This window comes from Cheilinus undulatus, linkage group 18, assembly GCF_018320785.1.
Source record: "Cheilinus undulatus linkage group 18, ASM1832078v1, whole genome shotgun sequence".
In the NCBI taxonomy this organism is placed as follows: domain Eukaryota; kingdom Metazoa; phylum Chordata; class Actinopteri; order Labriformes; family Labridae; genus Cheilinus; species Cheilinus undulatus.
Genome location: NC_054882.1, coordinates 11,254,629 through 11,533,345, shown reverse-complemented (window position 1 = coordinate 11,533,345; position 278,717 = coordinate 11,254,629). Strand labels below are relative to the sequence as shown.

General features: G+C 38.7%; 9 protein-coding genes across 15 annotated transcripts; 4 read left to right on the top strand and 5 right to left on the bottom strand.

Moving 5' to 3' along the window:
• The first annotated feature begins 451 nt into the window (after positions 1 to 451).
• On the top strand, positions 452 to 42,280 carry LOC121525845 (metabotropic glutamate receptor 1-like). The gene is made up of 9 exons (XM_041812009.1): positions 452 to 546; positions 3,784 to 4,614; positions 8,197 to 8,446; positions 20,136 to 20,371; positions 27,847 to 28,093; positions 31,012 to 31,180; positions 31,487 to 31,613; positions 37,577 to 38,504; positions 41,425 to 42,280. Exons 2-9 carry the CDS (start codon positions 3,900 to 3,902, stop codon positions 42,278 to 42,280), a joined length of 3,528 nt encoding a protein of 1,175 aa, XP_041667943.1. The 5' UTR covers positions 452 to 546; positions 3,784 to 3,899.
• Positions 42,281 to 61,117: 18,837 nt separating this feature from the next.
• stxbp5b (syntaxin binding protein 5b (tomosyn)) lies at positions 61,118 to 133,717 on the top strand. 3 transcript variants are annotated; one of them, XM_041812006.1, is made up of 29 exons: positions 61,118 to 61,582; positions 65,878 to 65,975; positions 81,940 to 82,021; positions 82,369 to 82,469; positions 86,356 to 86,490; positions 96,098 to 96,161; positions 98,487 to 98,570; positions 102,467 to 102,590; positions 102,824 to 102,902; positions 103,569 to 103,723; positions 103,826 to 103,898; positions 106,066 to 106,213; positions 106,355 to 106,422; positions 106,524 to 106,564; positions 108,558 to 108,778; positions 108,978 to 109,162; positions 109,510 to 109,635; positions 112,652 to 112,803; positions 114,052 to 114,114; positions 114,199 to 114,255; positions 114,344 to 114,391; positions 117,646 to 117,696; positions 120,134 to 120,262; positions 121,029 to 121,268; positions 126,014 to 126,371; positions 126,492 to 126,657; positions 129,725 to 129,836; positions 130,013 to 130,233; positions 130,326 to 133,717. In XM_041812006.1, the coding sequence occupies exons 1-29, from the start codon at positions 61,439 to 61,441 to the stop codon at positions 130,365 to 130,367; spliced, it is 3,567 nt and encodes a 1,188-aa protein (XP_041667940.1). In that variant the 5' UTR covers positions 61,118 to 61,438; the 3' UTR covers positions 130,368 to 133,717. The 3 variants fall into 3 exon arrangements, with proteins under 3 accessions (XP_041667940.1, XP_041667941.1, XP_041667942.1); XM_041812007.1 differs by lacking the exon at positions 120,134 to 120,262; XM_041812008.1 differs by lacking the exons at positions 114,199 to 114,255; positions 114,344 to 114,391; positions 117,646 to 117,696; positions 120,134 to 120,262.
• Positions 133,718 to 135,229: 1,512 nt separating this feature from the next.
• Positions 135,230 to 201,236, top strand: LOC121525846 (SAM and SH3 domain-containing protein 1-like). 2 transcript variants are annotated; one of them, XM_041812010.1, is made up of 18 exons: positions 135,230 to 136,478; positions 182,293 to 182,421; positions 185,992 to 186,042; positions 186,463 to 186,512; positions 189,900 to 189,940; positions 190,094 to 190,180; positions 190,301 to 190,413; positions 190,772 to 190,873; positions 191,853 to 191,985; positions 193,242 to 193,645; positions 194,530 to 194,604; positions 195,533 to 195,673; positions 195,762 to 195,894; positions 196,156 to 196,325; positions 196,408 to 196,614; positions 198,254 to 198,404; positions 199,213 to 199,344; positions 200,499 to 201,236. In XM_041812010.1, exons 1-18 carry the CDS (start codon positions 135,999 to 136,001, stop codon positions 201,233 to 201,235), a joined length of 3,336 nt encoding a protein of 1,111 aa, XP_041667944.1. In that variant the 5' UTR covers positions 135,230 to 135,998; the 3' UTR covers position 201,236. The 2 variants fall into 2 exon arrangements, with proteins under 2 accessions (XP_041667944.1, XP_041667945.1); XM_041812011.1 differs by lacking the exon at positions 135,230 to 136,478 and adding an exon at positions 177,626 to 177,729.
• Positions 201,237 to 204,883: 3,647 nt separating this feature from the next.
• ddo (D-aspartate oxidase) lies at positions 204,884 to 208,981 on the bottom strand. The gene is made up of 5 exons (XM_041812043.1): positions 208,679 to 208,981; positions 206,065 to 206,251; positions 205,823 to 205,931; positions 205,552 to 205,728; positions 204,884 to 205,442 (listed from the first exon to the last, which is right to left on the bottom strand). Exons 2-5 carry the CDS (start codon positions 206,234 to 206,236, stop codon positions 204,884 to 204,886), a joined length of 1,017 nt encoding a protein of 338 aa, XP_041667977.1. The 5' UTR covers positions 206,237 to 206,251; positions 208,679 to 208,981.
• A 94-nt stretch (positions 208,982 to 209,075) lies between these two features.
• On the top strand, positions 209,076 to 218,152 carry zbtb24 (zinc finger and BTB domain containing 24). Of its 4 annotated transcripts, none has more exons than XM_041812026.1 (7): positions 209,076 to 209,094; positions 209,993 to 210,847; positions 211,173 to 211,340; positions 211,508 to 211,591; positions 211,675 to 211,758; positions 213,213 to 213,294; positions 213,393 to 218,152. In XM_041812026.1, the coding sequence occupies exons 2-7, from the start codon at positions 210,022 to 210,024 to the stop codon at positions 214,255 to 214,257; spliced, it is 2,109 nt and encodes a 702-aa protein (XP_041667960.1). In that variant the 5' UTR covers positions 209,076 to 209,094; positions 209,993 to 210,021; the 3' UTR covers positions 214,258 to 218,152. The 4 variants fall into 4 exon arrangements, with proteins under 4 accessions (XP_041667960.1, XP_041667961.1, XP_041667962.1 ...); XM_041812027.1 differs by lacking the exon at positions 209,076 to 209,094 and adding an exon at positions 209,180 to 209,266; XM_041812028.1 differs by lacking the exon at positions 209,076 to 209,094 and adding an exon at positions 209,323 to 209,396 and having other exon boundaries at positions 211,511 to 211,591.
• On the bottom strand, positions 216,218 to 240,809 carry LOC121525849 (coiled-coil domain-containing protein 162-like). The gene is made up of 22 exons (XM_041812018.1): positions 240,710 to 240,809; positions 239,166 to 239,280; positions 238,796 to 238,896; positions 238,263 to 238,401; positions 237,638 to 237,791; positions 237,099 to 237,194; positions 236,745 to 236,909; positions 236,378 to 236,601; positions 226,755 to 226,893; positions 226,544 to 226,664; positions 226,346 to 226,455; positions 226,079 to 226,228; positions 225,918 to 225,965; positions 225,203 to 225,370; positions 224,428 to 224,580; positions 224,154 to 224,288; positions 221,645 to 221,797; positions 221,142 to 221,351; positions 219,377 to 219,497; positions 219,172 to 219,234; positions 218,791 to 218,939; positions 216,218 to 216,355 (listed from the first exon to the last, which is right to left on the bottom strand). The coding sequence occupies exons 2-22, from the start codon at positions 239,243 to 239,245 to the stop codon at positions 216,302 to 216,304; spliced, it is 2,733 nt and encodes a 910-aa protein (XP_041667952.1). The 5' UTR covers positions 239,246 to 239,280; positions 240,710 to 240,809; the 3' UTR covers positions 216,218 to 216,301.
• A 5,807-nt stretch (positions 240,810 to 246,616) lies between these two features.
• On the bottom strand, positions 246,617 to 250,588 carry LOC121526549. The gene is made up of 7 exons (XM_041813198.1): positions 250,577 to 250,588; positions 250,386 to 250,477; positions 250,010 to 250,145; positions 249,710 to 249,913; positions 247,586 to 247,900; positions 247,146 to 247,346; positions 246,617 to 246,820 (listed from the first exon to the last, which is right to left on the bottom strand). The coding sequence occupies exons 1-7, from the start codon at positions 250,586 to 250,588 to the stop codon at positions 246,677 to 246,679; spliced, it is 1,104 nt and encodes a 367-aa protein (XP_041669132.1). The 3' UTR covers positions 246,617 to 246,676.
• A 530-nt stretch (positions 250,589 to 251,118) lies between these two features.
• LOC121526548 (putative uncharacterized protein C6orf183) lies at positions 251,119 to 255,689 on the bottom strand. The gene is made up of 6 exons (XM_041813197.1): positions 255,582 to 255,689; positions 254,923 to 255,117; positions 254,705 to 254,798; positions 252,326 to 252,471; positions 252,071 to 252,223; positions 251,119 to 251,157 (listed from the first exon to the last, which is right to left on the bottom strand). Exons 1-6 carry the CDS (start codon positions 255,687 to 255,689, stop codon positions 251,119 to 251,121), a joined length of 735 nt encoding a protein of 244 aa, XP_041669131.1.
• A 4,913-nt stretch (positions 255,690 to 260,602) lies between these two features.
• foxo3a (forkhead box O3A) lies at positions 260,603 to 274,742 on the bottom strand. Its single transcript, XM_041813285.1, has 2 exons — positions 273,395 to 274,742; positions 260,603 to 263,914 (listed from the first exon to the last, which is right to left on the bottom strand). Exons 1-2 carry the CDS (start codon positions 273,950 to 273,952, stop codon positions 262,601 to 262,603), a joined length of 1,872 nt encoding a protein of 623 aa, XP_041669219.1. The 5' UTR covers positions 273,953 to 274,742; the 3' UTR covers positions 260,603 to 262,600.
• Between the last annotated feature and the right edge of the window lie 3,975 nt (positions 274,743 to 278,717).

Here is a 278,717-nt window from a genome sequence, read left to right as displayed (position 1 = left end):
ATACATGCAGTACCCGGAAGCAGCCACAAGGTGGCAGCAGAGATTGTTCTGCTTCCGGCTGCAGCGGCGAACTGCAGGTTTATCACATCTGTCACTGACAAGCACGACGAAGCATGACTGTTTGTGAGAAGTTTGACCAGTCCGTGTACAGTTTTCACCAGGACAGCAAACAACTTTCAACTCCACGTTGACATGGTGAAGTAATGGTTGCTTTTTAAGTAACAGTTTCCATTTAAATACCCACGTTTTCTCTTTTTTCCCGCTTGCAAATTCTCCCTAAAATGTCTCTAACTGATACAACATTCCCTGGCACATGTTCCTGACGTGTAAGAATTGTGTCTTGAAATCAGGGACACTGCAGTGATTGTGACCCGCTTTTAGGATGCAGTGAGGAAGAGGAGAAGAAGGGGGCACCTCATGCTCAGTGCAGAGACAGAGAGAGGGAGAGAGAGTCAGTCCCACAGTGTTTTTCTCGGCTGAAGACAGTCCAGCCCGGTTGCTTCAGGAGGGACTCAGACTCGACATGTCCCGAATTGTCTGCTGCAGGTATGTAAAGAAATACCCAGTTTAAGACGCTTGCTTTGCAGGCACAGACTCCCCTATTTAAATGGGAACGTTTTTCTCTCATGCTCGAATATTCCGTCGGCTCTCTTAATTAAACCTCCCCTTTTTTAATTGGTCTGCATGTGCATGTAGGTGACGATGTTGGAATTATGTCCTGTAAATGACACCAGCGACTGAGGAGCTACAGCTGTCAGAGGACAGAATTTAAACGGAGCACGTCCCAGTCTGTTTATGCGATGCCTTCAGGGTTAAAAGTTGAAGAAACAGTCGCAGGTTGAAACAGATCAGCAGCTCAAATGAATGACAACAGATGAGAGAGCCTCAACTAAAGCTGAGGCAGCTGTCTGTGGTGCTGAAAGTCAAAAGAAAAAGCTATCTTAGAAATGACTCGAATCTCCCAGATATGATGCCACCTTTCTAAATGTTTTGTTCTGAGGAATTATTGTAACATGAATAATAAGTGCATTCTACGTGTTTTTTATGGACTGTTCCTGAGCTTTTATTGGACTATGAAGTGGCAGCTAAAAAAGGTCTTTAAACGTTTTTTGGATGCATAATATGTTACTTAACAGCTAAACAAGCCTCAGAAGCTTTTCCTGTAAAACTTCAGCTATTTATTATCAGTATTATTGATCATCTGATGATTGTATTCTGGATTAAGACACTGGAGAAAATGTCAGTGGATTGTAAAAAGAAATGTTCCCTAAGGTACAAAAATGCTCAAGATGTACCCCCAAGACTATTTTTGGTCCCTATGCTACTTCCGCATACCTTTTCTGGGTGGATGTGTTATAAAATTATCCTTGGTCTGTTTTTGTGCCTTTTTCTCAATAAATACGGGTACAGGAAACAAATAGAGGTACAATGGCAATGTGTGGTTTTCATTGCGTAGCTGTATGCAGAATTTCTTATGCCATGTTTTATCATATCAACAGTCTGAGGCACAGAGATGTTCAGGTTTTTATCATAATGGCAAAGAAATCTTTTCTCATCAAGGTGTGAGATAGGTTGTTTGTGCCTCTCCATGAACAAGTTGACTGTTTCTGCTGTATTTGATTACTCAGTGGAGTCCACGACAGACTTAAACAATGAACAGTATCATATCTTTTTGTTTCACCTCACGCCATGTTTGATCGTATCGTATTCTCAGAGGTGGAGAGAGTGCTAGAGTTTTGTACTCAAGAAGAAGCATCTGTATTGTGTTGTGTCGTCTGAAATTGTGTAGCTCCGTGTCATCTTGTATTGTGCCGTATTGTGTGCTGGAGTGTAGTGCCATGTTGTCCCCTCCAATCTTGTCTCGTCTCATACTGAATCATATTGTATTGTATTATATCACATTATACTGTTATGTAGCATATCGTATTGTATAACAACGTAATGTACTATATCATATCATTTTGTATCCTATTGTTCCATATCGCATCGTATTGGACTGTACTTTATCTTTCATACTGTTACCTACGTATCACATGTAATTATATCCAGTTGTACTGTATCTTGTCATATTGTATCGTATTGTACTGTATCTTATCGTATCATTTCATATTGTATTTTATCGTATTGTATCTTATCGTATCGTATCGATTTATATCATATCGTATCGCATCGCATCGTATCATATTGTGCCGTATCTTATTAGCTATATCATATCATTTTGTATCTTATCGTATCATATTGTATTTGTACTGTATCTCATCATATTGTACTGTATTTCATCATATTGTGTTCTATCGCATTGCATCGTATTGCATCATATCGATTGTTTTGTATCTTATTATATCGTATCATTAAGTTTCGGATCGTATCGTATCGCATCGTGCTGTATCTTATCATACCGTATGGTATCATCTTATCGTATTGTATCACATCATATTGTATCATATTGTATTGTATCACAACGTATCATATTGTATTGCATTGTATGGTATTGTACTGTATCTTATTTTATCTAGGGGTGCACCGATCGATTGTCCAAAATCGGTATCGGCGCCGATTTCCTTAATTTTAGGAGATCGGCGATTAGCCGATCCTTTTAAATAAGATCAGTGGATAAAATCGGTTTCAAATGCCTCAACCTACTAAAATGTGAAGAATGAAAGACTAAAGGAACTGATATAATTTAGTAGTTTGGACAGCAATGCTCGAAACTTTTCATTTATATTTGAGAGAACTACCTCGTGCGGTTAAAATAACAAGTTTGTATTGTTTCACCGGTATTGTTCAATGTTTTTCAATAAAATAATATTGGAACATTGCAGGTGTATGCTGTCAGTTATAAAACAAATCGGTATCGGCAAAAATCGGAATCTGCAGGTCAGGCTTTTTAAAGATCGGTGATCGGCCAGAAATTTGCAATCGGTGCACCCCTAATTTTAGCATATCCTGTTGTGTTGTATCACATCGTATCGTATCACATCGTATCGTATCACATCGTATCGTATCACATTGTATCATATCACATCATATCTTACCACATCGTATCGTGTCACATCGTATCACATCATATCTTATCACATCGTATTTTATTGCATCGTACTGTATCTTATTATATCATATTGCATTGTATTATACTGTGTCTTATTGTGTCATATTGTCCTGTATGTTATCTTATTGTATTGTATTGCATCATATCATATTGTACTGTATCTTTCCATAGTGTATCGTATCATATCCTATTGTACTGTATCTTATCATATTGTATCATATTGTATCCTACTGTTCTGACTGTTTCATATTGTATCGCATCATATTCTATTGTACGTTACCGTACCATATTGCAGGGGTTCTCAGCCTTAAATATTTATCCATTGTTGCTAGCTGGATCTACACACCAAATGCGTCCTGAGCAACGTGACTGGTGCGTGACCAGTGATAGATAAACACAGTATGTCCCAATCATTTAGTGTAGAAGTTTTATAGTCATAAGCTGACTTATGTGGGAGTCATTGATTTAGTATGGTTGTTTTATGGTGCTGTGGTCCCTATTTTTGGTTATTTGATTTTGAATGACATAGCTTTCATTTTTTATTTTAAATTATTTCGCAGTAATAGTTTTGGTCATGAAGTATCAGATTGTACCACATTTCGTCACTTTGCACCGTATCATATCAGATTGTAATGTACCATATCACACTATTTCTTGTGCATCTTGTGCCATGAAGTAAAGCTCTAGTTTAATGAATGAAAATCAGGAATTAAAGCTTTATGTCTTGTTTACAGGTTGACGACACTGAAGCAGAAGCAGATGAGTTAACTGCCATTTTATCCAAAGGTGGATTGATGGACCTCAATTATGGCAAAGTGGACATGATTCTGCAATCACCACCAGCAGCACGATGTCCAATATGATCACCCTGACTGCTGTCAGCATCCTCTACTTGCCTGTTTTGCTGTTTGAAGCATTCGTGTTATCTAAAGGCAAGTATGAGCGGTCAGTGGTGCCCAGCTCTGCCTCTCGTCTGGTGGCCAGGATGGACGGGGATATCATAATCGGAGCTCTCTTCTCTGTTCACCACCAACCGTCAGCCGAGAAGGTGGCAGAGAGGAAATGTGGAGAAGTGCGAGAGCAGTACGGTATCCAGCGAGTGGAGGCCATGTTCCACACCCTGGATCGGATTAACTCCGACCCAAACCTGTTACCCAACATCACCTTGGGCTGTGAGATCAGGGACTCCTGCTGGCACTCGTCTGTGGCTCTGGAGCAAAGCATTGAGTTCATACGAGACTCGCTCATCTCCATCCGGGAGGACAGGGACGGATCCAGGTGGTGCATCGAGGGGACCCCTTCTAGTCAACCACCCCCCACCAAGAAGCCCATCGTTGGGGTTATTGGACCCGGATCGAGCTCGGTTGCGATTCAGGTTCAGAATCTTTTACAGCTGTTCAACATCCCACAGATCGCCTACTCTGCCACCAGCATTGACCTCAGTGACAAGACATTATTCAAGTACTTCCTGCGCGTGGTGCCCTCTGACACTCTGCAGGCCCGGGCCCTGCTGGACATCGTCAAACGGTACAACTGGACCTATGTGTCTGCAGTGCACACAGAGGGTAAGGCACATTTACAGACCCTTCTTCTCACAAAACATGGCTTTATTTGCTGTCTGTGCTAAATAACTACCAAGTAAATGATAAATATGTAGAATGCATATGTAACTATGAAATTTAAAAAAAAAAAGCAACTACCAAATAACTACCTCGTACGAGATGAATAAGTACTGAGTATCTTATATGCAAAGTTCCAGCACTACCAAGTATGCAATCTGTGTACTAACAAGTCTATAAGAGGCTATTAAACATGTAGATGAATGTCTTTATTTTGCTGCATCATTTTAATTGTTGTTCTCCCCAATGAGTGACAATCAGACTGCTGCTCTAACAGCAGGGGGATGGAGTCAATTGTGTTCATTCGTAAAATTCATCCTCAAAAATGTCAGTAAACAAAGGGCATGTCAGAGGAGGAAACAGTGTATTATGAGCTCATAGATGAAGCATTGTTTTATGGGGAATATAAGGCATGTTTTTATGCATCCATATAAATCCATGAAAACTACAAAATATAATCAAGACAGCTCTTGTGTACATTTCTTTACAGCCGTTGTTTTAACTGGATGCTTATGCAGGTACAAGCTGTCACTGAAATAGTTGAGGAATGGTTCAGTTTATGAACAAAACAATCTGTTTACTATTTAACTATTTTTAGAACTCAAGTCAATTGTGAGGATTTGCTTTTATCCTATCAATAATTCACAAAAAAATCTATTTTTTTCTTTTTCAGGCAATTATTGAGGAATTAAAGACAAGACAGATTGATAACTGATGAAATATGCTCAGTCCTTATTTTCTGCATTTGATCTAAAAGATATCTGTTTTATTTTTAATCATCAAAGGGTCATTTTCCCACACATCATTCTGTCAAACATTATCCCAACATTTGTGATAGGTCTTATTGAATCACACTTTAAAGCTCCTGTGAAGAGTTTTCAAGTGGTTATGAAACAGACTGAAATCAACAGCCACGCCTCTGTCTGACCTACAAAAGAAAACCAGTCCATCGACAACGAGACTGACTGTTTCTTGATTATGATTTTAGCTCAGTCTAAGAGTAGGTATCAGATGAGATGATTACCCACAAACTTAAAGAAAGAGCTCATTTTACATTTCCCACACCAAATATTCATAGTAGAGGATGCATTTGACAGGAGACACAGGATGAGATTATTTTGACAAAAACATGAAACATTCACTTGAACAGGGCAAGATCTGTAGTTTAAGGTGGGGCACTGGAAGTAAAATAACTATTTACCTGACTCCTAATATTGTGGAAAACCTTGGGTAGTAAGTTCTCAAAATTTTCAGCCCACAACCCCCAAAATAAGGGTGTCAGAGACTGGGGACCCCCACTGTACCTGAAGGTGGTTGAAGTATAGTTGAAGACAGCTGTGCACCTTAAAGAATAGTCATGTGCAGACTAACCTAGCCCTAAAAATTACTTCAAAATTGTTTAGGAAGGACTCACTTTAATTTAGAAGGCCAAAGTAAAGAAATTACCTGGTATTATTGAGCAACTTATGTAGAAATGTATCATCTTATTCCTGAGAAATTACTTGGTGAAATATCACCTAATTATCAGAGAACTTACTTGACGATTAATACTTTATTTTAACATAGATACTTTCTTAATATTATCATGTTACTTGGTAAAATGGCAACTTGTTATTATTATTGTTATGTAATCACTATTTTATTCTTTAGGAAGTTCAGCTAATTACAGCTTAACGCTATAAAATTAGTAGGTAGTTAGGGCCGACTAAATCAAAGTGTTCCATTTTATTTCACTCTGTTTTATTATGATAATGGGTAAATCTGAATTTTTTCTTAAAATTTCAACTATTTTTTTCTTGCAGTAACAAAACTGCTTTTCCAATGATAAGAGTAATAAAACAGAGAAAAAGTTCAGAGGTCTAATTCAGATTGAATTATGTAAAGATCTGTTTTAGAAGAACATAGATGAATGGTGGCACACTTTAGCCATGTTAGCTAAAGCTACAGCTAACATAGCTACATAGATAACATATCTAAATAGTTTACATAGCTGCTTTGTGGGGTTAGCTTTAGCAAAGTAGCTATATTAGCTATAGCTATGTAGCTAAAGCTGACTTTACTTAGTTAACGTAAGATACGTAGCTGCTCTGAGTTTAGCTTTAGCGGCATTAGATATGTAGCTACGTTAGCTACATAGCTACACAGCTTACACATAGCTTGTGTAGCTACAAAAGCCATGCTTGCTGCATTAGAATGTTTTCATAGAGGACAAGCTTTGTTCCTGTAAGCAGACTGATTACTCAGCTCAGTACACTGCGTTGTTTTGAAGTGTGGCTAGCAATGCTGGCAGAAGTAGCCTCAAAATACCGAGTATAAAACAGGTCCTTTTCAACTGTAGCTACAACTGTGCAAACTTAGTTTTTATGAACTTGAAGATATGCCTGGGTAAGATGTGACCAAAATGATTATTTACAGAATTTCATGTTGCCAAATTTAAAAGGGAGACTATGGGATGCAGGTGGCCTAGTGGTTTAAGTCGCGCCCCATGTGCACAGACGGCCCAGGTTTGGATCCGGCCTGAGGCCCTCTACTGCATGTCTCTTCCCCGCTCTCATCCCTGTTTCCGACTCTATCCACTGTCCTCCTCTATCAAATAAAGGCACAAAAATGCCCAAAATAAATCTTTAAAAAAAGGGAGACTATGAATAAAAAGTGCATATTTTTCATCAAATTCATCTGTATTGGTTCCAAATTTGACATTACCAGCTGCTTACTGGGCCTTGAACACGTCCGGCCCAGCTACATTTCTTGATTTTAAAATTTGGCCCAGTTGAATTTGTAATTGAACAGCCCTGCTTTAACCCTTACCCCAGCCTTAACAGAAGTTTAATGTGGTTTAGTTTTGAAGCATGTTTTAGCATGTTTTTCACTTCTGATATTTACGGCATGTCAGATGAACAGTCAGTGAGAGTGGCCGCTAGAGCAGAACGGTCTGCAGCCAGACTGTCTTGCAGTGCTAGGCTATCAGCAACACATAAAACCTGGTTATTTGATAGTTTTTAGCTCGAAACAACTGTGAATCCAGCTCTAGCTCAGGATCAGCCCTTAAATAGACTTGGTAATTTAAAGTAATTATTTTATGGATCAGATAGTGACTTTCCAGCTCACAATGTGGTAACAAAATGAACATCACTAGTCTGCTATGATCTGATACAGATCCAATGAAACTGATTTTCTAAGAATGTCTTTCAACTATCTCGAGTCTCATTAATGATTTAACATAAAAATGCTCCTTTTGTCCTCTGAAGCAGCTGTATAGGTCACCTTATCCCTGTTTGCTCAGCTCGTTCTGCTCCTGATTCTATTTAAAGAAATCTTGGGACATTAAGGGTCTGTTAAGTGCTTAAGGGAGGTTGTGTGCTTTCAGCAAACTGTCCCTGAATATAATGAGAAAAAAGTCCAACATTTAATCTTGAATACTGAATACAAAGTGGAGCTGGAGTGAATCCTGGCCCATTGATTCTCCTCTTCCCTCCTGTGAATGACCCTCCCCTAACAGCTGCTCTGGTGTGGTTTTTTTTTCCTCAGGTAACTACGGCGAGAGCGGTATGGAGGTCTTCAAAGAGCTTGCCTCCCAGGACGGCCTTTGCATCGCCCACTCTGACAAGATCTACAGCAACGCAGGCGAGAAGCACTTTGACAGGCTGCTGAGGAAGCTGCGCGAGCGTCTGCCCAAAGCTCGAGTGGTGGTGTGTTTCTGTGAGGGGATGACGGTGCGAGGGCTGCTCATGGCCATGAGGCGGCTCGGAGTTGCCGAAGAGTTCCTCCTAATTGGCAGGTTTGTTACAGAGTGTTTTCCCCACGGGAGCCTTTGCTTAGCCTGTCAGGATTTTTTCTGTGCTTTGAGGACTGAGAAGTAGACAAGTTTGGAACAGCAATGATGAAAAGAATCTCCTCTTCCTATTGTTTACTTTTCACGGAACAACCCAACACCTCAGTGATCAGGCTTACTCAAGTTAAAAGAGGAAACATAAAAGAACTCTTACTTTTGGTAAAACTTTGTCCTATTTCCCCAAATAAATACATGGCATTATTTTCAATACTGCAAATAATTTTCTTTAAAATCCCAAATCTAAATCCTAAAAATCTTACATTTGGTATGTGCTCAGGTACTTGCAAATTACTTTGGAGCTTGTTGGTGCATTTATGCTGGAGCTTTCACTCATTGAGTAAGCACAAAAGTACAATCGATATGAAATACCAAACACCATTTACTGCCAATTAAGCTCTTATTATAATGAATATAAATAAAGGAGCATTGGAGTTCTGTACAAATAAGCTCATTGTTCCAGATTCATAGATGACTCTGTGACTCCTCTGCAGAGAGCATAGATGGTTTTAATTTTAATATTAGGTGAAGACAGGAAATTAACTGGGGTCTTCTGCTGCGAGGGGCCTCAAGATAAAGTCATCATAGGTGGGATTTAAACAATATTAACCCCCTTGAATACTGTACCCTTTTATTGATTTTATAAGTCAATCATGGTCAATTTAGTTTGGTTTTGTTTTTTTGTTTGTTTTTTGTTTTGTTTTTGTTTTGTTTTTTTACAAAAAAAGCAAAAAATATGTAAAGTAAATAAAGAAACTGCATAAATATTCACTCCCTTTAAGTCAATAGTAACCTTTTCTTTGGGGTGTTATTTTGTCTCCATGGTGCAATGGTAGCCAGTAATATTGATTAACCAGTGACTGGACCTTCCAGTCACAGGTGTCTTTATACTACAGTCACTTGAGACACATTTAAAGGGTAAAACATCCAAGGAGGTGGTACTTTTTAGAGGGATTGTATAAGATATATTTCTAAAATTACTTTCATTGATTAGGATGTATTTAGAATGTCAATATGTATTCAAGGGTGAATAAGATAGCGTCAAAATTAATTTTGGTTATACAGAAAAGCGCCAGATGTCTTCACATCAAGCAAATTATATTCAAGAAGATTTATAGACATCTTGAAACAATGGATTAAAATGGCTTGAAGTAAATAAAGTCGTATGGTATGTGGCGAAACAGATAATACCCTGATAACGAGCATATATTCATTTATTTTCATAGGTTATTCCTGGCTTAGAGAATTGATAGAATATTAGAGTTTGAGTTATGATGCTCTTCTGAGAGGGGATGTTCAGATTTGGGTATGTCCTGTTATTCTCTGGCTTTAGTATCTGAAAAAAGATGCTTCAGAATGTTGTGTTCACTTGCCATGATTGCTTTTAGCCAAATAGCAAAGGGCCTCAGAGTTGTCTTTCCCTGGGGTCTCAAAATCACTAAACCCACCCCTGGCAGAGAGTTGTCGCTGATTAATCAGCCACACCACACGGTTCACTGTAGCTGTCTGTACACATTCACTCCTGAAGCAACAGAGTCTGGTGCTTTTATGGCAGTTTTTGCCTTCATATATTCATGCTTTTAACAAAAGAGTGACAAGGGACATGCTGGTGAACAGAAAACATGAAGAAGCAGCTTCTTTACATGCACAGATATTGCACTGATCATGCATTAAGTCTCAGGATATGAATGTCACCACCTCCTACCACACACTCATAGTGAATTTTCCTGAATATTGCATGTGTTCACACATCAGCTCACCCTATCTTCATGTGGAAATTTTACCACGAGGCTGGCAGGAAGAATTCTGTGTAAAGTTGGGCAAAAATTCAGGTTAAGCTGTTTTTGAGCTTTTTTCTGTACATTGCAATTGCTTTGTTACAGAATGTTCCCCTTTAAAGGATAATTTTATCTTATTTGCCACTTTATCGATGACTTTTATAGTGATAATAATGTTAACTGAAGCTGACTAGATAACATGCTCTCTGTTAGCAACTTTCCTCAGCCTTTAGGGACTAATGTTCCTGTGAGCAACAAGAATTTGGCGCCCCCTGTGGACAAAGTAATCATCCTATCACCTTGATGATCTCCTCTGTGCATGTATAACTGATATTTTCTGACATAAAAGTCTGGCCCTGCTTTAAGTCATGGTTCACTTAGAAAACTTTGTTCCATGTTGTTAATCACCCCAGACACCATTCCAGTAGCACCTTTTCAGGAATTAAAAGAAACTATATAAACTGATAATCTAGTTTGCTTTTGGAGGTCAAATATAGAGGTATGATTTCAGTTTGTTTCACAACCAGCTAAAACCTCCTTACTGGAGCTCTAAGGTAATTTATAACCTTGAAAAGTCCATTACGTAGCTCCTCTGCAGAATCCATTTGTAAAATATAATTGAATAGCTTTGGTAGAACACAAAATGGACATCTGTTTAATACATTTATCTTAATGTGCCACAGTTAATGACCTGTTTGGTGATAACAAAGATAAATGTGTCTGACAAAGCTGTCTCACAATCGATCAGTTACACAAAAGGATTTTCTCACAGAAGATAAGGTCAACATTTCAAAATTTTCAGAAGTTTGAAAGCAAGTCTTCCATATGGAAGATGATTAGGGCCACATTTTTTTAAACTTGTGAGTAAAAAGTCAGGATTCTGAGATTAAAGTTAGAACTCTGACTTCAATCTCAAAGTTCTGACATTTTTCAGGAGTCAAATTATGGCTTTTTAATTGTTTAAAGCACAAAACACAGCAAAATGGTTTTTAATCCCCTTGCACTTATGTTTTTTAACCTACACCATTCAATCTGAGGGCTTGTTTTCATCCAAACGTGGGCGCGATCACATCAGAAAGCAGAAAGTGATGTTGTACTGCTGATACCAAATGTCAGAAGTCCCGCCCCTTCTTCATTTAGATGACAGAAGAGATGTTTGCTTCAGCATGGGGTTTCGATTGGTACGACTGTGGTCTGCAGGTGTAGATCACGCAAGTGAGGGAGAAGTTAACCTTCTAAAGCAGATGGATTTGCTTGACTCAATTTCTTTTATCAGGCAAATCCATCTTGAAAAGCTCCAATCCACACCGTATGTGCCGAATTGCACGCTATTTGGACCAATCATCGGGGAGAGCGAGGCTGTAGATATGGGCAGGGTTTAGATGTACTAGCCAATTGCAATGGCTTCTATAACAAAACACCTGTTTTATCGGAACTAAAGCACAATTCTGTATGAAATAAAGAGTAAAACAACACTTAAAGCTTAAACGATGGAAATTATGTTTTCATTCTTCTGCTGACCTGCTTTGGCATGAGTTTGTGATCATTAAGGGTTGGTGGTTAGTTGTACTGAGTGGTTGTGTACAGTGTCTGCTAGTGGAGTGATTCGCTCTGAATCAGCCACGGTTTTGTCAGAACTGGACAACGTTTCTTTATTTAAAAAGAGAGAAAGAGTCATGCTGAAAGCTTTTCGTGAAGAGATGTTTACACTCTTCTACCTGTCTGCTTCAGCATTGGTTTTTGAGTGTCACAACCGGGGTCTGCAGGTGTATGCAATGGCTGCAGCTGCAGTAGCTGTTAGTGGGAATGCAGCTGTAGGAAAGCAGACCACATTTTCCTTTGGAAGAAGAACTAAAAGTCACTCCAAAAGCTTGTCTTGGCAGAGATGTTTCTTTCACATGTCCCAACTGGCTTTGGCATAGATTTATTCACAGAAGTGCTTCAGCATTTACAACTATGGCAGCTGTAGCTTGTCTGCTCAGGAGAAGTGCATGAGTACAACTTTATGTTGTCTTCACTGTGATTGGCTTGTCACAAATGTGACCAACAGAATATTCCTCCAATCACCTTCCAAGTTTTTTTTTTTGAAAAGTCCTGCCCTTCCCAAACACTTTGACAGATGAATGTGAAACATATATTCATGGATATATGAAACAGTCTATCTGGCGTGTCATTGTGACATCGACGAGTGCAATACTGTACCAACAGCTGAACAGTTTTAAACTGAGAGCACTTCAAGTGCAGCGACAAAAACAGCTCATAAAAAAAGCTGTTTCTAATCTCCCACCATTCAGTCTCTGAGCACCCGAACAGCGGTGTGGTCACTCTGAAGAGAGGGAAGTGTTGTTGGACTGCTCTTGTCACTGGGGCCTGATTGCACCATGGGCACCAGTGCAGCGGTACTGTCTGCACTGTCTGATTACACTGTTTCTGAGAAGCATGTGCAAACAGGAAATTGTACCTAAAAATTTCTTGACATTTTCTGAAGTGTATGTGTGAAAAAGGCTTCAAAGCATAAGATTAAACCATCTATCTCCATAGTGCATTTCAAACACCATGGCAGTAAAAAGTGCATCATATATTGCATAAAAGTTAAACCAGACTGGTTTGGATATCAAAAATAACATCGAGTATACCACTAAAACATGGAAAAAAACAGTGAATCATACAGTTTTAAGAAAAATGCACCATGTGTCTTTAAGAAAACAACTCTATAACAAGATGTTACATTCAGCTGTACCGGAGATGTATGATATAAAAAGTTCATATGGAACCAAAATCTTTTTTTTTCCGTCTGGGTGGAGAGAAGCTCTGAAAGCAGAAGCGGCTTTGAGTCAGGCTCAGTAATGAATAATGCATCCTCGCAGCGAGCTCTCCCTCTCGCTGTCAGATCACAGGCAGGATGGGCTAATATGGGACAGCACCTCCAGCATAAGCCGAGGAGTGTGGAGTAGCGAACATCAAAGCTCGTATCAGCACTTAAAGCAGACGCTCTCCCTTTGGAGTGGAGTCTCAGCTCACCTCCAGTCCCGTAAGCAGCACCTTAAAGCGGGCTCAATAAAAGCCGACCATGGTTCATTTACACAGAGCGCTTCATTAATGTGAGGCTGCCTTATTCACAAAAGCTGATGAGAAGGAGTCAAACCTGTCTTCTGTACCGGTGTGATGAAAGCATGCATGAAAAAAGGATGTTTTCAAGCCTAAACTTGTTCTCACCCCTTCTACTTGAATTTGCTCTGTTGCTGAAGTCTCCACGGAAGATAAAGAGGGCAAGTTTGGAGGAGTGTGCACGTATATGTGTGTTTTCTTTCTGGGTCAAGGAGACGACTGAAAAGGAAAATGTTTTTAGAGCAACGCAGTAAGTGAACACATGTCAGCCTGAGCGAGGGGCCAGTCGTAGCGCCCTGGGTGCTGGTCATCATCCATCCATCTTTCCTCTTGTTCTGCTGTGGAGGAGGAAAGAAATGGCTGCGCTCACACCACAGATCCCACACAAACACACAACACTGGAGCAAATATTCTCACCTCTCCACAAAAATCCTGCTTTTGTGTTGTCAGATTTGTGTCATTAGTCTGCACAGTGCTGGCGTGTTGAGTTGACGTCAGAGCTGTAGGTTTCTGGCGCTCACTTTGTTGGACTGCGGGGAGTGTGATGCTGAGAAGCAGATGGTCAGGTACTGTTGATACTGTCACACTGGACAGTCATTGTCAGCCCATTCTTGGAAGTGCCAGCCAAGCCAAAGAGCTATTACTGGCTTCTATGTGAGCTGTTTGAAGGCTGGTTGTTGATATTTTTATACTGCGGATAAACTTTGTGGTATTTTGTGTAATCTTCTATATCTGGAAATTATTCTTTTTCAAGGATTAATCTTTTTGCCCCAGATTTATGTTTGCCTATGCAGGAACAAAAACTCAATTCATTTGTACAACATATTCAAAAATATCATTTGAGGAGTTCTTAAAATATTACTATAGCCAAATGGGACTCTCTGCTCGTTAAAACTTCAAGCCACAATGGAGGATGGTTAATATTGCTGGGCTTCTTTTCATAGTGCATTGTGGGATAGGATGAGTTAACTATATAGTGTTTAATAATGCTCACTCAGAGTTACTACAAAATGGCATATTCTGTATACAGTGCATCATGTGGCAAATAGGAAGTGATTTCAGACACAGACTGTGGGGTAAGCCAGAGTTCACAAGCAACAGAGAAACATGAAGCCTAATTATCTTGACCTGTGACCTCTGCAGGGATTTGAATCCATTTTTGGGTACAAGCAGTTATCTTTCCTGGTTTGTGTGAGTGCATCTCAATGTGTGTGGGAAACAGTCTGATATCAGACATCACAGACTGCATACATTTAAACCTCCCATCTGCAGTACTGCTGCATTCAGCGAGAAAACAAAAGCATTATATTACTGGCGTCAGACCAAATCTCCATTTTTCATGACTTTTTTTAATTTCATAAATCAGTGCTATAAGTCACCCTTTATATCTGTCAGTGGTTATGCCCATTTCAAATCGAAAAATGTCAAGAAGATACTGACCATCACCTTTAGGTTTTTGAAAAAAAATATTTTTTTTTTCATTCCCTGAAAAGTGGGGATTTTGGAAACTGGAGGGTTTGGCCTGACACCATCCATATGTCCATCCAGCTTTACTCGGAGTGATGGGAATTGAAGCTCATTTCAGAGATCCAGACACTCATTTTTGCTAAGTAATAAGAGCCGGTCTTTTGGCTCCCAAACTGGTCCTCATTTTGTACCCATTTGCCTTTTCCTGTCATTAAAACAACAAAAAATAGGGAAAGGGAAATGATCTCACAAATGACTCACATAAAATGTGCCAGTGCTTGCACACATTATTGCTAGGGATACACAATATACATATATTTTTAAAATTTATTTATTTATTTATTTTTAAAGATTTATTTTGGGCATTTTTGTGCCTTTATTTGACAGAGGAGAATGGTAGATAGGGTCGGAAACAGGGAGGAGAGCGGCGGAGAGACATGCGGCAAAGGGCCCCAAGCCGGACTTGAACCTGCACCATCAGTGTACATGGGGTGCACCCTAAACCTCTAGGCCACCAGCGCCCTAGGGATGCACAATATCATCTCAGCAAATATAAGCATTAAAAGGGAATAATCGGCATTTGCAGATTTGAAAATTCCTTCTGATATTTCGTCTATAAATTCTGCCCATATAAGCTGTAAATATTGGACATATAAATATCACACCTTACACTTAAAATTGTATTTTAAGGACTGACGCATTCATTTGTTTGTCCTTGGACTCAAAATTATGTGTTTTAAGGACTGAAGTCCTAGGTCTGCTCTATATTTAAATGTCAGTATTGATATCATATAGGCTGAAATGAATTTGAAAATATCAGCATATTGGTTAACGGCAAAAAATCCAATATCATGCATCCTTAATTATACTCTTTCGCAACTTGAGGTCTTGAATTAACAAGCAATTCAATCTAACTAGTACCCAGTTAAGTTTCTTTGCTAAACAGTATATCACCGTGCATCTAAAAGCATGTTTATAAGAAAATAAGGGAGAAAAGCTGTTAAAGATGCACCACTAGCCTCTTAACTCATGGCTAATTCACCTTCCTTTATTTCTATTGCCAGCTGTCTCACACAGCCAAGGTAAGAGAGTGGAGGGACACAAGCAAGTTCTGCATCAGTGCCAATTTCGTCGACTAAAACAGTGACTAAATTGTTTGTCTACAGCCTTTTTTTCCAGGGGAAAGACTTGGCTAAGACTAGATCGTAGTTTTCATTGAACATTCAAAATCCCCCAAATCTGACCAAAAAACAATACCTTTGTATTTCTGCCTCTCAGCTGTAGAAAGCAGGGACCCCGGATTTGGCAGGGGGCATAGAACACGCTACAATGGTTTGGTACCAGATTTAGGCCAGAGAATAAATGCTTGGACTGAAAGTTAAAACTAGAACTAAAATTAAAAATAGCTGTCAAAATTAACACTGTTCTGAAGACTTATTGACAATACATTGTGTGGACTTTGTGCTTTAAAAAAAAGTGTAGTTACTTGTAATCTGAATGGCCCACAAAGAATCATTTATCCGTGATAATGCTCTGTTTGAACACCTGCTATGAGTTGGCAGTCCTAACCACTAACCCACAGATAGCCTAGCCTGCTTAGGTTTATTTGGTCTCTGGTTTATTTATACACATAGTCCAGACCTCAGAGTGATAAAGCAAGAACATTCAAGCAGTAGAGTAAAGGGCCCTGTTTGAGAGTCGAACCCTGGACTATCTCTTCTCTTATGTGAGCCAGAAGTCCAAACCAGCAACTTCACAGAATGACTTGCAGAGTTCACCTGTTTAGCTTTATTTGACTTCCAGGTTGTTATGGTAACAGAGAAGCATTAGCTATCATGTGTTGAAAGAAGGGCAGCTACTTAAGGTTTGAACCTTCTTGCTGTAAAACAGCAGCCCTCACAACCATGCAGAAGTCCTGCCTGCATGTTCTGCCCTGTGTAGGTTAATACTTTCCTGCACATAATGGCAAATCAAAAGTATGGACTCAAGTGAGAGGAAGCCAGATCATTAAAAGTATACATGGAAAGGCCCCAGCTAGAGCCCTCCTGCTGTTAGGTGGCAGTACTCACTAAACAGGCAGTCCTAGTACTGTGCAGGATTTACTTATTGGAATTTTGGTTTTTCCATTTTATCAGGGTAATTCAAAGGTTAAAATAAAACCTGTATTGTTTATTTTTATTGTGTTGTTCCCAAAGACAGTCCATTTGTTCTCTCTCACCTCTCTCTGCAGCCTCACATATACAGTATGCATCACAGATCTGATCCCACGCTGCACACCACTGCGAGGCTTCATTTGCAACTCAAATCAAGCTTCTATTGGTCATGATTCAAGTTTTAAGTTTAAAACAAAAACATTTGAATCACCATCATAATAATTTGTGAGATTTGATGCAAAAATGACATTTAAAGAATTTCATCTATAAATACAATCAATAAATTCTGGGGAATCAAATCACACTTCCAGAGTCTGTGAGGAGGCTGGGAGATGTACTGAAACAGAGCTAATCTGTGAATTCTCAGCGGACTTGTGATTGTGTCTGTAGAAAATGTGTTTTTTTTTTTCCTCTTTCAGCAAGTACATGGAGTATCCACGCCCCTAAGTGGGAAGACTGAAAAAGAAACAAAGTCAGGGCAACGAAAGGGAGGATGTTTCTGCAAGCTGCAGTCTGAGGCTCATTAGTGAGGATACATGCTGCTTCAAACATGACACTGACATGTTGGGGCTTGTTATACAATTTTTAGACTCTGCAGCAGAAACATTTCACATTATTAGATACAAATATTGGTTATCAGGAGGGATGGTTTTTGACATCTGTGTGGAAAAGCTTATATCTCAAATCCTTGACAACAGCACTGTTCTGAACAAATTTCCATCTAATTAAAGGTATGATATGCAACAATTTGACAGTCAATTAGGCACATACCAAATATGTCCTTGTTAAATACACAATTTCATTAAATAATGGCATTCTAAAAAACAAGAGAAGTCTTACACCCTCTGGGTTTGTTGTTCTCAGCTCTCTGTTAACACTGATGGGACAGTGCTATCCTCAGTGTGTTTATATTTTGGTATGGGACTGAGACCATGTTTATCCAGGTATTTTTTGCCTAAATCCCTCTCTCTTCAGCGATCAGCCATGCCACCAGATGGGTGAGGAGAGATGGCTTAAACCACTCAGGAATGGCAGAATAATAGAGTTTACACATCTGACTGGGGATCCGTCTAAAACAGCTGCACTCTGTTGGAGCACTGTGGGAGGATGGGAAAGCACTGTGCTTTTTGTTTTGCTCTTGCAGACGGTTCCTTAAATGCGACATCTACCGGACATCTACCCTGAAAGTCAGACATTATGTGTTTACACTTTTTAATGAAAGCCCAATCTGCAGACCTTTCAGCTCTGAACCCTAGAATTTTAAGAAACCAGTCTGCACCTTTTCATGTATGTACATTATTGTTGAGCTAAAGACTCAGATGTAATGTCACTGCCTCTGAGCTTCAACTTTTAGGGTGACTTTTTGGGCAATTGTGAAATCGTAGAGTTGGTCGTCACTTAACTGGAAGGTTGGAGGTTAAATCCCAGGCTCTAGCAGTGGCAAAGCACTTAGAGGTCACTTATGCAAAATCACTTTTTCGGTCTTTTCTAACAAAAATATGCGCCCCTGGCCTGTCCACCCCCAAGATTTAGAACCCCCCCACTTCTCTGCCTTTCAAACCATTCCCGGTTGGCCCTCCTGCTTGGAGGAAAGTTCCGCCCTCCTCTCTTGATCCTCCTCTCAACTGCCACATTCATTAAGCCACATCCATTTCCTGAGAGGGGCGGAGTCAGACAGCTCATTAACATCTAAAGCCACAGACACAGAAACGGCTCGTTCTGAGCAGGGCTGAAACAGAGGGGCTTTTTCAGACAATCCAATACTGGAGTGTTTTTTTCAACAACAAACTTCACAGTCATGCTTTGGGGACCTCTGAGACCAGTATAAACTTGTCTTAAAGGGGTAAAATATGTGACTTTTAACCCCCAAATGCTTGCATCCGTCACATGAGAATATGTATGAATGCCTATGAATGGGATCAGCTGATACTAATGCCCAGTCTAAAAAGCAGCCTTCATGATCAGTGTGTGACTGTGAAGTGTATGGGTGTGAATGGGTAAGTGGGGCTGCAGAGTATAAAAGCACCTTGTGTAGTAAGATGACTAGAAATGCATTCAAGCTCTAGCCAGTTTACCATTTATTTTTCAGACTTTTGAAATGAGAGAAACTGGTGTTGCCTGATTGAAGAAAGATTTGTGAATGGTCTTAGTTTTATAGTGTGTGATTAATTTTGGTCACCATTAAATCCTTTGGGACTCATGTTTCCAATCATGGCTGCTGATGTTTTCTAGAACACAGAAAAAAATGTAAATGTGTAATTAAATCAGCCAAAGTTGAACAACACAGATACTGCAGATTTGATTTGTATTATTTCAATCAAGACTTGATTCAAGTAACTTATGAATAAAAACAGGGCATGGATGAGGTGGTGCTGCCCTGTTGCCACCTGGACCCGTGTGCTTTTATTATTATTGTTGTGATGGCAGCTGAACGTGTGCAGTCCAAGACAAATTTGCCAAAGGGGACAGTAAAGTGTATATTGCATCATATCGTTTAGTCCTGTAAGGATTCAATGCAGGGCCCAACATGCCAGTCCTTGTCCTGGCCTTTTCGAACCTTTTAAAATGCACAGAGACCGCCAGCGGTTTTCGGGCCCTTTGGCCATTCACAGCGCCACCAGGGTTCATGGCAACCCAACTACCTGCCTGGTAGTACCCGTGCTTACTCGCCACATAAAGGTGTGGACATTGCTATTTTTCAACAGAAAAATCAACCCCGCCCATAGCTACAGCCACATTTTCCTAAAATAACTCTGTTTGGCCAGGTCCATTTTCAAACCTGGCACAATCGTTTCAGATTGGAGCTTTGTGAGATGGATTTGCCTGATAATAGACATGGACTCTGGCCAAATCCATCTGCTTTTCAAGGTTAATGACTTATATGGCTTAGCAAAACTTAAAATTTACCACTATATTGGATGAGGGGGGCAATGACTAGACAGAAAAGTCTTTGAGGATGATACAGAAAAGTTGTAGCCTAATTGTTGTAAATTACCCTCAAAGTTGATCAGAGCTTGTTTTGTATTAATCAGTTGGAAAAAATGTAATGTTCTGAGACTTGAATGTAGATAGAAGATAATATGAGATATGTGGACTTTGTCTCCAGTAGTTGTACTATTCTCCTCTCTGCAGTGACGGCTGGGCAGACCGAGTGGAGGTGGTGGAGGGTTACGAGCAAGAGGCGGTGGGCGGCATCACTGTGAAGCTGCAGTCTGAGGAGGTGTCCTCATTCGACGACTACTTCCTCAGACTCAAACTCAGCACCAACACCCGCAACCCCTGGTTCCCCGAGTTCTGGCAGTACCGCTTTCAGTGCCGCCTCCCTGGACACCCACAGGAGAACATGAATTATGCACGAAACTGCTCAGGTAGCTAAACAATCTGTCAGCCAGTTATGATGTTTCCTGCAGTTTTTCTCTGGTTTACCGTTTTACAGCGGTGTGCACATCGGCTTGTCTTTTTGAACTGCTGTGATGTGTTCAATGCCCAGAGGACTGAGCCAGAAGGCTTCATAAACTGGAACACATTCTTTAAATATGAATTAGACTGCCAGAGGGCAGACTTCTCTTCAGTCAGTTCAATAACATTTTTTTATATTGTTTATTTCTGTGACACTCGGCTTTACAGAGGATGATGATCTAGGTAAATTTCATCCTTTCATTTTGCAAAGGAACAAACAGAATGCATTATATGTCCTCGAAACAATGCTCAACAAGCATGTTTCTGAAAACATTTTTTTTTTTTATACTGCTTATACTCTTAATTTTGAAAAAATTCACAGAGAATATATTTACGTTGTCAATTCTCACACATTAATTACAGTTTATACATTATTTTTTGTCTTGGACAATTTGAAAATTCTCTCTGACAAATCTTATTGATGAACGTAAATATAGAATAATGCATGCACTTAATGACATTTTTAACATTTTAGTTAAGGCTTTCAACTGACTTACTTTTTCCAACTCATTTTTCTTCTTTGTTTTAATCTTTTTTTGCACCGTTTGCAAATTAAGTACAAATACAGAGCCTCTCTTCTTTATCATGCACACCTAAAGCTTTTATCCATTTATAGAGGGCATTATATTTTAATAGTAATTGTTGGATTATTAAAAGTGGAGACAGAGTTATTGTTTGTTGTCCTGTCACTTCTGTTGTTTTTTATGTTTGAATTTTTATTTAATTTTTGTGTAGAACTCCAAGACGGTGAGTGAACCCCTCTGAACAGATCTGTAATGCACCTCACTAGCAACACAATATACATAGAGGTTGACTGGTATTAAGGTTTTATCATATTTTTTAATAACTTTGCAGTTTTTTCCCTTCATGGGTGATTAATATCAGTTAACCTCTAATATATGAAGCTATTGGGATGTTTTTAATTTCATATTCTTACATGCAGTTTTAAATGGACATTTTATCTTGGTCTGCTTTCACTTAATTGCCCATAAGCCTTAAGACAGTTGTATAAAACAACCCAATAACCGTGAATGAATTAGTTATTGGCTGATCCGGCTTAGGGTGCATGTAGCCACATGATTAGGCTCAATAGTGAAACTTCACTGCAATTCACCAGATTTACGCAGTGGCCATTTTCCTCTAATTTCACAAGTAAAGTTGGAAAACAAAAACATTTTTATAATGTTGCACTGCTTTTTTGTTTTAAAGTGGTATGAAGTAACAATATCTTGCCATTGTTTTAATTTGGAATCATCCAGACAACAGCTAAAACCAGCACTCAACCATTTCCTAGCACATTTAATCTAGCAAGGCTACATTTCTAGAAAACACAATTCAAGCAAGCGATACAAAGCTGTTTTATATGACCAAAATGAAAACAAAAAGGCATACTATTCTTGTCTCAGTATTTGTGAACAAAAAGTGATAAAATGCTAAGATTTATGTGTGTTTGCTACAGTAGGTGGCAATGTGTGTGCTTTCAGTTAAGACCAAGCATCAACCTCCGGTCCTGAAAAATGAAGCCAATGTGGAAGTGCAAAAATTTGCAATATGGCAAGTGTCCACTTGAGGCTGGATGCAGGAACACCGGAAGTCACTATACAACACGTTAAAAAGCCGTTTATTACACTAGATATAAACTGGTGTACAGCCTGGTTCAAAAAAACACAACGTGTTTCATCAGCTAATGTCTTCATGCCCTTTCACTGTATGGGGGTGAATGTTTTTGTACCACAATCATTTTGATTATATATTTAGGAAAACCTCATTGTGCACTGATTGGCGCGTCTCATTTGACGGACAGATAGCTTGACAGGCAGACGCTACCTATCTGTCAACCAGAATGCTAGCTAGCTTAGCTGACAGGAAGTCGAGCTCAGTGGGCAGACTTTTGTCTGCTGTAAGGTGCAAAGTTCAGTTGAGACATCAATTTCAATATGGATTGGCTTCCAAAGCTGTTTCAATCCACCTATTGTAATCAAACGGCTGACGTCACACATTCTTTGTCCAATTCTTTTTACGGTCTATGGTTAAGACCTTCCTCCTGTTGACCTTGCTAACAAGCAAATAACACGCCCTCTAAGCTGTACTTTTTGTACAAATGAGAAGAATGTCATACCTCTAGCTTATGGCGATAGCCAGAGGCAGACAGCAATATGTATCCTGCTACACTTAGCATTAGCCAAGCCTGGTGTGAGTGTAGAGCATGCTCAGAGCTCCAGTCCAGTGTGGTCCAATTGAGGTTTATACATGCAAGAAAAGTGATCATCAAAAACATTATCAGGGTATTCTTGAGACCAACTTCAAGAAACTGGATTGTTTGATTTCAACAAGACTAAAAGGTCTACTATTAGATTAAATATTACCATAATTCAAATTTCTCTGAATGTGTGCAAACACTGATTATTATTATCACAGTGTAAAGTCCAGTTCAGACCAAAGATTCGCAACAAGACAAAACATTTTTTGAACGGCTGCAGCTGTCTGAACTAAACCGTCTGATCATGCTGCCTCAGATTCAGGCTTCCAAAAGGCTATAAACACCAACACATATTTTTACTATTTAGAATATTTCATATGATAAAATCATGGTGTGAATTTTGTAAATGATTGCACCTTTTTTTTAACTTTTCACACAGTAACTAAAGCCCTAAACACTCCTGTCCACTTCATCAACTTTGCATGTAAGCAGAACGTGCAGGGCTATATGAGCTAATACATGAGGAATTAAAGGCTGTGGTAGCTAAATTTGTCAGTGGAAAAAAAAAAAAACATTCTCAGTAGATATCTTAGATTTATGGTACTTAGAAAAATTACACTAAGTTGAATGACTGTGAGAGTAAATGTGATGGAAATACATAGTCTCCTTAAGTTTCAGCAATGTGAACTGGTGGGTTTTAGAGTAAGAGGCTTGTTTAGCAAACTGCACTGTCAGCTAGCAAGTGGCTAAGTGCTAACTTTAGCAGTTGTATAGCAGTAGCTAATTTGTTAAGAACTCAACATTGTTATTGTTAAAAACCATGTTGAAACCTGTTTGCTTCGCTTGGACAAAGCTAATGTATTCAATTAACTCCTCTTGTAACGTGTTGTTACAAAAAAATATTTCAGAATTTTAGACCTTTTAAATTATTTTATAAAATAGGGTTGTTAGCTGTTGTCTGGTAGAAGTTTACTTTTATCAAATGTATTTTTTAGCTTAACAGTAAAACAGTAAAACTGTTTCTTTTAGATTTGTGAATGTGTCTGACTGAAATCAGCAGTGTGACATTAGAACAGCATCTGAGCTTCCCACCGTGAGCACGGTGTTGGACGAAAATGCCCACTGTGTGAATATGGTCAATAAATAGCAAAATCACTGAATTGTAGTTTTATTGGGACGGAGAAGATTCAGTAGTCGTCTTATCCCGACATGCAGCAGTCGCTCCTCTGCCTGCATGCTGTCATTATGACATCATTTCGTGTTTGAAGCTCACACAGCTCAGTGAGTGAGCTGGGCGTCAAAGCCAAGGAGCTGTTAAACTAGGTCATCACCAGCAGCTCCCATCGGACGCTCACCCAGCTGCTACCCGACTGAATTCCCTCTTTATGTGTTTGTTTGAACAGACGCTCAGTTTCCCAGCAGTCCTTTTTGAACATCATTACTTGATTTAACAGGATGGTGAGAGAGACACCAGAGAGGGATAAAGACGCTCCTAAAACTCGTCAGACTCGAGTATCATGCAGCTTTGTGTTGTCGGTGTGGCGGGCAAATCCTGACGTATGCTGAGTTTAGAGAAAATATAGATGTACATGACATATTTACAGAGGAATTTTACCTGCTACACCTGGAAAGAACGCTTAGCAAAGTTATTTTAGGATGTTATAGAAAACCTGAATTAACTACAATATGGTAAGCAAATATAACAATATAGTAAAATACATTTTTTGGTCTACATGATAAAAAAGTCTTTAAACCACCAGGCAGCTCTCACAGTTCAATAGGAAATAAAATTTAAGCACTTAGGTGCATCTAAGAACACCTAAGAAAATAATACATGATAAACATGCATGATGAATTATAAGTGGGATTAGTTAACAGTGAAGAAATATATATGTGTATATATATATATACTGTATATATTTGTTGATTTCAAGTTTTTGGGGTACTACATTTTGAAATTTTGACTATTTATATCCTAAAATTACAAATGTCCTTGCAGGTTGTTTAAATGCTTAAAAATGATGTAATTTCACATGAGTATAAAACATAAATAGCTCTATCTTTAACCATTGCTGTTTTTGATATATAACAGTTACATGTACCAAAAGTAAGCCCATAGAATCTCACATATTTGTTAACAATAGTCAATAGCATAGTCTTGATAACACTTTCGTCTTTGCAGTTAAGTTTTAGATGTATATTACCACATCAGGCTGGCACATATTTATAATATTATAGTCCAAATGAACAGCTAATGTTCTAAGGTTTAGTACCTTTGAGGGAAAATCCAGTTGGCAAGTTGTATCTCTTCTCATCAGTTATTAAATTATCAGCTGATACATTACCTTACACATGCTTTTCATAAAATATTCAACAGGAGGTTTGGAACAGATTCAGGGAAAAGAGTAAGGGTAGAGACAAGCATGAAACATCATTTTCAATCCTGTTAGCAATGATAGATCCTCCTTTCAACCATTTTTGGGTAAAATTCCTTTTGTAAGAAGCCTGGGTGTATCAGAATGGAACATTGATGACAGAGAAAATACAACATTTCTACTAAAATTATTTTGTAGAAAGGAAGAAAGAAAGACTAATAGAAGGTCTCCAATTAGAGGATTGGACAAACATTCTGTTTGTCACATTCATGACGGTCAAATCAGAGCAACAAGAAAAAATGAGGCAGTAAGCACATGCAGCTCCAGTAGTAACCTGAGCTCTATGGTGCTGCTGTAGTGTATAAAAATTCTAAAACGTGCTGGTGCATAAAACTCATGCTGAAAACTTCTTCTGCTGTTATTTGTTCTTATTTAATGAGGACATGTAGTCAAGTTCTGATTAAACTGCCACATTTCCACAGCTACATCCAGGCTAATCACTCAACCAGCAGCCAATGTATATACAATGAGAACCCATGTAACAGAAAACCAGCAACATTAACATTTGATAACCATCAAAGTACTAAAAGATGTTAACATACATAAACTAGAACAGCTCTTGGAGACCGCAGACCTCCGCCATTAGCCCTATCTCCCAAAAGTAAAGGATCCTTTAAAAAAATTCCTGGATCCAGACAGTGATCCGGATCACTCCCAAAATCAAATCAGTTCTTCCTTGCACCATTTCAGACATTTTCTGACAATTTCATCTAAATCCGTCGATAACTTCTTGAGTTATGTTGCAAACAAACTAACAAACCAACTAACAAACCCTGCCAATCACATAACGTCCTTGGCGGAGGTTATAACAAAAATAAGGCGAGATAAAGCAATACGAAGAGACAAAACAGTAAAAAGTGGAAGGAACCATGAAATGAGATAAAAACGCTAAAAAGAAATAGAAACAACTGAAATAAGATGAGATGTAGACAGAAACAGCTACAGCATGTTGATATTGTCTTTATGAACCTTAGAAATAAATTTCCCCATATAGATTTTTTTTCTTTCAGATTGTGCTGTGTTGCAGTGTTAATTTTGACAAATAAATCTATAACTAAAAATGTCTGACAACTTTCTTTTTGAGGGAGAAGAAACTAAAACTAGCAAAAAGTAGATCTTTGTCAAAAAAAAAAAAAAGACTGACAAAAATTAAGTTTTTGTCAAGGAGACTAAAATGCTAGTGCTGGACATTAATAAAATCTGAAATGACAAAAGAAGAGATTCAGTGTGAGCGCATTCAAGGTATGTCAGTATTTTCTTTAGTGTTTTTTTTAAATTAAGTATTGATAGTGCATTAATATGAATGTCTTACATTTATATTAATGTATGAACAAAGCCACTTAAATTAGTTATTTTGAGTCAGAATAACCTAAATGTAAGGGCTTTTTATGGGCTTAAAAGTGACTAAAATGCTTTTGACTTTTTCCTTGACCAAATCTAGACTAAAACTTTCAAGATTAAAAATGGTGTGAAGTACCGAGGTCCCGCGTTAAGATCCCGGACAAGCCCCCATATTATGCCACATACCCATCTGGGGGGTAGGTGTAATACATAATAAAAAAAATGTTTTCTCCAAGCTTACAAACTTGATCAGGATGTCAAGTTAACAATCATTTATTCACAAACAATAAAAGTTCTTGCCTTAACAATTCAAACCAGAAGAAAATGGATATAAACTAAAAAAGCGCTGGCCACACTCAAAAATAAGAATTATCCAAAAAAAGAACAATGAGTCTCTAACTACCAAAAAAACTATGGACTATTTAGTCACTAAAGATAAAGCTGTGTGTTTATCCTACACTTTTATGTCGACACTGGATGGCAGAAAAACTTGTAAGGCAGCTTCAGCTAACGTGAGCTTAATTGGTAACTTAGCTCCAGCTCTAGGTGGGGATTTCCGTAGTGTAAAAGCCAGATCTTACATAAAGATAGCACAGCAGTAACATCGATTATAAAAAGGGTTGATAATTTAGAGCTGTAGAAATAGAAATAATGTTTTTTTATAATGCCTTGATCTTGAAAAAGTATTTGTAAATGACTAGCAGACAAGTCTAGGTCCAGAATTTGTCTGAGAGAGGAAAAAGCTGCTAACGCACGTACCTGGTCTGCTGCTTTACATAAACGGATTGAAAGCATGGCCTTTGTAATGACATTAAGCTGACATCTTACTTCAACATAGAGCAACTTAAAAACTGCTTACACTGCTTCTAGCTTGCATTACACTGAACTGATAGGGTGTGTTTATCACACACTGTTCATGTCATTCGCTCATCATGTCTGTCTGACTTTAATAATACCCAGAAGACAACAGATTTACATGTATTGGAGTAGCTGGTTCGTTTCTCTGCTTGAGGAGACAGTCTCTGTGGCACAGTGTTCTAGACGGGCTCTAATTGACTCCTGACTCATAAATGCAGAAACGGGTAGTCTTGCCATGGTAACAAGGTTTCTTTGAAGCCATTTTCTGAGGCTTCCAGTTCTTTAAAAGCAGTCTCCCACTGAGGCAAAGAGGCGTGTAGCTGGCTGCCTGTTTTCAGAGAATAATTACAAGAATGTATCAGTGAGCACCCTATCACTCCTTTGTAATATGTTAAACCATGCTAGACACACCTGTACAGAAAAACTGAACGATTTCCTCAGCACATAACACGCTACTGCTCGCAGCAATGAAGCACCTCCTGTAAGGTTTTCCCTTTGAAATAACACGGTCTCGGGAATGAATTCTAACTGTTTCATCATATGTGAACAGGTTATGAAAGTCTGGAGGACAACTACGTTCAAGACAGCAAGATGGGCTTTGTTATCAACGCCATCTACGCCATGGCCCACGGCCTGCACGACATGCACACTCACCTCTGCCCCGATCATGTGGGTCTCTGTGAGAACATGAAGCCTGTGGACGGCAGCCACCTGCTGGACTTCCTTCTCAAGACGACCTTCACGGGGGTTTCAGGAGAGGACATTTGGTTTGACGAGAATGGGGACTCACCTGGGAGGTAAAATATGCTCTCCTTTCAGTCCTCTAGAGATAGACAGATGCTTTGTAGTTCTTGGATTCTTTGTTTTCTAGAGGTATGAGACTCCATCCTTTAATAGGAGATTCTCTAAGTAACCTACAACCAGTGGTGTAAGAATTAATTCTGAGCTTCTTTTCAAACCTGCAGTGTTATACCTATGCTACCACCTCTTTGGGAAAGTAAATAAAAAACACTGTAGACAAGCACAAATTATACAGTACTGTTCAGAACTTTTAGGCATGTTAGGGCCAAAAAAATGAGGCTACAGTCAGGCATAAATTTGGCGAGTAAGCCACCTGAGGGCCTATTTGCTTAAAAAGGTGTTGTACTTCCAAAGTATTCTTCTTTGCTGTGTTTGCCTGCCTGGCTTGAGCTGTTGGCTTCACAATGCCCTCACACTTCTATTGCATTGGCTGTGTTTACATGGACTTAAGTATCCCGGTTTCTGTTTGTGCATGTACACGTCTTCAGAAACAGAAAATTACAGTTTCTGAATTTTGAGAAACCCTGTTTTGCTTCCTGGAGAACTCCAAAAGAAAACGGGACACTGTGCCATGTATACACCGTATCCTGTTTACTCACAACTGCAGACTACCTGCACAGGCGTGACTTTGATCTCACTTAGGGTGCTTTCGCACTAGGGGCCCGGTCCCAGATCCGAGTGCACCAGGCCTGGGCCCACATGGGGAGGTAGTCTCAGGCACGGTTCAAGTGGACTCTGGCTCGGTTCCGCACCCGGATACGAGACAGAGCGACTTATCAGCTTTATGACGTCATTGTAAAAGCTAAACTTCTTTTTACAGCGCAGCAGTTAGTTCACATTTTTCCTCAGTTATGGCCGAAAATCATCAGAATCCAGTCAATAAATGGTCAGTTTTAACTCACCATACGGATGAACACAAGTTAGAGCCAGTGAGAGGAAGTGCAAAGGCAATAAAAGTCTCCTGTCAACTCAAAAACCACTGTATCTGCACTTGTGTGAGCCCATTTAATCCTCTGAGCTGAATGTAGATGTGCAGATATGAAGAGCGAAGTTGCTGGCATCTTAAAAAGTGATGTGAAATCATCCATGGCTGCAGGATGGACTTTTTGCCAGGTCAAAACAAAAAACAATCTTCGCTCAGGTCATTACCCCAGTGGTTGCCATGGTAGCTTCTTCTTCTTCTTCTCCATGGCTGGGTTGTAAACCAGCTACGTGCATACCGCAACCTGCTGTTTAAGACTGAGGAAATACGCAAGTGGGCCTGGGCACAGTTCGATGTTGCTAGTGTGAAAGCAAGCCTGCGGGGGGAGGGGGAGGGGCAGCAATCATGCAGCAACGTGGTTCGAAACAACTGGGCCTAATGTGAAAGTGCCCTTAATTTAACTTCAGATATTTGTAAATACTGAGTCTGAGTAGTGGAGGAACAGAATTTCGATTTCATGTTGTGAAACTTTTGAACTAATAAATTTACTTTTCTCAGCTTGTGAGCCTTTAAACTTATCTTTTTAAATGTGAAATTTGTTTATCATCAGTGCAAAGTTTTTTTCATATTTTATTACTGGTGAAATGAGGTTGACAGTTTCTGGTTTAATAGATGACCCTGTTAGGCCCTCAGGTTAGTCCTGAAATCAAAATCCGGACCCTGCTGTGATTGAGTTTGACACCCCTGGTTTAATATTTCAGCCTTGAATAAAAAGTGAGATTAGTTTACTGCAGAGACAGAGAATGACCACTAACACTATTAGTAACTGGGAATTACAGCTCTGTGAGCTGAAGATGGAAAAACGGCACTCAGTAGTCATCCTGCACAGTCTGTAAACCTCGCAGGTCTGACATATTGAAACGATGACTTTTTGGTATATTTTTCAAAGTATTAGCGTAATCTTTTTCGAGGCCCACTCTTAGCTGTCCCTGTTTTCATGTGCTTTTATTTTGAAGTTGTCTCCAGGACAGTTATTTAGTAAAGTCAGTCAAACAAGTTGCTTCGCTCTTTCTTGGCATCTCTGCCAAACTTTCATTGTGTTTAATAATAATTCTAATCGCCTAATAGTCATATTAATTTAAACTATAAAGGTATATTAAGGTTATTCATTTAAGATCTTCCTTTCACTGCTTGTCGTCCTCTCAGTCTCTTTTTTCTGTAGATGTTTTATTACCTGTAAGCACACGTTCTTAAAATACATTACATTTTGTTTTCTCCCATTGTTGAAACGATCTCAATGCATTGTCTGCAACGTAATGTGGCATTTAATTATGTTACGCCCCAAATAACCGACAAATTCTTCTCAGATTTCAAACTTACCTCATTTTGTGTTGTAAAATAACAATACAGACGCCTGCACAGATATGATTCAGTGATCAGAAATCCGGATACTAGTTTTTAGGATCCAGAAACACTGCTGTCTTCTCTGGGCCAAAGCACAGTTAAATGGACAGAGGCAAAATGGAAAACTGTTCTGTGGTCAGATGAATTGAAATTTGAAATTCTTTCAAGAAACCACTGACACTGTGTCCTGAGGACTAGGGGTTATGAGATTTGTAACTCATAGCGTCCTGTAAACATTTTCCTTCCATGAACTTTATAGAACCAAAGAAAAAGTATTCACTCCACACTTAAACTTTTTCATTAAAACTGTTTAAGGTTTGCTTTAAGTGTTTTCATTTTAAGGCTCATAGGTTACAGGAGAAATCACTACTACTGTTATTTTAATGATATACAAAAAGTCCCATCAGTAATCTTGCCAAAAGGACAGAAGTATAAATAAATTGACTTTTTTAGATAAAGAAAACAGGTCTGGAGTATCTTAGAATTCTTGTTTTACATAAACCAGAGACTTTATATCTTCAGATCATTTCATCATCACTGAAATCTTGTCGGCGTTCCTCTCTATCTCGTCTTTGTCCTTGCTGCCAGGTATGAGATCATGAACTTCCAGCGTGTGGAGCCGGGTGTTTATGACTACATTAACATCGGTTCCTGGCATGAGGGTGTCCTCAGTCTGGATGATGAAATGATGCAGATGAATCGCAGCGACATGGTCCGCTCAGTCTGCAGCGAGCCTTGCTCCAAAGGAGAGATCAAGGTGAGGGATGCATCGTTAGATACAGCCCTGTTTAGGATAAATGCCTTTAAATCTCTGTTACAGCTATGTAGCCTTGCCTTTCCAATGTTTTTACTTTTTTTAAATATTAGGAGTACAAATCTACATTCTACAGAAGTACACTCTAAAAGCTTGCAGGATAATGTAGAGAGATTAGAGTTAATCAGCTGGGACTTACCTTTGCTATGAATATCAATCAGAACTCCTTTTTACATGAAGAAAGTTGGAGCAAGGAAAGGAGCTTGTTGGACAGTACTTTTACATCTTCCTGCATGTTTTGCTGTCCAGGTGATCAGAAAGGGAGAAGTGAGCTGCTGCTGGATCTGCACTGCCTGTAAGGACAACGAGTACGTCCAGGATGAGTTCACATGTAAGGCCTGTGAGCTGGGCTGGTGGCCGGATGAAGAGCTGGAAGGTAAGCTTGTTTTCAGTACTCTGCTGTTTGAACCTGCATCTGTAAACTCTCAGCTAGGAAAACCTGGCCAAGACTAATTTGACAGGTTTTCACTCAGTGATTTTGGAAAGAAGGCTCATGTGATTATTTCATTGTCGGTAGATAAAAGATCTATTCTACCTCAGTACCTCATGGTTGAATATAAGTCTATATCCAGCAAAAACAAAGGTTAATTTTAAAAAACTAATGTATTAAAGACAACTTGGTTTTTACTGAAGAGAAACTCTCAAGAGTGTTTTCCAAGACACCTAAAAAAAGTCTTCAAGACTCATTGAAAACTCTGAAGACCCAGAAAAGACTCCATTGTATAACCATCTTAAATAAGACAATGTTGGCTCTTTAGGTTAAAGAGTAAATGTCTAATGTTTGTTAGTGAACTTTGCCAGGCTCCAGTTTACTAGGACAGGGACTAAGGTTACCAAAATGTTCAGTACCCTGATACTTTTAAATGCTTTTAACTACTCTTAAATGCCACATAATTAAACTTTTTCTTTGTCAAACAATAAGGGTGCATATGAAAGGATTTAATCCATCAAAAATGACAAGAGAACTCTTGCACATTGTCTAAATCATTGGTTCTCAACCTGGGGCCCGTCCCACTGTTCTGAGGTTGTCATGATTAGGTTTTAAGTATTTTATAAAGGTGTTTTGGTAATAGATATATATATATATTTAAGCACACTTTGGTTAAGCCACGTCAGCATTGCCCTTCAGCTACAGTGATGTAAAACAAGTCAATAAACTACTTAAACCCTTTGAATACAATCAGATAAATGATAAAAATATAATCCAGCAGGTTGTAAATTGCCAAAACACCTTATCTATCACATGTGATACAAAAATGTTTATATATGTATATATACTCAAAATATTATGGCAATTTTTATAATTTTGCTGGGCAATTTGGTCAAAAGTTAAATAAATATGGGCGCGTGAGTGGTTAAGGTGCGCACCATGTATGCAGGCGACCCGGGTTCGAATCCGGCCCGTGGCAGTATTTCCTGCATGTCTCTCCCCACTCTCTTCCCTGTTTCTGACTATATCCACTGTCCTCTCTCTCTAATAAAGGCACGAAAAAAAACAAAAATAAATCTTTAGAAAAAAAAAAAGGGTAAAATAAATATCTCAGTTAAGAAAAAAAAGAGAATTATCTGGCTGTTATTTGAGTTATCAGTCTTTAAGGGGTTAAGACTGTGTCATGATCTTTGCTCTAACTATAAAAGCAGGTCTCTATCCAAACAGGAAGTCAGTTTCTCTTAGTTTTTGTCCGAAATGACACAAAAACAGTTTTAAATACACAACAGTGGAGTTTTGTGTGGTAAAAGCTATGCAATTAATTGAAATTAACTACAGAAATTCTACGATTAATTGCAAAAATATTTATCTATTGACACCCCAAGTTTAGATCTGTCTTATTTGGTAAGGAAGCCCATTTTTGCCATTTTGAAAAAAAGAAGTACAAAGGAATAAAAAATCTTTAATCAAAATTATGAGATAAAAAGCCACAGTTATAAGATAGTCAAAAATGTGTTTTTCAAAAAGTTGAAATTATGAGATAAAAAGGCTCAATCTTCCTAAACCTGATATACTTTGTCCCTTTTTTTTTTTTTTTTTAAGATTTATTTTTGGCCTTTTTTGCCTTTATTAGATAGGACAGTGGATAGAGTCGGAAACAGGGAGGAGCGCGGGGAGAGACATGCAGGAAATAGTGCCACGGGCCGGACTCGAACCCGGGTCGCCTGTGTATATGGCGTGCGCCTTAACCACTCGACTACCGGCGCGCCATACTTTGTCCCTTTTTATCTTTTTATCTCACTGTTGTATGTCATAAATATGACTTTTAATCTCCAAGACTACTTCTGATCTAAAAATTATGTCCTTTATCTCCTAATTTTGACATTTTATCTTCTAATTTTAACCCTCTAAATTACGACTTAAATCTTACTTTTTACTTTTTATCTAATATTTATGCCTTTTATCTCCTAATATTGTTATCTCCTAATTTCCACTCTTTATCTCCTTATTTCTTAATTTCTACTCCTTATCTAATAATATTTGTCTTTTTATCTCATAGTTTCAGCTTTCTATCTCCTTATTTCCTGTAAGGTCTTTTTTTAGGTGGCAGAAATAGGCTTCCATACATTTGGTCCCTTTAATGAAACAATTCATCCAGGTCATGGGGAGACACTCCCTTTTTTAGACATTAATGTGGGAGCACCAGGGGAAAAGTTTGGCAACCACTGGTCTAAATTGCACAAATTTGTTGGCAGTACTTTAGTAACAAAAATTCAAGTTTAATATAATCATTGTGCAGGAGTTTAATTTAAATTTTTGATAACTGAAAAGAGGGAATTACTTAATATTGGGAGCCTAAGACTTATATTCGTCTTGTTGTAGTATCAATATAGTTTTTTTTTTTTTTTTTTACTAGATTCACATCAAAGTTTAAAAATATAATATTATGATTATTTTGTTTGTGCTTGCAGATACAAATTAGGCTGAATCATATGTACATCACAACCATTTATGTAACATAAGCTCACTTTAGACGTGCACATAAGCTACAAAGATCTCTACTGCCTGGGGAACATTCCTAATCCATAATCACATCCGAGGAAAATCCAGTGTGGTTCACATCACTTTAAAGTTATAAGATTCGGCTTGTATCAAATCCAGAAAAATATCTCTGCAGGCCTTTTGAATTAGATTTTGAAACTAGCCTCTTAGCATAACTGCCTTCTGCTTTATAACCCAGTTCATAGCTGTGATTGACTGTAGGATCCTGAGGAACCCACATTTGTTTAAACCAATACAGTGGAAATGAAGACTTAAATGAGAAGCTCTGCTCTGGTTTGTTGGCAGGTTTTTGTTGTTTGTTTAGGCTAAGGTCAGCTATTTCTTTAAACTAAAACTCTACCACACATTATCTTCACTCTGATAAGCACCAAGAATATTGCCGTCCCGCTGTTTTCTTCTTTAAATAAGAATAATTTAGGTTATTAGATTGGCTACAGGCTGAGTTCCTGTTGCATAACTGAGGCTAAAAGAAGACTTTTCTTGTCTTACTAGATGTGCGTTGAAAAGTTCCTTTTCTCTCCTCATCCCTCCGACTCTTCTGTGCACAGTTTGTCCTGCTAAGATTTTCGCAGAACTATTTCATAAAACCTGCTACGTCCTATTTTCATCGCTTTCCCATGACACCTGAGAGCCATTCATCATCTTCACCATTTCATCCGACAGCAGCCCTACTTCACTTACGGCTCTTCTGGCCCACTTTCAAAGGCCTTCTGTGCTCTTCAAAGACAAGACACTTTCCTAATAGGATCATCCCGTCTCTCTCCATGCTGTTTCACTCTTTTTTTTTTACTTTTAGCTGCGCATAAAGACTAGAAAATGTGAAGCTGTGGGATGACATAAAAATTATTCTGAGCAGTTTTCTCTCCCAAACCCTCCTGCTGTTCAACAACAAATGAATAAATAAGCTTGAATTGGATATTCGTAGTGTTGTCTCAACATGAGGTAGGTGCTTGGATCCTTGAAAAAGGGAGTGATTTACTTTGTCCTGCTGCATTGCCCCCCTCTTCTGCTGGCTGTAACCCAGCCTGGCCATGGCTCAGGGAGAGGAGTTTATTTATAGTTGAGCTAAAAACCTACTTTGGGGCTTACTGTATTTTCTCAGGCTTACATGAATTTGATCAATTTTAGATTTTGAGCACAATAAGGCCTTGAAAACCTAAAAGTTTTCATTTAATTCTTACCAAAAACTGACTTTTATTTTTTCATTTAATATTTTGTTCACATTACACACCTCCCTCCATCTGTTGAGGCCACTCTGGTGAACATGATATCCGAAGAGCATTCTGAGGCATTTTCTTTAAACTTTGCACAAATGTCCATTTTGACTTAAAGATGAACTAATTAGATTTTGGAGGTCAAAGGTCAGAAGTCCTCTGGCCTCTCTATTTGTATAGCACTAATTCATAACTAAAGTTGTCCCAAGACACTGGACAAAAAGGGCAGGTCTAGACTGTAATCTTTGTCATAATATTCATTAAGACCCAGCATTAATCAGCCATGAGCTCAGCAAGGTTAACCAAGGTTACAGAGCAAGAACAGACTTCCTTTTACCTCACCTTCTACCAGGCAGAAACCTCGATCAGAAACAGACTCATGTAGCGGCCATCTGCCCGAGCTGTGCTGGTGCTGTGAATGAATAAAGGAAAATGCAGGAGGGGAGAAGAGAGAGGTGGAGGAAAAAGAGACATGGGAGATGCAGACATAAAAGACAGAGCAGGGAGACCCAGAAAGAGAAAAGAAGGAGGTGCAGAGAAAATGAGGTGCAAAAAAGTGGAAGGAGATATGCAGAGAGCGACAAGGGAGATGCAGACAGACAGGAAAAAGGAGAGGCAGCTGGCTGCAGACATCAGACATACATAAAACATGTGATATCAGACATCCATGAACTTTTGCACCCTAATGTTGTGTTCACACCAGAAGCAAATGCGCATATCTGGACCCAAAAATATAGTAAGTTTAGCAAATAACTTGCTTCACTTGTGCGTCAAATTGCATGTACATGAGTGCCCAAAAGACACAAGAGGGGAGGGGCTTCCTCCTCCCACATCTGGCATGAAGGAAAATTAGCTTCCCTGGCAGGGTTATGCTAACTCGGTCAGTGCTAACTGTGGTGCTAACTAGGTAGTAGATGACTGAAATCAAGTGACAAGTTTTTACAACTTACCAGGCAATCTGACTTCCTCACTCACTTTTAATTCCTGTGCCAGTAGAACAGGCCCGTTGTGTTTTAGCCACAAGTTTCTCCTCAATTTCCGGTTGAATGAACGTCCTCCCCTCAGGCTGGTCCTTTGAGATCCTCCACTCACATATGTGAAATACGTCACTGGAGGCTCTCCTAGTGTTGTACTCAAGACCACTCTATGGGAGACAGAGACTTGCCTGAGACTAGAGTGCACTGAGACCAAGACAAGACCAAGACTTTTGGGGGTCAAGACCGAGTCAAGACTGAAACTCAGACAAGACCATAATAATCCATTTTTAAAAACCATGCCAAAGTTGAACAGTTAAAGAACATTCTCTCTATAATTTTAATTTATTATAAATTTGACAGATAAAAACAAGGTGTCTTAACAAATTTGTTCAACTAACTTCTTGTAAAAAATAAATCCTTGCATGTATTTAAAATCCACTGACAAGTCCGGAATTATTTTAAACATCTGAAAATGAGATGTTTATCTAGATTTGTCAGGTGAATGAGACCTAAAGTAAGTGTTCAGAAGTATTTCTGATTAGAAATAAGATAGACTGATGTCTGAGTTTTTGCAGGTGTAGCTATTTGTTGTTTTAACAAGTGCTTCTCCTTATTATCTCATTAATGAAGTCGAATAATAGCAGATCATTGCTGGTCTCGACCAGTCTTGTTGAAAAATCCCATGTCTGGCCAGTCCAAGACCGAGACAAGATTGATTAAAAATGCTCTTGAGAGCAAGACATGACCAAGACATTCAAAATGTGGTCTCAAGACTGGTCTCAAGACCAAGACCGTTCTCAAGTCCTACAACACTAGACTCTCCATTCCATGCTGATTGGCCATCATGGCTGGAGTGATTTGCTTGAGTTCAGATTTTTCAACTCTCTCAACAGTGAATGAAGCCAATGGCGTGTCAAATGCAGCACAAATTTGCCTGATTTACATTAATTAGTCCAATATTTATGCGATTTGCACCGCACAATAGGGACCTTTGCACTGCTTAAGGCAGACTTGCGTTGTCTCGCGTTTTTACATTGAATTTACAAGTAATTTACAAGCAAATGATTTTACATAAGTCTGGTATGAACACATTAGACATCTGTAATTTTTTTTTAAGCTGTGAGTGTTTATATTATTGTGCTTTTACCTCTTTCAGGTTGTGAACCAATCCCCCTGCGCTACCTGGAGTGGAGCAACCCAGAGTCCATCATCCAGGTGGTGTTCGCCTGCCTGGGCATCCTGGTCACATCATTCGTCACCTTCATCTTCGTCTTATATCGTGACACGCCAGTGGTCAAGTCTTCCAGCCGGGAGCTCTGCTACATCATCCTGGCTGGGATCTTCCTGGGCTACCTGTGTCCTTTCACCCTCATCGCCCGTCCCACCGTGGCCTCCTGCTACCTCCAGAGGCTGCTTGTTGGACTCTCGGCTGCCATGTGCTACTCCGCCCTGGTCACCAAAACCAACCGCATCGCCCGTATTCTGGCTGGCAGCAAGAAGAAGATTTGCACTAGGAAACCGAGGTTCATGAGCGCTTGGGCTCAGGTGGTCATAGCCTTCATCCTCATCAGCGTCCAGCTCACCTTGGAGATCACCCTCATCATCATGGAGCCTCCTGAGCCCATCAAGTCCTACCCCAGCATCAGAGAAGTCTTCCTCATCTGCAATACCAGTAACATGGGTGTTGTAGCACCTCTGGGCTACAACGGCTTGCTTATCATGAGCTGCACTTATTATGCCTTCAAGACCCGCAACGTTCCTGCAAATTTCAACGAAGCCAAATACATCGCCTTCACCATGTACACCACCTGCATCATCTGGCTGGCGTTTGTGCCTATCTACTTTGGAAGCAACTACAAGATCATCACCACATCCTTCTCCGTGAGCCTCAGTGTGACTGTAGCTTTGGGCTGTATGTTTACGCCAAAGATGTACATCATCATCTGCAAACCAGAGAGAAATGTGCGCAGCGCCTTCACCACATCCGATGCAGTGCGGATGCACGTCGGTGACGGCAAGATAGCCTGCAGAAGCAACAGCCTGCTCAACATGTTCAAGAGGAAGAAGAACACTGGAAATGGCAGGTACGTTCATTAATTGAGTCTGTGAGTGCTGCTCCTGAGGCACCTCAGGGATGCTGGTTTTGCTGTAACTCCCTCTCAAAGGGAACCTGACGTCTTACTGTATTCACTTTCAAAAGGACACCTGTGGTGGATATAGGTCAGTGCTCAATTCACACAGCCATTGTAACCTTTGAACCTGCGATACAATTAAAACAAGCATCTCTGTGTGCTAAGGGATGGCAAGTAGGAGCTCAGATAGAGAATACAGGGTTTCTGCAGAGTTCGCAAAACACATGCTGGGTACTGTAGCTTTTTCTTTAATTTTTTCTTCATTTTTAGTCTTTTCCTGCAGAGTATACACTATTCCTGGTAAATTAAAACCTTTCTGATTGATAATACAAAGCCACTTTCAAAAAAGTTGGGCCGCTGTTTGAAATGGCATCCTTTTCAACCAATATTCAGTTTTGTGCAGCACGAAGACAAGACATTTAATGTTTAAAACTTTGTTTATTTTTTAACAAACAATATGAGATATTAATTTGATGCCTGCAACTCAAATTAAAAAACTTGGAACGGGCACATGTTTACCCTGTGTTTCATCACCCTTTCTCCTAAAAACACTCAGGGGATTGAAGACACTAACTGTTTAAGAAATGACAGGTCTGGACTGCGCTCAGTCTAGTTTAATACTCTCATTCTTTTATTGCAAAGTGAAGCTCTAACTCATGCAGAATGTGGCCTGGCACACCGGATAGACTTTTTTTTATATACATAGGATGGATATTTCACATTTGGCTGGAAAACCTCCCATAGAAAGTGTTTGGGCGGGGCAGGACTTTTAAAAAAATTCTCAGAAGGTGACTGGATGGATGCTCTCTGTCCCATCAATATGGACCAATCAGAGCAACAACACAAAATGAGGTAGTAGAAGATGTGCAGCTCCAGTTAAAACCTTTGCTCTACAGGCTGACATTGCCATAGCAGTTGAACTATGAATAATAGAAATACTATAAAATTCATGCTGTACCTGAATGGGGGATGTGCAAAAACAGGTTCTCCGCCAAGACCAGCTTTAAGTGTGGTTCTTCGCTCTTGTTTTATTAAAGAAATATGACCCAGTTCTGATTAAACTGCTGCTACACCACTGCTACAACTGAGCTAATAGCTACCATGGCAGCAGCCATTGGATACACTAGCAGACCCACCCGTAATGATCTCAAACCCATGCCGAAACAGACCATGAGAAGAGCTAAACATGTTTTCTGTCATGAAAACCTTTCAGAGTAGCTCTTTGCTCTTGTTTTTAATAAAGAAATGCTCTCCAGTTCTGACAACTGCTGCTATGGCCATATTCAAGCCAATTGCTCAACTAGCACCTATTGTGTATACCAGTGGTTTTCAAACTTTTTCACCTCTGCATGATCTTTTCCTCTCTAGGCTGGAGAACTTGACGGCCATTATTTCCAAAAAATGTTGAATTGTGGACTCAAAAGACCCCAGCACACTTTTCCACTTCAAGCCAGTCTTAACTTACATTTGTAGATGCAGTAACATACTGAGTTAACCGACAATGGTTTTCCAAAGGTGGTATTGCAATGTGGTTTTCCTACATTGTAATACCCATCATATAATGAAACCAGTTTTAAAGCCTGCCTGAGAAAAGGTCACAAGCATTCATTATTGTTTTTTTCCCATGTTGGAGTGTTAAAGTATATGTCCAAACAGTCTTTTACAAAGCAGATAACCTAACAATGTCACTGATTTTTAACAACGGATTCATTCAGGAATGCTCCTTTATACCCAGTCATGGTACTATCACCTGTTACCAGTTAACCTACTTACCTGTTGAATTTTCCTGGTGTTTTGGGGCATTCCACAGCTTTTCCAGTCTTGCCCTGCCCTAACTTTTTTTTGGAAAGTCTTGCTAGCAACAAATTCAGAATGTTACAAAATTACAGAATTACAAAAATAATGTATTTGAACTTAAAATATCTTTTCTTAGCGCTGTACTCTATTCTGTACAGACGGAAAAGGATTTGTGTGGCACTATTTTGTGTTTAATTCACATTTTACACAATGCGCAATTTTTTTGATTTGGGAGTTTTTAACTGACTGATGGATTTGCACCAGAAATACTGATTTAGGATTCCTGTAATCCTTTGCTAATGTCAACACTTGCACATAACAGGTTTCTAAACCTCTGCATTAACTAATAACAGTTACACAGATGGGATAAAAGCCTCCTAGTTCTTGCAGCGATATTACTTTTAAATTTTACAGAATGTTAAAACATAACAGCATTAAAATAAAATGACATGCTTGAATGGTAAGACGAAATATTTATGTTTTTGGGAATTAAATCCAAAGGTTTTTAAGGCCTGTGTCCATTTACAGTGTTTTTTCTGCACTTGCTTCCCCTTAACCATAGTTCATATCATTACTCACCACTACTTTGTCTGAGTGAGCTCAGGGGGAAAAGCATCATGACAGAATCTAGGTTTAATAAAGTTTGAGGGATTTTTTAACTTTCTAGTTTGACCAAAGCCTATCTATTATCATTAAGAAAGCTGGGTTAAAGAACTTTACTGCAGCTGGCCAGCAGGGGGAGCTCTAACTAGGCTGGCTTCACTCTCAGGCAGCCGTCTTTTTGTCCATCTTAATATGCTTCAAATAGAACAGATGCTGACAGTGCAAAAATGCTACTAGCAGAAACAAGTCCTTAATGTCTTCTTAGACCCTATTTTCTGGTAAATTGATTTACATATTTACCTTGGCTATTTATTTTTGTATAATTTAAAGACCTGCAGATACCCTGAAACCTCAGCAATGTATTTCTATTATTCCATAATGAATAATATGTGCATAAATGATCCACAGATGTTTTTTGTCTCCACCTTTCTGGGTTCCTGTGCAGTAACGGTCATCTTTATTTTGTTCATAGTTCTAATGGAAAGTCTGTGTCATGGTCTGAACCAGGTGCAAGACATCCTCCCAAAGGGGATCACATGTGGCACAGACTGTCAGTGCATGTGAAGAGACAGGAAGCAGGTTCCAATCAGATGGCTGTCATCAAACCCTTAACTAATACCTACCAAAACAGAGGCCTGGAGTTCTCAGACCTCAGCACTAAGACTTTATACAACGTGGCGGAAGAGGACGAGGGTGATCCCATCAGATACAATCCCCCCGTCACTCCCCCTATGATGGCACACGGGCAGAGTCCTGCCTGTGGGCTTACAAAAGACCCAGAGCAGGAGATGGAGCTGTACACATCTGAGCATCTGCAGCCTCTTAGCATTATCCCCCAACACGTCGTCATGGACCACCTGCAGGAGGAGAGGCTGGTTGATAAATTCAGCAGTGACATCTCTGAGCTCAATGATATGATTAGCATGCCTGAGCCTGTTAGCGGCGGCAGGCCGGTTTACCACCAAGCCCACCTCATCCAGCAGGAACCCATCCTGCCTATGCATCTAGACCCGTTCGAGGAGGAGCCCACCTCCCCTCTGGAGGAGGAGGAGGAGCAAGAGGTGGAGAATGAGCAGTTTGGCCTTCTCCAAGGCTACATGTACAACAATGCTCAGATCCATGATGAGGAGGACTTAGTCGAGATTAAACAAGCAATGGACGACTCTCTGGCCTTGATGCCTCCCTCTCCTTTCCGAGATTGCGCTGCTCCCCCGGTGAGCCCCTTCCCAAACTCACCAGTGTCTGAGTCAATTTTGTGCAGTCCTCCAAATGTGACGTACGCCGCTGTCATCCTCAGAGACCTAAAACAAAGCTCCTCTACTCTGTGAGGATGCACACCAAACAATACCTGCTGTAATATATTCAGAAGTTCATGATAACTTGTGTTGTATATTATGACATGTGTGCAAAAAATTTAACTGACAAGTCATTTTTCACTCTGTATTAATAGCTTTTACATGATAAGGGTGAACAAGATGCCATATTTTAAATTCTTTTAGATGTTGTCTACAGTAGTGAAAAGATTTGAGTCTTACAAACATATGCTACAATAAGCTTTTAAGATAAACCAGATTTTGTGCTTGTAAGAGAAACAACTAAGATTTTCTGTATGTACATTTATTATTAGGAATAGATGTATATGAAAAAACAAGCAGATGACTTTAATGGTTCTAAATAGGACAAATTAAGGGTGAAAATAGTTTGTATGTAATGTAAAATATTGTCATTTGTCAGCAATATTTTACATATTCTTTGTTTTGTGCTTATCCACAAAATGAAAGAAACTATGACATTTCAGTTTTGACATTTTAGAAAATGAACAAAAAAAAGTTTGATGAGAAAACATTTGTTGTATTTCGTTTGCCTAAGACAAACAGATAACAGCTATTAACAGCAGCTAACAGCTATGTAGCGTAGTTTAGCATCAAGAGCAGATTGGGGAAAAATCTAGCTTGGCTTGTACAAAGGTGCCATTTTCACAGTTACATCAGCCATTTTTACTGCAGGGTTTTTGTATGTTGAAAATAAAAAGTGGTTATATGTGACTCTCATTGATGCTGATAGGCAGAAAGTGTGATATTTCATCAGGATGATAAGCTGCTCCCCTAATTTTTAGTCTTTTGCTGAGCTAACCGATTAGCGTTAGCTTCACTATCAGTTTATTGACCATCAACTGAATACTACTGGGTATTACGAGTATTTACTGTGACGCCAAAATGTGAAGTCGATCCGGTCCTTTGTTCATAGTCTTTGGAGAGTAGTTTCACTGCAGATCTCAGACATCCCCTCTTGCAGACCAATACTGTAAGACGCCACATCTGTCAAAACACAAGAGACGTAATCTGTTGGAACCACGTTTTAGACGTTTCTTTTTTAAAATTCAGCTCCATTAAAAAAAAAAAAAAAAAAAAAACTCAGTGGCTGGCTTTAGCTATAGCTAACATAGCTTTGCTAGCTATTTAGTCAACATAACTACTAGTGGGACATAAAACATAAGTCAATGTAGCTACGAACAATTTAGCTAAAGCTAATGAAGCTAACATCTGTGTAACTGCTTCTAACATTAGTCTAGCTTTAGCAAATATATCATCAGAATCAGAATCATTTTTTATTGTCATTGTGCAACGTACAACAATTTTTATTTTGTTTTGCAGTTCCATTTAGTGCTTGAGCAGTTTCTCATTTAATATTGAAACTGCTCTTATCTTATCTTTAACTTAATAACTTTTAGAATTAATTGTTATTTAAAAAATGTTTAAACATTTTAATGTTTTAACATTAATAAATAGAATGAATAAAATAAAAAACATTTAATATATTATCAATATTTAACTTATGTCTTAAGTTATCATACCATAACATGCTACTGTAGCTTTGTTTGCTTTAGCTCTGACTGCATAGCTACATTACCGATGTAGCTTTTGTAGTTTCTGCTGTTCACATAGCTAACCTAGGTAATGTATCCTCGTTAGCTTTAGATTTTAGCTACATTAGCTATGTAGCTAAGTCATCTACGTAGCTAAATTTGCTATGTAGCTTTGGTAGCTAAGGAGCTACAGTACTTTTATAGCTTGAGCCTAAGCTGCCTATGGGTTACAGTGTTGCCATGGAGACTTTTTCTCTGTAAACCGGCTGTTTACTCTCCTAATTTTTTTCCCATTTTGTAATTATGTTTTGGAGGTCAGATGTCCTAACAAGAAGTTAAATCCGATTTTATTTTAAAGTTAGCAATTTTCTGTTCTCACCTATGTGGTGTCTTTAGATAAGCTTCAAATAAAGCTAACTTAGCTAAGCTAGCTAAATAGTAAACATTACTACTTAAGCAAATGTAGCTAGATTTACTCTAGCAAATGAAGCTAGAGCTTATGTAGCTACTTAAGCTATGTTGACAACATAGCTATGTAGCTATCATAGCTAAAATAAGTGCCGTAGCTTCCTTCATGTAATTTTGATAGCTTTAGCTACGTTAGCCCCGAAGCTTCATTATCTATGTAGTTTCGATAGCTAATGGAGCTATGTAAGCTTCATTTGCTGTGTAAGAATGTTTTCATGGAAGAGCTGGCGACATAACTAGCATTGTTACCTACATAATTACGTGGCTAACACAACTTTGTTAGCTTTAGATTGAGCTACGTTAACTATGTAGCTTCCGAAGTTAACATAACATTGTTACAGCTTTACGTTTAGCTACATTAGCTACCTAGCTATGTTATCTACACTGTAAATGTAGTGTTGTTAGCTTTAGCCTTAGCAACCTTAGTGTTTTCATGAAGGAAAAGCTTTTCTTTCCTGTAAGCAGACTGCTTACTTTATTTAACGAGGCATCTCATAATGACGGTCTTCAGAGTGGATGTCTGAGATCTGTGAATAGCCAGACTCTCCAAATACCAAACTAACCAATTAGTAAATAAACATTATACATGTTCAAAACTGTGTTAAAATTGGCAGGATAAAAGCTAACTAGCTTGTAAGATGACATGACATAAAAGCATTGTGATATTTTTAAGGTTGACTCTGTAAAATGACTATCAAGGGAAGGTAAAATGTATGCAGTGTTACTTATTAGGCTGGCACACAGTGTAAGAGACCAGGAAAAATCTCCCAACCCTGATTTTTTTATTCACTGACTCACATGACATGTTTTCAATCATATCTATTAGGGAGCATCAATTGCAAAAAATATCTTACTATACATTACCCATCAGCCACCTACTTCAAGCAACAGGCTTCACTCCCAGGGCACAGATTTAAGGTCATTTTTTTTCCTCCTCCTTCCGTATTGAAGGTATTAACATTCCCAAAATGTCAAACTTGATTAAAATGTGAATTATTGATCGATACAGTACTGCCAGGAAATGCACAAACTGTATCACGAATGTAGCAGCAGAGAAGTGCCACATTTTCATCAAGTTCTTTGTTTTTTTGTACGTTAATCTTATTTCTATGGTCTTGAAATGCAACTTAGAGTAGTTTCAAGTTTGTATCTTTTATATTAAGACATCCAATTTCATAATTGTATAGATTTATGTATAAGATAAATGACATACATATGTTTTGTGAATGTATGATTGTGTGCCATTTTTTTGGTATTAAGATGATATCTATATGCATTGCAGTATAAAGTCATTTGCTGTGTATGCTTCTCTTGTGTGATTGGTCGTGTATACCAATCATTTTCCCTAATATGAATTTTAGAGCCTATCAAAGCTGTATAATGTGAATTGCTAATGTTACCATTGTATTAAGTACTACTTTGAATAAGGTATTTGCAACCTGAGATATATGCAGCACTGACTGAGTCTGACATTTTAAAAAATAACTTCTGTAGAAGATTTTAAAAGGACACTTGTTTCATTGGAGTAAAGTCAGTTTTCTATGTGTTTGTCTCCTGTTTTTCCTGGTGAAAGACTAGGCAGCTTCATAGGTTGAATCGAAAAAGTTGTTTAGAAACTAAAAGTTGGAGATTTATAGAAAAGCAAGGAAAGAAGCAAGGTAAGAGACAGCACCAGTAAATATTAAGTTAGATGTTATAAAGTAGTAGGTAGAGGCAGTCTGTGTGGTTACACATTACTTTGGTCAATAATTAAACGTGACTGTCATGTCACACAGCCTATACATATAACTTCATAGCCTTTATCTAGATCGCAGCTGGTAGGAGGAACCATCGATGCTACCTGTTCACTTTGCTTGTTTACATCCAGGTAACAGTGCATTATGGCAGCATGGCAGTTGCACTTAATCAAGGGCATCTTGACATCTCTTTTAGTCTTTAAAATAAAGCTTAGCGACTTAAACAGTTCACAGGGCTGAGAAATACATGCATATTTGTCACACATTTGTCAAAAAAATTTGTCAGATCATTAAACAAATTTTTATAAATGCCAAAGATAACCAGACTAAAAACAAAATGCAGTTTCTAAATTATGATTTTATCTATTAAAGGGGATATACTTTACCCTTTTAAGACAAGTTCATATTGGTCTCAGAGGTCCCCAAAACATGCCTGTGAAGTCTTTTGCTGAAAAACCACTCCAGTGTTGGATTTTTGTATGTATAGAAAGCCCTCTGTTTCAGCCCTGCTCAGAACGAGCTGTTTCTGTGTCTGTGGCTTTAAATGTTACTGAGCTGTCTGACTCCGCCCCTATCAGGAAATGGATGTAGCTCTCCTAATCCTCCTCTCAGCTGCCAGCTGAGAGGAGGATCAAGAGAGGGGGGCGGAACTTTCTTCCAAGCAGGAAGGGCCAACGGGACCTGGGGGCGGTGCTAACTCCCCACATGACATCATGAGGGGAAAATTCAAGGGGCACATATTTTCATTCGAAATGCCTGAAAAAGTGTATTTTGCATTATATGTGACCTTTAAGTTTTAGTCCTGGGATCTCAAGGCAGTGGAAACAGGGGTGTTTACATTGACAGATACTTGTTATTTTAATAGGATCACGACACCGTGGTGAAGCTGCCACTTTGGCTGCAAGTGAGAGATGAGTTTAAAGATAATGATGATTGTTTTAATTGTCTGCACTATGAAGCAAAAAGTCTAAATTCTATAACTAAATGATAGATTATACTATAGAATAGGATGCAATTTCCTTGAAGTAGCTTTATCCCTTGAACTGTGACTCCAAAAAAGGTAATCGCAAAACTTTTCTCTCAAATCTCATTTTAGATATACATTGTGTCTATTGAAACCTGCTATTCTATGTCCTAAAGTCACTGCTGTTAGTTACTAGTTTGTTACATTACATTAAGTTACCAGTCTGATTTATGAGAACATAATTATGCTGTTTGTTAACATCACTCTGACTCATGTCTGTCCCTACTGTCTTTGGTTCAGATTTGAGCTCAAACAGTTCTAGTCAAAAACAGCAGTGACATTTCTCTTCTCTGTGGCATGAAAAGGTCTTCTAACATTTTTAATGGCACAACAGCAGCACAAAGTAATTATGGCTATTTGACATTGACATTGCAAACAGCTCCACCTTGGACGCCACCGCGAAATGGAAACAGGACCTGGATAACAACATGTGTCTAGACGGCGGATGTCCGGTCCCTGCTGTCCTGCTGGTCTGCAAATGTGACCTGACAGAAACAGACAGAGACATGGAGGCCTCTCTGGACAACCTCTGTAGACTCCCTGGGCTGGTCTGAGACTTCTGCAAAGGTGTGTTACTGATGGATTTATTTCTATATGGCTACCTAAAGTGGACATACTCTCAAAGTGAGTACATTGTGGTTGTTTAATCGAGATTGATTTATTTATTTCATTATCTTGAGGTTAAAAACCCTCAGTGTGTTTCCAGTTAAGCTACAGTTTACAGCTCAACCAGGCTATTGAAATACATCACTGTCTTTGTTCATATATAAACTGTATGAACCAGGGAAAGATCAGTAAATTTACAAAAGTATGTCAGATTCTGCTGCACTACCTGATGATATTCCCCTCTTTCAGTTAGGTACAGGTGGGCCTAAATTAGTTGGAAGCAGTCGGCTAATTGTAGGTCAAAGAGTCAAAACATGACCACTCTTTAGATTCACATATGACGCACCTTACTGCAGAAGTTCACACAGGCTATACACATCAGAAAAACACTAGGGCTGTCAAGATTAATCACATTAATTATGATTAAGTAATTTTTTTTTCAAATGATGGTTTATTGCATGCTTTATTGTCTCTCTCAGCACATTTTGGTTAAGCCACATCAGCGTCTGCCTGCAGCCAAAGTGATAAAAAATAAGTCCACCTCTGCTCCTTAATTTCACTTTGAAAAACTCACAGACAGTTCAGTGGACAGGTCAAAGGTCATCTGCCTCTTGTGTTATCAAACATTTACCTTTTAATAATCTCTTTTTCCCTTTCAAGGGACATTGGAAAAAACCTTACATAAATATATTGCTTAAATTAGAGTGGATGAAAATGTCTTGATGTTCAGTGCTTAACAAATTTATTAGACCACCCTAACCCTAACCAAAGTAAGGTTTATGCCACAGCTGCCCTAAATTAACAGCATTGGTAATTACCAAAATCATTTTTTATGTTTCTGCAATGGTTAATTCACCAATATGTAGAAGCTCTTTAACCCAAATGATATTTTTAATGCTACAATATAATTATTATTGTTATCCATGAATTTTCAAATTTACTGATTTACAAAAAAACTAGTAAATAGTAAAGCACATTAATATTTCTTGATTAATATGTCCAAGTAGAGTTATTTGCTTGCATTCCTGAACAGAAAAATGAGTTTTAGTGGTTGAATGTTATGCTTGATTCATTTCTGACTTCTCAGAGAAGCCCAGTGAGCCGGCTCAAATTTGGGTGAATTCAGTTTGAAATTCCTCATTCCTGTTCAAAATGGTAAAACATGGAGAGCTCACTGAAAATGAAGGAGTCCGAATTAAAGCACTTCATGATGCTGGATGGTCTTTGAGACAAATATGACAGGTGGTCTAATAAATTTGTTAAGCACTGTATGTCCTCTTAGGGCTCCCATAGGCCTGAAAGTTGCCCCCTTTATAATACTCTTACACCTTATGAAAGTATCGATCATGTTTGGCTGGCAGATCAGGTAGGTTTTTTTTTTTTTTCTTTTTTAAAGGTTGTTTTATTAGCAATTGCAAAATATACAAATACAATCCACTGATGACACAGTTTTTTTGCATGTTTCACAAAAGTATAAAAAATAAGATAAAATAAATACGTGAATAAAATAGGATTAAAATAAATACATACATAAAAATAAAATAAAGGTAAACATAAAAGAGGAAAAAGAAAATGGATATTAAAGTAAATGTTAAGAATTAAGTTAAATTAGATTACAAAAGGAAACTAAAGTACATAAAACATATATAGTGATGATGATACATTGATAAATTGAATGTATGCCATTAAAAATGTATAAACACACGTTCACTTATCAAAGGTAAAACAATTCTAATGGTAAAATACAGTAGTTTAGGATGACAAATCTAGAACATAGTCATAAAAATATAGAAATAAAATTAAATACACGCATGCATACAAGACCAAGTGATCACAAATCAGGTAGTTTTATTTGCATTACTAAAGCTGAACTATGTCTGCAAACTCACCAGTAAATCATGTGGCTCACTAATACAACCGCATGAGTTTATCTATGCTGTCATTGTGAACTTTAACAGAAAAGCCTGGCAACAATTATGTTCAAATATTAACAAGCAGGAACAACGTACACGCTTTCACACACAGCTAAACACCAACATCAATGGATGCATACATGATGTCCTAAAGCCTATTCCCCTGCACCATTTATAGGGAAATATAAATATTGATGAGGCATTCAAACTCCTCCTCAAACAAATGAGGCAGTGAAAAGCTGGACTGTCTAATAAAAAGGCCACAGAGGCCAGAATCAAAATTTGATGTCCAACCAGGGAGAGCCAGGGTCAGACCCCATGCTGAGCACAGCTCTGATTCAGAGGGATGCACAACAGCAGATAAGCACTCTCATACGTCTGCGTGTTCGTCTTGTTATATTACTTGATAATGTGTGGAGGGGGTCGGCTGCCTCATGAACACATTTCTCTGATAATCCACTGACACTATCAGGCTGATTAAGCAATCAGCAGACGCACATCCTGCTGGGAAAAGTCTGTGACACTCCCGCTGACTCTGAGACTTGCTCACTGTAACAAGGCCATTAGGGCTGTCAAGATACAAAAACATTTAACTTTGATATGATTCTAGTAAAAATCAATATCAGCGACTGTTTGGATACCACAGCAAGAGAAACAGAAACCCCAGGCATTAAGTAAATAAACTACGGTAAATTTTTCGTTACTGAAAATAGACCTTATGTTAGGATGGACAGAGCAACTGCTGCCTGAGAGTGAAGCCAGAGTGTTTAGCCAATGTCCTCCTGTTGATTGGCTGCAGTACAGTCATCACACCTCCTCCACTGTTAATAGATGGCTTCACAGTATAAAGACAAAACATTTTAAAAATATGATAACAGCCACTACAACTCTAGAAAACAGATGAGAAACCATGAAATATGATTTCAAAGCAATGCGCAAGGGAGTGAGAATATAAAGCACAGGACATGTGCCCCTCAGGTTTCATCCACTGAAAGGCCACCGTGCCTGCTGGAAGGAACCCTAGAGGGCATTTTATCACCTATTATCCACTGAAAGGGCAGGATAGAGGGTAATTCATCATGTATTGTCCATTTAAAAGGCACCCTTGAGGACACTTTGTCAAATTTTGTCCACTCAGAGAGCACTCTGTGATGTTTATCTACATCAGGGTTGGCCAAACTATGGCCCCAGGGGCCAAATGTGGCCCTTGGCCCATTATTAATTGGCCCATAGCAAATTCTAAAACATAAATGAAAATAGCCCACATTAGAACATGAAACTTGTGCTTGAATTCTATCTGTTCTTTCTTATTGACGGACCAATATGGTTTTGTGTTACCTTGGGTCTCATACAGGACAGGACTACACCCATCTGTCAATAAGAAAACAGAAAAAATTATACTTTGTGAAGATGGTTTGACTTTATTTGGGTTAGTGTATGTTTTACTTGCAGCACTAGGCAGTGCTACTGTACTAACTCTGTAAACAAACATTTTGACAGGGCAATTTATTGATGTGCTTTTTTCGGGACTTAAACTGAGACACTGTAAATTCTCTGGTGTATGGAGCATCATTCTTATTCTGACCAGGATGGAGCCAGTGATAGCAAGGGCCAAGCAGGGCTAACCTGAAATCTGATGTGCCTCCTTAAAATCCTTGAAATGACTATTTAACTCGTCAGCTGTTAACTAGTCATTTAAGCATCCAATCACTGAGCACAACTTTACCTAAATTAAACTGGATTTACTGGCTTCAGTATCATAAAGAGGAGGTAATTGAAAATAGTCCCACCATCCTATGATTTTCTGTATGTGGCCCCAATTGGGAAAACTTTGGAACCCCTGATCCACATAAAGGGGCATCAGAGAGGGCACTTCTGCAAAGATTTTTCAGACATTAGGGCACAAAGAGAGGCAATGGCCCCCCTGCCCTCCTCTGAATCCACTTGGTATACCAGGTATGGTATATAGGAAGAAAGTTGGGGAAGACTTGCACCAAACAGTGCCAGGACCAAGAACTGATCCTGTGACCAGCAAGTCAAGAACTGTAGCTTCTGCATATGGGTGCCTGCTCTACCAACTGAGTCACTGAGTTTTCATTAAACCAGCACAAGGGGTCTGTCCTGCTGTGGGCCATACCACCCTGAGGAAACTTTAGCGCCTCATTGGTTAGTTAAATGTGAGCTGAAGCACTTCAAGTCTACACTTTGTCTAGTTTGCTCCTTCCTGTGCATATCTTAAATCTCAACAGTGCAATATGTCAGCTGTAGTTTTTATGCTTCACTTTTTAATGAAACATTGCAGACTTTGCATGAGTGTGCATGAGTTTGTTTGTAAGTTTTGATGCCACAAATCGTTTCCCCAGACAGCTCTCCTTTAAGATATTTAAAGCTTTGTTTCTTTTCAGTTCTACTGATCACTGAACTACTAGAGAGTATCATTTCAAAACATGTGGTATGAAAAAAAAGAGTATCAGTAATTCTGACAATTTAGAGGCAAGACACAACACTCCCAGGTTCAACACATTCAGAAAAATAGAGGAAATGTTTGTTAAAATCTCGTACAGAATCTGTGAAACCGTCCCCATTCGATGACAACAGAATCAATCTCAGCTCTGAGTTACTTGAGCGTTATGCAACCCATGCATATAATTATCTGTTAATCACTTCACAGTGAGATGAGCTGAGTCCCATGGCTGAGCATCGCCGCCTGGCTTGATACGGCCAATAGCAGAGAAAAAGCTATCAGCATGACCTGATTTTGTGGAGGGAGGAAATATGTGGAAACGCGTCGCACTGATGCACAATTATTCTCACAGACAAACACAGCTGAGGGAGGATGGAGCGTGCTGAGCTGGAGGGAGTCGAGTCCACATGCTTTCTCTAATTAATCCATAAATCAATTTTTATTTAAGTAGCACCAAATTACACGACTGTCTCAGAATAAGTAACGAAAACCAAAAGGTCTGGAAAAGTACAAGACCAGGGGTAGGCAACTGGCAGTCTGGGCGCATATTGGTTTTAAATGCCAATAAATTGTAAGAAAAAGTGACAAAATCTGCTGTAAAATATTTCAACCTGAGATGGCCAAAATGTATAAAGAAATAAAAATACTCTCAAAGACCAACTGCATCAAAGGACTACAAATATAGAAAAGTTTCTACAATAAACTTTGATTTATTTTGTTATTGGCTAAAGATTACTAGTGTGTTGAATATATCATCTTGTAATGGTTCAACTCCTCTATAGAAATTAGGACACTTACAGAGAACTTGGCCAGTAACACTTCTCGGACTTAAAGTTTGATTTCTGCATTCACATTCTCCCATTAGGTGAAAAACTTCTTTAAAAAGTTCTTTTAAATCTAGAAAGAAAAAATTGTGGAACTAATAGTAAATTGTATTTCTGTCCAAAAAAAGAAACCAAGGCTATCAGATTCAAGATTTTTTTACAAGATTTATTATGTGACAGTTGTGTGTTACAAAAACACAGGCTGAGTAATTACCGCTTCCAAAGAGGTTATGTGATCGGGTGGGTTTGTTAGTTTGTTAGTTTGTTAGTTTGTTAGTTAGTTAGTTAGTTTGTTTGTTTGTTAGCAACATAACTCAAAAATTCATGGATGGATTTTCAGGAAATTTTCAGGAAATGTCAGAAATGGCATAAGGAAGAACTGATTCGGTTTTGGAAGTGATCCAGATCACCATCTGGATCCAGGAATTTTTTTAAAAGATTCTTTACTATTGGGAGATAGGGCTAATGGCAGAGGTCTGCGCTGTTACCATTTTACACCAGGAGATGGCGAAAATGAGTAACTTCAATCCCGGCAGCATGTTTTTGGTGTGTTTCTATTCAAAGTTTTGGAGTTTATAGAGTTTGTACGATGCACACCAGGTTGAGGAGACAAGTCGGAGCGTAACAGAGAGAAAGACAGAGAACTATAGTGAGAATACTCACAATGCTGGGAAGAATAGAGGAATATTCACCCTCTGCCATGACTTTCAGTCCTCTGGTGAGACCATGGGCGCTTCTGCCATCATAGTCCACACGTAGTGAAACCAATGCTTTGCCTCATCATGTCTCCACCCCGCCAGGGAGGGAGTTATCCACAAATTAGATTTTGGGAGTGATCCGGCTCACTGTCTGGATCCAAGAATGTTTTTAAAGGGTTCTTCAGAGATAGGGCTGATGGCAGCGGTCTGCACTCTCTGAGTGCTTTTCTAGTTTAATTTAATTAATTTAATTTAATTTAATTTAATTTAATTTAATTTAATTTAATTTAATTGTATCAGATTTATTTAAATTTGATTTTAATATTTCATTTTGTTTCAATAATTTATTTCTTCTATTCTAATTAATTCAGTTTAATGACATTTAATGTGTGTTTTTATTTTATTTATCTCTTCTAATTTAATTATGTTTTATTTTTACTTTATTTTATTTAAGTGATTCATTTATTCTATTCTGTTTTAATTTAATATAATGTATTTTTTGTTTGTTTTCTTAAATTAAATGTAATTTTATATTTTTTTTATTTTAGCAATTTTTTTTCTATTTTGTTTTGATTTAATTTAATGTATTATCTATTTATATTTGTTTTTCTTAATTTAATTTTTTTTAATTTACCTTACATTAGTAATTCATCTATTCTATCTTGTTTAAATCGAATCAATTTAATTTGATTTAATTAATTTAATCATTCTTTTTAATTTTTCTTGAATTTGATTTTATATAATTTCATTTTTTGACTGTTTGTTAAAAATGATGTCTTAGGACAAAATAAGCAAAAGATAAGGTGTACCACTTCATCCACAGGGGTGTCTGTAACTTTTCTCTGTATTGACATGTCTTTTTGAAACTTGGGGCTGTGTTAACTTATACATGACAGAAATAAAGTCAGTCTCTTATTTGTTAAAGCTGTGTTGGTTTTTTTTGTAATGACATTTTCATTTATTTGTGTGGATTTTTTTAGATCGTGTCTTTGACACAACTTTTTTCTTTTTTTACCTTTTTGTGATGAACATTTAACTTATACATTCCAAATCCAGTATATTTTTCATGGAAATATGTCAAATGAAACATTTCATGCTTTCAAACCTCCTGATTTGTACTTTTATAATCACACATGTGGAAATAACTCTCTTTATAGCAAACTCAATGATTGGCTTGATTTTAGTGTCTTATTGTTATTTAGGTTGAGTGAAACCTTGTCCTTTTTGCCCGGTGACATGTTGTAAATGAAACCGGTTATTTTTGCACACCTATCCGTCCTTTGCTGTCCTGTAGTTTTACTTTTCAGTGTCCTTGCTGTGCATCTTGGGAACTGCTCTACATCCCGCTGCCTGATACCTACACACAGAAGCTTTGTCTAAACCCAGGCCTCGTCAGGTTTTAATTTAAACTTGGATTAGTCTGCCTGTGAAACCCCATACTGCTTTTTAACACCAGCATTTACACACTCTGCTGATCAAGTGAGTTATAAAATAAAAGCCTTCATGGTTTAGCTCTTAGGGACCAGAGGGAAAGCGATGGAAGAAGTAAAACACAACTTCTAATTCTGGCTTTATGTCCCAGATAGTGGAGACCTAAATTCAGGAGTCAAACAGGGAAGCATGGCCCCGATACTTCTTCACATCGGACACAAAAGCTCAGCTTTTTTACTTGTTGTTTATAAATACGACGGTCTGAATGGAAGCCCCACTCTGCAACAGATCCCATCACTTGTGCATTATTGATATTGCCCTATTTTATCTGCCCTCCAGTGTGCATTTTCACTGGCAGCTTCCTTCATATATTCATGATTGCATGAAAATTTCAACTTCCTCAAACTTGTGAATAGGTTGAGGAGGAGTGAAGCTGTGCATGTTTCCTGCTACGCCTCCTTTCACACTCCTATTGTGCCCTTGGTGACCTATTTTGCTGTGGACATTAATAAAGGATGAAGAGTGGCAGCAGACAGAGATAACAGGCAGGAATTTCTCTGCACTGATAATCCGTTTGTTTAATTACACTTTTGGACCTGCTTGGTTTCTCTAGGAGGGACTGACAGAGACTGAGGATGACTAAAAGACGCCACAAGATGAGTGAGAGTGATCATTAAAAAGAAGCCATATCCTGTACCATAGAGGCAGCCAATCAGAGGAGAGGGATCCATATGTTGCTGTCCATGGTGCTGAATTTTGGCTTTATGAGGAGCTCCTGACAGAAAGCAGCCAGACTGTGGAAGGAACACTGGTAGACAGCGCCATCTAGTGTACAAGACATGCACATGCAAACTACAGTGAGATTTATTGTGCATATTTGTGAGGAGGTATGATGCACATGAAACTTAATGATGGATAGACATGTGGTTAAAATGTATGCTGCTGTGTAACACATGTCAAATCATTTTCTCTACCCGGGCTTCCTGTAAAATCTTACTCCTTGTTTATAAAGCACTCAATAGTTGTGGCGAAGGGTACCTGGTCTGATCTTTATGTCCCATATGAGGCATTCAGACCCCTCAGATCCTCTGGAACGGCTTTACTAACTGTTCCCACCTCACATGTGGAACCATAAGAGAACCTGAGACTTTCTACATCTGTTAGGCCTTTTAAATTGGTCATTTTTTACTGTTGTGTTTCCATTAAAAAACTATTTAAATTCAATTCATGTTCATTTTTTCATCAATCTAACACAGTGGTTCTCAACTAGTGGGTCAGGACCCAAAAGTGGGTCACAGAGCCCTTTTCAGTGGTCATGAATTTGTTCCTGGAAATAAAATGTAGTCAAAAATATGGATAAAACAAGCTTTTTTTTTTGCCTCTCATCTTTGATTTGTGACATGTTTTACATTTTTGAGGTTTAAACTGGGATGTTTTTCATTAGATAAACCTGATTGGTCAAAAAATATTAGAAATTTGGGCCCAGTTTTTCATTAGGAAGTTGATGGTGGGTCCTGAGGCTGATCTAACGTTTTAATTGATTTTGCAAATGACCTTCTTGACTATCTTCATGTTCAGTAATGTTTTAGATTTTTTTTTTTCATCTCGTGTTATACATTTTTGTTTTATTTAAAACATTTTTGTGCTTTTTATGCCTTTATTTAGAGGGGAGGATCATGGATAGTTCTGGAAACAGGGATGAGAGAGTAGGGGACAGACATGAGGGGAAGGAGCCACAGGCCTGGGCTATATTTGTTAAAACTCATTACGTCAAAGTTTTTAGGCAGTGGAAATACATTTTTGAGTAGACTCAACTTCAAATATATCATTTACACTACAATCCCAGATGAGTGAAATGAACTCAAAACATTAGAGGAACTGATTAGATCAAATCTTAAGTAATACTCAATGAAAACCAGCACTGTTAAGTAGTAGGTACTTAGCCATTTAAAGTTATGTCAACTCAATTTAACTCATATATTTATGTTGGGTTAACTTAACTTTTTTAGGTTAAACTACGCTGTGAAAACTTCCATACACTTAATAATTCCATGTTTAAGTATTTTTAAGATTTTCCTTTTTTGGGCTTTTTATGCTTATTTGATAGGAGGAGGACAATAACCTTGCAAAGCAGATGGATACGCCTGTTTCCGTGTTTGTCAGTGGCGTATCCATCTTGCAAAGCTCACGTCTGAACTGTTTGGGCCTGGTGAGAAAGTGACAGGACCAATCAGTGATGAGGGGCAGTACTTTCAGGCGCAGCGGAGTCGTGACGTAAGCAAGCAGCAACAAGAGGCTGGTGCAATAATGGTGGAAGAGATTAGATTAGATTAGGATGCTGCTAAAGCGCCAGTTTTATCAGAACTTGACGACATTTCTTCGTTAAGAGAAGAACAAAGAGCAGTAGTGAGTTGTTTTCTTTTCAAATAAGACAAAAGTTGTGTACTTACATGTCTATAGTTGCATGGTTCAAGTTATTCCTCGGTAGCTGCGCACGCACACCTCGGTCCGGCTACGTCATGTGTTTTGTTGCTCTGATTGGCTCGTAAAGATGTGACTGACAGAACGTTCATCCAATCACACGCAGAGTTTTTTTCAAATCATCTGCCCTTTCCCAAATGCTTAGCCTGCAGACAGAAGTAGCACTGTAGACTGCTAGGCCATCTGTGCGCCCCAATGTTCATGTATTTTTAAAGCTATTTGTTCCTCATCCACTGTTATTGTCCTTTACTTGTATCACAATATTCAATCTTGACCGGTTACATCATCCAAGATTGGCCAACTTTATGTCTACAACTGACATCAATTGTGAGACGCACACTGATCCAGAAAGCCCTCCTCCTTCATGTTCACTGTAACCTTCATTAGTTGCTCCCAACAGGTGGGACATGTCTAAGTGAGCCAGTAACTTCACTCATGGTGCATGCCAAGGGCATTCTGGGAAAACTTTGCAGATTAAGATATAATTATCAAATAACTTGAGTGCAGTTTCAAAATAAGTAAATAAATAAAGTGATTAAGCACTGATTACTTGAAAGACTGAAAAGTGAAGTACTCTTCCACACAGTTCAGTTACTTATCTTTATTACATTTGATTAAGATTTTAAAAAATGAAGACCTGTTGAAGACAAAACGCAAAAACAACTCAAACAATAGAACAAAAGTTTTAAATTGACTCCAAATCAAAAGCCAGATTAAAACTACCTGATGATTATGTTGTAGATAGATGGCGCTGGTTAATAGAAGTTATTTATGACAGAATAAGTAAACTATACAACAATAACAAAATGGTGAGACAAAATGAAAGGATCAACAACTGCTGCAAAAATCCATGACAATAAAAACAAAGAAAATGTTTGAACTATTTAAATGGTATATTTTACTCACTGTTGTGAAAAAATACATGTGAATGTAATATGTCCATTCAGTGCTATAGTCTATTCATGGAGAAAGCTTGTATTCTGCTTCTAGCCTGCCTTTATTTACAGTAAATTCTGAAGTAAATAATTAGGGCTTACAAATGATGATAATTTAACTTCATAAAACCAAACTCATCCCTGAACAAGTCACATTAAACACACAGAAAGCCCCGTACAGCCATGGTTCTCAACTGGTGGATCGCAGAGCCTCTTTATGTAGGTCAGATGTTTGCTTAAGAATAAAAAACAAGTTGGTGCAAAGCGTCTATATTGTGCACTTATTTGAGAGGGTGATATAGAGGTGGTAGGAAAGCGAATTCTTGTGGGCACCAACAATTAAAGACAAAAGAAATAGACTTTAAAGAGCGGTACGGTGTGAAGCAGTCAAGAGGACACAGTGATGTTTTATGCTATCTCAGATCCAAACACCTGATTTCTTCCTGAATTTCTTTTACAAATTTGAGTTGCAATTCATCATAATAAAGGAGGGGGCGGGTCCTGAGGCTGGATTAATGGAGAACTACTGATTTACAGAACCTTACAATACAGTGCAATACAAAATGTATGTAGACTTTTAGAGGACAAATATTCAGCTTCTGTTCAATACTAAACAGGACTTTTGTTATTCAAATGACTTCTTCTGCATGAAGTATGGTGTCCTAACAATGGAGAACTGAGCATTCAACCAAAAAAGCATCACATTTATTTTTCTAAAGCATTAAGGACACATGTTTCCATGTATTTTAGAAATGCTATGCATTTTTGCTGTAAAGAGATACGCCAAAAACTGGAGTAAAGGAGCACATGTAAAAGAAATATACTAAAAATAAAAGCAAAAAGTGATTTTAACAGTGCAATGATCTAAAAGTGTGTTTTTTACTCTCTCTCTTTGTAGATCTGCAGCTACAAACACTCACTGACACAGAATGTGAAACAATATCTAAAGCATGCTTCATGCACCCCATTAAAAAACACTATATTCTACAGTCTATGTGATTAGATGTATTATTTAAGGTGCACTTCTTAATCCCTGACAATCTGAATCATTTATATCACCATCCTAATTACAAAGAAAGTGGAGGAAAGTCTGCTATTAAAACTATGATAACCCAAATGAAAGGTGATCATTTAACTAGGTTTTCTGCTCGTCATCTAACCAGATTTTCTGGTTTTCGAATTCTCTGTGGAGGTCAAATAACCTCGTTTTTCCTCCTATGGGAACAGGGGGAAGGAGGAAATATGGCCTATTTTTGCACACACAAAAGATGGATGCTGAATTGAGAACTTCACAAAAGGACTAACCCCCTATCGCATTACAGTGAGAGATCTTCAGTAAAGAGGAGAATGCAAGGCAGGATTTGAACATTGCTTTGCTGCTTCTGTATCAGTTTTTAATATATTCTATGGAGTTTTATATTTGTCACAAAGTCAACTTGTGTGTCTTCCCAACGTTAAGGTGTTGGGGCTACCTCCACCTTAGCCACCAGGGGGCCACAGAGTAAACTAAAAAACAGTGGCTCTTGTGCTCTATTCCTCTTTTGCCCCAGAATTTTAAACATTTAATAACCTTTAACAATGTTTTTGGGAGTTGTGACAAAATGTTCAGGGATTTATGTTTGCTATACAAACACATCACACTAATTATATCTAACACTATGAAACTGAGTGCTTAATATGATTGCTTCCAAGCTAAGACGTTCTAAAAGATAGACAGAGGAGTTATTTATCAGCAGTTTAAATTCATTTTTATAGCTTAAATCACCAGTAGAAGCTATACAACTATAAATGACCTGATCTTTTTATATTAACTTGGGCCTGTACAGTAGGTAAACCATGTTATCTCACTTGTTTAAATGCTTGCTTGGATACGTTTTGCTGTCTTTTTTTTAACTTTATGTCTTCTGCTTTCCTGTTGTGTATTTTTTTTTGTCAGTATGAACATTTCAACAATGAAAACACTGCCAAATCACATATGGCTCGATTGAATGACTCACTAACAGCGGGTTTTTGTTGAAGAGAGAAAAAAACAGCTAAAATGAGATGTTTAAAATGTGTTGCATTTTTAGCTGGTCCGATTAAGAGGGCTTTATATTTTATACAGGTTATTATATTTGATAATGTGTTAATTTATTCATATATGTTTTACTTGTTCGTTTTCTTTTGTTTTTTGTTGTTTTTATTTATATTTTATTCATGCATTTGAAGTTTTATATCATTTTTAATTTTGACTATTCAGCATTTTGTATGACAAGCACTAAATAAATGAAGCAGAATTATTATCTTTATTATTATTATTATTATTATTATTATTATTATTATTATTATTGATATTATTATTTTTACGATAATAATAATAATAATTATAGTGATGATAATAGTATTATTATCATTATTATAAAAGAAAATAATAATAAAAAATAACAATCGTGGAAGAAATTAAAATTGAAAAATAATCATAAAAGTAAATATTGATATAATAATAATAATAATAATAATAATAATAATAATAATAATAAATAATGAAAAGGAGGAAAATAATAATAATAATGAAAAGGAGAAAATAATACCTTAAAAATGAAACAGATTCGGCCAACAGATGTAATTTAAACGTTTATGTCACACAATGGTACGGCTTACAAAATTCACCGTAACACCAGCCCAGCATCCGGGTGAGCTTAGTGCGCAGACTCAATCTCCGCTGCAGTTCACTGCGTTTCCGTAGCCAGTTTGCTACCCGCTGAGCCCTGGCCGGGGAAACAGCTCACGGAAACGATTGATCCCATCGAATAACGTTAAAGCTGGCCACGTAAATGGCGGATTAACAGTGATATCAGCAAGGACTCGCTAAATCAATGCTCGAGACCCAGGTGCTTTTGGAGAGTGCGCTGGCAACACCCTCCGTAACATGTGAGATGTATACAGAAAGATATTAACTGTGCGTTATTTCGGCTAACTAGCTAGCAGCTACCCCCTCTATCCAATTTATGGTGGCTCGCTTGATCTGTTTTTTCAACCGTCGCGTCTGTACCGGAGGAAAATGAAGAAGTTTAACATTAGGAAGGTGCTGGACGGCTTGACAGCGGCTTCTTCCTCCTCCTCCGCAACTACCCAGCCGGGTACTCCCAGGGAAAACGATGTCGTCCAGGAGACTCTCCAGTCGGAGCATTTTCAGCTCTGCAAGGTGGGTTAGACGTTAGTAGCAGCTAATATCAACGGACTGTTTTTGCACACTGACAGTCAGATGACAGTGGCGTGACCAAACACTGGCGTTGTTTTCACCCATATCAGCACTGCTCACTGGCTTGGAAACTAAACGTATAAAGCATTTAGCACCAAGAAAAACCAAGAAAATATAGATATCTAAGTAGAAGTGAGATGCATGGGGTAATCAACAGGGAACGATTTTTAATTACAGGCTGCTGTGCTTGGCTCTGTCCCATGGTTGTATCCGGGCTGTCAGAGCACCTTGTCTGTTTGCACTGCACTGAATCCTCGCCTCAAGTCACTGTGTTTTTTAACATTACTGTAACTTAGCTGACCGAGTGCTTATCTGCTGTTTTAATAGAGATGTAGGCTCACAATGCATCTCAATAAAACACAATAATTATGCAAAATAAGGAGTCATAACTTTCCCCGTCCCCTCTGGTCCTGAAGAAATGATTCAATCATGTAGGATAAAGTCTGTATTTCAAATTATGCCAAAAAATACATTGAGTTAACCTCAAGATGATAACAATCCATTCTGGGAAGGATGAAGTAAGTGGTTATTATTCAGTTATTTTAGCCTGGCCAATTTTAGTCAGGGGGAGATCACAGATTACAGATGTGACAGCTGATGAAGCACTGTATGTTTGATTCAGGATTAAGGTTGTTGAGTATCATTATTTGATACTTGTCAAGCCATAAATTATATTCTCCTCTATGTAAATTTTCAAGACTATCAGAAAAATGTCTTGATATTGAAAATGTGTAAATGAGGGAAATAAATCCATCAAATATTGCAAACAATATCCTGCACACTGTCCTCAGCAATATTTATGTGAAACAATTATGCAGCAATATGATGACAGAAAGGCACACAAACGTCTGCTGCCTTACTAATGTATTAATCAAATAACAATTAATAGTATTATCAGGGGCAGACTGATGTTGCTATCTTAACACAAATAAGATCTTCATTTTAGAGAGCTGGAACTCATTGATTAACAGGTGGGTAACTGATACAACTTAGTTGTCATGTGGAATAAGATATGGCCTTTTAAACATCGATAAACCAGCAGTTTTATACCTGTGTGGATATGCTAAAGGTACCCAGAAAGCTGCTTTCTTTTTTAAGACGATTCCATCCTCCTTTGAGGGCTATATCCTCTGCTTATGGGCGTCTGCTCTACCCACTGAGCTACACCTGTACCCAGAAAGCTGCTTTATTCAATTACCGACTTTCTTCAACAACTACAACACTACTTTTTGTGACGGACAAATTTATACGTGCACCATGGCAAACCTTGATGTGGTGATTCTGTACATGTGATGCAGAGAGTGCTGAGAAGAAAGTGTGAAGGCTTTTTTTTCTTGTCCTAAATAACCCCGGCCACTGTTTTCTGATTTAAATGTTCTGTAATAGCAGTATATCTGGCAGCTGAGTTATCAGAAAATTATTAAGTTAAAACATAAGAAATGTTTTTAAAAAACACTCATGAAAAGCTGGTGTAGACAGGTACTATGATAATGGTGGCAATCTTAGTGTATGTTTTTAAGCATCGTTTTTAAACAGACTTAAAAATTAGGGTGGGAAGTGCCAGATCACAATACACCACGCTGATACAATACTGCCCTTAATAACAATAATGATCATGATAATCAGGATACAACATTTCCTGGTAGTTGATTTATTGCAAGACAGTATTGGATTCCTGCTATTATCTAATATGCTGATATTTCTGGACTCAGTTTTGCTGATAACAAACTGATGCCAATCCAGAAACTTAGTTTCAGTCAGGAACACTCATCATACATTAAACCATTTTATGGTTTATTTTATGGTTTAAATGGATCTACAGTTTTACTTGGCAGAGAAGGCTCTGCTCAAAAGATGCTCCCTGGGTTAGTCAAGCAGCATGCTTTGACTTTCCAGGAAGTGCATGGGCAGAACCCCCCATATGGATAGATACATTTATGACCGTGCTTATTGAGTACAATAAAGTTATTTCAAAAGCAATTAATCCACACTAGCATGAATCTGAATATGAGGGTGCAAAGAGCTTTATGCTATAAAGGAGGAAGCTGGGGTGGAGGAGGTTAAGTTTTGCCAGCAGCAGCAGTGTGGTGTATCAACATTAATGAAAGCAGGCATGAGTGAAAAGTACATCATATTTAGATACACCACTGTGTTGAGAGAAAGAGCTGTGATTGGCTGTGGGAGCTGGGATGGGATAATTAGGATCAGCTGGGTGTATGACTACCGTGTCCTGCATGTACTAACGCCAGGCTTGTTGTAGACCTAAAAATTAAGTCCTTAAAACACACTTTAAAGTTTTAGGAATGAGGATGAACAAAAAGATGGATTTCAGGTGATGTAGTCCTACCTACCTAGTCCTCCTAATTTACCTTTACATATGGACAATATTTACAGCTGATATTTTGGCTGTAAATATTCAAATATCTGTTGCTGGTACTGATAATTGACTCGGGCTAATATTTGCTGATATTATTATTGTGCCATCAATATCATGTATACCTATGAAAATACAAAATGCTATTAAAAGTAAACAAGGTAAAGTGCAGGACTAATATGCATGAATAACTACATTCTGTGTCCTTTTTACCACTTCTTATGCTCCATTTCTAAATTTCTTTTCACCACAGCACTGTCCAACATTATCCCACTATATTCCTCTGCTTTTATCCTGCTGTCATTTTCTTTTTTGGCATTTAACTTCTATTCATCGTCATTTCATAAGCAACTAAATGACTGAGTCAAATTGATAGTGAAATATATGAAGATATCTGTGTTAATAATTTGATAATTGTATCACGAGTAGAAATGCACTGATTGCATCTGCAGATGTAGGAAGATTCTTATTGCCAAAAATCTTACCCATACTGATTTCATACTGATAATACCATACATCCCTACGTCTTGTAGTGTAAAACTCAGTGTTCACTCTTGTGTTTGACCATTAAAACAGATCGTAGTTTGTCTCTTCTGCTGCCTGGTATGAAACTTCTTTTCTAAATCATTAGTTCAATGTTCTAAATGCCAGCCCTGTTCATGTCTCGTTGTTTGCTGATGTGCAGATGTTTGTTAACAGTGCTGATATTGCTGATACTGATGTCGAACCAATCCATCCCTCCCTAATCATGATTACAAACGATGATGTATTGCCATATTGATATTTTGTCCCACCCCTCTCCTTGAAAATGTGAGCCTATCCTTCAAACCCCGCCCTCACTGGCCAGCACACATGAATCCCACATTGTAATTCCTAGTCATGCACATTAGATTAATAATCCGGCCCGTAAGGTCTGCCTGGAAAGGTTTCCGCCTGCGTGAAGCATTTTGAACATCATGTAGAGCCAGCCCACCAGCTTCTGCTGCCCCAGCAGGGGGCTGAGCAGGTCAGGTCCCCAGGTTACAAGGCCACGGCTTTACCTGTTACATAATCCTGCTGTAAGCTACACACAGCTCATGCATGGCTGGCTGAGGTTTCCAACCTGAAACAGTTGAGGGATACATAAATGATAGTAGCGTTTTTTTACTGTGGCAGTGATGGGGGAGCTGCAGTATCCATGGTATGAAGTGCACTCCATGGCTGCAAATGTTAGCTTCAAGTGGTAGTTCAGTGTTTTTGAATGGGGTTGTGTGAGGTGCTTGTCAATAATAAGTGTATTATTCACAGGAGATGCCAGTCAGCATGGCTGCTTTAGGGAGAGAGTGCTGTGCAGATGGGGTCACTTGCTTCATGTTCTTTTGTTAATTTTTGAGAATAACTGAGCTAAAAACAACATTGCGGGTAAGTGTTACCTGTACTAAATATTTGCTTTTAATGTGGCTAGCCACTTTGTCTTAGCACTATTTCAGCACAACACAAAGCGGGCTTGCATTGTGGCCAGTCTCCTTAAAGGGACTGACTTCTCCTGTGGCTAATACACTTCTTTTTGGCAAGTCTTGAACAACCCCACTTCTGAAATGCCGAACTTTCCCTTTAAGGATGGATAAAGTGAATTTATTGCTGATATTTTGCAGAAATGAGCCTGCAAACATAAAATGAGAAACACATCCAGGCCTCCATTTGCACTCGTCTTTATGCTTTATCTCATTATTTTCATAATAGGAGTAATTTTCCACATTAATGGATAACATTTCTGGAAGATTATGATCATGTGTTTTTTTCTGCAGTAATGCCAGCGTGACTGTGTAGCAGATGATTGATTATCTGACTGGAGCTCTAATATAAATTCTGCTCTTTCCTGCAGACTGTGCGTCACGGCTTCCCATATCAACCATCCTCGATGGCTTTTGACCCCGTGCAGAAAATCTTGGCCATCGGGACTCAGACTGGAGCTTTGAGGCTGTATCCTTTTTACTCTTTCCAGGGGAAAAGAAGAGCGCTACACAAGTTAAGTAAAGCTTGGATCACTCATCCTGCATGCTCACACAAGCAGCAAACACTATGCTGAACTTCCTGTCATCCTATGCAAAAGTGTGATATTACCAAGCTGTCCTTCAGCATTCCACAAAGTCTGGTGCAGTAAGTGACCTGCCTTTTCCTCCTGCCATCCAACACAACAAATCCAAAGCACACAGCGGGGCAGCTCAGGGCTCAGAGGTAGACGCTAGCTCGGCTCTGTGTCTGTGCAGCCAGCAGCCTCCTTCTCCTCAAGCACCAGGCTCATTAGCGCTATCTCTGCAGTAGCATGAACAGCTCCTCTGCCATATGCCGAGGAGCCAACCTCATCAACTGTGCTGCCCGGTCTGTGCCAGGATGCCGCTTCATATGTGCTGTAAACATCATCGGACCTGCACAACACACACTCACACACATCAAGCTGCTGCAGAACTGCGTGGCCCCCTCGGGCGGCTGGGAGTCAGTTTTGTTTGTATTCAAGGAGGAAAATTTGTTTTTACAGCTAACCAAGCAACTTCTATGAGTCACAGCAACAAAATCGCCCTTGGATTCTAGACTATCAAACACCGCATGTGGTAATGTTATCAAGTCCAGATTATTCTGTTTACAACTAAGGTTGTCTAAATGTTTCAGACTTTCTGATGCCACACATTTAAAAACAGTGCAGTCCCCATTTTTTGAGGATCAGTAGCATCAGAAAGTACAGAAACCGTAAAAAGCTACACTTGTTTCATGAGAAAGGTTCACTGGAGAATAGGGATTCACAATATTACTGGCATAATAGCGGTATTAGCAGATTATAGCTGAGAAAGTTAATTATCGGTATCAGCAGATATGATCATTTCTGATGCTATTTAAAGCTAGCATATCTGATGTAGTAGTAATCGACAGGGCTAAGTAGTAACGTGTATATTCTCTTATAAAGGGTATAATGCACAATTTGAAAACACCTTAGATTATTAGCATTTTTTGAAGGCCTCTTTTAAGTCTAAACTGCAGCTGCTTTTAATTTTTGCACTTGTTATTTCAAGCACCTTTTCAGCATTGTCTCAGGAAACCCCCATGCAAACCTGTTAGGAGAATTAATCTTAATTTGAAAGTATAAGCTCCTTACAAAAGGGTCACATTTTTATTCAGCGCTCTACAGAGCTCACTGTTTGTCAGCACACTTCTGTTTGGAGCTCTCAGAAAGGCAGAAGATGCCTGGTTTACTCTCGCTGTTAAACATATATTTTATGTATAATGGGCATGTAATCCAAAGAAATAATTTTATCACTGAATACCTGTATGAACAAGATTTAATCTAACATTTATTGTGGGATCAAAGGCTGTTAGTCTTTTGTTATGTCTGGTTTTATGTCAAATTGGCAGTCACAGTAAGACTAATGGATACATTCAAGTACAGGGTGTGTGCATGTATTGCACATTTTAAATTTTGTGCAGGAATTTGGTTGCAGTTCTTGATTACTGAAACAGTTCTTGGGTGGCTGAGATTATTCATTGATCATGACATTAGCTATGTTTCCATAACCCTTAGAAATATGCAAAATCTAAATAGCGCCTAGGACGCCTTCAACACCTGAATTTCGAAAACCTGTCAAATATCGCTAAAAAGTTTTAACACTCTCATGAGGTGGTTTTTAAGATGTTGCAATATAGAAATATATCGCAAAAGTGCAATGGAAACACTTTTTCTGCATTTACGAGTCACAGGATGTACATATGGTGTCACATGACCAGTTCACCCAGAGACATCATGGTGCGGTACCTGTGGACAGAAGAGGAGACGAGACTTTTCTTAACATCATACTTATACCCTTGTGTGTGGCTTTTGCCATACATACAGACTTTGCCTCTGAACTATCATCTGTTGCCTTCGTCTTTTGTTCAAAATTGTCTGCAACCTGCTGCGGTAGATTATATATATAACCGTACCGCAGCAGGTTTTGGGCGTCCAGCTTCCTTGCTGCAAAATCTCGCGAGATGAGATTTTATGAGAATTGCGAGGCTCATGCCCAAAACTCCCTTCAGTGAAAACACATTCAAAGTGCAATTGTACTTTGTTGAAATTTAGGAAATACTGCTTTTATTTTGTGAAAAACTATAATGGAAGCAGTTACAGGTCACCAATATTTAGAGCATTTATAGTTGAAGTTACCCATTGGTAAGTTTTAGTAATTTAAATGTTTGATTTACAACACATCGTTGGATATAAACCTGTTCAGTAATGGGGGAGGTAATTTATTACAATTTACTTTAAATGAATGTGTACATCAGTAATGAATAAGCCGTAGCTGGAGGAGCAAACTGCTCAGATAAGCTAAGCTGTAGCTGAAATGAAAGGATTAAGTTGATCACTAAAACATAAGAGTTCTTAATGATAACTTGTGTAAGTCTAGATGTCCAACGTCACTAAGGCTTCAGTGTTAATTGGCTATTACTCATGTAGTTTAGCCAGTTAGATAGTTTTGTGGGCAGGCCATCGTGTGAGAGTGTAAGCAGAAAGGGGAAGACATGCACAGCGGCAAATCAAGAGTATTACACTTTTAAATCATCTTAAACCACGCCTACATTGAGCAATTTGCAGCCTAGTCTATGTTAGTCATGGCAGAATGTCAGCTCACACTGTGTGACAGAATCATTCATGACATGTGACCATCATGCATAATTTATGTACTCACAATACAAGGTCCAGTGGTTGGGAGGGATCTTAGTGCACACACAGTCGGGACAGACTGTGACAAATGTCAGTGGAGTTTACTTTGAAAAGTCTTATGTTGTGCTCACACCAAATGCAAGTGATTGCCTATTTGCTTGTATCTTAACTTGCAAATATAGGCATCCATTCAAGCCTCCTGAGGGGAGCTTTTGTCTACTCACAATTTTACATGTCATTAACTCACGTATAATTTTACTCCTGTCTGGTGTGAACACATTACACATGGAGGTTGAAGTCAGATCTGTTGCCCTGTTTTCACACTTTAAACAGCAGCAAAACTGCTATCACAATCTCTCTGCCACACACAAATAAACAGCATAGCAAACACAACTAGCAGCTAAAAAAACAACAAATATTCTGTTTAGCTGGACGTTTGCCAGTAGTCTTATTTCCTGCTTGTTTATTTCCTTTATTACAGTCAGGGTTATGGTACATCAAAAAGGCTATCCTGGTGTTTTTATTGTGATTTAAGATGCTTGCCAACAGTTTACAATGGAAAATGCCAACATTTGGAAATTGCTTGTTACTCTACTCTCACTGTAAGTGTGTGCAATCACACCACCAAGATATCAAACATGCTAGAAATCCATCCAATCAGTCAGGAGCAGCTGGTCGGGCCATCGGCTATCCTGTCCCCCTGTACAACAGCCCTCTTCCAAGTGAGTTGTGTGACTCAAAATTTGTGTCTGAATTGGCTGAAAATCACACCGGCTTTATCGATGATTTTATCGATCAAGTCAATATGGATAATTATCCTAAATATTGACCAGGCCAATAATTGTTTGATCTCTAATATTGTAGTTTGAATTCTGGTGTTCTGACAAACCTAGGGGAGATGAAAGAAGGGACATATTTTTGCCAAACGGCTAAATTATGAATTTAACAATGATATCTGCCTGGCCCTGAATTTCAAAATTGGTGCATGTCTAGACAATATTACTGTACAAAGATACACAAATCCATCCAACATATGAAAGTTTCATATGGAAGTGAAAAGAAGAAATTACCCAATATTTGGCGATTTCTGCAGTGGCATGAGAACATGGATTGATTTTCTAACTGATAAGTCTAAAATCTTGATATTGGGACATCCAGTCTTTCTTCTCTGTTTGCTATCTTTACACACAAGGTTTCCTCTTTGTAACGACATCCTGCCCTGTCTACTGTATTTAGATTTTCATTACAAGTGGCTCTGTCTTCATGTTTATACACTCTCCAGATTAAGAAAGCATTGTATTTACAAGGCGACACCCAGAGAACACACACGCTGCTTCCATGTAGTCCTAATGTGCGAGGTGGAGCTGATGGGATTACTGTCATTCAGGCAATAGGTCCATTTATCAAAAGACAGGCTGCATCGATCCACCTCATTGCCCCCGGAGTTTGGAAACGCTGCCACAGCTCAGTAGACATAAGCTCAATGAGGTGTCTACAAGCAATAAATGTCTGCTTTTACAAGATCTGTCTCTACTACAGTGTTTTAATCAGTGTAACTGTAGATGTTCACCCCCTCCTCCTCCTCCTCCTCCTCTTCCTCCTCCTTCTAATACACATGCCCTTAAGTTCTGGCTGTTTTTTTTTTCAGTTGGAGCAAAAAGAGCTGGCAATTAAAAATAATTTGAACCACACAGGATTGGAAAGCCAGTAGTAGCAGCAAAACTTTGTAACTTTGTAAAAGAAAAAGTTGCAGCTGACTGGTCACGCTCAAGTTTGTTTTGATGAGCTTCCATCACAGAAATGCTGTCAAACTGTGAGCCAGCTAGCTTCCTCTTCTTTTCAGACTTAGAAAGTCTGTAGAGAACATTTTCTCTTGTTTTCTCAGCTAGCATGATTAAGACTTCCTGTCACGATGATTATCAGCTGGCTACACAAGAAAACCTGCTGATGGTGAAATGCTGTGGTGAACCACGTTGGTTTACCGAAAGAGGAAGTGTTGTTGCTCCAGTGGAGATGATTTAGCGTGTAGTGGCAATCCTCGTGAGGGGTTGAGAACTACATGTCTGCTTTTTTTTGTACCACAGCAGCTAAGTCGAAAACTGCTGTTTTTTTCTGAAATGGCAAAACAATGGAATGTTAGAAAGTTGATCTCAAATATTACCACTGTTTCATGAAATGTTGTCTTTTGGTGTAATATTGGCACTGACTACACAGGGCCCCTTTATTGCTTTACTACAGTACTGTGAGTAGTATGTGTAGCTCTGTGCCAGCGATATCCATGGCTGGAGGCAGTGTTTTCAGGTTGTTCATCAGACTGTGGAACATCCTGGCCGTTCTTGTGAATGCTGTACCTCAACAACACATGGGGATGCAGGGATGGAGGGATTTTGTCCAAACTTCAAGGACTTCTGAGCAGAGCCTCCTGGTTGTCCCTTGGGCCCAGTGGAAATTGAGAGGTAACTGTGCTTTTTCAGTTCACTCCTCTGTCTATGGAACCAACTATCTACTAGGGCTGGGAAATTAATCGCAAATTAGATTAAATTGCAGTATGGCCTGCTGCAATTTACAAATCGCAGAAGTTGCAATATTTCTTTAACTTGAAATGTGTCAAAATACCAGTTTAATAAGTATTTTTTTTGCAGCGTCAGAAATTTTATGCACATTATGCAAACATTCAAGTGTCATTTTTTTAGAATGGTTTACAAAAATCCTCTTTTTGTGTTTTATGCATGTTTTTCTTCATCAAAATTAGGGATGCACTGATTGCAATTTTCTGGCCGATCTTTAAAAAGCCTGACCTGCCGATTCCGATTTTTGCCGATACCGATTTTTTTATAACTGACAGCATACACCTTCAATGTTCCAATCTTATTTTATTGAATAACATTGAACAATACCCGTGAAACAATACAAACTTGTTGATTTAACTGCACATGAGGTAGTTCTCTCAAATATAAATGAAAAGTTTTAAACATTGCTGTCCAGACTACTAAATTATATCAGTTCCTTTAGTCTTTCATCTTTCATATTTTAGTAGATAGAGGCATATGAAACCGATGTTATCCACCGATCTTATTTACAAGGATCAGCTGATCGCTGATCTCCTAAAATTAAGGAAATCGGTGCCGATACCGATTTTGGCCGATCGATTGGTGCACCCCTAATCAAAATGAGTGACATGAAAATGAAAATGCCCTTAAACAAAGCAAATGACATCACATTTGCAATACGAGCAAAAATACTTAGCTCATTCTATCTAAAACTTATGAGGCCTAGCATTACTTCACAAATGTCATACCCCGGCTGTGATCAGCTGGTAGCCAGCCTCACCTCCCCCACCCCAGCCGCCTCCTTTATAGTTTAAAGCTTGTTGCACCCCCATGTTCAGATTCATGCTACTATTGATTCATTGCTTCTAAAATAAAATAAATTCATTGTTTTCAATACACATGGTCTTATTTATGGAATTTTTTTACTGTTTGAATTTGTTGAAAATACACAAGATTAACCCAAAAATAATCGCATATTAAATCACAATCGTAATATTTGGGAAAAAGATCGCAATTAGATTATTTTTGCAAATCGTTCAGCCCTACTATCTACCCATATTTGAGTTGCAAACTTACTATTATTGTTGCTATTACTTATCTAATTGCTCATTCTACTCAGAAGTTTTAAATTCTTCTTTGTTTTATTTTGCCTCTTCTCTGAAGCACTTTGCACAGCTTAAGCTGATTTAAATGTGTTATAATTAGATACAATCAGCACCAAGAGAATGTCCACAAATGGTCACATCTGCTTAACTGATCAGAAAACTTTACATACATTAAGTATGATTCCTACACATTACAAAAAACTGACATTTTACCCATTGTTTAATCCAGTGGTTTGTCAAACTTTTTGTCCAAGGCACACCTCGTACAGTATAAAGCCAAACCCTCTAGTCACATCATCTGCATATCCAGGGAAAATAACCCTTTCATCTTGTTACAGTTTCCAAATCTTGGTCCAAAGGGAGGCAAACAAGACCTGACTGAGGTTCTTGATGATGTTTCACTTCTCCTTCTTCTGTGAATCATTAAGAAGCCTTTTGGAGGAGAGGCAAAACATCTTAAAGAACCTCAATCGAGTCCAGTTTTCCCCCATTTGGACCAATATTTAAATAACTATGCGCTGGATGAATAAGAATCTATAGACATTTTGTAACAGAATGTTTGGTTGTTGTGTATTTGTAGTTTTAACATATGGTTGTACAGATTTCCAGGGCACACTTAGACTTTTCTCAAGACATACCAGTGTGCCTAAGTACACCATTTGAGAACCACTGGTTTAACCAATTAACCTGGCGTGGAGGTGAGTGATGTCAAACATGTTTTATTCCTTATTCCAGCCTTGTTTTTGTCATAAACTTGCTTTTAGTGGAAACAATGATTTACTGTTAACCAAATAAACCTTGTAGAGTAAGGGACAAGCTGACTTATTCATATGAACCACATTTAAGTGCCAGTTTCCTTTCTTCCATTTTTGACATTAACACACATTTGAAAAGCCAAAGCTTTACCAAATGAAGTATCATTGAGAGTCAACAAATCGTCTCTTAACTGAGCTGAGCCAAATGACCCTGATCTCAAAAAAAAATTTCCTCATTGCGACAGGCGAGGCTGAACGGACATGAGCTGTGAACACGCAGAAAAAATCAGGGTCAGACTTTGACAAACTAGGCTGAACCAAACCAGACTGCTCGGTGTAAAGGGACTGTGCACAAGCCTGTTTTTACTCTGCACCTCCAGACTTCAGATGGTGGCTTGTAATCCATGTGTTCACCATGATATTTTTTACTTTTTAATGTGTCTCTAATTTTGGGACTTAAAACTATCACATTTTTTATGTAGCAGAGTCATAAAGAGTGCAAAAACATTGGCATTTTGATAGAGATTCTTTTCCTGCCCCTGATCTGGGGTTCTTCACTGTGATGTTAGGTCATCAGCGAACAATATTAAAATTTATGGTATGGCTTTTTGCTCTTGTTTTAATAAAGAAATGTGGACTAGTTCTTGTAAAACCGCAGTTGTACTACAGCTACATTAGAGCTAATCGCTACACCAGTAGGAGCCATTGCCACCCTGTCCCAGCACAATTAAACCCCACCTGTAGCTACTGCCTCATTCTGCTCAAATGATGCTAATTGGTCTGGTCTGTTTTCAGACCTGGCACAGTCGTTCAAGGTTGATAATTTCCTGATGAATTTGCCTGACATGGAAACTGGCCAATCCATCTGCTTTGCAAGGTTAGAGCATGCAAGAGCTCAGACTTTTTGAGGGCAGGCCTAATCCTGCGTCTTGAAGTTTAAACCTCAAACAAAGCTGGGCCACTTGTTGGTCACATGGCTCATCTTTTTCTCTTCTCCAGCACACACTAAAGTCACTGAGTCCTGTTCATATAGGGTGCAGAGCATACTCATTACCACATTACCAAACAATGTTATTGCTTCACACTTGGTTTTCTCAGACAATGCTGGGCTAGTTTGGATCATGAAGCATCGGCGGAAGTAGAGACAGAACGGCCTACTTGTGATTATATCTTGTTTTGTGGTTCTTCTTAGTAATTTCCTGCTCATCTAGAAAGTAGCTGGGCTCAGCAGCATCATTAACCTACATTGCATGAGATCAGCTCAGACTCTAGGCACCTGTAAATTCACACACTGATGACACTCAGAAACAGAGTCAGGCAGCAACAGCACTTTGTGTTAACAACGATAAGACTACATGTAGGAATAAGAAAAAAACACACCCTTAAGAATCCTTGATTAAGACTGGTTTAGAAGCAACTCTGAGCAAGGAAAGGGAGGAAACATTTCTTATAGGCCTCTTCTTAGTGAGGAGGCGTGGCTGACCCCATTGCTACACATGACACATTCTATCAAAGGATGTCATTGGTTAATCCAGAGAAAAGGAGAAAATGAGCAAAAAGCTCTGAGTGATAATGAGCAGAGGTGGACAGTGGAGCCCGTAGGGTTTATCACCAAACATAATCAGGCTGTTCACATGCTGATAGCTCTATGAACACGTGAAGAGGCTTTAATCAGTGATTAGATGTACCTGTGGGTAAACCACATTTAGAGACTCGCCATGCACGCTTCACTTTGCACCATTTAAAGTCCACGATAGACTAAAATGTTCGCATACATTATTTTTGGCTCTTTGGCTGACTGTGATTCAGTAAGAATTATCTTTATGAAGTGTTTGGAGAACATTTCTTCATTTTCTTCTCAGCTTGAGAAACTCTTAATCCTCTTAAAAGTACTACCCACTACTCCTAGCAGGTTTTGTTTTTTTGCCTTAGGAGCTTTTTTAATGGCTAATACTTTTTTTTTTTTTTTTTTACTAGGGTCTAGCCTTAGCCTCAAAGCAACTCTTTGTGCTTGGGAAGTTTTGTGAATACATCTTCAGATTCGGAGTCATATTTTCATCAAGAGAGTGGGAGTACTATGGATGCACAAGGGTCACGATAGCAGAATTTTAAACTTTGATAGAAAACTTGCAAGGAACTGCAGCATTGGCTTCTAAAGTTAATTATCGGTATTGGCAGATAGAAACATTTTTCAGGCAACTACTGCAGACAAATTAGCTGTACTTACTGGCTGAATGTACAAATGTTTCGCCAACAAGGTGAATTATCAAGTTTGTGGAGTTTTAAAGCTCAATTAAAAGACCTATATTAGCTAAAGTTATTTTTTAAATTTTCATTCATTAGAGTCTAAAGACCCAGTAAAGTGAAAATAAATCTGTATTTAGGTTTGTTGTGTGACAGGTCACTGTGTTATGAACCCCTAGTTCAAATTTCAGTCAAATGAAACATCTCCAAGTTTATAAAATTAAGCTTCAAAATCATGAAAAATGAGGCAGTACAATCTGGGCGTGTCTTTTGAATGAGCTGAAGCCACGCCCCCTCATGAGAAATACGATCCTCTCAACTTTAAAAAATGTTACAGTCTGAATGGAGGAAAGCACTCACTCTGTTTTCTGGCTCTAATCTCTGTTATAATGCTTTAAATGACCCATAGGCCACTGTGGCTGATAGATAGAAGCTCACAATGAATAAAAAAACAACATTTAACTGACTGTTAGCTTTCAAAGACTGTACTGAGATGAACTGCTCAGTGATTTTATATCAGTGTTCAAGGGGCGGGGTCATTCCCCACTGTGGGCTCGTGACATCATCAGCCCACATATTTGCCCTGCCCAAAATAAACCCAGCCAGGAAAGAGGTGAAAAACTTTCCAGAATTCAGTCACATGTAGATGCCAGTGTTTTCACATGTTTAAAGCAACCATATTCCAACATATCTAGTGTGTTATGACACAAATTTTGGATTTCATTGTACAGGGTCTTTAAAGTGTGCTTTTAAGGGATATTTCTGTTTTTTTTTTTTTTTAAGTTGGGCCATATGAGGTACCTAGCAGTAGTATTAGCCTACAGTGATTTTAGTGAGCATTGCTCCTTTAAAAAGGATTCACTGGTTGTCCGGCCTGGAAGCTAGGCTATACAGCGTTGCAGATGGGTACAGTTTCTCTGCTGAATCAAGTGATTGTTTGGTAAAAATGGGCCACAAAACAATGTTGGCTCAAACGTACACGCTATTGAAAACTTTTGAAGGAATTTATTTTTTACCCAGAAAGCCTCTGCGTTTTTTTTACTTTTTTTAGTGCAGTCTACAGAGTTTACGGTTGGTCAGCAGTGCTGTTTGTAGCTCTCAGAATGACAGAGGAAGCATGGATTTACCAAGACTGTTAAAAATACAGTGAGTACATAACAAAGACATTGTCCAAAGAAGTTACTTAAAGTTTTTTTTTAATAACTGAATGCTTCTAAACTAATTACACCACTGGTGTTACATTTGTGTTTGGTAGATTGTTTTTCGCTGTAACAATGCTTCTTGGAAATAAATCTACACCGTTGGAAAGCCTGTTAATTTCCCTTTTAAATGGTGCCACATTTGTAGATTTGCATTTTTAGGATAAACAGCAGAGCTGTCTGTTACAAGGAGGTCAAGTCCAAGTCACAATACATAAAAATGTGTTTATACTGTATATTGCTTTTTCAGTAATAGCATACTGGATATTGGCATAAATTATAAACAAGAAAAAATCAAATAAAACAGTGTTAATACCTGTTTGGATTACAGTGTTACTAAAGTAGAAACAGCAGGCGCTCAGCTCTGGTAATTTCTTGATTTCTTAAATCTAAACTTGCAAGCAAACTGCGCCATTTTAAAGTGTAATTAAAGCCCAGATCAGCCCAGACCAGTAAAAGTGTATGTATGGTTGATGGTAATGGCACTCAGGAGTTTTACTCCAACCCCCAGCCCTGTCTGTGATCATACATTTCCAGGGTAGATGGACTTCTGTGGAAGCTCTGGTGTTTGGTTAACCTCAGACTGACATACAAACATTGCCAATGTATTTGTGTTATTTAGACAGTATCATCTCTGCTGTCACCTCCTCTGCTCTTTGTGTTTGTAACACATATAAGTGTGACTTTTGCATCTTTATGAGACACCAAGAAGACTTGAGAAATGTCAGTATTTGCTGATGTGTAAATCTGAATGGAACACCACTGTGTACTGTTGAGTCTGTTTGTCTAAAGTTTAAGAATATTTTTTAAAAGTTTCTTTTAAAGGTCACATATTTTACCCCTTTCAGACAAGTTTTAATTGATCTTAGAGGTCCCCGAAACATGCCTGTGAAGCTTGTTGCTGAAAAAACACACCAGTATTGGATTTATGCATGTCTACAAACCTCCTCTGTCTCAGCCCTGCTCAGAATGAGCTGTTTCTGTGTCTGTTAATGTTAATGAGCTGTCTGACTCCTCCCCTATCAGGAAACGAATGTGGCTTAATAGATGTGGCTCTCCTGATCCTTCTCTCAGCTCCCAGAGGCAGAGGGAATGGATTTTTCTGATTCTTGGGGGGGGTTGTAGACAGGCCAGGGACATGTATTTTTGTTAGAAAAGCCTGAAAAAGTGTATTTTGCATAATATGTGACGTTTAAAGAAGTGAGTGTGTTTTTGAAACACTTTAAAAATAAAATAATGTTTTTGTTGAAGATGATTTAAAAAAGGAGTTTTCCAACATTTATTTTTGGGGATTCATCAATACGGGATTTTTGCAGATATGCTGATATTTCCAAACTCATTTTGGTGGATACTAATACCAATAGATGCACACTTTTTTCCTGTAAAAAACACCAGGTGTCTCCAGTGCAAAGAGAGGCTGGCGAAAGCAGAGCTGTTTAAAGAGGAAGGAAGTTGGTTGTTTTACATTTGGGACTTCATTCAAAATGTCCCGGACCCATAGTATGCCCTCTGAAGTGTCTGGCACCTTGGGCAACCACCTATACTCGATAGCACATTTATGTATTTTACTGATATGAAAGGCCGATTTATGATTTATACAGCTGATATGTCACCTAGCAAATACTGGCAGATATTTTGAAAACTGCTAATACCAGTATCTAAATTTTTAAGCTATCATCTGCTAATACTGATAACATGCTGCTACTATTGTCAATCATTTTTACTGTAATCAATTTGACATAAATTGTCCATAAATTTGTATTGATTTTTAATTGTACCGCAAAGTATTATCATAATTCTACTTTTGATAAATGAATGCAGCATATGCATTGTTTTTAAGAATATGGTTTTAAAAGTTTTTATTTGGAAAAAAATCAGCAACCTTTGAAAACACTATCTGAGTTGCGAAATATGCTGATGATGTACTGATATATTTAGTTAATGCATTTGTGCATTTAGACAGTTTGAGGGAGTTTATATAAACTTCTAATGAACTTTTCAACAATAATATTTTTCATTGCGCCATCAGAGTTGTATCAGCGTCTTCTGATTTGTACCCATATCATATCAAAGTTTGAAATTCTGCTATTGTGACAGCCCTACACCCCAGTGTTACTTATTAACATTTCCTGCTCTTTAGCCAGCCGCTCCATGCTTATGTATTCACTACCAGCAGCCATGAAACAGACTTAATGACTCGTCCTCCTTCATTGTGGACCCATGCGGACATGATTAATAATTCTGACAAATGTTTTACAGAACTTCTGGGGCCAGGAGCTAAAAGTGGACGTAAAAGGTCACGGGTGAATGCGAGTTTAGCTTCTAACAGCCCTCGAGTGGCGCCGGCTGTAAGTCTGAAAGTCTGCGTTTGCCTCCATCTTTCTGCAGAAGTGATGCCCACTGTAAAGTCCTGAAACCGTGTCCTGTAAACCCCACCTTAGTTTGTTTAAGCCACAGAGGGATTGTTTGATCACAGCTGGGTTCATCCTGCTCAGACGTATAATGCAGTGTCAGCAAAAGACAGGCTCATCTGTCTGTCAGTGGAGCTTTTCATCAGCGTTATCATACTGAAAGAATAAGAAGCAGATCACCTTCTGATTTGATCTCGTGCTGCTTCTTTCTTCTTTTGTTGGTGTGCATGATCGCTTTCGCAATATCCATCTGCGAAAGTGATTAAAGGCAGCTTGAAGAAGCTTCCTCTCATTATGCTCCTCATATCTGTGCTGTTTGTGGGAGTATTTGGAGGTTTTTGTGGGATATATTACAGGCTTTGTGCCACCGTGGAGCTCTGTGGTGTTCCTGCAGGCGTTTTTGGCTCCTCTTTTAATTCACACGCAGGTCAAAATTGAATCTCTGTGTTAAGTTTTAGCTGAATGGGTAGCTCGGATGTTTTCTGAAAGGACGGATTTAACAGAAGGGGATTCTCTGACCTGATCTCACCGGAGCAATATAGAAAGAGAGGAGAGTTAAGTTAATCATGCTGCCGTCATAGTTGCTGACGCATGTGAATAAATAAGTCAGACAGGGCCCACTGATTTTATTTATAACCCCCTACTTTCACCGGTCTCATGTTCTCACCGGTTTGTGTTTAGGAATGCAAAAAGAAAAAAACAACTTAAAGCTCCTGTGAGGGTTTTTTTTAGCTAGCATACTGATATTTAAATTGATATCTGTTGATGATCTACAGATGCTAAGAGGATCATCACTGAGAGACTTGAATGTTTCTGTGTAGGTATTTGTAATGCGTCTGTTCAAACTTAGCAAGAAGATTAGAGATACTGCTTTGCCACAGAGTTGCCAAAATTAAAATCCAGCATTATTTCTCACAGGAGTTTTTATAGCTCATGTGTGATTTTTTTTGTCTTGGTTTGAAAAAGACTGAAATTAACGCTGTTGGCACTGTAAAACCTGCAAACCAACAGGACCATCAGTAACAAGACTGGTTATTTCTATACAACAGGGGCTGTTAGAATTAATAGGTTAGGAATTCATGCGTTATATATTTAAAAATTACATTAATCAAATGCTGTTTTTACCTTGTAGGCACATCATAGTTGAGCTACCGTAGCAGGGCAGCAGTGGCTTGCTACTCACTGAAGCACTGCTCTCACAGTGATGGACAGTAAGGCCACATCTGCCTCATTTCAGTTTAAAAACTTGGAGACATCTCATTGGACAAGTTAGAAGTGATCTAATTCTTCTGATATCAAGCATTTCCCTTAATTCCCTTTAGCTATTTCATTTACTTTACTTACTTTCCTTTTTTCTGGAGTTTAGCTAAAATGATTCCTTATGATCTACCAGGAATTCCTTATTCTCTTTCAAAATAAAATCAGGTTTTAGTAGTGATGCAAACTTATCAAAATCTCATGGTACGATAATACCTTGGTAACAAATCCTCACTACTGCAGTATAAAAAACAAAACAAAACAAAGCAACAAATGAAGACTTGGAACAAAGTGATGTTAGCATTTGTAAAAAACAATTGCGCTTGAATATTACAATATGTGCAAAAAGAAGGTGTAGATGTGCATTAGACTTGGAGATATATCCTGATACTTTGGCTCATGCGTTGACATTAACCTTCTAAAACCTTTGTTGTCCACCACTGAAAATGGCTGCAGTTCTTTGGTACACACCATGTGAGTCCTTGTGCTGTTGTGGGGAAGTGGGATTGTGAACGCTTCCTTAGGCGTCTTTTGGCCTAGCTGGATTCTGCTCCTTGCATTTCTGCAAGTCTTTTGATGATTTGCCAAGTGGCTCCTTATTCACTCTGGCAGTATCTGCTTATTGTTTTTTGTTTGTTCTCATTTCTTGACACCGGGAAACCAAAATTCTTCCATGTGCCAGATGTAAAAGTTGTTAGAGCCTCCACAATCTCAAAAACATTGCTACTTGGTTTTCCCTTGCCGCTCTAGCAACCATCATTTTTGTGCTGTTAGAATAAGCAAGCAATGGAAGTACAAAGGACAATGGGTACACAAGGGCTGATCGCAAGTGTTGTTCCCACTTCCATTCACTCTGCTTCACTAGAAAATCTACACTTTTTTCCCTGAAGACCTATCGTTTGAAGCTGCCACGTCAGCAATGGTACTGAGACACTTCCGTCACCACAATACTGCAATATAACGATACTACCGTTGCATCTGTAGTTTTTATCCAAATGCAAAATAGAATTCATTTAGCGTTTCTGTTTCTTTTTTTTTTTTTCTTTTTTCTAGGAAGTCACTTGGCTTATCTGTCCATCTTAGAAAGGTTGTTATTTACTCAAAGAAAGGAACTTTAACCTGGAATTTGCGAAGTGCAAATGGTGTTGATTGGACTTCAGGGAGTCATTTTGTACATGCACTCCTGCAGATTTCTTCATGTAAACACTGTCTCACAAAATATGTACTTCAGCTTGTATCCTACCTCTAAGTTATGGATTCAAACATTTTTCATTTGACAAGATACTTTTTCAAATGCATAATGATTAGTTTTTAAACATGCAGTTGAGGCTGCAGTGGTATTGCTACAATGCTTCTTATAAGGGGAAATATTAAGATCTGGAGGTTGAAGCAGAACCAAGAAACCTACTTTTTTGTTTGACACTCGTAATAACTGAATTTTAATTGAGCAATTAAAAAGAATTGATCTCAATGATCAAAATTCAGTGATAAATTATGTTTAAACAAATCATTCATTTAACAGACATATTTAATGGCTGAAATCACTGCTGTGGGGTAAATGTTTGATAAGGCGTTTTACTCCACCCTGCTGATTTTCCTTCCCTGCTCTACTATATGAGGTCCTTAGCATGGCACAGCATAGATAAGGAACCCCTGATCTCTATTATGCCATGTTTTCTGCATGAACTTATTATGCCAATCTCCATTTTTTCCTTGACTAAGTTGACTTCTAGCTTCGGCCGTGCGGGCGTGGAGTGCTACTGTCAGCATGAGAGCGGCGCTGCTGTCATCCAGCTCCAGTTCCTGATCAACGAGGTTTGTTGTCATGACCTGTTCCCTGTTTGCCCCCCCCTCTTCACCCTTTAGCTCCCAAGTCTGTCATCTGTCTCCTGCATCTATCAGGCTTGTTCTCATCGGCTGGTACCACACTCAGACACCGGTGCTACAGTCAGACACTGGTGCTTTTTCACTGTTTATTGGCCATCAGTCACTGGTAGTTGTGAACTGTGCTGTTAGTGAACACATTGATTAAACAGTAATGCTGGCTTTGTGACCCCTCTGCAACTTTAGTGCCTTGACTCTTATGTTCTCATGTTACAAATGTGTATAACAGAACATATTGAGCTGGATATAAACTGCTGTGTTTCTGACCCTCACCACAGGGGGCGCTGGTGAGTGCCTTAGCTGATGACAGCATCCACCTGTGGAACCTGAGGCAAAAAATCCCTGCGATATTGCATTCTCTCAAGTTCAACAGGGAGAGGTAAAGTAACTTTATACTTCCTCTGCTTCTTAGTGCTGTAATATTCCAGTATGTGAACAGTATGGCTGTTGCCATAAGGTCTCAAATGATGCATAGAGGATCTCTTGTGGTATTTCAAAAATTTTGAGGCACTCTGGCCAAAAAGTGTTTGCATCAGCTGTGTTTCCACAAAGTTATCTGGTTCAGTGTGGTTTGATATGGCACTCAAAAAAGTACAAAGATTCAAAGGTTCTCCTTAATCTTGTCATAAACATGCTTTTAACAGAAACAGTGATATACTATTTAGCAAATAAACAGTGTTGGGGTGCTGGCTAGGTTGTAATGACAGCTCAGCTCAACAAGAGCCAGCTTTTTTATATAAACCAAGGGAGCTTATCCACCATTCGAGAGCCTGTTTTCTTTTTCCCATTTCTGCTGTTGTTTAATAGACATAAAAAAGCCTAAAATGTACCAAATAAAAGGCTATTTGAGAGCTGAAAGGACCAGCTTTCATTACTGAGCTGAGCCAAACGATCTCTAAAGAAATCTGACAAAAGATATTAAATTCCTATTGCTATGATTATGGTTGGACAGGCAGGGTTTACTGTAAAAACAGTGCCAGACTGTACTGAACTCAACCAGACCTCTTGGTGGAAACAAACCATCCAGTTTGCTGTGAAAGTTTCATTTCCAACCATAATTTTTGCCTGTTTTCTTTTGTAAATTCTCAAATGTAAGCCTTCACACAGGTTCAACAGGCACCTTGTTAGTCAGCCAGCACCAGAATGGTTTTGTGAAAAATGTGTCTCCTAAATGGGTAATGGTTTTGCTCTTTTTAAAATGAATCAAGTGATCGCTTTCACTGTGAGTTACAACACCATGCTCGAGTTAGCCTGCTTTTGAAAGCAGCATTCACACATACACGATTGGAAGTTTAATAATAAAACATGAATGTGTCAGGCTCTTCAAAAATTTACATTGTGTTGCAAAGCCCTTATATGGGCACATAAAGGGGTGACAGACAACCCAAAATCCTTGAATTGTTGTAACTGAACCAAATGCAATTAAACCAAAAGAGAGACAGAACAAGGAGCTGGATAGTAAACCAGAGGCTATTAGAAAGGCTTACTGGCATGTCTCTGGAGAGAGGGTGGGTGAGAGCAAGTTTAAAATGTTTGATGCTAAACTGATGTAGCCAAAATGAGCATAGTTAGTGCTGTAATACAAAACTGCTACTACTGGTGAGATGTAAGAGCAGAGCATTGTCCCACATGTGTCTGTAACAGCTCTTTAGCTGCTGCAAATGCCCACTATCTGCACCGATGAGGAAGTGACATCGACCTGTAACAGTGGGCGTTGTAGTCCTTTGCTTCCCAGGCCTCACCCAGTATACAAAAAAATACAGTTGCCACTTCTCTGTTAACAACCAGCTTAGAGTTTCAAGGAAAAAAAAGGGGGAGAAAAGAAAGACCCCAGTCCTATCTGAAACACGATGCTAATTAGAGAAACTTGCATGTGCTACCAGCTAAGAGAACCTGGCATTTATCAATTTGTAAACACAAGTGTGAACAACTCAGCAGTTCAGTGTCTAGAATCAGGTAGTTTCTCTTAGAAACTTTTTCAAAGAAAAATGTAAGAACTAGAAAAGCACTCAGAGAGCGCAGACCTCCGCCATTAGAAATTCATGGATCCAGACGGTGATCTGGATCACTCCCAAAATCTAACCAGTTCTTCCTTATGCCATTTCTGACATTTCCTGAAAATTTCATGAAAATCTGTCCTTTTTGAGTTATGTTGCTGACAAACTAACAAACCCTGCCGATCACATAACCTCTTTGGAGGAGGTAAAAATGTTTAGAACTTATTGGTGAATGAGGCCCAGTGGTTTTAAAGGCCACATATTATGCAAAATACACTTTTCAGGCTTTTCTAACAGAAAATATGTGCTGAAACAAGCCGTTCTCAGATTTATCCCCCATGATGTCATGTGGGGAGTTAGCACTGCCCCCAGGTTCGGTTTGCCCCTTCCCGCATGGAAGAAAGTTCCACCCTTCTGGCAGCTGAGAGGAGGATCAGGAGAGCCACATCCTTTCCCTGGGACAGGTGAAGTCAGGGGCGGAGTCAGATAGCTCATTAACATTTAAAGCCACAGACACAGAAACAGCTCGTTCTAAGCCCAACTGAAACAGAGGGGTTTTTAGACATGCAAAAATTCAATACTGGAGTGTTTTTTCAGCAACAAACTCCACAGGTATGTGTGTGGGACCTCTGAGACCAATATAAACTTGTCTAAAAGATTTCTGATTTTGGTTCCTCGTCTCTTTGAGTCGATGACGGTTTCTTGTAAGCCTCTTTAGGTTTGTAATATTGTTTATGCGTGACACAAAAGTGAAAATCAAACCACTCTGTGTTGTCTATCCCAAGCTCTTGGGAATGGAAATCTTCTATACCCTTTAAAGGAACCCTGCATTTACAGACAAATTCACCCCTTACTGGATGAACCACATATCGTGTGGTCTTCATCAGGGTTGTCAAGAAACAGATTGCAAACATTTTCTACAGAAATGGACTTACATATTGGTACAACAAGGTAAATATGGCGCTCTGTTTCTCCTTTTCCTGTCTGTTTTGGCAGATAACCACTCACAGTGCACAGAAAAATTTAGGTGATGCCTCGATTCTCTAAATTCAGCATGTGTATCAGGTGCTCATGTAGGCAGCCCTGAAAACAAACTGAAAATGCACTATGTGGAAACAGAACAGGCGGAGGAGCACTGTACTTAGTTTATAAGCTCAAATTGACTCAAAATGCAGATTTAGAGGGAGTTTTTATTCAATATACATATGAGGGAAACAAAAATCTATACAAGAAGGTGAATTTGTCTGAGCATGTCTGGTTCCTTTTAAACTCTTGATAAAAATCTCGCCAAAAAACTGTCAAAAAGTCTCTGTAAATATTCTTTACACAAGGTTCAAATTGGGCGTAATAATGCTGGGATATTTATTAAAAACTTGCTCAGTTTTGTGAACCAGTTATTGAAATAGTCTGGAGGCAGTTACTCGTCTATTTCCAAACAGCTGTATCGTCCTCTGTGAGTGACTATCACGGCTATTTTCTGCTGAGGGCTCATTGATGATTTTGCTTAAGCTAACTCTGAAGAGCCACCATTCAGCATCGTGTTCATAGATTTGAGTGCAAGTAAGGGCAACTCTGCTTACATTACATTAGTGTGCTTACAGTAATTTCAGGGCTAAGCATTTATTAACTCAGCATTCAGTAACAATTATTAATGAAAAACTGTCATGTTAAAGGGTTCCTGCTTCCTCCTCTGCTTCCATAATGGACTAACCTACTCTGATTGTTATATCAGTGACGTGTGAAAAGCCAGATAAGTGTCATTCAAGACTCAATCTGCCACTTCCACACAGTTTTGACAAAGATACGCTCACTTAGTCAGACTTTATAAAGCTAAAAGAGTCTTTATTTTGATATCAAAGATGCATTTTTGATATTCTGAACCTAATTCCTGCAGGCTTAATTAAAATTTCCAAAGAAAAATGCTGTCATAGATAGGTGCATGGATTAGGAGTCGGATACAGTTAGCAGTAAACATTGGTGGTGTCCATTAAATTTTATAAATGTGTCTTATGGCTGAATAAGTCGAACTAGTTGAGAAAAGACAGCAGTGTTTACTGTGCTTTTCCTCCCCGCTGGTCTATATATAGTCTGGCTTCATTAGTGTGACACAGAGCAAGGCCTTTGTAATTAAATCTTAGTCACTCGCTACTCCTTCCAGTTGGAGCAGCATGATTAAGGACCGGGGGGTGACTCTTTGATGGGACTGAGTCATGATGAGATAATGAAAAGCCAGGTTGTGATGGATCCTCCTGATCTTCCCTCTCGCAGAATCACGTACTGCCACCTGCCCTTCCAGAGCAAATGGCTTTACATCGGCACGGAAAGAGGAAACATCCACATCGTCAACGTGGAGTCCTTCACTCTCTCAGGCTACGTCATCATGTGGAACAAAGCCATCGAACTGTGAGTCTGTTATTTCCCTCCTCTCTGCTTTCTCTCTCTCTCTCTCTTCTCTGCGTGCTGCTTATTTGCATATCTTCTTTGTGCACTTGTGTGAGTTGACAGTGAACCAGGAAAAGTCTGAGGCGCACAGGAATGTGTTTGCAGATACAGTGTGTGTCCTGCGAGCTGAGAATACTGTAGCTCTGATCAGTGTGAGGGCGGCATGGAGGTGGTGATTGTGCCTCGCCAGAACTTGCTGCTGAGACTTCTGGAGGTGTTTTGCTGCCTGATTTAACGGAACATCTGTGATAGGAAGTGCCCACTTGATAACCCCGGTGAATTTCGCTGTGTCACCCACTCCCCCGTGTAAACACCCACTGTGAGGATCACAAGGAAATTTACATCACATCCTGCAGAAAGGTGAATGTTGAACATTTCCTGCAGGATGGGATGTAACTTGGCAGACATCACATTCAGGTAAAATTAGATTTAGGTGTAAAAAAAAAAAACTGTCACACAGCACACTGGCTAATTACTTTAAATATGTACCATCAAACCTGGTGGTTAAGACACACTTTTAGTACCTATTTTTCATCTATAAAGTGGGCTGTGTCCTATATACCAGTGACACGGGTAAAATGCTGACATGGTTGTCATAACCACAAGTGTAACTGCCACTTTCACCCACTGCACATGTCCTGACATGGCTGAAAATTCGCCCACATTTGGCTGTCGATTGCATTGTGGTTATGTCAGCTGGCCTCCTGTTCAGAGGCTGTTGTCCTGGAAGTGGGCGGCCCAGGTTCACATCCGGTCTGTGGCTCCTTATCCTGCATTCCTTACTCTCTGTCCTATCTGGATAGGGTGTCGTAATCAGGTTCTGTGCATCAGATCACCTAACTTTGTAATCAGTGAGATCACTGGTACAATCAGATTTTGTTTTGGGATTTATCAGCTAGTTTAATGGTTGGTCTCTTCAGCTATATAGTGTACTGATACATCCTAAAGGTGGGAGATAAACCAGATAAAAGGAGCACAGTCATCCTTTTTCAGTCAACAACAAACTTTTAATTCCTTTGTTCATCCTCAAATAAGGATAAGTGAATAACACATGTAACATGTTCAGTTATGGGAATTATTTAGCGTATTCAAGTCCATTCAGTAGGCTTAACAGTACAATTAGTTTCATAAATAAAAAGAAATAAATCTCAGTATATTAAAGGGATATTTCTGTATTTTTAAAGTTGAGTTGTAAGAGGTGCTTGGAGATTGTAGTGGCATTGGCCTCCAGTGATTTCAGTGAGCATTGCCCCTTTATTCAGGATGCTCTTGGGGAAGCTACAGATGGGTATGGCTGCTAGGTGTAGTTTTCTGAGTTTTAGGTAAAAATAGGCCAAAAAACAATTGCACACTACATAGAAACTTTTTTGAAGCGTCTCATTTCTCACCCAGAAAGCCTCTTGGTTTGGCACTATTTTGCAATGCAAGTCTGGGCTACATGTTCTTCTGCCTTAGTGTATCTGTGCAGCTGTTTGGCTCTGAGGGCTTCGCCAGAGGAAACAAGAAGTATCTAAGTGAAAACAGCACTAAAGTGAGCAGTTTTGAGTTGAGTGACAACGTTGTGCTGTCTGCTGTGGATACGAAGGATACTTTTATGAAGTTCTACTTTCCAGACTCAGCAGAAAGACAGGGAGAGAAACTTTAGTGGAGACTGGTTAGCTTACCTGATGGTGTAAGTGTGAAAACTGTGTCCACAAGAGGTAGTGTTGTCACGAGTGGGACTGTAGATGCCTGCAGCCTGCATCACTCCCCATCCAGAGTTCCTTGCCTTATTGAACTCCAGTGTTTAATGAACTGTCTTTAACTTTCTGAAGATAATTTTCAGAAGCTAACCCCAACTAGAAGAGCTGAATGGAAATTTTTCATACATGTTAGTTTATGGCTCTTGCTTTATTGTCATAAGGGCTGATGTTTAGACAAGCTAGTTTGGCACAATATATGTTTACCTTCTGAAAACGTGTCAGCTGTTGAAGAGGAGAACTGAGCTGAAATAAGTAGTTTGAGCTTAATTGGGTGTAACTTGGTCCTGTTTGAAGGAGTCATGCTCTACTATTGCAAAGTACCACATACAGTCCAACTTAAAAAAATACAGAAATATCCCTTTAATGTTCTAAGATTTATTGGCTTGTATTTATGGAATTGCTCTAATTTGCCTGAGCTAAGCAAACATTTGTTCATTTTAACCTTTTATTTGCAGCTTTGAACAAACAGCTTACCTGGTTGCACCACCTGACAGTTTGCAAGCGCAAGGTTAAACAGCAGGTATATCTCCAGCCTAAGCTGGCTGACTGGATGATTTCAACAAGAATGTCTTTACAGATTTCAACACTGGATTAATACTTTGAACTAAAAGGAATCAAAAAACAATGCTTGGAGGACTTAAACACAGTTGCTTTAAGTAGTAGTAAGCTTAACCAGGAGATCAGAATGGTACCTCCCAACATCAATTCCAATATTTTTTCATTTTTAGTAACTGTTGACTTATTGTGATTGGATGCTGATCAATTGGGGGTAACCAAACCTAACCTAAAATTTATCCCACAGATCCTTGAAAAGTCTTACAAATCTTAAATTGTACTTTTTAAATCTAAGGCCATAAAAAAGTTTTTTAAAAAAGTCATATTTTTACTCATGAGAGGTTTTAGATTCTAGAAGGCACTTTGACAAAGACAATCTACATTTCTAGCTAGATTTATTCAATTTTTTGGCATATATGCAGTATGCTTGAATACCCTATATCAGTGGTTCCTAACCTTTATTCCTTAGGCCCCTACTCTTATCTGAGAAAAGTAAACCCCCGAGGACCCATTTGGAAAAAGTACAAATTTGATTATCCCAGAAGATAATCAAATTTGTTTTTATGAACCAGATATGTGTCATATCAGAATTCAGTTCTGTCTAGTGTATTTAGAGATCTCACACACCTCTCTTTTTCTTACCGTTTGCAGCAAAAAAAAAAAAAAAAAAACAAAAACAAATGGTGTTAATTTTCATCAGCTCTGGTCTTGGAAAAGGTCTTAAAAGTCTTTGATCTGATTCCTTAAAATCAACAGGAAAAAGAAATGCTACAATAGAGCAAAAGTTCAAAATAGTCCATTTGTGATACCATTTTGTCCACCCCAGTCAAGCATAGGTCTCCACTAATGATACGATATGATATATTGTCCTCTTGGGAAATTTGTCTTGGACTCAGACACATTCAGCCGACACCGCATTAGAACTCCCCAAACAGAACAGTCTGGAACTAGAACCAGAAAAACCTGTGTTTATGAGAAGTATATTTGGAAGCAGAGCTGGATAAATACCATCTAGACTAAAAAAAACAAACATAAGTTGGATGAAAAAAGTCCTAAAATAAAAAAAGAGCGACGATTACTTTCAGGACAAACTTCAGCCTGTAGAAGTTTCTCTTCACAGGTATTCTTCCACCTGCCAGCGAGCTCAGAGGAATAATTTCATATTGACTGGCAGCTAAAATTGGAAGCAGAGTAAGAGTGTGTTTGTGTGCTATGAGTGTGTGTGCGTGTGTGGAGGCCGCTGGTGGATCTGATAAATTGCCGTTTTAGATCTGGGAGTTGAAAGTGTCAGAACACCAAAGTATGCCATCAGCTCAGATAAATGTCTGAGAAACAGACAGCGGAGATGGGAAATGATTTTGGCTGTCTGACTGTGCAGATGATTAAAGAAAAGAGCTCCTGGCTGCAGTGTGAAATGTAAAAACAAAATATTCAGTCGGTTTCTATGCAGAGGAGTTGTGCCATCTTTGATAGAGAAATCTTTCCAACACTCTGGCTTTAGTGATGCATGTTGATAATATAGGTACGTCATCGATATCAGCTGTTAGGGCTTTAAAATAAAGCTAGGCATCACCTCTTGATGAATTTATCTGCAGATATGACAGGAGGGAAAGCTCTAATTATTTTCATGCAGGAGGAGCAAATTCAGATGATAGGATGCCAGAATCACTACAGATTTCACACTCTGTATCGCTTAAGAATAACTAGTTTTATCAAATGCCAAGAGAGTATGCACAGTTTGAAAAGTAATGTATTTTAGGTCTGTGCACCTGTAAAAAGAGATACCAGCAGACTTGCTCATACCAAAAATAGATTTGGTATGAGCCATTTTCAGAGTTTAATCCATGGTGGCACTGTTATGAAGATGTACCATTATTACATCTTTGTATATTCATATTGATTCTGCAACGGTATAACATTGGTGTCCTAGTCTCTGATTTTGAGAGTTCATAAGTCTTGTAAACATCAGAGATGTTTCCTACCGACTAATGCCAAATCCAATTAAATGCAAATTTGAATTGTGTTTGTTTTTAAAAATAAACACCCAGAAATCAGTCAAAATTTAGCAAGCATCTGCAGATAAATGATGTGAAATAGGTTTACCAAGTGTGGATAATGTTGGCTGTGCTAGTACCATGAGTCTTCGATCCTTTTTGCAGGTTAACTGAAATTGGTCACACATTGCTTTGCTCACATGGTAAGTCTAAGCTGATACAGCCTACATACAACTATATCTTATATTAGTGATCAAAATACTGCCAGATCATGCTACACGAAATGCTACAGAAGCTGTCTGTGAACTTTTGTTTACATGTAGGTCATAGAGTTCATGGCTTTCACATGATGTCACACACTTATGGAACCAATATGGTGGGCAAGAAATGCTTCCGAGTGCACGCTATGGAGAAGTTGATAGTCTTGGTTATCACCTATATGTTTTGAGGTACTTTTATATTTTACTTTTTGATGAAGAAAGTTGTTGTTCAACTGGATGCACTAACCAATGAGGAGACAAGCTGGGGTATACTTCTGTCAAACCTCTTAAAGGTCCTGTAAAGTGATAAAAAGAAAATCTGTTTTAGGCTTGTTGTATAACAGTTGGCTGTGTTACAAACCACCAGGCCAAATTTCAGTCATGGAAAACATTAAGTTTATAAAATTAAGCTTCAAAATTATGAAAAATGAGGCAAATCTGCTCTAGAGATCTGCTCAGAGAAACATGATCCTCTCTAAAATAAAATAGAATGCCAATACCTGATTGGAGAACTTATTGGTTTCCTATATTGGACCTGTCTAACCTGACAAGCCGGATGGACTTGTTTCACACATCCATCTGGGAAAGCTTCAGTAAGAAACATTTGAGAAAAGGCAGAGGCTTTGAAAAATCCTACGAGTATGATTGAGTGAACATTCTGTCTGTCACATCTCTACGGGCCAATCAGTGCAACAAAGCATATGACATAGCTGCTATCAAGCTGTGCATGCACAGCTACTGAGGAATTACGCGAAACATGGTGACTATAGACATGTAAGTACTCGACTTTTGTCGTTTTTGAAAAGAAAACAACTCACTGCTGTTCTTTGTTCTTCTTTTAACGAAGAAATGTCGTCAAGTTCTGATAAAAGTCACGCTTTAGCAGCATCCACGCTAATCTCTTCCTCCATAACTGCACCAGCTTTTGCTGCTGCTTGTTTACGTCGCGACTCTGCTGCGCTTGTAAGTACTGCTCCTCGTAGCTGATTGGTCCTGTCACTTTCTAACCGGGCCCAAACAGTTCAGATGAGAGCTTTGCAAGATGGATTCGCCAGGGAAAAACAAGGAAACGGGCGTATCCATCTGCTTTGCAAGGTTAGGACCTGTCAGCTCTCAACCTACTTCTTTAAATCACCCAGGACTAAAGACAAGTGAATCATGGACTAAAACTCACCTTCAGGAAGTAACATGTTTGTTCTTGCTGCGCCTTCTTCAAATGAAAAACAGACAAGTACTCCATCAATCAGCCTGTCCCCTGACCTTATGGTGAACTTTGGCTAGAGCACTGCTGCCAATTTTTGTTCAAATAATGTTTGTTTGCACAAATTTCCATGGCACACCAAGACTTGCCTCAAGGCACACCATTGTGCCTTGCAACTGCAGTAGACAGTCTTACTTAACAGACTTCTCCTACTCCTGACATGAAATATTATCTTAACTTGACCAACTTTTTTAAAACTAACATTACAGCTCGAGAACACTGACTTAAAGCTGACAGTGGGGGTGCAGATGGCCTAGGTGGTTAGGTCACGCCCCATGTACGCGGGCAGCCCAGATTCAAGTCCAGCCTGTGGCTCTTTCACCACATGCCCCTGTTTCCTGCACCATCCTCTGTCCTATCTCTCCAATAAAGGCAAGAAAAAGCCCCAAAAATACATGTTCATAAAAACTGATTGTGATCCTGATATGATCATGAAATAACAGGAACTGGCAAAAGCTAGCTAATTAGCTCTCACCTATGCTTTGGTGAGGAAGAATTTTATTCCCTTTACTTCCCAAATGTCAGCTTTATTGATCCCAAACTCACTGAAAATTGTGTAGACTATACCCTGGCAGTGGTACAAGAAGAAGTAGGGTTGTCCCGATCAGCATTTCTGGCCTCTGATCAGGATCCAATTTCTTAATGTTGAATATCTACCAATACCAAGTCCTGATCCCATACTCATAATTACCTAGATTAGACTTCAAAATTTTTTTGTTTGCAACAATAACTGAAGTAAACTGAATAACTATTATTTATCTCAAACTTATTCCATTTAACTCAGTACAGCCAACATTGTTGTATCAAACGTAAAATCACATTTCTGCTCAGAATGGTGTAATAACTCTGTTTTGCTTTAATTATTTGTCAAAAAAAAAATGAAGTTACATTTTTACTTAGTGCTGTGTTTGAATAAAGGCAGACAATCAAAAATCCACTTAAAAGTGGTCAAAACAGCTGACAGACCTGAGCAGTCAAAAAAAGTGAACTCAAATAACCTCAGTTCAACTTAGAGGTGGTGAAAGCCCTGTCAATAGTCACAAAAAAAATAATTCAATAAATGAATTTGAAATATTATAATTCCACTTAGAAGTTGACTGTGGAATATCCAAGAGCGATGAAATTTCACAAACTGTATTACATCAAAGCTTGAAGTCACTGAGCTCTTCAGGATGACCCATTTGTATTACAAAAAGAGACTGCATTGCTTGGTGGTTGATTTTGACACCTGTGGACACAACTCTGACCTGAATTTAACAAGTTATCAGGGGTGGCCAAATACTTCTGTCCATGCTGTGTATCCCTTCATCTGTGCAGCCAATCAGAGGGTTGCCGAGCTCTTTCCAGCGGTTTGCAAACAAGTGCAGAGAAAAAAATTGGGGTGAAATGTATGGAAGCCCTAAATGGACACACATGGAAGAGAGTGTGTCCAGAGTGTGTTGCTTCTTGAAGCTGGCTGTTGCTGTAGTGAGGTCACCGTATTCCGCTGCATGTTTCGTTTGGAGATGAATGATCAAATTTGTAGAGTTAAACGCAGATCTGCTGCTACCACCTCATTAAACGGTCGTGTTACAGATGCTGCAGCTAGCCACTGGACTGTTTTCACTGTCACGATTGAAGTTTTCCACACCGCTGACATTTTAAACACAGGACTGTTAATGTTGCTACCGCTACTGGTGGGTTTACAACCTGTTGTAAATTGTGCTCAGTCTGCAACAGCCGAGGTAAATGATTGGCTGGGCTGATTGCATCAAATTGTTGATCTCCGATCAATTAGAAATTCTTATATTGGCCCTGATCCGATACATACTATCGGGACCGGGACAACCCTGAGGATAAGGATTCTACACCACTGTAGATACACTGGTATGTAAACATCACTGAAGCTAAGTTCTGGCGGGGACTTTTCAGATTTTAGTAATTCAGATTGTATCTTGGAGTTTGTTTAAGGGACCAAGATGATGTAAATGAGGTGTTTTGAAAAGACAGAGAATAAAATGATAAAATGCCCAGTGCTGCCACGCCAGATAGTGTTCAGTGGTTCCACTGTGTATGATGTTTTTCCCTTCAGGCCTCTGTGCAGTGATGTAACTGAAAGCTATCACAAGAGCATTATTGCAACATGGCAGTAAAATGGTTATTAGTAATCTGACAGGCTTTCAGATTGTTTACAGCAAACTCTGACCCTACCATTCAAATGTTGCAGAAATGAAGTCTCATTAGGCCAGGAAAAAGTTTTCCAGTCCTCTGTTGTCTAATTTTGGGTAGCCCATGTGAATTGTAGCTTCAGTTTCCTGTTCTTAGCTGACAGGAGTTCAATTCATTGATGTATGCGTTGGTTTTAATGAGTATTTGAATTATTGTTGCCTTTCTGTTAGCTTGAACTAGTCTGGTCATTCTCCTCTGACCTCTGCCTTCAGCAAGGCATTTTGGCCCTGAGAACTGCTGCACGCTCGATATTTTCTGTTTTTGGGCAGAGATGGTTGTGCATGAAAATCTCTGCAGATCAGCAGTTTCTGCAGTTCTCAGACCAGACAGTCTGGCACCAACGACCATGGCACAGTTAAAGCACACCATCTTGACCTTGTCTATATACCTTAATGCATTAGTTCCTGCCCCGTGATTGGCTGGTCAGATATGTGCATCAATGAAGAGTTAAACAAGTATACCTAATGAAGTGATCAGTGATAGTTTCCAGAGCTTCCAGACTTTCCCTGACCTGGTGCATGATACACTAACCGAGTAAAGGTGCACAAGCAGGGAAACCTTACTCGTAAAACAATGCATATTTGGAATGCATAGAATGCAATGCATATATTCACATCCTGCAGGTCTGTTGCAATGTCTGGACACTAATCAGATCCGGAAAAAATTACAGCTTACAGTCTTTTTGCCAGATTTGATTCACTTGCTGCAGGAAAAAATTCTCTGCTCAGTAGTTTATCATCATATTAGTCTAACTTGCCACCTACAGTGGACAAAAATAGCAAATGGAAGCTTTAATGTCCATATTTAGTGTAGCAGTGAAAAAAGCCCTCATGAATTCAGTTTTAACTCATTACCGGCTTGTGAAATGGGGATTACCTCTCCTCTCAGTCGAAAGACTATATAACCCATGCTGTGTGAATACATTTGTTCTCATTATACATTAAAAACAGCTCTTTCCATGGGTGCTGTATCATGTGGTGATTAGCGGCTGGAGGCTGGAGTTGATATTCTGCTCCGTCCCTGCCTTTTTACTCACCGCTACATCTGCGACTGTATCGACTCATCAGCAGCAATGAGATCATTAGCCGATGGAGCCAGACCACATTCAGAGGCAGCAACACTTTCTTTAGGCCAGACCTTCACTTCCTCCGTGGCCCTTGCTCTGTTGCCACGGTGATACTGTTTCCACACACTATAATCTCTCACAGACCCTCAAGTGACCCTGCTCTCCCTCTCTCTCCCTCTATTTGTCTCTCTCATATGTCATCTCTCTCTGCTGCACTGATGCACATTTTCATCTTATTTTCCTGCCTCTTTCCTTGTGCAAAAACAGACAATCTAGCGTTGTATATTTCCCTTTCTTTTATTAATATCCTTCTTAATTACCTCCCTAACTTTTTCCGCCTCTGAAAGCCAGCCTGAAGATTTTAAAGAGGCTTTTTTTTAGATGCATTTTAATCATCAGGACTGCATCAAGCATGTCTGTAACTCTCTTGAACTCACTCACATCTTCTCTCTTTTTCTTCTTTGTTCTCTACATTTCCACAGATCCACAAAGACACACCCAGGGCCTGTGGTGCACATCAGTGATAACCCCATGGATGAAGGAAAGGTAACTAAGAGCACTTAGATCATGATCAGACTGAAGATTTCTAATCTAAAAACTTGCTCAAAATTGAACCCTTTCTGTCATCTGGTTGCATACTCGTCCCTTTTTTTGTCATTTCCAGCACAGGCAATTCAATGCCAGTAACTCTTTCACATTAATGAAGGAGGTTGATGGCTGAAAATTTTCAACTTAATAAAATGTTGATAGAAACCATCAGATTTAAGGGTCAAAATCAAACAGAAAAGATGCCTTTTAGCTGCACCCTTCACTTAAACTGTCACATAGAAAAGATGGAGATAGACCACATGTAAAGTGAGCTCTGCAGCCATGACCATATCCACACATTTCTAGTGCTCATAAAATATTCAGCTAATGTAACTAATCTTTATGCCCACAAACCTTCCTTTTTGTATAATGCAACAGGTTTATGCTGCTAGTTTTGTTTTGCTGTTTTATATTGAATGGTACACAGGATTCTACGGTTATCATTTGCATTAATTTACCATTTACATGGGATCTCTGTTAGTTGTCAAGCTATTTTTCCTGGGGTTGAGACAAAGGAAAACAGTATAAAACATTAAAAAATTAAACAATAAACAGCATCAGCTGAGATTGATAAAAGTGGCTTGCAAGTAGATTATTTTTAGGTCAGCCTTAATGCAAACATTGTATCTGGTCAAAATGTGCTAAAGCAAGATAGACTGAACTGCATACTTGCCTTCTATCTCTCAAGAAGGCATTTTAGTATTTGATGTTTAGTAGTGGCATAGTTACTTGATATATCAGATTGTGCAAACAACCCAAAGGGTAATATGATGACTCTGTCATTCCTTTTATTTTTTGTCAGGTTAAGGATCAAGTAAACACACCCATATTAAAAATGACCTAGTGTGCAAAAATCTCTCCTGTCAAAAGGTTTTGCACACCTAACAGTATGGCCCCTCTAAAGGCACCCAAACCTTGCTACAATGGAGAATTTTGCTAAGTGTGTTTGGTAAATACACTTTCTGGAGTTTAGCTTCTATTAAAAAGATTGCTTAAGTCAAAAAGCAATGGGCTCTATGCACGCATCGCCTCTGCATTTGGCATTAGGCGGCTCCCAACTTTCAGTTGGGAGATTAAAACGCAGAAGAGAATGGTGTATGATGGCAGATTCGTTGCAGTTTACTTGCTGTTTGCATGAGTTACCCAAGCTGACTGTCAATGACGGGTTGAATTTAGCTGAAGATGGGCATTGCAGCACACAGCAATGGTGTCCAGAAGTGCTTTTAAACCATTTTTGAAACATCAGTTTAGCATGCCATTATGATAAAGAGTAAACACTAACACAATCAAAACAAACAACAAAAACCTGATGAATAAACATAGTATAAGACGGTTTCGATTCTGTTTTCGCTTAGCACGTATCATTGGGCGGAAGTTGTCAAGTGGCCTAGTTTTCCACTGGAAACACATCACGCCCTGCCATGCATAGAGCCTATTATTATTAGGCAGGGCCCAAAGATCTGTTTCTGCTTTGACACTTGACGGTTGGGCTGTACTGTTGGGCATGCAAAGAGCATCAAGGGTTCTCTATCTTTTTAGTGCTTTACAACATATGTTTTAAACAGGGTAAAAAAATTGGAAAACATTTTTTTAATGAAAAGAAAACAATAATTTAAATATATGCACAGATGCTTAAAAATTGTGTGAAATAAATCAAGCCTATTTCATTGAAAAGTATAATGCCTACTTGCTCTTTATTTTAAGACTTTTTAAGATGAACATCATCCTTATTTACTTCAGTTTTTCCCCTTTATACCACAAAGTTTCAATGAAATGTTTCAGTTTGGGGTCTGCCTGTATATTTTCACCCTCTAAAAGGTGAAAGTGCAATACAAGCAATCTTCAGTACAATAGTAATGATTTATGTCAGTAATGTACTTTACATGTTGTTAATTCTCCATAACTGTTAGGAACATTAGCAGTACATTAGTGACAAGCACACAATATAAAAATAAGAAGAAGATGCTTTTAATAGTTAGGATTATATTAACTTAGTTGTTTTAAGTAATTTAAAAAGTTTGTACTAACTTTATACGGTAGTTTGTTTGACTTCAACCTTGTTTATTTATGGAAGAGGTGCTACAAGAAACAGTTCTTTCTAAGTGTTAATCTTTGTAAAGAAAAATCATGTTTGACAGGTGTAAAGTGCTGCTCATTTGAACCCATACTATCAGTCAGCTGATAATGGACACATGTTGATGCGGCCATGTTAACTCCAGGCTGAGGTGATGTGTGGTCTCACCACAGTCAGCTGAGCTGTGCTTTGTCTTCTTGTTATTGCAGCTTCTCATTGGATTTGAGTGCGGTGTTGTGGTGTTGTGGGATTTGAAGTGCAAAAAAGCTGACTACCGCTACAATTACGATGAGGTAAGGCTTTATTTCCTCTCTGCTCGGTTCAAACGAGGGTTAAAAGTCACTTTGTTCTCCTTTTCTAAGTCTTGTCACAACATGTGGTGTGGTTTTGTACTTTCAGCACATGATGGAACTGTGAATCATGAAACTTTTCCTAACAACACCTGACACAGCTGAACCTTGTGATTGTTTGTTGATTTGTTAACACCTGAGCATCATGAAGTGAAGTTCCTTATTCATGTACCAGACTTCAATAAAATACAAATCCAGTGGATGAAATGAAGTAAAAAAACAACAATTCTTGATAATTGTACCAATAACATGAATTCAGACATAATGAACAAAAATGTCCTCTTTGTGTTTCATGAAGATTTGAGTATGAAAAACTGCAGCTTTGTAGATTATGAAAGGATACATGTTGTGATAGTGTTTATTCTGATCGCCATCACATTAATCATAGCCATTAAAACCAGAAACTAATAATTAAACAACTGAAACAGGAATTTTCTTTGCAGACAAAGCAGAAACATTTTATCCCTCTGAGCCATAGAGATCTGTTGTTGTTCAAAAAGTACTGAAAAGCACTTCAGATGGCCAGACTGGTGCTCCAGACATCTTATCTTGTATTAGAGTAATAAAGAAAAAAGTCTCTGTAATATCCGAGCTGTTTCCATTAACACAGTCCTAATGCCAAGGGTACATAGAGGAGCAGTAATGTTCATAAATCCTCACTGAAAAAGGATCCCTTGTCTATATGCTATTTGCAGTGCGATGTTATATGATTTTGTTCAATGGGATATGTTATGCTATGATATCATATGATATAATTCAATCTGCTATGATACGATACAGTCTGACTGGACTATAATACTTTAAAGCAGGATACATTTTTAAAGATTTAATTGTACACCATACAGTCAGAAATGCTAGATACAAGGGCTGCTTGATTATTTGGATTAATTTTGTTTTTTTGTTTTTTTTCAGTTTTTAAGTTTTGAATGTTTAGGTAAATGGACTGAGGGGCAGCCACAATAGTTTTAGCATATTCTGCAAGTGATTTTGCATTGTACCAGAGCTGACTCCTAAAAACCCAAAGTAGTTTCTTATGACTGAGATTCTTTTCCTTTTTTTAACCAGCAGCTGCCTTTCTGTCTTCTTTAGCTCTCCGGCTTCTCAGAATAAACCTAGCACTCGCCGTGGCTCCATCTGCTCCTTAGTTATACTAAAGTGAGAGCTGTTTTGGTTGGAGGAGCAGAGTACACACGGCTGTAAGAAAGGGAGGGTTTGTTTCCTATACCTCTCCTAATAAAACCTATGAAAAATGAGCGTAACATAATATGCAGTACAGTAACCGTTTAATTGTATGAAGTTGAAATCAGTGAATAGCCAGGCACTATTAGATACCTTATAATAAAAATCTGATATGATTCTATACTTTACAGTGAGACATGTTTTGATCCAGTATGACATGATACAATCTGATATGATGTGGTGTAGGGCTGGGAAATTAGTCGCAAATGAGATTAAATTGCAGTATGGCATGCTGAAATTTACATATCGCAGATGTTGCAATATTGCTTTAACCTGAAATATGTCTAAATACCAGTTAAATAAATTCATTTTTTGCTGCAGTAGATATTTTATGCATATTTTATGCAACATTCAAGTGTCATTTTTTAAAAATGGTTTACAAAAATGTTTCTTTTTGTTTTTTATGTAAGTTTTTTAATTAAAACAAGTGATAAAAACAATAATCCCCATTCAATAAAGCAACTGATATAAAATTTGCAATATGAGCAACAACAATTGCAATTAGATATGTTTTTTTAATCACTCTGCCCTAGTTCATTCTATCCAATATTGATGAAGCTTAGCATTAGTTTACGTCATACCCTTAGCCGCGATTGGCTGATATACAGCTGACATATATTATTGCTTCCAATCTTTCACAGCCAATCACAGCTCTTTCTCTCAACACAGCAGTCCAGTTAAGGATGACATACTCACTAATCCCTGCTTGCATCAATGCTGCTGCTGGCAAAGCTTTACTCCCTCCACCCCAGCCTCCTCCTTTAGAGCTTAAAGCTTGTTGCATCCTCATTTTCATGCTACTATGGATTAATTGCTGCTTGACTAATCCAGGCAGCATCTCTAGAGCAGAGCTTTCTCCGCCAAGTAAAACTGTAGTAGATCTATTTTGCAATAAAATGGTTAATTGTATGATGAGTAATATAAAATGATTTATTGCTTGAATTTGTTGAGACATACACAAGATGAGGAACCTAATTATAATTGCATATCAAATTGCATTTGCAATTCTTGGATAAAAAATCACAGATTATTTTTGCAAATCTTTCAGTCCAAATGTGGTGTCACCAAACAGCAACCTGTGGTGTACAAAAATGCAGCCAATGTGAAGTGAGGCTGGCTGCAAAAGCTCTGGAGGTCGCATAAGCAGCCCATTTTTACACCAGGCATTAACATTTTTACAGTCTGGGTAAAAAAAAACAAAAAAAAAACTGTTTTGTTCAGAGTATTATACGTCTGTTTTTGACACACGCTGTACAGTGAGAAAATATTTTTATAACACATCTGATGGATTTTTAGTATACATGTTATGGATAATTGGAGCATGGCTGATATGACTGAAAGCCTGCATAGTGTAGCTGTTTGTCAGTAGGCTCAAGACCGGCTTTATCTATGATGGTTGGGTTTAGACAATGTTTTCAATATGGAGGCACTGATTGCATTCAAAGGCTTGCGTCAAATGGCTTATGTCAGTCAGGCTTTGTTCAATATTTTCTTCAGTCAATGGATAGCGACAGTGCACTGTGATGCAAGCAATATCAACAGCAACTTAACCAGGTGATCAGATTGGCGACTCCAACATCATTGGTAAAAGCATCATTTCCAAAAAATCAAGATTTATTTTTGGGCTTTTTATGCCTTTAATGATAGAGGAGGACAGTGGATAGAATCAGAAACAGGGATGAGAGAGTTGGGGAGAGACATACAAGAAAGTGCCACAGGCCAGATTTGAACCCCGGCCGACCGTATACATGGGGCGTGCCTTAAACCACTAGGCCTCCTGCGCCCCATTTCCAGATTTTGTGATCACTTTCGGCCAGGTGATCATGAACAACTACTGACAAATTGGGCTACCCTTAGGAAAAATGCATAAATAAACCTAAAAGAAATCTCTTAAAAAATAAATGATGAAAACAGAAAAGCAAAAATGTTACCATAGAGGAAAAGTCCAAAATAGTCAACTAGTAATAGAATTTTGTTAGCCTCATATTAGAACTGGACGACATTTCTTTACTGAAAGAAGACCAAAGAATCACACTAAAAGCTTTTGTTGGCAGAAAAATATGTTTTGTTCTTTCCTTGACCTGCTTTGGCAAGAGTCTGATTTACCAGCTGGCTCCAGTGGAAGTCCACAATGATAATGGCTACCTGTCATTCTGACAAGACTGATTGGACTCATGAAGTGTTGGTCCAGTCACCCTTTGAATTTTTTTTTTTTTTTTTAAAGGTTCTGTTCTTTCCAAAAACCGACTATGGGCTGTTGCCCAGATTGATGTGAACTTCATCCCCTGCAGCAGACATGTGAGAGTCTACCCAAGTGTCAGGTTACTTAAAGACATACATCTTCAGAAGGATAAGCTCAAGTGACAGAGACAGACAAAGCTTTTTAAGAGACAGACTGTTTTTCTTTTGGTTGTGCTCTTAGTTGTAGCATTTGTTAAAAATAAAGATATAAAACTCCCCAGCCTAATCCTAAATCCCTAATCCTTCCCTAAAAGGTTGCCCACAGTGCTGCTACACATCTTATTTGCTGTTGCACAGCTGTGAAATGTGTGTGTCCTCTCTTATCTCACTCTAATGATGTGCTGCTGTGTGTCTTCCAGGCGATCCACTCAGTCGCCTGGCACCACGAGGGTAAACAGTTTGTCTGCAGCCACTCCGATGGCACGCTGACCACATGGAATGTACGAGCCCCGGCCAAGCCTGCACAGATCATCACACCACATGGTAGGGGCCGGTCTACGCACACACTTATAGTGTTTATACACATAGACGCAAGCAGGGTTGGTGGATGCAAGCCAAGTGTGTCTTTAAAAGCACACATTGACACTTAAAGTCCTTTCAGTCTTAGAGTTGAACCCGTAAAAATTACATGTAGTAGCAGCACAATAATGCATTTAATCACCATATCACCTGTGCTAGCTGGGATAAGATGCAATCTGTGCCATTTGATTTTATAGGAAAGCAGCCTAAAGATGGAAAAAAGCCAGAGCCATGCAAGCCTATCCTCAAGGTGGAGTACAAAACAACGAGGGCGGGGTAAGTGTGATGGTCTGAAGTCCACACCCATCCTGTGTCTTAACCGACTCTGGTTTGGATCCATATCCTGTTCTGAAAGTGCCCTTTCCTGTTATTCTGTCACGACAATATATAAAACAGGCTGATCCTGTTGATGATGACCTTCTCCTGCTGAAAGGCCATGTCTCATTATTTCTATGTTCCACCAACTTTGTTTTGTTGTGATAATTAGCTAAATTATTTCTGATTAGGACGAATGATTTGTCGTTCCATTGAGGTTGCATGTTAATTGTGTTTTGATTCTCATTAATGTAATTATCATTATCAGGAGAGAACGGGCTTTTTGCTTCAAGGTCACAAAGTAAAAGAAGAAAACTTTCCATTAAAAAACTCCTGACATACAAAATTTCATTGAAGGTGATCTAATTATCCCTTACAGTTTTTCCTCAGGTATTAAAGGACAGGGATTAATATAGTTGTCATTATAATTAAAAAGTAGGCTAGTCCTATTGGAGATGGTCTTAAAATGGGGGCAAAGTGTCTCCAGAGGAAGCACAACAGTAAAAATTTGGTCTCCCCCTTCAACGATTAACGGTGATTGGACCTTGTAGCTTTGGAATTTATTGAATAAACAATTAAAATGTTTGTGTGTATGTGTGTGTTTTTGTGTGTGTTTCCTATACTCAGGGACCCATTTATGGTCCTATCAGGCGGTCTGTCTTATGATACAGTGGGGAGGAGAGCCTGTCTGACTGTGATGCATGGAAAGAGCACTGCTGTTTTGGAGATGGACTATCCCATAGTGGATTTCCTAACGCTGTGTGAAACTCCATATCCCAATGGTGAGCTGCAAACCTCAGCCCTGCACATTTAGTCTCTTTTCTGGCTCTCTGAAATGATATATTTGTAATTTTTTTCTCGTTTGATTTGTTTTTTCCCCCCAGACTTTCAGGAACCGTATGCTGTGGTTGTCCTCCTCGAGAAGGATTTAGTTGTAATAGACCTCGGACAGATCGGGTATTCATGTTACTTTCTTAATACTTGGGATATGCAACAAAAGAAATTAGGTATTGTTGTAGGTTTGTTGTGATATAAAAAATTCATGCAACGTTTGGTTCAGTACAGTTTTGTCACGGTTTAGCTCATTAAACTCTGATCTTGCCTTTATTTCCTTAATCTGTGTCCGCCCAGCCTCTCTCATTGTGATGTGAAATGTGTGTCTTTTAAGGCATCCAGATCATTTGGCTCAGCTTAGTATAACTGGTTGTTTGGCTCCAAAACAGCCCTTCATTTGGTACCAGTTTGGCTTTTTTAAATGTAGATTAAATGACAAAAAGGGTGGAGCAAAGGAAACTGGCACTCAAACAGGAGCTAGCTACAGCGGCTCACGTTAAAGAGCCATTTTATAGAACAGGCTCGTTTGCCATCGGTATATCATTACGCGGTCTCTCACCCCACATGGCCTTAATCATCAACAGAGCAGATTAGAGAGGGTAACAGAAAACTCCATTAACACTTGTAGTTAAGAGAAGAACTTTATTCTGACTCTGATGACACTACAAGCCGAAACGTGTTGGTCTAATAAAGTTTTCTAAACTTCAAGTGTTGCTGGAGCTTTCTATTTTCTTCAACACTTAATTCATCCTCCATGCACTTTGGACGTTTGTGAGGTTGTGCCAGAAATACGTGCTTCAGCTCTACAGATCAGAGAGGGTAAAATGACTCTTAATGAAAACACAAGGTCTGCACACAAGGACGCTCCCATTAGAGGATGTTTTTAACAACAACAAGCAACGTGTTGAGCCAAAAAGCATGTTGGCACATTACTTTAAGACTGAGGCAAAGCCTGTTGGCTCAAAACATCACTTGTTGTTTCAGAATAAGTCTTAGCCAGAGATTCCTGGAATGCAGACTTTTTTTTGCGTATTTGTGATTGTTCGTTTTTGGAAGGGTATGTGTGCCTCACTTGGATCTTCTAAAATCCCTCTTAACACACCTCACACCACTGGAAAATATGGCAAGATAATCTTCAGAACTATTAGATAATCGGGCCTTTGCTGCCTTTGGCTGGAAGAGGGAATCGGGCTTAACTTTGGCCTGATTATCTTGTAGTTTCTACTTAGCTCTGTATAAAAACAATATATTTATACAGTTCAGTCAGTGTGCAGGACCTTGTCTGCATCTTACAAAGTAGGTATAGTTTTAAAGCTTCAGCACTTTTTGATCAGTGGATCCACCACCTTAGACCAGTTCAGATAAATTACTGACTGGAACTTTGCCTTTAGGGAAATTTCTCCTGCATCAGGAGCATAAGTCAGAAAGTCATAAGTCAGTCAGAAATATGTGATCCAAATCTTTCAGACGGTAATAAATGAGCAAAAATAGTGCTCAATTAAAGGATAATTCACCAGTGTAGTCCAGTAATTGAGACACATAATGAATATATTGAGTTTTTGACACGTTAGAGCTGCCAGAGCTCCCTGAAATAACAAAATATCCAACTTTAATTAAGCACAGAAGGGAATTGTTATGTAGTCAAGCAAGCATTATGCTCTTTTTATTTTAATCTTAATGTTTATTACTTCTCCCCCTGGGTGCATGGCAGCTCTGTTTACTGTTTTGTTCTAATTATACTGTAAAAAGCGGACACTGTAATTCCAAATCCCAGGCTCCTCTCTTTCTTGGAAAGATATTTCTACTGCTCTTGCGTCATGCTTTGTTGGTGTGTGCTATTAAAATTTCACCCACTTACTGTAATTGATACAGGCAGCTTGCCATTATAGAAATAAGGAAGATGTAAACCTGGATTTACTTCAAGCACGAAGTTGTGAATCCAGCTCATTATTGATGCTCTGAAGCTCACAGTTTATGATCATCAGCTGATAGTGTTTCTGAGGTCAAAGATGACTAAATATGTCAGCATCATATGGTCACAGTCCAGCTCACTGTTGATTTCTATTCCAGACCTCACTGTTTCAATGTCAAAATATGATTCGCTGAAATATTTAGATGTAGAGTCATAGAGATTTGAAAAATTTGAATGAGTTGGTCGGTAAGTCGAGAGTACACAACAGTATTGATTTGCAGCACAGGAGTTGTCGTTGCGTCTGAACTTGATAGACGTGCAGATAAAACACAGACATGGGTGTTTCCCAGTCTTACTTACAGCTCACTGTCTTGGCAGGTACCCAATATTTGAGAATCCATATCCTCTGACTATCCATGAATCACCCGTGACCTGCTGTGAGTACTTTGCTGACTGCCCTGCTGAACTTATTCCTGCACTTTACTCTGTGGGCAGCCGGCAAAAAAGACAAGGCTACAGTAAGAAGGTAAACAACTCCAGGGGTCAAATGTTTTAAACATTGGAAATAATTTTTTGAAGCATTTTATATCCCTATGAAATAGAAAAGAAGCTTTGCAGAAACACTTTGATGTGCATTAATTTATAAATTGAACTTGTGTTTTCCCAGGAATGGCCCATTAGTGGAGGAAACTGGGGCCAAGGCACTCAGAGTTATCCAGAGATCATAATCACAGGGTAAATGTCTAATAATTGACAAGTAAAGTTATTTTATCCAACTTGCATTATTCCAGTGAACAAATGATCTCATATTGTTTTATTTTCTCTCCATTAAATAGACATGCTGATGGATCGATCAAATTTTGGGATGCTTCTGCATGTGAGTTGTTTTGTAATTTTATCCAACATTTTTATAGGATGCTTTGTGTAATACCTTAAGTCTGTTGCCATTAGCAGATGTGATATAATTACTTTAACAGTTGAAAACCTACAGAACATTTTGGATTCAGTCAAACCTGTAATAAAACTACAAAAGCAGCTAAACCCTCAGAATCTTTTTATCAAATAAACATAGGAATTTGATCAGTTAGGAACTACTTCTAACATTTTATTACAAAGTATTTAAATTCTACATTTTGTTATTTAAAAAGTGCATTGCAGCTGCCCTCTACAAGTTGAAAACAACAACTGGAACTCAATTTCTTTGAAGAATGTCTAGTGGTTGATCTGGTGCATCCAAAAAATTAGGATATCATGTAAAAGTTCCTTTTTTCCCATGATTTACTTCAGGAAGTTAAACATTTATAAATTCTAGATTAATCTCTCTTATAAAGTGAAATATTTAAAGTATTTTTATGTTTTAACCCTGATGCTTACAACTCACGCAAGTCCACTATTTCAAAGTATTTTAATATTGTGGAAAAAGTCCAATTTGCAAAGGTTTCCTTAGCCTTCATTCTCTCACTCTGGTTCAGTACACACAACCACAATCATGGGAGGACTGCTGACTTGACAAGCAGGGTAAGACACAGAGGGTCATTACTGAAAGTGCAGGCTGTTCTCAGAGGCTGTATCAAAGCATATTTGTGGAAAGTTGGCTGGAAGGGAAAAGTGTGGTAAGAAAGGTGCACAAAAAACACAGATGGGCTCACCCTTCAGAGGATTGTCAAACAAAACAGATTCAAGAACTTAAAGGAGGCCTCACAAGGAGTGGACTGAGGCTGGAGTCAGTGGATGAAGAGCCACCACACACAGGCAGGTCCAGTAAGTGGACTACAACTGTCTAGTGTTGAGTCTCCTGAACCACAGATGTCATCAGTGTTTCATCTGGGCTAAGGAGAAAGAGAACTGGACTGTTGTTCAGTGGTCCAAAGTCTTGTTTTCAGATGCAAGCTAATTTTTGAATTTAATTTGGAAATTAAGGTCCCAAAGTCTAGAGGAAGATCAGAGAGGAACAGAATCCAAGGCACCTGGAAGTCTGGTGTTTTCAGTTTCCAAAGTCAGTGATGTTTGAGGTGCCATGTCATCTGCTGTTGTTGGTCTGCTGTGCTTGATCAAGTCCAGAGTTCTACCATTCTACCAGTCATTTATAGAGATACTGAAGTGGGTGAAGCCAAAACTACCAGAAACTGGTTTGCTGACCATGGTATTACTGTGCTTGAGCCAGCCAACTGGCCTCACCTGATCCCCATAGAGAATCTCTAGGGGAATGTCAAGAGGAAAATGGGAGACACCAGACTCAAGTTGAAGGCTGCCTTTAAAGTGACCTGAGTTTCAAAACACTCCGGCAGTGCCACAGACTGATTGCCGTGTTGCAATGATGCAGTAATTTGTGCAGAAGGAGCCTTGACCAAGTACTGAGTGCATAAATGAGCATAATTTTCCAGATAGGTAATATTTCTGTATTATAAATCCTTTTTGATTTTTGTTTTATTATTCTAATATTTTGAGATAGTGTATTTTTTAAGCTGTAAGCTGTAATCATCAAGATAAAAACAAAAAAGTCATGAAATATTTCAATTTGTATGAGATGAATCTAGAATAAGGAGGTGGTTTTGGGTCCTGAGGCTAGACCAGTTGAGAACCACTGCTCCAAAACATATATGCTAGCTTTAAATGGTCTTAGATTTTAAAGAAGCACAACTTACTGAATTTAAAGCTAAGACACAATCTTGTACATGTACAACAGTGTCGTCTGCGAAAAAAGAAAGTACTCCTTGAAACCTATTGGAGAAATTATTCATAAATGAAAATCACATTAGCTTATTCAATAGCTACGTTGACTATGCTAAATGCTGCCAGAACTAATTTGGACTTTTTTAAACCTTAAAACACTGTATGTTTCTGACTCCTCGTTTTTTATCCTCTCAAAGTAATGCTTCAAGTGCTGTACAAGCTAAAGACTGCCAAGGTTTTTGAGAGGACTCGTGGGAAGGAGGAGAAGCCAAGTACTGATATAGTAGAGGAGGACCCGTTTGCCATCCAGACTTTGTCCTGGTGCCCAGAGAGCCGGATGCTGTGTGTGGCTGGAGTGTCTGCCCACGTCATCGTCTATAGATTCAGCAAGCAAGAGATCACTACTGAAGAGGTGCAGGTGGGTAAAGGATCATCGTTTATCGCCAAATGTTGTTAGAGACCCACAGAGTTACAGTGATATGTCAACTTGTCTGAGTTTAAATCTAAAGTGAATGTTTTTAGGACTGTGGGGCATTTTAAGAGTCTTCTGTGGCTAGAAAAGACACATTCACAGGTATTTTTAGATGCGTCATTAAGTAAGAGCCTTTTTCTAACAGCTTTTGGAGGTGCGGATGCAGGGTGAGTTTAGTGATGGAGAATCCCCTGATCCAGGAGGGGATCAAACTCCAACACTGCCCACCCCTGGAGCTTCATCCAGCCCTCAGGAGGGCGAGCTCCCCACTCAGCCCTCCACAGGCAGCAACTCCTCCGATGGGCCGCGGGACAATATACCATGCCTGCAGTATGTCCTATTCTTTTCTTGTTTATTTTTTGCTGATGTTTGAATTTTTACCTGCTATTTAGGCCATTGTGAACAAAACAAAGTTGCCCAAAAGGTAATCTTAAAAATGAAGTCATCCTTTTACTCCTCAATCCTTCACAATATTTCCACAATAGTACACCGGAGGGAAATAATCCTCTTACAAAAATATTAAAAAAGGATGAAAATGTTCAGACAGTGGAAGGGTTGATGGGGGAGTAACGGTGATAATAATGATGATCGTGTCAGTGTGGCTCACCCATGAGGTGATAATTCTTTCCAGTGTCATGTGTAGCCTGCTGTCTCATCCCGCTGTGTGTTTGATGCAGGGTGCGGAGCTCCCCGCTGAAGCAGTCTCCGGGCTACCAGGTGGAGCTGGTGATCCAACTGGTGTGGGTGAGCGGGGAGCCACCTCAGCCAATCACAAGCCTGGCTATCAACTCCTCCTACGGCCTGTAAGTCCATACTGCCTGCACACATGATGGTTTAACACAAGGACACTGTGACTTAATGCACAAATCAGTCTTGATAGTGGTGTATATTCTTGTTTACTTAAAATATAGACTTTGAAAGAGGACAAAACAACAGCCCTCTCAAAGTGAAGATTTAGAGCTCCCCCTACTGACAGGTTGCAGTATAGGTTGCAAACTTTTAAATAAAGATGCACATCAAATAAACTTTTCCAGCACTCAGATTCTGTCATTAGGAATGGGTGGTTACACGGTTCTACCATGTACCAGGGTATTAAAAATAGTCATAGTATTGCTTTAATTACTGTCATGATGCTGTGTAATGAGCGCATGTTTAAAATAAATGCCTCCAGAATATGTGCCCATCTCCTCCAGCAGCACAACTGTGCTTGTGAGGATGCTTAAAACATGATAAATGAAATCCCACTAATGATCTCAAGACAATATGGCAAATGATGAACTTGTACACCTAGTTATACTGGTGCATATATACTTGCACATCGCGTGCCATGGCCTGGCATCGCACTCTAGTCTCTTTAAAGTCAAATTGTTGCACATGCACCACCGCCTGTAATGTGATCCATGGCACCGTGAGTTTAAAAGCATGGTAATTCTTCTTTCTGTGTGTGGATAAGTGATGAGAAATTATGAAGTTTAGGCTATGAATACAAAAAATAAATAGAGGTTAAAGACTATATAATAACCACAGGTGCTGCATGCTGCAGCAGAAAAATCAAGCAGAAAAATCAAAAATCAACCATCAACAATTTTGAAAACATTTAAACCTGTCTTAACCCCCTTTTTATGTGAAATATAGATGAAGTTAATTTGTGCTTGTTGATTATTTTAGGCTCTGCAACTTTTCATGAGCTTTCCATGAAGTGAATTTGTGGCCTGACAGAGTTTACCAGGCTGTGCAATGTGGAAATAAACAATAATTAAGGCTCATCTTTATCTGTTTAGAAGCACACCGAGCATAACTTCACATTCTTAGATACTGTATGATAATAGCTGTGAATTATTATTTTCATATTTCCTCTTAACAAAGGGGGGAAAGAGGGCATATGAACTATTACACGGAGAGATGCACCAAAAGGAGATGGAGATTGATCCTGATGTAACTCCGCTTACCTGTAGGGTGTAAAAACAATGCTTTAGCTATAAATCACCTCCAGCACCCCTGTAATCATTGCTGGTTTTTAAATTGTTGTTAAAGTCTCTGATAAGTGAAATCCTAAATTTGTGTCTTAACACACTAGATATGTTGAAAGAACAGGTTGCTTTAAACTTGTAAAAACACTTTATGTGTGTCTGAGTTTTTGATTTAGACCGTCAGAAAGTTGTTCACCGCTTTCCTGGCTTGGTTTTATCTGTGCAGGGCAAATATTGGAGCCCATGGCATCACCAGTCTTGATGGGGAATTGCCCCGCCCCCCTAAGACTACAACGATATAAAATTACCTAGCAGTTCATCTCAGTACAGTATGTTGATAGTTAACAGTCAGCTACATGCTGCGTTTTGTCCGTTGTGAGGTACATTTCCCAAATCTATCAGCCATGGTGGCCTACAGGTCATTAAAAGTACCATAACGGAGAGATTTGTACCAGAAAACAGTAAATTTAAGCCCTAACTTCTTTCTCTGCTCTGGCCCAGAGCTAGGCAGCTGCAATCTGATCAGAAGGAGTTTTTGAATTTTAGAGGATCATATTTCCTGTAGTGGGCGTGGCTTCAGCTCATTGGACCGACACGCCCACACCATCCCAGAGCAGATATTACTGCCTCATTTTTCATGATTTTGAAGCTTAATTTTGTGAACTTAGAGAGCACTTCACAGGAACTTTAAAGGATTAAATGAAGCACCTCAAGAGACGTGCTAACTGTTTGCGCCTGCATGTGGGCAGTTTCTGGTATAAAGTGTGTTTTAAACACTTGGTGGTATACCCCGATAAAATGTGGGGAAGTTTGACCAGCATTGTAAAGTGATACCCCCCAGTCCTTTCTGTCTTAATAGGAAATTGTAACCATGCTAATTTAGGATTAAAGACGGCAAAAGAAAACTGAAAAAAATCCTGTCTTCAACAGCTTTGTCCTCAGTTGGTTGGGGAATTCTCTACTCGCTCATGCTAGCTTATGACTCTTTAGACAATTGTCCTACGCAATAATAGTACAAAGTCCCCCCCCCCACACACACACACACACACACACACCCACACCCACCCCCACACACACACACACACCCACCCCCACACACACACACACACCCCCACACACACACACGCACACACACACTATGGACAAACCAAAGGGGTTTTTCTCTTTTAATGTGTGCTATTTTAGTGGAAGTTTTATGATGCCAATTCTATAGCTTCACCAGACAGATTCCTTCTGTGCATGTCCTCACTCCAAATGACATCACCACTGCAATATGCCAACTCCCACTGCCGGTGTGTTTTTCTTCATTATTACACAGCGGAAGGAGATAGAGACGTAATATCAATCAATAATTGAGAACAGTTGATCTCAGCAGGTGGTTCTGGATCCAAAGATATGGTTGTGGTGCTGTATTTAGTGGGTCAATAATGCATGATGAAAAAAAGGGGTCAAAAAATATATGATAGACAGATTTATTGCATCATCTAGTGATAACGAAACTATCATTAAGAACTGGGCAAAAATGATGTGTTTTTTAAGCATCTTGTGTTGCCCTGCTACTTTTTTTTAATGATGTTTTTGTTACATCACTGTTCCAAATTGCTGTCTTTCACTGGCTAAATTTTAGTAGTTAGAAATTTATAGAAATTTGGGTCAGAATTTCTCGCTGAGGACCACGTGGTGGGTCCTGACGCTCAACCATTTCGGGACCACTGGTCAAAGATCTTTAGTTGCATCAAGTCACTCAGAACTGTAAATAAAGCCAGCCTGTATCATCACAAGTGTTGAGAGCAAAAATAGCATCTTAATCCCCGGACCCGCTCAGCCCCTCATCCTTCCTGTGTTTCAGTGTGGTGTTTGGAAACAGCAATGGTCTCGCTGTGGTGGACTACCTCCAGAAAACTCTGCTCCTCAACATGGGCACATCAGAGCTGTACAGCCCATCTGACCCGTACCAGAGGCAGCCTCGCTCCCCGCGCAAACAACGGCAGCCCTCTGGAGGTGAGCTGGAACAGTTTTCTTTTGGTCACTTTCCCTAGTAAAGAATCTACACCTTCAACCCCAGTTTACAAAAATGACATTTAATATTTGTTTATACTTTATATTTTGAGATCTCGAATAATGAGTTGAGGGACTCTGGCTGTTGGAGGTTGGTTAGGGATACAGGGCTGACACTTGGCAGCAGCTTTGACTTCGCACCATGAGCACCGCCCCCTGCAGTAGCTCCTGTCCCTCAACAGGGGGCAACACTGACAGATACTCCATCTGTTCACTTGCACAGACCAGATGATCTTTGCAGTCATAGTGAATGCTATCAGTGCAGCAGTAATGTTTACTTTTACGTGTTTAAATAATAATATGATGGAGAAATGTAGTGTTTATGCTTGTTTATGTGCTGCTATTTCTGTCATGTCTTTTATTGTGTTTTTGTCTCTGCCTGATCATCCTGTTTGTACTCATTCTTTCAGTCTCAGTGGTCTGCTGCTACATTTAAAACTCATTTATTTCAGTTCTCTGTAGTGAGAAGCAAATTCTAATTAATGCACATTTTGAGAATTAATCCTCATGACTGTTTTTATTTTAATTAGAAATCCTGCAGCAAACCTCTGAGACTCTTTCTTTTTTGTTTGCACTTTCTGATCATTTTCCTGTCTCACTGTTTTTACTGTCGGTCTCTCTCTGTGGTAAAGACGTTCCACCTGTGACTTCTTGCATGTCCAGACTTTCTAACTTGTATTCTGACTCTGTGAAAAAGCTACGCTCATCTCACTTCAGTAAGTCATGTTGTGTCAGAATTTCTTCCACACCCTTACAGTTTCATTTCTCTCCTCTAAGCCTTCCCTGTTTTCTCACAAGGATACACTCCTTGATGTTGATGTATCAACCCACAAATCCCCACAATCCTCTCTATTGACTTTTTAAAACATTTGACAGTAAGCCGCAAGGATATTTGGAGACTTGAGGGCACTTCAACAAAATCAGGTTGTGTATCTTTAAATCCTGCTGTCTGTTTCCTCGACAAACAAACTGGCATGTTAAGCCAGCAGACTTGTGTTAGATTTGTGAAGTGAACTCAAGTGTGGCTTACTTCCTGCACTGTCTGGGTAGCTATCCCTGCCTTTGCTCAAATGGTGACCCTTTAATATTTCCATAATTCATATCTTAGTATTTAGCAAAGACTTCAGAGATTTTTCCACAAATAGAACGTAATTCTGTTGTGTTTAATCACATCTCTTGTTCCTCTTGCAGCACTCTGTGAGTCCAACGAAGGAGCCAATCCCACAGAAGAGCGCTGCAAATCCCCAACTTCAGGTCAGTCTCATTTAAGCCTTCTTTCAAACAAATGTCTTAATCAGTTTGAAATACTTAATTCCAATGTTGCTATTTGTTACGCAGGATCTACCTCACCTTGCAATTCAGATGACGATCGAAAGCAGAATTTCATAGAAAAGGGTACTGTATGTTAAAAAGCTGCTTGTCCTCCGAACATTAACATAAAAATGGCTTCAGTTGTCTGATTTGTCTCTTTGAACCTTTACAGTGAAGTTAAAAAGCAGACGTTTTTCCAAGACGGTTGCCAATGACTTTGGTACTGTATCATCCACATGTATTCTTTGTGTAGACTGTATTTGAAAAGTGGATGTAGCCACCATTTAATCAGGATTTAGTTCTGAGAAGTTACAGTTACCCTAGTTAAAATGTATGTAAAAAAAGTAAACAAACTGGTTTATATATCTACTCAAGTAAAAGTAAGAAGTATTCAATTTAAAGTTAACTAAGTACTGAGTAGCTACCAAAGAGTTTTACAGTAAAACATGATCTTTCTTTTTGGCAAGGACAACAATAAAATAGATTTCCAATCATGTTGTTCAGGTAAAGTCACACCGGTATAATAAAGTAAAATATACAGCAAAATTGACAGTTTTAACTCATATAGTTAAATTTAACACTTTAGAGTTCCATCTTGCTGTAACGCTTACTGCCTCCACCAAGGAGGTTATGTGATCAGCAGGGATTGTTAGTTAGTTAGTTAGTTAGTTTGTTAGCAACATAACTCAAAAAGTTATCGATGGATTTTGATGAAATTTTCAGGAAATGTCAGAAATGGCATAAGGAAGAACTGATTAGATTTTGGAAGTGACCTGGATCCGGTCTGGATCCAGGAATATTTTTAAGGATTCTGTACTATTGGGAGATAGGGCTAATGGCGGAGGTCTGCTCTGTCCGAGTGCTTTTCTAGTTTGGGCCTGCAGAGAGAGCAGCTTGAGACAAACCGAGTAAGCAAATGCTATGCAGCTAGCTGAAGCTAGTACTAGCTTAGTTAACTAGGTGCATCCATAATTCACTGCAACCATGGACCACCCGAAAGGCTAATTTTGCTAGCAAAGAGGAGGTTTAAACAAGAGGATCTAGAAATTCTGTAACATCAGTTAACATAACTGCTAGCTAGCTAGCAATCTACAACCAATTTTAGCTATGGATACCATAACTAAAACAAATGAGCAGATGATATAAACTAGCTAGCAATAATGGCAGCTTAGTTTGCAAAATGTACCTAAAATTCACTTTAATCTGTTACCCTAATAAATTGGCTTTTTGGTCTAGGAAAGGAAATGCTGCCAAAAAACAATCACTAAAACGCTGCTACCCAACACTTTTGCTAGCTTAGTTTGCAAGGTGCAACACTATATCACTCTAATAGTGATGCTAAATGGGATGCTAGTTTTGGCAAGGGAGGCAAAAACGAATATAGTTACTACCCTGTCAGCTAACAGTAGCGCTAGTTTGGTTAGAACGGTGTGTACGAATTTCATTGTTAATGTGATGGTAATTGGAGGGATAGTTTTATTTAGGTAAGCAAAGGCTCTACACAAAAAAGGTAGCAAACTTTTGTCTGATAACATTGCTGCAAGCTTAGTAAGAAAGGCTGGAAGGCTAATTTAAGCTAGCAAAGACAAAGCTTTAAATGAAAGTTACTATTGTTAAAAACAAAAGCTGGTTGGGTGCTTTATCGTTTGCTAACATTGGAGCTAGCTTTTTAAGAAGGGGTAAGGTTCAGAGCAAAAGACTACTTTTGGCTAGCAAAGAGAAAGTTTTATATGAAAGTTACAGTCAAAAAAAAAAACAAAAAAAACTGAAAGCTGACTGTTTTTAGTGTCAGGGTTAGACCCTTTTGGGGCCACTGTTTATCAGTTTTAAAGTAGATACTTTAACAATTTTAAAGTAGCTAGTAGTACGGTAACTTAAAGACTAAAACATTTTTAAGGGCAGAGAAAACTAAGCTAACATAAGTTAGTAAGATAAATAGCTAAGGTGCTGTTGGCTTAAGCTAGCACCAGCTTGATTAGAAAAGTCAGAATTCAGTGCAACTGTAACCCTCATCAGGAGGCTAAACTTGGCTGAAGGAAGACAATTCTTTATAAAGACTCAGTTTTAATAAAAATTTTTAAAAAAGGTAAATCAGCTTAACTGTTAAAGTCATAGCCTTTTCTAATAGCTGTAGATTTAGTTTATCAATTCCTAAGTTGCCGTTCCCTTAGCATAACCTCCCTTTATCGTGTATACACTCTACTGCAATTAAGAAAACTAGAATCAAGCAGTATCTACCATTTAAACATAACACTTTATGAAAATGGTATCTGAGCCTTTTAATCAAGCAGGAGTAAGGCGTACCTCTATTTGCTTCTACACCATGAGATTTGTTCTAACTCATATTGAGTTGCCCCCTGCTGGCCGTCTGGTAGAATGCAGGTTTAAAGCAGCATTGTGCTGACTTGAGCTTTCAGACCTAAGGCTACATCCACTCCTCATATCCAGTCCATGATCCTCTCTGATTACTTGTTCTTTTCTCTCTGAATGACAGCGATCTAACCAAACTGTGCCTTAATCCTACGGCAATCTGTGCATCTTGTGCCAATGAAAGAAAGACGTGCAATTATGAAATGTATGTTTACTAATCATGGTCTGTGGGTTTAAAGCTGATTTAGAAAATTAAAAAGGACTCTTTATTTAATGCATGACAGGATATATTTCTAATCAGGACATCATATTTTCTATGCATTTATTTTTAGGCATTTTTCATGTTTTGCCAAGAATGTAAAGCCTGTTGCTTCATACTCTGGAGTGAAAGTGATCAAACAAAATTGGCAAATATTACCCCATTACTAAATCAAAAGCATAGAAAATCTGCATCCTGCCTTCTACTTTTTAGGACTAATGTCTAACTGAGTCACTTAAATGTTTAAGTGACTGATTTCTCTTTGATTGTGTGTTTTTGATTCCAGGATTTCAGCTCCGTTTTTTTTTTAAACTGTTTGCCTATCTGCTGATTTTCTACTCCTACTCTCCGTGCATAACTATGTTCACTGAATTGCAATTGCTTTACATCTTGTCCGCCTCTTGCTTTGTTTGATATTACAGGCCCTCTGCTGTATGTGATGCCTCTCAGCCTCATTTATATTCTCAGAGTTTCTCTAAGGGTGGTTATAGACTGCAACAGACAACTTTTGGGCTTTTATTCTGAAAATTGGCAACACTCCTGGTAGCAGGAACAAAGTAAATTTAATCAAGACGCTTTTGGAAATAGAATATGGCTCTCACTGCAATAGAGTAGCTTCAATGTAAGACTTGATATACCTTATATATGTACTCAGAAGTTGTCCCACAGTTCATATCACCACTCTTAGGAGTTAATTATCTTTAAATGATATGTTACAGATAACCTGAATATTAATCTTTAACTTTAATTTCAGTCTGTAATTTCTGAATTATCTGTGATTTAAAAAGAAAACTTGTAGACAGAGTTCTTATCTCATAAATTAGGAACGTTTGTTTCTGTTACAGCCAAGATGTCACGGAAAATTAGCTCATCTGGTGAGCAAAGGCCAGACCAGGGTAAGCCAAAACCACTGAACTTCAGCTTTCACCAACCTTTGTGTTTTCTTACAGGATTTCTTCATTGATATTTGAAACTTCTGCTTTGTGCTCATTTCACAGCTGTACAATAGGCGAAGAGAATGCTGCTTAGTTTCTTGTGTCAACAGGATGTCTATAGCATTGTTTCCACAATGCAGTCTGTTTCAGTTTGGCTCAGTACACAGATATTTGATGTCAAAAGTCGGCAATAGAGGTGTAATGATATTAAAATATCTAAGCATGGTCAAAGATGCACAACATTGGATTTTTGTCAAATGTGTCCATATTTCTGTTAGCTGATAATAATGTGCATCCCTGGTTATCGGGTCTTAAATTATCAGTGCTGTCACTTTCAAATAGAGGAGAGGTCACCAGACTTTTAAGCCTCAGAGACTGGGGACCCCTACTGAGCCTGAGCCTGAAAGTAGTTAAAGCATGTGGTTTTTGAATTTTATCACACATTACTTACATTTAAGCACAAATAATATAATAATGATAACTTTACTGATATAGCACCTTTAAAAACAGATGTTTACAAAGTGCTTTAACAAACATAGCAAAAGCAAGAACTCAGAGATTCACAAAATAAATTAGCAACAGAGGAAGTCTTGATAATCAAACAGAAAATTAAAAAAACAAACAAACAAACACAAAAGTCTACGAAATTAGCACAGTTAAAAGGAATGGAAATGACATAGAGGATCTTGGAGGCAGTTAAAATAGTGAAAGATAAAAAATACCCAGGAAACGACAGTATGATATGATCTGATCCGATATGAAAGTAAAATCATAAACATTCATATAAGAAGACGACATCACATCATTAGCAATAAGACAAAAATAAGAAGATTAATAACAGATAAAAAGAGATGGAGAAGTTAATAATTAGAAAACAGAGTATTAAGATGGCAATGGAAGGAAAAGTCAAGGATAAAAGGAGTGAGAGCAGCAAAATGAATAAAAGAATGTAAAAATAAGTTAAAGGAAGCATCACATAAAAGCAATTCTGTAAAAGTGAGTTTCATAGTGATTTGAAAGATGTTACTGAATCTGCATGCCTTATCCCCGCGTGCAGGTCATTCCAAAGTAAAAGCTGCAAAAGCCTTGTCTCCTTTTGATTTGAGTCTCGACTTTGGAACAACCCAAGGTCAATCTCGCTATTGTTTAATTTTCAACTGAAATCATTTTAAGGACATTTTTTACAATAATGGATCGAATTTGCCGCTTTCAATTATCTTAAATTTGTCTGGTCTTGCGTCCCTCCCAGGCATTCTGACGCCAATTTAAGAACCACTGAAAATAGGATTAGCAGCACAAAGCCTTGCACTTTCTGTCTGCATAAATATTGATGTAAAAGTAATATGGGCTTAACAAATGGGCCTAACAAAGGTTTTCTCTGGCAGCATTTTCAGTTCCTTGATATTTTTCAATATCACGTCCAGCCCTTATTTTTATGCTTAATAGTAACTTAAAGTATCAAATTATGAAAGAACAAACTTTTTTTTTCTTTTCAACACTCTTTTTATTTGATTTTTGGCACTTAATTAACAAAAGTTTCACACTTGTTACAGTGAATGTGTGCATTCTGACATTGGCAAACCATGTCACTAATAGAAATAACAAAGGCGGTAACAATAGTAATAGTAAGAGATAACCTGATTATGAAAGAACAAACTTAAATGCAGTCAAATTGTCAGCCTAAAGCTGCAGAGAGAGAAAGTGGTGATACAGAGAAATAAGATGTAATTTTCTGATTGTTTCACAGTAGTTAGGCTCTAAAAAAACTGACCAAAAATTAGAAAGGTGCAGAAGCGTTTTTCTGTAGTGGCGCTTCCTCCTTACTGGTGTTTGCGTGTGTCTCTGCTCAGCCCACCAACAGACAGAGAGACAGACAGCGGAGGGCAGAGGAGAGGGACAGCGATTCCTCCTGGTCTCTAAAACCTTTTCTTTACATCCCTCGTGGACTTAGTTTCAGCTCACCTTGGTGAACAACTCAGGTTGCATCTTGTATAGAAATTATTTACTATGATATTAAAAAGCAGTTTGAATGATATTAAATAACCTACTTTTTGGCACCCTTCCATTCCAGGTGTGCCCGTCCGACCCCAGAGGGTCAGCCTTGACTCACAAAAGTCCACTAATAAGTCGAAGGAATTATCACTTCCCATCCAACACCAAAGCTCTAAGTTGTTAAACTATCCATAGATTTTTAGACAGAAATTTCAAAGTTGCTATGTTTGTATTGGTTAATAATGTCAGCATGTCAAGAAGAAAGATTTACTGTACCAAACTGCAGAGAACTGTACTGAACCAAACTGGACTGCTTGTTTGAAAAGCACCATGTGAGATTGCTCCTGTTTTAGGGATGTTTGACTGTAAGTTTAGACAAACACTTTGTCTCTGTCACTGTGATCAGAGGAGAAGTCCCAGCATTGGCGCTCTCTCACATGTAAGATGCGAGTTTTTGGTGAGAACGAAGGCAAAGCAACAGCCGAGATGAACCAGAAGGGGGGCGTTGGTAGAACCTTATCGGTCCCCGTCTCCCGTGAGTGGACCAGCTCATGATCTGACTTGGTCTGAAGTGGGATAACTAGTACTAACCCCCCCCCCCCCCCCCCCCACCCCACCCCACTGCTGCAGGGGCTTTTATTCTGAAAGGGCCGACATATGACACTAATCTTCTCACAATGATTGTTTGGTTCTTTTTGAGGAAGCTCGGCTGACTGGGCTGCAGAAAGTGTTAAAAACTTGCTTTTCTTGTTTGCAGTTTGTCCTTGTGAAGAACACACATGACGGGCGGAGTGTTTAAACCCTCCTTCTGTCTGTGTTTCTGTTGGGATCCATCATTAGCTTGTTTTAAAGAGGGTAAAAGCTTGTGCTTCAGCTGCCTTCAGCACAGTAATGATCCATGAATAATTCTTGCTCCTTAAATACCAGTTCTTCCTTGGGAGTCTCTGTAGTACTACATGCATTTTTCTTCTGCATTTTTTGACATTGAGAATGTTTTTGTTGCCAGATTTAATTGCTAAAAGGACATTGTGAAAACTATTGTTAAAAAAAAAAATCCTCACAAGAGCATCTCAATGTCAAAAACGCTTTTCTGGGGACGAGTGCACTGGATTATTCCCATATGAGACATGCATATCAGAAAGCTCAAAGCTCTAACATGTTAACTCTGTTTTGATATGGTGGATTTCATGCTAATAACATCTCTTACGCCTCTGTTTGCACAAGGAATCCTTTGCCAACTTCCTTTAATTCAAAACAAACTGTTTCCTCATCCTGTTGTTCTGCTCACTCCTGCTGTTTAGACACCAAGGACAACTCATTCACCCGCTCGCGTAGTTCAAGTGTAACCAGCATAGACCGAGAATCTCGAGAGGCCATCTCCTCCTTTCACTTCTGCGAGAGTTTCCCCAGAAAGAACGACAGTGCGCTCAGCCCCTGCCTGATGGTGGGAACCACCCAGGGCTCGGTGATGATGGTGGCCCTCAGCATGCCGCCTGGAGGGGACCAGAGGCTGCAGCAACCTGTCGGCATCTCCTCCTGCGGTAAGAGACTCAGCTGAACTTAATTTAACCCACCAGGTTGGGGTTTACATGAGACTAGGGATGTGAACCCTGATGACCTCTGTGAGTGAGCTGTGAGAACTGAAAGCAAAATACGGACTGAATAAGCAAGCTGTGTGCAGGAGGGATTTATCATAAGTGAGGAAAAACACTAGATTTGTAGTAGGGGGTACTATTGCTGCAACACTGACTGTTTAATTGGTATTGTGGCAATTCTGTCAAAATTTAGGAAGAAAATGCTTGAGGAAAGACACCTGAAACCACCTGAAAAACCTGTTTAAGGGCTTTAATTTGCTCAAACAGTGCATTAAATACTTCACAGTCCTTGAAGTGAAACTTATAAAGTTAGAAATGAGCCAGTTATTGTATATTCATTAGCAAAATTACAATATCAAAGCACCACAGGCTGGAGTTTGTTTTGTAGAGCAGCAAGTAACCTTTTTAAGCAGAACATTAAAGTGAAGGGAATAGGAGCATGGAGCATGTAGTCCTCATGGTGTCAGAGGGTTGATGATGGTTCTGACAACTTCAATGTTTATTTTCTAGACACACTTTGTTAACAAAGGTGACAGTGTAATACCCCTCAGTCAACCATCCCTACCATCCCCAGAAAAAGATAGCTTTTTGGTGTATTTGTACTTTTTAAAATCTGTAATTTTTACTTTTACTTTATTATACTTTTCGGGAAGTATTTTACTTTACTACATTTTATTAGCATCAGCTACTGAGTAAAAAATAAAAACAAAATGTCAAAAAAGGAGGTCGAAGCGCTCTGTAAACTACGACAACAATGTAATATCATAATTTAATGTTTTTCAATGCATTATGGCCATTTTGATTTCAAACAAGCAAATTTTCAAAATCACTCGTAGTTAAAATATCCTGTATCGTTGCCAAATCTGTTTACATAAGGCAGTCAATGCCTACTGATGGCAGGGCTGTTCCGTTTGTTAGGGGTAGATTTCACTAGGGCTGTGTGATTTGGGAAAATAATCTAATTGCAATTTTTTTTCCCCCAACATTACAATTTAATATGCAATTATTTACAAGTTCCTTATCTTATCTTTTTTCAACAAACACATGCAGTAAATCAGTCTTTATTTTAATGAGCACATTATAGATAGATTAAACTAAGATTAAAGAAGTTTGATAAAATATCTAGGTGTGAATATTTTCACTTGTATTCCAAAGTCGATATGAATTGTTGTATAGAAGGGAGTGATCATTTTTATGTCATCCTCATTTTAACTAAGAAATACATCTACAAAATGAGGAAAAGGTAGGATTTTTTGTAAAATATTCTCTAAAAAAGGACACTTGAATGATTGCATGATGTGTGGAGTACAGAAGGATTAAGGCCACTGAAAAAGAAAATTGAGACAAAATATATATTTTTTTGTACTTGAGAGAAAAAAGTTAGAATCCTGAGATCAAATTTAGAATTCTGAGGAAAAAAGTCAGAATTCCGAGACTTAAGTCAGAGTTTGATATTTAAGTCAGAATTCTGACTTTTTAAAATTCTTTAGGAGTCAGAATTCTGACTCAAATATCAGAATTCTGACTTTAATCTTAGAACTCTGACTTAAATATCAAACTCTGACTTTAATCTCAGAATTCTGACTTTCTTCTCACAGGTAAAAAATAATTTGTCTAAATTTTTTTCAGTGGCCCTTATCCTCTTCCGTAGTAGAGCATTCCATCTCTGCTGCTAAAATGTTTTAAAGGGGTATTTTGACACTTTTCAGTGTAAAGAAATATTGCACCGTCTGCATCAGGCCATGTTGTGATTTAATCTAAATTTCAATAAATTTCCCAGCCCTAGATTTCACCACTAAATCTTGTATCTCTGTTTCAAAGGGCACTCAAGATGAAGGGTTAGAGGAAAAAAACTAGAACTAAACCAAAGTTGCAGATTAAATCATAAATTTGTGGTTGCCCTGACATTGATTAAAAATGTGCATTTAATTAAAAAAATATAGTTGAAGATTTCTAATCTTTTGATTTTCACATGAAGGAAAAATCATATATTTATTTTAACACCGTCAGGTATCAAAAATAACTAAACAGTCCTGAGTACTTTAAAGTTAATCAGGTTGTCTGTCGGGTTTTATAATGTATTAAAAATTGAGAAATAAATTAGTGAAAATGAAGGCTTTAAAAACCATTAAAAAGTCATAAATACAAGACTATGAGGTCTTGCCTGTTCTACTTCTGAGTTTTAACAGCAGTGTAAGACTTGTAAACCGGTACTTCTAGATTGACTACATTTTACTACTTTTAGGCTTACGTAAAGAAAACCACACTCTATTGCCTGCTGCTTTTTGGTATTTTAATCATTTTAATCAAAGTTGCTGTACTTGTACCTGAGTAGGACTTTTTTTTTCTCTTTTCACTCCTGTCACCAGGGTGGAAATCAATTTTTACTTTCTGATTTTTGACCATTCTGCACACACTCAGGCCAGTAATTCACACTTAAAGTATTTGCACTGTTATTTTTTTTTATCCTTTTGTGGCTCTTTAATCCAATAAAAACACCACATACAGACCAGCTAACCTTGAACACTGGGTCTGATGCTTTTATTTTTCTGTTAATTGTGAAAATTCACAGTACAAGGCAAAATGGTGTTGTACTGCAAATTAAAAAAGCAGTGAAGATGATTTTGTGGATCTCACTCCTTGAAAAGAAAACAGCAGATTCATCCTGACAGAGCCCTTCATTTATTTCAGTTGTTTGCATGAGGTTGTGTGTCACAGTACTGTAAGAAGTTAGAGAAAGAGAGAACACAACTTTTCAATTCAGTCTCTTTGCTAAGTGACTGTGAGTACAAATTTTAGCCTTTGTTTATTATGTGCCATGGTTTAAATCCACATAATACGTGGGCAAAGCACGGTGTTTAAGGTGAAGTTTTAGTGCGAGTGAGAGAGGGAGGGAGCTGCAGCCACTGCTCTGAATCGTCAATCACCCATTTAATTGACTGGAACAGATGCAAAACCTGTTTTTGGCTCAGTTTGCAAACATGGTTAACACCACATGACATCATATTTCCTCTTTCAAGTGCAGCCAATTTGAACAGAGAAAAAAAAAATCAGGGTGCAAAAGCTTTTGTGGCTTCATGACCTGTTTGGATCATCCCCAATGGTTTGGACCACATGTGATTCACTGACTAATCTGCTGTATTAATAGAAAGTAAATTCAGTCTTTCAAAATGTTTTCAGGCAAGTTTTTGTGGACTTCCACACAGTATATGTTGTAAATTGTCAGTATTTTATTGTGAAGAGGACTTTTTATCAAATGCTGCTTCAGCTTTCCTATATTCCATCTCAGCGTGTTGCATTCAGTTGTGCAGGTATCAGCTGGTGACACATCAGTCAGAAACTTTTAGTATTGTTTTGAGTCTATACGTGTACACTGAGCCAAGCAAACTGTGTTACAGACCGCAGTGTTCTGCCTAAAAGTGAAGAATATAATCCCTAAATGCATGCGCTCCTGTTGTTGTTTTGTCTGACTCGCACAGCCTGCCTGCAGCCAGTGCACCGACACTCACACATCAGCTAAATGAACGATGTGTGTTTGCCACGTGTTTAACATTTTCATATGTGAAAGAGGACGTGTTTCTGTACAACACATTAAATGTCATTCACAGAAAGTGTTTTTGTCGGGGGGTAGATGTCCCTGATGGAGGTAGCAAATACTGTTGTGGAAATAATGCAGCTTTTTGTATTACAGTCTGCTCCACTCACATTTTCAAAAGCACTTTCTGAATAAAAAGAAGTTCAGGTTTATCTAACTGCCAAACAGGATCCACTGGACACGCATTAATGGAGAGATGTCAGAGCGAAGGGGCTGCACATGAAAGAGGGTTTGAGCAGTCGGGGGTTTGGTGCCTTGGCTTACCTCAGGAAGTGAGCTGCCATCTCTCCAGCAACCCAACCCATTTCCATACTGACTCTGTGCTGGGACTTGAGCCAGCGACCCTCTGGTTCTCAACCCAAGTCTCTACGGACTGAGCTACTGCCAGTCCTATAAATGTACACAACATGATAGAATATCACTGTTCCCCCAGAATATAGAAAACAGTACACCAAGAATTATATAGAAAATCAGGATAAGAAAAGAAACCAATATGAATTAAATTAAAACTGTTATCTCACAGCTGCTCTTGTAGATACATAGTTAAAGGTTGGGCTCAGATCCTTATAAAGAAAGTCTTCTCTGATAAGTGGATTTTCAACTAATACTAAAACATTTTGGCTGAAAGTTTATTGGACAAATGGCCATGTTCTTTTACCCTTGATAATTCTCAAAAGGGTGTTTTTGGCGTCATATTGAACAAATCGTTCAAGCCATACAACACAGGATAACAGCACAGTTAAGATCAGACTTTTTCTGAAAAGAGTTTTATCAAAGATGTTAAAGTTTAGGATCATTTTATCTTTTTAATAATGTGCTGAAACTTTTAATGAAGGCTTTTCTTTCAGAATGGATGAAAGGACTTTAACCCCTTGAGCACTAAGAAACTGTAAATATTGGGTGATTTATTTCTCACGTCAGTTTTTGTGCAGTTTTTCCAAATCAGGATATCTATCCTGTTTTATTCTTGTTTGACCTTGATTTAAGAACTGAAGCACTGGTGATAAATTCCTGGTATTCTTTGCCAGTTTAAAGGCTTTCTCTTGTCAGAGGATCGAAAATTGACATCCGCACTTCCTTGTATATTTTCCTTTAGGCACCATGGTCAGCCTCAAAGGAGGCATTCTGACGATGGCCCTGCTTGACGCCACTGGAGCTCTACTGCCCCCTTCCTACGAGCCATGGTATGACGCCAATGCATCAGATGAGGAGAAGGAGAAGATCCGGAGGCGCAGGCCGGCCTCACCTCCCTCGTCACAAGAGGGTCAGGATTCCCAGTTTGCAGTGCTGTGTTCAGAGAAACAAGCTAAAATACTGGCAATGCCCTCACAGACCCGCATCCACAAACACAACATCACAGAGACCTCCTTCGTGCTGAGGGCCGACGTGGTGCTGATGGCCGGGGCCAACTGTATCGCCTGTTTCTGTGCTAACGGACATATCATGACTCTCAGGTGTGCCCTTTGCTTGTACTGGTGTCTGCTTCAAATATCTGATGAATCTTAAGAAATGGCTCCATTTTAATGTCGACATCTGGTCTGAAATAATGTTTTTTTTTTTTCATTTATCAACAGTTTACCCAGTTTAAGGCCTCTGCTGGACGTGAACTACCTACCACTGACAGACATGAGGATAGCCAGAACGTTTAGTTTCTCTAACCTGGGTCAGGCCCTGTACCTCACCTCCCCTACTGAGATCCAGAGGATCACCTATAGCCAGGAGACTTGTGATAACCTGCAGGTCAGACAATCATAAATGCATAATGAGATTTAAAGACAAATCCAACCATTCTAAGCCTGTAAAAATACATTTCATGTAGGTGGGAACGAACATTATGTGGGTGTAAAGGCTCTTCTTTTTCCTCTTTTTTATTAGCGGTGTTTAAGATTAAACATGTAATATTAACACTACACAGACAATTTGTGCTTAGACTGCAAATATTTGCCGTTAAACGCAAGATAATGCTTCTACACAAGGTGACATGTTGGGATGCATGATATTATTGGCATAATCGTGGGAATGGCAGATATTAGTTTAAAAAAGTTCATTATCTTTTGTGAAAATCCAATATTTTGGCTGTACTGTCCTATATCAGTTGCAAATATCAGCCTATATCAGCTGTAAATATTGGGCATAAATACAAATAAGTTTGTGGAGCTTTAGGCAGGGCCAACAGACCTTTATCTTTTTCATCTATATTCCTTAAATCAGAGGTCAACGACCTTTTCAAGCTAAAGATCAACTAGTAGGCTAACTGAGAGAACAAGATCTAGCCACACAAGTTTGCTTTAAAATTCTAGGTTTAAATGTAGGTGTCCTGGTAAGAATTCCTGCATGAAATGAATGCTTTAATGCATTTTTGGAAATGATCAAGTTTGTTTTTAACGGCTTATGCTGCCTAAGAATATGTTTTTCCAATGAGAATCCAGGGGGTCTCCTTAATGCACTGGAAGAGTGACAAGAAGTCGAAGGGAAGATGAAGGAAAAAGGAACAAAAATGAAATTAAATACTCTATTTTGGTTATAAAACCCTCCACGATTTTCTTAGTTAAAGAGAGACATTTCATGACATGATTAGTAGAGAGAAGGATATTTAACAGCATGTTTACTATTGCTGTTTTCTATAGTCAAGACATTCATTATAAGGTTATTCACCAAAAACCTCAATGAAATGATAAAAATATTAATAGTTGATGAGGAAAACTTTTCTGGAGAAGCTAGGGTTTTTTAAAATACTTTTTTCAATGTAAACAACTTTTAAGGAATTTGCAAGGTGGGATCCCACCAGAGGCTCACAATAAAAAGGGTCCCAAACAAGTTTTGGACCCACTGGTTTTACCTTCTAAGATTAGACAGCAATATAAAGATGAAACAATGGATGTATGTATAAAACACATTTTCAAAGTCTGATTAGCTTCTTACTGAAAATTAAGAGGGTGAAGGAAAAATGGAGTTAGACCTAATGCATATTTGGTATTTATTTTATTACGTATTCGAAATGCCTGAAAGATCTGTCACTGCATCTCGAGCTGCAGGTTGGTGACCCCTGCCTTAAATATGAAGGTGCCTTCCAAGGGTGAATTTTGTTTCTTTTTTTGTTTATACTTAAACTTTAAAGTGTGTTTTAAGGACTGGAGTTTTAGGTCTGAACCTCATTTATTTATCAGTATTGGTATCGACTAAAATGAAAGTGTAAATATTGGTATTTCTGACACTGGCAAAAATCCAATATCATGTTCCTCTATCATGAGCATTTTATAATAATGCAAACTTGCAGTATGCAGTATTAGGAGCAGGCTTGTTTTGATTGGTCTTACTTAAAACAATACTATAGAAACTGGGAGACTTATGTATTTTTAAAAAATGTATGCCTTTTTTTTTCAGTTCAAACCAGTTCTGCATTACAATTTGTAACTTAATTTGTTCATATTCATGAGCAAGTAGAGTTGAAACTATGTCATGTTTACCTATTCAGACATTCATCTGTTATCTGTATTGCATATCCAGTTTAGGATCACAGGGGTCTTGAGCCAGTCTCAGCTGTCTTTAGCTGAGAGGTGGGGTAAATGACAGGGCCTACACACAGACAAACAGCCAAACTCACACCAATGGTCTGTTTAGAGTCATCATTTAACTAACATTGGATTGTGGAAGGGAGTACTAAGAGAGCCCACACATGCACAGTGTAGAGCATGTGAACTCCACTGAAAGGTCCTGTCTGACTGGGATTCAAACCTCTTACCTCCTTACAATGAGGCAGCATTGCCAACCACTGTTCACCCATGCAGCCCCTATTCACAGAGAATTTTAGAAATAATGAGTAACAGGGAAAAACAAGATGGTGTGTAGTTTTTAGACATATCGGTCACTGGAAAAACTGTCGGATTGTTCATTATTTATTTGTGCAGGTTTACAACATTTAAAGGGAATATGGCACTTTAGTTTGCATGATGTTTATAAGGAAGACATTAGAATGCTTAAAAGGATGTTTTTTTTTTCAGAGACAATGTAAGCCCTTTAAACCCTTTAATTCCATTATTACGGCTGTTTAACAGAATCTCACATTTTTACTTACTGATTGTAGCTGCAGCAAGTCAAACTGGTGTCCCATTGTGTGGTGTCACATTGTGTTATGATGCTATGCACTGTAACAATGAATTGAATGAATTGAATTGAATGAACAATTGCCCAATGTAAAATGGTTAAGTAGCAAGTTTCACAGCTTTTATGAGCTGAGGGGGGCAACTTAATACTTCAGATTGTCATTTGGTTAACACAGCATGCTCATAACTAAAAATCTCAAGTTGGCAGGAAATGTTTCCAATAGGAGTATACATTTTAGTTGGCACAACTGAAGTAGTTGAGCCAACTATTCCCTTCAGAAAATGTCAGAGCAGCTTAAATCTGTTGATATGTATTTTACATAATTTTAGAAACTCATAATATGTGTGTGTGACTAGTTCATCCCTCAAAAGTGCACCCAATAATTCCCAATTATTTTGCTCAACACTTATCTAGATGGATTTTTTACAGTGTGGAGACAAAAGAGACATGGTGTATAAACACACTAGTACTCCACATACAGACAAGCCAACAAGCACACATTGCCACTTTCTACCCCCATATTGCCACCGTTATCACTTCAAGTGGTGGATTAGGTTGAAACAACTCCACCCAACCATTCTCCCTCCGTGCAGAATGCATTGCAGACGAGGCAAAGCAGCAGCATAAATATTTCTGCTAGATCTGACAATGTAAGCGCCAGTAGACTGAAATAGACTTTTGTGGATGTTTGTGTCTGCCTTAGGAGATGCTCAGTGAGTTATTTACTCCAGTGGAGACACCAGAGGCTCCTAACAGAGGTTTCTTCAAAGGTCTTTTTGGAGGAGGAGCTCAGTCTCTGGACAGGGAGGACCTATGTGAGTACAGAATGGGCTTGAATTTTTCAACCTGTTAATAATTGCACATATCTGCTTGTATTTGCATCAAATATGGATTGTTTTAATATTTATATGCCAATACTGGGTTTTTATTTCAAGATGTTTTTTGAAATTTCCTAAATTGTCTTTTGGGTATCTCCTTTTGTCTTTGGTAGTCGGTGAAACAGCTGCAGGTAAGGCCTCCCGCAGCCTGGCGCAGCACATCCCTGGCCCAGGGAGTATGGAGGGCATGAAGGGTGCAGCATCAGGAGTTGTTGGAGACCTTGCAAGAGCCCGGATAGCTCTGGATGAGAGAGGGCAGAAACTAGGCGAGCTGGAGGAAAGAACGGCAGCCATGATGGCCAGCGCCGAGTCCTTCTCCAAACATGCTCATGATGTACGGTGACTTGAGAATCCATCACATAAAGCACATTATTGTCACATCAACTCTTTTGATTCTAAGTAATTTTTTTTCTTGTCTCCCATCAGATGATGCTGAAGTACAAAGATAAGAAGTGGTACCAGCTCTGATGGCAACGTGTGGAGCATCGGACTCTGTAATCACGCACACCAGTATCTCTGAGGAGCTGCAGGTCCCAAATATTCTCTTCTCTATTTCTCTCCACAGGGGGGTTCTGCTCTACAGACTCATGCTTTCATTCTCAGCACAATATCATACACTCTGGCGTTACCCTGGTCACGGGATGACTGCCACCGAGTACACACCGGCCGAACCAACGGGATGAGAATGGGAAGAAATGGAAGAAGAGAAACCCTTCGGATGCTCTCTTTCCATTTTACCCGAGAGTTTGCAGACTGGGAGAAGAAGAGAGGGGACCTTTCATATCCATCCGTCATGCACTCATATATATCTCTCATATATATCTACACATCCTGCTGTTTTTTTCTGAAAGAGGAAAGACAATTCTGCAAAACCCTTACTTGTGGTGGCCTGATTGCAATTGCTCTCTTTTCCTTTCTCTGCCCTTTATGGTGTCTGCCAAACAGTGGACTTAAACGAGGAAAAAAGTCTGATGACCCGTCGTCCTTCACATCTAATCAAGTCATTATAGATGTAAATATCTATAGGAGTGATTGAATCAATGAAGGACTTGTGTTTGTTTATTTTTTCAGTCTGAATTATTTTTAGAGTTGATCTCTGTGCTTTCTTTAGGTTGTTTATGTCTCTTTTTTTGTCCAGAAGGGCCTTTCAAGCACTTAGAGAGTAGACAGAGCGCTGATGAATCTATCGCCTCTAACTGAATAAGGGCTGGTAGTACACTAGTTCATCACCGACCATTCCTTTTGCATTCGCCAACCAACTTGTTTGAAGTGAAAGAGAAACAAATGGCGAGTCTTCTGAGAGTCCCTTTGGCTTTATTTAAAAATCTAATTATTTATTGGAGCAGTGTAATACATAGGAAGTAAAAGAAGTTTGTATGATGGGCATTAAATTTTTGTTTTCTTGTCGATTAAGTGCACAAAAAGTGCTGAAAAATGTTTACCCCTCATAAAGAGTTTACATTGATCTATCAGAAAAAAATGAAGAGTTGATACACTGGAGAACCCTTGAAGGTCTTCTAGCTTTCATGGGATTGTAGCTACGAGAAAGATGAAGGGCAAGACAAAGATTGTCCTCGATATGATTAGCATAAATGTATATTTTGGTTACAATTCTTAGTTTTTGTGATAAAGATTCTATCTATACATGATTACTCAGATTTTTTTTTTTTGCTATTCTGTCATAGCTGAAGTTGATTTTTGTCTCGTTTCTCAATGTGTAGGGAAAAAAGCATGTGTCTCTTACAGCACAATGGTAAAGGTATGCTGTCTTTGTATTCGTAGCTGCCAGTAGATATGACCAAGCACCCCGGAGTGATCCACACACGTGCCATTGGTCATCTCTCTCTGAACCATTCACTTAAAAACTGTTTCTCTTCTGCCTTTGCCTCATGATGCATATATGCTAACCTCTACCTATGTGTATGTCTGTGTGTTTGTGAACATACATATATTCTGGAATATGTGTATGGGCGCCAATATTTATAATACTACATAGATACAGTGTATTACAATAGGTCTTTTGAGGTTTTGTTTTTGCTTGACAGTGTTTTTCCAATGTGATTACCTAGACTTCTATTGTAATTAGATTTCTTTTACATGAGGTGCAAGGATACGCTGCTATTTGTGTCAATGTAGGAGCATTATCTGTTGCTCTTTTTTTTCTTCTTTTGAAAAAGAGAGACAAGACTTTGTCGGTCCAGATTGCTGCCAAATGTTGTAAATAACACGACAACTGGACACAAATCTGACAGTGCAGGTTCAGGCACCGTGACATACCGTATGCTTGCGGCCGTGTTCTTTTTCGACACCAAAGAGTTACTTGATTTCACAGAGTTGTCTTGATTTTTTTTTGCCCCAAATAGTTTGAGTCAGTCTGGATTTCTTAAGTTAAAAATTCTGCTGTGTGTAAGTGGGAGAAAGTAGATTGGATTTGGCTTATTTTTCATGGGCAGACCACTCTCATTACCCAAAAGGCTGTGTTCAGAGGAGAGGCAAGGTGAATCTGAAGGGTTTCATTCCAAAATGAGATATCCGCCAAAGAAAATCATGTCAAATGACTCCTCGAGGCATGAACAAAAACACTTGGACATTTCTGATCGATTTTCACAGATTTTCGAGTATTAAATCTTGTGTACTTTGGAGATGTTGAGCTATCAATCACATCAAAAACATTTTATCCAGATGGATGTGCAACATTTTAGAATAAAACTCTTCACTTTTAGCAGACTGATTTTAACCTACTGTAAACTGCTGAGATAAACCCATTTAAATGAGCAGCTGCGTGGGTTTTGCACTATTTTTTGTACTTAGAATATGTTTGTTAGTATGATTTTTAATGTGTTTATTTTTCTTGTCCCATTTTCTTGTTTTTGAAAGGACCAAAACATGACAGAATCTATGCTTATCCGTGTCATTTGCCAATTATGCTGATTGCTTCACTCTCAGATTTGTTTTCAATGTCAGGTTAATGATTCTATGATATATTTATATATTTGAAGACAAATATATATATACTTTTGATTTCAATAATCTATTAAAGAAACCTTTAATGTAATTTTGGGATAGATTTACTGTCAAAACAATGGTTGTGCATATTGATCCATCATCCAGACATGACAATAAACATTTTCTGGTTCTATATTGAACATGATCATCAAAGAATCCAGCTTTGCTACTGCAGGAGGATCATCTCCTCCTGGCGGGCCGCTCAGTCTTTTTACAAAGTGTGGCCTCGACTTTAAAGTGCTTCAGTTTGCAACATATATGTCCTAAATGGTCCCTTATTGCACATTGAAGGATGCATGATATTAAGTGTTTACAGACTTGAAACAACCATGTATTATCCCTCTTAGAGATTGTCTCTTCTGGCATTTGTATTTACCACCATGTTGAACAAAAATCCAAGTTCTCGTCACACATCTGAAGCGTGTCCCACAGTCGTTTGATCATGCCAATTGTATAAGTGTGAGAGAATCTATTTATTTTACTGGTACATCACTTTATGTTACTGTTCGCTTCATGAAAACTTCCTGCTTTCCCTGCGCTGTAGAAATGCATAAGAAGCAAAGTTTGGCTCAGAACAGCGTGTGGGAGAGCTTGAGGGTTTCCTCAGTCGCCATACTTCCATCCATCCGTCCGTCTGTCTTCTGGGATGAATATCTGTGGAGTTGCAGTATTTTCTCATAGTAGGCAATTTTTGTACAGTTTTATTAAAATAAATTTCACATGGATGTCTGACTTAATCTGCTGCCACAAACAATTTAGACTGTAGATACAGTATATATATATATTATTGTGCAATGGAAAATAAATGTAAAACCAATCATAACATGTTGGTCCTGTGCTTCTGTTTCGTGGTTTCTTGTTTGCTCATTGATTTTATTTCTCAGCTCATACTTCTAAAACTCTTTCTAGACTTGTCCTAGAGATCAGCTATAGGTTATAATGACACTGCCTTGATAATAGCGAGTAACAGCAAGGTGTATCCTTGAATTCAAAGTACAATTTGAATAACTGATGTGTTGTTTATTGATTATTTGGATCCCTGTTTGCTTTGGCACAAGGCCACAGCTACAATTCCTGGGGTTTGATACATAAAGAAACAGTTAACATCAGAATATTCCAAACAAAATAATTTAAAACATGCATAAAAATTCATCCCTACCCCATTACACACTTGCACAACTCCAATCAACATCTGAACTTAAAATTAACCCGAATAGTACTGAATAAGCATCAAATAAGACGAAAACAATCAAACCAAAGCAACTGACTTATAAATCCATCCATTTTCCACACCACACCACATTAGGGGGTTGCAGGGAGGCTTATAAATAAAGCAAATAATTATTACAAATATTGGATCAAATAATCTTATGTAGAAATATATCAATTACATTAACATATTTCCCATTATACTTTGCCTACAAACCTAAATATTTCACAGGTGCATGTGTTATGATTAGTGCTGTCAGTCAATAAAAATAAAAAAAAAATCTAATTCTGGGGTTTGTTATTGATTGATCGCAAATGATGATAATTAGTGAAAGATTCCATTAGTGATGGATTTAAATATGATAGTAACAAAACACAGAAGACAGACTTGTAATGGTGAGATGGTGTCAGTCTATAGGATTTTTATACAGAAAATTATAAAAATAAGAACAAAATTTTAACATGTTCCAATCAAAGTAACAAAGTTATTTAAGATGGTTGTGTAATGGCAACAGAGTGCAATTAATCAGCATACATTTCTAAAGTGCATTTTCACCCATGTGATTAATCAGTGTAATTGATAAAAATAAGTTGACAGCACTAGAAATAAATACACGTGTGTATTTCAGTGTTTTTTTATGATCCAAAATTTTAAATTAGGCATGATATAATATTAGGAGTAATTCCATCTATATTTAATTAAATTAATTTCAGCTCTAACAACAGACCTGGGTATGTTGAGTAAGCAGCATAAAATAATAAAAATGTAAACTAAAAAATTTATATATATATACTAAATATATACTATATATATATATTTATATAAACTAGTTTAGTTTAGTTTAGTTTAGTTTAGTTTAGTTTAGTTTAGTTTAGTTTAGTTTAGTTTAGTTATGTAGGACTCATTCATTTCCCAGAAGCCCCTGCAGGTGGCGCCACAGCTCCTTGAACTCCCGTCATCCAACGGGGTAGACAGCACAGCAGCGAGTGAAGGCGACACTGAGCAGCAGCATCCTCACTCGGACAGAGCCGGCGGATGGAGCGGTGGGACAGCAAAGTTGAATGAGGTGAAAAGCAGACACAAAGTAAAGCACAACAAGTGCGCTCGGAACTCGTATGTATAAGTTTATACATTTTAAAGCGACTTTATGGACGTATTTTGTAGGAATCAGCCGGCGTATGTCGCTTTGGCGTCAACGGTTGAATCTTTGCTCCGAATGAATGTTTGATGGACCTGCGTGTCTTGCTCTGTGACCGTTGAGATGAATGAAACAAAGACGATGGAGGCAGCCTGGGAAGACGCCAACTGTTAATGCCTTTGACTGAGGACAACTCTTTGGAAACGGGGCTCACCCAGTAAAAGTCTTTTGGCATTGCTAACATGAACTTTATGGTTCCGTCGATTACCAGAAAAGCCTCGTAACGGTAGTTACTCATACACTGTCTGTTAGCATGCTTAAGAAGTTGTACTCTGGACGCTTTCGCCTTAACAACAGCCTACCTTCTCCTAATGGGGTTTGTACCAGTTATTTAAATCATTTGCCTGATTTAAACGTGTTAAGGGGCAAAGAACAGTCTCAGCTTGTCTATTTTACTCAAGAAAAGTCAAGTAGGGCATGTGTTTAGTTCAGTTTAAGGACTTCTGACCGTCCATGTCGTTTCAAGCACGCAGAAACTGTTTCCTAAATATGATTCCACTGTGTTTGAGGAACTAAAGCAAAAGCTACCAAAATGTCTCAGAATTAGAGTGTTGAACAGGTTAGTGTTTATAAAGTGGAATTTACATGGACCAGAGTGCTGTACTGCCTCTGCACACACCCCAGCAGCAGTGTAAATGGATAAGATGTGCCCATAATTTAGGTTTTATTTTTCCCTGTTTTTAAGATGAGCCAAGGGCCAAACCTTGTCCTCGAGTGGCTCTCTAAGCTGCATCTGGCCCAGTATGTGGAGTCTTTCATTGACAATGGGTATGATGATTTAGAAGTTTGTAAACAGATTGGAGAGCCAGATCTGGATGCCATAGGTGTCCACATAGAGTACCACAGACACAGACTGCTTGCAGCAGTGTACAAGCTGAAGGAAGAGGACAGGAGGAAATCGCCAAGCTACTACTTCACCTTAGAGCCACTTAGAAGTTCAACTTGCAACTCTTCACATACAAACAGAAACGAGGACATCAGGACTTTGGGATCCCTCTCCCATGTATCAGGAAAACATCAGGCTTCCTGTCCTGGAAACCATAACTTAAGGTTTACTGATTGTAATGACTTTGTGACTTATCCCAAACTGAAGCTCAAGGTGTTGATAAGGGATAAACTGGCCAAAGATGGGATCAACCTTGGAGAGGCACCTTACACCCATAAGGTAGGCAAATTTCCCTTCCTTTACTAATATCACGGCACTAGATGCTGCTCTTCAAGCACTGTCTTGTGGAATTTAATATGCTTATTTTGTGGTGTTTGTGATGAGCAGTGTGGCAAATTTCTTTGATGTTGCTGACGTCCACTGGCTCTTCTGTATTGCATCGACCTTTGCCTTGGTTTCACCGTCTCAGTTTCACTTGCTGAAATATGGTGATTTTAATTTCATACACAAGATCATCTTAGATTGCTTGCGCTCCCATGTGACAAAATCTTGCAAACTGACCCAGTTTCTAGGCTTTGATCCTTGTGAATTTTGCACACTGAGAGAAGAGAAATCAGATTTCTAACTCTTTCTGATCTTCATTGGACTTCAAAATCTCAGGAGGAATTTAGATAGGTTTTATGTACACAAAAATGGTTTTTTTTCCATCATGTTTCACAACAAACTGTCTTAGTTTATTCTTTTTTCTATAGTTGTACCCCACAAATTAATAGTTCTTCATTTAACTTATGAATTGCATGTCATCTGGGATATGTATAAACTTATTGCATTCAGGGTTCTTTCTTGAAAACTCTAGTTTATTGCTGTACAACCTTTCCTTATCACAGCTTATCCACAATTATAAAGAATGATTTTGATGCCACAGTTAGTATAGTTTAGCATATAAAATTCCAAATACATTGCCTCTCCTTTTTATTGGTGATTATCTAAAGATGTGTTTGGCTGTTAATACTAATTAAGATCAGCTTATCCACTGCCGGTTGCAATCGTATGTGGTGTTTTATTTTAGCAACTTGTTTAGCAGTTGGTCAGTCTGCATAGCTAATGAGAATACTAGAACCTCATTATGATGACCTGATACTTTGGTAACGAAAGTCATCCTTGTTCAGTCAGCAACATGCTTTTATCTACTTGTTCATAAAAGCAGTAGAAGAACTTCTCAAGGAGCAATGCAACAAGTATCCTGCATTGCAAGTGTTCATTAATGGGAATTACTTAAGACACAGGTGTCAAACTCAAGGCCCGGGGGCCAAATCCGACCTGTGGAACAGTTGAATCCGGCCTTCAAGATGATCTCATATTTCTGTTATAACTGGCCCATCAGTATGACGTCTGCAGATTTCCTCAAGTATAAAAATGTAAACATATCCTTGATGATTTAAGAAATCCTTGTTAAGTCACAAAATCTGAGAAAGTAAGGAGTAAAAATATTTAGATAAGAAGTCAGGAATGTGGGAAAAGAAATTAATTTGTGTTTTAATTTCACATTTTCAATTTAGCATCTCACAATTAGGAGTCAAACTTAGGATTCTGACTTTTAATTTCATACTTTAAGCATTTCAACTCATAATTTTGACTTCTTATATAATATTTTGAGCTTTAAGACTCATAATTCTAATTTTAAGTGATATTTTGACCTTTTTAACCAATGATGTATTTTATCTCATATTTTCAACTCCAAACTTTGACTTTATAATCCCATAGTTTGACCTTTTAGACTCACAATTTAGAATTTTAAATCATATTTTGACTTTTAATTTCATGATTACAAATTTTATTTTGTATTTTGACCTTTTAAACTCATGATTTTGACTTTCTTTCTGATATGTTTGCCATTAAATAAACATTATTTTTCAATTTCATGTTTTGACATTTTTAAACTAATAAATTTACTTTGCTCAGATTGTGAGCCTGTAAAATTATCTTTGTAAATTTTAGATTTTTGAATTATTTATCATCAGTGCTAAGTTTTTGAGTTTTTTTTTTCCATATTTTTTTACCGCTGAAACAAGGTTGACAGTTTCTGGTTAAAAAGGTGACTCTGTTAGACCCTCAGGTTAGTCCTGAATCCAGAATCCGGCCCCTGCTGTGATTGAGTTTGACACCCCTGACTTAAGACAATTATTAAAGCCTCAAATATTATTAAGCCTTTCCAATAGGCCGAAAACTGACAATAGTCTAATAAACAGAAAGTAATGTATCTCAGATTATGGCTGAGATGATCTGAAGCACGCCATGGTGCTTGTTGGATGAAAACCAAAACTGAGTTTTCTGGTTTTTATGAATAATCTACCTCACAACCTTTTCTCATATTACTATCAGCAGTCAGAGAATTCAGCCCTGTGCATGCAGAGTCTGTAGATGGATGGATCCATCGATTGATGGATTGACTGATTGATCCCCAAGAGAAAATTCAGAATTACACTCAGGCTACAAGTGACACTGCTGCCATCACAGATACACCAGCATGATGCTTGAGGCAGACTTTCCATTATGCAATGTCAGTAAATGAGTTAATTCCTGCTATCAGCAGCACCTCATCCTGGTTGTGTGGGCTCATTTGATGAGATTACTAGCTGTTATCTTGCAGGATTCGACACAAATTTCGATACTGGATTGCTTTATTTTACTTTAAGGGAATCATATTTAAGTTTGAGTGATCTTACTTAAGCTGCTTTAAGTGGAGGAGGATGAATAACCCACAGCAGCAGGAGCAGATGAGTTGACAAACACAGTCAAAGGTGCTGTGTTCAGTTTGATTTCATCCCCAGTACTAATGTGCTTAGTACTAACTGGCATGCAGTTTAAGTAGTTAATTACACTACACCACACACAGTGCCTCTCAGCTGCAGACCAGTGTTAATTTCATCGACTAAAACTATGACTAAAATTGTTCATTGACAGCCTTTTTTTCCATGACAAAAACTAGACTAGCAAAAATAGATCTGTGATGACTAAAACTGACAAAAACTAAGTTTAGTTTTCGTCAAGAAAAGTAAAACTAGACTAAAATGTAATGTAGTTTTCGTTGGACATTCAAAATCTGTGATATTTTTTCACTGTGGGTAAATCTGTCAAAAAAACAATGCATCTGTGGCTCATCAGTGTCTGTACAGGATCTCTTTCTGTGTTCTCATTAATTCCTTTCTGTACAAATGTAAAGAAAGAAGTAGTGTTCTTAAAAAGACTGAAATTAAATCATGTTCATTCTCCAACATGCTAATATTTTGTCATTATATCCTCCAGTCATTGTTCAATTAACCTGATATGAATATTTGACCTGGTTCATGAAAGACTCGGTTTTAATCAGTCTGGGATTGTTGGGAGACAGCTCAGCTGGGAGCTAAAATAATCCTTATAGTTCCTAGTTAACACAGTCATTGGACAGGGGTTAAAGATCCTCTGACCTCTGGGGGCAGATCAGTGGGACACTGGGTCAGTCTGCCATGATGACAGATGTTTTCTGCACGGATCATACATGTACTGACAGCATGCCATTTTAATTTCTGTGCACTGACAATTGTCCAGTCTGTGTTTACTGTAGAAACCCTCAGTTAATGTAATTGCAGAGGATTTTTCTACTGCGTTGGTAAAACCCATTCAGTCTTTAATATACTCAGGAACTGGTCTGAGGCCAGCTGAGGGGCATGTTTGGCTTATTTTCAACAATCTGTCAGTGTCAGTGAGAGGTGTGATTGATGGATGTTGGATTTGATTATATCACAGAAAACTGATGGTAACCATCAGACTAAACATGGTTCACTGGTGATATGAGACAGTTTTCAGCTGCATCATAAAAGACTGTCAGAATGAATCCTGTGAAGAGGTGCTGTTGGACACATCCCCAGAATATCTTTGCACTTTCAGACCTGGAGCACAGTTCCCCTCAGCAGTGGCACTTAGCCAAGAGGGAACTTTACTTAACTTGAGTGCTTTTATACAAGCTTTCTTTTGTGCAGCCTTATGAACCCAATAAGGAAAAATGCACAGCGCTTGGCATATTCTGATTTATTCTTATAATGACAGTCTAATTGGAGATGTTTACTTTATCCCTCTGTGGTGTATTTTGGCTTTACAGCAGCGACATTTCTCAAACAGGACTGGGTGTTTCGGGTCAGTCTCACAAATCCAAGCATGTACCGATCATGAAAGATTCAACAGCTATAAACTACTAAGTGCAGAGGCACTTTGTGGTTCACTTCCAGCCTTTTTGTAGGTTACAGTCTTGCTTGCACTGTAAGATTCACGTCATAAAGTTTCTTAAATTCTTCAGATCTGAAAATATCAGCAGCTTGAGTAAGCACAGCCATACATGAGTTTTAAGTTCATTCACAGGGCAAAACCTGTGAGGTTTACAGAGTCAAATTTAAAAGTGATGAATGGGATAGTAGCTTTGTTTATGCTCTACTAGTCAGCTGATGCAGCATGAACAAAGTGCAAATGATCTTCCCTAACAAATCATTTATGTTTAACGTGGCTTTTTCAGATTTAGGATGCCTAACATTTGGCTGGCTCTGTCTTCCTGCCGCATTCTTGTAAAAAATAGGCAAACCTTTTGGGCCCATTAAATATCTAAATACTTGCTGAAGTCAGGCGTTATCACTTCATTTACTCTGTAGAGAACAAGCTTGATTGGAGGCAACTCATTAGCAAACATAGTCTATATTATACAGACAGGTGAGAGATTCTGGCTCTGTAAAAAATAACTTACCTTTTAGCTTCATCTTATGTAGGCTATTCCAGAGTCGCACATATACAGTATGTGTGTCAGTATAGTTGATTTTGTAGTCAGCGATTGCTTGTAGTTGCTTCAGACTAACTGTGTCTTTTTCTTTTCAGCTTAATGTTTAACAGAGCTTGACCAATGTCAGATATGTGTTCAGTTTTTGAGGTCCAAAACCAGTAGGGCTTATCTCTCTCTTCTCACCAGGTCTCACAGTTTGGATCTTTAATCCTGCCATTCCTCTGCTGCTGGTTTGACAGTGCAATCAATTTCCAATGAGCAATGTGCTTTCCTGACTCTCCTGCATGCATGACTTGCTCACACAGGCCCACTGGACCTATCAGTGTCATTTTTAGAAAGGGAGAGAAAAGTAATGCGATAAAAGCTGGTTGAGCTGTAAGTGACCTAAACGCTGGCACAACACATGTTTCACTGATGTGTGTTAGGGATTTTTACAAAAAGAGGTTATGCAAGAGCAACATGAAAAACAAAAATCCAACCTACAAAAAATTCCTACAACAGTTACAACCTTGGACTCATCCTCTCAGCTACATAAGTTTCATTATTGAACTTTAGAGTGTAATATTGTGCTTTTTTGAGCTCACAAAGACATCAATGACCTGGTTAAAGGAATTGCGTCAGTTTGACCTCAGAGGTAAATAAATGAAAAAGACATTCGTAATCATACTGGCAAAAATGACTGACCATATACCATTGTTGTGGGCTGCAGAGGGACGCTTGACTTTTTGCCGCTTCAAAGGGTTATTGCACACATAAAATATTTAACACTGTAAACATACCAGATGCTCACATTGGCCAACTGGATTCTTATGTACAGTACTAAATGATAAATGCCAGACTTTGCAAGAATAAGCATCTGCTCACAAAAAATCAAATTCAATAAACAGGGTCAGCACCACGAGGCTTCCTTGCCTCTTGATGAAACAGATGTGGATTTTTAATTTAGTTGTTAATGCTTCCCAAATGAATATAGAACTTTCTTAACATGCAACAAATAATCAGCTTTGTCATTTGACATTAAAAAACCCATTATGTTGATCACGTTGAAGCCCTGATGGGAAGGATTCCCTTTATAACTGTCTTAACAAAAGGCTTGAATTCCCTAGAAGGCCTCGTCGCTGTGCCCTGCCTGAAAAACATCCTCAGAATAAAGAACAAATGTTAGTTGTTCAGAAGATTTCCTTGTGTTGCTCTGCCAGAGGATCAGAGGACAAGCAAAACCAGCAGGCCTCTTTTGTCAGAAGAAAAGCCAGTCTGAATGAAACCTGGCAAAATACAAGCTCTGCAGCAGCTGACAGCTGTCGCTGCTTTTGTCACAATAAAATAGGGTCTGAATAGAAGTATTTTGGTTGAACAACGTTGGGTTTAAAACACCAGCACGGATTGCACCATTAGATCCGATGCTACATTTTATTGAGGATGACCTGTAAGTAAAGGAGAGGAGTTGTATTTCAGTCTGTTTTTCCTCTGTTTATTTTCATCCATTTCAACTCTCTAAACAAGGCAAATTGTAACTTTGATGAGCAGTTAGCTAGCTCTGGGGCCCCAAAGCAACAAGTTTCAAGGTCTGAAGACACCTGGGAGACGTATTCATGGAGTTTGCCTGTTTTTCTTTTTCCTACATCAGACTCTCGTAACATGAATCAGAAACTCCAAATGGCTCATCTGTTTATGTATAAATGGCTTCTGTTTTAATTGTTACAGCTCTCTGGTGTCAGGTTGTCTGTGTTTGGCTTCTCACCAAGCGGATAGTGACTCCTGTTGGAGTTCTGAGCTGAGTTATTTTAATGATATTCATGTCTGCTCCACATTTTTGTGATCTAAATAAAGCACACTGAGAATATCCTTTCCTGAGTTGATTTGCTACAGCCTGTTACTGCTTTATGTTGCGTGCATAGCAGTTGATATATAATCTATATAATCTATAGCCGTATTTGGTTGTGTGGCATTGTGATCTATACATTACCACCATCTTCTTACTTACCATGCAGTGTACCCTAGGGTGGGCCTGCTTATGGCCTTTATTCATGTTATGTCAGTATAGATTAAGTCAAACCACTGGGCCATTACAGGAGTATTGCTGGATTATTGCACTGATGGTGCTGAGGAGGGGGTTGTACAGTGTTGCACACAGCACTCAAAAGCTTAACATGCCATTAACATGCTTGTCTCACATAGTTTAGAGTTCGATACATTCGTGTCCGGCTTGTTTCTCGTGCAATCGTCTGTCCCTCTCCTTCGCAAAACAGGACGGTACAAGGACAGCTGTGATTGTACCAGCACATACTCAGCCACTCCACATCACATCACTGCTGAGTGCTATCACAGCTTCATATGTTGTTCACACAGGGAATACTGAGCTATGTATAATGTAAACTCTTGTGTTAAGCAGGGCATAATCACTGACCTATATCTGTGAATTTCAGATTAGAATTGTCCTGGGTCACTGGACTCAGGGTTTGAAGATGTGTCAAGCAGCTCATTGTTCTATATAAACCTTTATCCAGTTAATTTTCTTTTCATTCAGCCTTCTGCTCTCATGTAGCTTTCATGTAGAAATTATTCAGGAGAGCATCTGGAAGGGCTTTGCCCAGAGACACGTCGATAAGTGCATCACGCACACAGTAACACATTATCATCATTCTTCTTGTGGACTTAATTTGAAAATTGAAGTAGGTAGGGTCGTTTTTTTCCTGAGAGTGAAAAGTATTTTGCTTTTGAAACACTCTTCAGTCTCTCTCTTGCTTCAGCTATTGTATAACAATGCTAAGTAGGTCTTTGAAACTAATGAGTGCTCTCTGAATTTAAATCACTGTGCACTGCAGAAAGCCTTCTTTGCTCTGTGGTAGACACACGCAATAGACAGCTGAATAGATAGAGGAAGTTTTCAAGTCTATCAGAGCAAGAGCTCAGCAATGAATGCTTTACTCTTGTACCACACATGTTTGTAATGTTAAATAATACTACGTTGTGGGACATGCAACAGCACTCAGCTGTGGTTGGTGAATTGGATTTATAAAAGTTGAAGATAAAGTTAGACTTGTGATTTCCCAGAGACAAGATGGCATTGAGAGAATGGTAAAGCAGTGGATTATAAATGTCTTTGCACATAATCCTTTTTCACGAAAGATAAGCCAAGTAGGTCGAGGTATCAGGTAGGGATGCACGCGGTTAATCAGGAAAACAGTTAAAATCATTTATCAGATTAGCCGGCGCAGGATTTACTTGCTAGTTAAACTAATCACCAATTGTTTTTTAATGAACACGGGCTTGAAATCCCAGTCTATAATGCTCTTTTAAACTGTAATGAACCTCCCACCACTAGAGGCTACAGTAGCTTCAGTCAATGACCGCTGCCTTCCTCTCTGGCACTTCACCGGATGTAAACATGAGAAGCTCAGCGGGGGCTAAGCTGTTAGCGTGCTGTAGGAAGACCGTGGTATGACAGTTTTCAAAAGTTGTAAATGGAAATAAAGTGGTATGTAAGCTGTTGAGGGTTGAACTCACATATAACTACTCACCTGAAGTGAAAAGAGGCCAAATATCAAAGCATGATATTAATCTGCAAAGAGGAACGAAGGCGGGCGGCGCTAGCTTGTAATGCTAGCCACGCTGGAGAGAGTATATCAGGCTAACATCACACCTGCTGACATGATGACTCTGTGAGGAATTTGACTGTTTTCTAGGGGTTTTCTCCTCTTTAGGCTAGTCGATTAAACAAAATGTAAATGTGCGTTTAGCTGAATAGGGAAATAGACGATTAGGAACATCCTTAGTATCAGGGATGCATTGATGCATCAGTTGACATCAGAACTGATCATAATGACAGACATCAGCCTATCAGCAAATAATGCAGCATGCATCTATGTTTATTGGGTGTGCCGAATCAATTCAAACATAGTGATCTTATTTATTTAACTGGGGATTCATAGAAGAGATTTTTACTGGGTGGAAGAGTTTACCTATTGGACAAATTGATCTATGGCTAAGTCCCGATGGGTCAATCACGCGATGAGCCAATCACAGTGCGTACAGCCACTCCAATACACTCAGACATTGGCTGCCTGGACGTCCATTGAAATGAATAGGAGAAAGTCAGTTTTATGAGTTTTTTTTTCTTTTCTTTTCTTTTTTTTTGAGATTTTAAGTTTAAAAATGGTCAAATGGTGTTCATGGGGTACATGCGACACCAACATAAGGTATCCTGAGAGGCTGGGCAACGGAGTGTATTTTTTACCCTTTCCTAAGCCACATCTGAACTGAGAAAAGTGTCTTCTTTGGATAAAAGTTTTGCAGTAGACCACAACATCAACTCAACGTGGATAAAATTAACATCTGTTCTAAGGTAAGCCAACATTGAATTTGGTGCAAAATTCTCCTTAAATTTTAAAATCTGTGCATCTCTAGTGTACATGTCCAGTTGTTAACCAGTTTTAATTTTAAACCATCAGTGGAGTCTTTCCCATGCATCCAAGGGTATATTTAGGAGGAAAATGTGTTAATGGTTTTGATATTTTGTTTTTTATTCATCTTATTGAAAGTAAATAACAAGAAAAAGTAAAACACTGAAAAATTACAAATGGCACTGCTGGTTAGACATCAGGGGTGCACTGATGCATTGATTTAACATTGGTACTGGCCAATATTGGCCCTGTTTGCAAACATCAGCCATTAGATAAATCATGTGGCATGAAAAGATATTAGGTGCTAATGTTTACCTGTGTGTCCATCAATTTTATGCTGCCATATTTAATTGCTGAATCAAAGAAGAGATTTTTTACAGGGCAGAAGAAGTGGTTAATTGCATGAATCCTGATCAGTTTTTCTGGTCATTTGTTAGAGAAAATGTTGGCATACTTGGAGTGTTACATCAAAATAAGTGTTGAAAAAAACATTTGAATTGGCAGAGTATTGACATTAGCATCGGCTAAATCTATCTATCGGCTAAATATCTGCCCTAATTCGCCAATCATTGCATCTCTATTAAACCTTACCTTGGTTCATCTAAACTTACATCTACAAAAGATAAATCACCTAACTTGAAAAATAAACAATCTTAAGCCTGGTACAGTAAACATTTTTTGAATACCTGTTTGACCATAACCATTCTCTCTGTGTCTCTCTCTCTCTCTCTCCCTCTCTCTCTCTCTCTTTCCCCCTCTTGAGTGTTGTGTCACCACCAGGCTCATGGAGGTCTATGAACCATATTACATTGACCTTCATCACGTTCCATTACAAGGGTCGAAGCATGCTCTCCACTGGGCTATTTTTACTGCATGTGCAAGATGGGGCCATTTCAGCAGTGTTTTCACTCAGTCAAGCAGAGGAACCTCGTTGTTAGAGGCAGATTAGAGGGCTTCCCTTTGAAAGAGAGGACCATAAAAACTAATGCATTTATATATTTCTTTCCTTATTTACTAATGCAGTAGGTTGTGCATTTTGCATGACTGAATGCAGTGTTTTGGCACATTACAGAAGCTGGATGTAGTTTAGATCAGCTCAAAGCCCGAGGATCATTCTGATATACAAAGCTTTTATTTCATTCTTATTGATGTTCATCTTCGCTATTTTCATGACTCAAGTTTGAATTGAAAAAAAAATATTCAGTGATGTATTTGTCATGGAGTTGATCCTAAGAGCACTACCATCAACAACAAATATTTCTCATAATTAAATATTTTGTTTGACAAAGAGTTAATTGTTATTTAATATTTCTTAGAATTAATTAAGCCGGCCCTGAGACCAGCCTAAGCATAACTAAACTGTCTAGACATCCCGGCAATCTTCATCAACACATCACAGCTTATACTGTATGTCCGCAGCACAAACTCATTTTTGCGTGACAGAAAAGGGGATATTTTTTTTCATTTATCATTAGAGATATTGCAAGCCATCAGTCCTGTATTTCTTTTGAAATATAGGTCATGTATGGATAGCAGCTTATAATGTGTCTACACGAACAGACTCTTGGTACATTAGTGTTAATTCTATATGGCATGTATTAATAATGTGATTCATTGTGATTCACGCGTTAAGCTAAGGCATTATCACAAAGATGTGGTAATGGTCAGTTCAGCATAAATCATTTCATATGAAAATTATTGGCAGGGTTGTGCATTACAAAAGTTTTTTTCTCCTTCAGCTTGAAATTTTAAATACCATGCTGGATTTTGTTGTTGGTAAAGTTCATTTCAAGCGTAGTGCTGCCTTGTGTGCAGCTGTTTAGCTATTGAATTTTTAATTAACTCCCCTATTTTGCTCCAGATTACCCTATAAAAGAGCATCTGATTTGTGGAACATTGTATTGATTTTGCCTCGTAATTAAAAGCCTGCACAGGCCTCAAGTACTCAAGTTAACAAGTGATCAGAGGCAGTAATTAGGTAAAAAAAAATACAAAGTAGCTGCTCCCATAAAGCCATTTGGTCTGTTTGAAAGTCAGGACTTACTATAGAGACACTTCCACCTTTCTTTAGTCAATCACATCATTGTATATAAATCTATAAATACTTGCTTAGATGTTAGTGTGTGGTGTGTGGATGACCATAAAAAGGTCCTTATCCATTGTTCAAAGCCCATTTTATTTTCTTTATTTACATCCATCTCTCTTCCATCTCCTCCACACAGACACAAGAGGCTGCACACCGCTCATTCAAAATGTAAAAGGATTCAAAGAAACAAGACAACTACAGAGCAGACATGACAAATCTCTGCAAATGTTAGCAGTCAGGTTCAGTTTTTTTTTTTAAGCTTTTCTCAGCCCAGCACTTAGCTCTCTTTCCATAACACCAAACTCTTCCCTGAATAATGCGCTAGGACAGCTGTGAGCTAACTGTGTCTTATGGGTTGTCTGGGACAAGTTCTTCTACTATTTCCGGGTCAAAGCCTCAGTAGAAACATGTTAGTTTTGTTGTCTACAGTAGCATCATGTCCACTTTCCTGTGAGACATTGGAAGTTTAAAGTTTAATTGTAAAACAAGCAATGTTATTTTTTTTTTTTTCTCTCCAAAAATACATTTTGATGAGTTTTAGATCTAACCGTCTTTTTCCTGCTGACAGTTATTCTGCTTTTGCTGAATTACAGTCCCAGGTGTCTCGCAGCCAGATTCATGTCGATTCTGAGGGATACATGTGATATCAGCATGAAAGTAACATAAAGACTTTTATCAGCACTCACCTTTTCATTTCTTTTCAATGTAGATGTCTCATCCACAAGCCTTAATAAATCAAACATGATTTTCCCCCCCTTTCCCTTACCCCCCACCCTTTTTAGAGTGAAGCCACCCACTGGAAACAGAGCCTGACAGTTACTTTTGAAACTACATAGACCAGCAAAGAATGGGAAGTATTTGAATTTTTACTGAATGACAAGGTAACCAGTAGTCTGACACCCTTCAGTATAAATCTCATTGGTCAGACAATTGTAGAGAGAGGTGAGGAGAAAGGGAGATAAAGAGATCTACTGCAAGAAGACAGAAGGGACGCACAGCAATGGTAGCTAAAGAAGATACAATAACAACAGTGATTCAGAGAAAAAGTTTTGTTTGACTGTTCCAGAGTGGTTACATTGTAGAGGATTTAGAAACATGCACCCGTCTCAGGAAAGTACAGAACTTTGTCTTATAGCTGCTTTAATAGTGCTGAGCAGACTTTGCAGCTGCACAACACATTTAGCATTTCTGTGTTGACTTTGCAACTAGTACATCTCCACAGTTTGCAGGGTTAGAGTAGTTGTTTTAAACCAATATAGCTGTTAGAGATGAACAGAGCTGGAAAACATGTCATTCAAATAACTTGTTTTCTGCAACATACATTCTATTGTATGAAAAAAATACAGGAAATTATTCTAAATAAATTCTGCGTGCTCATAAAGCCTGAATACGGACAATTTACATTTGAATCATGCAACTTATGATGTAATTGTTTTATACCTCTTTTTTATTTTTATTTTTTTGCTTTTTCTTACATGAGTAGAAATGTGATGTGCAATAACATTGTTCTAGAAATTGATTTAATATATGAGGGACCTTAAATGTTCAAGATTATATTTCAGCTTTACCAAGAGTTGTTTGTAGCATGTTGGTGTTAATCTAGAATAAATCCAGAATGTTATTTTTTTACCTCTAAATTGTCTCCAGTTAATCTGAGGATAGCTGATAGCTTGAGATTTATGTGACCACATCAAAATGGTTTGAGACAATGCCATAAACTTCAGGCCTCAAGTAACCTGGTTAAACGTTTATATGCTAATAGAAAAGTCATTGTTTGTTTCATGATGTTTTTGGAGGGGGGGTTGTATCCAGACAACATATAAGACAACAGGAAAGCAGTCATAGGTTAACAAAGTTAAAGCAGCTTTATTTATATGGACTACTGGTTTTGAGAATTAGACCTGGAACAATGAAAAATTGCAGACTTTGTTGGTTGCCTCTCCAGGCAACACCAATGTATTCAATCATTTGAAATTTGCAGATGTTATGGAATCAAGTCAAAAACAATCATCTCAATATCAATCAACACATCTGTGATTAAAATTTTGTCATAATTGTGCAGCCCCAGTGAATGTTGATGACATGGATGAAATGTTCATTACTAAATAAAAGTAAAAAAAATATACTGTATATGCAAGTGAACACTTTTCTGAATTATGTTTGAGTTTTATGTGGTCATGTCTGAGGAAGTCTCAATAAATGTCAGGGAAAGGTCAATGGGACACTTCCAATATTTGACTTTTGTAGCTTTAAGTAAATCTGAGGCTTCCAATCCATCTGTGTGACGCATGGGCCCATTAGTGATATGGTCCTGGAGAGCCAAGGGGATTAGAATGATGCCACAGTTACAGCTGGTGCAATGTGCCATGACATGACATTCATCCATATAAGTCAGGAGTCATGGTTGATCTTTTCTCCTGTCAAAGGCATGTGCTTTTGTGCTCTGGGTTCTAGCTAGCATCCAGTGAATGTCATAAAATCATAAAAATGAAAGTGAAAATAAAGCTAATGTGACATGTAGAAAAACAAAGTCTAAATGTGGCTGAGTGACTTTTATTGATAGAGCTCAGGAATCTAAAGCCACCTTTTATGATTTCCACTGGTTAAAGCATTTTGCAGAAAAACTTGTAGTTTTTCTCTTTGTATTTCTTTGTCTTCTTAATGTAAACACAGATTAGATTATATTTTCTCCTAGTCTTTATAGTTTATCTTTGGATTACCAACGTGGTATTTAAAGTCTGCCCCACTCAGAGCCATCAGAAATGCAACATTTCAGTGATATTGTTTCATTTGCCCTTTATCATTTTTAAATCCCATTGTGAGAGGGAGGGTGGAATTACGGTCACACATCACTTCTACTTTCACTGTCCAGTGACCGGCAGTCCCATGTAGTGGCTTCCAGCTGAGTCTGATGCTTTCTCCATCCACTATAGTGCTCTGCAGTACAACAGTTCACTGCTTGGACTCCATCCAGCTGTGTGATGTTGGTCAGTTCAAGGTCTCCCTTCATGCTGTAAAGCCAGCCTTGTAGCTGACCTTTCATTGATGCTGAGAGCTTTTCTTATAAAGAGAAAAGCCAAGGTCATACTCCTGTAGTGCAGTGAAGACTGTATACCTCCATAATGTGACCCAGTTTCCTCTCCTCTTCCTCTGCGCTTCAGCAAAGACCCTCCTCCCTTATGAATTACATATGACAAGTCAACTGACACTATTGCATACATTTAACCACAACAAACTGTTAGCTGAGCTGCTTCCCTGGTGATCCATTTGCATAAAGTATAGCAGTTCATGTATTCAATGCCACGTGAAATTAAGAGGATTTAATTCTTAAATTTTTCCCTATTATTATGCTTGTCGGCATACATAATGTATTTGCTCCAAGAAAAAAGGGATGTATAAGATTCTATAGTTACATGAAGCAGCTGTAGCACAGTGTTTATTTGCCCCAGGTCCACCCATTAGCCTGCCTTTTTCAGGCTCAGTGGATTATTATGAGCTTATTTGAACAGTTTGTCATTTAGTTACTCATGTGGAAGGCATAGGATGTTATTTCTGCTGAATAATTACCTCTGAAGTTCAGTGCTGGAAACATTATGAGACAGGAACATTTTGCAGTAATCCCTGTACTTCATACAGATTATTATTGATTTCTTGTGTTAATGTGAGTAGAGCAAAAATAGCCACGTGTTAATCATTTTACATCAAAAAGTAAAAAATGTAAGTTCTGTCCATGAGAAGGACTTTGTTAATGCTTATGTAATTCTGTTTTATTTAAAAGTGTAGAAAACCATGACCTATGAGAACATCTGATCCACTGTCTAAAAGCTTGCCAGATCACTCAACCATTATCTAAACCACTAAATCAGACTCATTAGTATTGTATACAGTGTGTATTTTCAGGCACCAACACTCATACAAAGTCTGGCAGCTTAATGTAGATTGCTCTTGCTTTGTATCTGAATGTGGAGATTAGCCATCAGTGTCTCTCTGCTGCATGGAGCACCAATCTCATCCTGACAAGGGCCAGTGGTAGACAGGGCCAACCAGAGCCCCACCAAAATCTGATTGACCACCCTAAAACTCTTAACCTTGATTAGCTGTTTGCTTTGTCAGCCATTGGTGGAAATCTGTGATTTAGGCTTTTTTTTTTAAGTTTTACTTTCTAAGCATATCATTCAGCTATCAGTTGATTTTAGAAATGTAACAGAAGTTTTATACATTGTGCTGCAAGTTTTTAGTCTTGTGCCACAAGAATGTCAACCTCTTCTCCCTCACTTGCCAATCAAAATCGGGACCACTGACAATAGCGGAAGAGAAACCTTACTGACTCGTCTTTTTCATCTTTTTGTGGGGTAATTTTCAGGTCTGCAGCTGCTGCCTGTGTCAGGACAGCATTCCTTTGCATTGTCTACATGTCTTCTGTGTGATAATTCCCTGAAATACAGAAATATGAAACACAAAGAGTTATTTAAACAACTTTTCAAATTCTACAGAAGGAAGCGGGATTCTATTTTTTAATGTACCTACAATGAGTCCTGGTGAGACGCACTCTGGAATTGAGGTCCTGAGCGCTGCCAGTGCAAAAAAGGCCGGCTATGGACACAGTCATATATATAATGTTAAAGAATCAGTGTCATCTGACTGCATAAAATGATTTTAAACATACCATTAAATCACAGGCTTCAGTTTAACTGGTGAATTGTTTGCTGAATGAAAAAGCATTACTTGTTGTTTACATCAAATAATGTTTTTTGTATTTGTTTACTTTTGCAGTGTGTTCATTACAGATGCTCATATTAGGATGATGAGGAAATTGCTGTTTTGTTCAACCCTAATAGTGGTCTAGTTATACATATACCTAGAGGCGATCTTATTAGGTCTGAATACTTAAAAGGATACTTCAACATTTTGGCAAATTCATCCATTGCCATAATTCCTTTAGTCTTAGTAATAAGTTAGTTACCTTTAGTTGTTGGTGCAAGCTATTTTTAGATCGGCGCTGCCGAGTTCGGACCTGCTGTGCCAACTCAATGTAAGCGGACGGTATTCCGGCTTTCCTTCATCAAACTCATCAAATACACAATCCAACAACTCCAAAACGTTCATGTGGACAAGGGGCAATGGGCGAATTTGCCAAAATGTTGAAGTATCCCTTTAAGTTTTAATCAGTTCTGCTTCCTCAACCAACTTCCTGATAAGGTTGGGTTGCAGAACAAACACTACTTAGCGTTATTGTGTTAACTTCAAGGATACACCGTCATACACCCTGAAACTATAACCAACACTGTACAAACCTCATTCAGCACCCACGCTTTAAATGTCAGCTGGATACATTTTAAAATCATCATGTTTTTTGAGCAGAGCCAGCAGTTGTTGGCAGCAGCTGTCAGGGTCAAATTAAGTTTATAAATTGTCAAGCTGAGGTTGATGCCGTGTTATGCCTCACAGATTCAGACACTGCTAGTGTGTTATGTTGCACCTCTGCTGACCCTCTTTAAAAATGCATTACTTTTTTGTGTTGCAAATTTTTAAAAGGGTAGACAGGAAGGATCCACTTATGTGTTGTAGACTGAAGTCACGCAATAAAGGAAAAAAAGATTTTTCCCAATTTAGTCCTTTGACTCCTGCAGTGTGCAGCATGGTATGAAGGTAGTTGCTCAAACGATCTTAAAATTAATGATTTTTTTTTTTTTTTGCATTATTCTGAGAAATAATACAACCATTTTCGTGGATGATAACCGCACTAGATAGTAACTCTTGAATCTAACTGTGCACATCCAGTTAGCCTAAGATAGGTAAAATGCTAAATGAAAGAAACAGCTATTGTCTACAAAACCAGGCCTCAGTTTGAAGTTTAAAGTCAGCTTTGAATTGTCTTTGTCTTGCTTTTAATCAGGTATTCCAAGCTGCATATTTCTTACATCATATCTGAATACAAGTGGCAACTCTTTGAATAATGGATAACAGTGTTTTCTCTGCCCTAGCGACAGTGCAGAAGCTTGTTCCTCTTAAAAAGCCTCTGTGCCTCCTGGGAAAGTAGAGAGGAGAAGTACAGTGAGCAGAGGCCTTTCTGTAATAGTTTTGTATGGCTGTGTATCCTTGAGGTTAACACTGGCAAGCAGAAGGGACAGTGATAGTATTGTGTTTTATGAGTACCATTGGAGTGAGTGTTGTGTGGAATAAGGGCAAAACATTGTTGGAGGCTTGACTTATAAGAAGTTATGCTTGTTTTGAAGTATTGATTTATATCTGCTCAGTATACTTCTACAGTTTAAGCCTCAAGGATTTGTCCAGTTTCTTGAGAACTACCTATAAAAGTGCTGATTAATTGTGTAGTCGTGGCAGGGCTGTACAGCTTTCTTTTGCTCTTCTCTGTTGCTTACATTCTGATGTCTGACTGTTTACTGTAGAATCTTTGTTGGGGGAGGATTAGTAGAGGGGTTGTTTCTGTTGCTATGCTCAGTCTTTAATCTTACAGTGGGACACAGTACTGAGTGTTGGGGGTTGCAACTGTCAATGCAGTATAAAGATTAAAAGATTGATGGTTCAACCAAAACACTAACCATTAAAACCTCTGTCAGCTCATTTTATAGGATGATATGTTTGCTTGGATCAGATTAGATTAGCATTGCAATTAGCTCTTTTATTTATTTATTTATTTTGTTGCATGAACATACAAATCCGCCTCTGACATGACATCAGATAAGCATATTTACAAATCCTGAGCTTGACGTCAAAGTCCTTCTCAGGTCAGCTAAGGTTTCGTTGTTCTAAATTAAGGAAGTGACTGACCCCTGAAATCAAGTCCTTTCATATAGATAGTGTGACTGACATAAGCGGTCTGTCAGTCGGTTGCTAGTTGTTATCCAGTTATGCTGAAGAGCCATGACTCTCTCCTAAGAATACCGTGGACCACAAGCTAATTACTTAATAGGGTTGTCAATAGGGTCGTTCCGATTCCAATAGCAGTATTGGAAATACATCCTATACTGCTTAAAATGCAGGTATTGGTATCAATGAGTACACAAGTTTATGCACCGATCCAATACTGTTTGGTTTAGCTTTATATTTTGCTTAGTTTAGCCATGCTAAATGTTAGCGCTATAAACTGATATCAAATCTTTTTGCTGCTGGAAAGCACTGCATGCACGGGCTACCATTTTTAGAGCACCAAAGAAGAAACAAAGGACCAACTGCAGCAGAAAGAGTGGTGGCTGCGTGACAGTTTTTCTCTGAATGTGAGCGTTTAAGTGCCTTCCAGACCGGAGCTGTCGTACACGACAAGAAGTGACAGTTTATCAAAAGTTAAATAATTTTTGAATCATAAATCGTTGCCTCTTACTTGTTTTCCTCTTGAAGCTGGCTGCTGTGCCTTCCCATTGACGCTATTGATACCTTTGTATCCTGTGGGCAGCATTTTCAGTGAGCCTGGAACTCATGAGACTTTTGAGGACCTTAATGATTAAGTCCACACCGGTAAACCCGATATCAACCTTTTTTATCCATTTTAATCGAATTACAATCATTTATTACAGCTAGCTCAAATGCTGACCACCATATTGTTTTCCCTTTGTGAGGGTCTGTCAGTCAGTTGCAGGCTGTTCCGTAATCACGTCATGCTGCCCGAATAGAGCATAATAGAGAGAGAGAGAGAGAGAGAGAGAGAGAGAAAGAGAGAGAGAGCCTGTGTATGCAGCCCCCTGTATCAGTGTTTTAATATTTAGCAGTAAAACTCAATAATCAGCAGGAAAACAACTTTAGGGTCACAGAGATGCTGTACATGAAAAATTCCATTTGCTGAGCCATGTTCTGAGTCAAATATAGGTCTAAAATAATTTGCTAGTCTGCACAGTCAGTCCAGAAAGTTCACACTGGTATCTGATCAGTACTCTGTATTGGCTGATACCCAACAGATAAAAATCTTTCTGATATGTTGTTATGCTTCATTATTTGCTGATGTGAGATAACAGTAACCCGGCATGCCAGATGGATTTGTTTCGCACATCCATCTGGAAAACTACTCACAGACAGTGCTTGGGAAAGGGCAGAGCCTTTGAAAAAAACATCGGAGAGTGCTTGGATGAACGTTCTGTCCGTCACATCTTTACGGGCCAATCAGAGCAACAAAACACATGACGTAGCCACTAACAAGCTGCGTCTGCGCTCCTACCAAAGGAGTAAACTCCATAGAGAACTGCATTACGCAACCATGACGACTGTAGACATGTTGGTACACGACTTTTGTCATTTTTGAAAAGAAAACAACTCAGTATTGTTCCTTGTTCTTCTTTTAACGAAGAAATTTCATCAAGTTCTGATAAAACTGGCACTTTAGCAGCACCCAGGCCAATGTGTTCCACCATAATTGCACCAGCCTCTTGTTACTGCTTGCTTACGTCACGACTCCGCCGCGCACAAAAGTACTGCCCCTCGACACTGATTGGTCCTGTCACTTTTTAACTGGGCCCAAACGGTTCAGATGAGAGCTTTGCAAGATGGATTTGCCGGTGAGAAACACAGAAACAGGCGTATCCATCTGCTTTGCAAGGTTAAGATAGCAGGGTTCGACATCCCAGATACCAATGTTGAACCGATGCATTGGTGTATCCCTAGTTAAAAAACAAAGGGAAAATTTAACAAATGTTTTAATTTGACAGACTTATATAATGGTTGTGGTAATACAATGACAAAGCATACATAAATATAGTATTTATAGTCTCAAAGCTTCAGTCACCTCAGCTCTATTTTTGTGTTATGTGCAGCTTCTCATTTAGTGTGATGTTGTGTCGAAAATCGTGTTTGTCAGAGGGTGCATGTTGTAGTTGTGTTTTAATAGGAAAGAAGTGAACGGTAGCCTGGCGGAGACCTCAAAAACCAGACTATCTATGAATGTTATAAACATCCTCTGGCCTGTGTCTCCGGTGGCTTTGTGAAATGTTAAATGAGATGAATTATGTATGATTGACCCATACTGCTTATATTCAAGAGATCAAACCCTTATTCCCCCAGTACAGACACTGGGTTTTTATACAGCTCATGTCAGCACAGCTTGAATGTGGGCTGCCAGAGGATTTACTGACTTCTTTAAGCATTCACTATGCTACTTCAGTTAATAAAGGTTGCATTGTTTTGAAGGAGTATCTTTTTAAATTTAAATATAGATTTAAACCTGAACCTAGAGAGGGTACTACATGCTCTGATTAAAAATTCCAGTGGTAATTTTCTGTTTTCATTTTGAAACTGCAGCAATGTCAAAGTAACGCTTGAATTAATTGGCTCGATTCAGTCGATTACCACTTGATTAGGGAATTCCCTCTGGCACAGTTATATTGATCCCACTCAGGTTGTCTAATTGAAGTTCAGATTTCCATTTATGTGCTGGAAGTCTTTATTATAGCTGTTTTAGCATTTTTTACCTAGGAAAGCAGGGCAGAAATAGAATGAAAGTAGTAGCATGTGGACCTGTGCATTTTCTACTGTTTTCCTATCACTGGCAAGATAATTATTTATTGAAATACAATGCCTGGAACAGGATGAACAACTGCTTTGAATTATTCATACTGTAAATGGGGCCAAGCCATGTTTGCTGGTGTTAAACCACATTTACATGTATAGTCTATGACTCCTGACTCATGCAGAATATTAACATTATTATAAGAGAAACAAGGAACATTTAAGCTGCATTTGACCTTCACCCTCACTAGATTTTAATCTTACTGTTCTTTAAAGCTTTTCTATTTTTTTCTTTTTTCACATAAACATCTGTGTGTTGAAAATGGCCCCTTAATTAGTTTGAATCCTTTGCAGTTTATAAAGACATGTACAAAGTGTACAGGTATGCAACTTTTTTACTTGTACAGAAGAGAATGATTTGAATTTAGTAACTGTGAGTCAAAAATAACTCTTAAATAAATAACAAATAAATAAATCCCATGAGGGGTTAAATTTCATGTTAATAACCTTCATGATTATAATGTTTCCATTCAAACCAGCACTCAACAGTAACTGTAACACTTGCAGTATACTTCTCGGCGCCAAATCTCAACGGTCTTGTCTGCTATGTTATGCATTCTTCTGAGGGTGAAGCAGCTGTTTACAATACACAGTGAATCGGGGGAATTTTCAATCGTGTTAGGTTGCATGCAGCTGCACACACTTTCAGCAGAGACATTACTTGTCTTACTTTATAAAGGTATTTAAAAGGGATGTATGATATTATTGGCATAACATCACTACTGGCAGATAACAGCGTAAAAAAGTAAGTTACCAATTTTAGCATATATTTTAGCAAACATATTTGCAGTAAATTCAAATTACAAGTTTTAAGTCACTTAGAAGCAAATTTGAAGATTCTTAGAGATGGGCTGGGATGTTTCACTGTGTTGGTAAGCTTGTTGCTTAGCCTACATATAATGGAAGTCGTTAACAGGCTGGCAGATTTAGCATTACTATGTGCTGATTTTAATTGAAGAAAAAAACCTTTTTCTGCTTGACAAGATAGTTGAAGTGAACATTTTTGTTTAAAAAATCTGTAAAATAGATCTTCTACATCTGCAGCTGCATCATAGGTAAAGTTATCCTCAGACACAGCTCTAACATCTTTATCCGCCAAGATGGGCTGTCAAAAGTTCTCCCAAACTTTGTAGTAGGTCCCATTGGTTAGAAAAGTAATCTAGTGCTGAAGTCCGTGTTGAAATCGGCAGAATAGATGCTAGTTAGCATACTTAACAAGATAACGCACAGTTGTATGATATGTCAATATTTAAATCAAAATAACCTAGTAATTCAAAAATTTCTTTTATTTATTGATATTTGTATTAATTGAAGACCTTTTTGAATGAGGTTGCAGCATAATTCATGATTTAAATGTAATTTTATCCAGCCTATTTATTTTAATACAATTGAATTTAAAAATATTAAATTCTGTTATTTATTTGCTTGAATTGAAAAAGTACCGAACTGAAATTTTTCTTTGTTGTTGCACCCCAAGTCATCAGATTCTCTTGTCTTCTTCTCTCTTGGAAAACAGCTTTTAGATGAACTACAGCCACCATCTGGAGGTGGTACTGCACTAAAACCAGGTGCCTGTAAAAATATTGGAAAAATACAATTTAAAAGTGATGTAATAGTTGCATGAAATTTTCAGATGTTTTAGATATTCAACAAACCTTACCGACACCTTGCCTTACTTTTTAAGCGGAGCATTAAGTTTATGGAGTTTGAAGCAGAACTGTATACATCAGCATTGATGGTGTTATGGGCAACAGTGAGTTCAGAAATGTTGGCATATTGGATATCAGCAAAAACATAGCCTACTTAGGAGTAGTGCCCAGTTAAAGTCAGTGTATGGGAAATGATGGATATTCATTAACGTTTCTCATAAAGACAGCAGCCTGATGAGAGGAATAAAAAAGACCCTTGTACACTTGTTTCTAAAACTCTAGACTGTTTGTGGCATCTGATACCTATTTGTCTGACTACAGTAACTGGTTTAATAAAAAATTGTTAAAACCTCCTGATGTTGGGTTGGATCGGGGTATGGTAGATTCCAGATAAGAGTGGACCAAGACTTACCTTTTCAAGCAATCTTGTCCGGCTGTTTTGTCAGCACCAAGGTTAGATTAACAGCTTTCATACCAGCATGAACCGGCCGCACCAGCTACTCAAGCAGAATCAAGTTCATTCATCAGTACCAAACAGGCAAGGTGTGAAAGCACCCTTACAGTGCAGTTGCATTCCCTCACATCATTCAACTTTAATTCTGTTCCTATTTTGGTCAAAAAGCTTGACTCTAAACCTTGCAGAGATTTTCCTCTCTGCGGTTCAATCTGATACTCTGTCCATTAAGAAAGGTGTGTGTAGCTGTACTGTATGCTGCTGAGAGAACTGAAGGGACTACACTGCAATTCAAGTGACTGACCTTGATGTGATCTGATAATGTCATATAGAACCAGAGGAAGGGGCATTGCAGTATCTGGCTCACTTTATGCCCCATATGCAGAGGTTATTGTGCAGCATCATGAAATAATGTGAATGTCAGATAGATTTGGTTTCATTAACCAAGGATATTAGATCTTTGCTGACGGTTTGTAAGGCTGTCATTACTGCACCCAATACAATAAAAATGTAGAGTTGTGTTTGTGTTGCTAAAATCAGTGTGAAATGTTTGAAAACTCTCAACAGTGTCTGAAAAAAGCCAGTTAAAAGGGATAATCCCAAGGCCTGCTGTGAACAGTTTGTTTCTGTAAAAACACCTTTCTCTGAGATTAGTCAAATTTGGCATGATAACAAACCAATGATATAAAGCATTTTAAATCCATCCTCCCCTTTGCATAACCTCTTATTTATGCAAAGTTACAGAGGGATTTTATAAAGCCCTGTTAGAAGTCATTGAGGATTAAAGAGCTATTTGGGTCAGCAATACTTTTTGTATTCTGTACACATTTATGTCAAAATACACAAACTGTCTCACTCTACTCCCACTAGTGCTATTCAGTTGTTTGAGCTGTGAATTCTGGGAAGTCATTAGATCAGTGACACTCATTGGTGGAGTTCCTCAGTGTTGGTTTTATAGATGGAGTGTTGTTTGGAAGATTGACAGGACACCCCAGAGCTATGGCATTCAATACTAACCCCCACCTGTCTTACTGCCCACAATGCTGCATGCACCTGCAGCCATCCACTGCCACCAAGCAACACATTACAGCTGTGGTCGACCTTTGGTTTACCTTTGCTCTCACAGGTTCAGAAGTTGGCATGTCTGCTGTTGTTAGTTGGCGTTCACTGGAAAGGAAAAACAATTCCATATGGCACAATGAGGCCACCGTACCACCACACCAAGACCTCTGGCTCTGAGTCTGGTGGGTTCCAGTCCTGGTGATTCAAGGGTTAAAGTGCCTCAAGTCATAAATGATTTTAAAACATACATATTTGTAGATGGAGAGATCTGACTCATTAAGGTTGTGATTCTCAGCCAGTCTCTTGAGTATTATCCAGACAGACAGTTTACATCTTGCAGAAAGTTTCTTAAATGTCACACAATCGTTGTGCCGCTGTTATGAACTATGCCAAGCTTTTGTTAGTATTTGAATTTCAGATCTAGGGAAAGGTTGTAGATGCTGGCTTGTTTAATGGTAAATATACTGTCCTCTCAATAAAATGTCAGTTTATTCCAATAAATAAATTGCACTTAGAGATGCTCCAACTGTAAAGTCAGGTTAGATGCTGATCCTGATGTTTGAAATAACAGTTTTGCAGATGGCTAATACCGATGCCAACGTTGGCAATGGCAGCATTGTCTCCTCTGTTTGACAGTAAGAACAGATCAGAGTTTTCCCAACAGTTTGGATTTTTGCTCAATAATATACCTTTTCCCTGAATAAATAGTTAGTTGTGCTTTATGCCAGAATGAAATTGTTGGGACCCAACAGGTTGAACATCTGCAACTGATATCCATTCACCCACATTATTTGCAAGGGCCATGTTTTTCAAAAGGGCTGATATTGGACGATACAAAGTTAAACCCATGCATCCATGCATCCCTAACACTCTAACAGCATTCATCAACAACTGATTGAGGATCTCAGTAAACCGCAGAATTAAAAAGAAATCCTCAAACAACATGGGGAGGAAATTCTGTTGACTGCAGTTGGAAGTGAAAGTAGTTCACATTTGTTGGTGAAGCAGATGGATGTGGGTCATCCAAAGGGCAGGGTGGGGGCATGTCTCAAAGGAAAGTGTCAACAGTCCTTGAGTATGTTGCATTAGTTGTTTTAATCAGATTACATGAATGCAAACCAACTAACAGAAGAGCAAGGACAGACTCAATATGAATGTTACTGGCAGAAAATTCTTCATCTTCTACATATTTGGAATCTGCATTTTGACATTTAATATATTCCATTTTAAACATAAATATCTAAAACATACTTTTTTTTATCGTTTTGTGCAATACAGACTCTTTTACAGTAGCTAACGTCTGTCATGACAATTTCTGTTATGATCCTAGTAAAAGCTTCTCTCTGAGGATTGGAGAGAGGTATCATGGAAATGTATTACTGTGGTTTATTTTATCCCTTGTGTTCTCACTGTGTTCTTTTCTGAAGTGCGTTGCATGACATGAGTTTGTGTGATTCCTGGAAGACGTCTTGTTTGCACACCACGAGCAAGTGTCTGCCTGCAGGCTCAAATCCGCTGTGCCTTCGTGCTTTATGCTCAAGTGTTTAAGTGTCTAATTATATTACCAAAATTCCTCGTGCAATCCTGACTGAATCTTCATCATGCATTAACATAGTTGAAGCTGTGATGACTTGAACATCTTAGTCTTCAAAGTCTTGCTTCATGAAACAGTGAAGTAAACAAGTGAGAGGTCAGAGTCGCTGACATTTAGCTTTCAGCTTTTAAAGTTCCTGGCTGAGCCATCCTTGCAGAAAAATTGATCCAAGGTGCTGCACATCTCATGACATGAGTCAGATAAACCAACATGGGCTTTATAGATGAAAACTGACTTTTTTTTAGTACGTTTACGGTAGGGAGTCAGGGAGTTCATGCACAGGTTCTTAGATTTCTTGATATTCCGTCATGAGATGTTTGGTACATAAAGGCTTGGTTTTCAAAATATATACAATATTAATACTAATGACAAAAGTAATACTGACAAGTGCTTAGGAATATAGACCTTTATCAATCAATATTGTACAAACTGTACTGTAAATAGACTTCCCTACCTTCCTTATCTTAATGTCATCTTCAAGGTTATATCCACATCTACTGCAGTGTACCCATTAGTCACACAGTTTCCTCCGAAGCCTATTAGAAAGTATCCGTAATTACCTCCATGGTGGCCAATAAAGGCTGTATGAGAAACGTGACTGTGTTCATCTATTAGCTCATTAGCTCAGCAAAATGGCATATTTATGGCTTTTTGTCAAGTTTTACATACTGGATTGCCTTGCCATGGGTGTTTATGTTATTCTGTAGATTTATTTTGCTCTTCAGCTTAGTTCCTTTGTTCTTGGAATAACAGAGACAAACCTCCTCAGCACTTAAAACTAACCTCATATATGATTTACATGCCACTTGTGCTGTACAAAACAATTTAAAATTATGAAAGCTGTATAAACAAATGATACATCTTTTTTATGTCTAGCATCCAACTAAGTTTAAAAGAAAGGAATCCCTCCATTTTTGTTAATGAAAATCTTATGTAGAGTTCAGCTGAACAATAAAGCATCCGATAAGAGCATGTAATGTTTTTTTCTTTCTTTCTTTTTTTTTCAAGAGCATGTAATGTGAGTATGAAAAACAACATTTTTGTTTGCAGTTTCTGTGATTCCCCCTTGAACAAAAGTAGATTTGTGCTAAAATGTATTCACTAACCTCTTGGGGAGGAGCTTAATTCCTTCATCCCTCAAAAAGCACAAGATATTCCATGAACGCAATGCAAATTATCCAATCGTATGAGAATTTTCTTTCAGAATATTCAGTATTAATTGTATGTATTATCTTTTGCTTACAAGATAAATCTCATAACGTGTTTTGATGGATTCACTCCCAAACATGTCAACATCTTTATGATCATTTTGTAGGATGTAGTAAACCATCAGTGTTATTTTTATATACAATCTAATTTTACATACATAAGAATTATATGACTCATATTGAACAACAACAAAATAATATAAGACAGGACTATAATCAAGGTTGTTTTATAAGACTGCACTCATATGAGGAAGGTGCTTTTATTTTATCGTCAACTGAGTGTCATTTGAGTGAGGAGGAAATTGCTCTTTAGAATATAAAACTTGTGGCTTTAATGTCAAAAATCTGAGTCTCCACAGTGTTGTGTTTCTTTCTTAAGTGTTTTGTTGTCTTTGTATCTGCTATCATGCTTCAGAAGACCTGTGTGGAATGAATGTAGAAAGCTCAGTTGTTTTTCCAAATGTTTTTCGTTTTGTGATCATCAGACTGGATCCTAATTTTGCTCCCTTTCTCTGATTTTCCCCAAAGGATAGCATCTGGCCCATTGCCACTAATGAAACTGTTCCAGTGGCTGTCCTCAATTTTCATACATTGATTGTGAATGTGATTAGGTTTGACATTCAGTGTTGATCAATAGATAATTACACTCAAATGTGACTTTCAGACACAATGTGACTACAGCTCCTGCTCCTATTATTTGAATTCACTGTGTCACACTCCAACTGCTTTCACTGCGTCATGCTGAGCATAAGCTGCTTGGCTCACAGAGACCCAACATGACTTTATCTGGGCTCACTGATGGGTAAGCTCACATCAAAGGACCCTGACAATGGAGGCTTGGCCCTTGTTTTAAATCACCCTGTATGAGGCACAATGACTCAAAATCTGAGCTCTCTCTGAGATGGTCACTGTCAGTTCAACTGATAAAATCAGTTACACACCATGTAAGCCTGATGTTAACATCTGAGTGGCCACAAATGGTGCTTACCTTTTGTAACTTAGCTAATGATGCTCAGTGGACAGCATTCAATCTGAGTTATTTTCAGCTTTGCTGGCTCATGTGGCATCTGTGCCTGTGTCATACAAGGCTGTGGGATTTTAAAAAAAGAATGTAAAGTCACTCCATATACTTACCCATTTGAACTTATATCTATATTTCATTTAATTCTAACTTACTTTTAATAGATGCTTTTAGTAGTATTGTTTCTTGCATATCTGCTCTGAAAAACATTAGAGTAATATATTTTTATTTGTATTGCAAGTTGTGTGTAATAACCAATATGATGACAACAATTCTTACAGATACAGACACACAAACCAGTACTGTACAGCATACATGTTGCTTTTCAATTTTGATTTGAAAGAAACCCCTTGTTACCCCTTGCTGAGACCAGTATAATGAAAATAATGATGCAGCACTCCCCACACTTTGAAAGTGTTTTTCTGATAAAATTAGCTCTGACAGCTTCTGTTTTATTTTAATTCTCTACCTGTTTGTACAAAGAAAACACCTAAAAGAGGATGTGAGTGTATAATGATGATAATTGTGATAGGGAAGCTACAAAAAGTGCACAATGTGCATTTCTGTGAGAAATGACAGGAAGTTGTTTGACAGTTATTGTATCTGCACGGCCTGCAGGATGGACAAAACAAATAAAATTGCCCCCAGTGACCCCAGCTTTGGCCAAGGTTGGCAGCTGACCTTCCTTTAAGGCAATGATCATCAACTGAGCCCTGGGGCCACATCAGACGACCCCCCCCCCCCCCAGCTTCCCATCCGACCCCCAGACGATTATTGAATTCAGAAAATATGAGGAGGAAAAAATTTAGCATGTCATTGTTTAACTTTTTTTTTTACAGTTTAAATAAAACCTTCAACCTAGAGAGTTATCAAAAAAGAAGCACACAAGTATAGTTTCTCTGTAAGATGGCACGGAGAACACTAGGGCTGACTGATATGAATTAATCTTTGCTTAAATTTTTGTTGATTTATTAATAAATATACCAAATAGCTGCTTCTGATCCCTTCATTCGACCAAACTTGTTGATAATTCTTTTGTAAGCTTCTTATTGAGGTGGTAATGGTTGTTGGTATGAGGAGCAGCATATTGAGGAGTCTGTGAAACCCTCTCATATGCATCAGAGGGTCAGAATATTAGGAACACCTCTTACAACAACAGCGACACTGAACATAAAGAAGAATGAATTATCTATCTGACAGTGTCACCAACATTTACAAAGTCAGCAAATTATGAAGTGGAATTCATGGTAGAGATGTTGTTATTGGTGTGCATTGCATCACACAGATGTGTCTAATAAAGTGGTCAGTGAGTGTGTTTACAAATGCTGAATTTGTTATTATCTATAGGTAACAGGTAATTTGATAAACACAGTTATAAAAGTCACTGGTAAAACACAATATGAAATGTGACTCTGTGATGTCCTCTAAACATGCATTCACATTTACTCTCCTCTATCTTTCTGAACTGTGAAGTCATTATGGATCAAATGCCTCCAACCCCACTCCTGCTGGTCCTAACTCTTGTTACTTTAAATTGCTCTGGTCTTATCTGGCAGCATGCAGCTGCCTGACTGAGCATATTGCTGTGAGATATTGTACCATTGCGTTCATTGTGTCAGTACTGACTCAGCTAAAGTTTATAGCTAGCTAATTTTAAGCTTGGTTGTCCTAACTTTAGTTTTCTAACACAAACAGATAGCTATGACCAACACAATGAGGCATGTCATGACTCATGGAAAAATGGGCTGAATTTAAACAGGAGACTTATGGAGTTATTGTTTATTTCACAAACTAGTTAGAACCTTACTATTAAGGCAAACAGTTCTCTTCAACAAATCTAATGCTCAGCCAAGCTGCTCTGGACTCTAGTTCTCTCTGCTGGATAGATAATAGAACACAGGCATTATTTCTTAGTAAACCAAATCACATCCTTGTGTATTCTTTACTTTATTAGCAAAAATAAAAGTCTACATCAGCGTCTATTGGCCACCTTTTGGCCAATTAATGATTATTTTTAATGGGCTTTAAGTGTCCAATTACATCTGCTGGCCCTAGTAAACGCATACTATCAATATTGATTAAAGCTGCATTTTTCTCACATCAGTTTTCTATGTAAGGCTCTTTTATAGCGCAATTTCTCTTTCTGAGACTCTACACAAAAGATCTATTTTCTGCATGTTTCTGGCAAATCTCAACACAATATATTAGTGTCAAACTCAGCTATAGACAACATGAGAGCTTCAGAAATGTAGCTAAAATATTTCAATCACCCCCTTGTGGCTGGATGCAGTATAGGTGATAAGGGCTGATCTCACTGTTAAAGGCCAAAAGTTCCATCCATTTTAGAGTGAAATAATAATTAACAAGAATATGTTAACCAGACCAAAATATTGATTTTATTGTGGTTTAATTCAATGTCTGGGCTCCACAACGTCTGTCAAGAAAAAAATTGTCCTTTTTACAAATGGAGTTGATGACCCCTGCTAGAAGGTTTTAACAAATAAACATGCTAGAAACAATATTTGCTTCTTATTTACACATAATTATTAGAATCTGATTCTAGACCCACAGCAACAAAGATGAGTGATATTGTAGATTTTTTTTCCAAGTTTAGATAATCTGACTTTAAAACTACTAATAAAGTATGACAAATGACATGACATTGCATGACATCATTGAATGTCAGTGCTCACAGTGTTTGACAGAATATATAGAATATCTATTTTTGTATGTGAGTTAGCTTTAAGTCTTCATAATACAATTCATGCAGTAATTGCATGACCACTGTAAGGAGTAAACACACTGACTAAACCTCCAGGCTCATTTAGATCTCCCCACACATAATCATACTGTTAAATAGAGCTGACACAATCAGAGAAACACAGCTGAGTCTGCATTTCAACAATGTCTTTGCCTGCAAGCTGATTGTGAGATTACATGCAAAGTTATTTATTTCTATCAATAAGTCTGTAATTGTGACTACGAGTTTAATATTGTCCCAATTTTTGTCTTTTATTTTCTCTTGCCTCTCTAATTATCACCTAAGTCAGCTTATGATTTTTTGAATGTGTAAGGTTGAGGAAAAAAAATACTTGACTTAATATCAATTTATTTAATGAAGAACATATTTTTTGGGAGCAAAAATATTCACTTGACTTTCTGAATGTAATTTAGGATATTTAGGTTAATTTCAGGTTATCCGTCAAACATCATCAACTAATTATTACATCAAACTCAAAGTTTTGATTTCCATTCTGCTGCTCTTTTATAATTTATATGTATTTAGTTCTTCTTTCTTGCTGGCCTGTACTTTAAGAACTATTGCCAGCCATCGTGGACCACTCATCCTCACTTGTCTCATTTCTTCCTCAGCTTGTCATGGCCTTTGCTTTACCCCTGCAGGTGATATGGTTTTTATAAAACCAGTGTGCCACTGTATGAATCTTTGATATGAGCATCTACTTTTAAATACAGTCATCATTTCAAACTTCCAAGAGGGGGATTCATAGCATAATATTACAGTATAATGCCTCTTTTCATGCATCATCAAGCACAAGCATTCAACTGTAGCCCAATGTGGCTGGCAGAATGGCTGACAGTGCTAAAAAATAGATAAGAAATACACCCCCATGCTGGGCTAAGAGAGATAAAGAAAAACAAAGAAGAGAAAGTTGGACATTAGATATAAATAAAACCAAGAGTTATGAAGGTTGGATTGCAGTGAGGGTTTAAAAAAAAAGGGTCTGTCTGCCATGACAAAAGGCTGGACGGAGGGGTCAAGATTTCAATTTAGAAAACGATCCACGGGGCACTGGAGCTTGAAATCCCACAGAGAAGGCGAGGACTGGATTTGGATGAGCAATCAACCACAACTTGCCCACTCCACACTGGTGTGGCCCAAAATTGAAATTAAGAAATCCTAGAAGTTTTAATGAGAATAAAGGTAGAAAATCTGATGTAGATCTGCGAGCAACACAACTTAGTAAGGACAACACAATCAGAATTGTATTAGTGTTTCTAATCTTCTATTTTAATTGAAGCACTTTTCATTAGTTTGTATGTTAGTCATGGGGGAGGCCTCATTTATTATACCAATTAAACTGGATTGCTCTTGGAGCCTTGGTACGTATTATATAAATTGTATAGCCTTCTACAGGGAGAGAGGTTTATAATGCATGAATTTAATCGCTGAATTTTTTATTTCTGAGTGCTTCTGCTTGACTTAATATGGTTTAGGCATTTTGCATTATTAAAGTTTGAATGATATTTTTACAACATGGCCACTCAGTTCTTCTAAATGCAACCCAGGAAAACCCTTGTTCAGCTTTCTCCAACTAAGCTAACAGAGAGTTTTCCACAGTAATGTTGGGGGTGATAAAAGCATTTGTGCACTGTCAGTGCTATAAAAATTCAATAAAGAGATGTCTCAATTAACAATTTGAGTAAAAACATTAATGATATCTATCTAATCATTATTGATTTGACATTCAGTTTAATTAAAAGGAATTCAAGGACATTTTGTGTTGTTACATTGCAAACATTTCTGTTTATTGTTGTACATTTGCCACAGAGATACAAGTATGTCCCATTGCACAAAACCATGCCTGTATTTTTAGTGAACATTCTGTCTCATAAAACTATAATGAAGCACATTGATTGTAAAAATGAGTCCGTGATGGTGTTAAAACACTTGGATCAGTTGTCAGCCTCAACAAGGGCCAGATATTGATCAAGAGATCAATTCAAAAGAGTGATTATGTATATTTAATCCATGTGTCAGCTGTATTGGCTTTCTTGTTTCACTGTTTCTCCATGTTTTGTAAATTTTGCAATAAAAATCAGCTGCAGAATAAAAATCCAGCAGCTTTAGTTACTACACTACAAGCAGATCAAGAATCTCATCCGTCATGTAAGGCTGTCAAACAGTAAAGTGAGCCCCATCATGGATGTTGAATGGCTCTTCAGATTCATTATAGATCCTCATGCAATTCTTATGATGTCAGCGCATGCTTGGCTAGCTGCGGTTAGCATCCATTAATGGGTGCAGAGGCTGTAAGGTGGATGTCCTTGGAATGGCAGAGGAGAAGAGGCAACATCTGAGAGCTCAGAGAAAAAGGAAGCAAATTGAATTGGACAGGAGATGTTGTCATCAGGTCTGTTGGGGTGTATGCGGTTGTCAAAGGAGGCGTGTGTGATCAGTGAGCACATTCGGAGCGTTTGAAGTACATCATCCAAGTGTTAAAAGGCAGTTCTGTGAGAAACAGATCTCCCTGAGGAGAGAGGGAGCTGACAGAGATACAAGCTCTGACTAGATAACAGGGGGAAATGTTGTCAGGAACATCTTAGATAGATTTCAGTAATTCCCATTGTAAAACAATTCCTAACTGTCAGAATCTGTGGAACAAATTGTGTAACTGCTGGATTCTTATCAAATTAGCTGTAGCCATCTCCACACCCTATCTGAATCAAGCTCAACCCCATTTCAAAAATGTTTGGGCACTGTGTAAGGTCAGATTTTATTTGCAATAAAACATAAACAACGTATCAGATGATGAAACTGAGATATTTCACCATTTCATGAAAAAATATCTGCTCATTTTGAATTTGAGGACAGTAACACATCTCAAAAAAAGTAGGGATGGGGAGTATAAAAGGAGCATTTTAGCAAGATAGAGTCTCTTGGAAGTAAACTCAACTCAACTCAAACTTTATTTATAAAGCATGTTTAAAACAACCGGGGTTGACCAAAGTGCTGTACAGATCAAAGCAGTGCAGATACAATACCAAGATACATAAACACAGTGCAAATATATATATATTAAAAGTTAAAAATTAGTTAAGATTTTGCCAGATGTCCACTCAACCTTGATCAAAAGCCAGGGAGAAGAGGTGAGTCTTGAGAGATAATTTAAAAACCTCAATTGATTCCGTAAAGATGGGCAGAGGTTCACCAATCTGTTAAAAAAGAGCACCTGAAAATTGTGCAACAATTTCAGAAAAATGTTCAACGTAAAATGTCCAAAACTTTGAACACTTCCAGAAATCATTGTCTGTCAACACAGTTCATGGTACCATCCACAAATACAAACTAAAGCTGTATCATCCAAAGAAGAAACCATATGTGGACATAATTCAGAAATCTTCTCTGGGCCATGGTACTTTTAAAATGGGCTAAGGTGAAATGGAAAACTGTTCCGTGGTCAGATTAATCAAAATTTGAAATTCGTTTAGAAACCATGGACACCATGAGAAGAGGAGAGAGATCATACAGCTTGTCATCAGTGCGCAGTTCAAAAGCCTGCATCCTTGATGGTATTGGGTTTCCAGTAGTGTCTGGTGTGGGCTGTCTGAAAAGGTACTAAAAATGCAAAATATATATAAGTTTTTCGAGCAACATATCTCCCATTCTGCCAACATCTCTCTCTCAGGGAGGCTTTTCAGGCCTTGCATATTTTAACAAGACAATGCTAAACCACATACCATATCCATCACAACAGCATGTCTTCACAGTATAAGAGCCCTGGTGCTTAACTGCCCTGCCTGCAGTCTAGACTTTTCGTCAAAGACCAAGGAATGTTGAGCAGTCAGAATCCTTCATCAAACAAGAATGGAACAACATTCCTCTCCCAGAACTCCAGCACCTGGTCTCCTTCCTCACTTACCAGATGTTTCTAGACTGTTGTTAAAAAATGTGGGGATGCTAGTAAACATGGCCCTGTCACTACTTTTTGAGATGTGTTGCTAGCATCAAATTCAAAATAAGCTCATATTTTGCATGATATGGTTAAATGTCTCTCATTCAGACACCAGTAAACAGCCCATTTTGCTTGAAATCTTTTGACGGGGCAGCTTCGATGGTTGTTTTATATTAGCCTCTTGCCAGGTCAAAGGTTTGATCTTTTTTCCCTCTGTTTATCAAACTTATTGCTGTTCACTCTGCCATGCTGTTTTTTAAGTCTTTTCAGTGTCTCCTCTGCGTGTTTTTCCCATGAAAAGTCTCAAAAGAGAAACGTCCAGAGGGTATTTTCTTTCCTGATTGCACCAATCCACTTGTTTTTCACACCATGTGGAATGACCTCATTCTGGGGCCCCTTGATCTTACGTTGCATGATTGACAGCTACCCTTGACTCCTGCGTTGCGTCTCACTGGAGGATCAGTGCATGTTGTGGTCTTGTGAGGGCTGAGCTGTAGCACTGATAATACAGCCGGAGATGGTGTGAGCGGGCAGTTGTGTCTTACGGGATCACAGCACACAGTCACACGAGGGTAATTACCCCAGAAAGGGGGTGGGGGGGGGGGGGGCAGGCAGATGAAATGATTTCAGCACCTCTGAATTAAACATGGTCCAAGGAATATGCACAATCCACAGGCTGCTTCACTGCCAGCCCAGAACCATTCACAGGGCTGTTAAGAACTAAGGAATACACGGTCTGTATGAATTGTATTGAATTTGAAAGAGAGGTCTCTCTATTTGTTTTCAGCACCACTGAATTAAACATGCTCCAAGGAATAGGGACAATCTCCAGGCCACCACTGCAAAAACACACCGCCATCCAGAGGGGATTTTAACACATGCACAATTTCCATGCATGTAATTTCACTGAAATTTAAAAGGGGATGATTTTCTATTTGATCTCTGCTCTGCTGAATTAAACATGCTCCAAGGAACAGGGACAATCCAGGAGGTGCATGGGGTGCTTTTGCAATAATAGCTTGTGCATATTAACAAACGTAAATTCATAGCATCGGCTCTGTGGAGACTATACTTCCTCAGTCTAAATCTGGTCTATGTATTTTCAGGTAATGTTTAAAATCCCTGATCAGATTTAGATTCAGGGCCATAGACAAAAGGTTTGTTTGCATGCCTCCTGTCTGCCCTTTTAATCTTCTTTGGAGTTTCACTCCGTATCCTTTTTTAATCCCAACTCCTGGCTGGTTTCCCTTAATGTGTTATGTGTCTTTATTTGTTGCTGCACGCGAGGAAACAACAATGCAGTTTTTCAATTCTCTAGCACTTTTTTTTCATAACCTTTACTAAATCCTGATCTAATAATCCAGGTTCAGAGTCAGTGCTGTTTACTATCTGTGAGTGTCTTTCAAAGCATGTTTGTTGATTTATCTCTTTTGTCTACAGTTCAGAAAGAGAGTGTGAACAGAGAAGCTGGTCTTTTTTTTCTCTGTCAGCAGTGAGAGATACTGGCCTAGTGACTGATAGGATGAAAAAGGAGCAGAGTTGTGTATTACAAACCTCACTAAAGCAGTTCAAACATGACCAGGGATTCAGTGCTTGTTTCTGTGACTGACAGCTACCATGTCACACTGCCACCACTCTCATCAGACCCTCATTTGGGATTTGTCAAAACCCACTTACCACTCAGACATGAATGGTTAGGATCCTCCACTGATCCCCTTTTTCTCTTCAGGGGGCCTCAGGGCTGTCGATCTGGACTGGGCCCTTGGGTGCTCTGGAAAAGCAGTAATTCTTTTCCACTGGTTCCATAGGTCAATTACATATCACTGCAGTCACTGATGTTGAGTATAGTAATAAGACTGAGTTTAGAAATCTCTGTACCATTTCAGCTCATTAGACATTGTCAAGCTGAGGAGAAGCCTGCTAATTTAATCTTTTCTTAACCTCAAATATATGGATCAGTCTCCAAATGTAAAACAATATTTTCACTTGTTTATAAATCAACATCTGGTCTACAGTGTTTTGATAAGAATAGATTTTATTGATACCATGGAAGAGCTCATTTTTACAGCAGAAACTAAAACAAAACAGACAAGAGGTTGGTTAAAAAAGAGCTATGTCCAAAGATGCCTATTTTTGTTTTGTTTAACTGTCAAAAAATAGAAAATGCATTTGATATTCATACCTTAACTTTCTGTACATGTACCAGTGTGTAATAACTTATAGATACAACTCAATAATACAATAAATTACCAAGTCATACTGACAACATTGAATCCATGACAGAGGGTTATTTTACCCATTTTTAGCCAGTACTGTTACTGATAAGTGTTTTACAGACCACAACATCAGTCCTTTAAGGAATCATTTTGGTATTTTTGAGTATTTTTGGGAGGTAAAGAAGCTGCAGACCCTAAAGCTGATGTGGTGTTAAGTTACACTGATGCAGAAAGCACGTAGCTGAAGGTTACCATCAAAATAGTGCCAAAAAAATACTACAGATTTTTTTTCTATATAGCATACAATTTAGCCAAGGCTGTTTGTGGTCCATTTTTACCTTAAACTCGCCAAAAGCAACTGTACCCATCTGTAGTGCTGTATAGCTAAGCTTCCTTGTTGGTGCCCCTGGCAAGATCTCCTTAAAGCAACAGTGCACACCGACATCTCTGGAGACTAATGCCACTAAGTACCTTATACAACCCAACTTGAAAAATATTGAAATATCCCTTTAAAACACACTCTAAACATTAGAAATAAACAACAGAAACAATTTCAGTACTTAAAAGCCACTTAAACTTTAGGGAATGAGGCAAAGACAAAAACTTAAAGGTAGATTTGTTGGTCCTGCTCAAGCTCCACAAACTTCTTTGTACATACAACCAATATTCATAGCCATTATAAGCTATTTGCTGGTATTAAAACTATTGGCAGAAATTTTCAGCTGCCAAAAGTGATATCATGCCAACAATATTGTCAACCCCTAACAAATATTTTATGATGGATATTACAGGGACTGCAAGAAAAATTGCAGATCCCATGGTGGGGATTTTGTAAAAAAAAAAAAAAACAAACAAACAAAAAACACTTTTTTTCTTCTATTTCTCTAAATTTTTTAGATGTGATATATTTGTCTGGTCGTTGTTCCTCAGCATATTATATTTAATCATAAGCCATCTGTATTCGGAGGTATTATATCACCAAGTTCCAGCGTTGTGTTTGAACACACTCAGTAAGTGCATTGACTGATGCAAGCTCATAATTTGGCGAACTATGAACTGGTCAATTTGTTTTTCAAAATGTTATTGAACATTAGTGTAGTTCACTCTGAAGCCACTGAATGTTCATTCTTAGTAATTAGTTTATTTGATTGGGGCCATGCACAACACAACTGTTGATTAAGAGTTAGTTATAAAGCTCATTGACAACAACGGTCACTGGGCAGAAACATGTAAAAACAAAAATAATAATAAAAAAACAAAAAGAAAACATTTAGACAATTGAAAGCAAAACAAACCCCACAGCAGTACATCACAAAAAATAACCTTTTTAAAAATGTGAGGTACTTACGTGTGTATATATATATTTATTCGCTGAAATTTGAGCTAACTCATTTTAAGTGTTAATTTGCACACTAAGAATGGTTCAGGTTCTTGCCAGTATACAGTCCTAGCATGTATTCTAAAAGAAACTGAAAGAGACAGAGTTGAAACAGTAATTTTAGGAAATTACTTAAGCTATACATAAAAGAAGCCATTCCCACAATAGATATAAGCAAGCTTTAAGTGAAACAATTGTAATGTGAAATCAACTACATATCTGTGCTTGATTTTAATCTTGTTAGAAAGGAAAAAAAAAGCTCAGTAATCTAAATGTTTCAACTAAAGCTAATTGATTTTGTGGCTTTCATTAGCCTTTAAATGACCTTGATTAACCCTTTCAATTATCTCACTTGTTTAACACAGTAACTTGACAAAGGTCATTGCCATGCAAACTTTACTGTAAAACTTTAGTTCAGATTCTTTGTTGCTGCTATAACAGATTTTCTCTGTGATATGATACTGAGTTCAATCTCCTGATCATATGTGCTACTCTCTCCTCCTTCCTTCACTCCACTGAGCACAGAGTGATCTCCCCAGGGATCAAAGATCAGATGAGTGCTCACGCGTTCCAGGTTGGCACATACAGAAATCAGGTGCCTTGATGCTAATAGGAAAGGAGCTGGCTGACAGGGAAGAGTGGCGTCTGTCTCCGTCTCCCCCTGTGCCCCGATGTGACGAGCAGAGCGCCGCTGTGTAGCCAGGCGGAAAACTGCCCTTTCTGGCATGAGCCTCTTCAGCCCTTTGGCACCATAAGCAGAATGCAACACTCTACCATCACCACCATTCATCTGCAGCCCAGTCTAATCTGCAGCAGGAGGCTGCAGATCTGACACCGTTATTGTTACCTCCTACTGCTGCAGCTCTGCTCTGGAGTCAGAAGTCGGCTGCTAAAGATGAAGATTAGAGGAGTAGAGTCGCAATAGACAAGGATGCTGAGGGTTACTTCTTCAAGTTTAATCTCACAGACTAATGCTATAAGCAAATGAGGTCACCACCCTCATACTTAATGCCATAAGGACATGTAAAGATGCCTTTGTTGATATGTAGACTCAGGAGGAGAAGAGGAAAATCAAATCTACCTTCATTTCTTCTGCAAGATTTGGCTCAGCAGCAAATTGACTAGATTGAATTACTGATCAAGTTAAAGGCTTTTTTGGTCAATTACAAGAAGTAAATTAAATGATAATACAGTTTAAGTAAAGGTGGAAATATTCTGTTTTCACTTTACTGACTCCAATTTACTGGGCTTTTCATTTTCTTATCATTACCCTCAGCTCTCTGTGGATGGCATCATGAATGAAATGGTTCTAACAGTTACTATTTGCTGCCATCTTCTGGTGCAGACTGTAAGTGTTGAAACAAACTAAAAGTCACATAGAGTCTGTATTCAGTAAACCTCTGCAAGGACACTTTGTAGTCCCAGTCTAAATCTTCATGGTTATTAAGTTCTAGGGAACAGATTTAATTTGCCCCACTACAGATGAAGGCATTATCAACTCTGGGTTCTCACCAATGAGAACCCTTCTATGGCGCTGTTACCTCACAGCCAGGAGTTGTGTGGTTGAATCTTCAGTTAAGCAGGGACTTTTCTGTGCAAAATTTGCTTGCATGGGTTCCTTCCTTGTGTTCCATTTTCCTCCTACAATCCAAAGATATGCTATTTAGGTTAAATGGGGACTGGAAAATTGCCTGTAGGTGTAAGCGTGAATGTTTGATTCTGAATGTCAACGTTATTAACTGTCGATAAGTCTAGGGTGTTCCCTACCTCTCGCCCAAAGGTAGCTCAGCTCCAATCCCCCTGAACCTGAATGAGATTAAATGGATGGAGATCCTTACAATGCATTGTGTGGACACATTCATTGTTTTGTAACAATAAATTTACTTTTGAAATTTGCTTCAGAACCTGAAGAAGAAGCATTGTAGCTCTTAGGGGTCCACAATCACACCAGCATGATTTCATCATACGCTTCTTTTATCACATGACAGCATGAAAACAAAGCCACATTTGCAATCACTTTGTGTGGAAAGCATGATCTTTAAGCTTTCTTTCAGTTTTTGTTTGATGTCAATAGGCCAAGTAAAACAGGAAATATGATTATTTTAATTTGATATAAAAATTAATGTTACACATAGGGGACAGTGGAGCATGCTTTGCATGACTGGCACTGGTATTTTTTTCATAATTTCAGCATATTGTAATTTCTTTTAAAAAAATGACAATCTATTCTTTAAAATAACAATTTTTAAAAGTCATTTTTGTGGAGTGTTGTGTTTTTGGAGGCCCTTTAACTAATACAGTAAATCAAACTTAAAAAGATATGTAATTTTCTTTTTTTTTTTCTTTTTTACACTTGTTTAATATCAACTTTACTAAATTGACCTTGAATCTATCATAAAACAACCATCTGGGGGGTGCCAGAGTTTTCGGGGGGCTCAAGGCTTTGTCTACTCTGGCTTTGAGGATAAAAGATGAGAACCACTGTGATACTTATGAACAGTTAAGAAACAGTGTTTCTTAACTGTTTACTTTCATGGCAAAATATAAGAACAAACATTGCAACACTTACCACATGACAATACCTTTGGACAGACAAGCGTAACACAGCATTCAGCACTAATCATTTAGTCCCTTTTTTTGTTTGTTTTTATAAGAGTGGGCAGCTAAAATTGTGTTTGAAATTGAAACTTAATTAATTACCCAGCCCTGGTGGGGTTTGATCTTCTTCCATAGTAAGGAATCAATCAAGCTGAAAGTAGGAAAGCATGTTACGTTTTTCAGTTGTCAGACATTAACACTTTCAACGTGTACAACATGCATCTACATTTGTGTTAGACTTCAAAGATACCATTAGTTACATTCTGTGATTAACTGAATCTGTGAATGTGCCCTTGGTTGCCTCCTCCTCCTAATATCTTTGACTTCACGAAGGGAAAAATTAAATAGAGTGTGCATAAAACCAGAAAGAAGTGCAAAGATATAAAACAGTCATGAAAAGTTTACAGCCCTGTTCAATACTATGTTCAGAGAGACAGCTCCTTATCAGCAGAGGGAGACATATCTGCCCCAATTCTACAAAACCTTGACACATCACTCTAACTCCACTACAGACATAAACAGGCACGCTCACTCTCACACACTAAAATCTGCTGGTTTATTTGAACATGTGAGTCAGATAGTCCCAGTGGGCCGCAGCTGGAGAGAGTAGAGCGCCCCACCCAGCAGCACCAGCGTCACATGTGGTTGCAACTTTACCTCCCCCTCAGCCAAACTCCCCCTGATTTATGCGTGCCGGACACCCCTCCCCTTCACTTCAGGATGTATTGTCCTCCACTCAGTGAGCTGAGTAAAGTTTCTGAACGGTGCCGTTCACTCACAGCAGAGTTGTGGGACTGAAGAGAAACTAGTGCTGGGTCGCTCCTGTTGGCAGCCAGATGCTTGTTTGTGGTGAGTGTATTTTTACGTTTGAACTGGAATGCTCTTCTATGGTTAGAGCTGGTACTTTCCTCTGGATTCAGTGGAAAACTTTCATTCTTATAGCCTTGATTCAGTAGACATTCTTATGGCAATTCCACTGGGGTTATTTGCTGGTTTTATTCTATTAAAGACATTTATTTTAAAGAAACAATTTTCACAATCAGTCCCTGTTCCTATGATACTGACACATCATCATTACACCATTTGAGACATGTGGTAACGAGTTAGATTCATGGTGATGTTTTAACATTTTCTGTTGAGCTAAGATTCTTTTGGTAACATTTGGTTTGTATTAAGATGTCATATTAATGAACAGATCAATGACAAAGCTGTAGAAACCTTTCACAAGGATTTATAGTCATTATTATAATGTCATGCATTTGTTTAGTAAAAATGACACATTGGATAAAAGCACTCACTTTTCATTGAATTTGGTTTTACTGTAAGACACCTTTGTCAGATTTGATGCTGTACTAGATATCTGTGTTATGTACGTTCTGACAAACATTATCTTAAATTTACTCAACAGATATTCATAATCAGAGAACATTTAAGTCATAAAATTATGGTTTTATTTGAAACCGTCGACAACCTTTGTATCGACTTTTAAAGTAAGACGATACTTCACCACCTCTTGTGTCCAACCAGCATAAAGTGATACCTTTTGCTGATACTGTGTGACGCAGGTCTGGTTGCTGAAAGGGTGAGCCAGGACAGAGGAACTGTAAAAACACTCATTAGACACTCGGGGGCCCCGGGGGCACGTGGATCTTTTGTCTGCCTATGAGATGCTCAGCTCCTGAGAAATGCGACACCACACTCTCCTTTTCAAGCCTCTGTGGTTGATGTCTCATGCTGCAATTTTGGCTCAGAGACCATTAATTTGGAGACAGAGGGAAATATAAAGCACACTGGAATATTTTCCTATTTTGTGAGTATTTCAGGCTGGTAATTGGTACTTATCATTGTTTATTTGATTTACCATCCAAGTCAGTTTGTTTTCTACGCCTGAGCTTTGTTTATGTTAACTGTTACCGGGATGTATACACGCACTGTGTCTAATAAGCACTCAGGGCCATGCAATATCATGTGGCTGTGTCACAATAGGCTGTTTATGTGGATCAGCAGCAGTCTGAGGCAGAAGAGCGGCCGCAGCCAGGCACAGTGTGGAGCTTCTCAGCCGGCCTCGATTCTTGACTGTATGAAAAGCAGCCAGATTTTCAGGCCTCTTTGGACCCGGGGGCATGTCATTTACTAAATGAATGGCCCTCTTTTCTAGACAGTTGAGCCAGTCACAGTCTATCATGCCACGAGACAAGTGAGCCCACAGTATGGCTTTTCACTGCGGAGGGCCATTTTCAGAGGGCACATTTGCATACCCTCAGGATGTGGCATGAGTAAAGCAAAATAATAACAATAATGTGTGAGTTTATGGATGTACTGGATGCCTATTAATGATGATCACAAGTAACTTTCATTCATCTATACTCTAATAACTTGTGGCAAAGCCTGATGTAAATTATATTAGTACAAATGAAATTACTATTACAGTTTATACTTTTAATTTTCATTCATTTTATTATCTTTGAGTATTTGTTGAGGTCAATCTGTCTCTGCTTTGTATTAAAATTATAACAGAAGTTTTTATATCTTAACACAGCAGAGATTAAAAAAAATCATGTTCAGCTGGAGCACACCATTGGCAAAGTAAACAATTTGTTTAGCTGTTTTTTTTTTTTTTTTATTAGGACTGTCAGCATCAGCGCAGCAGTGCAGTGAATTAGGTCCATAGTGCATTCATTTTTTAAAATCCTATTAATTTCATGCTTTATTGTCCCTGTCAGCACACTTTGGTTAAGCCACTGCAAAATGTCCCTGCAGCTACAGTGATGCAAAATTTGTTCACCAATGTGTCTCAATGTCTCATTTCAGTTAAGAAATTTAGACAGCTCAGTGGAACTCAAAAGTCATCCCATGATTCCTTTTCAGTCCATAACAAGTTCGTTTTCCATGGTTAAGTTCATGTCATAATCTTTTAAAAGTTTATTTCAAAATTAAAGCATCCAAACAGGAAGCTGATTACCCTTAGGCTACAAAAATTTTAAAAACTAAAATACACACACATAAAGTTTTGATAGGTATCCTTTCAGATATGGTTATGATAATTAAGGCTGCAACATACATCATTTAAATAATCTATTATTACATTTAACACTACAGAATCATAGTCCCATCTCGATTCATTAACAAAACCCCAATTTGTGTTCCATTGGAGTTTTTATAACCAAAGATGTGTTTTTAGCCACCATGTCCATCATGGATAAATGGATCTCATCATATTTTTATTGATTACTAGATTATTAGCTTGTGTAGCACTTCTCTAGTCATCTGACTAGACAAAGAGCTTTTACACTGCAAGTCACACCTATCCATTCACACCCATTCATTCCATATTCACACACTGATAGCAGAGGTTGCTATGGAGAATTCGCCTTCAGTATAATTGCATACTCACTTACACACTACAGACGAAGCAGTAGGAGCAAATTAAAAATAAGTGTCTCACCCAAGGATACATCAACACGCGATTGCAGAAGCTAGGGATGAAATGGTTGCAAGACTACCGACTCTAGCTACTGAGCCAGTCGTCACAGATTTTAAGTAAGTAAGTAAGGTTTATACACACTAAGCATTTAAATAAAACTTAAGCTGATGAAGTATTGTACAGCTCTACACTTAAAATTGCCTGCGTGGGATGTAAACAGCTCTGTGCCATGATGCATTAATCATGCAAAAAAAAATACACATTGTTATTAGTTGCTGCAGCCCAATGTTAATGTATGAAACAGGCCATACTTTTTATCTCTGTTTTAAAACCATTTTGTTGAGTCTTGATGCACTCAAAAGTGTAGTTTCCAGACAGAACTTAGTTTAAGCAGAGAGAGTGTGTGATATTTTCCTCAGGAGTTGGAAGAGACCGAAACTGAGCAAAAAGAAGAGTGAATAATTTGAATAAGCTAAATTGGAATGCATTTTTCAAATGATTTACAAAGTTGTTAAACTTATTTTGAAACTGCAAAAAAGTTATTGTGATGCATGTTCAGTAGACTATACTTTTATGGGCCACCCAGGTATATTTTCCTGCTGTTTTTTTTTTCTTTTTTTCTTTGTATATAGTTAACATCTGTGTGCATGAGAGAGAGAGATCCACTTATAGATCCCTCCCAGAAATGCACTGATTGAATTGTGACTCATGTCAAAATTTATGCCGTCATTTCAACATTTTCCTACAGCTTTATACTGCCATTATCATCCTGAACTCCTACTCTCTAGAATGATGGTTGTGATGTGCTACCTCATGTAGAATTAGCCTCCACACAGTTCACCTATAATGATTACAGAGTATTATTTAAAATATTTCCAAAGGCGAGTGATGTTGAGTGTCTTTATATGACATACTGTTTCTGTGGGAAACACTGATATTAGTGGTACAGGCATGACGACTGTGTGTCATTATTGTGATTGGATCTTATTTCTGCTGCCTTATGAGGCCAAAACATGACTGTAGCTTAAATACTTGAGTCATCAGTTTGAAAAGATGAATAAAAGTGTTCAATATGACAACGAAAGCTAACAGTTTTATGTAAATCCTAAAGCTTTGTCTGCTATGAAAATGTGAATAAAATAAACCACCATATCTGATGTATTATACTCATAGAAATGTTCTTTTATTTGGGAAAAAAGTATCAGGAAGAATTAGAAATCAAGCTTCAGGAGTTTGAACTTTACAAACAGCCTCCAAAATGAGTCCACAGGAATCCACTTGGCCCCTATTGACAGCTAAAGGGATTTGGTTAAATGCCTCCTGGTCAAGCACAAGTGTTATTCTTCTGTCTAGGAAACCAGCCTTCTGTGTTAATTATGGTGCCAAAGGTCTCTAGGTCAAAAACTCAGCAAAATATCATAAAAATGATTTACCTATCTAATGCCTGTCCTCTCACGTGCAGGCACATAACTTAAAGTAGCACAATAGTAGGAAACTTACAGAGGTTACATCCAGAAGAATCTGCTGTGTGTCAGGACACAGACTCCTCCGACTGAGGGACTCTTACTTCATGTGATTTACGGTAGACTGGACCGTGGCCTCTTGAGTTGACTTCTGATGACTGTAAGAGAGCGTGGTGAGAGCCGTAGCTGCGTCACAAGGTGCTTCCTCCTCCTGGAGGGTCAGATCTGAGGAGGGCTCAGGAGGTGAAAAGGGTCATCAAGCAGGAAGACAACAAACTGGTGGAGACAGAGGCAATATCACAGCTGGATGTCTCTGATACTTTTACACTTCTGGAGCTTTATCTCTGTATTTCCTGTCCTGTTTGTTTTGCTGGTGACAGTACTAAACTTTTACACAATGGCTTTAATCATGACACTGGTCAGTGTTTACAGTGTTTGTAGCTGTTTGGTGTCTTGCTCAGCCTCTTTGTTGTGTCGTTTTCCTCCTCTGTGATATCTGTTTGAATGTCTCTTTATCTCTGTTAGGATGGCTCGGTGGGGAACCTTGATGACCTGGTGCAGGAGTATTCAAAGTATTACGGCACCTCCCTCAGCGACGTGTGTGAAAGGATGGAGGAGCTACGGAAACGCAAAGTAGTGCAAGATGCAGAGATGGTAAATTGTTTTATCACCTTATGTTATGGAAGTTTAGATCCTGACTCATCTTAATAGTTCAATCTCAAACCCCATCATATTTCAGTTGTTATTGCTACCACCTTGCACACTGTCTTTATGAGACTCTATATGAGCTTACCTATTCTCTTTCTAAAGGCTAGATTAAAGGTTAGAAAATTGACCCCACCATAGCCTAAAATCTGGAATCAGGAAGGATCTGTTGCCTAGTTGTAGCAAAACATGAACAAACCTGGTGACCAAAAGCATTAAAAGTTGTTTAGAAACTGAGGCAGTCTTTCAAAGCAGAAGTAAATCATTTTCAAGACTTCTACACAACTCCAGTTGTCTTTTTTAAATCACGCTTTCACAGTCATCTCAAACATTTCTGTCTACTTAGTGTATCTAGGCTTGTGAGCAAGATATACAGTTAGTAACTAGAAAAGTATTTTTATAAGAAAAACTTTATTTTTTAACTTTTTAAACTTTGATTTTTTTTCATCTTATCTTGAGCAAGAGGTAGAATAAGCACTGTTCTTTTGGATATTCCATCATACTTGACTTTGCTTAAGATCAGCATTGTGCAACTTTGGTTACTTAAAAGGCTGTATAGATTTTATGGTCCATGCCAAATGGCCAACTTGTTATACAGTGCTGGATATTCTTAATTGAATTTAACCATTTTGATACTATAATTCAATTAAAGGAAGAATATGTTGCTTTCATGATTATTTATTGTACCAGCATTTATACTTTTAACCTGGTGTACAAATAGAAATTGCTAATTTAATAAGATAAACACAGAATTGATAGTTAATTTTTGTTTTAATATACACATGAGGATGAAATTAAAAGTCCCCCCATGAAACATCACTGTTTTAGAAGTATTTCCAAGTTTTTCAACACAGACTTTCCAAACATCTTTGTTTTATTTTTGATACTTTATTCTATTTTGCACACAGAAAAAAATATTTCACAAAAGAACAAAAATGACCAGGGTCAAAATATTAGCTCCCCTGATGCTAATAGCCAGCGGTGTCTCCTTTTTGCTGGATGACAGCCTGCAGTCGTTTGTTGTTGTTTTCAACAAGTCGCAGACACGTCTCCTGAAAATCCCATCCCTTTCTTCTTCAGTGAATCTCCTCCAGATTTGATCTGATTTGATCAGATTGGTCTTCTGACCTTGGTCTTCAGTTCGCCCCACAGATTTTCAGTGGGATTCAAGTCAGGGCTTTGCGCAGGCCATTCAATAATTTTCACTTTTGTCTTCTTCATCATCAGGAGCCATATATGTTTTGGGTTGTTGTTTATATGAGGATGAAATTAGTAGCCTCCATGAAAATGTTACTTTTTTTTAGAAGTATTTCCCAAGTGCTGTTAAACAGAGCAAGGTGTTTTTAACACAGCTTTTCCAAACATCCCAGTTTTGTTTAAGATGCTAACATTATTTTACTTTGCACACAGAAACAAATTATTGTACAAAAAACAAAAATTACCAGGGTCTAAATTGTTAGCTCCCCCTAGGACTGCTCTTTTTCCTGATCCATAGCACAAACCTCTGTTATTTAATGAAGTGCTTTATCTTTGTAATGCTCAAAGCTTGTAAAATCAAGTTTAAAGTGAGGGTTATCTTCTAATTTATACACAGTAAAAAAAAACCTTCAGTTAGAGTTTGAGCTGTCACTGTAGAAAGCATCCTGGCAAAAACAAAAAAAATCAGTTTAGACTTAAGAAAAATAATTGTTGATGCTCACAGAGGAGGAGAATGATCTACAAAGTTATCGCAGCATTTCCAAGTGTCAAGAACTGGAGTGAGAAATATCATCAAGGAATTCAAGTAGAGCCACACAGTACAGAACAAGCCTGGCAGAGCTAGGAAGAGAAAGATTTTAAAATGTCTGGTAAGAAAACTAGTGAGAGATGTGTCTAAAGACCTTTGAACAACCGCCAAAACACTAGTGGATGACTTAGCCAAGTCAAGAATTGTAATCTGAAAGAAGACAATCACTCGAGCCCTGAGCAAGAATGGACCAAGAGAAAACCCACTCCCACTGAGGAGACACCTTCAAGCCAAACTAACTTATGCTAAGAACAACCTGGACAAAGATTATGCATACTGGAAGCATGTCTTTTGTCAGATGAGACAAAGTTTGAGCTCTTTGGCCATAGAGACGTTGGTGATATTTGGAGAAAGAAGGGAGACACATAAAACCAAAAGAGCACCATCCACACAGTGAAACACAGTGAAGGAAGTATTATGCCATGGGGATGCGTCAGCGCGTATGGAGCTAGGAATCTCATAAAGGTGGGAAGAATCATGTAGACAGGAGGATAAATTAAGATTTTGAAAGAAAATGTCTGCAGTCAGCAGCAAAACTGGGTCTGGGTCTCACTTTGTCTTTTAACACAACAACCACCCAAAGAATACATGGCTCCTGGTGAAGAGCTACCTCCAGAGGACCAAAGTGAAAATTATTGACTGACCCTGACTTGAATCCAATTGAAAATCTGTGGGGTGAAATGAAGACCAAGGTCCATGGCAGAAGCCCATCAAATCTGAAGGAACTTGAGAGAATGGGCAAAGAAGAATGTGCTGGGATTCCTCAGGAGACGTGACATGTGAAAACTTCAAAAAGACTCTAAGCTGTTATTCACCAGAAGAGTGACAAAACTGGATGTTAGCATCTGGGAGCTGATAATTTTGACCCTGGGATTTTTTTTTTCTTTTTTGTGAAATGATTTTGTTTCAGTGCGCCAAGTAAAATAATGTAAGCATCCAAAATAAAACTAGGATGTTTGGAAAAGTTGTGTTAAAAATTCCTTGCTCTGTTTAACAGCACTTGGGAAAAACTTGAAGAAATATGAACTTTTCTCTGGGGGGCAAATAGTTTTATCCTCATCTGTAGTTAACTTGCAAGTCTTTTTTGTAAGTTCATTTCATGATGCATATAAAAAGTTTCACAGAAATAATTGCAACCAATGACATCTACTAATTTCTTCCAAAGAACTAAACATATACCAGTAATCAAAGATTTAAGGAGAAATGCTTCTCTTTTAATGCTTTCATGGGAGATTTTAATCATGTTTTCTTCACTATATATTTTATTGGTGTTTGAATTGAGTTGAAGGCTGCATTGAGTGAGATGAGCGGCTGCATGTGGCCCCTGGGCTGCCAGTCGCTGACCCCTGCCAAGAATCTGTAAAAAAAAAAATTTGTTCCGACTTTTAGCTTTTTAACAAAGTTACATTTCCTCTTCCTCTGGGTTAAGGAAAAAACAACAATTCTTTAAATGTATGCATTTGCTTAAACTGTGATTACAATCAGATTTAATTTAAGTTCCTAACATTTTAATTCAAACCTTTACTCAAATTCTCTTCAACTGAAATTCAAAGCCTTGTGTACACACCATTATAACAATTACAGAGGTCATAACCAGCAGTGGCACATAACCGTAAACCACTGTTAGTCCATAATGTGGGCTGGCAGATTCAGCAAACTGGATGTTATATCTATTTCTGTGTTATGATGACACTATAATTTACTCCTCTGCTTCCCCTGCCCGTGTGTTTCAGGGAAAGGTTGACTCAGTGGCCACATCAGTGCAGCTCCGCTCTCAGATCCAGGTGAGTGTCCAACTCTCAGTGTGTCAGACCCCAAGAGGAGGCAACTTCCTCTTACATGCGTCAGCAGACAGGCTGATAAGAGGTCGGGGAATTGCTTTGTCATGATTATCTTGAGCAAAACCAAAGAAGAGGACTTAAAATGATTATTGAATGACTGTTTTTCAGAAAGCTGGCCTTATGACTTTCTTTAAATGTCAAGAAGTTTTTCCCAGTTTTAATTAGTGGCAGATGGGTTTGTGTTGCACCCAAACAGGAAATGATAAACTCAGTCAATGAAAATGGCATAATTTTGAATTGCCTCTTTCCTAAAAAATCTGTCATGACCTTCCTTTAAGAGTTGTTATGCAAATTAATAACTAAGAAAAAGGTTGTATCAAAAGGCTGATAGAATGTCTTTAACACTTTTTCCACCTTCCTCAGGAATCCCTTGGTCTCAGCAGCACCAACTCCACTCCAGAGACAGAGAGAAGGTATACAAAATATAACAAATGTCTCCTATCTTAGCATTTTTCCAAACTTTTTATACCTCAATGAAAAGTTGGAAGGTACTGTTATTTTGTCCAGTGATTAGGCAGAGCAGTGTCTCTACAGTTATCAAAAAATTACATGATGGATCACTTTTTAAGACGAACGGATCCTCCTCTCCTATCTGTGTTACCCTGTGAACATCTGCCTCTCGTCTCCTTCCTCATGCCCTCCAATCATATTAATGAAGCATTTCTGTGTCACCTCCAAACTTCCTTCCTTCCCCCCATTGTTTTTCTTTGAAGGATTTCATAGATTAGTCATATTTTGTCACTGGAAAGCTGAATATGATAAAAGAATGGGGTGATGACTAACGATAAGGCAGCATATTGGTTTGATTAACGTTGTCAAAGAGTCAGTCCTGTAATATTCACGACCCAGATGGAATCACATCAGGAAAATGACCTTTTTATAACCCATGAGTTCAGAGAGGAGCCTAACACTGCCCCCTAGTGAGACAAGTACATAATGATGCTGGAGGAAACTAATGCAATGTTTTGGATTATTTGGACACATATGTCAGGCGCTGTTAAGTAGGTGTTATTTGAAGATCTTTTCATCTTTTTTGTGCATTTCCCAAGGAAAACCAGATTGAGTTGGTACTTAAATTCCCTTGTGTTATTAGGTGGCCCTTAGTTTAGTCACTACTGAACTAATTTCCATCTGTAGAAATCAGCTTTTGTGCCAGAATTAAATATATGTCAACAAAATATTGCTACAAGTGAATTTGAATGAAGGGAAGACTGTTGATATCTCCTTCTGGAGATCTGAATATAATGGTGACAATGTGGACAGTATAATTATTCCTTCTTTTGTTTTTGGCCCTCTAAAGAAAAAATAAACCAGTATTTATTTATTTTTTTACAATTACAGGTATTTCAACAAAAATTTATTCTATTACTATGAAATCTAGTGTATAAGACACACTTTTAGTACCTATTTTTGCATCTAAAAACCAATACACTAGTGTGACCAGTATGAAGTGCTGACAAATGTGTAACACCTTCAATCGTAATAAAACACAAACATAATACAGATCTGCAGCTTTTGATATAATAATCCCATAATCATAATTATTTCCAACTAACATAATCGCGGTTTCCTACTACAAACGTAATAACTATTACATTTGCAGGGATTTATTATGTTTATGGGACGGTTAAAATCAGTGTCTCCTAAAATTGTATTAACTTCCCACAGATGTTATGTGAACATGAAAAATTAAAGTTGTCATTGTCTGTTTTTGCCTTTTTAAAACTGCCAAGTCAGCTTAAGCTCAAGTTGCATCAAAAACAGTTTTGTTCACCATGAAACAGAAAGTAACTTCCAGAGTCTTAAAACACTGGTAAGGCCAGGAATCTTGGCAAAACATTTTTGAATGAGAAAAAAAGAGGATTGATATCAATTTTGGAAAATTCTGCAAAATCCAAAGGGTTCTTCTTGAATTAAGCCCTTGGAGGGGGTTCATCTATTACAAATATGAGTAAGTTTACAGTTTATAGAGAGATGAAAAAAACACAGGGACAAACCTCACAGGACAAGGCTGTGCTGGCTCTCCCTAGTAAAGCAAGTTACTTTGTCTTAAACACACAGGGTACCATCTTCCTGAGACTAAAAACAATTTTTAAGCTAAGGTAAAAAAATAAAACTGCCTAGGTGAACAGTGTTTCTGTAAATTTTTTATTATTTCCTCAGAGCTCGACTCGGCTGAGATTTATGGCTTATGATTTATGAAGATTTAAGACTCTGAAAAAACTACTTCCTGTTTCATGGCAAACAAGAAACAGGCCTGTAGTTGCTGCTACATTGATCAGAATGTGCTGGAATAAATAACAACACCGACAAGAACAGTTGATTTTGGTTCCACTTTAACCGCTTTTCCCCCTCATTCAGTACAAACCCAACATTGAAAGGAAATTGGGAGTATACCTTTGGTACATCAAACCTGGGGAGTGCTGTTTTGACTCAAACATTACTCACTTAAGGATGACCACTGACAGGAAGAGGAGGGCAGTGAGCTTTGAGTTTGTCTCAAAACATTCACCACAGGCTGAGAGCTCAACTACCATAGTACTGCTAGTAGATGTGCAACCTTCATGTGGTGAAACAGTACTGATGTAACAACACAGCTGCACAGAAACTATATGATGAAAGCTTTGCCGAATGAAATGGAAATTGGGAAACCTTTTTCCTTTTGGGAGACTCCAAAAAAATGGACTGCAGCTTATTTAGTGGGGCAAATGGTATTCCAGATTTTACAGTATTTAGAGTTGGTCATGTCACAAAATATTGAACACAGTGAACTCTCTACAGATCCTGATGGGAAACTTTAAAGAACTGATCCAGAATTCCTGCCAGGTGGTGTATGCCTCTGCAAAATAAACAATGTTCAGATAGTGAAAGTGTAGTTGTGGGTCAAGAAGAAGAGGCGGGGTTGTTTGTCATAATTTTATAAGGAAGGGATTACAATGAGGCCCTGTGATCTTGACCTTCAGCCTCCAAAATCTAATCAGTTCAGCCTCTTAGTTAGAGTGGACATGTGTGCAAAATTTGAAGAGAAACGTACAGAACTTCTTGAGCTGCAGAGAACTTCAAAGTAATGTCTTTTTAAAAGGGTTAGCATCTGTTAATTGCAAACAGTAACATATTTTAGTTTCTAAGTAAAGTTAGTGCATATTTTCCAGGATGTCTACGGTAATAAATGGCACTATTACAAACCACAAAGTATTTCTGATCTGTTTGTAACTCCTACACTGACCTAACACCAACAACAAGTGTCCACTGACAGAGAGACTGCCAGAGAGAGAAGGAGACAGTTATAAATACAAACAGCCCAGAGAGATGAAGAGTGAGAGACAGACAGGGAGAGACAGACAAATCTACACCACAAACAGCCCGCAGTGATGTTGTGTGAGACACAGAGAGAGAGAGCAAGGGTGAAAGTGTGCAGAGAATGCAGAGGCCACATTAGCGCTGCTGCGGCTGCAAAACCCTGACTGGGCATGAAAAAGGATCTATTGTTCCTGCGATGGACGGAGAGCACTGACCTCTGTTCATCAGCCGAAAAGCTGCCAGTCTTTTACATCAGTTTTGACTACTTTGATTTCCCTTCTCTATGATGGCAGTGTTATGAGAGACAGAACGCTTTTGTGATCCTTTATTTTCTTATTTCTGTCGTGACGCACGTTGATGGGTTAGAAAGACGTTCAGGGAGATGGTGGGATAGCAGGGAAAATGAAGAAAATAACTTTGGAGAACAGGTACTGCTTTGTTTACTGCTCTGATTTTCCATTTAAACTATTTGATATGGCTAATATTATGTTTGATTTTAGGTTTCTTGTGCACAAATCCAGCTCTGATGATGGATCAGGAGGTATGTTGAATTTAATGAGTTCTTTTGTATTTTTCTTTTTGTATGTTTTAGTGATTTTTTTTTTTTTTTTTTTTTTAGCACAGCACATTTTTTCTTCAAAAGGCAGATTGCTTCCTTAATGTTTTGATATTGATGAATCTCTGTTCTATATAGGCAAATGGGATGGAAAGAAAAAGAGTAAGTCCTTTTGGCACAGTTTTCGGAAGTCACAGAAAGGAGCGATGCGTCAAATCTCCAAAGGTATGCTATATGAGTTGTGTCTAAATATCATTTGCATGTGTTTTGTTTGTTTGTATTAGCCTTGAACTCAATATTTGTTGCATTATGAAAGCTGAAACTTATACTCTTTTGACTTGGCAGGTGATGATGTTGGTTTTGTGGCCAGTGAAATCACCATGAGTGATGAAGAGCGTATCCAGCTAATGATGATGGTGAAAGAGAACATGATCTCTATAGAGGAGGCTCTGGCACGGGTATGAACCCCAATTCTTCTGTTAAAAATGTCATAATAAATGTGTAGCTGGGGTATTTTTCTACTTTTGCTCAAGTTTGACAATTTTCAAGTCCATTTAAATTAAGCTAAAAAAATATTCCCTGAAACTGTTGTCTTTGGTAAAATATTCAAGGTAAAATGACTGTATTAAGGTTCTTGAAAAGGCAGGAGACTCTTCGGCAAAGTCAATAGCATTCAGAGCTATGTTAAAGCAAAAACATGGTTTTATCTGCATGTAAAAGAGGGCAGTTTTAATATAAACTGTTGTCTTTATAGGCGTAGTGCTAAGTAACAGCTGCATGAGTTTCATCATATAACAGGCTTCTCTTTTGCTTTAGCTGAAGGAGTTTGAGGTACAAAACAGACAGACATGTAAGCCTGACCCCCCAGAGTTGACCGATCCCTCCAGTCCCACCACAAATGAGTCGTTCAACTGCAACGTAAGTCTCCTGACTCCCAGTCTGAGCTGATTTTTAATACTGAATCATAACTTGAGTTTGAATTTGATGAAGGTCTCATATCCATCAGTACCAAGGCTACTGAGCTGTTGACAACCCCTCTCTCTCTGTCCCTGTCCCGGCAATGAACCAGGGCCCCTCTAAAGCCCTGCAGCTCAGAGCCTTCTCCCAACTGCAGGGCACAGGGCGGACTCCTATTCATCGCTGTCAAAGCGCTAACCCCCTATTGTGCTGCAGTGAGCGGGTGGATTCAGCACAGGGCCGTGTTATGCAGGCCACAGCTCTTTTATGCATGGGTGGGGTGATTAGGGGGCTCAGGTTCAGGGCACATTTTTCAGATTCGTCTGGATGGCCTGACTGTTTCTCTTTGCTGCGTGTGTGTTCTCTTGTCACTTTCTCTTTCTGTGAGGGTGTGATGTTTTCTACCTCCCCTGTTGTTTCTTTTTCTGTTAGACACCATATTTGCTTTCATAAAGGCTCGCTTTCGCATTTAAAAGTCAGACTCAGTCTTTACTTTGCTTTTTAATGTTTAATCTGGGATGTTTATGCTGCAAATGTTTTGACCAGCAGATAAAGCCTAATTTGAGACTTCACACGTATTGCTGACCTTTTTTAGTAACCATCATCTCATACTGTGGTTTAGGTGATTTCCAAGTAGCAAGCATTCTTGCTTCCTGATAAAAAGAAACCCTGTTCTGTTTGCATGAGTCTCTTTGACATCTCTGTGGTTTCCTACCACATATTTATAATTAGTACACAAATAGTCTCTACAGCAGGTACTTACAAAAACATCTGCAGCCAGCAAACCTGCTCATTACTGGAATTTGTAAGGTCCAAAATATTTGACTTTACATTTGTTGATGATCTACTGTCAGCATAACAATAGTGCTGTTAAACCAATACAGCAAAGCACTGCGGAGGTATGTTTCCATAAAAAAGTTGTCTCTGGTCTTTCCATTAGCCTTGTGAGCTGTCAGACAACGAGCAAGAGGAATCTGTGACATTCAGAAGACTTCACAAACTTGTTAACTCGACCCGGAAGGTGAAGAAGAAGCTGATCAGAATTGATGATTCAAAGAGGCCAGGAGCAGACGGTAGTAAAACCGATATCTGACTTTATTCAAAAGCTGTAGAGCTGTTGTAGAACCAACATAGTTTATATGTTTTCACATTAACTATCAGATATCTACATTTTCTCTCTTGAAAAGTTGATGTAACAATACAATTTTTGCAGATAATATCCATGAATATTCTGCTACCCATGCTATGCCAAGTAAAGAGCCAGTGGGTGTGTCCATAATGTGTAGAGAAAATAATGCACCTGAAGCACAACAGATCTAATGTGACGTGTAGTCTAGACAAAATATCAGCAACTGTGTTGCATCTAATCACTATCTGACCAAGCAACTGGGCTGCAATAACAGCAGTTAGCAAGTTTTTCCACCAATTATGTAGTCTGATGGATTATCTGTTCTGAAAAATACCTGTAGGACTTTTTCCTGACATGATTGGAATTTTTTTTCCTTGCAGAATTTCTTGCAAGCTCAGAAAGCCACCAGAACATTACACTACTGAACATTGCAACACAACATACAAATAACTAATAACTGGGAACAATGCAGTGTGTTTGCTGAGATGATAGCGCTACAGAATTGCCAAATTTATTTTTTTACTGAACTGCTTTGGAGTGTAAAGCATTACCAGTAGGGCTGTCAGCATTAATGTATTGTGATAAAGGTCTGTAATTAGTGTGTTAATTTTTCATTCACATGCTTTATTGCCACTTTCAGTACACTTGGGTTAAGCCATGGCTGCATCTATGCACACCACAGCTTCTTTAATGTCTCATTTCACTTTAAAACTCACAGACAGCTCAGTGATAAAGTCAGAAGTCATCTGCACATTGTGCTATATAACATTCACCTTTTTACTTGTCTCTTATTTCCATTTCAACTCATAACAGGTTTCTTTTTACATGGATAATTGTAAAATCTTTGATCTACCTAAAGTTTTGTATTTTCTCTCAAGGTAAAAGCAATTCTGTACCCAAACAGAAAGTAAATACATTTTTTAGTCAATACAAAAATCCTAAATGAAACAACAGTTTTAAATGTTAGATAGTGTAATTTTAAAATGGGGGGGAAATAAAGAATTAAGATTAACTGCACACACACACACAGATCAACAAAAAAGAAATTGATTGCAGCAAAAGACTTAACCTTCATGACTTTTTAATGATAATGATTATATTTAAAACAAAGTAGTTCCTGAATGATCTTAAACTTAAGGATCTAATTTTATTGTATTGCTTTAAATCCTTCTCACATGTCTCCTCTTCGTACCTTTCCAGAGATCTTTTACATTGATAGTCCCCCCTGTGGAGATGCCAGTGCCTCCTCCCTGTACTCAGGCATACAGAAGAAGCCCACTGTTTGTCCCATGGACTCCCTGGCCTCTGCTCTCCAGGAGCAGCTCACCTACGACAGAGACTCTGACAGCCTGACCACCTCCCCTTCCTCTAGCAGCCTGGACACCTGCAGCAGCCAGAAGATCTTCCAGGCCTTTAGAGAGCCTACTGGGAGCCCAGTTCATCAGGAGACAAGGGTAGTAGTAGAGGGGAGGGAGGCAGGTGAGGGCAGTGGATCGTCATTCTCTGAAACAGATGCATGCCGGGATGAAGAAACCAAAATAGCTCGCTCAGTTACTGATGGAGAGCTTCGTCATCGGATCCTCAGCCCGCTCAGCCATCATGGGGTGAGTGCAGAGAAGATACTTGATGTGGAAAGTGATTTATTTTTAAAGCTACTGGACTGATTGAACAAGGTAGTCAAGTAGAAGTGGCCATTCCTTTAGCCTCTTTAAATGGCCAGCTGTCAATAAATAATTAGAATAAGCTTTCTGCTTAGAGATAAAATGAAAAGTTTCACAGTAAATATCCACAACCCATATCCCACAAAGTTCTGTGTGGCCTGTAATGTTGCCAGTTGCCACTAGAAATCTAGTTTCATAATGACCATGTATGCTGCATTTCCTGTAGGTTGTTTGCAGTCATGTCATCCCAATGACGCACGAATGTCAGATCGGAGGCAGGAAGTGAAGAACAGCTGTTAGGAATCAATGAAAGCAAAAGAAAGTTAATGCATTAGAGCTACAAATGGACCTGCATGCTGCAGTTATCATTAGAACATATCTACATAGGTTTAGTATGATCCCTGCACTTTACAAAAAAGTGATTTTCCACAGGTTCAGTGACTAACTTGGCCTTAATCCTACAGACCTCCTTATACATGTCTAGCCAGATGAAAGAAGGGACACAAGTCTTGAACTGAGCCTGGAGACTAGCTGCACCCCTTTAGCAGCTTTTCTCCCTCATTTTAAAGAAAAAGTGGATTAAGATTGTTGGCAATTTAAATGGCCAGCAAAATCTGCAAAACTTTGGCTTTTTGATATTGCTTCTCTATGCAATCTCCTGCAATAAACAAGATCAATCAGCAATATTAGATTCAGTTGTAGCTCACCACCTCTGCAAATGCTGTTTTGTTTTTCTATCAGGACGTTTCTAGATATATGAAACTCTATCTCTGTACCTGTATGCATTTACTTAACGTAAACTTTACATTCCTGTTTTATTTTAACAGAGAGCTTGCAGCTTTGGAGGGTTTGACTTGACCAACCGGTCAGTGCACGCAGTTAGCACTGATCATGAAAACACTGTAAGTAACCACCATTCTTCATTAATTTCCATGCCCCTGTTGTATCATATTTGATACATACTTTTATGATACCTCTATCTAAACAACTAAACGACTAAAAAATTGTATTAATACAATCTGATAAATGATAAAAATGCCCTCAAGTGGATTATCATTATCAGTTACCAAAAACACCTAATGTATCAAATGAGATAAAATATATTTTATATATATATATATATATATATATATATATATATATGTTAAATTTTATGGAAATTTATATCTTTTTGGATTTCATTAGAAAGTGAAATAAACATTTTAGTTCCAAAAAATTAGAATTTTCTGGCTATAATTTTGTTTTCAGAATTTATAGGGTTAAAAAAAGATTTGAATGTTTTCTTTATTCATCGCTCTTCCTTTTTCTCTCCTTTTAAACGATCACTGTGCATTTTTAGAATAGACAATCCACTGTGCTATATATGATTAATGTCATTGTTTTAAAAATCCCCCTCTCTTCCATGTTTGATTTATTACCACTCCCAACCAGTCCAGACCAAAGTCTTTACAAATGTGTAAATACTAGGCCCGCTATCCATAGTGTATAAAGCAACCTGATCAATAATAGCTATTATCTCTGCACCTTTGCACTCTTTGTTGGGCTCTTGCACAGTTGTGTAATTTTGACAAGTATTTTTGTGTTCATTTATTAATTATTTTAATCTTCAGTATATTTGTAACAATAGACCTGTAAATAGTTGATTTTAGTTTTTAGTATTTGAATATTTTTTAAACCTATGTCTAATTTGTCTTTCTTTCAAGTGTAGCATGTCATTTTTTTGTCTGTACAAGTAGGAGCTGCAGAACTGGAGGCAAATTCTTCACTTGCACCCACGTACTTGGCCAATAAAGCTGATTCTGATTCGGATTTTCTGTGTCTGTGAATTAGAATAAAGATGGAGACGGTGGAAAGGATGTCACTAAGTCTCCGGCGACGTCTCGTATTTCTCTCGGCAAAAAAGTGAAGTCTGTGAGAGATACTATGAGGAAACACATATCCAAGAGATACCACTGCTCTCTCTCTGAACAGGTAGTCATCACTCTAACTGTTTTAGTTTTCTTTATAGTCTTCCTAGCCAAGAACAGGTAACAAATCTTCTTTACTTTCTGTGTCTTAGTCAAGCCCAGACCGCATTTCCAGCTGCCCTCACTCCCCTCAGACAGACTCGGACTCTTTGGAGAAGCCTAAACTGAAGCTGGGAGGATCAGTGGAGAGCCTGAGGAGTTCCCTCAGTGGACAGAGCTCCATGAGTGAGTCCCTGTGTTTACAGTATGCATGAGACAGAGCTGGGTGTACTTTTAAATATCTCTCAGTGTTTGTTTAAACTTGGCCTTGAAACACCAGATGTGTAGTGTTTATCAGGAAAGTGATTCAGTAACATCAAATAATCTTCATGATAGTCTAAACTTTCAGGTTTTTTAAATGTTTTTGTCTGCACGGGTCTGTGAGGATTTGAAAAATATTTTTTACACAACTGAAGTGTCTTTTTTGTCTACTGGGGGTTTGTGTAGGTGGTCAGACTGTGGGGACAACCGACTCATCCAACAGCAACAGAGAGAGCGTGAAGTCCGAGGATGGGGAGGAGGATGAGCTGCCTTACCGTGGACCTTTCTGTGGACGCGCTCTCGTTCATACTGACTTCACCCCCAGCCCCTACGATACAGACTCCCTTAAACTGAAGGTAGGAGCACCTTAAACATCCTGTAAAAACTTGAGCAAATATCTTTGGAGCAACTAAATCTCTATCGTCCTTTTTTTCTCAGATTGGGGACATCATTGAAATCATCAGCAAGCCTCCGATGGGTACATGGATGGGGATGCTAAACGGGAAAGTCGGCACCTTCAAGTTTATTTATGTGGACGTCCTGAATGAAGAGGAGGTGAAGCCTAAAAAGACCAGAAGGAGGAGGAAGGCTCGGCAACCCAAACCCACATCTGTAGAGGAGCTCCTTGATCGCATCAACCTAAAAGTAATGAACAGTAATACAGTAAAGTAAAAGCTTGTAGCAGACTGGCAGAAAATGTCATAATACAGATTCAAAGGCATACATTTGACTTTTGTAAACAACGTTGTATTCGAGATTTTTTTTAAATATGAGTTGGAAAAAAAAGGAGAATGAGATGAAGGGCTAAAATTTATCCTTGGTGTATTTTCAAAACTTAAAAAAATTATTATTTTTCAATTTTAGTTGAAGTTAGAAGAGTTTGGGCACCAGTTTAGCTCAGTGGGTAGAGCAGTCACCGTAGGCCTCAAAACATTGGTTGTGAGATCAGCTCCTGGTCTAGGTGCTGTTTGCTGCATGTCTTCTCCCCTTTCTCTCTCCCCATGTTTCCCATCTCTCTTCAGTCCTCCTATCCAATAAGGAAAAGTAGCCCACCAAATAAAAATATTTAAAAATATAAGAGATGAAGTTTCTATATTGAATAGAAAGCTAAAACCAGGAGTTGGCTTTTCCTAAAGACTAGACATAGAGAAAATAGCTAGCCCACATAAGAATCAGCTGACTTTGACTTCATGTCTCTAGTAATGGAAGTGATATTAATCCTTGTGATATCTGAATGTTAGCCCAAATCAGGTATATGTATCCCAATTTGTGGTTTTAAAATAAGAATTTACTCTTTGCAATTAAAAAACTGACTTGCAGCCTTAAAAAAAGAGGACATTTCAAAAATTGTACAAACTTTTCAGGAGTTTTGAATGAACACAATTACTTCAGATTCAGCTAAATTCCATTTATCAACCTTATTCCTAACCCCTGTGATACTTTGTGTGGACTTCCGGTGCCTTTTGTTGAACTTTACATACTAAGGAGACCCTAATCCCAATTATTCATAACTTCAACTTAATTCAATTCAAATGTATTTATATAGCATTTAAAACAATCAGTGTCAACTGAAGTTCTGTACAGAGCAAAACAAGAATACATTATTACATGATAATATTAAAATAGTAAAATCAATAAAAATGTATGTGAATAATCTGTTAAACCTCAAACAGAATGATGCAAGTATTTCTCTGCTTTCTGCTAGCGAGGAATGAGAGGAAAATACTAAGAAATTACATCAAATAACATACCCAAGTAATCCAGCTAACTCTACTGGCTCTGTATGAGTATTCACATATTTGTAATGACTGGTTAAAGGATGGGGGACAAAACCTTTTATACTTTAAAGCAGATGTAGAGAAGAGTCAGAGCCTCAACATTTTTCTCTTTATTGTGGAAGTCCTGCAATTGTTCTTATTTTCAAGAAAAGTCCCTCCTTCAAAATGTATTTTTTTTAATCAACCTCAGTGATTCATGTGGTCACCTCTTCAGGTCGGTACATCTGAAATTCCCTGCTGATTTATGAAGAATCACATCCCTGAGTTGGGAGTCTGATTTTAAGAAATGATTCAGTGTTTGCTAAATTGAGTATGAATTCCTTTCAAACCAGCCATCATTGGTGGTTAGCCACTAGAGTTAGCCACTGAGAGAGACACATTTTTTCTGTGTCTGTAATGCCACCAGAAGTTCCACCCATAATCATACTTACAGCAGTGGCCCTAAGAAAAATGCTGATATGTTAAACTGATGTTTTCATGCCCTGTGCATCCTCCTCCCTCTACAGGAGCATCTTCCCACCTTCCTTTTCAACGGCTACGAGGATCTGGACACATTCAAACTGTTGGAGGAAGAAGACCTAGATGAGCTGAACATCAGAGACCCTCAGCACAGAGCGGTGCTGCTCACTGCTGTGGAGCTGCTGCAGGAATATGATGGTGGGTCAGGTAATAAGCAGGGGGTTCTACATGAATGTGGAACTGCACTATACATAGAGCATATACAGTACTGTGCAAAAGTCATAAGCCGCCATTATCATGCCATTCTGTCTAGAAAATGCCTGAATGGGAGTGTATTTATTTTCAAGCATGGCCATGACCCTGAGCAGACTGCTAATGCAGTGAAATCATTTCTATCGAGAAGAAACAGCTGATTAAAAAACACTGATAGTTTAATACATAGATGATTTAGGATCATTTAATTAGAGAACATAAAGGGAATCTCTAGGAAGTGCTGGTTGAATTAAAAAAAAGCCTTGTTATCTACCAAGAGATTATTTAAGAAATCTAGAATATATATAAGTAAAAAGGGAAGTCACACTCAGTGAAGCTTTTGCCAGCTAAAGCCTTTTCCCATAGTTTATGTAGATAATATGTATATTAAAAAATGAAAATCATTGAGCTTTTCTAACACAAAGAGGCTATTAATGGCCTAAGACTTCTGTGCAGTACTGTAGAATGTCAAATACATAAAGAAACATATTGTCCAAATGTAATCATGTATTTAGAAGGGTTGAAATATTGCAAATAAGGGTGTTAATCCAAGAAAAACACCCCTTGAAAGTAAAACATTAATATAGGAAGACATGATTCTTCATCATTTTTAATTTTGGTACTAGTATTTAAGGTAACAGCAGCCCATAGTTTTCAAAGAACTTCCTGCGCACAGTCTTGCAGAGCTTCCCTGTCTGCGCTGCAGAAAGAGAAATAACAGTCCGCCCCCTGTTGGTGGTTTTGTGCATTGCAGGAAGCAGCGACCCCGAGCGCAGCAGCCAGTCTGGAGGCTCCCAGGAGAAGCTGCTCTTGGAGCGACGCGGCCTTGTGGGAGACTCCCCGCGGGACTCTGGCTGCTATGAGAGTAACGAGAACCTGGAGAACGGTAATGACAGCCTGAGCCGCCTGTGAACGCTCTGCTCCTCTTCTGCCTCATCCTTCACTAGACAGACTCGCCTGGTCTTCAGTTCTTCTTCGAGCATTCCAAGAAAACAAATTCCGTTTCCATGCTCTTCTGGAAAGACTCTTTATCTTCATTCTTCCGCCTCTGGTGCTCTGCCTTTTTCCACAAGCATCTTTTAGTCATCTTTTCTGTTTCTGCATCATTGAATCAAGCAGTGAGTCTTTTTTGTCTCTTATAAGAATTGACATACTTGCCTTTCTTTATGAGCGTTACAACCTTCATAATCTTTCAAATGGGAAATACAAGTTCTGACATTATGTGAAACTGAGCACTGACCTCTGTAGACTTTTCAGACCGCTGTGAGCAAACTATGTGTTGCAGCTTGTTGGTCTACCCACAAATAGATCTGCAGCTGTGAGCTGTGTGGTGGTTTTTGCATTTGCTACAAATGGTGACTGTTGAAGCGATGTGTGATACAATTTAAATAGAAAAAACCTCTCAGTTATTGCAGTACACATTGACTGTGAATGCTTGCTTTATTCTTAGCTCTATCATGCTTGTTGTGTTCAGGCCTCAGCCTAAGTTGTCAGAATGCGCTGTCGTGCTTACTGTAAATGAGGTTCTTGTGAATGTTGAAGCATCGTGGTGAGAGTCCAGTCAGCCACACTTGTACAGCGTGTATTTCTCTTAAGATTTTGCTGTTTGTGTGTATATTTTTTTAGTCCAGTAAAATATAATGTTGCACAATATTTTATCATGTGCCTGAAAACTGCAAAAGCAGAGGAATCTAAATATTTACTTCATAGTATAATTGTTAAAATGGCATTTTGTAAAAATGTAAATGCACTAAAATGCAGGCTTAGGACTACCTTTAACAAACTGAGGAAGGTCTGAAGTCTGAGCATTTTCTGAAGTGTGCTTCTGTTCCGGTTGAGCGTGAGGAATAAACGGCTCCATGCTTTACCTGACTCGGCTGCTTCCTTCTTTTCTTTCATGCATCGTTCATTTCTCTACGCATATTTAGATTTCAACTCTTGGCCATCCTTTCCACAATTCTCCAACACTCATAACACTGCTGTGACATTTCTCTTTAAGACAAATCCATCATGTGCACACACTTCACTTGTTTATTTCAGGAAGGGACAAAAAGACATCATCCATGAGCCGGTCCTCCTCCGGTTTTGAGTCCAACCACCTCCCATCCCCAGAGAACCCTGTCCCCCCTAAAGCCCTGACCTCCACCTGCTCGAGTAAGACTTCAGTCCAACGTAAACCAGCATGTCTGCCCTGCTTCTCACCACCACTAAGGCCCCCTAAGAGCAGATTAAGCCTCCTAAGCCTACCTAAAGGTCATCATCCCAGTGGAGCCATCGGCAGAAGTCAGAGCTGCATGGAGCTCAGAAGAATCCCATCACCAGGGATGCTGAGGCGGAGCCTCTCCCTGACCATCCACCCCAGACTCTGGAATCAGTCCCTGAGAATCAGGCAGAGCAAACAGCACAAAGTAGATCTTAAAAAACAGAGTGAGGTCATGTTTTCAACCTTGTCATGTAAAGCTGAGTGCAGCACTCTGAACACATTTATAAATTCTGCACCCAAGGAAGCAGAAAAAACACAGAGCATACATCTGCAGCTGCCAACAGGAAGATCCAGTCCTCCTTTAACTACATCTTCTTCATCACAGCCACAAGCAGAGCCCAGAACAACACAGAGCACTGATATAAACAAACTCACAGACCACATCACATCAGAGGAAAAGAGGACTTTCTCAGTCTCTGCCAGCTCTGAAGCTCGCAGACTGAAACTACAGAGGAATAAGAAGACATTGATAAACTCTGTGAATCTGGGTTCCCTGGTGGAGGAAAGACTTTAGCAGCAGATATGGACCTGAAAGAACTCTGCAGTCTGTTACAGATGTGTTTGAATTAATAACCAACTAATAACCATGTTTTTGTCTACAGTGTTTAAAAGTTAAACTATAACTGCTCTTTTTCAATTCACTCATCATTTCTTAATGTCAGTTCTGAGGTTTTTAAATGTGCTTTGAAAATTAATTTTCAGAGGTTGCAAATGTAGCTGGATTACTGTCAGGTTTTCACAACACCTGCCTCTTGAAGTTCAACGTCAAACTGGTAGAAATAAAATAATATTGATGCCTGTTTTTATACTGTAACAACAACAGAAAAAGTCCTTGTCATCAAATATATAACAATTTCTTGTTTTTAATACCAAAAATCTGCAAGAAAACTCCAGCACACTGTCCAAATTGCACAAGAACAAGCAGACAGAAATGTTAGCTATTTTTGATGTTATTTAGACAGCATGCAAGAACTTTTATGATGAATTCATTACTCTCCATACTCCTGTCTTATAGCTTGCTACAATTTGAAACTAACAGTCACTGAAATAACAGAGTGAATCATTTGAAACACTATGAAAAATAAGCAAAGTATTGAATATTTTGACAAACTTTTAACATTTTTAAGAACGTATTATTTTATCTCACTGAATACTGAAGCAAGTCAGTCATTCAGAAACAGTTCAGTTAATAAGTAATGCATCTATCTCCTTAAAACTTAACTATGTCAGCTACAGTGAGATTAGCATTCTCAATACATAATCACGTCTGACTATTACAGACTGCTTTTTGAAAGGCTGGCTTACTCGGACACTTGAAAAGATCATAACATATCAGACAGGTTCAGTGTTACTTGTAACACAAGTTCTTTTCTAACAGTGTCAAATAAAAACCATAGACTAGAACGTACTGGATGAAGCCTGAGTGACGTGGGTTACGGTAAAAGGTTTCTGAAGCCACAGAGGTCGCCATATTGAAAATGCTGTTTCAAAATAACTTTTGGTTAACCTCATAACAGAGGTAACTGCTTTTAAGCCTCCTGACAAACATCTGCTGGCCTGCAGTCCTATCAGTCATGCTCCTGATTGTGCATAACTCAAGTCCTTCTTAAAACCAAAACTGACAAGTTATAAAACGGCTCATCCTCTGATCAGTGCACACATGATTATCTCTGCTGTGAAAATCAGCATTTTAACAGGGACTATTTAAAGGTTCTTTTTGATCAAAGGTAAGAAAGGTACCCAGAACTTCAAGTTCCTGGAACTTCTCTGAAAGGAACCAAGCAGTTCCTGTAACCCGGCATTTTTCAACCCTTTCCCTTAAAAATTTTGAAAGATCTCAAGTCACCCCTGTCAAAAATAATAATAAAAAACATTTTCCATCTGCATGACTGTTTATGCAGTAATAAACATATGAGATAAATTTCTCAGCCCCCTGGTACAACTATTTAAATGCCATGAACGAAATGCGATGTGGTCGTGTTGACCTTAAAAACACGCTTTAATGTTTTTCTCACACCTGCAAAAGTGGAAAAAAAACCCTGCATGACCCCAACACTGTGATTTCAGAGCATAGGAGGGGATTTTGGTTATTTGTATTCATGTTCATTCGTGGTTGTATATAAAGCATTGTGAAGACCCCCTTGTTGAGAAAGACTGCTGTAAGCCACTGTTTTCTGCATTTCCACCAGGGTCTACTGTCCCAAGAAGACAAAGCAAATCATACAGGTTTTAGGAAGTAAATATTACTCTCTAACTAATAGAGATTTAGATGCTAAGGATCTGATTTTCAACAGAACTAATGTAGATGCCAGGGTTTTTTTAAGCTTAAACTGTGTTTGTAGTTTTAATTTGAATTCTGTTCTTTGTGAGTTAAATATTTTTTAATTTCTGTTTGGCTGTATTGAAATGAAGATCAGGGGACTGACAGTTTCTGTAACCTGTCAGGGTTATCAAACTATGACATTTTTAATGATGATAAATCTCTAATAGTTAGTATCCCCCTTTTTGCCGCACCGTTTTGCATTTAGTTTTGGATGTATGTACCGTCTTTTAAAGGTATTAATTCAGGGTATTTGACTTCTTTTTTTGAATAAAGACCTTATTTTTGGTCTGTAGAAAAAGAAACTTCAGTTAGATCAAAGAGTATGACATGAGCTTAGCCTTGAAAAAATGAACTTGATATGACTGCAAAGGAAACAAGGGAACAGTAAAAAGATGAATGTCCATGCAGAAGACCTGACTTGTCCACTGAGCTGTCTTGAGTTTTTTTAAACTGAGAAATTAAGGAGCAGTGGCTGCAAGGAGACATCCCATTGGCTTAACCAAAGCATGCTGAGAGGGACAATTAAGCATGTGATTGAAAAAAAAAAGCACCAATTATTGGCATTAATTTACCAGGATTAATACTGACAGTCTATTACATTGTTATAATACAATCAATTGTCTGTAGATTTTCAGTCATCTAGGTTATCTAAAGCATGACTTTAACGGGGCGAGTAGACTCGGTTAAGGTTGTTGAAGATGTTTCTGCCCTCCTATGAAAGGCGTCAGCTCTTAATCTGACCGGGGCCACAGAGAAATGTTTGTCAATCAACAGAATGCCAGTGATTTGGGTGGAGAGTCGATGGCAGAGTCATTGACCTAGTTACCCATAAAAAACATTCATCACTGCAGACCTTCCCCGAGCAGGGACTCTATAAGGAGTACATCTCCTACACCATAACTAAATGTAGACCCTGGTTCCTGTGGTCAAAAGCACCTTATCTGACTCCCGGTGCTTCTGCAGACAGCCTCTGGTGGACACTTGAGGAGCTGCAGGTTTTTGCACTTCAGCGTTGGCCTCATTTTTCAGCCTTTGAGGTTGCAGCTTGGGCAAAACATTTTGCATCATCGGTTATCAAACTAAATATTGTGACAGCAATCCTGAAGCACTGGAAAGTCCTAGATATGATGTAGTTGACACAAAAATGTCAGCAGTCCTCAGAACTTTAATTTGCACTTTTTGGAAGGAAAAACTTTAGCTGTGTAGCAGTTGACCAGTAGTTTTATACCCAGCAAGCATTTTCTAACATGTAAACTATGTCTATTTCACATTAATATCAGTAATTTATGTGCTTAAATTTTTTTGTTTATTCATTAAAATAATAAAGTTTTCATTTCATAAGTGCATTTTTCAAAATGCTGGCAGGCTGTTGATCTTTTCTTTTCTCTCTTCTATAAACTTTCACGTGTTTCACTTAGAATGATCTGACTGTAAGGCCCAATCCCAATTCCCCCATTAACCCTCAATCTTAACCTTCAGTCTCTAAATGCGCGATCCCGCAAAGTGCGAGGGCTGTCCCAATACTCTCGAGAGTTGAGCTTAAGGGCTGAGCTTGAGGGTAAGATTGAGGGTTAAGGGGAGAAATGGGATTGGGCCTATATCTTGGTGCATGAAGGCAACTCTTGTTGGCAGCTTCAAGTAGGAATGAGATGAGTCTCTCTTACCACATTTTCTCCTGAGAAATTAACAGTCATTACCAGTTTCTCTATCTACATAGTGCAATTTAATCAGACCTGTTGCATATCTGAAGGTCTGATGTCATGTTTATTAGTTAGTGTTTATAATCTCAATCTTTTCTTCTTTCCAAAGTGTTATCATCAATCAATGAGGCGATTAAGTTCACAGTTTTGCCTGCAGCTTCATATCGTGGAGGCACTGCCAGACCAGCCCCAGAGCATCCTGTGCGGTTCCCCAGGCGAGGGTGACTCCCCAGCCTCCGTGGCCGTAGTTGTGCACCACCGGCACCCTGCGACTCTGCAGCTGCACCACTTCCCTCTCCACCCTCGGGCTCTTCCTGCCGGGCCTCAGCCCCACCCACTCACTGAGGATTTTGGCTTTGCTGAGCGACGGCTCCAGCCTGCAGCAGCGCTCCAGGATGCCCTTCGAGTCTTCTTGGTCCACGTTTAATCTCCAGTCGTGCTGCTGTCTAGTGCCACCGATGGTGACAGATTGGATGCCAGGGTAGATGTAGGTCTTTCCATCTCCATCTCTGATGAAATGCTTCAACCAGGGGGCCTCCACTTTGAGGATCTGGCCTCTGACTGGGTACACCTCAGAGTCGCCCACCAGCGTTTTAGAGCCCAGACCAGAGCAATTTACAATGATATCAAAGCCACTACTCAGCTCCTGGAGACTGTTGACCTTCTTTTTTTGGACCTGACCGCCAGCTTTTCTGAATCTGCAAAAACAAAGACCCTCTTTAACTCAACCGTTCACTTTTACTTCTGTGAAAACAAAAATATTCAAGCTTCGTAGCAGTTTAAACTCTGTTGAAAATTTAAACTAACCTCTTCTCAAGCCAAGGCAGGTAGGTGGAACATTCGCACTTCACAGTGGTGAACGCCTGGCCAAACTTGTGATCTGGAAACCTTTTCAATTCCTCATCGGTCATGAACCTAAATCCAATCAAAAGCTCTGAAAAATGGGGCTTCTTATCAACTGGAACCTCCTTGAAAATCTGCCAGCTGGAGAGAGAAAATAAAAATCACTTGTTACAGGGAGATCTTTCACAATACTGTCTGGCTGAATGTTTATATAGCCTTGAATAAAAGCTGATACCCAGAGCTGATCATAACCCCAGCCTCAGGTGAGTGTTGGGATTGAGCAATAGCCAACAGGTGATCAAAGCTGTCCTTGAACCAGCGCCTTTGTCTTTCCAAGGGAATATCTGATTAAAAATGCAAAAACATTCATTTCAAACATGCAAAACTAATGTGTGACTATAAACTTGCATAATATTGAAATGCTGTGCAGTGAGTTTTCCCTTTTATATATGTAAGGCATTTTCCTAGAGATCATACCTGGGGACGTTCCAGGATACAGGATTCCTGCAGCTCCATCACTCGTGGTGTCCGGACTGAACTTCTCAGCCAGCAGGGTGACAGAGCAGTAAGGGAGAGCCTCAGCGATGCAGACAGCGGTGGAGAAGCCGACCACGCCTGCTCCCACCACTGCGATCCTCACACTTTTCATCCTGAGCGGACCAGACTGGAGGTAAACGAGACCGAGAGAGTTGTGTCAAATGCAGCCTGAATGCTGCTGAACAACCTTTAATCTTAAACTATAATCCAGTTACTAACCTTTATGTTCACCTTAACTGACAGCACAGTCCAAGGATCAATTACACAAAGCACTGTACAGTCCAACAGCCTGTCATTGTAATAATATATTACATAACAGATGTTGTAAACTGGGACACGCAGACACAGGGAGATATCAATGCTGCATTGTTCTGTGTTACTATTCCCTCTAATCTTGAAGGTATCAAGTCTTGGCATCAAGTCAAATCAATCAAGTCAAATCTACAACACTTTATCATAGTCAGTGTAACATGTAAAATAAACTCAAGCAGGAAAGTTGGATTTAGGCAATATCGATACTTGCATATAGAAATAGTCCTTTAAACACACTTTAAAGTTGAAGGATGAACAAAGAAACAAACTTAAGTCAGTAGCACACACTTTTAAGTTTAAGGAACGAGAATGAACGAAGACTTTGGCTGACACAGGTTTGCCAATCCTGCCTCCTAAGAACTTAATCATGCTCACAGCTGATATATTGACTGTAAATCTTGGAGGTAATGTTTGTATCTGGGTTATCGATATCATGTTCCCAACAGGCTGTTTGCAATTATGTGATCCTGAATGTCCATTAGGGGTCAGGAAGTTGGAGACAGCCAATGGGAATGAATGGGAATGGAAGAACACCTCTAAATGGGCCTGTAGGCTGTAATTATCATCAGCAATTTTTTTTTTTTACAGATTTACCTGGCTTGGAGTGATCCATATCACATACTCACAGTCCTGCAGACTCCCTTATGCCGTTTAGTCAGATGAAGGGAGACAGGAGGCTTGGACTGAGCAAAGAGGCTAGCTGAGCCCCTTTAACATGCACAAATTACTCATTTTGTCACAATCATGCTTTTAATCGGAACAGTGATATACTATCAACCGAACGGGGTGAAGGACCGAGTAGCCACTAAAGCTATCTCCTGTTAGAGCTCCAGTTTCCTTGCCCCCATCCTTTGCTGTTATTGAATCCACATTTAAGAAGCCAAACTGGTTCCAAATGAAGAGCAACTAACTCTGCTGAGCTGAGTCAAATGATCTGGGTCTCTGAAAAGACATGGATTTCCTTTAATGAGTGAGACTGGATGGACATCAGCTGAAGAAACGAGGCATGAGCAAAGTTTAATGAACTGTACTTTGACAGAACTGTACTGAACCAAACCAGACCACTTTGTGTTGACTGACCATGAGCGCTGATGCTGCTCGCCCAGGCTCTAGACAGAGGCTCTTTTAAATTCCAACCTGCTGTTGTTTCTCTGAGGTTTTTTTTTTTTTTTTTTTTTTTTTACTTATTATCTTGCCTGAGTATAAAGTAGCTTAAGAATTAATAATGTTTTTATTTTGCGCACTTTGAATGCTTGGCGTAGTTGTACACCAAGCAGAACATGGCCTTTTTGGCAGCATTTCTCTCTTTACAAAGCCCTTCTTGGCCCAACAGTTGTTCTCTGCTGTGTCACGTTATCTGCAAAGGACCTATATTGTGCATCCCTACTCACGTTGCAATTTCAAATCAGTACAAATAAAGACAATTTAAATCATTGAATAAAATGTGTACTGCAATACTCATTGTTAAACAGCAGAGGGTGCTATGTGCTTTTGGCTTCTCTTGCTTGACACCAAGAAATGAAGCATTTAGAGGAAGAAAGTTAAGTTTTTCTGTAGAGCCTGACAGAGAATTTGAACTATAAAATCATACATGAATACATAATGCCATGATACATACTGTAATGTAAGCTGATCATTATAATATCAATCTAGAGACAGTTACACTATAGCTCTGCACTTCTTCTAAGACCTGTCCCATTAATATAGTGTTAGTATGTTGTTCATTAAACTGCCCAATCAAGAGTTTTTTAATAGGGCAGAAGAAATTGGTTGGGCAAACTGATGTTTTTTTTTTCAGTCAAACATTAGATAAAATATTTGCACAGAAATAAACATTTGTGTCAGTAATGACCAAATTCTCTCAGTCGGTGCAGCTCTAGAAAACATCTATTCTGTACAGAGAAAGAATGTGCACAGGATAAGATGGTTGAAAGTTAGCAGGTAGTTTTGTTCATCCTTTTTAGTTTAGTCATAGGCATTCCCACCATGTTCTTTTGCATTAAGGAATAATCAGTTCATTGACACTGATTACAATGTATTCAAAGACTGCCGAGTAAAACCAAGATGACATTTGATGTAATGTAGGTGCAGAGAGTTTGATAACCCTTTGATAAAGTACAGACACTGCTGTGTAAAGTTAAAATGATTCAGGTGGATAAATCGATTTCGTGTTGGCACACGTCTTGTGGTTGACATATTCTTAAAATACAGCGAAAGCACCTCAAAATGTAATGAAACCTACCTTTTATGAAGCGATGTGTGCTGCTGTCACTGCACACAGATCTGTCAGTGGGTTGTTGTTTCTACTGTCATGAGAGAACTTGCAAGTCCTGGGGGCAGTCTTCTCAGCAAAACACGTCAAATTAAACAAGTGTTATTCCAACTGTAAGAAAACTGACTGATCTTCACAGATTGTTGCTTTAATTAGGCTGGTTGTGATCATTTTTAACGATTAAAAGAAAAATATGGATCACTAAATGTCTGTTTCCTGGAGTAAATAGTTGATCTACAAAGCATATGGCTGTATACTACATAACTGAACGTATGTCCGCATGATGATCCGCAGCGTATTCAGATCAACTGCTTGGATCTCGTCAGACGCCCCCCTCTCGCGATAGCTCGTTTCACTTTTACGTCTCCGTCCAACGCCAGTGGAAGGTAAGGTCCTAAAAGCTCACTATTTTAAATTGCACCGCTGTTTATTGTGTGGCTTTAAATGGCTCGGGTCCTTCTACAAATATAAGTTTAACTGGTCTAAAGTTAGTTTTCCAAAATACTCCAGTCTCACGCTTTGTTGTCCCGACTAGCTTCGAGCTGCTTCAAGCTAGCAGTGAGTGCATTGTTTGTTAGCCTGCTTGCTAACAGAAATGGTTTTCATTACTACACAGGTTTATGTGCAACACTGAGACTGACCGTTACTGAGGAAAACTTTGTCTAAATGTGGTGGCAAGTAAAAAACGGTAAAAAGAAACCCGTAAAGCTGTTGTTAAGATAGAGTAAAAAAACAACGATCATATTTGACAAACCTAAGGTCTGAAGTAATAAATTAATCGATATATCATTCGTGTTTCTGATGCTAAATTTATGAAATTTAACATTTTCATACAGTGAGGGTTAATTTTCTGGGTTCTTACTTGATTTACTTTAACTGCTAAAGTAAGGGGGATTTTTTTCATTTTCTTTAGACTCCTTTCATTTTTCTCAGTGAATGAAATATGTAAATAGGTAAATAAAGCTGACATGCTTTCACATGACTAAATACTTAGCTTAAGAAACTACACTGAGCTCATGAAGAAATATAAAATATAATGTTAAAAACAATAGTAATATTATCTGTTGATATTCTAGTTTTCATATCGATCAAGTTGTCGTTTATTGTATTTACTGTCTGGAAATGGTAAAAACAAAAAATCCAGTCATAAAGGCTAAAATAAGTTATTAGTGTCAAAATAATAATAATAATTAACTTAACACTAACAGATTACATGAAAAAACGGGGACTGTGTTGATACAATATTCAAACACATGTATTTTTTTTTTCTGAATGTGTCTGCAGGAGCAGAGCTGATCATTTAAGGAGTAAAGATGTCTCAAGAAGTAACATCCAGGACCCCTACTGTCATGGACCTCCATTCAGATTCACATAAACAGAGCATCCTGAGTAAGTTCGACAAGCTCAGGAAAAAAGACCTGCTCTGCGACATCACTCTTGTCGTAGAGGACAAGCAATTCAAGGCGCACAAAGCCCTGCTGGCAGCCAGCAGCGAGTTCTTCTCCCTCATGTTCACAGCAGGAGATCAGATGTCTGCTCAGTCCACCTTCAGGCTGGATGGTATGGCAGCTAAGATGTTTGCAGCTGTTCTGGATTTCATCTACAGCGCTCAGGTGTCTGTGGAGGAGAGCGCTTTGGAGCAGCTCCTGGTCACGGCTCGTCTTATGAAGGTCAACGAACTTGTCAAAGGTCTCGCTGAACTCTCACCTTCTGCTGCAGCTCCTGAAGCTGAAAAGAGCCTCAAACCTAAGGAGCCAAATCTTAAACGCAAAAGAGGAAGACCAAGGAAGGTCATAAATGTACCGGTATTAGATACAGAAGGGAGACGTGATCCACAGGAGTACATGGAGGAGGTGCAGGATGGAGATGTGGACTGTGATGTTGTGACTGAGCCACAGCCTAATGAAGACGATCCAGATTATAACCCAGGAGTCAATCAGAGCCGGCTGAGCAAACGTAAGATCAGACCCCCGGTAAAATTCGAGAGCTACAAGGTGGGAAGTGACACAGCAGAAAACAAAGAGCCTGGGAAGAGAGGCAGGAAGAGGAAATACCCAAACACAGAGTACCCATGTGAGGAGTGTGGCAAAATGTTCAAAAACCCACTCTTCTTAAAGGTCCACCAGAGGACTCATACAGGTAATCTGACATGTTAAATCCAGTGCTTATTAATTTTCAGAGGTGGGACAAAATCAGTGTTTTGCAAGTAACAAAGAGGTCTTAAGTCCCAAAAAAGACAGGCAAGCCAAGTCAAAGGGCCTAAATAAATAAATAACATGATCACTGAGACTGAATTAAAGGTTGGTATGGTTCAATAAGCAAAACTAAAGAATGAAACTCATGTGTTTGTTTGGATTGGAAAAAAAATGTTGGATGATCAACGTAAACCAGGCCCATCATCATACAGTACCTCCCATCCCTCTAAATCTATCATTTTTTTCACTGTATTTTCCTTTTTCTCTAGGAGAGAAGCCTTTTCGATGCCCGGTTTGTGGGAAGTGTTTCACCCAGAAGCACACCATGCTGGTCCACCAGCGCATGCACACTGGAGAGAAACCTTTTGTTTGTACGATCTGCTCCAAAGCGCTCTCTACTAAAAACTCCCTGCAAGAGCACATGAACCTCCACGAAGGTATGATCTGATGAAATTAGCAAAGTGCAAATCATTTTTGTTTAATGACTGTTTTGCCAAAAAATGCATGAATTAAGAGGAAGTATATGATGCAACATCTAAAAAAGCTCAACCCTTGTGCTTGTTCATTACTCCTCTACTAAACTTCTCTTTCTCTGCATCCTCAGAAGAGAAATCTTTCAGCTGTGATAAATGTGGGAAGACGTTCACTCAGAAAAGGCAGCTTAGAAGTCATTATAAAGTTCATACAGGTGAGAATGAGTCACTTTAAAAGCAGCAGATTATCTGTGAAGTGAACGTTTTTTCGATAATGTCTTCTCTGTCTCTGGTAAAGGTAAATCTCTACCTGAATGTGCTCAGTGTCATCACAAGTTTTTGGACACAGCTCAGCTGAAACAACACCTGAGAACTCACACAGGTAAAGTCTGACAAAGTTTCAATGAATCTACAACTATTTCTTGCTCATAACTCATTGTAACTTAAGAAGTGAGCCACAGTTCTCTCACAGGAACTATTTTGTCATGCATCTTCATTGTCTGTTTATCAGCTTTACCTGATTGAGAAAGTCATCTACCCAAATTATGTTTATGCTTGCATACAAATATATGGATATATACATACTCAGGAGACCAAGAGCAGGTCTGCAATATTGACCAATTTTGAATCTTCCTGTGCTGTCTAAAGTTGTGGAAAAAGTGGGGACAGAACAACTGGTTGATCATTTATGTTAGAATCAATCAAATCAAATCTTTTATACCCTGAACAGTTTAGCTTTTGACATTAACAATCCGCAGGAACAGCAGCTTTTTTTTTTGTAGAAAATGCAAAATGTTCTGTGGGGTCAGGGGAAATGTCCTTGTTGTGGTGCTCCTTGACTTGAAAAAGGTGTTTTTCCCAACAAGCTTTTAATTAAATGGCTTCTTATTTATAGTAACAAGAGTGATGTTTAAAGATCGACTCAAACAATGTCTTTCCTTCGACAGATAAAATGGGTATACACCAAGGATCATTGTAAGGCTTTTGAATTTTAGCCTTCTTATTAATGATCTGCCTGAAAGTTGTCTGGTTGCTGGTTGTCTGCTCTATGCTGATGATACAGTCTTATACACTTCAGCAGACACCAAACAAGGCAATTGAGAGATTATCATAATATATGGACGGAGTATGTAAGTGGATTGGTCAAAATAAACTCACTTTGAACATGAAAAAGACTATTAAAATCCCAATATAACCAGCAAAACACAGAGTGACAGTACAGGGAGAAGAAATTGAGATGGTTAATGAATTTAAATTTTTAGGTGCAGTTCTAGACTCCAATCTTAAACACAGCTGTATATCCATGCACTATTTTTTTCACATATGTTTTATCATGTGACAGTGTGGTGCCAAGCCTCCTTGACTATGATTAAGGCTGATGCATCTTTGGATAACCAAGCATCACTGTCACATACTGAAGCAGTATAATTTGCTCTTTTTTGATAATTTTATAAAATTTTCATGCTTGAAGCTGGTTTTAAAATGCTTACAAAACTAAGCACCAAAAATTGTATGCAAACTTTTAGCTTAAGTGTGCTTAACTCTGTTGGTTGACATGGTTCTTTGGCTTCTCAAAACATCTTTGGTGGCTTAGCTGCTGTCTTTTTATCCACAAATTCCACGCTGTCTTTTACCCCTTTTCCACCAAGCCAGCCCCAGTGCTGGTGTTTGGCTAGAGCTAGTCCAGAGTTTGAGTAGAGGCTTCAGCACTCTGTATCTTACGACAGTTAAGTTGCATTTAGGGACCTCTGATGGTTGCCAAAATGCTCCAAGTTGTATTCCTACATATTGTTGTTTTAAAGTATTTGAGCTACCAGCGTTATTGTGTGACTACAGGTGAGAAGCCGTTTACCTGTGAGATTTGTGGGAAGTGTTTCACAGCCAAGAGTACACTGCAGACTCACATCAGAATCCACAGGTGAGAAATAGACTCTAGACCTGAGGTGTGCATGACTAATATAAAAAAACTGGTTTCAATCTTAAAGCAAATGTTAAATAAATGTGTCCATTTTGCAGAGGAGAGAAACCGTACGTCTGCAACATCTGCAACAAATCCTTCTCAGACCCGAGTGCCAGACGCCGACATGTGGCCTCTCACTCTGGAAAGAAACCCTTCACATGCTCCTTCTGCAGCCTCTCGTTCACCCGCCTGGACAATCTGAGAACACACACCAAATCACACAACAAGGAAAGAGCTGCAGTTACAGAAACCTCATCAAACGCCGCAGAAACAGACGCTGCAGCACCGCAGGAGGAGGTACGAAACATCCTACAGCTGCAGCCGTACCAGCTTCCCTCCTCCTCAGAGCAGGAGATCCAGCTGGTAGTCACCGCAGACGTGGACAACATCAACTTTGTGCCAGGTCAGAACCAGGAGATCAGCATCATCACCACAGAAGGGGAGACGGCAGAATCGGCACACTCCAGACTCACCCTGCTCACTCAGTCATCAGGGAACATACAGAACGTGGCTCTGGTCACACAGGGCGGCGTTGTTGACCAGAATCCTCACATCCAGACGATAAGCATGCTGGAGGGTCAGGTGACGCAGCAGCCAGAACAGATGCATGTGATCACGCTGAGTAAAGAAGCCATGGAGCAGCTGCAGGCTCATCACGGCCCCACGCAGCCCCTTCAGATCACACAGAGACCCGTGCAGCAGCTGCAGCTGATGCATCAGCCGGTTCAGTCTGTCGCTCAGGAGACGACAGGCAGGGAGCAGCACAGTCAGGCCATTCACATCAGCAACCAGAGCAGCCAGCCCATCTCCATCAGCCAGACCAGCCAGCAGATCTCCAACCACCACATCCAGGGACAGACGTTCCAGATTCAGGCCGGGACCGTGTCATACCTGTACACCACCGGGCTGCAAGAGAGCTGAGACTGGGACGGGCCAAAAGACTAAACTTACTAAGGATGCCTTTTCATAAGCTCCAAAAGCAAACAGGACCATCAGCAACAAAACAGATGATTTCTGTATTTTTGATTTTAGAGTTGCTGCAGGTTCTCAGATGAAATGAGTTACAGTGGCTGCAGAGACGCCTTATAAAAAACATTTCCACTGCAAAAAATGATCAATAAGGGATACAGGTAACCTAAAATAAAGCAGGAGGACTTTAAGACATAGCTTTCACATATACAGGATAAAGTCAGCATAGTGTTTAAAGGTACTTTTTCGTCCAGAGGAGACGCCAAAATCCAATCTAAAAAAAAATCCAAATTTAATTATAAAGCATATTTACACTAGAAATATAAAACAGATTTAAAAGAGGAACAATGTAAAAACAGGAGGACATAAGAGAATCAATAAAAACAGGGAGGATATAAAGCAAATTCTCACAGAGCCAAAAGCTAGGGAATAAAAAGCATTTTTAAGCTTGATTTAAAAACAGGCAGTGAAGGGGACAGCTGAACATGAAGATGCAGAGCATTCCAGAGCTTTGGCACAGCTACTGTATTGACCTTGGGACAGTCAGAAGTAGATGATTGGTGGATCTGAATGTCTGTGATAAATTATGGTGTTATAAAGGTCAGACAGTTAGGAAGGAGCCAGCCTGTTTAAAGATCTCAAAGTTATTAAGAAAACTTTAAAACCAATCCTAAAATGCACTGGAAGCCAGTGAGGAGAGGCTGAAATGGGGGAAATGTGGTCATATTTACTTTTACAAGTTAATAGATGAGCTGCTCTATTCTGGACAAGCTGAAGATGAAAGAAAGAGGCTTGGCTGGCACCAAAATAAAGAGCATTACAATAAACAGGGTGAATCATGATAAAAGAATGCATACTGTAACCTTCTCAAAATCATTCAAAGGACTTAACATTGAATAAAAGCCAACGATGCAAAAAACTAGCTGTCCATGATAAACCCCAGATCTACAAACTGTAGATCCTCACAGGAGCGTTAAACCAGTGTTTCTCAATTGGTGGGTCTGGACCTAAAAGTGGGTTGTGAATTTGTACCTGGGGAAAAATATGCCGCAAACATCTGAAGAACGGAAGCCCTGGAGGACATGGATCCATGAGTTACATTTTGCACCTATGATAACGAGTACATTTTCAGATCTCAACTTGTTTATAGCCTTCTCATGCGGGCTACGCAGCATATACATAAGAAATACTATATAATTTTTAAAACATGGGACGCAGCAGACAATTTCTCGAGATTTTTCATCCTACAACACTCTTGCGTACACACTTGACAACTCAGCTAGACCGTGACTTCACACACCAGCCGACCTGCCAATGACCCCACAGTGAGGATTCCCAACACACGAGATCTCACTGAATCCTGCGTCATGCTAAAATACAAAATTATTAGAATGTCAAATTCCGTCTTACCGAGGACTCGTGTCTTAAATCAAAGAAACCCTTTTCTTACTATTCTAATTTTTGACAATACTGGGCTAACCTGTCAGTTTTACAATGTCTCTATGCTGGAAGAGAGTCAAACACATGACTTACAAGAACTTGTCACAGGAAATCTGTAAAAACACAAATAAGCTGATGTTTATTTTTCGGTTACATGAATTAAACACTGTGAAAATGTGCAGTTTAAAACTGTAAAATCAATCGGACGTAAATAAATAATTATGGTTTGGGACTGAGATACTGACCAGAGCTGTGTGTTGGTGCTGCACTGCTCTGTCTGGCGTAATGACTGTTTTTTTATTCAGTTCTCAAATAAACTTTAATAAAACACCGCAATGAATAAAATGAGATGAACCTTTAGAAAGCTTTACATCAGAAATAAAAAACTGTGACTTTTCTTCACATGCCGCTGCAATAACATGATAATGAATCCTGAGATTCAGTAAAGTGTTAACATTCATCTGTGAGCGCAGAAAACAGACTGCTGTGCATGTCAAACAGCAGCTAACTTGTTAAACGAGTCTGTGTTGCTTATTAAAATACCGCAGGGTGAATCTCACAGGGTTGGTAAGGATGTCTCAGCAGTCAGGACACGCAGGCGAGCCGGATCCTGGAAGGAAGAAAAGCAGAGGCAGAGAGGACTAATGAGAGTTTTTATTACAAGAGTTACTGTATTACTTTGGTTAATATGTAGCGAGAAGGACAAAGATGTTTAATCTACTGTCCTCCTGTAGAGATAAAGTAACTACAACCTGTGTATAAACAACAACCATATTTTCTTAAAAAGTTGGGATGCTTTGAAAAATGACAAAAATATGATGTGGTTATTTGCAAAATGTTGAAACTCACTCTGATTTCTGATTCCACTCTAAAAAAAAAACTTTAACATTAAAGGTGAGAAATTTCGTTATTTGTGTAAAACTAAATGCCCATTTTAAATTTGATGAAAGCAACATTTTTTTTCTGTCAAGCTTTTACATTCACTCCTAAACTTTGATATGAAAGTTGATTAAACAGCCAAATGAATGCTGAGCTGCTGAGCAACAGTTTTTATAAGTTGTCAGTACAAATGTGTCTATGTTTTTCTATTGAGGAAGTAACTAAAAAAAAAACCTTATCTGAAATAAACAACTCAATGACAACTTTAGAGCTCCCCCTGCTGGCAAAAAATGTGACCTGACTGAATAATCTTGATAGCAGACCTGTAAATATGGCTGAGCAGTATATCAAGTTTAAAGATGTATATTGATATAGTTTAAATCAAGATAATGGGAAAGAGGATATGTTTGTATCAATATAGATTTTTTTAATTTAAATAACAATATATGCTTCTGCTGCCTCAATCTGAAAACTGCTGAGTGAAATGTTCAGATAGGAAGAAAAAATGTCAGGCGTAATGTTTAGCAAAAAGATTGTCCACCATAAGAACCACTAACAGTAATGTGCTCAGGTTTACAGAGTGTTCCCACACTAGTACACAGCTCTGTAACCCATTACCCCAACACTGCTGAGGATTATGCAAAAGTTAAAAATGCCAACCATTCAGACAACCGCTCAGTCAACAATCAATCTCCCAACCTGACATCTTTGATTTTGTACATTTTTATATTTGAATTTGTGAATTTTAATGTGTAAATTTGTCTTTTTCATTTTGACTTGCTTTGGCAATGAAAGCTAACATTTCCATGCCAATAATAAAGCCTTTGGATTTAAATTAAAAAATCATGTTTACTTGTCCCAGCCTTTAACAGCCAGGCCAGTGGGAATCAGGAAAGTTGCTCTTCTTTGACTGTAAATTTAAGAATAATCATTTCTTTAAGTGAAAAAGGCCCATTTTTAAGTGAACTTAATATACAAGGGGTCTTAGATGTTTTTGTTTGTAACACAGGGTGGCTATCCTTTGCTGGGTGGGCTGCCAAGACAAATATGGGAGAATAAAGTAACTTCCTTAGGAACCCCTGCATCAGTGCTTTAGAAGATACAAGATCATCTGTTTGAAATGTTTAGGGAGGGATCGTTTAGGTTAACTTAATTTAGGAGCATTTATTAGTAACATTAAACAATTTTCACACCAGTCAGTACCACAGCAACTAAAATACAAGTCCTAGAGGTCAGTATTGAGTACTTTATTGTTTCAATGAAAAATTGCAGGCAAGCTCCTGCAAAGTGTCTAAATTGGCAACATTTGAATAAAGAGGGTTTCCTTTGTTCCTCACTCTTTACACCCACTTTTCCAAACGTTCTAAACGTATTTGTGCAATTTGGACAATCTCTCACTCATGTTGAAAAACAGGACTAAATAGTGTGAAGATGGTCTAGCAGTTATGTACGCGGGCAGCCCAGGTTCAAGTTTAGCCTGCTGCTCCTTTCCCCCAATCCCTGTTTCTGACTCTGTCTTCTGTCCTCCTCTCCAAAATAAAGGCATAAAAAGCCCTAAAATATATCTTTAAAAAAGGACTAAAGATCATCAGGTGTTTGCACTTTGTGATACCACTGATCATTAAAATAGTAGAGATTTGATCATTATATAGGGCACCAGTATATTGCATTAACTCAAAAACCTACAATTCTGTCTTACATTTTTTTATAACTAAATTAAAAGACTGCACAGTATTGGGTGTCTAGGACTTCTATGTTAGTTATTATAGTATCAAACAGGTTTTGGCACAGTTTGAATTTTTTCTAGACTCATCAGTGTTTATGTGTCTAGTGTTATGACAACTATTTATTTCCTTACAAAAAAGTCAAGATATATGTAATGTTTCACCATTCAGCTAGAAATATTTGGATTTGATTATTGGACCATATCTCCTAGCTCTAATAAGGAGAAAACAGCATTTATAGATACACGACACCTGGCAGACTCGAGTCCTGTCAAACTCAAATAGGACTAAGACAAGCGGTCTACATCATATCACAGTATCCTCACAGTGAAAGTCTCAGGTGTTATATTTTCTTGTTTTCTACATCTCTACTACAGATGCATCATTTCGAACAGGAGGTTAAACTTTCTGAACCACTCCTCTGTTTCTGCAGCTCACTCACTGCTTTAGGTCTCTCCGTTCTCGCGTGTGAATGGCTCCTGGCTCTTTCTGCTCTCTGTTGTCGTTGCTCTGCAGCCAAGTCCTGAAGCGTGGCATCGTTTGTGAGGCTGCCAAGCTGCAGAGCGGACTGCTGGGCGGCCCGGCGTAAACCTGAGCCAGAAATAGAACAGAGACAGAGTTTAACTTCTCCACAGCAAGGTGAAAACACGATCTGTAATAGAATTTAAAATTTCATCACTGAAAGTTACAAGTTTCTGGAGAACATGATGGCTTTTATTTAACTTCTGCACCACATGAGCAGCTTGAAATAAAAGTTTGATTTGAGAGCAGATTATCGCTTCAGTGCTCTGAGATGGAGGTGAGAGCCTGGTGGGTTCAGTACCTGCTGAGGGGCTCCCATCACTCAATCTGCTGACTGACAGCGTGTAATATGTCCTGCTCTGCCCTGTGATGGAATCAGCAGAGAAAACACCAAGAGAAATCATTCAAAGAGAATGAAATAACTCTTCAGAAACAAAGTTATCTGGGGAAAATGGCTGAATACGGGGAGACTCATGAAGGCTGCATCCAGCTGTGTTGATTTGTACCTGTTGAAGGAGTACACCTGGAGAGAGCTGCTTCCATGTGGTTCACCTGGCTCTGCAGTCTGTCCACCTGCTCGAAGGCTTCCTGTTTGAAGCTGCGCTCCTGCTGCAGCTTTCCCCTCACCTACGACCACAAAACAGACAGCAATGAGCTTTTCTAGCAACAGAGTTTAGCTGTTTTTATTTCAAGTCATTAGCCAGCAGCTGTAACACTGTAGTGTCTTTGGTGAACCCCTGACTTTTTGTCAGGCACCATCATCAAAAATGCTCCCCTCTCTTTCTTTCCTCAGCCATCCATCCACTCCCTCTGTTCCTGTCCCTTGTCTTCCATTCAGTAAGGAAAATCCACTGGTTCTCCATGAATTGCAGTCCTGATATCACATCAACATGCCTAAAAAACAGTGGGCAGGGTTGTCTCTTTTTTCCCTGCATGGCCTATGCACAAGCAACATGAGCGAACATCAGTAACAACTGTAGCATCTTGATAGCATGCAAGCGTTGCAGCTCAATGTGGTTTTTGCCCCATTGCCCCATTCCTATTTTCCTCTCTGTTGCTCTCAGGCAAGAAACAAGGAACGAGGGAGATGACAAGGTACCAGGAGTGTCTGACAGGAATATTTCCATGACTTTGTATCACAATTGTTAGCTTGCTTTTAAAAAGTAAAGATAGTTGTGCATTAATCAATCAATGAATCTCCATTTGTATAGCACCAATTCACAACCCAAGAAAAAAACTTTACAAAGAGGGCAGGTCTAGACTTTACTCTCAGTTGTGGCCTATATTTAATAAAAACCAATGCTAATCAGTAACAGTGGCAACAAAAACCTTCCCTTAAGGGGCAGGTATCTCAAGCTGAACAAGACTCATGTTGACAGCCCTCTGCCAAGGCCGCTCTGGGGTTGGAAAGCGCTAGTAGGATAGACAGGGGTGGGAGAAAAACAGGCAGACAGGGACAGGAACATTACTACTAATAATAACATGGATAATATCCGTATCTGTGTTTGAAATGTTACTCTGATTTGTGTTAAGGGTTGTCAATACAAAGTGCCACACTTTCGTTTCTCTGTATTATATTAAAAATGCTAGATAGCTTCTCTCTCCTAAGCCCCATTGCATCAAACCATCTATTCAAAGCATCCTCTCAGGACTCTGCTTTTCAAGAATGGCACAATAAGGTTATTGCATGCTTCAAAGATTTATACATTGGTAGTACCTCTGCATCATTTGAACACTTAAGTGAAAAACTCAGTCTTTCAAAGTTAAACTTTTTTAGGTACCCTTAAGCAGAAGATACTTTGACTTCCATACTCAAATGGGTTGACTCTACCTCTGTATGTGCTCTTCACTGCTTAGTTCAGTTCGAAGTGGGGCAGAGTTTGCATAAGTGAGGTCTCTCCAGGTATTATGGCTTCCTCCATAACTAAAAACATGCAAGTTGGGTTTCTGTGTAACTCTAAATTGCTCATAGTTGTGAATATGAGGGTGAGGGCTTGCTTTTCTCTTTATTGGCTCCAACTCCAAACCCTGCAAGACCCCAAACAGGACCAACAGTGTGAATGTTGTGAATTTCTGAGTAAAATAAACCCTTGCTGAATTGTGTTAGAAATGCATTTTCACAAAAAATAAAAACTATGTTTTGTTCAGCTAAAAAAAAAAGTCATACTATAGGTATTGTAGCTTATAGTTTTTGGAGAGTAACATCAACAGTCTGACTTTTTCTTCTTAAATGTAACACCCCCTCCACTCAGCTGTAGATCATAAACACACCTGTTGGATCTCTTTGGCGCTGCGTTGTCGGTGTATCCGGTTCATCCTGCTGCCTCGGTCCAGCTGCTCGCTGAGCTCTCTGAGCTGTCTCTCTCTCTCCTCCATGTCGGCTCTCATTTGTTCCAGACTCTGCACGCGATAGCTGTCCAGCTCCTGCCGACTCTGGGCGTCTTGAGCAGACTGATGCCGTGACACACGCAGCTCCTCTGTCTGTTTTTCAGCAGGGAATCAATGAGAAATCAAGGTTTACAGTTTCTTAGCCTTGCAGAGTTTGACATTAACACAGAAATGTAAATGTCAGTGCTCACAAAGTTGTGGAACAGGACATCTTTACCAATAAATTTATGTAATCTTCAGTTAAAGGGCTTCCTTTATGCAAAATCTGCATGCATTTTACAGAGACAACAGTAGGGTGAATTTGAACATAAAATTCTTGACACCACTTCAGAAAAGTTGCAGGCAATGCTAATCTTTGTGTTGCTATGTGGATCAGCTTCACTCACCCTCTTACTGAGCATTTTTTTGTTGTGGCTGCACTCAGCCTGACTGCAGGTTAACTCAGCCCTCACTGCCTTCAGCTCCTCCTGCAGGACGATCACTTCCTCTTCTGCTCTCATCTTCACTCTGAGGGCCTCACTGCGACAGCTGATTTCTCTCTACACATGGTAAAAACACAGTAAACATTAACCTTCACACTGTGAAACTTAATTAAATGCATTTGAGATGTTTTATTGCATACATACAGGAGTCAAACTGACAAGTTTTGACAAGAGAAAGGTAGAGAACTTTAAAATATGAAGAGTTTGGAGGAGAGTTGTCACAATGCCAGTTTTTAGACTTCAATATGATTCTAGTAATAGTTTAAAAATACTGATACGTATTTCCATACAAATGGCAACAAAATATAAATCCTAGCCAACCAATTTGAAATAAATAATTGTTTTAATGACCAAAATAATGCACATTTCTTTACACGTTCTAAATTGCATGAATTTATTCGCAGTTATTTTAGTAAAAAAGCACTGCCAGCTCATTTGTTCAATTTAGACAAGACTCTTTTGTTTGAGGCAACTTTGGATTGAAATATGACTGAGGGCGCACTCACACCAGGCCATCCGTACCGTGCCATATTCTAACCATGCTGAAGCCCATTTGACCCCCTCCCCTGTCCCCCCTTTGGCCCGCACTCACACTGCTCAACGCATCCAGGCCTGGGCACGGATATGTGCATGTGCAGTCATGTGCAGACGCCATCACACGAAGCATCCACCGTTGATGAATTTATACGTGTTGATGACTCAGTATGCATAAGTGTTGTTGTTAGGCTGTAAAATAGCAGCAGATTTATACAATATCTCATCTGACACCAGAATTGTTTCCCCTGACCTGGAATACGCTACATTAACTATACAGAGCCCTGAGAGAGAGAGAGAGAGAGAGAGTGGAGAGTTATCGCTCACAGCATATAATCTGGCCTGCTCAGAGTTCCAAGCACTTCTGCTGAATGAAACCCGGACTTTGTAATTCGTATGAGGCCCTACAGTCATTTCTCTGCGTGTCCTTTATACTATCTGAATCCCCTTGGCATTCCTTTATGTGCCACGAACTGTGCCTTTTCTCAGCGTAATCTTGGATGCCTGATGCACCAAACAAGCTCTCATGTGTCCAGAGCAGAATTAAATGTTTGGTTAAAAGTTTTTTTACTGTGACGAGAGCAATTTTAACCATCCGATGAGAGCTGGAGGTGAAAACGCCTCAGGATTAATAAACGATGCTCTGTTCAAACGTCAGCGATCAAGATCCCAATTTCACTTTTTGGTGACATGAAATAGAATTAGAGGTAAGTTAATTCAGTGAATGATAGTTTGTTTAATAAGAGAGGTTAAATCAGCCGTGTGATTAACCCCGGCACACACTTGTCCACGTATTTGGCACTCTCCTTTATGCACAGAGGATGGAAGGTGTTTGTTAACCTGTGAGCTGCTGTTTGTGATTAAAACAAGGGAAGAAGCTTTATTTTACAAACCAAAAGTCCTCTCACAGTCATTAAAGCCTGACTTTACAAGAAACTAGTCAGAAATGTGGACTGGACTGGGATCCTGCTGTCTCTAGCATGCAGCTACTGCCTAGTGGGCTCTCTGAGGCGGGTCCTCTTGTTGTTACTTCACGCTACGTCACATTCCCGCGCTTGTGCTCCTTCATTTGCATCCGTGCCTAGGCCCACCTTTTCCATCTGTGCTGGGGCCGCGAAGCTTGCCGTGCCGTAGCACGGAATGATTGGGCTCACACTGGCCAAACGTACCGGACTTTAGGCTGAAACAGGCCCAAGCACAGTATAGTGTGAATACACTCTGAAGATCTGCAGGGTTTTTTTAATCTTTCATATTTTTCAAAGGATCAATAATTACGAGTCACTGATACTGAATTGTTTTTAAAAAGTGGTGTCAAATATCAACGTACTAAATATTTTGGTATCTTGGTTTGGAGTCACATGGGCAACAGATATTGCTGAATTCTCAAATTAATCCAAACATGATTGTATTCATTAATAATCAGTATGCTTTTATTGATAGAAGAGACAGTGGACAGAATCAGAAACAGGGAGGAGAGGTGGGGAGAGACATGTGGGAAAGTGCCACAGGCCAGATTCGAACCTGGGCTGATCTTGTATGTGGGGTGCGCCTTTACCACTGGGCCATCTGCTCCAGTATGCTTTTTTAAGCCAAAATACTGTTTCAGTGCTGATAATCTCACAATCCAAAGTAGCAACAGGTTTTGAGAATTAATGTGAACAAAAAGTAGCTTTAGTCTGGGTGACTGATGAAACGTGTTAACCTGAATGGGTGTGGAATGATTTTATGAACAGGGTAAAACTAACTCACCAAAGATAACAGACTCACTATTTAAATTCCTTATGTTTTCTTTAAATTGAACATCTTAGTTTGTTTTCTGTGGTCGTTTTCCTGCAAAGGTGACATTTAAAATCAGAGTGTTAAATATTCTGCAGCTGACCTGCTGAGCTTGAAGCAGCTGTCGGTGAAGTTTCTCCTGGTCCACCAGCTGCTTCCAGCGGCTAAGAGTCTTCAGTTTACAGATCAGAGCGCTCAGCCGTCTATTCTCCTGCTGTAGCTCATGGACTTCTTCTTTCTAACAACACAGGAGGGAAAAAAAACATCCTTTAAAAAATCCTTAATTCTGCAAACGAAAGCTTTTTTCAGTTAAAACTACAAGTTTCTGCACAAAAATAACATTTTCTTGTAAAATTCAACTCATTGAGGTTCAGTACCTGTGACTTTGTGAGACTGAGTGCATCATTGTCTTTGGTGCAGCCATACTTTTTCTTGAGTTTGATGATTCGGTCCACTCCCTCACCTCTGACTCTGCTCACCATCTCGCTCACATCCTGCTCCACCTGAAGACGCTGCTCCTTAAGTCTGACCTGAAGGAAGAACATTCAAAGAGGTCAAACAGCTCTTTAAACAGTTTCAGTAATACACTTTTGAATAAAAAAACCAAACATGCAAAAGAAACAAAAGGTCATTTCTTTCTTTTTGATTTTTACTTTTGATACATTTTGTATCTTAACGTCTTTATGCTTGATGCCCTCCTCCCTTTTTTAGATCACATATGTTTTGAATTTTTTTGTCATATTTGCTCACTCACCATTTTAAAGCTCATAATGTTCCCGATGATCTGTTTTATGAATTAAACTGTGTATGAGTGTAGCTTTGTAGATAAACTGAGCAAATAAGAGGCTTAATTATTTAAAGCTTGGCCCCTGACTCCATAAAACTACAAACTGTAAGTGGAGACTTGGAGAAAATGCTGATCTTTTTAGATAGAACATCTGTTTGAATATTGTTTTCTAAAAGGATGAAGATTTACTTTGGAAATAAAATATGTACCATTTTCTATACACAATCTAATAGGTATGAAGGTTAAATATTATGTAAAATTGTGTGCAAGTAATCAAAACCAAAAAAGGAAAATTGTATTGATGCACCTTCCTTTGCACATCATTTTGATAAAATCATTTTAATATATGACAGCCAGTTTCTCACCTTGAGCTGTATGCAGGTGGTGCAGAGGTGTCGCACCAAAGGCTCATATCGTTCCCTAAATCTCAGACTGAGTCTCTCCTCTTGAGTTCTCCTCTCCTCCTCCAGGTGAGCGGCCTGAGCCTGCAGCTCTGAGATCTCCACCAGCAGCCCACGACACACTGAGGACACCTGACGAACAGCAACACAGCACTAGCACGTTTAATGATGCATCAAACAACATTCATTCTGCCTCTTTAAATTCAGCGAGTACGAGCGCCCCCTGCTGGCAGATTTCAGGTGGAATCTGAATAATTACACTACCTGAAAACAGCTCGTCCAACATGAATAACAACTAATGATGTTTACGTTCTTAAGGGAAATATATTATCTCATGAGTTACACTGATTTCATATTTAAAAGCCAGTAATGGAACATATTTTCTTTAAATGATAAAGAGAAATAGAATAGTCTTAGATCTGGCAGAAAAAAAGACACCCTGGCTGTTTTTCTCTGTTTGTCACACAGATTACAGGCTTCAGCTTTTTAGTTGAAACCTCCAAGTTTCTTTGAGTGTTACACTTCATTTCCCAGTAGTATCTCTGGACCTGCTTTTTAGCAAACAGCATGGCACAAACTTACCATGAGAGTTATACTCTAAAAATAAAATTTAAGCCATGTGTTAACATCTTTCCTCACATTTCTGTTTTCCAAGTTAGAGTGTAATGACAGCAGTTACCTCTTTGTGAGAGCTGCTGGTCTGAGAGTCCTTCAGATGTTTTAAATCCTGAGGATGAACAAAGAATAGAGCACATTTAAGAAGAATGCAGTCCTGGTTTTGTGAGCCATAGACAAATAGTGCTATTACCAATTAAAAACACATAATGTGTGAAAATGTACCTGCTCCTTATGAAGCAGCAGCTGTTTCTCCTGTTGGAGGATCTGCTCATAAAACTGAGAGTAGAGCAGGAAGCTGCGACGCTCTCGCTCCATCACAGAGCAGCCCAGCTGAGTGAGACTCTGCTGGAGGTGATCCTTAGAGACACACAGCTGAAAAGAGGCTCAAGAGTTTTATTACTCCACATGTAAACAGCTGTAAGACGTCATAAAACACATGCAGATGTAGTTTACAGAGATTGTTGTCCATTATATCGTGCAGTAGGTCACCTGTCCCTCAGCTTCCCCAGCTCCCTCCATCAGCTGCTGGATGAATGTCTCCAGGATCTGCGGACGCTCAGAGGAAAAACTGAACTTCACTGAGGATTTCCTCCACAGATCTGACCACAAAGAAAAGTGGTATCATGACTTTAGTCTGTGTTCAGTATAAATTCAGAGCTTTAAGGTAGATTCTGTGTTTTTGTGTACCTGTGGGTAGAGTTGTGTCGTGTCGAGTTCGCTCTGAAAGCACCAGGGTCATCTCTCTGCTGATCCTCCTCTGCACTGCTCGGATCATCTCACACTCAGTGCTCTCCAGCAGTTTGTGAACCTAAGAGATGGAAAGTGTGTTATAAAGGTAATGAGACGTAAGTACAAGCAAACAAAAGTATATGTTTTGTGGTAGCTTTTTGTACTGTACCTGCCAGGTTTTCACATCCACCTCTGAAGCTCCAGGTGGAGGCAGGAGTGAGTGGCTGCCAGAAACTAAAACCTCGTAGTCCCGCTCTTTACCCATGTGTCGAGCCAGAGCTCTCATACTGGGGTAAAAGATTTCTGCTCTGTGAAGAACAGCCATATGATTACATAACTAAATATAATACGGGTTTTCCAGAGTATTAAAATGCATCACAGCTTTTTGTTAGAAGATGTAGTTTAAGCAGTGATTTTTTAAAAACTGTGCAATTTTTTAAAAAAGATTTTTAATGTCATTTAATTGCACTTAAAATGACCTCATGTCCTATTTGGGAAAACATGAAATTGGATGAATAAAAAAAAATCTGCTGATGAAGAAACAGGGAAATTACTGAATACCCATAATAATCACAAAGTGAATCATGGATTAGGAATGTAGAGTAATAAGAGAGGCACCAAGTTATTTCATTAAAGAAGTAATCTGATGACGAGAGCTGTAATCAATAAATAAAACATGGTAAGATTTTAATCTATGTAAAGTAAGCTTATCAAAACTTTCACAGAGGCTAAACTGATGTTTTTAGATCATTTATCTGCCTAACCATAAGTCAAAACCTAAAGAGCATTAAAACTGTTTGGAAAATTGCTGAAATTAGTAATTTCTTATCAAAAAGTTGTTAATTTTCTCCTCTTTAATTTGTTGTTAAGCTACTCAAGTGTACATAGTTGTCTGATGTTAAAACATTATTTTATTTTTTTAATTTGTTTTTTAATTTTATTTTTTCTAAATTTTGATTATTCTAGTTTTTTCTCTCTTTTTTTATTTATTTATTTTTTAATTTTCTATTTTTTTTATTATACCTTTATTTGTTGTGCTAAACGTGAAAATATGCTAAGGGTTGGGGACTTGAGTCTGTTTATTTACTTTTATTATTATTATTATTGTTCTTCTTCTTATTATTATTATTAGGGCACAAGCACCAAGTGGTGTATTTGCTAGGATTATTTTACTTATGCATTTCCAGTCATTGCACGGACTTTTGAGGTCCTTAACATTTCTGAATTCTCAGGAAACTTTGCACTTACATCCGGTCTCATGAAAATTTTGATATTTTTTGGGTCTCCAACATGAAAATTAAGAATTGCAAAAGTAGCGCCCCCCAACAGTTTTCAAAGTTAAAGCCCCCTCCTTTGACTTTGTCATAGATTCATGAAATTTTGTGTGCAGGTGTAGCTTGGGGAGATCTATAAAAAAGCCTCTTGGGCCTACACTCTATCTCCAACAGGAAATCTGCCATTTTGAATAAATATGCAAAAAAGAGGCTGTTTTTGGCCTTTTCCAGGGGTCATAACTGGATTAACTCCTCTGAGGGATTTTATCCGATCGACTTGTACTTCAGCACAGAGCTACATGAGACATGGATGATAAAAAGTTATTCGGGGTTTTCTCATTAGTCGAAAGGTGTGGCCATGGCGAGCCCTCAAATTTGCATATTTCTCTGGTAAACAGGAAGTAGTTTATAACTCAGCTGTGCATTGTCCAATTGGTCTCAAACTGCTCTGGCATATTGATGGTCATGGCCTGCACCCATTCATATGGTCAGATTTTAAACAGATCAAAGAGCCACGTAGTGGTGACAGGAAATGTCAAGGTTTATGGTGCAAGCTACAGTTAAAAAACTATCCAAGATATCTACTTCAACTTTGTGTCAGGAAGGACTAAAGAAGTGGATTTAGCTTTGTGAAAAATAAAATTGACTTTTCGTCAGTGGGCGGGGGCTTGAGGGGGCGACAAAGTCAAGAGTCACCATTTTGTCTCGCCAAAAATTTTTACTTATTCATAACTCTAGTATACATGGTCATATCTGAGACAGATTTCATGTGCTTGATAGCAGTCCAGGCCAGAACACATCCATTCTTGAAATTTTGAAAAATTGTACAGCACCACCCTCTGGCAACAGAAAGTCACTACTCCTGAATTTCACGTTGCAGTACCTACATGGTCGGACAAATCATTCTGAAATTCACTCAGGCAGTTCCCAAGGAGTTGGCCTTACACATATACAATGGTCAAATGTCTATGTTAAAAATCATGGCCACCAGAGCGCAGATGGTCGAGTGGTTTAGGGCGCTACCCATGTACGCGGGCGGCCCAGGTTCAAATCTGGCCTGTGGCCCTTTACCACAAGTCTCTACCCACTCTCTTCCCTGTTTCCGAATCTATCCACTGTCCTTCCTCTGTCAAATAAAGGCATGAAAAAGCCCAAAAATAAATCTTAAAAAAAAAAGGTGTGGCCATGGCAATTTTTTGTTTGCCATGAAACAAGAAGTAGATTTTTCAAATGGTTATAAGACATCTAGAGCAATGAAACTTGACAAAGAAAAATCTCATTGGCATTCTGAGATGATCGATGTTAAATTTGTAGGTGGGCATGGCCTATTGGCTCAATGGCATCCGCTACAACATTTCAAAAATTCAGCCCCCCCCCCCCAGCAGGTTTAACCTAGGATTTTGAACATGTGTGGGCAGATGCGTAATGTTGGACCCATATCGTAAGTCAAACAGAAAGTCAGCCATTTTGAATTTTTGGTAAAACAAGCCATATTTTAGGGGTCGTATTTGAACAAACTCTTCTGAAGGCATTCATCCAAACTACTTGATCTTTGGTATAGAGCAAGAAGAGATGTCTTAGGTCAAAAGTTATTCAGGGTTTTCTCATTAGTCGAAAGGCATGGCCATGGTGGCCCCTTAAATTGAAATGCTTCATCATGTGATAAAAGTGGCTGGTGCTCACTAAAAAATTTCCATTTATTACAAGATAGACCAAATCCTGCTGAAATTAGCCCAGGCACATCCCTCAAGGTTGGTATTACTCAAATTTGAAGGTTAAGAGTCCTTACCTAAAATGGTGTGCTGGTGACAATTTTTCATTTGCCATGTAACAGGAAGTAGAATTATCTAGTGCTTACAAAACTTGTAAAGCCATGAAACTTGGCAGAAAAACACCCAGTAGCAAAACAAGATGATTGATAGGATGATTGTCAGTGGGCGTGGCTTTTTGGCTCATTAACACCCCCTACAGTAATTTGAAAGTTCAGCCCCTGCAGCAGGATTATCTGAGGATTTTTAAAGTTCTTGAGCTTATACGTTAATTTAAGTTCTACAAAAAAGCCTTTTGGACCCATGCTGTAAAACAAACAGGAAGTCTGCCATTTTTATTTTTGTGGTCAGAAAGTAGCACATTCAGCATAATTATCACTACAGCCATTTTTACAAAAAAACAGTCCTCTGAGAACAGAATCCATTTTCTTCTTTGTTTTGTTTTTTAAGGTTTGGTGTTTAAATGTCAATCAGATCCACTTAAGTGCCTGAAACTGCTGTAGTATGCATGCCAGGCCAGTAGCTGGCAGTGTGATTGACAATGAAACACATGCATGCACATCTTTCCTTCCTCCTGGTGGTGTCAACAGACCAACATGGCTGACACACAAATGTTTGTGTGGACAGAGGAAGTCGGGTTGCTTCCTAGTGACAGTCAACAACAAAATAATTAGACATTTAAAAAATGGGAACATACAAACTTTTTCAGGAAGTGAGCAGCACAAACAAACAGCACATTTTTGTGTCAACTGTGCAGCACCAGGCCAAGATCAAGTCTCTGACAGACTACATGCAGAACATGGAGCAGAGGAAGAGACAGCTGGAGGAGAGCCAGGACGGTCTGACCAAGGAGCTCGCTAAGCTGCAGGCTCACGGTTCTCACATTTATATTAACCATTAAAACATCTGAGCTCAAGTAAAAACAGGTTAACTTGATTTTTCATCTTTGTTTTTTCATCAGAGAAAAGACACAAGATGTCAGGAAAGGAGAAGGAGGACATCAGCAGACACGATGGGGACATAAAGGTGAGGAGGAAACATGTCACTGAGTATCTCTGTTACAGAAATGTGAAATAGCTGAAGTTTTTTTTGTCTGTGTGGCACAGAAAACTCTGGAGGAGCAGCTGGAGAACCACAGAGAGGCTCACCACAAACAGCTGAGCCAACTGAGAGATGAGATCGAAGACAAGCAGAGGATGCTGGACGAGCTCACAGAGTAAGTCTTACTGTTTTAAATCAAACTACATTTTTAAAGACGTTAGAGAGCACAGACATAAGAAGAAACACATGGCATGAGATATCTGAATCAAAGTCTCCAGTAAAATAAGTACACTAATAACTAACTGCTCAACAAAAGACCCGGATTGTTGAAAAATACCTTTGCAATAACCCCATTTTAAAGTGGTGAGAAGTGGCAAAAATTGATTAAAAGAGGCATAAATGGTCAAAAAGCAGAAAAAAATGGTTTAAAGGTTCAAAATTGGGATAAAATGTCAAAAACTGGGTGAAAAGTGTCAAAAAAGGAGTTAGAGATAACAAAAATGGTCAGAAAGCAGCAAAAAATGTGCTAAAAATACTAAAAAGGGACTAAAATGGCCAAAAAACGGAAACAAAATTGGTAAAAGGGCAAAAAATAGGCATTAAATGGCAAAAACTAGGTGACAAGTAGCAAAAATGGGGGGAAAGTGATCTAAAAGAAGGAGTTATGGATGATAAAATTAGTCAGAAGCTGCAAAAATGTGGTAAAAAAACAGTAACAAATGAATAAAACTGGCAAAAAGCAGCAAAAATGTGGTAAAAATTAATGAAAAGTGACTAAAATGGTCAAAAAGCTGCAAAAAATGTGTTAGAAAATAGTTTAAAGTGGCTAAAATGGCAAAAAGGTGGACGAAAAAGTGGTTAAAAAATATTGGATGGTGACTACAATGGGCAAAAAGATGCAGAAATATGGTAAAAATGAATGAATAGTGATTAAAAGGACCAAAAGAAGCAAAAAATGGTGAAAAGGTGTAAAATTTGAATAAAATGGCAAAAACGTGTGTAAAGTGGCAAAAATGACATTATAAAAGGAGTTACAGATGATAAAAATGGTCAGAAAGTGTCAAAAATGTAGTAAAAATTAATGAAAAGTGACTGAAATAGTCAAAAAGCAGTAAAAATGTGGTAAAAAAATAGAAGTGACTAAAAAGGTCAAAAAGTAGCAAAAAAATTGGTGAGAAGATGCAAAATTTGAATTAAATGGCAAAAAATGGGTGAGAAGCAACATAAAAAAGGAGTTACAGATGATAAAAATGGTCAAAAAGCTGCAAAATGTGGTAAAAAAAATAGTGAAAAGTGACTAAAATGGGCAAAAAGATACAAAAATGAATGAAAAGTGACTAAACGGCTAAAAGCAGCAAAAAAATTAGTGAATAGGCAAAAAATAGGCATTAAATGGCAAACACTATGTGAACAGTAGCAATAATGGGTGAGAAGTGACATAAAAAAGGAATTACAGATGATAAAAACGGTCAGAAAGTGGCTAAAATGTGGTAAAATAATGGTGGAAAGTGACTAAATTGGCAAAATGCTGCAAAGAGTGACAAAAACGTAAAAAGTGTCATTTAATGTCAAAGAGAGCTTAAATTAGGTAAAAAGTGGCCAAAAAATTGCAAGAAAGGGGAAAAAATTGCAAATAGCAAAAAGCAGGATGAAAGTGGTAAAAACTACAAAACTGGTGAGAAGAAGTGGCACAAATGGGCTAAAAGAGGCAAAAATGGATTAAAAGTGTCAAAAAAAGGAAAAAAAAGGGAGAAGAATTAGAAATAAGGGTAATGAAAAACTAAGAGGAAAAATAAAGGTTGACAATTTAAGCCTCCTGTATGAGAGTGGGAAACAAACTGATTCATGTTACTGATATGGATCGTTCCTGAGGTGAAAGTTTTTTTAAGGTTTTCTGGAGAAAAATATTTGAAATGAAGACATAAAAGAGCCACAAACCATCCCAATGAAGCCACACGTTGAGTTTTACTCATTCAGACTAATAACGGTTGGGGACGAGACTTGAACTGGATCTGGAATTTAGTCTAAAACTGTCTAAACCAGGCCTAAAATTTTGACTTCAAGTCTAGAGAGACGAATGAAGCAGTAGAAAAATCAACAAACCTATTCATGTTTGATGTTTTTTAGATCTAGGATATTTCCACAGATTTGATTGGTTCTCACTGAACCACTTTATGCTGGTTTAAATTATCCTAAGGTTTGTTTTTTATTGTTTTTTCAAACCAAAGTAGTGACAGTCATTACGACTGTCTACTGTGTGTGATCCTCATGAGGAAGGATGTAAAATCTTCGTACCACTCCTCTTTACTGAGCCAGGAACTTTTAGCTGCATACGAGTGTAGTCTGGCTTTACACTGGCTCTAAAAGTCTACACACACCTGTTACATAATTGTCATATGAAGGCTCCCTACCTGGGGTCCGGGCACCCCTAGGGGGGCGCCTATAATGAACTTTTATTTATAGGGTCATGATTGAAAATGTGATGTAAGAGGAAGTATTAGAGCCCTCTGAAAGGTCAAACAAAATAAAGAGGATCTGTACATTTCTTGGATAAAGGTGACATTTAAAAGTACATTTTTGAGATGATAAAGTCGTATTTCTTCAAGAACCTGAACTCAGAATTTTCTAGTTCAAAAGTTCTAAATTATTACATCATGCACTTTAAAATTTCAAGTTTGTAATGTCAGAATTGAAATTTCTAAATTAGTGAATTTACAAGGATACAAACTGAAAACATGTATGACTTGTTAAATTAAAAATGTGCAAGATTTTACTCAAAAATTGACTGAACCTTCTCATTTTTGTATTCTTATGGTGGCTCTAAATGCCGTTGTAATAATGGATAGTTTATATGCAGATATTTATGAAGAACTCATTTATGCAGGCCTGTTATGCTGGGATTTAGTCAATAAAACAATTAAAAATGATGTTTAATTTCTCAGAGATTGTCCTGGGGGGCTTTAGAGTGTTTAGAGTAGAGGGACCCCAAAGACAAAAGGTTGGGACCCACTGATGTAAAGGTCTGTCATTTCAGAAATGTTCTGCCTTGTACCATTTTTGAAGCCAAATAACTGTTTGGAGAAGTTTCCAGAAACCAGAAGAACAAAATGAATATAAGTTAATGTGGTTTGTTGACCTTTCTCCAGACAGTTACTCTGCTGTTAAAAAGCACCCAATCATAGCTTAGCGAGCGTCTCCTCTCAGTCTGAACCAGGGTCTGCTGCTGGAGCAGGAGAGGCTGATGTCAGACTACGACAAACTGAAGACTGAAGAGCAGGAGAAGGACGCCAAGCTGCAGAAACTCATGTGAGTCAAGGACTCATCCGTACGTTTATTTATGTTGAATGTGAGTTCATGTGGTTTTTGTTTGCAGGCTGCTGACTGAGCAGAGGGAGCAGCCCAGAGAGGACCTGAGGGGCCTGGAGGGTCAGGGTACCAAAGTATCATTTATTTTGAAAGGGCATTTGAATGTACGGAAATCAAGAAAATGGACAACTTCACTTGTGTTTCCATTTGTGTCCAGAATGGAAAAACAAGTGAAGTTGTCTGTTTTCTTGATTTCCGTACGTTCAAATGCCCTTTCAAAACAAATGATACTTTGGTACCCTGACCCTGGAGGAGAGCGTGGTAAGTATTTCCTGTTTCTACAGCGGAGGAGATGAAGTCCTCAATGATCATCCATGCATGCAAATAAAGACTCTATCCTGTAAAACTCCAGCTGTGTTGCATAACCCCCTACTTACATCTCTGACGGCTCCCCAGGGGGACGCCACACTGCATCCCCCCTTCTCCATCAGGCATGCCTTGATCCAGGTACCGGCCACAGTGGGGTTTGAACCCCAGCATTCCCTGCAGAACTGGTCTAGTCCAGTCCTCTGTGCCACCGCCGCCATACCTTTCACACTACCACCTCTTCTCCTAGCGCATTTATCCTCTTTGTTCAGGATGTGGCTTTAAAATTCACTGAGACCAAGATGGGACTCGAACCTGGAACCTCCAGACTCTGAGTCAGTCCACTATCTCTTTAGGCTACAGAGCCAGACATGCAGCAGAGCCTCAGAGGGGCCTTTCCGTCTTTATTTGGACTCAAATCTTGAAAACTTAGAGACTTTGGTTAGATTTGAAAGGCCAACTCCTGTCCAGGTCTCCTGAAGTCTAGATTTGGACTCAGGCTTTTAAAATAGATGAACCCATGGTAAGACTTGAACCTGTGAACTCCTGACTTAAAGTCAGTCGGCTTTTCCACTAATCCACTGAGACACATACCTGTTTGTGTTTCTCAGAGGATCTGATCTCTGCTTTTGGGGACTGGACTTAAAAATGCACCAAGAATCAAACCCACAACCTTTCAACTCTATGGCAGTCCTCTTTACTCCTGAGTCAGCGATTTACACCAGCAGCTTCAAAAATCCACAGAAGATTTGAACCAACAACCTCATGACTCCAGGGCAGTTACCTATCCAACTGAGCCAACACACAGGCTAAAGCTAGCTGCAGTTTCTGTGAGACTTCACGTCTGGAGTAGAACACCTCTACAATCCACAATCTTTGCTGCTGAAGACCATTTTCATACTTGAGTTGCACATCTCCATGAGTGATTATTTTTGCTGCTGAAGACCATTTTCATACTTAAGAGAAGATATAAATAGGTATAAAAGCATTGACTAAAATGATGTAACAAACTTGTACACATCTTGAGCTCTCTATTTGCTCCTCTAGTTGATCTTCATCACCAATGATTAGAACATTCAGTTAATGCTTTTAGCCACTCGGTCATTTTTTCTTGTGGTGTGAGCGCGCACACAAGGAGAGGGAGTGAGGTTGCAAGCATGCAAGAGAGAGAGAGATAGAGAAACAGTGGCTGAGTCAAGCAGAGCAGAAAGAGGAGCTGTGAAAATGACAATACAGTGATTTGTTCATAATTTGGAGCTGCATTCAAAATTTTCAGTGCTGATGCCTCCTTCTCATTAGTTTTCTCATTACTGCCAAAATAATGGCAAGCTCTGGAAATTAATGACAGGTATGACCCTCTGTTTCTGTGACAGTGTGAGTGTTGCAAAGCTCACATAACCCATGGGTGCAGCACGCCTTGTTGCTGGCATGCAACGGTTGCTATGTATCCACTTTCGCGTAACACCTCAACATGCAACAGGCTGCGAGGGCCCGTTATCGCTGCTTGCAGCTTTAATTATTATTATTGTGTTGCATGCATCTTTTTTGGCCCAGTTTTGATTCGTTTTCCTTAAAAAAAAAAAAGAACAAGAAGTCTTGTGGTGGATTCGTGATGTGGAACGTTTTGGCTCTGTTTTTAATAAAAAATCTACATTTGATAGAAAATAACATTAAGCCTGCTCTTTCTGACTGAACAGCAATATCTTAAAACTGCCAGAATATCTCCCTGGAAAAGTGCTGAACTCTGAACACTTTCTTTTTTCTTGTTTTATTTATTTATTTATTCTTCCCATTTTGGTTTCACACATCCCTGTTCTAAAAAGGAGAAAAAAGACAAAAAAGAGGAGTATTTAGGTTTTCTTGCATTAAAAATGGATCAGACTGGTTAAGACTGTGTTCTTAACCTAGGTGATCAGCAACAAATGCAGACATCTCTATGTATGTATGCAATACTCTGAAAATAACTTGTAACTTTCTTCTTTTTTATCACCTTTAGTTTAACACATTTATAAACAGCCATCCAAAGTATCTCATACCTGTAGAGTTTGACAAACTGCTGATATAAACTGGGCTCCGTGAACACCTGAACACCCAGACGAGTTCGAGCCCAGCTCTCCTTAAACACCTGAAGCTGCTTCGTCAGCAGGAGGAAACCTCTGAGTACAGACTGAACCCTGATTGGAACCTGAAGAGGAAGAGCAGACTCTGACACAGAAACTTTTTCCCCTTCTTCTTCAGTTTCCATACACAGTTTATCCTCCTGAAACAAAGATGAAACAGTCAGTGCAGTTATGCTAAAGGGAACGTTACATATACATTTGTGGACAGATACTCTCTGCTATCCTGTTAGCCTCTTTAACCATACATTATAATGCAATAATAATTTAAAAAGGAGTCTTTTACATCTTCAGGTTTTTCATCATGCAGAGTGTCTTCCTTTTTGTCATGGAGACGCACAGGCCCTGCTTCTTGTCCACTGTTCAGGACGTCCTCCATGAGCAGAGACACACCGAGGATCGCTGCGTTGGCTTGCAGTCTGCTGCGATCACTCAGACCACTCAGACACAGCTGCAGATAAACAAACAACCTCACTGTTATTGAAAGTGTAAGCCTATTTCTAGATCAAATGATGCACAGTTTATAAAAGGGGTTTTAGTTTAAGTAGCTCACATGGCAGCTTTACTGTTTCACATGAAATAAACAAAGTTAGAGACCATCCTTAGGCCACAGCATAAATAAATAGATTATGTGTTTAACCTGCATGCAGTATTCAATAAGAGGGATGTCCCAAACACGCAGAGGGAACAATCCATGGTGGGCCAAGAAACTTCTCCACGGGTACATCCTCTGTGCCTGCAGGAAGATAACATGACATAAATTAAATAATAAAAAAATCAAATTATTCAGGGCGCAGATGGCCTAGTGGTTAGGTTGCGCCCCATGTCCGCAGACACCAGGGTTCAAGTCCGGTCTGTGACTCCTTTCCAACATGCCTCACCCCCACTCTCTCAACCCTGTTTCTGACTCTATCTACCGTCCTCTGCTCCAAATAAAGGCAAAAATATATCATTAAAAAAAAATCCAATTATACCTTAAACTTTAACATGTTATATGAAATTTAAACATATAAGACGATGCTGGCATCACTGAGTCCAACAATAAACGGGACATTTTAAGGATTCATCTGAAAAGAAGCATGCTGGGAATTTAGACAAACAGAAAGAAGTACTGGACAAGATATGTAGGGGAAGAAAATTTTTAAAAATGAAGAAAATTCAGAGGTTACTTAAACCCACCTGACAGTCTCGGGTCAGTAGAGGTTGGGGGACAGGCAGCGTGACACTGATGAGGTTGGACTGGATGTTGTCGCTCAGCAGAGGGAGAGCGTTCACCATGTTGTCGCTCACACTCTGATAGGAAGCAATGTTACCGGAGGAGAGAAACCCCTCCCTTTAAACAAAAAGAGAGAAAGAAAGATACGTTAATTACATTTTGGGATTATTTTATAGTACAAAGATGAAATGACTTGCATGTCTTAAGCTGGCTGCACATGTTGGACTAAATTCTCTGACAGTTTTCAATTTTAAGTAAAATGAGCTGTTCAAACAAACCAAAGAAAACAACCATTTTTAAACTACTTTTTGGCTCTTTTTTAAACAAAGTATCATTATTTTTGGGGTCCTAGCCTTGCAGAAAGAACGGTTAAGCTTTTCTAGAAAGAAAAATTATTTTTTGAGACATTATTGGGGAAAATAGCAGAAATTATTGCATAAAGGCACCAGTGAAAATACAAAAAAGGAATTGTTTTAAACTTCAACAACAAAAAGGTTTACTTAACTTCATGAAGAACTGCTTTTATTCCTTAGATTTACTGGATTAATCAACTGTCCTGATAGATTGACAAAATCCCCCCACACTGACCTGATGAGGAGTCTCACAGCTGTATCAAACTGCAGCAGGAGGACGTTCCTGCGCAGCTGCAGCAGACGTCCGACAGAGTGCAGGCTGCTGGGATCAGACAGATGCTCGACCTGATGCTGGATCTCCTGCAGCTCTGCTCCTGTACAGAAACCCCACAGGACAATGTACATGTGTAATAGGATCACTGGCATTGACTCAGCATACTGGATTTAAATTAGATTTAAATTAGTCCATATTGGAATAATGCCTGGTCAATACTGTATTTGTTTGCAAGAAAATAATTACTGTATGTAACTTCAAGTTTTTATCCACTCTTAATTCGTTGTAACTGTATACAGTATTTTATAAACCATACTTAGTTTAATTCATAAATATAAGCCAAATTCTGCACTGAACTTTATGATCTGAAATACAGATAAGCTATACCGTACAGATTTATTCAGGAAAAGAACAGTTTAGGTTAGTTTGGTTTACTGTTGGAGTAAGTGGTTACGTTTCAGAAAAATTGATGTTTTGTCAAAAGATGAACTTACCAATGCCTTCGCTTCCTCCCCAGTCAGCTGACAGAGAGCCAGCAGCATCCTCTCCTCTCCTGCAGGTGAACGTCGCGTCTGTGTTTCCCAGTTTGGAGAAACTAACATGGTAATGAACAATGTCATGAAGAGCTGAAGCAATCTGCAGAGTGTGATAGAGAGCTGCAGCACAGGCCTGTTCATATCACAACAACAGAGTCACTGGTTAAATAAAAATAAAAAGTTTTAACTGTAATAATTATGTCAAGAGTGAAGAAAACACCTGTACACTTTAAGACTTTTATTAAATACTACACATGTCCATTCATCGAATAGCACTGCAACACATTACTTTATTAAAACAAGTCAAGCTCTTGGAAAGAGTCCTTACTGAGACTGAAAGTGTTCTGAACATGTACAGGACTTCAGAGAAGTGAGGGATGAACCACAAGTTGTGGAGAGTTTCTCCATCAGCAGACATCAGCTGCTGCTGACACTCAGAGGTCCTGTTTGAGAAAAAAAAAAAATTATAGAGTCCAATAAAAACGTTATTTCATTTATGTATTCATGAATACTGGTTGTAGTTTTCCACATCAGAAATATATGCACAAACACACTGTCCACCTTTTTCATCCCTGTTTTTGTAGGGATGCAGGATATTATCTCCAAGTTATCAGATCGCCCAAGAATATTTCTGCATATATTTGATGTGATATATTGGCTGTCAATATCTGATATGTTAGAATAAGTTTGTAGAGTTTAAGGCAGGAACAACAGACCTACTTGTTTATCCTCATTCTTTAGACTATAAACTCCCTTGAGTTTAAGTTCTAACTATATTTATATATCCTATTGATATCATAATCATATAAAATAAATTTGTATATGTTTCTATGGTGGATACTGACAAAATCCAATATTGTGCATCACTAAGTTTTTGTAAATTGTTTTGAGTGCTTTATTTCTGTAGTCTTAAGCATGAATTATTATGAATAATGATGTACCCTAACAGAGACGCATTCTAAGCATAAGTGGGGACAATGAATTCTAATGCACCGTGTAACATTCAACATACATTTTTAAGGTGCTGTTGAGAAATTTCAACATGTAACTTGTATACTTGCCCATGTTTTATTTGATGAAGAGAATGCTCTATTATAATTATCTTATTCAATTTCACTTGTAAACATTTTCCTCACTTTTTTAACATATCAGTGTAGTCTAGTGTTTATGTTTTATAAACTGAAGGTTAAACTACTGTTTCACTCATCCTACAAATTTCCTTTCTTCCTGCTGATCCTTTGTTTTCTACAAATGGAAGATAAAAATTAAACTACCAGGTTCTAAGTGGGAGAAATTAATGATGCCCTAGTATTTAAAAAAAAGATGTAAAAGAAAAAAAAAGAGGATGCACATCCAGGAGAGAAAAAGTTCCCCACTGCAAGCGGCTGGTGTCCTTTGATATGTCTTCCTTCACATTTCTCTGTGAAACACCTTTCATAAAAGAAATGCAGTCCAAAGTGCTTTACAACAAAAACAATAAATGCACAGAGGGTATAGTTTTATAAGAAGATGATTTCTAAAAAAAAAAGAAAATAAGGATGAAAAAAAAGAATAAACTCAAAATCTAAATTCATTTGATGAAAACAAGAGCAAAAAAGGACAGAAATAAAATAAATGCATCCCAAAACATAATGTAAATAATACCCATATAAGAGAATGATGGAAACAAATGAAATGAGCCTAACATTAGTAAACAGAATGCATAAAACTGCTAAAAGACAACTTTCAAAGAAGTGCAGCTATACGGCAATGCAGAGAGCAATACTGTCTTTTGGGTTTGGGCTTAGTGTCCAAACGGCTCTTTTTGTAATTTTCTGTAATTATACTTAACTTTTTAACTTTTGTAACTCATCAGATTTAAGGTAGACACACCTGGAGTCAGGGAAAATGCCACCTTGTGAATCCAGCGTGGCTCTTGGATCAATTGCTCGCCCCATCACAAAGTGCAACTTTTGCACGGAGGGGATTTCCTCCAGAATTGAGCTCAGACTGTAGTAATATTCAACAATCTGGGCTCTCACACCATACTGACATATTTGTGAGCTGAATCTGTGAACAAACAGGAAAACCCAGCATTTTTAACCTTATCTGACCCTGAGTTTGGGGAAATAATGTGTGCTGATTAAAAACTAAGAAATCCAGATGTTTCATGGACATACTTCCTGAGAAAGTCAATGATGAGCCTCCTTTTAATCTTAGCTGCTTCCTCCTGCAACGAGGGAGAAATTCATTTTACTTCATGGACAGCCAATCACATTTATCATCCTGCTCATCCGCATGAAAATCCACCACCGTGTGCAACTCACAGGAGTTTTTATAAGACCCCCCACGGCCCGTTTCTTCTCCATAAATGAATTCAGCATCTCGTCACGCAGACCCACTTTTTCCAGCTGGATGGACACAAAGGCTTCCATCAGCCTGGAGAAACAAACAAGAATCTGATTATTAAAAAGCAGCAACAACAGAGCAGCTTATCATCCAACCAGAGGAGGTTTTGTACTCAGAGTGGAAATTACCTCTTTTTCATCATGGTGGGAGTACTTGCTGAATCTTTGGAGGGTGAAGAGTTTTTGTTGTTGCTTTCAGGGTTGGAATGAAATTTCCCATCTTTATCAGGAGGAACAGGGACTTCACTCTGAGAGTAAATAAACTTAAAACAAAAAGTAAGGCAATTTGTGTTGGTACATTATTTCTTTTTAGTAACAATGCTTCTTGGTAATAAATCTTATACCGCTGGAAAGCCTGTTTATTACTCTTTTAAATGATGTAAGGATCATGCATTTGTGGGATGAGCAGCAGAGCTGAGTATGTGGGTTGCGGCCATGAAAAATGTGCCAAATCTTCTCTACCAATGCCAAATAGTTGCACAAGCTGGTGTTCCGCAAAACCAAGTTGCAGCATTGTTTTGAGAGAACCCTAGTACCATCTCCAAACTGGGGGCCAAGTTCCCTATAATGGGAAATGTCAGAGATAGGCCGTGAAGTGGGCATCCCAAGAAGACAACACCCCAAGAATACTTTTTTCTCACCCTGTCAGCAAGGACTCTATCCTCCAAGATGACAACACTCGCCCCCACAGAGCGGGGTTATCAGTGACTACCTCCAGAATTTGGGAGTGGAGAGGATGGAATGGCCTGCCAGCAGTCCTGACCTTAACCCCATTCAACACCTGTGGGATCAGCTTGGGTGTGCTGTTCGTGCCAGAGTGACCAACACAACTACGTTGGCTGACTTGCGACAAATGCTGGTCGAAGAATGGGATGCCATCCCACAGCAGTGTGTGACCAGGCTGGTGACCAGCATGAGTAGGAAGTGCCAGGCTGTTGTGGCTGTGTATGGTTCTTCCACACATTACTGAGGCTCCTGTTTGTTAAATGAATAAACTGTTAAATTGTCAGTATGTCTTGTTTCTTCAAACTTCAATCATCCAATCCACCAAACACCTAACAAGAGTCAATGGCAGAATCAGCTGTTTGGCACTGGCAGAAAAGATTTGGCACATTTTTCATAGGCGCAACCCACATACTCAGCTCTGCTGCTCATCCCACAAATACATGATCCTTACAAATGTGGCATCATTTAAAAGGGTAATAAACAGGCTTTCCAACAGTATAAGATTTATTACCAAGAAGCATTGCTACAACAAAGAAATAATGTACCAAACACAAATTGCCTTACTTTTTGTTTTAAGTTTAGAAAATAAAGCAGTTTATTTATGTAAAGACAACAAAACCATTCATGGAGGAAGAATTCAGGTAAAAAAAAATCCATGAGTGCCACAGAGTCGATTTAAACATAGTCTAGTACAAGTCTGAGTCAACATCTATGAGTAGAAGTGTTCAGTCTGCATAAAAACAACCTTTGTGAGAGATGTTCTGTGACATATGATAGTTAATACAAATGTAATAGCACTGTTGTATCTAACCATAGCATGGCTGGGTTCACCTACTTTATGTACAGTTTAGTATTTAAATCTTGAGTTTTTGTCTCTCAACAGGGTCTGAAGCTGAATCTGTAAAGCTGCACAGCAAGGTATGTTTATTTAGGGAGTACCATATAGAGCAACTCAAGGTAGATAAGGCTTAAAAAAGTACCTTAGGGACATCAGTAAGCTGAAAAAAGATTTTAAAATGCAAAATGTATAAAAACGAAAGCCCCCCAAAAAAACGTGATTTTAACACCTCAGATTATTGTCCTTTTCTCTTGAGGCAGCTAACACAGAAACATTAAGGAACACATTTAAAGTCACTCTTAATTTTTTGTGTATGTTGGTTCTGGCCTTAAACTTTGTTCTTTCCAAAAAATCCTTTTACACTGAATATTCAATGGAGCCTCAAACCTGGACATCATTGCATTTACTTGACCCTTTAATGGTAACCACCTTTACATTATTAAATGCAAACAACAGCTCTGCCAAGGCCTGGGTCTTCTCTTAAGATTGCTTTCTAAAATGCAAAGTATTTCAAATGCCCTTTTAAGCCATCTAATCAGCAGCTCTGGTTTGATTGACTGGGGCTTGAAAGCTCATGGACTGCTCTGAAGATGAGGAGAAAATGGGGAAAAGGGGAAGTTGTTTAAATTTAAAAGGACAACTTGAGAGATACTGACAACTGGTGAGACAGTATGGGGGACCACATAGTAAAGGAGCCAGGAGTGGAACCTGCAACAAGTGCATTAAGGACTGCCTGTTCCACCAACTAAGCCAGACCTATTGGACTGGGATGAATCTGAGAGGAATCTCTGGATCAAAACGTTGCCTTTTGTAAGATAAAATTACTCATTGGCAGCTTAACAGAGTACAGACCATTTCCCTTTTTTATGCAGTAGATTTTTTTGTCTTGCACCTGTTCTCGATTGCCCGCATGCGTGCACACTAAGGTTATTATAGTTTATACAAAAATTAACTAAATAACTAAAACTAAAATTCAAAAATCTTTTTAGTTAACTGAAACTAAATAAAAACTAAGCTTTACCAAAAAACAAACAAAAACTAACCAAAACTGTATCGTGTGCTTATAAAACTAAATAAAATAAAATAAAAATAGAGACAAACTATGCTGTTGAGAACCTTTAAAGGAAGCAGCTTGGCGGCCATTTTGTAACTGCCCTGATGAAGGCCTGTATGGCTGAAACATGTTGGCATGTTTTTATGATTCTGTAGCCCTCATGAAATAGAGGCTTTTTATCAACAATCACTCTGAGTGCCTCAGATCTCCTCAAAACAAACTATCCTTAGTTTTGGTCTTTGACACAACCATACTGACTGGCACCTACACCCAAGCCTGGGGAGTGTACAATTACCTGAACTGATTGGTTAAGACTTCACACAGTGGTAATTTTATGTCTGGAGTTGTATTAAAACATCATCTTTCAATTAATAAAATGAAAAGTGAAGAGTAGCCTGCTTGAATATGCTTTTAAAAATGTATGTATGTTACACTAAAGCTAATAAAAAGTGAACTGAAATTTAACACAGAAAGTGTAAAAGAAATAAAAATAAGAACTAATGAAAAAATCCCAAACTATTATAACCTTGGTGCACACTAGTTATCTCTTTCACTCGTCTTAAATTAAACCACTAGAGGAGTTTCATTGGTGGATTTGCTAAAAAACTTAATAAAGTGGGGCAATGAGGCTCCATAAGACCCTAAATTTATCAAGAGAAGACATAACTCAAAGAGTTAGAAACAACAGGTATAATCCTTAAAAGTGGTCAGTATTGAAAAAATAGTTTTAGCACTGTTTTGTATTTTCAACTGATAAAACTTCTCTTAAATAGAACCTATAGATGTCAGATGAATATGATATAGAAGTAGTATTACAACAATCTTGGCCTGTGATATTTAGTAAGACAGAAGCATGTGCAATTTATTTATTTAGTCAACTAAACCAAAAATACTCACCTCAGCTGGAGACGTTACAGTTTCAGCCCAGTGACAAAGACAAGCCAGCTTCACTGCACTCATCAGAGCGTTCTTCTGCGTCACCTGACAGGCCAGAGTCACCTGCAGGTTTTCTAAACTCTGTTTGTTCAGAAGCTGGAAAGAAAAAAGAGCCAGTTCAGTTAGTTAAAAGTTGATTTACATTTCAAAATGATGTTTGTAAAATAAGGTTAGATATCTTTGTTGTCACTGTACAAGTAAAATGAAGTGCTTTTTCAACACACATGAGTAACTGAGCCCTCTGAGCTGAAGCTGAACCTTCCGATCTGGTTCTCGTCCAGCTCCTGGATGCTCAAAGGCAAGTGAGATGGACTGAATCTGCAGCAGAGAGATCATGTAACATCCATTTGAAAACAAACTTCAATTCCTTTATGAAAATTTAGCAACAGTTCAGATAAAAGAGACAATTCCTGTGTGACAATGTCTCCTTTGCAACATGTTTTATTCAAGTGGAACATGTTAAAAGTGACATATTTTACCCTTTTAAGACAAGTTTATATTGGTCTCAGAGGTCCCTAAAACATGCCTGTGAAGTTTTTAGCTGAAAAACACTCTAGTATAGGATTTTTGCATGCCTAAATACCCCTCTGTTTCAGCCCTTCTCAGAACGAGCCGTTTCTGCGTCTGTGGCTTTAAATGGTAATTAGCTGTCTGACTCCACCCCTGACCACACCCCTCTCAGGAAATGAATGCACATCCAAACCTGGAGGTGGGTGCCCCTGGTGAGGTCACTAGATGTAAAATCTGAGAGTGGCTTGTTTCAGCACACATTTTCTGAAAGGTGGTGAAAGAGAGGGGGAGAGGGAATAGATGTTTTTGGTACTTAAGGAGATTGTGGACAGGCCAGGGACATATATTTGTGTTAGAAAAGCCTGTAAAGGTGATTTTTGCATAGTATGTCCCCTTTAAGTAATTATTATTTACCTGTCCACACAGCCGTCATCCTCCAGTATGGCTGTGATAAACATCGGCTTCTGCTCTGTTCTGAATTTCTGCTCAACGACTTCAAACTGCACCGGCCTCAGGTAAAGGTGGAATTCATCGAAGCCAAGCTCTGTTGCCACGTTCCTGTACAACCTGTGAATGTGTTACAAATGTCTTGTCTGGTTATTTTTTCTAATCAGTTCCTACTAAGTGTTCTACATGAGGATTAGCTTGTCTTTAGCTCTCCACCATAGCTGCTTTTCTTGTTATTAGGATTACATTTTTCCAAACAGAAAGACTTAAAAAGAGGTTCAAACATTCATTAAAGCGAAGCATTTATTCATATGTCCACCATTATTATTGTGGTTATTTTAACAGTGGTGAGACCGTTGTCTTAACTGTGCCAGGTGTGCTGTCTCTGATGCTGTCTCCAGCAGACGGTGGTGTAAAGTGACGAGCTCCAGAAGCCTGGAGAAAGTTTCCACAGCAAATGCCTGTTTCTCCTGCCCCTGCATCATCTCCTTCTCCTCTGTAGATCTCACTAAAGACAACCCCACATTCTGGACCAGAATGGGGTGCTCGATAAACACATCTGAGAACAACTGAAGGTGGATAAAACGAGGTTAGTCTCTATTCTCTATCCTGTCATGTAAATTGATGGTAAGGATTTTAAAGACAGGAAAACTCACATCCTTCTGTATCTGAGGGCTGTAGGAGGCTCCAGGTGGAGGCAGCTCACTCCAGCTCTGCAGAGCTTGCTGCAGCAGCTTCTGCCTGAGTCTGAGTTTGTGAGTGCTGCTGGTTGCTCTGTGCAGCTGACAGAGTTCAGTGTGAGCCTGAACTAAGCCGAGATAGACCGCTGAGGCCAGGTGGAGAGACGGATGGACCTCAAGGAGGAACACATTCATCAGTGCAGGACTGCAAACACAACAAGATGAGGTAACAATCAAGGCTTAAGGTATAAACAAGGAACTTTAGGACACCGTATCTACTTGCCTGCTGCCTCCGAGTGAGACCAGATGTTTGGGAGTGTAGTTTGGTAGAAGGCCGAAGTCATAAATGGAGCCTTTGTGGTCATCTCTCCAGATGCATTCGAGGTATTGGCGCTGTTTATCAATCTGATAAGACGAATAAATTATCTTTCACACCAAGGAAACTACAGATAAATGTAAACAAGCATCCACACAAGCAAATTCTTTTTCAAATTAACTTCAAAAATGGTTTAAAATCATCACATTTCCAAATAAAAATAATTTCTACATAAATGACCAAAAACATGTTCTGATGAATACTGAAGAAGCTGGACGATGCAAATCTTTGGCTTTATTTGATCTAAAAAATAACTGAAATAATTCATAAATTGATCATTAATTTATTGTATATAACAAAACAGCTCATCCATTTTGGACAGTGTCGTGTGAATTCTATTCTTTAGACTTGTACCTGATTGTCCAAAATGTTTCTGATCAGCTGCCTGTGGCTCTGCATGCAGTTTATCTCAGCTCTGTAGACCGGTACAAAGTAGTCCTGGTTCAGGTCCAGGTGTGGTCGACTGTGCATGATGTCAGTGATAACACGAGCCAATGCAAACCTCTCCTCAGTCCCTGCTGTGTGCTGGTACGCCTCGTAGTAACAGTTCAGGAGCTGAATATCAAAACAAAAGTGGATGAGATTGAAAAGATGGATGCATCTTTATCCATAAGCATGACTTTCTTTAGGTGATACAGAACGCAACATGGATGACAAAGTAAGAAGACAAATTTTTATATGGAAAAATTTATTTTGCTCAGATTTGACACTGATAAAATTACTTCATAAATTCTGTAAATGAAAGTATGATAAATGAAAAGAAATCCAACAATGAGACATTTCTATGACTTTACCTCCACTTTGCTCTCCAAAAACTCAGTCTCACATGTCCACAAGTCCAGAAGCACAGCTACACAGTCAACGTCTCTGTTGGCCCTGAAGTTATCAGCTATCTCTGCATTTCCCTTTTTGTTCATCCGGTTTCTGAGTGTGAAGTGTGAGCCGATGAGGAGGAGCTCGTTCTCCAGCTCCTGCAGGTCCTTCAGCGCCACATCATAGACGATGTAAAACCCTGTCTGGTCCTGAGTGTGGATGAACTGCTCCTCTGTGCTGTAGAAATCATGAAGGTTCTCCACCTCAGCAAACTCCATGAACTCCGAGCAGTGGACCTCAAATAAGAAGAAGCCTTCACTTTGTTATACAGACAACACAGATTAAAAAATGAGCCAAACTGAAGTGAGCCATGATTTAAAAAGTAAACAAAACGATGTCTCCTGGACTGCAGATCTCCAATGTCCAAGTTAGTCCCTGCACCAAAGTAGATATTTCAAGCTCTAAAGTGACAAGTGCATGGCACCATACCTTAGTGAGTAAGTCAAGACCAGCAGTTCTCAAATCCCTACTTTGGAGTGACAATAATTTGGACTTTTGACTCCTGTAGTGTGTGAGATGTTTTCTTGTTTGCTTCATGTTAATATTTCCCTTTCAGCATCTGCCCACCTTAGTCAGGATCTGCATGTTCAGAGCTTTGTTTTAATGATTTAAAAGCACACATTTTCATTTTAGGTATGATTTCAAATGACATAAAGCCACATTGAAGAACTACAGATGGGTACCTTTTTTGTGTCCTGAAAGTAGTGGCATGTAAAAGCAAAAAAGTTTAAAAAGCCTTAAAAAATCTATCCATCTATCCATCGAAAAACTGAGGGAGCAGAGTCAGATTGTGCTTACAAATGGTTCGTTTCCACCATGTGGTCCGGTTTTGTTTGGTACAGTTAAGTCGCAATTTGGCAAACATTTACTTGCCATGGTTTGTCTAGCCTTGCTCACTTTGACAGGAAATCTGTTCCTCTTAGAGACCGTGTATCAGCATTTCCTTTAAAGGCATGAGTATTGCAAAATGAGTGTGAAAAGCTGTTAAAGGAGGGCAACTAGTTTCTATGCAAGACACCGAACGACTCTTGTCTTCCTTTATCCGACTAAATGTGTCGTCAGAGTTCTGCAGGATTGAGTGGACCGTGATATCGATCCCCTCCACGTCAAGCTTTGGGAAAAGCCATTTATTTGTGTAGGAATTGTGCCAAGTGCATGTAGAAATGTTCACATGATAACTGCAGGTTAAAATAGAGCTTTCCTCAGTTCCCACTGACTCCTAGCCAGAGTTCTTTGCCTCCTGCTCACTTCCTGAAATTCCTTATCGGATCATCTGAATGCAAAGAACCTGCACATTGTCTTGCTTTATACTGATATTTGTTGAAATACACACAATGTTTTGGTCTATTTGACCTTCACTATGTACATGAGATTTCTGATGAAGGTCAGTTACACCAAAACATTCTGGGTATTTCAATAAATATCAGCATAAAGTGAGCTGGTGTAGGAGTTTTTTTTAATTTCAGTAAGCCTTATCTTTCTCTCATTCAGGTGTACAGAGATCTTTGTCAACACATCCTGACACTTTTTTTCTGTGAAAACCTAATAAGCTAATTTGCATCAAAAAAAACATGTTAAACATGACCTTTCTCATATTGTTTGTCTAGAACTCACTGTTTTTAACAGCTCATGTCAACCAAAACAGTCCTGAAACACAGGTTTGAATACCTTGATTGATAACTATATATATTTAAAAACTTAAAAACACTCTTCAGCTATGACAACTGAAATCAAACAGTCTTGTTTTGATTTGAAGATAAATATTAATCAGGGCTAACAAAGCCTTTTAAAATTCTTTATATGATTCCACACTAAAATGATACATTTTTCACAAGATGCTTGCTCAATAGAAGATGGACAATAGAGAAATCTCAGCCTTGTACAAGAGGCTCTTCATTGGGTTATTATGGGGGCAGATGAGAACTTGAAGCACCCAATTAGTCTGATTAAGCCTTTATTTATTGAGAACTGAAGAAATAACAGAATTACACCATAAAATACTCCTGTTTCAATAACTGCTAATGTATTCTGACATGTTCTCTTACCTTGTAGTCAACAGGAGTGTTGTAGCTGAACTGAAGCGACCCCAGACCTCCTGCCTCCCCTCCTCCTCCTTTAGCTGCATTCATCCAGCCGGTTTCCTCTGCTGTGCTGCACAGCTCACCCTCCTCACTCTGCAAACCTGCCAGCTCAAAAGTCAAAGTCCTCTCCACAGAACGAAGGTAGTTCAGCAGCCCCAGAGAGACACGCTGTGGACAGGAATGAAAGCATTTATTCTTCACACTTACCTTGAAGTGGATCATCCAGCACTAACAGCATGTTTATTCTACATGTTTATGCTGCACCTGGAGCTGTCTGAGTTTAAGATGACGCAGGTGTATCAGGGAAAGGTAAGCTCCTCTGGTTGCGATTGGATCTGGAGCTCCATTCTCTAAATTATCATCCAGACCCAGGAGCTGCAGGCTGTCCACCAAAGAGTAGCTGTGTTTTAGAGAGAAAGAAAAGACACAGGAGATGACACTTTTAAATAATGCTACAGTGTGATATAAATCAGAGGAGAGTCAATGATGCCAGTTCTTTATTTTTTCCATTTCATCTAACCTTGACATGCCAGGGACACTGTAATGCTTTATAATTTAATTAAATTCTCTCAGATTTATCTCCCATTCACCAGCTAATTGGTTTACATACGCCTCAAAAGGCAGCAATATTCATCCACACCCTTTATTTGTTGCACTTGAGCTTTGACTCCTCAGACTCCTCTTCGCCTGACCTCGTCTGTCTGCAGATCTGCTCCACTGATCATCTGTTTCCTAACAAAAACACACAAATGTCACTTTTAATATACTGCCTTTCAACACAGGGGGAACAGAGAAAGGCTGAGAGTGTTTTTTAGTCTCTGAGCAGAAAACTGGATGATACATGCTTGAGTGAGAGCGGCAGCGCTGTAAACACTCATCCAGGTCTCTGAGATCTTGTGTCGCTTTGTGTTACTGCTCGGTGAGGTTGATGAGGTCGGTGCAGGTTGGACACTGCAGACATTAGCAGCGTGTTCCTTTAAAGAAGCAGCCACATGGAGGACATCAGAAACCTGGTGAAAGACAGAAAACACCTGATGCAGTACACAAGATTTGTGACTTACATTTTCAAAAACAGTTTTATCAATATAAAGGATTCTAATCTACGTATTCCTTCAACTTCATACTTTCTGATTTAAAAAATGTTAAATGTCTTGATGAAATATTGTGAAGAAAATATATCTAATCTCTACTCTAAATCTTTCAATTTGAAGTTTTGGATCATGAAAATGTTGATGTGAAGCTGTTACCTGCAGAAACTTGCTGTGTATCTTCAGCAGCTCATCCATAGAATTCTTTTCCTTCAGCTTTGTGATGAGTTTCTGCTGCCATGGATCATGTTTGGTCTTCACCTGCAAGACAGAAGCAGTCAATATTTACTGCCCCTCCACCTCCAAAAGATCCTTCAAGGGGGGCTGAAAAAACACATCAGAAATAACGGACTCTATGCAAAGACCTTTACAAATTTTACAGCCATTTCTTTGATGATGTGTCACAGCCACAGCCTTAAAACAAGCAAGATAAAAACACTTTCACACAGTTGTTTAAGTCGAGCTGCAAATTACTAAGGTGCTGGGCTCAAGACAGAGTCAATCTCTTCCAGCACATAGCCCGTTTTCCAGCCCAAGAAAGAGCGAAAGGGATGCTCTGCAGAGAAAGCACACTCACTTCATGTTGCTGTTATTACATATCTTAAACTTATAGAGGAGGTACCACATGTTTATCTAATTGCCGTGCTAGAATTCATTTTAACTGTGAACACTGATACTACTCTGACATGAGGAGGAGGTGGGGCGGTGTTGTCAGTGACCACCTAGATCCACCTGGTTCTCCTTTATGAGTGTCAAAAAGAAACCGGTAGAAGATTGGGGCTCACTCTGAGCTGTTGTCTCTTGTTACACTTGTATGTTACTTTTATTCATTCACTCTCAGTGATATCGTTTATGCCTTGTGATGTGTGAGTTTGAGCCGGTGATGACAGAAAAACCCATTTAATTGCAGAGGTAATACTGATAACAGTGCTGATACTGGTTTACCACCAATGAGTGTTTGTATTCAACAGTGACTTAGCATCGTCACCCTTCACCACACACTGAGAAGGCGATTAAATTAAGGCACCATCCCAGGGAAATTTTTAGACCGTGAAGTCCTACAAGCTTCGAAGTTCAATGTCAGTATTAAAAAAGTTTTCCAAGTCCTTGAGCAGAAACAGAGCTGACAGCATTATAAGCTGTTTTTATACACTCAGCCTCTCCCTAACAAACTAAAAACCATCTGTCTGCCCAGGAAAAATGGGGTCTATTTATGATTCTGTTTATGAACTCTTACCTCTATGAAGGGGATCCAGTTGGCCTCCTTCCGCAGAGCCTGGCTCGGATTCTTCCTCCCCCACTGGCTCTGTTTGACCTTCGTACCATCATACTGCAGAAACGTTTTCATCTCATCCTGTTGTCTGAAAATCTCTCTGGACTCCCTCCATACCTGCTCCAACAGAGTCAGTGTGACTGAATGCTGTTTAAATACACAGCAATTAGATACTGGTGAGAGTTGTTTTATATTTCAGTGGCCAGTGAAAAACATTACCATGCTGAATAACTCCATCTCATCTGCAGTGGTCTTGAGTTTTCGGGTGTCATAGGGCAGATGAAAGTAATCGATCAAAGCCTGTAGCTCAGGTAGAAACTCCTCCGGGTGAACAGTATGCAGGGGAATGGCCCGACTGGAAACACCTATAGACATTTTTAAAGTTAGCATAATAGTTATAATTCTTCTTTAATTTCATAGTAGCCTGGTTAGGTTAGGCCATACTTTTAAGTCCATTCGACACAGTAACTATTAACTTGCTGTTTCACATATACATTCACTGCAAAGAGAATCTTGAAGTTTGGGGTTGATATTCAGAGAAATTAATGTTTTGCTGTGCTCATAATATGCTCAGCTGTATGTGATGGGTAAGTTATGCCAATGTGTGGCCTAGCTTTTTTTGAAGGTCTTAAGCATCAACAGACTGACTTCTAGAGTAAAGTAGGCCTACAACCATAAACAAAATGGCATGAGTGATCATCATGGTCATTTATGCTTCCAAGAGATCATAAGATTTTCCTTACTGAATAAAAACTTTCTATTACTGAACATACTGCAGGAAAAGCAACCTTACCATTTTGACTCAAAAAAATAATTAAATATGCTTTCCTCCTTCCTAACTTACCAATACCGAGGCATAAAAATGCATCCATCTCCTGACTTAAACTTTTCAATAACCTTTTCTGTGAGTTGCCTGGAGTGTTCTTCTGTCTCCATGGTGTAATGGTAGCCAGGAATACTAATAGAGCAGTAACTGGACTTTCCAGACATAGTCTTTACTGTTATCACTTGAGACATATTCACTGCCCTTAGGTAATCCCAGTTTCACTAACCATAAGATTTCTAGCACCAATTGGCTGACCATCTGTTGGCTGGGCTCAGCCTTAGAGGTAGAGTGAGGAGCTCAGACATCCGGAGGAAACTAGGAGTAGAGCTGCTGCGCCTTCTCATCAAAAGGAGCCAGTTGAAGTGGTTCTGGCATCTCATCGGGATGCCTCCTGGACACCTCCCTTTGGGGGTTTTCCAGGCATGTCCAGCTGGGAGGAGACCTTGGGGAAGACCCAGAATGCACTGGAGGGACTATATATCCTGTCTGGGAATGCCACGGGAGTTGAAAAGTAGCGCTGGGAAGAAGGAATGTCTGGGTTGACTTGCTTAACCTGCTACACAGCAAAATCTGGGGAGTAATTTTTTCCAGAGTGAAAATTATTTTACTCAAAAATAGTAAATTTTACTCTTCATTGAGTATATTTATTACCAGCCACCACGAGAGGTGGAGTAAATTCTACTGGAGTAAAACTTTTAACCACACCCACTTAAGTTTCGACTCAGCTGCCATCACTCATAGACGGTCACAGCTGCAGGTCATTAGGTGTCCCAGCTGCAGATAATCCTTGGCAATCAAGACCTCCTCACCTGGTGATGGACCTTCAGACACCTGTGGACTACAGCTTCTAGTAAGGTAACTCCTCTTTAGCCTTTGATAATCTGGTGATTTTTCAGTGAATTTTTATTCTTTGCCTTGTCTAACTCCATTTGTCCTCTTTTTTTGCAGTGTCTCCATCTCTCTGCCAGTGCTATTTCCAACCACCAGCAAGCTCACCATCATTTGCACTATTGTTGTCAAATAAACTTCTTTAACTTTACCACCTTGTCTCATGTTCTGCTCCTGAGTTCTAGTCATATGTTCATCACAATTGTTTCTGTAATATTAGAACACTGTCTAATATGTACAGGCAAAAACATCTCTTTTGTTGTTATACCATTTATAGGTGGGAAGGCAGAATTATCTATTAAGAGGAAAATGTAGCTCTATATAAAGAGGAAGATCAGTCTATTTAGAGTAAGATATGGCACTACATAACAATTACCAGATTTTATATGGAGCAGAAAATGTTCCATAACGAGTAGAAACATTTCTATGAGGAATGAAAAACAGTTCTGAAAGGACTAAATACAACACTGTATTGAGAAAAAATAGCTCTATAATGAGTAAACTAAGGTCTGAATTACTCTGTAGTGAGTACAATTGCTGTAGAGTTGTTTTTATTTTGTTCATTGTGGAGTACAAAATCATCATTTAGAGTTAAATAAAAACAATTTTTAGAGTAAAAAACAATTCTGAAAACATTACTCTGCAAGCAGAGGAAATTTTACTCCAAATAGACTGGGAACAAATGTTTTATTTTTCAGAGTAAAATTTCACTCAATTTGAGTAAAATTTACTCAGGTAAATTTACTGTGTACCATTGTAACCTGGCCCCGGATAAGTGGGTGAAGGCGGATGGGATGGATGGGGAAAACATCCAAGGGGGTGAATACTACAGGCACTGTAGTTGCTAGAAACAAAATTGCAACTGTAAAGTTTAGGGCGCTTACCATCAACATGTTGAGTCTTGTGAGAAGCTTCCTCACACATTTTTGATTGTGGCTCTTTATCCTTTCTTTCACATGCAGGTATGTAGTGCAGCACCTTTGGAAGAGTTTTTTAAATAGCTTATTTAGTTATAACTTTGAATTTGCGATAAAATACTGCACAGCATGTGTGCAAGAATATGTGAATACTTAAGAAAGAATCAGTGAGTTAACTTTTTTACCCTGAGGAAGTCATTAACAGTATGAACAGAGTGCAGATGGCAGATGAGCCATCGAAGGTAAATGATGATATCTTCCTGAGTGAGCAGGTTGGCGGTATTTCCTCGGTTAGTCAGGAGCTTTTCTCTGCTCACTGATAGTCTGCGAGCTCTTTGGATGGTGTCCTCATATTCACTTGTCAAATATGACATTTGATCCTGTGGGAGAACAAGTCTGATGAGATCTGGGGATGTCAAATCAGCCAGAGTAGTGTGACATACAAGCTTATAAAAAGCTTTGTTTAAATGTTTCCTTCCTTTGATAGGTGATATGAAGCAAAACAATACCAGAAATACACTTTTACTGCAAGTGATAAGGTTTTCAAAGCCTTCTGTATACCTTATATGAACCAAAATGTTCAGTCCTACTTTTTTAAATATATACTTTTTAAGTCTTTGCATGTATAAAGATAACTGCAATGAACACTGTGTTGTTAAATAAGCTTTCCTCTTTCCTAAATCACCAATATTAAGGCATATTTTCTCTCTACCCTCTTTCAGTTTCTCCTTCACACCTCTGCAGAGGTGGAAAATGAACTGTAAGGAGGATTAGCCTCCAGAGGAGAACTTCCTGTCATTATGAGTCTTTTGATGTTTAGCCAGAATGAGGCTCAGGATGTCACCTTGTAATGAGGATAAAGCTTCTCAATTACGCTGGTGTGGCGGCAGAATCTCCTCCATCTCAGCATGAGCAGATATTTGATCTGAGCCAAATGATATGATCTGTCCATGTAGAACTGTGGACAAAATGCAAAAAGGAAATATTTTTAATGACCCCATCTCCCTTGGTTTTGTTCACTTTTGCACCATTTTAAATCTGCCTGTCTTTTTCTCTGCATGTTTTGTCCTGTCTTCACCTGGTGCAGTAGTAGAGGCAGACTTTCAGGAGTGTACTCTAAACTCAGGCAGCTCTCCAAGTCTCGCTGCATGATGTCAGCCAAAGACTGAACTGGCAAAGATTCAGCCACCTGCAACCAGGAGAGAGGAGATAGTGGGCCAAAATTACCACTTTATATGCTTGTGACGTTTTCATTTAACTAGAAGTTGATAATTAACATTGTGTAGCCTTTACATAGTTATTTATAAAACTTCAAGATCAGTTTAAGTCTTACCTGAAGCCCTCTGCTAAGAGCATGTTCCCTTTCCACTCGGAAAAAAGAAATGTCCTTTGGAGGTAGAACAGAACTGAAACAAAGCAAAGACAATTTAAGAAGTGGGTTAACAGAATTTAAAGCCAGATTAGTGTCTGACTGTAGAGGGAAATATAATAAAAATTGTAAGCAAAAGTAAAAGTTAAAGAAATAGGTACAAATTTACATTTTCCGAACAGAAATAACCTTTGCACCTACTCCACAGGGGTTAACTGACGACGGTTAATGTTAGCTAGCAAGTAAATGTAAGCTAATGCTAGCAACATACGCAATATGCTACTTTTAACGCCCCTGCAACTCAGTAATACTTGTTTTTTTTTTTTTTTAATAATTTCTACATTAAATATTTTACATCGACATATCTATCTATCTATCTATCTATCTATCTATCTATCTATCTATCTATATATATATATATATATATATATATGCATTTGGCTATTATAATTATTATAATTTAAACAAACAAGCCATGTTAAGCTAACATCTCAACATCTATGTTTATAACTGTGTGCTAAGACAGTATGCTAACTTAAAGACGTGATATTACCGTCATTTTATACGGCCCCAGTTATTTACACAAAATATATGTTAGTCGTTTTCTTTGGTTTTCATGCAGGTAACTTCCTCTGACTGAAATTTTACTGTAAATAATGTTACCTGTCTTCACCAACATAGTTTGTCATGCTTAACATGCTAATGAGAAATAAAAGAGCACTTTCAAGTAGCCTCTTTGTACATGAAAATGATTATAATAAAAATTTGTATCCAAGTTTTTTTGAATCATATAAAGGGTAAAATCAGCCATACATAAACATGCCTGTCAAATACCTTTGCCATTTAATGTTGGAACATATACATAAATTCTTACATCATTAAATATAATTCAGCCAACACTACTACAATCACTTTTTTTAAGTGCATCCTTCCAGCCTAGGTTGTCTCGGTGGTAAGTTATGTATTTTTAATTTTTTTATTTGTTCTGTTATCTTGTCCCCTGGCTTCTTTTCTATTGCTCTATTTGTTGCATTTGTCTGCTTTTAAGTGTTTTTATTTGCATAAGCTACTTTTTTGGTAGGCCGGCAGATTATTAGCAGCATGATATCGGTTTCTTTAGAAATGTTCACATCTGCCAATGTATCATCGGTATTGGCAGAATTTAAAAATACACCATAATGCTGGTAGTTTGAATTTACACTTGAGAAGATGTGGTTTTTGTATTATTATTATTATTAAAGCACTTTGTCAGGATTGTCCACGGGAACCACCATGCAAACATGTTTTATTAGTAGAATTCATCATAATTTTAAAACGTATGCTCCAAAAAAAGGGCTTATTTTAAGTTCACTACCAGGTCTACTGTACACCGCGTTCCACATTATTATGTAAATGACGTTTTTCTCTGAATTTTCTAAATATCAATGCAAATGACAGTCATAATATTTTTCAAGTCATCAACAGTTAGAGTATAATTCAAATGTTTTTGAACAAACTTCATAATAATAACTATTATTTTTTTTAAAAATAAAAACCTCAAAATGCACTTTTCCACATGTTCCACATTATTAAGCAGGCCACAAGTTTCAACAATATGGGAAAGAAAAAGGATCTCTCTGTTGCTGAAAAGTGTCAGTGTAATGCCTTGGACAATGAATGAAAACATTCGATATTTCAGGAAAAATTAAGCATGATCATCGTACTGTGAAGAAATTTGTGTCTGATTCAGAGCACAGACAGGTTTGTGCAGATAAAGACATAATGAGGAAGATTTCTGATGGACAAATACATCAGATTAAGAGAGCTAGTGCTAAAATGCCATTACAAAGCAGCAAACAAGTATTTGAAGCTGCTGGTGCCTCTGGAGTCCCACCAACCTCAAGGTGTAGGATCCTCCAGAGGCTTGCAGTCATGTATAAACCTACTGTTCAGCCACCCCTAACCAATGCTCACAAGCAGAAATGGTTGCAGTGGGCCCAGAAATACATGAAGACTCATTTTCAAACAGTCTTGTTGACTGATGAGTGCCTTGCAACCCTGGATGGTCCAGATGGAGGAGTAGTGGATGGTTGGTGGATGGCCACCATGTCCCAATGAGGCCGGGACATCAACAAGGAGGGGGCGGAGTCATGTTTGGGCCGGAATCATGAGGAGAGAGCTGATAGGCCCCTTTAGGGTTCCTGAAGGTGTGAAAATGACCTCGGCAAAGTATATAGAGTTTCTGACTGACCACTTTCTTCCATGGTACAAAAAGAAGAGCAGCGCCTTCTGTAGCAAAATTTTCTTCAAGCATGACAATGCTCCATCTCATGCTGCAAAGAATAGCTCTGTGTCATTGGATGCTATGGGCATAAAAGGAGAGAAACTCATGGTGTGGCCCCCATCCTCCCCTGACCTCAACCCTACGGAGAACCTTTGGAGCATCCTCAAGCTAAAGATCTATGAGAGTGGGAGGCAGTTCACATCAAAACAGCAGCTCTGGGAGGATATTCTGATATCCTGCAAAAAAAATTCTAGCAGAAACTCTCCAAAACTCACAAGTTCAATGGATGCAACAATAGTGAAGGTGATATCAGAGAAGGGCTCCTATGTTAACATGGAACTTGTCCTGTTAAGATGTTTTTGATTGAAATAGCTTTGATTTCAGTAAATATGACCCCCTGATGCTGCATTTTCTACAAATGACCATTTTCAGTTCTTTACAACCTATAAAATGTTTTAAAAAGCTGTTGTGCTTAATAATGTGGAACAGTGTATTTTGAGGTTTTTATTTTTTTTTAAATAATTTTTGTCATTATGAAGTTTGTTCAAAAACATTTGAATTATGCTCTAATGGCTGATGACTTGAAAAACATTCTGACTGTCATTTGCATTAATATTTAGGAAAATCAGAGAAAAATATCATTTGCATAATAATGTGGAACGCGGTGTATTTTAGCAGGTTGTTATAGTGCTGTTTGAAGCTTTCAAAAGGCATGTAAGCAAAGTTGTTCCATGGCATATTAAAATTCAGCTTGTATATAACATACATAAAATCCTGAGGATTTCTACATTGCTGAATTTTTATATTAGAAAACAAACTGTCATTTGTTATGGTATCAAATATATTATAAACCTTTAAAAATACATACATTTCAACCTTCAGCAGTGTAATCAGTCCTGATCGCATATAGTACAGACAGCCACATGGTGGTGATTGAGATATTTTGGCCACAGATATCTAAGTCTGTTGTGTTTCCCAACACTAATATGCTGTATCGTGACTGATGAAAAACACATGAAACCAGTGTTATGCTTTGATTCTCAGGAAAAATTACACTCATTTGAATTACGATCCCGAAGCAGAGTGTTAATACAGAAAGCCACAGCTTTAACCAAGAATGGACATATGAGTGTAAGTTTATCATGCATCATCAAGCATACTTGTATTGCTATGCTATAATTGGCTGACAGGTGAATTTCCGAGGGGAAAAAAATCAAATGTTAAGTGTTGTTTCTGATCATCTCAATGTAAATTGTTTGGGGGGTTGAAGGGATTTACAGAAAAAAGACACCCTAGAAGAAATGACTTGGTTGTGAAAAATCTGCACTACAAGATATACAAAAAATCCAACAAAATGTGTCCCTACTCACATGTTCAACTTGTATCTTTACATTCTATATTTGAACTTTGTCTGTACTTTGAGATTAAGTTAGTGTAAAAAATAAATTTAACATTTAGGCTGAAGGCGTATTTCAAGTTCCAACTGTATGTTAAACAAGGCAGCTATAAAAATACCTTATTCATGTCATATAAAACAAGCAAAATGTCCACACCTGTAACACCTGGAGGTCGCTGCTCCTTTTGGAAATCCTTTCTCTTCTATTTCTGCCTTAAGTGCTGAGATTTGTTGTGACAGCTCTGCCTCCATCTGCTGCACTCTAACAGAGGAGGAGACTTTGTAGACAGCACACATGGCAGACTTTGGAATTGTGCAGTTTCAGCACAGCTATAAAAGGGAGAAATCAAAACTTTTTACAATGATTAAAAACTCCTCAAAATCCCACCAAATTTCTGCCTGTCCTTACTATCCTGTTGTAGTGTCACTATGGCAACAAGCAGCCTTCCTCCTGTCACTGAATAAACGGTGGCTTCATTTAACCTGTAGAGGGCAGTAAAGTTACACTGCAGTCCTCATTAATGATGATGTCAGTGTTGTTGGTCTTCTTTTGGTGCACACCTTTTAAACAGTAAGGATTAATTTTACACATTAAATTATATCATTACAAAAGTGTACAAAGTGTACCAGTTTTAATGAAGCACTTACATCAGCAACCATGCATTCAGAAAAAGACATGTTAGTGGGTCCAGTCCTCTTGGAAACAGTGTGTGATTGGTTCTTAGCTCATGGTGTGATTATCCAATAGGAAATCAGCTCCACAATGACTGCAGAGTCAAGTCTGCAGCTGTGTGCAATTCTTCTGGAGACAGAAATAAAACAAAGGCAAATCAAAGGAAAAATATCCAGAGTTTCAGTGGTTCTTTAAGCTTTATTTACATGCACCATCTCTGATACAACCAAGATAGGAATAGGATTTACAACTGGCAATGACGACTTTATGTCTCTCTTTTTTTCTGTTTTGTAGGAGCAATAGGAATAGATGGAGTTGGAGTATTGGCAGTGAATGTTACTCAAAAATAATGTGGAAAAAAAAAATGAAGCTTCAAGTCAGTAAAATACCTTTTTTTCTATTTCAAATGGGACTCATGAAGCTACTAAAAGATATCTGGAAGCATCTTTGTGCAAAATGTGTCTAGCTGAATCAAATTAAGCAAAAAGTATTCAATTCCTTTTAAACATGGTGGAATATTTAGATTTCCTAAAGGTAACTTCTATTTCAGGCACCATTTTCAGTGCAGTTTTGTCCTAATCAATAACAAATGGGCAGGTCAAATAGTTAAACAGGCCTTTACAACAGAAGTGCTTTTTAAAAGCTCTACCACATGTCAAATGGAAAAAGCATAACATACGTTACATGGAAAAGGAAATAAATACATTTCAATAAAAAAGAAGACAATTCAGTGAAAAATTTCCAGCTGATAAAAATGTAAACTTAAAAAATCATCCTGCTGTTCCTACAAAAACTGTGCTGATGTGTGTTTTTTGCCCTTATAGCACAGGCTTCTTATATCTATACACTGTATATCCTCTTATTTCCACTATAAATGCAGAAATATTTTGGCAATATTTAAAATACTGTTTTTCTGTCTTAAATGGCAAAATGGCTCTAAGATACTACACGACCTCCTCTCACAGGGTTGGAAACGCTTATATTTTTCCAGCACCTGCTATAGTGCTGATAACAAGGGGGAGGCTACTCATGCTGCTCCATCTGCAGCCACTCCCTGCTATCTTCTTATTCATAGCACCAAGAACTCCTTCAAATTAACAAACACCAAAATATTGTAGTAGAGTGCTGTGGAGTCTCTATGGGTGGTTATTTTAATCCAAATAGTCTTAAGTGTTTGCTAAATGATGTCATCTAGAGCTAAATGATGCTGCTTCCTGCTAAACGGGTTTTTAATCTCTGTATACCGAGCTGTACTTCCAATATTGCAGTAAGTGGGAGAGGAAGAAGAGGAGGAGGGGGTGGGGGGGGGGGGGGGAGATGGTGAATAGGGATCTGCAGCAGAAACACCATATTATCAAGACTTCAGTAATGCACCTTTTCAGAAGGAATATTCACAGTAATGTCACTAAAATCACAGGGTAAAATTTGCTAAATGAGAATAAAACGTTACATACAAAAACCACACAATGTAGATCAGTTCACATCTTGATAACATTTTAACCTCTACAGATTGATATTTGGTGCGTGACTCTGTTCATCATGGGAAAAAAAGCTTTTCATTAACACTTGTTTTTTTAAATCTTTTTAGTCCATTTAGGCTACGTCTTTCAAAGAAACTTTAAAAAATAAAAAGCATGTCAAGTATCCTCCACTGGAACGTAACAATGTAACATTCGCTGCAGCTTTTTTTCTGTAAACAGGCTGTCAGTCACAACAGGCCGACAGCTGGTTTGGCAAAAATGTTGTTTTAGGTATGAAAGGGTGTGAAAGAGGAGAGAAAGCAGGGTGAAAACATAATTCATCTTCAGTTTCGTGTATCACTTTGTGATACTGTTAGAGTGATTCCCTGAGACTAACACGAGTTGATGCTTTTTATATATTTTAAACAAAATGTCCTGTGTTTTCATTCCAGTCAATACTGTTGTTCACACCGCCCCGGCATTGATCTTTTTAAAGATTTTTTTTCTCCTCTGTGAAGACACCATTGTGTGTCTTAGACACTTAAATACAGTATCAAACTTAATGCCTCACATAAGAAATAACAGAAAGAATACTACATGAATACACGTTTACATACTTTCCCTCTAGTTGCACAATGCAGGACAATGAACCCCAATTTACATTTTCCCCCCTTTTTCATACCAGAGCTCTGACAGAGCTTCTCAGCTTGGGACCCAGCTGTTAGGGGAGGTCTGTTTCGAGCTGGAGAAGCTTCCTGAATTCCTGTTGCCATTCTGGGCGGAGGTGAGACGGGAGTCAAAGCTGAGGTCCAGGCAATCTGCGTCCATCAGTTCATTGCGGATGATGGAGTCCATGTCACACTCCAGGCTGCCGTTGAATACGTCGAGGTCCAGATCGGCAGGAAAGCGGTCCTGGCCGGACAAACCAGAGCCGAGCTGCATAGAGGCATTCTTGCTGGGAGACTTCAGGTGCGTTTGCTTGGCATCGTGGTGTCCGGCATCGTTGTCAGAGGTTGACAAGCCAGCTTGCCAACTAGGCACTGAAGAGCTTTGGCCCTGACCAGCACCGGTGTGGTTTACCAACATATGGTCTTTGCGGAGCAGCATGGCGTTTCGGCGGGAGTTTTGCAGGGCGATGGCGGTGCTGGCCTGCGACATCAGGGGGTCGGACTGGGTGAGCATGACATTGCTGTGACCGTGGGAGTCCAGGCTGAGCAGATCCTGCAGGGTCTGGTGGTCACTGAAGTGCGAGATGCAGGAGAAGGTGGTCTGCTTGTTCTCCTGGATGGTCTGCATGGGTGACTGGCGCAGGCTCGTAATGGACGGCGGGCTAAAGAGAGGGTTAGGCCCGTAGCTGCCAGAGGGGCTACCCAGACTGCTTCCTGAGCAGCTGAAGGTGAACACTGAGCTCCCCTGACCATTGGCTCCGTTGTCTTCCTCTCCAGGAGGAGGCTGCTGGGAAGCTGTCAGGCTGATATTGTCCAAAAGGTCGTCCATCAGGTTGTCAGAGAGCCCGTCGTTGAGGTTCATGGTGCCTGCCAGGTCTGAGAGGCCTGTGGGACCCGTGGATGGGGACATGCTGCTGGGACTGGAGTACAGCATTGGGGAGAGGGGCGAGTCGTCATCAGGCACCTCGTCCAGTTCCAGGTTGGCCAGGATTGGGGACAGACGACCGCTGAGTGTGCTGGCGTTGGAATTGGTCCGGGAGCGGAAGTCAGTCCAGGCATCTAACTCGTCGCTGCTGCGGGATGTGGGACTTCCTGTCCATTTGGAGAGGCTGGACGAGCTCTCTGAGCTGCCGTCTTGAGCTGCCTGCAGCGAGGCTTTCTTCTTGGTGGCACGTCCTCGGGCTCCCTTGATGTACTTGCTGTTATCCATCGATACAGCCCGTCTTCTGGGAGCTTTGCCTCCTTTTCCACCTTCTGGATTGACCATCCACCAGGAGCTTTTCCCTGTTCCTTCATTCTGGACTTTCACAAAACGACTATGGAGGGACAGGTTGTGTCGGATGGAATTCTGCAATAAAACAAATAAAAACAATCAAATTGTTGGGTCTTCAGTTGGATGGCTAGCAGTTTCTAGGCTATAAAGTAGAAATGTAAATTAAAATCCATGTGTGACCAATAAAATGCAGGTAGACATATTTCAAAAATGAAAGGACAGAGTATTCAAAGCCTTTATTGCTAAAATATTGGAACAATAACAACACTAGCACTGCAGTTTCTTCTAACAGACACTTCTTCTTTGCACCTCACACTATGACCTATTTCTGGCTGCTCAGAAAGGTCTACAGGATTTCCCCAGAGATGTTCCCAACCATGTACAAAATTAAACAGCTGGAGTCTGCGCGACTAGCCCTCACTAGTCACACTGCAGTAACACAAGGAGAAGACTGCAGTGATGTCTGCAGCCCAAATGAAAGCTTCACTGGGAGAGGGTCCAGCATAATTCTCTTACGCTTGAATTAACTTAAGTAAACCAGGGCCCTGTTTAAATCCATCTCTCTGTTGATAAAACTAAACAAACACCCAACAAGCTCAAATTATGTAAAGCACAACGAGATAAGCCTGTGTGTGTCCTTTACAATATGGACCCTATAAAGGCAGCTGTAAATAAAGGCTGCTTTGTGGCGACTGAGAGATCACAAATGAGCGTTGGTCACTGTTCTCGTCTGAATGCAATGAGTCAATGGAATGACCTGCTGAGATCAAACTTTCAGTAAAGCCCTCGCTTCAAGCCAATTAAAGGATTAGGCCAAACACAAGCAAACACTTTCATCACTTACAACAACAATGCACATGTGACTCTTAGACATAAAACTTCAGGTGGCTCATTACTTGTTTCTTTCTAATACCCATCCCTACACAAAACAAATTAGCTTGACTAGCCGGAGGCTTTTGCTAATCAAACACACAAATGAGTGGCTCATCCACTGCAGAATTCCATTGTCTGCTTATTTAATATAGCACCAGGGTGACGTTTTGAGCACAACCGCCCTTCATCGGGCTTTTGCTAATCACTTAGAATTGACCAATGATCTCCTAATAGGGTTAGAGTTCGGACTTAGAAGCATAAAGGTTGTTCCACTACTCTTATTCTTGCAAAAAGTCTAAAAAAAAAATTCATAATTGACAGCTAGTATCTACCTTCATGACCAAAAGTCCCATTAGCTTCTTCTTAAGATCAAATCTATAAAAAGATCTTTTATTAGGGCTGTCAGACGTTTAAATTTGATATTATATAAATATACAGGGCTTAACAAATTTATTAGACCACCTGCCATATTTGTCTCAAAGACCATCCAGCATCATGAAGTGCTTTAATGCAGACTCTTTCATTTTCAGTCAGCACTCGACATTTTACCATTTTAAACATGAATGAGGGATTTCAAAGTGAATCCACCCAAATTTGAGCTGGCTCACTGGGCTTCTCTGAGAAGTCAGAAATGAATCATGCATAACATTCAACCACTAAAAAACATTTTTCTGTTCAGGAATGCAAGTAAATAACTCTAATTTGACATGTTAATTAAGAAATATTAATGTGTTTTACTATTTTTTCAGTTTTTTTGTAAATCAGTAAATTTGAAAATTCATGAGTAACAATAGTAATTATATTTTAGCATTAAAAAAATATAATTTCAGTTAATGAGCTTCTACATATTGGTGTATTAGCCATTGCAGAAACATAAAAAATGATTTTGGCAATTACCAATGCTGTTATTTTAGGGCAGCTGTGGCATAAACCTTACTTTGGTTAGGGTTAGGGTGGTCTAATAAATTTGTTAAGCACTGTATATTGATATATTTATGCATTAAACTGTTCTTCTTAAACTTCTTGTTTGAATAGCTGCTTTTATTTTGAAAGAAAATAAGAAACTTCCAATAGATTGTTTTAAGGACTCAAGTTTGTTCCTTTTTTCATCCTTAGACTTTAAAGTGTGTTCAAAGGAGTTTCAGCTATGAAATACATATTTAAGTATCGGTATTGATATGAGTATCAGCTGAAATGAATTTGCCAATAGCGGATATCGGCATAATTGAATTCTGTGCATCCCTAGTTTCTGTACTATGTAACTGAGGCTACCCTTTAAGTGGTCAATGTAATGCTTTAAAAATGTGGCCAGTTTTAGAAAAGCTAACTTCACACAACAGCAGTGCACTGCATTTTCAGTACATGTTTTACAGAGTAAAGACAAATATTCACAGAAAATTTCAAGTGCTTACAGTACATATGAAGCTGCAGCTGGTTTGCTAGCAGTTCGCTAATGATTAGCTAGACTCTTTCTACAGGTAACAAAATTGGCTCACTAGAACCGCTAAAGCTCATACATTTAAGATTTGTGTTTTATTTGTTGAACCTGTACCAAAAACTGGCTAAAAATTAACAAGTTTCAGGAAATGAATGACGACTTGTGGCTTCTGTTGTGTCTTTATATGTAGCTGAAGCTCACCTGTCAAAGCTATTAATTGCTTTTAAAAAACGATGCAAATTGCAGTTTTTGAAAAGGCTGTTTTTTTCCTAACAAATTAGTGTATTGCAGTACTTAGTAGATGTCATCTAGAGTTAATTAGTAGATATAAATACAAATTTCAAATACTTGACTTAGCAGGAGGTGCTATAACAGTCTGTTTTCTGTAGCTTTTTTTACACTTTGCCCGGATTTATCCATAATTAACAAAATATAAACAACTCTAAAACTTTCAGTCAAACAAGACATACTTTGACTGTTCTGAAAGGCTAATGTACATGTAGTTGACAATAGATTAGTACTGGCAAAAAAAAAAAAAAAATCCTTAACAACATGTAAAAAATACAAAGTAAGTTCTCAGAGAGCTTAACAATCTCCTGAAACAACTTGGCCGGTGATTTAGGTTGTTTAAACATGAGCAAAAGTTAATCTGCAAGGGACTGTTTATTAGCACAAAGTCATTTGTATTACTGAGTATTTATCGAGGGAGGATTGTGTATTTGGTATAATGAGAGTTACAACAGTGCTCTTGCTTTGTAACAAAACAACCTAACCCATTTGAGTAGATTTGCTCTGGATAATTTTTTTTTTACAACAGTGGAGTTCAATTTCACTAAGAATAAGCGATGAGAAAGATGATCATTGTTGGTACAGTGGTGAATCACAAAACCTGTCAAGAGTTCTTGTCTTTAATTATTTAATTATTCTTTTATATCAGCAACAGCAATGTGAAAAACTAAAAAAGATCTTGTTATAAGATATTATTTATATGGAAATGAGATTATATGGGAAGACATATTATTGAATATTTTTATCTAAAATTAGACAATTACACTTGATAGAGTTTGGGATTTGTGGTGTATGACAGACTTTGTTAGTAATGGTCCTTTTGTTGGTAATTAAAATATTGATTATCAAAGACTTGTAACGTGGTCTTTGACTTATCTCGCTTCAATGCAGCCTTAACCAACACACCGTTTTTATTGGGTATTATATATACAGTACTGTGCATAAGTTTTAGGCATGTTTGGGCCCAAAATTGAGGCTGCAGTGAGGCGTAGATTTGGCAAGTAGGCTGCTTGTGGGCACCATCAGGTGGGAAGGAGGATTGACACAACCTCGGTCATGCTCTGGATGTCTTTGCATGTTACCAGTGGCATGGGAAAATAATTAGTTAAAAAAATAGTGTCCACACTTTTAGGGGCAGAGTAAGGGGTGAGTGTGGAGCTTAAGCACGGCTTTGCTAATGTCTAGGCAAGTAGTAGGGTTGCCACAAGCCCTTGGTGGTGCTGTAGATGTCCAGAGGGCTCAAAAACCGCCAGCAGTCTCCGGGTGTACTACCAGGGGCGTAAAAGGCTTAGACTAAAGAAATGTCATCAAGCTTGACCTTGGCTTGTGAGTGACACCTGTGCATTGACTACACCCCACCCCACCTCCACCACCACACACACACACACACACACACACAGTTCCGAGTTGCGCTGTGGGCCTGTGATTAATCTTTGCGCCGTACATGCCTCAAACTTATGTATGGGACTGTATGTTTTGTTTTCATCAAAAGGTTCAGAAATAGATAATAGATAAATAACTATTTGTTTTATAAAGAATGCAAACAATACAAAAGCTCCTAAAATTACAGATATGCAGGTGTCCAGCAGACACAACCCTTTGATTAATACATGTACCTAATTTCATTAAGATTTGTGTATTGTTTAAGTTTTGACTAATTAAACAGAAAAAAAAGTGTTTATTGGGCTTAAAGGTCACATATTTTACCCTTTGAAGACAGGTTTATGTTCGTCTCAGAGACCCCCAAAACATCCCTGTGAAGTTTGCTGCTGAAAAAACACTTCATTATTGGATTTTTGCATGTCTAAAACCCCTCTGTTTCAGCCCTGCTCTGAATGAGCTCTTTCTATGTCTGTGGCTTTTAATGTTACCGAGCTGTCTGACCCCGCCCCTGACAACGCCCCTCTCAGGAAATAGATGTGGCTCTCCTCTCAGCTGCCAGCTAAGAGGAGGATCAGGAGAGGAGGGCGGAACTTTCTTCCAAGCGGGGAGGGCCAACCGAACCTTGGGGTGGTGCCAACTCCCTATATGACATCATGAGGGGAAAATCTGAGAACGGCTTGGGAGAGATTGTGGACAGGCCAGGAGCAAATATTTTTGTTAGAAAAGCCTGAAAAAGTGTGTTTTGCATAATATGTGACCTTTAAGGGTAGACCTAACCTTGCAAAGCAGATGGATACACCTGTTTCCTTGTTTTTCACTGGCAAATCCATCTTGCAAAGCTCCCATCTGAACCGTCTGGGCCCAGTTAGAAAGTGACAAGACCAATCAGCGACGAGGGGCAGTACTTTCAGGCGCAGCAGAGTCGTGACGTAAACAAGCAGCAGCAAGATGCCGGTGCAATTATGGCGGAAGAGCTTAGCGTGGATGCTGCTAAAGCACCAGTTTTATCAGAACTTGATGACATTTCTTTGTTGAAAGAAGAACAAAGAACAGCAGTGAGTTGTTTTCTTTTCAAAAACAACAAAAGTCGAGTACATGTCTATAGACGCCATGTCTCGCGTTATTCCTCGGTAGCTGGGCATGCACAGCTCGATAGTGGCTATGTAATGTGTTTTGTTGCTCTGATTGGCCCGTAGAGATGTGACAGACAGAACATTCACCCAGTCACACTCTGAGTCTTTTTCAAAGCCTCTGCCTTTTTGCAAACGTTTCCTACTGAAGCTTTCCCAGATGGATGTGTGAAACACATCCATCTAGCGTGTCAGGTTAGGGTAGACCTGCCACGTTGTATAATAAATTTTGATCTTCTCACCTGGTCTTTCTTAAAGAAATCCAATCCTGCAGCCTTGCAATAGATTACTTAACCTTTGTGAGACCTTTTGAATCAATGCTGGAGCCAACAATGAGACCATAAATTGTTGTGAATGATTATCTAATACTACAGCACATATGTTAAACAGCAGTTTCACTTTGCAAACTACACTGACTAGCACAATCAGCATGCTTAAAACATTCAAAAAAGTCTCAGGAATTACACTGACTCCTCTTTAGCTGCCAAATAAGGTTGCACAGAGGAGTTTAGGTGTCACAGAGCTGGTGGATTTCCATGTTATGCTAAGCAGATGATGCTTATGGTTTCTACCTTTTGTTTACAGCTATTTAAGGTGGTCTGAGACTAAACTAATCCTGGGTTTCACATTCAGTGATATGGTGTTAGAACTAACAATAAGGCTAAATCAGCCTTACATGCATGTCAGGCAAAATCCAGTGGATGTTGTTTGTGTCACAAGTGCTGAAGAGACGTGCTAGGATTTTCTGAATGCTGCTCAGGTAGATACAGTAGGAGCCATACAGCGTTTCAAAGATAAATCACAAAGAGCTACTCCCGCCTGCCCCTCCCCCACGCAGCCATAGCAGCGCTGCAGCAGCACCCTTTGAGCAAAGCCTCGTTCTGAGCGAAGACTGGAGCCATGCCAGTTTAGCCAGAGCTGGATCCAAAGAGAAACACTGAGCTTCTCTCTCTCCCTCACACACACACAGTGCCACACATTGACCTACATAATTTATAGTCAGCTGATTGATTCTTGTGCCCGGGCCACATGAAAAAAGGACAGGGTGGCACACAGCAGGGCCGAGCAGAGTCGCTGGTCATCTCGACAGGAGCTGTTTGGATTCACAACAACAGAGAGGAAATCTGTGTTGGAGCTCTACACAGACAGTTATTATTGAATCTGGTGTTATCCTGGTTAGTGACGGTGTTGGGACGAGTGACAGGTCTGGATTTACAACCTGTAAAGCAGGGGCATAGGTCTGAGGGGAGGGGGATTTAGCTTAAGAATGCATATGCTAGATGGAACAGCAATGGATGCAAGGAGAGGTCTGCAGGGATAGCTTATGTAAAAGAGCCCAAATTTCATGCTACATCCCTGTTTTCAAGCCAAAACCTCACATACTGAGGATATTTTTGCACACAGTTCCTCTTGCAGATGGCCAACCTTACACTAATCGCTGAATGTCACACAGCTACAAAAGCATCTCCTTAGAAATGCTGATGTCAGCACTTCAGAAACCCCAAGTTTAACCCTTTCCTCTGCAAGTCGTTATCAGTCTGCTGCCACTGACTGCATCTGGTGGCAAACAAGCATCTAAACATGAATGAAAACCAGCCGTCGCTAATCTGAAGCATTAACTAACCAGCTGATTCTGTGCAGGCTAATCAGCTATTAGTGTCAATTTGTTTCCCAACACGCTGTTCATATTTACTACAATTCCCATCACCGTGATGAGATTTAAAGCACCGTCTTGACCGTAATTTTCTTTAAGAAGAAACTCCTGGAATCAGCCTGAATCACACATCCACAGTTGTGCAGGATTACAAACCTATTTCCAGAGTTTTTCTACCCCCACCATCTAAATCCTGCAAAGCTCAAAGCTTTCATCAGACTTGATTCCATGACAGATGAATTGGTTTTCCAGGCCGGACTAATCCTTAAAATCAAACAGAAGCAGGGCCCCACTGAAGCTTGTAAGAAGCCCCTCTGCTGCTGCAGCGTGAGCAGTCTGTCTGAGGGTGAAATTCACTTTGCATTGCCTGTTTGGAGTCTCAGCTCTCATACCTTTTTTCCAAAAGCTAGAGTGCACACTACCTTTTTTTTCTTTGTTTGCAGAACTATTGATGTATGCAATATGATGCGCACACTATAACAGACTTGTAATTTCATAGCAACTTTGGTCATTTATCATGTAACACCATGTGATTGTCAGACACCCATACATTATCAGATATCCTTCTAAGTACCCGCTTAGTTACTCGATATACCTTGTAATATAGAAAAAATGAAACCCAAATATCTCTTTGAATAAGCATAAAAAATTTCAAAACTGCATTCAAATTATTCTAAAAGTAGATCTGTAAACGGAACCAACATGTGTTCTTAAAAAAGCACCCTTCACTTCACTTAACTCAGATAAGTCATAAGTCTTATCATAAATAATAAGGCCCAAAAGAAGTAATGCACTTAAAGTATGCCTCTGAGAAGATCCAAAACCAATAACAAAATGTCTCAAATAGATTTATCATGAACTATATGTGCCTTTAAATACACCTAAAGGCATTCAGAGGTCCCTTAAAAAAGCCCTAACCGGAGCCAAAAATGGCTTATACCAAAACAACGACAATAAAACCCCATAACCCTGCAAATATAATCTACAATCAATAATAATGGGCAAATATACCTTGGAATGAGCATAAAATATTCAAAAACATGGAAGTGTGCATAAAAACTAGCCAATAACTATTAATTACATCAAAACTGGCTTTCAATGACACAAACACAAAAAATGGACAAACATTTGTCTTAAAAACACACTTAAACTTCAGGTAGTTAGTCTGAAATTCAACAAAATGTTGCTTACATTGTAATAAAAAAGCCTGACTGTGCCTAATAATACACCTAAAGACATCCCACTACCTCCAGTGGAGCCAATAATGTCTTATTATAAACCATAAAATTAACAATAAGACCACATAACCCTGAAAATATTACCTAGAGCAACAATTACACCCAAGTTCACCAGGAAACAAGCATTAAAAATATTCAGAAACATAAAATTATGCATTGAAATTAACCAAAAACTATTAATTAGATCTACAGATGGCTTTTAATGACCCAGAACACAAATCAGGCACAAACATATGTCCTAAAACCCATCTACACTTAACTATGCACTCAAATAGGCCATTTAATGAGCCTCATCATAAGTAATGGGACTTAAATCTAATAACGCATCCAAAATAGGCCTCTAAGTTGACCTAAAATTCAACACCCACCACCAATGCCAAATATTAAGGTCTAAGTGTGCTGCGCCCAAAAATACACTTAAAGATATAAAATAGCCCGAACTATCTCTATAAATATCTCTAGTTGGAGCCAAAAATGGCTTATAATAAACCCAAACAATAACATTGAGACCTAATATGACCTAAATCAATAATAACACCAAAAACATACCTCAGAAAAATAATAAAATAATCAAAATCATAAAAATAGGCCTTAAAATGTACCTCCCACAAAAAAACCATTAGTTTAATCTATGAATGGCTTATAACGAATCAAAACCCAAATAATAAACCAAAATACAAAATACACCCAAAACTTATCCATCCCCTTAAATCTAATAAGCCTTGCCATAAATAATGAGAGCCAAATATAGAAATGCATCCAAAATATGAGTAGGTCAAGTAATAATATTACTTGACCCAAAATTCACTACCACTGAATAATAAAGCTTATATATGCCTAAGAATACAACTATATATATATATATATAATGGACCCCAACTATCCCTTTTAGAATCCCTAATGGGAGCCAAAAACAGCTTATTATAAACCATAATAATAACAGAGACCCCATAAGCCTAAAAGTATATCCTAAATCGATAATGACGACCAAGTATACTTTGGAATAAGCATAAAAATATCCACAGACATGGACCTTTGTATTAAAATTAACCAAAAATTATTTATTTCATCTATAAAAGACTTTTAAGGAATCAAAACATGAATATTGTAGAGAAAAATAACTATTTACTCAAATAGGCCATTAAAGATATATAATGGTCAGCAAATATCCTTTACAACAGCCCTGATGGGTGCCAAAAATCTCTTAGAATAAACCACAACAATAACAATGGGACCCATAACCCTGAAAATATAAACTTAAATCAAAAATGGATGGCTTTAATGAATCAAAACACAAATAATACACCAGAATATGCCCCACACTTAACTTTACAGTATAATAGGCAATTTAATAAGCCTTGTTGTTAATAATAGAACCCAGCCCTTGAAATGCACCCTAAAAATCTGCCCCAACATCGATTCTAATGTTATGTGTGTTAAATATTGTGCACCCCCTCCTCCATTATAGCATACGTGTGATTGTACGTGTGTTACAACATGACCACAGGATGGTCTTTGTTTTGATGACAGCAGCAGCATGTTACCGCTCACCTTCCAGCCAGCAGAGCTGTTGCTGTCGCCTTTGTCCTTGAAATATGGCACAGACCTCACCATCCAGTCATAGATTTGGGACAAGGTCAGCCTCTTCTCGGGGGAGCTCTCGATGGCTTGGGTAATGAGGTCTGCATAGGAGTAATTGCCCCAGGCGTTCCTGCGGGCGGAGGACTTCCTCAGCTGCTGGGAGGCAGAGCCACCCAGAGCCGCGGTGGGGGTCTGCGCCGAGGAAGGCGAGCCATCGGCGGCCTCCTCCTTGCTGGGGCCCCGCTGGACCTCCACGGGCTGGGAGATTGAGCTGCTGCTGCTCGCCTCCCGGGGTTTAACACCACTAGCACCGCTGGATTTCTGCGCGTCCCCGCTCTCCGTGCTGCCCCCCTCATCATCCTCTTCTTCAGGGATTACGTCAGTGTCATTTGTCCCGGGTTTGCCCGCACCAGACTCCGGACGGGGCAGCGGCCAAGTGCAGGACCGCGGCCGTTTCTGAGGCTCGAAATCCGGATCTATCTCAACGTTTAAGGGGGGCTCGTTGCCATCGCGCGGAGCCTCAGCCATGTTCCTCGGAATATCTCGGTCGCAGCACAAAGGTTTATAAAATCACTCAGGTCGCATTCCATCAATGTTGTGTGCAGGCTTCAGAGGCAGTTTATTTACTATGCACGGTATGCAAATGTCCAGCCTGCAGCCCAGTCCCAGCACGTGTCCGTCTTTCTATCCTCCAGCAAGGCGTCTATCTGCACCACACAGACCCGATCGGGGCTGACCAGCATTAACAAAACATTGCCTTTTCTCCTGCACAGCCCACACCCTGGTCAACATGCATTGCAATTTCGTTAAATGTGGAGTAAAAGAGAGGAAGAGCCAGTCTTCTTCTTACATGAATCCAAACGGCGTTCCTTCACAAGCGCCCGCGTCCTGCACCGCGATCCTGCGTCGTGCATGCCAAATAAAATGAAAATTACTACACCTAATGCCACCACATCAGCTTTATCTCTCCGTGCACAGCTGCCATCTTGACCATTTCCTTTCCCAAGTTCTTTATCATCCGTGCAGAGAGCTGCCAGTCGCCTGCTGTCCAGATACCATCAAGGCGGAGATTGCTTTCTCAAGGCCCCGCAGCTCGTTTTTTTCTTCTTTAAAAATGGAGCTACAGGGGGAATGTAGCGAGGCTCAAATCCCCCGTCCTAGAATGAAACACGTACTGATGCATTCTCGGTGTACATCTCCGGCATCTTGAACAGGCCAGCACGGTGTCCTCCGTGTGGCCAGCTGCCTGCAAACACACTTCATTCAATCTGCTGCTGCTGTGCTTCGCGCAAACGCTCCGACTCCAAGAAGAGAAAAAAAAAACCCACACGATCCTGCCCCCTGGACTGCACTGAAATTAAAGTGACAGTGTGGAGATGTCTGCAAGCTGATGACATCACTGTTCACGGTTAACATGCACAGAAAAACAAGAGGGGTCCCAAACACTACAGATTACTAACAAATCTGCTGCTATTTGAACAAATGAGGCAGAAATATTCTCACTTATTTATATAAATTCAAGTCTATTAAAATCTATAGACATTTTTATTTCCAATAATTATTATTTGTATAGTTTTATTTTATATTGGTAGGATTTCTTTTTAGATGTATTATGATATTTCAGTCTTGTATTTGTTAGCTGTTTTATAAAGAACACCAAGCTGCCTTAAAGGGGACATATTATGCAAAAATCCTCTTCAGACTTTTCTAACAAAAATATGTGCCCCTGGCCAGTCTACAATCCCCTCAAGTACCAGAAGAATCCCCCTTCTCCTCTCTGCCACATTTCAGAAGATGTGTGCTGAAACAAGCTGTTCTCAGATTTTCCCCTCATGATGTCATGTGCAGAGTTAGCCCAGCCCCCTGGTTTGGTTGGCCCTCCCTGCTTAGAAGAAAGTTCCGCTGCCCTTCAAACGCCACATCCATTTCCTGAGAGAGGCGGGGTCAGGGGCGGACAGGGGCGGGGTCAGAGTCAGACAGCTCAGTAACATTTAAAGACACAGACACAGAAACAGCTCATTCTGAGCAGGGCTAAACGGGGGTAGACATGCAAAATCCATTACTGTAGTGTTTTTACAGCAAAAAACTTCACAGGACTGTTTTGGGGACCTCTGAGACCAGTATAAACTTGTCTTAAAAGGGTAAAATATGTGACCTTTAATGCTTGAAATGTGCTATAAATATAAAAGTTGACTGCATTTCTGCATGTTTACCTCTTACATATTAAATATTATATATTCATTTTTTTCTAAAAGTAGTAAAAGTAATACAAATATTCAAAAATGGTGTAAAATGCATCAAACATTCCTTTATATTGGGCAAATCTAGCATTCTCTTGATAGAGTAATTTTAATTTGATGATTTCTAGTAGGTGCCCCCAAAAGACTAGCTCCCATCTTTTGTGGAAGCTTACCGAGAACCAAGGTTATCATAGTTAACTAAAACTAACTAAAATATGAAAAGTAATTTTAGTTCAATTAAAATACATAAAAACTCAACTTTACAAAAATAAAATAACACTCAAAAATGTGCTTACAAAATAAATAAAAATATATTTGGAGATGAACTCTCCTTGGTTTTAGTCTTTGACAGCAAACTGGCAAGAACTGCAGGCCTGGAAAGAGCAAAATCAGCAGATTTGATTGAATAAGACTTCACACAATGGTAATTTTAGGTCTTGAGTTGTATATAAACATACAAATACAAAAAAGAAAACGAAAACTGAAGAGCCCTTTTGAGTCTCATCCATGACAGGTATCTCATACTGCTGAAAAAAATAAAACTAACACTAATAATAAAAACTAATAAAACTAAACTTAAAGAAAGCATTTTTGCAAAATAAAAAACAAATGTTAAAAGCAGTAAATACTCATTAATACTAAAGTGAAATTCCAAACAAAAGGTAAAATCTGAATAAAAATAAAAAACTGATGAAAAATACAAAACTGATATAAGCCTGTTGAGAATGTGTTTCAAATCCCTTTTTAACATTATTTTATAAAGCTTGAGAATGCAGCATTCTTAACAACAATTCATTCAATGCAATAAAAGCATGTCTCAGTACACAATCTTCCATCGCTCAGCTCCATCATGTTGTTGACAATGCTGCACTGTTATCACACTTCATTCTACTGAATTGGTTACAAACCTGGGGTCCGGATCCTCTAAGAAGGCCACCAAAGATCACAGCGGGGGTACAAGGCTTGGTCTGCTCTGAGGTTGTCAAAATAAGATACCACAAGTAATAATATAAATAATATAATAATATAACATTGCAAGTAAGGACGCACCAATGCATCAGTTTTTCATAGGTAGTGGCCGCCATCTGCCTTCTTGATAAACATAGTAACCTTGCAAAGCAGATGAATCAGCCAGACTACATGTCTGTCATCTGGCAAATCCATCTTGCAAAGCTCCAATCTGAAACATATGTGCCAGGTCTAAAAACATACGTGACCAATCAGTGTCATTTAAAGAGAATGAAGTGGCAGCTATGGGCTGCCTGTGTAAATAGTAAATGGACTTGGGCTTGTATAGCCCTTTTCGAGTACTGCTACTCAAAGCGCTTTTACACCGTGGGTCACACGTACACATTCACACCACATTCATTCATACACTGATGGCAGCGGTTGCTATGGATATTTGGCCAAACAGTTTTAGCTAATACCGATTACATGGCACCGACGAAGCGGTGTTAAATGTCTTGGCTGAGGACACATCGACTTCTGTCTGCAGGAGCAGAGGATAGAAACAATTGATCTTACGATTGTGAGACAACCAACTCTACCACCTAATCCACAGCCACCCCGGTGTAGCATTTAGCTCTAATAGTGCTATTTCTGTCAGAACTGGACCACATTTCTTTATTAAATAAAGAGCAAAGAACAGCACTGAACCCTTTTTATGACAGAAAAGATGCTTTTGCTCTTCTCCTGACCTGCTTTGGCACGAGTTTGCAATAGTTACAGAAGGGTTTAGTTGGACTGTCAGATGGTGTTTCCAATGGCAGCCACAGGTGTTTTGATTAGCTTGGATGTCACTGCAGTTTGGTGGGAGTTTTATCTATCTGGCATGTCATTTACAAACAGGTCATCAGCAAATACTGTGGGCATGGATGATTCAGAAAAGTGATTCATTAACAGGCAGATGATGTGGCTCTTTAACAAACAATGACCTGTTTTCCGGGTAAAAGATGAGAGAAATTAAAGGTATTGTAGGAGTCAGACACCAAAAGAAGTAAAAACATCTGTAACATCCATCATTGACATTTAAATTTGAAACATGCTGTCAGCATCAGCCCTGATTTTATCATAATATAATCAGTGCACCCCTAATTGTAAGGTCTATTTAAGTTTAAAAAATTATCTTTCCTCACTTAAAATACCCGGCTTCTTACTAATAATTCAGATTGTAATGAAATCAGTTAAAATTTCTGTTATTTTCTGACTCAAATCTTTTACTTTTTCATGATTGTCCTGGGATGGTTTGGCTTTTTTTTAGATACAAGTAGGAGGGGCTCCTACTCAAATCTACTTCTACTATCATGCTGTATGCAAGTTTACAAGCTGGAAATATCTTACTCTATCAAGCAATGCAGTCTGAAATATTACCCATTACACATCCTTAACAGGAGAATACAACACATCCTGCCCTTGGTTTCTTTTCAGCAAAATAGTCAGGAAAACACAGAGATATGGCTCGTAAGCTTTGTAATCTTTAAGCTCATTGTAGTCAAACTTCATAATATGTGATGAAATCCTAAATATTAGAGAACAAACCAGCATTCCTGCACCAAATCCAGCAATATGCAGATGATACTCTGTTTTCACCATCAACCTGTCTCTTGGCCACAATTCCAACATTTCTTTTCTCCCAGAAACCCCCCTTAATGATTATTTGTTAATAGACAATTATGAAGCAGGGAACAATCTGTTATGACATCCGGTCAGAGCAGCATTGTATGGGGAGAGTTTCAGTCAGGATTTATAGTCCACCCAGTGAGTTACATATGGTCTCCTACTTTCCTCAACCAGAGGAAGGAACTCTTCACCTTTCCTGTAAGCTCTAAGTGTGGTATTTGACAAGACTATCACATCCTGCTACACAGACAGGAACACTTAATTGGATTCATTAATTAAAGGAAGTCCATAGTTGGATTAAATCCTATTAATCAGATTGATCCCACTTTGCACGTTAATAATAAGCCTTCTATGCATTCACAAAGTTATTCAGAGAGTTCCACTAGGTTTGGTGCTCAGACCACTTCTGTTTACATGATATATAAGCCTGCTCT

Coding starts and splice junctions, on each gene's coding strand:
- foxo3a (XM_041813285.1), bottom strand. CDS start 273,952: ATGGCTGAGGCTCCGCGCGATGGCAACGAGCCCCCCTTAAACGTTGAG. Junction 263,915..273,394: donor ACAGCTCTGCTGGCTGGAAG/GTGAGCGGTAAC, acceptor GTTTTATTGCAG/AATTCCATCCGACACAACCT.
- LOC121525846 (XM_041812010.1), top strand. CDS start 135,999: ATGAGCCAAGGGCCAAACCTTGTCCTCGAGTGGCTCTCTAAGCTGCAT. Junction 136,479..182,292: donor AGGCACCTTACACCCATAAG/GTAGGCAAATTT, acceptor TATCTCTGTTAG/GATGGCTCGGTGGGGAACCT. Junction 199,345..200,498: donor TAACGAGAACCTGGAGAACG/GTAATGACAGCC, acceptor TGTTTATTTCAG/GAAGGGACAAAAAGACATCA.
- LOC121525849 (XM_041812018.1), bottom strand. CDS start 239,245: ATGGAGAAACTCTCCACAACTTGTGGTTCATCCCTCACTTCTCTGAAG. Junction 237,195..237,637: donor TACTGACCCGAGACTGTCAG/GTGGGTTTAAGT, acceptor ATCTTCCTGCAG/GCACAGAGGATGTACCCGTG. Junction 225,966..226,078: donor TGCTGCTTCATAAGGAGCAG/GTACATTTTCAC, acceptor GTTCATCCTCAG/GATTTAAAACATCTGAAGGA.
- ddo (XM_041812043.1), bottom strand. CDS start 206,236: ATGAAAAGTGTGAGGATCGCAGTGGTGGGAGCAGGCGTGGTCGGCTTC. Junction 205,932..206,064: donor GTATCCTGGAACGTCCCCAG/GTATGATCTCTA, acceptor ATTTTTAATCAG/ATATTCCCTTGGAAAGACAA. Junction 205,729..205,822: donor GGGGTTATGATCAGCTCTGG/GTATCAGCTTTT, acceptor TTCTCTCTCCAG/CTGGCAGATTTTCAAGGAGG.
- LOC121526549 (XM_041813198.1), bottom strand. Junction 249,914..250,009: donor TTAAACTCAGACAGCTCCAG/GTGCAGCATAAA, acceptor TCCTGTCCACAG/CGTGTCTCTCTGGGGCTGCT. Junction 247,901..249,709: donor ACACTCCTGTTGACTACAAG/GTAAGAGAACAT, acceptor TTCTTATTTGAG/GTCCACTGCTCGGAGTTCAT.
- LOC121525845 (XM_041812009.1), top strand. CDS start 3,900: ATGTCCAATATGATCACCCTGACTGCTGTCAGCATCCTCTACTTGCCT. Junction 31,181..31,486: donor GCTCCAAAGGAGAGATCAAG/GTGAGGGATGCA, acceptor TTTGCTGTCCAG/GTGATCAGAAAGGGAGAAGT. Junction 38,505..41,424: donor AAGAACACTGGAAATGGCAG/GTACGTTCATTA, acceptor TTTTGTTCATAG/TTCTAATGGAAAGTCTGTGT.
- LOC121526548 (XM_041813197.1), bottom strand. CDS start 255,689: ATGGACAGATCATATCATTTGGCTCAGATCAAATATCTGCTCATGCTG. Junction 255,118..255,581: donor AGCTTTATCCTCATTACAAG/GTGACATCCTGA, acceptor GTTCTCCCACAG/GATCAAATGTCATATTTGAC. Junction 252,224..252,325: donor AGATGGAGTTATTCAGCATG/GTAATGTTTTTC, acceptor CTGTTGGAGCAG/GTATGGAGGGAGTCCAGAGA.
- zbtb24 (XM_041812026.1), top strand. CDS start 210,022: ATGTCTCAAGAAGTAACATCCAGGACCCCTACTGTCATGGACCTCCAT. Junction 211,341..211,507: donor GCACATGAACCTCCACGAAG/GTATGATCTGAT, acceptor CTGCATCCTCAG/AAGAGAAATCTTTCAGCTGT. Junction 211,759..213,212: donor ACACCTGAGAACTCACACAG/GTAAAGTCTGAC, acceptor GTGTGACTACAG/GTGAGAAGCCGTTTACCTGT.
- stxbp5b (XM_041812006.1), top strand. CDS start 61,439: ATGAAGAAGTTTAACATTAGGAAGGTGCTGGACGGCTTGACAGCGGCT. Junction 126,372..126,491: donor GGACATATCATGACTCTCAG/GTGTGCCCTTTG, acceptor ATTTATCAACAG/TTTACCCAGTTTAAGGCCTC. Junction 130,234..130,325: donor TCTCCAAACATGCTCATGAT/GTACGGTGACTT, acceptor GTCTCCCATCAG/ATGATGCTGAAGTACAAAGA.